Genomic DNA, 252946 nt, shown 5'->3' on the forward strand with positions numbered 1-252946 from the left:
GTCCCTGTTAATGTTATGTTAGCGTTTGTTTACTTTGTCTTAAATGAGACATTAAATTTTGCAATTAATCCGCAGTTCATATGCCTGCCGAACCGTGGGGGGGGGGGGTCCGTATGGATCACGGATCAACTACGATCAGTTACACCACTAGTTAACACTTGTTATTCTAGTTACTTTAAGCTTATTACTCAATATACGGTTCAGCTTAAAAACGAACTAAAGAAACTGTCAGAAGCAAGCAGCCAGACCTGCACTCATTCACTAATCACACATCAACAGGTGACTGAACAACCACTCAATTGAAAACGAATGAATGAGTGAGTCCAGACAGCTCACTGTACAACAAGCAAACTAACGTTACCCACAACACATTAAATGATCTCTGATGCATTCTTGTTAAGGAGATAAATTCACACAACAGCCACACAGAGAGACATTTAACCATCAGAGATGAAATTAGCGACCAAAGAGACAGTGAGAGAGAAGCTGTATCTGACTCATTGACGTCTACTCTCTGACGTCTTCTTCTTTCTTTCATGGAGATGAAGTATTCATGTCATAACGTCCATTTGTGGCTGTTGGTCATCTTCTTTGTTAGTTAACAGAACTTTATGGCTGCTGCTTAACCAGTCTGATATCATTAGCAACAATGACAAACAAGCTAACTCTCCTGGTAGTTTCTCCGGTTGCTTCTCTCCCCAGCCTTACCGGCAGTATCCTGCTGCTGCTGGGCTGCCCAGTCCAGATAATTTATCCCATTAGCTTAATAACAGTCCTTAACAGTCCTTCCATGGATGTATAAAGAGTCCTTCAGGCTGCTACAACAAGCCAGCTGTTGCATTGGCTAACGCAAGGAGCTATCTACTGCTGCTACTCTGCCTTACAGTGGAGAGAATTGAAGATGAATTCTGGAATTCTATCATTGGACCAACTCGATGTCAATATTGCATTCTGGTTGTTGATTGGTAAGGGAGGACAGCCTCCCTTGGAGTGTCATTTTACGTGTCATGGCCAATCACAGATTAGCATGAAAAAAAAAGAAATACATTAAATCCAATGTAAGAGATCCCGCCATGCGGAGGACAGCAGGCACCCGTCCTCCTCTGTCCCCACTCCACCTCCACCAATTGCGCCCCCCCCCCCCCCCCCCCCCCCCACCACTTCAGACACTGCTCTTTCTCCTCCCGCTCTGCAGGTGTCGCTGTTGAAGCATTTTAAACAGAATTTCAGTAATGGATTTTTTCCAAAGAAGAGAGAAAAAATACTTAATAAATAACACTGAGATTTGTAATGGTTTATTTCAACCAAAAATTTTTTTTAAATTTTGATCTCCCCTTTGTCTCTCAAAAAATAGAGGAGGATCAACCTCCTCTGCGTCTATGGACCAGCCTCCACTGATATGTATTAAACCTGAACCAAGTGTGCAGTTGTAATTAGATAATAGGTTTAACAGACAAACCACTCACAATTAATAAAATGCATCAAATCAAAGTACAAATATCCATCAAAAGTGACAAACTAGAAAAAACATGACATACTTAGTTCTTCATCTATGCCAAAAGAACAACAGAGGAGAGCTGTTTGATTTTCTGGAATATATAAATTCTACTATCTATCTTTCTTTCACTATGGAACAGCATAATACCTTTGTCCATTTCCTAGATCTGACACTTTACAAGGGAGACAACAGTACTATTGAGACTACTATTGTAAACCCCTCAGCAGGAACACACTTTTAAAGGCTGAGAGTAACCATCCAAAACAACTCATTCACAATATTCCTATTGGTCTGTTTTTGAGATTGTGTAGAAAGTGCAATACTGTTACAGATTTCCAGTCTAAAGCTGTTGAAATTAAAGAGCATTTCCAACAGAGGGGTTACCCTACATCATACATCTCTGCTGCCTTTCAGAGGGCCCTACACTCAGAGAGGGAATCCCTGTTAGTTAAGAAAATTAGAGCTACCACCACTTCCTCACAGATCACTCTCTACTGAGTACTCTCCTCTGGCAGGCAGGGTCAAAAATATTATCCTTAAACATTGGAATGTCCTCAAAAGTGACCCATCTCTAAATACAAAATCAGCTCTGTGCCTCCCCTGATCACGTTGCTGCAATCTGAGAGACAGACTGGTTCATTCTGATACTAAAAAAACATCTAACACTGTCTCCTGGCTGCCTAATCAACCCACAGGTTTTTTTCGCTGTGGACACTGTGCACAATGTTCTAACTCATTGGACATCAAGTACTTCACACATACACGTACTGGTAAAAAATACTTCATTAAATCTTTCATCAATTGCAGTAGCACACATGTTGTCTATATGCTGAAGTGTCCCTGTGGCTTGGTTTATGTTGGACAAACAAAAAGAGCTTAAAAGACTTGCATATCTGAACATAAGACACAAAACATGGAATATGCTATGGCTCATCATTATGCACAGGCCAATCATGACTCTGCAGCATCATTAAAGTTCTGGGGAATAGAAAAAATTTCACCTTCTCCTAGAGGTGGTGACATCATCAACTCACTGCTTCGCAAAGAGGCATTTTGGATTCACACTCTGAACAGTGGAGCCCTTTGGCATAAATGAAGAACTGAATTTGTCATGTTTCCTCTGACTTGTCATACTTCATGGATGTTCGCATTTGTACTTTAGGTACTTTTATTTCTGTAACTCTCTAGTAGGTGTTCTGTTTTGTTTTTTTCTCTTTTTTGTTTCTGATATGGTGTTGTTCTTTTGGCATTGATGAAGACCTAAGTATGTCATGTTTTTCTAGTTTGTCACTTTTGATGGATATTTGTACTTGGATTTGATGCATTTTATTAATTGTGAGTGGTTTGTGCTCTTTCGTTCCTGACATGTGTTGGGGGTGTGGCACTCAGACACTGACCATGGACACTCCCACCCTTGGCTTCATTATCCAATAGATTTGAAACCCTGTTCAACCTATTATCTAATTACAACTGCACACCTGGTTCAGGTTGATTACATATGTTGTTTGCCTCATGTCTTTGTCCACCCTGACTCTGATGAAGACACAGGAGTGATGATTTGTCCAAGCAAGTTTGTCCAGGCAAGTTTGAGTCCAGCATCTTCTTTGCCTCTTTCTGATGAGCTTACTGCCATTCCTGGCTGATGGGGGAAAACACCAGCTACAACTATAATTGGTGTGAACTGGGGTTGCAGTAGGTCTTCTAGTAGCCAGATGTTTGGTTAGATTTATGCTTTATTGGAAGGGTTGAACTGGATTCCCAACTGGACTAAGTGGGCAACTACCCTAGCACCCCAGACCCCCACTTAGTTTCTGGTAATTGGCTAAATGATCTTTTTAAATATGACTTATCTGACGAAAAATTAACGTTTAAAAATCATATATTCTTTGGACCTTGTATGTGTCTTGTAGCAGCACTCACAGCTTGTGGTCATTGCATGTCTTTCAGCAATAATATGTAGGTTAATCATAACTATAAGGTGTTGTTGGTGGAAACCTGCACTTGAACTTCAGTATTTTGTTTACACTTGATGAAGACAGGATGTCTCCATCCACGCTGACACTCCTCCCCACAGACTATTCAAAACTAATTCAGCCACAGGAGGAATAACAGGCGTGTTGCTTGTGTGTCTCTACTGTATGTGGTGTGTGTGTGTGTGTGTGTATGTATGTGTGTGTGTGTGTGTGTGTGTGTGTGTGTGTGTGTGTTTGTATCTCAGACCAAATGATTATCATTGGACAGCCTAATACCATCTAAAGTTAAATGACTTGGAAACAACATCAGCACCCTCAAACGATGCACACGTCCAAACACATAGTGCAGCCTTTCTGTGTGTGTGTGTGTGTGTGTGTGTGTGTGACCTGTGCTGTTTGCTTGACTGGCTGCATGTTGACTTGACAAGGCTCTTTGTCCTTTTGAATGAAAGCCTGTGGACACACACATACAAAGACAAACACACACACACACACACACACACACACACACATCAACATGTCACAGCAGGAGGTGAGAAAGGAGTCTTTTAGCTAATGAGCTTTTTTCATCCCTCTCTCTCTTTCCCTCTCTCTGCCTCTTTAGACAAATCTCCCCATCTCTGTCTCTCCTCTCTCTGTTTCAGGTTTTGCCTCTGTTGCTCTGATGCTTTTATTTATTTATTTATTTGGTCCAACTCAGTCTTTAGCAGCCTCTGTAACGTTTCTGTCTGTCAGATATCCTTCTAAATCTAGAAGGGTGCTTATCTTAAGTTGGTTGCAGAACTTTAGAGGTGGATATCATATCTTGAACTCTATTGGCTCACATTAGGGTTAAATGTATTGTAGCTGTGTATCACCATATCTGTGTGAAAACATTTTGCATGAATACATTCAAATGTGTGGATGTGTAAAAATGTTCTGATCAAATGAATTCAAATATTTGAGTCACCAGCAACCACTGGTGCAAATTGTTTTCATTAGTTCACAAAATGTTATGCACAGCTACAGATCTCCTTATAGATTCAAAAATTAAATGTATTTGTTCAGATATTTTTTACACATTCAAAAATTTGAATTCATTTGATCAAAACATTTTTACACATCCACATATTTGAATGTATTTGTTCTGCTCAGACCTAATGTCAACTCTGTGTCCTGTATTAGACTACACAGTCAGCTAAACCCTTCCTCATACTTTATCTCCAAGGAACAGACCAGTGTGTTGTGTCTGGACAGGTTTAATATTAAGACGTGTGAAACTACAAAACAACCAATATACAAGCAAATATTAGTTCTCACTATGGATTAAGACTCCTGTATAGGATTTGGAATATTAATTTTCCTCCTGCAGGCAAACATTCCAGCAAGTATGAACACTTATTATTCACTTTAAGTCAATATGTGATATAATGTAAACATCCATCCATCTGCCATCTACCCATATTTAATCAGCTACATGTTGCACATGCCATCTTTGTAATTACAACAAACTAACAAAATAAACACTCAGAAATATACTTCAACTACCTCTCACTCTAGTAGAACAGAACCATCTTGTCACAAACCAGGAAAAAAAGAATACTACTTCCTGTCACGTGTGCTACTTACATACTGGGCGAAAACTACAGTACTTAAACTAAACACTAGGTGGTAGTAACTGCTTCAAATAAAATACAAGTCCATTACACTACCTGCCTGGCATTAGTAATGATGCCGTTTAATCATCTAGTCTTCTGGGGACACAAGGAGGATACGCTCAGGTCTAGGTCTGAAGAAGGTTTTGATTATCTTGTTCTGGATTACTCTCTCTACTTTCTGGTTAACTCCATCTTTACCTGGTAGAGCCTTCACCATATGCCCATTGGCCATTCATTCCTTCTTACTTGATTATCCTTCATCAGAACAACATCTCCTTCCTTGAGGTTTGGTCCATTGTAGAATCATTTCTGGTGGTTTTGAAGTATGTTCAGGTACTCTTTACACCATCGAGCCCAAAGTTGTCAGCCAAGACCTGAACTCTCTTCCACTGGTGTTGGAACATATCACCCTTGGTGAAATCTCCAGGGGACCCTTCAGGAACGCCATTTTTGGGGTGTCAAGACTAGAAGGGTTCAAGATCAGAGGAGCTTCTGAGTCGCAAGAGACAGGCATGAGCGGTCTTGCTCTGAGGACAGCTGAAACCTCTGCCATCAGAGTCCTAAGGATTTTGTGGGTCAACTCTGGATTTCTGGCTTGCAGGAGCATGGAATCTAGGCTACATTGTGCTATCCCTATCATTGTCTCCCACAACCCACCCATGTGAGATGAGGGGTGGGGGGGCCTTGATTAGACCCTCTTCTGTGAGCACCTTTTTACATAAGTGCCATCTAGTGCTACTGCTGTCATTAGCATAGCCATGAGTGATGTGAATAAGGTGAGCCACTGCTTTGACTAGAGAATTCCATTTGGAAAAGTGCTCAAAGCGTCATGTTCCTAAAGTACCTTTTGAGACTGTGGTAGTGATTGTGGTCACTTTAGGGCGTATTTCAACATCTGACTCTGGGTTGATGAGATTGAATTGGACCCCTTCTTCATCTGTAATATTCTCAATTTTCATCAGAAATGGTGGGCCAGGCAGCCAATTAGTAGGTAGGTTACATGCAGTTACTAATCAAGAGCCATGGTTGGCAGGATTGTGCTCAGGTGGGAATGTACTTCCACTGCTCTAGCTGAGAAGACTTTTATTCTCTGCACACGATTGTTCACGTACACATGGAATTGTCTGTTCTTCTTCTTATTATCATTATTATTATTTAGAGAGTGACTGTCCATGTTCAGCTAGCTTGGCCTTACCTAAAACGACACCACCTTCACTACGACCACTCTCATGAGTGATCTTCAGGTAAGCTTCAGCAGATATGAAGTATCTTGGTGTACTTGGCTTGAGACATAGAGGATGACACATATGTGCGAGGCACATGCTGCTCTTTAAGATCTTGCAGAGAATCTTGCCATCTTCTCCATTCGTTGTACATGTCCTGAGGCAAGGAGCTGTCCCACTCAAGGCCACTGCTGGACAGCTCCCTTAGAAGTTTTCCTTTTATCATTACAGAGTCCAGGAATCCTAAAGGTTCAAAAAGGCCATTGATTGCTGAAAGCACTCCACAACATCTGAAGGTCTTCTGATTCTGTGGAACTTGGAATATGAATGTGTCAGACTGATATTTCAGCTAACTCCCAAGCTACATTGAACTGGAATCTCGTCCTCTGACAGATCTAAGTCTTTAATGTCCTGGGCACAGTATTCAACGGGGAAGGCATTCATCACTTCCAGTCTGTTGGATGCAATTTTGTGGAGACAAATGTTGGATTGAGCAAGCATTTTTTAAGTTCTTTAAAGAACATCAATAGCTTTTGATTCAGTAAGAAAAGACTTCAGGCTGTCATCAACATAGAAATTCCTTTCTGCGAAGTGCATTAAATCACTGCCATACTGCCCTTCTGTTTTCCCTACTGCCTTTCTCAGTCTGAAGATTGCCACAGCTGGAGAAAGTTGGTTACCAAAGACATGCACTCTCATGTGGTAAACCACATCCTTGCTGAGGTTGTTTTCTTCATACCAGGGAAATCGCAAGATGTCTCTCTCCTCTTCTTTAACAACAAAACAGTAAAACATTTGTATGTCCACTGTGATGGTAACAGGTTCCTTGCGGGAATGGAGAAGGACCCCAGTTATTAAGGTCTGGCCCTGCAAGTTGCATTTTGTCCAGTGAAACTCCATCAAATTGAGCACTTGAGTCAAATACCACACCTATATGCTCAGGTTTCTGTAGGTGGTAGACCCTGAACATTGGGAGGTACCGTCATTCCTTTTCTTCTTTGATCAGTGGTGCTAGCTCTGCATGGTTATTATGCAGCATCTTTTGTATAAACTTGAGAAACTGTGGCCTAATGTCCCCTTTCTTGTCCAGTATGCACCATAGAGACAGAAGCCGTCTGTGGGCGTTGTCTCTATAATTTAGAAGAAAACGTCTGGGTATGCGAAATGGCATTGGGGCAACCCAACTATTGGTATTGTCTTTACTGAAGGCTTCAGCCATCTTCTGCAAGAACATCATGTATTCAACAGATGGTGCTAACTGGTTGTCCCTGTCAGTGTGGCAAAAAATAGTTTCTCTTAGTATCTCCAAAGTAGACTCAGTGGCTAGAGCTGAGACATTCATCTGGGGGGAAATGGCCTTAGGAATATTCTTGAAGCAGAGTGTCTCCTCCACACTGATGTGACTGTAACATGGGGGAAAAGCCTGGGGCATCCATTGTCTAAGTTATGTGTTTTCATGACACAAAGTTCTGCTGGCTTATGAGTGTTGCCAAGACATACGTCAACTAAAATGACCCAGCCCAAGTGCAGTTTCTGTGCGTATGGGTCCAGGAGTGGTATCTGTTCAGCTATTGGCCTCAGATGTTGGTGATGCCAAGCAGCTTCAGGAGTGGGTATTTCCTCCCGTTTGTTGGCAATAGCACTGCACTCAATGAGTGTGGGAAGAGAGAGACTAATTTTCTTGTCAATGGAATCCACAATGAAGCCATGTGCGCCTCTGCCTGATGTTTCCATGACCCCAGCACAGGTCTTCAGTGTGTGTGGCTCTAGTGTGTTATCAACATTGAACATGTCAAAAAAACTGCTTTGTTCATCAAGGACTGCATACATCTGTTTATGTTATGTTGCTGGTCCTGGGGGAAAACTTGAAAAGGCAAATCTTGGAGCAGGAATTTTCCTGAGAAGTTACTTCCACAGACTTAAGTGGACATTGTCACATTAGGCTGGTCTTTGTCTTCCTCTTCCTTGCCATGCTGTTTAGGAGGGCAGAATGTGCTGGCTGACTGCAATAGCAGACTTGGATGAAGAGTGGATAAGTGCCTGTCACTCCTGAATTCAAGGTGCTTGATGTCAACCTCACATTTTTCACCTGGTGAGTAGTGGATGCAAGACAGTGTTAGCAATAGAACCAAAATTGTGGAATTATCACTTTATATTCTTATTTAAATTTTGACCCAACCATTGTCCACTCATCTTGCAGGGAAAAGGGAAGCTTTTTCACAATTGGGCGTATTCCTCTAGATGTGTCAAGTTAACTTAAACCTGTTTAAGTACCCATCTAGCTTTGCAGTCTCCACTTCAAGCAGCAAATCTCCCAGTTCGCAGAGCTTGAGATGGTCTTATCTGCTTAGTTTTAGAAAATTCTCTATTTTCATGAACAGCCACCTCTATCGCCTCAGGAGAACCACAGCACTCTTCTAGTCGGAGCCAGAACATATTTAACCCAATAGATGGCTGACAGCTGTTGACTCCCTTAATTCTCTAAGCATACTCCACTGAATCTGGTCCCAGCCACTTGCAGGTTCACTTCTGAGAACCAGTTCTACTGTGATGCTCTCAGGGATTAAACAAAAAAAAAATATTTTTACCAAAAATTTTTTAAGCCACAGCCAAGTCCTATTCCCCATTGGCAATTTGTAGAGCATGTTACAGGTTACATTACTTGACACCTGCTAAACAAATAACACAATATGTAAAATTATGAGATTTCACCACCACTCCACACATAACCATAGCTGCCCTTCTCTAATGCAGCCATACATTTAAATACTCTAGATCAGTAGTGTTTTAAGGGAAGAAAATGCTTTTGAACATCTTTTCTATTGGCACTTTTCATTTTTGTCATCTCAATGCCATTTTCAATCTATGAAATGAAACTGATACTTTTTCTTTTTTGCAAAGCTTTTCTCAGTTTTTACTTTGAAATAATCAGCCATCTACATAACTTTTCAGTGCATACTAGGGATGTGCAGAGGGCCCAGTATTTGTATTTGTATGTATTTGTTGAGGCAGCAAAATTATTTGTGTTTGTATTTGAATAAAAGTGGAAAGATGTTTAAAAATTCTGTTTTTGTTTTTAATACACTTTTAATTTTAGAAAATTAAAGTGCTCATGAATAAATTACCTTACGAAGGAGGTCCCCACACTGGGTCTCAAACTGGAGTCTACCAGATGGCTGCGCCGACTACTGAGCTAAACCTTTTCTCATTGCCTCATTGCAGACATTCTTCTACTTATTTATACACCCATAACACAGAGACAGCACACCATGTAACCACTGTCGATAGCTCAGTTTTATCTCTGGGGAACAGCCCCAACTCCAGGAGTTATGTCCAAATTAGGAAATGTGCATCATGTAGCAGGTGGATGTGACTCCCCTCGTTGAGACCTGCTGATAGACGTAACAGCAGGGCAGAGAAGAGAGACTGTGATAGCAGTGTAACCGACCTGCACACTGGTATTTGACATGTTTTTTTTTTCTTCCCGAAAACAAATAACTTTTAAAATATTTGTATGAAACAAATATTTGTAAAAAACCCACTATTTGTGCTTTGCTAAGTAATGTATTTGTATTTGGGCACACCCCTAGCACATACGTTTCTATTTTTCATATTAATTAATAATTATTATACACATAAGATTAAGGGAAGACAATGCACCTGAAATAGTTATATTTGCTCTGACTTGTTACATGAGTTTGCCTAATTTGCATAATTTCATGATAAAAAATAAAGGTTATAATACAGAAATATATTGTATGTGGGTCTATATTAATAAGGTTATTAAGAACTTTAACATAGGCTAGGCTATGTTGCAAATTGGGCCTACTAGTACAGAGAAAATAGATGATATAAAGTAGGCATGTCAGTGATTCATCAATTATGGCTTAATTGCCTTTAACAATTCAACCAAGTAAAATATATTAACCAGTAATGCAGAATAAGAGGGATGTGCGGTCAGCTGTCAGAAAATGTTCTGTAGATTTGCTGCAGTATGCAGTTTTTCCCACCAGGTGGAGCCTCTTACTTTTTAATACGACTGAGTTACATGTGTGTTTGAGGAAGAAAAAAGTCACAGTGTGCCTCTATCTGCTCAGTGTTGTGCTGTTGAACTATAAAGCATAAAGCTGTGAAAACTCCAAGGAGTTATTGTCTGGTGGCTGTATGGTTTAGGTGTCTGAGGCTCATGCTTATGCTAGTGCTAGCATATTGAACAGAAGCAGCTGCTTGGTTAATGCAGGCTGAGAGCTGCCTGTCAGACAGCAGGACTCTAATTACACATGCTTCCAACAAAATCAACACAAAAGTGATGACCTGTATAAGTGACACTCCCCTGCTCTATAAATGCATAGTATAAATGCATTTTGGCAGTGGCAGTAAATGGACCTATAAAGTCGGTGTGACAGTATTGTTTGTCCTAGGACATTCGTCCAGCTGAGCAGCTGTTTCCAGGAGCTGGACTAATGTTAGCTACAGTAAACACACATCACTCCATCATGTAGATCAGGACTGCAGATTATTTTATATAAAACTAGTCAAACTGAAGTCTGTTGTGGGGAGATTGCGGTAAGCTGTTTTACATTTACATTTGAACACTATAATACCCACTGTGCCTACAAATTTTATATATTTATTTTAGTCTAAAACACAAAATGTGCAATATTTTACTGACTACTGTATATCTGAACAAGTTATATACTGTACATAACCACCTACCATACAATATGTACTGTACATAAAATAACGTCATTTTAGAATTTACCATTACTTATGTTTGACACAAAATAAGAGTAGGCTACATTAGAAGTTAAAAGAAAAGATCAAGTAAACACCAAGTTACTTAAATGATCAATTAAATAACACAAATTTGTGTGAGATTGTTTTTTGCATTTACACAGAGATCTGCAAAATGTCAATCCAAGGCGCTTTTATTAAAGTAGCATAGATTAATTACTTTGTATGATTAATTTGATCATTCTCTTAATTTGCACAGGAGTCAACATTTTATTTAGCTGTTAATATTCTTTTTATTTTATACTGCATCCTTCCCTGGCTGTTGCTGCTTGTGCTTGTTGTTGTTGTTGTTGTTGTTGTTGTTGTGATTGTTTTTCTTCTGTCCCCCCTCCCCCTTTCCCTCTCTCTTTCTCTCTCTCAACCCAACCGGTCAAAGCAGATGGCCGCCCACCAAGAGCCGGGGTCTGCTTGAGGTTTCTACCCGTTAAAGGGGAGTTTTTCCTTACCGCTGTCGCCAAGTGCTTGCTCATGGGGGAATTGTTGGGTCTCTGTATATTAAAGAGTACGGTCTTGACCTGCTCTATGTGAAAAGTGCCTTGAGATGACTTCTGTTGTGATATGGCACTATATAAATAAAGATTGATTGATTGATTGATTGACTTAGTTGTGACAAACCTTATAAAGTCGGTTTAGATATGAGCACTGCAAACTATGATTACATTTCCGAAATATCACTGCTGAAGATGATTTACAGGTCCATGTGATGAATTAACGATATGGACACTATAAAGAGCCGCACAGTCATGTGTAATAACAGTTGTTCCGCTATTGGAGAATGTCATGCGGTCACTATTCTGTCTGGTTTGTGGACGAAGTTCGTCAAGTGACGTAATTCCTGGCCTATAAAGGACATTAATGTAGTGATTTGTGTGAAAACGTCAGGTGGTTAACAGTTCACTAAGCTACACTAAGGCATTAGAGGCCACAAACTTTTAACAATTCCCCAAAATATAAAAACATACTGGCATTTGGCATGGTATTGCAGCGAAAAATCCTCCTGCAGTCCAAAAAGCATTTTCTCCATAGACCACCATTGCAAAAGAGACTTCTGTAAAATTGTTGACAAGACACCACAAACTGCAAACAACATCAGTTATGACTCTTTCTATTATAAACTTTTGATCCATGGAGGTTTTATGTTTGTAAAACTTTCCTCGAGCCAAGAAAAGCGATTTAAAAATCTGTGATGTCATCACAATGTAATGTATATGGGCCAAGTGGGAACTCGTGGGCGGGGCAAGTGGGAGAAACACTACTGCGCAAATTCAGTGGGCTGCACAATGTGGAAGCAAACCCAGAAACTAGAAACCTTTTTGGTGTATTCTTACCGGACTGATTGGAAGCCATTTTTAGTCCGTTATAGCTGTGAGAACGATCGAGAGAGAAAGACATGTTTGCGCGCAATTTGAACATGTGTACCTCAATGAAAGTTTTGGTTTTTTTGTTGTTTTTGTTTGCTAAATGTCATTCAAACGACGTATGACGATATTTTGAAGAACTTCACCGAACCATACTAGACACCGAAAACGCCATACGCACGAGAAACATAAACGATCTGGAACATGGCCACCGTCTACTGGAGGAACACATTCGTCTTCTACAGACCATGTCCGACGTTCTAAACTCTCGGTTAAGATTTTTTTTGTTCTAAGTTATGTCATGGTAAATTACAATGCCTTATCTCTTCTCCTTGGTCTCAAAAGTGTTGGAATCAGATCGTACCAGATGTAACTGTTAGTGCTACGTTCTTACGGTAACGATGATTTTGGGATTTGCGTTAAGTTAGTCCAGTAAACAAGCTCAATAATGGCAATCCACACCACTTTGTGATAAAATTTAAACATATGTTTTTTTGGCTGAACAACATTAGTATGGGGTTTTAAATTGTAGCCCAGGTAAATGCAAACATTTTGAGCCATATTGGGTCTACATAGACCCAACACAGATCTCTGCCACCACAGGTAAATGTTGATTTTTGTTTTATTTTGAGTCACTATCAAGGCATAGTCCAGGAAAAACTAGCAGATTGTACAAATAGGCTACCCTTACCCCCGACAAAGTTGTCAGAGTATCAGTTTTACTAGACTATAGTGAGTGTGATGTGTTATGTACAGCTAGTAGTGCTGACAATCCTAACATTTGCATAATTGTATCTATTTTGTAGGGCCACAACAATATGGCTCAGATCATTACTAAGCAACTGGATGCAGTGAGGGAAATGTTTGTTGAAGTGGACTCCATTCTCCATCCACAAGCACCCCCACCTTTGATGTTACCTTTGCAACAAACGGGTGGGTGTCCAAGGTATGTTATCCTTAGCCAAGGTATTCATTCATAGTAAAATGTTTTGTTTTGTTCTCTGTATTATGTCCACATCAATGTAATTGTTAACTGTTGGGGATAATGAGTTACTGACATAATCTAACGCATTACTACTCAACTCTGATTGTCGTAGCTCACACCCAGCAACTATAGAGGCCCAAACTTGCAAGCTATCTAAAGAAAATCTGTCATGCCATATGCAAACTATTGTAGCCATTTCATCAAAACTCCCAGCAAATAAAATTTGTGTTTGTGACAGAGAGACCCATGGGTTGATATGACACTGGAGTTTGTTGTCCTTGCATTTGCACCATTAATTTATTGAGGCATTTGTACAAATGTCAATTTACTACATATGTTTTTCAGGTATGATGTATTAAGGGAGCAGATAATGCAATTCAGGGAGACTGGAATGACATGGACCTCCATTGCAGACTGTCTTCATATCTCCACTGCAACGTTATTTAGAAGACGACAGCAGTTGGGAATTGCAGATAATTTCGATCCCATCCCTTGATGCCATTATACGGGAAGTGAACGCAAATACTCCTAATGCTGGAGCGAGGCTTGTGCAAGGTGAAACTCTGATTATATTATACAAATTGACTGCATAACATTTAAAAGACTTTTTTTCAAAAACATGTCACAGACAAGATCGTTGAATGGTTTGTATGGCTACCATATAGTTCAATATGTGCTTTTCATAACCCTACAATAAACATTCATCTTAAAATAGGTTTATATATATCAGAGAACAGTGGGAAGGATGTGATGAAATAGCTGAACAATGTTCAAATGTAAAAAATGATTCACTGTTTTTAACATCATGTTTTCTTTCCTCTCGCATTCAAGGGAGCATCATTGGAAGGGGACTGGCGATCCAAAGATGGAGAATAAGGGAGAGACTTAATGCAGTTGATCCTATTGGTACGATGTTTTGTCGGAGGCATGCCATAAGACGAAGAATTTATAATGTTAGAGGCCCAAACCATTTTTGGTGAGTATACATTTCAAACACGTTTCAAATACATATATACAGATTAGAAATTGGCACTCTGTACAGTGCAGACCGCTGCCAAATTAGCGGTCCATAACATGTCGCAAAGCCTAGCTCACTGCCACTTTCCTTTTTGCCAATTGGTGTATGATGCCATGGCCACTTAAAGGGATAGTTAACTTTGGTAGAATTTGTTAAAATTCAGTAGTCTTACCCACATCTAAAGTAATCTACAAGTAAGTTTGCAACCACTCCTGTCCCCATTATTTGCTTTCAACACCACCAGTATAATACTTGGATTAGGTCCCTAAAATGGATGGAAGTGAATGAGGAGCCTGACACCTGGGAGAAATGGTGGTGTTGAGGGCAGACAAGGACAGCAGTGATCACTAGCTTACTTGTAGATGCACTTTGATAGAGGTAAGACTGCTGAATTTTGACAAGTTTTAATAAAGTGAAATATCCATTTAAGGACAATCCAGGTGGAAAGTTAATCAGTTCTTCCTCGGCCCATATCCAACCTTTACAAAGATTTGTGGTGTTACATGAAATCCGTTCAGAATTTATAGGCCTTTAAATGAATGGTCAAGGTTACAGCGCCCCCTTTTGGTGGATGATTGTGGAAATTTAGTCAATTCTTAGTTGGCCTACGATGAACCTTTCCACAAAGTTTTGTGCAATTCCGGCCACAGTACTAACACACAGACAGGCGGCTACGCCCATTACTATATACAACAGAGATAACACAGCATAGTACACTGATCAGTCTCTAGAGGCAGACCAAGTGTGCAGTTGTGCATATGTGTTCTGTTGTCTGTTTCCATTTCATTACAGACACATTGACACCAATCATAAACTGATCGCCTGGAGATTTGTCTTCCATGGATGCACTGATGGCTACAGTCAGACAGTTATTTATTTGGAATATTGTACAAACAACCGTGCTTCAACAGTTCTTTTTTTTCCACAACGGTGTATCTCTGTTTGGTTTGCCACTCAGAGTCAGAGGGGACAGAGGGGGAGAAAATGTAGATGTAGCGAGATTTATGATTGAGAACAGGGGTGCAGACCGGGGGAGGTTCATAGCTGGCAGAAGTGTTCATAATCAGCGGATTGAGAGGCTGTGGGAAGATGTTAATAGAGTTGTCTCTGACTTCTACCGACAGCTATTTCAATACATGGAGAATGTAGGAATTCTCGACTCAAATAATGAAGTGCAAGTCTGGGCATTACATTATGTTTATAATGTAATGACGAATCCAGCAATCTTGCCTAGAGTTTGTCAGACAGTGGAATCACCACAGATTGAGAACTGAGCAACACATGTCACCATTGGCTTTGTGGCGCATTGGCATGAGGATACAGCCAAATGCTCACCTGCATGTAGGGGACATTGCATGGTATGGCGTACAGTACGAGGCAAGAAATGTACTTGACCAAGATAACCACCAAGCTATAAATGTACCAGAGAGCACTGTAAATGTACAGCAATCTCACTTACTTACAAACTAACATTGACCCTCTTTCTGATGATGGGAACCGTGGAATTCACCATTACCTTTTCATCGTAGAGTATCTGTCCACAAGAGAGTCTTACAGATAGAGTACAGTAATAATTCAGTGGAAAGAAGCTTATTATTGAATGTTAGTGTCAGGAGTGTAATTTTTTCAGCTTCACATGTATATTTTGATTTGCTATACCTGTTTTTCCCTGCACCCTGTTCATTGATAGATGTCAACTACTACTTTGACTGTAAACTACTGTATCATAATGTAAATAAGTAAATATATTGAGTATTGAACATGTTTATTAAAATAAAAAATGCCAAACATTTTTGACCTTAAATCTGTTTATCACATATTTAAAAACAAAACTCAAACACTGACATTTCAAGCATGAACACTCTAGTTTATGTCTCAAAAACACATAACCAACAAAAGACTTATTTAAAACATAACAGTTCCTTTGACTTCCCCAGACATCCCAGTAGCAGCATGCTTATCATTCTTGGCCAAAGCCATGCATGTTACAAAGGGCAGAGTCCATGTTTTCCATGAAGCTAATGTATGTCTGATGCATAGTGGGTAGACGTATACAGTTCACACGTTTTGGCTGTGGGAAATTTCTTCTGCCGGTCATGAATGAACTCCACGGGTGGCTCTGGAGAAAACCCAATGGGGGGAACACCACTAGATCCAGTTGCAAATATTAAAATAATTGACAGTGTGGTGTCAGTTTCTCCCTCTAGAAAAAAAAATAAAGAAATTTGAGATTATATACATATTCATAGTCCAACATACATAGTATGGTCCTTTATTTTAAATTGTATTTTGTATTGTGGCTGGACCTGAAAGGAAATGTTCATTCAAGAATTCCTGAAATGATACTAGATTAATGTGTCACTTACCTTCTGTGTCCTGGAGGTAGTCTCTCCAAAATAACACCGCCTGGTTTTCTGCAGGCTGCTGGCTGCTCCCAGACATGGAAAACCTGATGTTGAATAGGTGGTCCATTGCATCTGCTGTCAGCCCAGTCGGGCTGTAACACATCCGGGGCCTGAATGCTTCGGGGTGCTCCCAGACTTTTGCAAGACGAAAAGACACTTCAGGCCAACTGTGAATCTGAGTAGCAAATTAAAAATTACTTGGAAATCAAATTTTCTTCACTGTAGAATATTAGTACAGTTTTAAGAGGTGAAATGAACATACCGTTGAAGTGGTAGATGGATTCTATTGATGACCTGGAAGGTCAGGATGTCTTTAACCAAGACAGTCTTGTCCTCTACCTTCCTTATGTGTCGCAGGCAGCCTGCATTCGCAAGGTAGTCTTGTATAGCACTGGTTAATGTTTGGATATCTTCAACTGAATCAGCATCAGCAATCTGAAAAGATAAAAGGCAAACCTGTTTAATGTCTAATGACACTGACTTTTGGGCGAATGACTCAATCCTGCCAATTAATTATAATCGAGACACATTAGCACATCTAACAGAGAAAGCGTCATAAGCTTAGAGGCATACTCCACAGATTTAGTGAAAATGCATCATTTTGTTCTTAGTTGGGGTTTTGCTGATTGCTCTGTTGTTTAGCTTTTTCGCTAGACAGAAAATCACGGTTGCCATTTTAATTATGAATCTCAGAGTTCCCTCTTATGGACAAGGAATTTGGGTTCCATACTTACAATGGCTAGCAAAAGCTAAAGATGCAGAGTAAGGGTCTCTGGCACAACTGCACTCACTTCCAAGGTGCACAGAGAAGGGAAGGGACCCTGATGAAGGCCACAAGCTGAAACGCGTCGGTCAACTAACAAAGTTGTTCTTCATGCTAAAAGTGTTGCTGGACTTCTCATCTCTCTAGCAAAAGCTAAAGAACAGAGACATCAACAAAATTAGCACCTGGATCAATCAACAACACCACAAATAAGTAGAAAATGATTTATTTTCACTAAATCAGTGGAGTATGCCCTTAAGACAGTCCAATTACAGTTTCAAGTATGTTTTATAATTACATTACTACTATAGCTTACTCTTTGGATGTTTTCCCGCAGTTCCAAGTCACTCACATCCTCCATGGTCGGGGACACATTTGCTGGTCCTTTTACCAAGCAATCAAACAATGTCTTGGACAAAAAGCCAGGTGATGGTCCACCATGTACCATACTAACTGCAAAGGCTTGCCCAACGAGAAAATAGCTGTCCTCTCGAACAGCTGTAAATTACAGACAAAACAATTACTTTGTATCCATTTTTTTAAAAATCTTGGAAAATGACTGCATTTAATATACACTGTGAATATGAACAGTACAGTGCACCTGGAAAATATATACCCAATCAAGACCAGGCTCTTAAGAAACAACCCCCCAACCTATCAATGTCCAACCAAAACTCACTATTTTTCTTCGTACAATAAAAACAAACTTCCGTTAGTAAATTTACTAACAACAAATTGTGTCTTACCTTTGCTGTTTTTGTTGTCTGGTCTAGTGCATGGTCGCATAAATCACTAATTATAGCTACTCCAATGTCTCTGGGTCATTTTGAGTTGGTTCCAGCCATTTCTTAAATATGGGGAAGGAATTACAGTAAGTGATATTATTTTTTCCTAGGATAGCGAAGTCATGACCCGCCCTACTCTACCTCTGATTGTCTTAACCCTGATATTTTTATCCTAATCCTAACCAATCTCACTCCTCATGCCTAAATTTAACCAACCCAACCAACAAAGGCACCAAGTACTAGGCTATCAGAGGCATAGTAGGGCAGGTCATGCCTTCGCCTTCCTGGGAATAATAATTTGGTTTACAGTAAGCCTGTTTGCTAGTCTTTGATGTGAACACACGGTCTCTGTCTCCATCTAGTGACATGGACATGTAAATGAAACTAAATGAGTTTTACAGTATGGCACATGAGAAGTCGGTTTTAACTCAATATTCTACCTTTTTATGAATGACACGTTGGGTTAGCAAAAGTAGTTCTCATGTTTTATTCTTGAGACATGATGCAGAGCAAACGCTGTTGCGTAAAATTAATTACTACACTATGTGACCATTTACAAGATCAGGCTAAATTAGAGTTATACCAAAAGGCTATGGGAGGATTTGAGTAGATTTATTATTATGCATTTTTTTCTCTTCTCTTCTACCAGACAATGCAGGGCTTCCCCTACGAACCAGACAGAATAGCGACCCCACGTGTGTCTACATTGAAATTACATAAACCATAGCCTATGTGATGTTACAGTTTTTTTTTGTTTGTTTTTTGTTTTTTGTTATTTGGTTTGTATAATGTATACATCTCGGCTAATATATTAGGTCTGGACTTGGATTTGATTTCTCTTACTGACTGAGGTGTCTGATTTATTGTTCTCTATTTGCCAGAGTGCACATTAATATTGCCAACATCTCTGCTGTGAATACTGACACCTGATATGTCTGTTTTTAATTCTTAATTCAAGGAATGGTTACTCCAAATGCCACTTTCCGGCTCTCTGGATCCTTTGACCCATCTGTATTCTGTAAATATGAACTCCATCCTTGTTGCAGATGAGACTTAACTTCCTTGACTATTTCTCCTAATTTCTATCTTTTGTTATTATTCAGTGTGCATAGATCGACATCAGGTTCTGCGATTATCCATGATGGTACAACTGACCAACAGACTGGAGGGCACACATTAATAATGATACAAATTTCCCCCGCCTTAGATCTTCGCTTATTTCCAAAGTTTCTTCTTACTTCTGATTTAAGAGAGACCATTGAATTTCTGTCTAATCAGCGCTATCAGCTGGGTGGCGTCGCCATCGAATTGGACATCGCACGCTGTCAGCTGGGTGCCGCCGCCGTCAAATTGGACATTGCACACTATCAGCTGGGTGGCACCGCCATCGAATAGGACATCGCGCACTGTCAGCTGGGTGGCGCCACCGTCGACTGGGCGGCAGCACCGTCAAATCGGACATTGCGCGCTGTCAGCTGGGTGGCGCCGCTGTCGATTGGGTCACGCATACCGTCGACTGGATAGGTGGTGCACGGATTTGGTAGGCTTTTAAATGACATGGCTCTCCATAACTTCCGGCTAGGACGATTGTAAGCCTGCAGTGATGCAGACTCACTATTTAAGGGTTTCATAGTCCACTTATACTCTGCGCTAATTTCATTGGGATGGCCCTTGATATGGTGAGTCGCCACATGAAAGCCCAAATGGAGGGGGAGTGGATAGGGCGAGGGGATAGGGGCTGGTTTGGGATTGGCCCTGTGTCCTGTATTAAGCTTTGCAGTCAGCTAAACTCTTCCTCATACTCTTCCTCCAAGGAACAGACCGCTTGTTGTGTTTGGACAGGTTTAATATGAAGAAGCGAGAAACTACAGAACAGCCAAAAATATACAAGCAAATATTAGTTCTCACCATGGATTAAGAGTACTGTACAGGATTTAGAATATTAATTTTCCTTCTACAGGCAAACATTCTAGCAAATATAAACAAATTATTCACTTCAAGTCAGTGTGTGATACAAGGTCATGTAAACATACATCCATCTGCCATCGACCCATATTTAATCAGTCTTTCTATAAACAACAAACTAACACAATAAACTCTCAGAAAAATACGTCAAGTCATAAAAGTTAATTACACTCACTGGCATTGCCACTCAGAAGGCCAGAAAATACAGGAGAGATACGGATAAAATTGTACTCTCACTCTGGTAGAACAGAGCCACCTTGACACACAAAACAGGAAAAGAGGAAGAATACTACTTCCTGTCACGCGTGCTACTTACATACTGGGCAAAAACTGCGCTACCTAAACGTAACACTGGTTGGAAGTAATTGCTTTTGAGAAAAATAGTCCATCACAATATTCATACAAATTTTTTTTACACAGTCAGATGTGGTGATACACAGCTACAATACATTTGATCCTAATTTGAGCTGATAGATATCTATATTTATATTTAATTTTTCTAACTTTCCTTTTTTCTTTTTTCATATAATGCATTTCCACACCACCTGTTACTGCTTGTATTACTTCTCAGGAGGTTTTTTGATACTGGCAAGACAGTGTGTATTTCTTCTCTTGTATTTGGTCAGGTAACTGGTTATGTCAGTTCAAAAATGGAAAACAAAGTTTGTGCCATTCACTGATAAAGGGCTAACGTATTATGACAATAATATAAAATATATATAAAAAAATAAAAAAATGTTTTAGTTTTAAATGCACTATGTTATTTCTGCCACTAGAGGTCTCTGAATCAAAACAATGGAAAAGACAGAGTTTGATGATGTTGTTAAGTAGTGTGGGATCATGGGAGTTGTTGCCTTCATTGTTAAACAACCAACTTCTCCCAGTTAGGATTCCTTCAGTGTTCATCGTTCAGGAGATTTTTACTGGGAGCCAAATTATCCGCAGATGTCTCCTCCTCTCAGTGTTTCTCTGATGCTGTTTGGTGGACACTGGATGTTTGGAGGGGCTGTAAGCTGAGCTGTTGCTAACATTTGCTCCGCTTGTTTTTCTGACAACTTAAGATCCAGACATTCAGTAGGTTTTTACTGGGAGCCGTATTATCCGCAGAGGTCTCTTCCTTCAAAATAAACGTACACAGGGATTAAAACCGAACTTCCCCAGAAGTCCAGACTTATCTACTGCTGATAACCATACTTTAAATTCCTTGCTGGTTACCTGGACCGCTGCAGTGTCCTTCAGTGTTCTGTCAAAGATTTTGCCTATACTCTTGACTGGCTTCTCTGTCACTCATGGAATCTGGACACCTCACAAAGAGAAGCAGCTGGTCAGCCACTCATCCCTTCCTCAGGACTGAAGACCTGGACCTGGCTAGCTTGAATCATTCTAGCCCATGAAATGAGCCTTTCACGGCCCTGGAGGCGCCTCCTGAATCCTGGCACTGATATTGTCATCACAGTCAAGTCGTTCTACAGACTTGACAAGCATGTTCATCACCAAGGCAAATAAGGACACTGAAATCATGCAGCCTGTGATGATTTCCTTCTCTAGGAAATTCCATGCAGATGTTGTTGCTCCAGAGGTGACTCCCATACTGAAACTGTTGTAATATTCCAGGACGAGGTCTTTGATCCTCCCTGCAACACAGTCTTTTATTAGTGCTGTCTCCACCAGCTTAAATGGAATGGATTAATGCTGTCCAGTCAGGTCTCCTCTGCTCTCTCTTGCATCATTGTTCAACTGAATGACCACTCCTGTGTGCTCAATGCAGCCAGGCACGCGTGGGACAACCCCCTTCTCCACTGCTGTGTCAACATCGGCATTCTTCAGAAGGTAACCTGTCAGGCATTGTGCAAGAATCTTGAAGAGTTAGCCTGTCATGCTGAGAAGTGTGATGGTTTTGAACTGTGTGATGTCATTTGTATTTTCCTTACAATTGACACAAACAACCCCACACTGAAGCAGTCCTTTGCTGCATGCTTCTACTCATTCCATATTTTTATTTGAATAAAACATGTATTTTTAAATGTACATATATGCTGTGTGTATATATACTTTATATACACATATTCAATTCAGTTTTTTTTTATATAGCACCAAATCATAACAGAAGTTATCTCAGGGCACTTTTCACATAGAGCAGGTCTAGACCGTACTTATGTTACAGAAACCCAACATTCCCCATGAGCAAGCACTTGGCGACAGCTGCAAGGAAAAACTCCCCTTTAACAGGAAGAAACCTCAAGCAGAACTGGGCTCTAGGTGGGCGACCATCTGTCTTGTGGGTCTGTTGGGTTGAGAGAGAAAGAGGGAGGCGGGAGAGGGGAGAGGGGAGAGAGACAAAGAGAAGCATAATAACAACAATAATAATAACAACAAAATTCACTTCTCCACTTTATATGCAAATAATATGGTTGGGGAACCAGGACACCCTAATGAGAAATGGGCTACTGGAACAAGACATAGATGGAGTAGAGCAGAGAATAGGGATCTGTTGGAATGCTACTATACAAGTATCCCCGATGAGAGGGGCTACATGCAGAGGTTATGGGATATATGGATGCTTCGAAACCCAGCATCTAAGCTGACAAAGAAACAACTACTCGCTCATGGTTCCAACAACCCCGAACACGAGAAGCTCAAAAAATACCAAGGGCTGAAAGAGGAGCTAGAAAGGATGTGGGGAGTAAAGGCAACAGTGGTGCCAGTGGTAGTTTGAGCACTGGGGGCTGTGACCCACAAACTGGGAGAGTGGCTCTAGCAGATTCTGGGTACAACATTTGAGGTCTCTGTCCAGAAGAGCGCAGTCCTAGGAACAGCTAAGATACTCCCAGAGGACCCGAGACAACCCGGGGGATTTTTTAAAAATTTTATATATACATGAGGGCAGGAACAGCGTACATGGAACGCCATAACCAGATGGCTGGCATAGTGTACAGGAACATCTACACTGAGTATGGGTTGGAGGTCCCAAGGTCAAAATGGAAGACACCTCCTAAGGTGATTGAGAATGACCAAGCCAAGATCCTGTGGGACTTCCAGATCCAGACTGACAAGCTGGTGATGGCTAACCAACCGAACATGATGTTGATTGACAAACAACAGAAGAAGGCAGTGGTGATAGACGTAGCAATCCCAAGCGACAGCAACGTCAAGAAGAAGGACAGTGCAGTCCTAGGAACAGCTAAGATACTGCGCAGAACCCTCAAACTCCCAGGCCTCTGGTAGAGGACCCGAGCTTGAGGAAGACACACCACCACCCCCCATGGGAGGGGGGTGAGAGGGAGATTTTATTTTATACGGTACTATGCAAAAGTTTCAAGCACTAAAAGTAAAGTCAGAATGCTTACAAAAATATTGTTATAAATTGTTTTAATTTATCAATTAATTTCTTACAAAGTTGAGTAAACAGCAGAAACCTAAATGAAATCAATATTTGCTGTGAGCAGCTTTGCCTTTAAAACAGCAGCAGTTCTCCTCGGTACACTTTAACAAAGTTTTTCATGGTAACTTGCAGGTAGGTTGTTTTAACCATCCTGGAGAAAGAATGTTCTTCTGTGGATTTATTATTTAGGCCATCTCAGGTGCTTCTCTATGTAATCCTAGATTGACTCCATGATGTTGAGATCAGGGCTCTGTGGGGGCCAAATCATACCATCTGTTGCAGGACTCATCATTCTTGTTGCTGAAAATAGTTCTTTATGACTCTAGCTGTATGCTTGGGGTCATTGTCATGTCAATAAATTTGGGACCGATCAGACACCTCCCTGATGGTATTGCATAATGGATAAGAATCTAAACATCTAGGGTGCCTAAAACTCTTGCACAGTACTATATATATAACAAATATAGAGTTATATGCAGCGATCTCCCTGCAGCTGCATCTCCCCATTGATAGATGCTGTGCGCATTAACGCACGAGGCACAGCAGCCTAACATCAACATGCCAACAGGATTATGTTGCGTGTTGTTATTCTACACATCCAATAGGTCAGCTGTTACACACACAGTCCAGGTTCATACTGTAAAGCAGCCATCCTCCTGATAAATCCTGAGCTTATGTTGAGCAGCGCAGCAAAACTAAAAACTGTACTTATCAACTTGACAGGACAGAGGAAACTATCCAGCAACGTTTACCTTCTGAAATATTTTTTTAGACAGACAAGCGAATTTCTGGTTTTGGTTTGAGTTCTATTCTAATTGTGGAAAAACAGGAAAAAACGGGTGCTGGATTACGTTTTTTTAAATTCCCCTAAAAAAACAGAAAAACAAAATAATGCATTTCTTTATCCTGTTATCAAACAAGTTGAACACAGAAGGCAGCAATTCCTGTGCCTAGTCTGCTGGAAAATAGAGGTTGTCAGTTGAGTAGGCAGACCTTCAATGTGGCCCAGAACATATTGTGTTTACACTGCATGAATGCATGAATGTGGCCAAATGTGGCCCAGACCACCTCCGAATGTAGTCTGAGTGATCTATCTCAGTGTGTTCTCATAAATTATCATAAATACGTACATATGTCACATGTAATTCACTAGTATTTGAAAAATGTATTCGTTTAGCATTCATTAATATTAATTTCCAGTCATCTATGCTTATTGTATTCCCAATGTTCACTTCCCATGAGCACCTGCTTTCATTAGTAGAATATTTCTCCCAGTTTACAATTTTGCTATAAAAATAACTTTTTATGGACTGAGACAGATTTAATAATTCTTTTGAAGGACCAATTTTTACTTTGTCTTCATAGTCAGAGACTGATATAACTGCATATTTGCAAATACCTGAAAAAAATTTCTGCTCAAGACCACACTCTGTAGTCAACTGACAGAAAGATTTCATTACTGCTCTAATGCATGGTTATTTCATGTGAGTCAGCCCCACTTCCTGTCAGACCCTGAATCCAGTGTCTGTGCAGGTTGGGAGAAAATGAGTGTTATTTATCACAGGTGCAAGAAGGGAAAAGGAAAATTAATTAAGACATATACACCATATAAATTCAGACAGGAATCATGCAGAATTCATCTTAAGACTCATTTTATGAGTCTCTTATTCTATTTATTATTTGAAATAATATCAGTATTCCTAAAAAATATTTGCAATTAATCAAATTACCAAATCAACGAACACACAAATAGGTTATATTTTGATCCTTTTGGCAGTTGCCTGCTTTGGCTGTTTGGTAATCCAGTCCTGGCAGTAACATGACAAGAATGTAACAGTGCACCAGCAAAAGGCAAGGAAGAAGACTGCTGGCTAGCAAACCACAATTTAAATATTGTAGGCTTCAAAATAATCAAACAAATCATCCTTGCAAATGTTTTATGAGGAAAGAAATCCATTCAATATATTTATTAAATTATATTTGACCACATGAAAAGCAGCACTCTCCAAGTTAGAGCTCAGTATAGCTCTCCTTTTTTTCTGTCACACAATTTGATAAGCGTTATCAGGCTGAATGAGCAGCTTTTCTGTAAACACAATTAAGTCACATTGATCTTAACAGCAGAGGGTCACATGACTTATATCCTCAAGCAGGAACCACCCCCAGCAGAGCTCTGTGGCTTTTCTTGTGGAAACACCAAGTGTTCCACAGCTTCGATTAGTTTAATGAGCACACACTGGAAGTAGACACTCTGACCCCCTCTGTAATGACTGGTCATCTGTGTGACAAGCCACATCATAAATATCTGATGTTAGATGACCTGTGAATACATGTCTCTTGACATAGACAAGATGGGCTTGAGAGATGAGAATGTTTTAGCAACAGGGAGTGTAAAACCAGTAATGTGCAGTTAGGCTGAAAATCAGATAACAAGACTAAAAGTCTAGAAATAACAACAGCTCCAGCTCTTTATAAATTAATAAGAGTGATCTTTACAGTATCTGTTGTCCACAGCTGCTCTATATTATATGAAAAGCTTCTTCTTCTGTTCATTAAATCCCTGCATCATCTGAAGGCAGTAGGACAGATATGTTGATATATCTATAGCCTCTGATTTGAGAAGTGCTGCGCTAGAGCACAGTGCCATTACACAGTGCCCTCATCGTGCAAATGATGCCATGTTACAAAATAACCACACACTCCTTTAGACATGTCAGACTGGTCAATTATATCTTGATATTCTGTTTATTTACGTGGGAGAGTTTAGGCAGACATTGAGGCAAAAAACACCCAAATAACTCGACACAGGCTCTTTTCCAACTTTTTTTACAACAAAAGTAGCATTTCATGTTTTATTTTTGAAATACACTGTGGTACAAATGTTGTTGTGTAAAATTAATTATTAAACGATGTGACCATTTACGATGTCAGTAACAGCAGAATTGTAGCTGAAATAGCTTCAATCCAATAATCCGCTTTACCACATTTTTTTATTTATTCCTATTGTCATTGTACTAATCTAATAAACTAATAAAAAGCCACTCTCTCTGCCTCTTGCTGCAGATGGGTGGTGCTGTGTTCACATCGCTATGCTTTGCCCCTCTAGACAACATTATGATTTCCTGAAGAGGTATCTTTTCATTTGATGAGCTCTTGTTATTATGTTTCACTGTGATTGGCTGAGCTGTTTCAGAGCAATGAGACCAGTGATGTGACTGGCTGAGAGTATATTAATTACCACACCCACTGCTCTATATTCACCTTCATCCAGCTCTTTTGCATGTTGTGCTGCTGCACATACATGAATCAAAATAGCAGGTGTGCCTGGAGATGCCCAAGACCTACCACTCAGTGCAGGCCGTTGCACTTGCACAGTCACTATCATGATAAACAAATAAGTAGGATCAACCATAAACACATTCAGGAAATGGATGAAATTAAATTTAAAGTTATTTAAAAGCACATGTACGGTACCTAAAAGTGGATATTATTAATTATTTTTAAGTCTCATTAAGGAGAATAGATTTTTAGTTCTAGGTGACAGACATGGTGTGGTGCAGTAGACTGGTGAATTGTGGGATACACTTAGCTCTGAAGACCATTCCAAATTGGTATTGGGAAAAGTGTACTGTGTGTTGGCATTATGATGGTGTGGGACACACCTGTCTTCCTGCTGGTGGCATGAGAACAAGCTCTTAAGTGCTTAAGACTGCAAGTGTAGATACTAGGTTAGACCCATGGGTTTTAAGCTGTCTGACACTTTGACACTTCTGACACAGCGGTGGCCAATAGTAGTCAATTGCATAATATGGATACTGTTGAGGCTCTGTTCTTATCTACACTGAGTTTTGTGGTCATTGGAATTGCATACATATGAGCTGCAACTGGGGTCACATTCGACACCAAACTGATTTTGTTATAAAGGTTAATTAAAACATAACTAGTCTTCACTGCATATTAGTGGTAGAAAAACAAAGAGGTTGATAGAAAGCACACAGTGTGAGTGCACATAGAGAAAGAGTAGTGAAAAAAGGCACACACTTAGGGCCAAGTAAATTGATCTAAAATGAGAGGAAATAGTGAAAAAAAAATGAAGAATAAAGACAGATGAGAAAGAGTAGTAGATAGAGTTATGGAGGAGGGGGAGTTGATAATTGTGTTTCTGACAGAGGGAGAGAGAGAGAAAGAAGAGATAGAGTTGCTAATGGTGTGTGGGATGTTGGTATTGATCAGTCACACAGACAGAGAGAGATGGGACGTGACACCATGACCTGACACTGCAGCTAATCGAAAACTAATTCCCCGTCTCCATCATCATCATCATCATCATCATCATCATCATCATCATTGTCGACATCATAATCCCATCACAAACACAGGTTTACAGCTGTGATCAACTATCGTCCAGCAGCTATCATCTTTGCCAGGATTTCATCTTAATGGGAATTTTTAAGAAAAAGAAGAATTTTCCAATTAACCAATGGGGATCCATATGACATTCAAGTAATAGTAATATAGTTAAACATATTAGGAAAAACACTTTGTTAATTTCTTTTAGAGAGTAAGTTGAAAAGATGAAAGTCTCTGCATTAAGTATAAAACTGGAGGCAGGACATACAGTAATTAGTGGAGCTTAGCATAAAGGTGGGGGAAACAGCTAGCCTGGCTCTGTCCAGCATCATCTATATAGCAGAATACCCATATCCATTTATTTCTGCATGGACTATATGAAGGATTTGAAAAAACCTTAAAAACCAAACCTTAAACAGCAGTTAATTACAACTTGCTTATTATAATTTTTTTAGCTCTGACCATTGGTTCTATCAGTTATGACAACATTGTACTCATCAAGCAAATTGCTGAGGTCTGGAAATATGGTGACGTCTAAAAAAATAGGTTCAACACAGCATGAAACATAAGTCACAAGCATGGGCTCCCCTCAAGGCTGCATTCTGTCTCTGATTTTATAGAAGCATGGTCCTGCGCTGGAAGAGTTTGTACCAAGCGGCAACTAGTTTAGTTTAGTTTAGTTTTTCTTTTTGCACAATTAAAGAAAAAAAATAAACAAAAATGACAAAGAACATATAATAAACAGTGCGGCGAGAGGCAGAAAACCCAGTGGGCTTATTTGAAGCCTCCACCTAAAAAAAATGTTAAAATTTCACAATCTCACAGAAAATATTATGACTACATAAAAGTGACGGCAAACTAATAATAACAATATATATAATAACAATAACAATAATAGAAACAGAAAAATGTGTGTGCGTGTGTTTGTGTGTGTGTTGTCACTTTTCTCATTTATAAAATATTCCATTGATTTTATATAATTTTTTAAAGTATTAAAATTTAAAATGGAAAGTCAATGAGAGCAATGTTTGAAAGCTCATATCTCAAAAACTAAAAGTGCTAAAGTGTTCAAACTTGATGGACAGGTGACCCATGTAGACATGCTTAACATATTATAGAATGGGACCAATAGCGCCACCATCTGGTCATTTGTATTTGTTGTACTTTGTAGAAATACAAAGAAAAACTGATCTTGATTTAGGCCACAGACTCGCTTTATGCACCAGTCTCGAACTGCATAGAATACACAGGCTTGCTTCCGGTTCAGATTTTGAAACATTTGTCATAACAGTGCAGGATCTATTGCAGGGACCTCTCTGATGGCTGTGGACTCTGTGACAGCATTAGCCTGAAGGCTGTAGTCTGGCACATTTTCTTGTTCATTTACACAGTCTGGTTGTCTTGCCTCAAGTTCTTCAATACACTCCAACCTCACTAGTGCAGATTCAGGTGCAAGATTAGACCCTTCATCAATCACACCTCTGTTCTGTTCATAATCTTCGACAGCATCATCAATCTCCTTGCTGTTTTTCTCATATTTCTCTGTTTTGTTTGACAATGTGTTGAACAGACACAGAATGGTTATAACCTGGTAGTTGAGCTGTGCCACCATTGTAGAAGGACTGGTATGTGGGAAAAGTCTTTTCAATTCCTGGTCTGATCAGTAAGGGAGGTAAAGTTTCAACAATGTGCCATAGTATTGCTCTGGATACTTTTTCTCTCTCAGAGGGTCGATGAAATCTGATTATGTTAGGCTTATCATTATTTCTCCTTTGAACAAATCCCATGTCATTTAGCCATGTCAGTAGCAGAAATTTTTTTTTGCAATTTCTCTCTTCACCATAGACAATCCTGCTAATACCTGCAGAATCAGCCAAGCACATCTCCTTAAACTCTGGTGTTTCATCCCTGGCTTTGTGTTTGTCAGTGTAAGATGTCATCCACACATTCTCACTCTCTAGCATAGTGGTTTCCAGGTATGAGAGTGGACAACTCATTCTTACTGCATTGTCATCTGTTGGTATGAACATGACACCACGTGAACACTTTTTCATGTTAATACCACATGCACAAGTCACACATTCTTGAGCACTGACCTCTCTGTTTTTTGAGTATGCCTGCATGATTTCCCTCATTTCATCACATTAATTGACACTGTCCATGTTGGAGTTCTGATGACTGTTTTGAAGTATTCAGAAAGGCCTGCCACCTTCTTAGTTATGTAACTTGTTGTATTGTATTTCCTGGGACAATGTACAGTTTTAAACATAAATGTTAACATCTGATGTACTGCACCAGAGTTAGCTTAAAGCTAATTTTCATCTGCAGTCCCTTACAATTAAAACATATAACAGCACAATAACAAACAGTACAAAGCAAAAAACACAAAGGACACATTATACAAAATACAAAGCTACACACAATAGCACATCACATACACCCACAATGTCAACTAGAAATTGATAATGTAAGCTTGTCAAATTAAAAGCAAGATTATTTGCATTCATGAGTTGACCAAGAGATGAAATTAGATTCAGTGGTTATAGAGCTAGAGCTGGAGTAGTTTTTAGCAGATTTTTTAATTTGGTTTTGAACGTACTGATGGAACTGCAGCTCTTCATATCATCAGGTAGGGCATTCCACTGAGTTGTGGCTTTCACAGAGAAAGCTGACTGCCCAAATGCGGTGCGACAAAATGGTATAGTACAGTCTTGTATAAAGGATATTCTGGAGGATCTAACAGAACTTACTGAGCAAGTGTACACAAAGTCACATAGTGGAGGAGGGGCCAAACCATTTAAAATTTTATAATCTAGGCACATATTTGAGAATTATCTCAAATTCTCAAAGCTCAGTAAATTGTATTTCTCCAGTACCCTACAGTGATGGAAATGCACTGGCTTTTTGTCAAGAGTTTATAGAGTTTGTTTGTATAAGGACTCAAGAAGTTTTATGGCTGTTTCTCCAGCCTGCCCCCAACATGTGATTCAATAAGACATATGGGAAAGAATCATAGCATGCATAATATCTTGGCTGCATCCAAACAGAGACAGTTTCTTATATTGTTTTTTAACATGTTTCTTAAAGTTCAAATTTGGATCCAGTGTCACACCAAGATATTAAAAATCAGTGACTATGTCAATCCTCAAACATTTCCCTAAACATGGTTTTAGAGAAAAACATACCCTTTGTCTTGTTTACACTTAGACATGATTGATCAAGCCAATGTGTGATCCCTTCCAATGCAATTGTTACCTTTGCAGCAGCTAACTCAGCTGTTTTTGCATGAGTGTACACAACAGTGTCATCTACATACATTTGCAGTGCTACATCATGACACCGTTGAGGGAGATCATTAATACATAGGCTAAATAATAGGGAACCTAAAACTGACCCTTGTGGAACACCCATTGTGCACTTCATGTTACTGGACAGTGTGTCACAAACTTTGACACATTGTATCTTATTAGATAAATATGAAGACATCCATGCCAGTGCTCTAGATTAGAAGTTAAATTCAGAGAGTTTCGATATTGAAACATCATGATTGACTGTGCCGAATTCTTTACATAGATCTAAAATTACAGCACCAACTACTTCTCCTTAATCAAGTCTCGATTTAATTTGCTCTATTAAGTGCAAGGTACGATTTGGTGGAATGATTTGCTCTAAAGCCAAATTGCATACAATGTAGACCAAAATTGCTTCAATTAAGAAATGTTGTCAGTTGTTCAAAGACAACTTTCTCAGCAACCTTTGAGAGTACTGGCAGTATACTTATTGGTCTGTAGTTACTGGCTTCAAGGCAGTCTCCAGATTTAAAAAAAGGCATGACAATGGTACATTTCCAGTCATCATTAAATGAGCTGTGTTTAAAAGAGAAGTTAATTAAATGAGCAATAGTGGGAGTTAAAATATTTTTGTGTGATTTAACAACCATGGTGTCAAATTGGAAAGCATCCCTACTTTTGGGGCTTTTTAAGGAGCTGATGATTTTGCTTACTTGAAACTCATTAGTCTCTACAAGCTCGAAAACCTGGCCTGTAGCATCTATAGGAACAATATCCAGTTTCCTTTTCATAAATTGTTTTCCTAACTCATATACAGACACAAGAAAAGACAGAAGCAACAGTAAAATTATCTTCAATTAACTTTCCCTGTACTTTGAGTTTAAAATCCCCTTAAAGTGTTGGGTCCCTCCTTGTGAGATTATCAATGTTTTTCCAGATCAATTTACTGTTGCCTTTTGCCTCATTCAAAATATTGAGATGAAAATGAGATTTAGCTTCTCTTAGCTCTTGGATAACTTTGTTCCTTAAACCTTTATAAATCAGCATGTCAGTGTCTCTTCTAGTTTTAATTGCCTTCCTTAGTGCAGCATCTCTAGATTTCATTAATTTCCACAAATATTCTTTAAACCACGGTAAATTGTTTTTATTTTTAGAATTTATCTGTATCTTCACATAAAATCTTTCCCTCACAGAGTTGATTCTGTGAGTAAAAGTATCATAGCCATAGTCCAGATCATCAGAGGACAGTACATCATCCCAGTTCAAGCTGTTAATTTCACTGATAAATTCTTCTTGCTTAGCTCTGGGTATTCATTGAAGGATCATTGTCTTGATCTGATAAACCAGTGATTAAATTATAACTTTTGGTTGTTCTTTCCGGTGTGTAAGTAAATAACTGATCAATTTGTGTACTGGAGCATTTTGCAATCCTAGTTGAGCCTTTTACTAGTTGTTGGAATTTCTCTGTGATCATTTTTAGTTTTTTCCTCTTAGATTTATCTTCCTAGTTCACATTAAAATCACCCATAAGTAATAATTCTTTGTTGAGATAGCACTCTTTCGAGACTGAATTGATCATAGAAAGTGTCATCTGCTGAAGGGGGCCTATAGACACCTATGATGTTAAAAGACATTTGTTGGGATAACATTATTTTTATCCCAACATATTCTAATGTGTTACCCGCATTGTAAACCACACGCTCAGATTTGATGTTGTCTCTCACATAAAAAAGCACACCTCCTCCTCTTCCATCAGGAATGTCTCCTCTGAAACATTGGTATCCGGGCACCGTGAACACACTTGCAGGAGTTGTTTGTTTTAACCATGTTTCAGTCAGACAGAGAAAGTCTAGATTTGAGTCAGACACAAGATGAGTTAGCTGATTGCTCTTTGCAGTAATGCTTCTGATGTTAAAATGTCCATCAAATAGCCCCCTCGGTTTTCAGCTTCGGGTCCCATAAGACTTTTGCATGACTGCTTCCTCACTGCAGGGTTTCGACACATAGTTGTGTCGGTAGCAGGTTTTGTAAGAAAGACATTGGACCTATCAAGGTCTCCACACCCCAGTGGCAAAAAGTCATTCATTGAGACATCATGCCTGGTGTTAACAAAGTTTAGTCTGTTAAGGGAGACCCCGGCTCAGAAAGTTGCTGCTCACTCGTCACTGGCACCAGAGGAGTCCCAGACACACTCGGGCACAAATGAGCACTGAAGTTCTGCAGCACTCCAGGGGTCACTGGTCCAGGATTCAGCTGAACATCTCTGGAGAGGAAGAGCAGCATGAAGAGGAGACCTGCTGTTCTCCGAAGTGGGGTGGCAGATGACCGGTCCACTGGATCAGTGATTCGCTCTGGTACCTAGGCTCGTCCGTGCTGCAGGACAGCGGAATAGATTGCAAAATATCCCAGTAAGTTATGATGAAAACTCACTGTAGGAGCGCCAACTAGCCATGAGCCAGCATATGTCCCAAGCTCCATCACTCGGTGTCCCAGTTGTTTTCCATCAACATTGATTGCTCTGGCCAGACAGACATGTACAGGCAATACAGCAGTGAGCACCAACAGTAGTCCAATAAGCACTCCATGAAACACAGCCCAGGTCTTTTTGCTGATGAAACACTGCTTTGAACTTGACGCAGTTTTTGACAGGCATGCTCTGTGGTCTGTGTCTGTGATAAACAGCCTCGGGGAACAGCCCTATGCAGCAATCCCATCCAGGATCCTGGTGGCCTGAGGGTAGAAGCTCCTCTTAAGCCCCTCAGCACTGGCCCAGTGCACCCGGCTCTTGACCTCAGCGAGGAGAAAAGGCCACCATCCGGGTGGTTAGGATCCCCAGAAGATCCATGTGGCCAGGACCATTTCCTTCTATATTGATGATGGTACAGACGGTCTTGCTTGATGTTTAATCTGATGTTTACATTTGAAAACCTGGTAGCAGAGTCGGCAGGGGGGTGGGCCGACCACCTCACCATCCCGATGAGTGACCCACAGTAATATGCCATCACTGTCCAATAATGTCCAATATTATTCACAAAAAGTTTACAGAAGTGCACAAATTTAGTGAAGCTGACAGAGAGGCGACTGGATTGGTCCATGCCTTCTTGAGTCCGGGGTGCATAGGCTCCAGCATACGTGGGTTACATTACCAGCAAGGATCCTTTAAGTTTTCTTCTTTTCTTCATAAAATAACTCTTCTGTTAGCTTCTTTAGTGCTGTATCTCCTTTGTAATATTGGTAACAGCAGGTAGCAGTTAGCAGTTGACAGCTAGCTAGTTGTTTTAATTTGAAAAATATATCCAAAGATGATGTTTTCTCTTTTGTTCTTTCTGATCAATGCTATTACTTCTTCTAGAGTCCTTTCTGAAGATTATTGAAGATTATTTTGCAAAATGTTCCACTTTTTTAAGTCCAAGTTTGAGATGTAATCAGGAGTTCACTCCCAGTGCAGCCACTCCTCCGGAACTCAGTATTTGATGTACCATGTTCTGGAGAATCATCCATATGGTGTCTGTGAGAGAAAATTGAATAGTAGGTTGTCATTTAATGTATTTTTTGTATATATCATACATGTTACAAATAGTGTTCGTTTGCTTTTTTTGTTTGTTTATTAAGTGATCAAGCAATTTTCCACTACATGTCCCTCCTACGGAGAATGATTGATGTCCTAACTGTAGACCTGCCTTGGTGAGAGGACTGACAGATTGCATTTTCATTTTCATTTTGACACCAAAAGGGCATGCTGACATGTACATGTAAATGCAATAGACTGGGGCTCTGTTTTGCTAATTGCATTTGAATATTGTCCACTATACGGTCTTGACCTGCTCTATGTGAAAAGTGCCCTGAGATGTGACTTTTGTTGTGATTTGGCGCTATATAAATAAAAATTGATTGATCTATTTTAATTTTAAGTGTGACAAATATTGCTTGCATAAGTTGAAAATCATGTTACATTGTTTATATTGCATTTTAATTTTCAAATTAAAATGACAGCTTTTCCATTTTCATGTTAAAACAGTCATAGAATGCCCATACATTATGTGAACATGAAAATACAAATTGGATTATTGTATTTTCATATTAATTTTTATTCAAATAATACATACATATATGGAAAATTATAATGCTATTGTGGAATTACATTTTCATTTTCAAGTTTACATATAATTTAAATATAGGCCCATATAGGCTTCCATATCGACATCTGTTCATTGTAAATGAAAATACTCCCCTTTCAGAGATGCACCCCTTTTGGTTAAACTAATAGCAATTAACTAACATGTCATCAAATCTGAAAAAGCACCCTGCATAAGTTTCACGTCAGTCAACGTCAGATGGCAGTCTTACCAAGTCAGATCTGTATCACTTTCAACACAGCACAAGTCTGATTTGAATGCAATCAGATAAACATGAATCGATTAATAACAACAGTAATAATAATAATGATGATAATAATAATAATAATAATAATGATAATAATAACAACAATTGAAATAATAATAAAGTTTTAATAAATCGATTAATCAGCATTTATAATTTAATGTATTAAAAATATATTATCTAATAATGAAGAAGATGAGGGGCATGCAGAGAGTAACTGTCGGAAAATGTTCCATAGATTTACTGTAATACCTAGTTAAGTCACAAGGTAGAGCCATTTACTGTTTAAGGAGATGGAGTTACACGTATGTTTGTTGACCACCATTAAGGGCCACACAGAAGAAGAGGGAAAACCTAAGTTAAGCTTAGTTAACTTAACCTAAGTTACTGCATTGCCTATTTCTTGCCTCAAATGTTTCCAGCAACATATGTTAGTGTACTGTCTAGCTGTAATATGAGAAACTTTATGATACAGCCGCCAGGTTGAAAACAGATGAGCCAAAACCAAGCACCATTCACACGTCAAGTCTTGTCATTGGTTCGCTCGCTCCACGTGACAGTGTCCTTTTCAGACATACTTTATATGCTTGTCCCTGCAATGCTACTGCTTTCATTCACAACACAGCCATACTGGCTCTACATTTCCCTGAAATGTTACTAGGTCTTGAGGTGGGAAATTGGTGGTACAGATTTCCCTGAATATCGATTCCTGCTCCCATTGACACATGACCCCATGCAGGAAATGTCCCTGAAAATTTCAGGGATAGGCTGTATGTGTGAAAGGGGCCTATATTATAAATTGATAAATCAAATTAATACCCAACACAGTGCTTTACATAAAGCATGTGACCTAATAGAAATTAAAATCCCACCTTTACGTCCTGTCATTCAGTGATTGTGCACAATCAAATATTATAACACAGGCAGCACAATTCGCTCTCTAATAACATTAAATGATGTAATCTATGGGAAAATGTATTCATGCATTCACTGTGAAAAGTGGGGACAAACGTCCCCGTACGAGATGGTCATTAAAATCCATCATCTTCTTCCTCATCATAGCATTTTTAATTATTTTTTAACCTCTGTTTTTGTGTGATGAGGATGAGATTATGTTCATCACACCACTTTCTCTGCACCCTCTCATGCACCAGGTACCAAATACTGCACGAGCATGCAGCTCTTTCTATAAATGTCCTATCGGAATAAAACTGTAAGGAACATTAATCTAAAATCACCCATGTCTGAATAACAAAAATTCTCACTTTACAGATAGATGAAGCCAGTAATGCTACATGCTCCATGTTTGAAAAAGGATTTAGGCTAAAGTAAGAGAAAGGAGAAAATAAACTAAAGTGTAAACTATTTAAACTCTAGAGAGAAACTAAGGCATTTGTGGGGGTTACTGGGATCTACCTGACAAAGATGGGATATTAAAATGTAAAACACAAAAACTGGTATTGGGAGCATCAACTGAATGTAAGAATGGCTTTTTCTAAAATTGTTTTACCTTTTTACTAGTGTACCTGATACATAACATATATCAATCAAACTATAAGGTGTAACTTACCAGTCACTTTGCTGATTTTACTTGTTTCTATCAGTTGAAATATTCATGCTAAGTGACTTTGTAGTTTGTTTACCTTTTAAGCTAAGCAATCGATACAACAATCAATACGTACAACAGTAAGTGAGCACATCACCGTTCAAAATGCTGTGACATTCCGTACTGAATCTGACTGTCTTTTTTTCAGTAATACCTTTTAGTACAAAACTAGGCCTATACTGTATAAGTACATCTTATAGGGTAAAAAGATCAGCAGCAAACTCTCTGTAACACAGTTATCACATTATGATTGTTTCTGTGGCTTTCACTGTCTTTTAATAAACTTTTTATGAGAAAGTAACATACTGTGTATCACAGCTGAGCTGACAACAGTGTTCTCAGTCACCAGTGAGGAGCTCTGCTGCTAAAAGCTGCTGATTGTTCAGTGACAAGAGTGATTCAGTATAGTCAGTTTTGTTGGAAGATTTAGTGTTAGATTTAGATTAGATTCTTTCATTCATGTACTGATCCCCTCTAAATCATACACCATCAGCCTGCCACCAAGCCTTACCATCAGTCAACCCACATAAGCACATGTCAGCATTGGCTTAAATACAGGAGCAATTATAAGGCAATCTGTATGTAGTATGTATAAATTATGTACCTGTATACATACAGTACATGACATTACATATTTTATGTGTATGATGTTGACAGGTCTAATTTTATTCTCCCACTCTTCTTTCTGTCTGTCTGTCTCTATCTCCATGCTGTCTGTCTCTCTATCTCTTTCTTTCTCTTTACTTTCTGTCTGCCTGTCTGTCTCCATCTCTCCATTAGCGAAGGTGGCTCCCCGGGTCGATATTTAGCGGGGTGACAAATGGTAACGCCCACTTCTCTGTAAACATCCAATCATAGACCTTATGACTCCTAGGTGACCCCTGACCCCTTTTCCATCCCCAGGGGGAAGTAGGAGAGTGTGTGTGTTTCTTTGTGCACACAGCGGACTGAGAGCACTGAGTGATTACGATGTCAATAAATGTGTTTATTTGCCAGGGGTGGTGTGGAGCTGTTCCTGGAGTTGAAAAGATGTTTTGACGCACTTTGTTGCAAGGTGAAGTGCAGACAAACGCTGTAATCAGATCGCCGTCTGGAGAACAATGTGTGGTCAAAATAATGAGCAGAAATCACATGGCAAAAACCTTCAACACAATCAATACGACTGACAGGAGAGACAGTGAGAAAAGCAGAGAGATGAAGGCCCTTTGTCAACTCTAACGGGACTTAACTCACAACCTCTGTGGACACTCTCTGGCCTCATAACTACTATGACAACATTGTGAGTGAGTGAGTGAGTGAGTGGGTAGGGTGCTCCTTTAGTATTGTTTTAGTACAAGATACTGGAGATTAGAGAAGAGGCAAAATATGTTTTCATTGATATGAACTCAAATAATTACCATCTCACTGTTGGCCTTCAGTTTTTTGCAGGATGATGACATGCAAAGATTGGATTAGTTCAATAACTCAGCCACAGACTTTTCCTTAAAGGTTATATATTAGTGTTGTGCATTGTTGACTTTTCCAGAAGTTAACAAGCACCACAGCAGCCTTCTCACCCTGTCTAAACAGCCCTGTTCAGCCAGTTTGAGTGCCTGTTCCTTTAAATGATGATGAGCTGCTGCTCACCTCATCCCCCTCTTCTATTGGGTGTTCTGACACAATTACGACTTAGCTCTGCCATGGCAACTGCAGGTGCATTTGTAATGCTAAACGGAATGCAGTGGAAAAAATACCTCCCAAACAGTGTTAAGAACATAGTGAGTTTGTATTCTCCCTGTCTAAGGTGATCTGCCAGAACCCACTAGCTGCATTCAGCTGTGGAAACATCTTTTTTTTTAAATTTGTTTTATTTTGAACATGTTGAATGAAAAAAAAAAACATCTTATAACCAGCCAGTTTGATGTCATCTAGTGTGGGCAGGATGTATTTTTCTCACTCCACAGCCTGGTTGAGCCAGTTTAAGCCCACATATCCTCACCAAGACTTTTTCTGCACAGATACCATTGGCACAAACCACACTGTTGGTCCAGTGATTTCCTCAATAACATAGAATGAAGTTTGGAATTCCTGTTTCCTTGACAGTCTACTTCCAGGGTAGTTCAAAATGGTCTTAGTATATGTCATGTCTTACCTAGATCACCTCTTAAGTGTCATTGCATGACCTGAATTTATATCAACAGTACCCCCTAATCTATGTTACCAAATAAAGGAACATGGTTTCAATATGAATTTGTGCGTGAGTTTAAGAGTACAGAGAAGTCTACAAGTTCATGAGATGGGCATCCTCTCAATAACCAGTGTTATGTTGAGTTGAGCCCACAACACCAAGATGGCTCAACATGTGTTTCGTCATCCTAGAGCACCTGTTCCTGATGGGGCCTATTCCAGATAGTAGGTTCAACAAACTCATGAATGAAACAAATGAAATGAAATGACCTATTACCTAGAGCTGGGTTCTGCTTGAGGTTTCTTCCCGTTAAAGTGGAGTTTTTCCTTGCTGCTGTCGCCAAGTGCTTGCTCATGGAGGAACTGTTGGGTCTCTGTAAATTAAAGAGTACGGTTTTGACCTGCTCTATGTGAAAAGTGCCCTTAAATGACTTTTGTTGTGATTTTATGCAATATAAGTAAAACTGAATTGAATTGAATTGAAATGAAACATGTCTGACAGCTCCTTCAGGCTTGGAAGGAGGGAGGAGACAGACAGAAACCTAGGATTTGTTGAAGAAAAGCTGTCAGTGAGCAGGCTAGGTTCACAAAGTAAGTTACTGCTGTAACTGACCCAGAGTTTAAGGAACTGGGAACTGAAGTTTCAGGAACTGAAGACCCACAGTTTCCACTAAACCTGCTTTCCACTAAACCTGGTTTCTGGAACTGCTCCCTGGTCTCAGATTAATGCCAGCTATCTCCTGAAGAACTATGCTTTTTCGTTAAATCTACTCTCATTTTCTAGTCATCTGTTCATCCTCATGAGCAAACGAAATCCCATCTTGTTTATTTATGCATCCAGTGAATGTGCTTATAAGTGCCATTTTGCATTCCAACACAAACTGAATAGGTAGGTTTGAATGGTTTATTTCCTCAGAAACGTTCAAAAATCAACAAAATGTGTGTCCCTCTCCTAAGCCAAAATAAAGTAAGTCCCTCCCCAGTGCTTAAAAAAATATTTGATGTGCCTCCCCCATTTTGCACCACCCCACTCCTCTCATAAATAATGAACAGTCCCTAAATGAAGAAAGCTGTTTATAGTTATTTTGTTGATCAGACTGACAATTAACACAGATTTTTAACTAGTTGCAGGGTTGCCAGTTCTGTGTGACAAAACCAGCACAATGGCCAAATAAAACCAGCCCAAATATCAGTCCAATACCAGAACTATGAATATGCCTCTTCCAAACCATACACATTGCTGGGTTCTGGGCCGAGCCTTTGCGGTCCTTCACAGTCCTGTTGGCACCCTTCCCTGGCTGCTGCTGTGTCATTGTCATTGTTATGATTGTTGTTATGATTGTTGTTATTCTGACCCCCCCCCCCCCCCCCCCCCCCCCCCTTCCCTCTTTCTTTCTCTCTCTCAACCCAACCGGTCAAAGCAGACCGGCCACCCACCAAGAGCCGGGTTCTGCTTGAGGTTCCTACCCGTTAAAGGGGACTCTGTTGGGTCTCTGTAAATTAAAGAGTACAGTCTTGACCTGCTCTATGTGACAAGTGCCTTGAGATGACTTTTGTTGTGATTTGGCGCCATATAAATAAAAATTGATTGAATTGATTGACTGCTTTTAAAGTCCACAGCACTGCTATCATTGCTAAATGTACAGTAATATCTACATGGTAACACCATAAATGTTTAGTGTGCCAGCATTAAAACGAATTTTCCCTTACCAGTTCTTTCACCTAGGTCCAAAAGTGGCCTTGAATTAGATACAATGTATTATAAATAAAATATAGCTCTGTGGTGTAGACCAGTGGTTCTCAACCTTTTTGTCATCTCAGGGATCCCGTCTGATAAGATTTAGCTATTCTGTAACTGTCTATACTTTAGATTGGCTGATTAACAGCGAAGAGTGTGAAACTTATGAACAGAAGAATCATTCTTATACATTATCTCATTAGGCTAACTTCTAGTCAATAAAATAATAGTGAAATTAAAATATTCCACATTTTTCTGGGGACCTTCTCAAGGACCGCTGGGGGACCCAGACCCCAGGTTGAGAACTGTTGGTGTAGACCAGTTCACTGACGCACAAACTAACCTGTTGCTTTGTCTTTTCACTTTCTCTTCCCTTTTCCCTGTGTGTGTGTGTGTGTGTGTGTGTGTGTGTTTGTCACTAAAAGTCCCCATAAAGATAGAAAAAACAGTTTGTGTGTGTGTGTATGTATGTGTCAGTGGCAGCTGGTGACTCAAAAAATTGGGGAGGACAGGAGGAAAACCAACATAGAATCTCACAACAAACCACATCAAACTATATCATTATCCCATCTGATGAAATCGGAGGGGTGGGGGGCAATTTTATATGCCAATAAAACAATTTGCTTGAGTGGTGAAAAGGCTGCTTCTTTAAAGACGTTTAGCATATACATATTGTCTCTAAACAAAGAAGTGCTCATTTTAGCCATGGAGTGGATCAAATGTGTCATTTTACCAACAAAGTGAAACAATTTATGGTTTTGTTCTATTGTGACAACAAATTTATGTTCTCATCAAAAACAGACAACATATCACATGATTTATGCGTGTTTCCTATATATTTTCTTAGTATACAGAAATATATAAAGTAGCACAAAGCTTATAATCTGGTACAGGAACAGATCAGTGCTGAATACAAGAAAGATTGAACACTAAAAACATTCACAGATCTAAAAGTGGAGGTTCACATCAGAAAGTATTAATGCATCGAATACATGACTTACACACTCTTATCTATATGTACGATATACAAAATATAGTCTACAAAGCTGACATGTTAACACTAGGGGTGTTAACATGAACACAAAACTCACGGTTCGGATCGTATCACAGATTTGAGTCACGGATCAGATCATTATTAGGATCAGCGAAAAAAAAGGAGGGGACAAATAAAACTTTGTTTTCCATTTACTCTGTAACACACTTACAGACAGAAACCGCAAGGAACTTTTGCCCATGGTCTTAAATGAAAACAACATTTAAGATGTCCAATGTTTAAATAAAATAAAATAAAATATATAAAATATCCAATGCTCAGTTATTGCAATATGAGGCATGAAACTTTCCTTTTTTAAACAGTGAGTGAAACAGCCTCTGTCCACATCATCAAAACTTGATGATAACAAACATTCACCGCTAACGTCAGTTAGCAGCTAGATAGCTAATAAGCTGCTCAGCTGCAGCACATTAAACAGCAGGTAAACATAACTCAAATGTCACGTCGGACCCGTTAAATGCTGGTTTGTTCGTTGCTCTTCAAAATCCCTGTTAACGCTAGCGACATGCTGTCGGCCCATGACTTGTACTTATAGTAGTTTGTTTATTTTGTCTTAAATGAGACATTAAATTTTGCAATTAATCCGCAGTTCATATGCCTGCCGAACCGTGGGGGGGCGATCCGTATGGATTAAGGATCAACTACAATCTGTTTCTCCACTAGTTAACACTTGTTATTCTAGTTACTTTAAGCTTATTATTCAATATATGACTCAGCTTAAAAACGAACTACAGAAACTGTCAGTAGCAAGCAGCCAGCCCTCCTGCACTCTTTCACTAATCCAGTGCTTCTCAATTATTTTCTGTTACGCCTCCCCTAGGAAGAAGGAAACATTTCGCGCCCCCCCACTCTCCGCCGCGACTATAAATAGTATAATTTGTCTATAAAATTGTTATAAGTACACCTCTGCATAACACTGTATCCTTATTGACATTAAGAAATCAAAAAAAATAAAAAAGAAAGAATAATTTTATTAACATTGTTTTTTAGTCTGTAACAGAAAAGATTTAAAATGCATCAATTTGCCTGAAATTTAAATAAAATTAAATCCTTATTTAAACTATAAACATTTTTTGACTGACTGCCATTTGATACTGAAAAATAAAATCAAATAAAATCAATAAATAATAATAAATTCAAATTTTTCAGCAACATTAACTCAGGAGCACAATATATAAAACACTTTAACCTACAAAACAAAACTGAATAAAACAATTTGTGCTGATTTTTTTTTTATCAAAATGAGGAAGTCAGGATTAATGGCTACAATGAGCACGTTTTGCAGTGCACAGCTTTTCGAAGCGGGGTTTGAAGCATGATACTGCAACTCTCAGCTCCTGTTCAATGTTTAGCTGGGACCTGTACTCGGTCTTCAGTGCAGCAACAGCAGAGAAACCAGTCTCACAAAGATATGATGTTGCAAAAGGAATAAGAATGCCCATAGCCTTCTGCCCTAAGAGTGGATACTGCCTCTCTACACTCAGCCAGAATTCACTCAGTGTCTGTGATGTGAACCTCAGTCTCAATGTGGAGTCAGACGTCATGTCAATGAACTGGTCCTCCTCTGCAGAGCTGAAAACAGTTGGAGCTGGTGCATTGAAAGGATCTCTGACCCAGTCATACTGGGAACTGTTTTCAGGGAAGTACTTTTTAAAGAATCCCATCAATGATGAAATATGCTGCTTGACATATGGAATCACTGAGGTGGCATCATAGTCAGTAGTGTCAACCTCACTTAATTCAGAGGAAAGGTGCCTTGAGGCCAGTGCTTCTCTGTGTATAACACAGTGTGTCCACTCAGCATTGGGTGAGGCCTTTTTGATGAGTGCCCTAAGTCCTTTTCTCATCCCTTCCATGGTCTGTGCACCATCACTGCAAACACCAATGCAGTTCTCCCACTTTAGCCCATTCTCAGTCAGGAAGCAGTCTAGCATTTTGAATAGCTCTTCAGCTGTGGCTCTGTCTCTGACATATTTACAAAAAAGTAGATCCTCACACAGGGAGTTTGTCATGTCAATACGTACATAAGACACAAACAAACAGTCTTTGTTGCTGTCAGTTGCTTCATCGAATTGTAAGGCAAAACATTTGTCTTTGAGTTTATCTACGAGCTGTTCTTGAAGATCGTTAGCAATGTCATTTATACGTCTGGCAACAGTGTCACTGGACAGAGGGATAGTTTTTATTTTTGCAGCACTTGCGTCATTAATTTATTTGGCTTCATGCTGTCCGCTGCCAACATTTTAAGACACAGTAAACACACTGGTCTTTCCTCGTCTCCCACCGTAGTCACAGTGAAGCCAAGCACTACAAACGCTTCATCATATTTCCTCGTCTTAGCTTTCGGGTGACTTTTGTTTATCTTATTATCTTCGTCTCTCTCTGCCTTTCTTTTCATCCCTGTTAAATATTTTTCCATGGTGTCTCTTGAGGGTTTGTTCACTGCACTTCATATCTCCTGCTCTGTGCTGTGTGTGCGCATGCTCACACAGCACAGCTCAGAGATGAAATTAGCGACCAAAGAGACAGAAAGAAAGAAGCTGTATCTGACTCACATTATCTGATCTTATCTTCTTCTTTCTATCATGGAGATGAAGTATTCATGTCATAACGTCCATTTGTGACTGTTGGTCATCTTGTATGTTAGTCAACAGAACTTTGTGGCTGCCGCTTAACCAGTCTGATATCATTAGCAACAATGACAAACAAGCTAACTCTCCTAGTTGTTTCTCCTGTTGCTTCTCTCTCCAGCCTCCCCGGCAGCGTCCTGCTGCTGCTACGCTGCCCAGTCAAGATCATTTCTCCCATTAGCTTAACAACAGTCCTTAACAGTCCTTCCATGGATGTATAAAGAGTCCTTCAGGCTGCTACAACAAGCCAGCTGTTGCATTGACTAACACAAGGAGCTATCTACTGCTGCTACTCTGCCTTACAGTGGAGAGAATTGAAGATGAAATCTGGAAACTATCATTGGACTAACTCAATGTCAATATTTCATTCTGGTTGTTGATTGGTAAGGGAGAACAACCTCCCTTGGAGCATCATTTTACGTGTCATGGCCAATCACAGATTAGCATGAAAAAAAATGAAATACATTAAGTCCAATGTAAGAGATCCCGCCCTGCGCGGGACAGCAGGCACCCATCCTCCTCTGTCCCCCACTCCACCTCCACCAATTGTGCCCCTCCCCCCCACCACCACTTCACACACTGCCCTTTCTCCTCCCTCCCTGCAGGTGTTGCTGTTGAAGCATTTCAAACAGAATTTCAGTAATGGATTCTTTCCAAAGAAGAGAGAAAAAATACTTTATAAATAATACTGAGATTTGTAGGCAACCCTGTAGACATTTCAGAGGTGCTAAGGCTTCGGTAGGGCAAGGTTTGTAACCCAGTGTGTCATTGAGGCAGTCCCAGCATAGTCCCAAAGTCTGTTCTTGGAGGTCATTGCTGGCTTTAGACAACCACAACTCCCTACTTGCTGACCGGGCCTCAGGAGGCAGGTGCTCAATCATCTCAGGCACATTACTTGCCCATTGCTGGATCTCGAAGCCCCCCATGCTAAGCAGCTGTCACAGACCATCGACTAGGGCCCTGGCATCTCTGACTCCGCAGGTACTGTGGAGGCAGTTGTCCATACAGAAGGAATGCTAAATCACCTCTACAAGCACTGAATCTGGTGTTTTATGGTCCTCAGCATGCTACTGCACAGCAGGGACTACTCGTGCTGAATGGCAACACCTGCCACTCAAAGATACCTGGTTCTACAGTTCTTTACATGTCCCGCCAGAGGAATCGCAGCACTGGTTGATCACTGTGCAGCAAGCGGATCTGGTGGAACATTGACTTGATGTCCCCACTTACTGCCACGGCATACTGGCGAAACCTAAGTAGGACACCAATCATGGATTGGCCCAGGGTTGGTCCAGGCAGCAGTTGGTTGTTGAGCGACCAACAATTGTAGGAGAAGGAACAGTTAAAAACAGCCCTTTCCTTTCCATTATGGTGTATCATATGATGTGGTATGTACCATGACTCCGTAGTCAGTGTGACCTCATCAAGAGGGATCTTTGCCACATAGCCAGCCTGTGTAAGTTTGTTCATTTCTCTGCAGTAAACATCTGCCTTTCTGGGATTCTTAGCCAGCCCTTGTTCAGTGCTGCGTAGATTTGCACAGCTTCTTTAGGAGCATGTAAAGTGGTAGGTGTGTGGCTGCAGAGCAAGGGGGTAGCATAGCGCTGGATCCCGTCAACACCTACCTGTATAGAGGCTGTCTGCAGTAGAGTGAGTGCTTGCTGACTCTGCTTAGAATGACAAGCTGTCTTCTCACCTACATAGGGAAGTGTATCAATTTGCCAAAGGCATTTCACATTCCTAAGAAGTTCTGTGGCTGTACACACAGCAGCGATGTGCAGATAAGAGGGCTGAGTGGGTGATGTCTGCATAAAGCCAGTTGGACCTTGGAGAGTCCAACCAAATCTGGTGCAGATGGCTGTGGGTCCACCTGGAGGACTTGGGCGCACTGGCTGTATTGGTACTAGCAGATGTGACATATCTGAGCCAATGAGGAGTAGCAGTTGGGCATGATGGATGGATGGCAAGGACAATCCCTTGAGATGCTCATAGCACTTCTGAAGTGCAGCTACTGGGTAAGTGTGCTCAGATAAGCTCAGGCTGTTGGCTGTGAAAGCTTGGTCAATCCAATATTCCCTGTTGGGCTTACACAGAGGGGAAACTTGCAGGCTAACTGAGGCACCGTGGAGCTCTGTCACTTCCTGCTGAACCATCCTCAGATGAAGAGTTTTGGGCTGCCTAGCAAGTTGTAACTGCTCTACAGCTTGTGGTAGGACAATGGTTTGCTCAGAACCATCGTCGAGCACAGTGTATGTCTCTAAGGTGCGGTCCACATGGTGGAGGAGAACTTTGACTACGGTAAGCATCATCTTCTGTGTGTGACTGGGTGGATGGAGGTAGAGCTTGGATCTTGAGCTGCTCACCATCAAGACTTTCTGAGATGTCTACTGAATGGCCTCATTTAGCAATGTAAGATGTAACTCCTTCCATGTCTTGCAGGGTCGTTTAAGAGTGCAAGTAGTGGCTTTATGATTGCAGCTGCACTTCCGACACCGGTCCCCTTCCTGGATCCACTTCAGAACCTTGCTAGTGTTGAGCTTCTTGAACTCTGCACATGAGTTTAGATAGTTTTCCTTATTATTGCCAAATGGACAATAAGGCTTTGGTTTAGAGAAAGAAGAAAGCTTAGGTTGAGCAGACTCTTGAGTGGTTGATGAGTTACCGATGCAAAGGAAGATGGCGGTCGCCTTCTTTCTGGGGCGTGTGTCATGCTGTTCTTTCTTGATAGATATGGGCCCTCCATCCTGATAAAGGTAAGTGGCTCTGCTGGCCAAACATTTGGCTTGAGCTTTCATCTGCAACCATGCTGCAAGATCTGGCAGAGTATACGTCAGGTCTGTGCCTGTCTGAAGAATACCGTGGCACAAACAGTATTCCACACATCCATCACAGTGTGAAGGGGGTATTTTACTAAGGAGGCAGTCGACATGAGAGCCACACTTGAGCTCAAATCCACCCTGGCCCTCTAGGGTCTGAAGCATGCCCACTAGAGACTGGATGGAGAGCACAAAGGAATCAAATGCCTCTGCATCCCCAGATCTAATGGCAGGTGAGTTGAGTATGGTTCCCAGTTCACTCTGCACCAACTGCCTTTGCTGACCATACTTGTCCTGCAGGGCATGGAGAGCAGCTGTGTATGGTCTGGGGTCATGCATGAATGATTTTGCCAATTGAAGTGCACTTGGGCTGCCTGAGAAGCACCTGATATTCATAACGCTCGCTCAAATGTTGGTGGTTATTCATCATATTGTCAAGGGTCATCTAGAGCAGGGCGAAGTCATTCTCACATCCACTTTCAAAGACTGGGAGTGCTGGCTTGGGGATGCCATAAGAGGAACCAATTAGGGTCTCCATTATTAGATATGCCCAGGGGAGCACTACTGAGGCGTGAGTAGCAGTAGGTGGAATGAGGCCCATGTGAAATCCAGCAGTGGGTGAGTAAGGAGGCGCCCCAGCATAAGGTAGCATAGTGCCTCCAGAGCCTGGCAGTGGTGGCCCTGTATCTGGAACGGAAGGCTGCGTTGTATCCGAAGATATTTGGTTCAGCATAGCTCTGAGCCCAGGAGCTGGCAACATGGCACCATGCAATGTAGGTACTGAGGTTGGGTGTTGTGTCACCAGGACTAAAGCAGGGAACACAGCAGCAGGAGCAGACACTGCAGGAGGCAACATAGTAGTTGAGACAGATACTTGCACTTCTTGAGCTATGCTGGGAGCAGGTGCCGAACTCTGTGCTGGGGGAACTGTAGTTGGGGTATGTGGCCATGCTGGTATTGAACCATAGGGAGGCTTTATATCCACCAGAGTGTTTAATCCTCTCCTCTAGCATAGCTGCTTGGACACTGGATAGAGCCTGACTTGCACAGAAACCATGTGATGACTGAGCTGAGTGTCGTGAGTCCACACTTGGAGAGGAAAACTGGATATACTTTCTCCATGGCTGCCTTAGTCTGGCTAGTCTGTTCTACTTGGAAGCGGGAGTCTGTGGCAGCAGGCTGCTGAGAGGGAAGATACTCAACATTGTAAGAGGCCAAGTGCTTCGGTGGACGGTGGTCTCTGTGTGGTCGACTGGACTGTGGCTCTTGAGTATCCGAGGGTGCTGGCTCCATAGTGTTTAATCGGAACCCAATCTGGCTTGAAGGACCAATGTGAGGAAGGCAACCTCTGTTAACTGGTCTGGGTTGGTACACTATGGAAATGATTCCGATCAGAGAATCTCTTGTGGTAGAAAAGTTTGTGTATTTCCACAAGTTGAACATAGAGGTATTGCAGTGGTTTATGTGTATCCTTCACGCACACATCAGAGGTTATAGACAGTCCGTATTATTGCCTCTTGGCAGGTTTTCACCGTCGTAACGATAGGGGAATCTGCCCCGCTCGTTTACTACTTCAAAGTCGGGTGGGGCTGTGTGTTGGGAAGATGAGAGAGGGAGAGAGCCTGTGTGTGACACTAATTAAGAGGTAAAACTGGTAAGCTTTCATACAATCAACACCAACAGCCATTCTATCAAAGACCTTAACCAGGGTACTGTCACTTGTCATATCTTACAACAGTTCACGTAGCCTCACTGAAACAATGTAACCTAACTAAAAACAGTGCAGTTTCACACAGACATTACAACTACATTAGTAACAGTACACTACTAATAAGATGTGAAGTTCTTAGTGACTTTTGCCTACCTGAAAGAATGAATGAAAAATATAAACAGCAGCCAAGCCATTGCTTTAGAGAGCTGAACATCGCCCACAAGCATCCTCATGCCTTTCATACTCAAACAGAAACGAAAGTGTGTGCTCGTAGAAAGACTGCATGCTTTTACTTTGAAATGTGGAAATGACGTCGTCAGCAGGTGATCACGTGCTATCCAAAAATGCCCGAATGATACAAGTGGATTTTCGTTCGGACCAGTGGAAAGTTTGTCTCAAAACTCCACAAGCGTAAAACTGATATTCATAAATGCTTTATCGATTCCTAAATAAGAGTTCACAAATGCCTGTTTGAGAGTTGTAAATGTTAGGAAGATATTCACAAATGCTTTTCTTTTATTTTTAAATTAATTTAATGTATTCATAGATATTTTTTTTTAATTTGTGGAGTTTGTATGTGTATTTGCAGACTTGTTTTACATTTGCAAAATATTTTTGTAAGTTTACAAATCTTTTTTTTGTATCTGTGGAAGGTGTTTTATATTTACAGATTACACATTTACACACAGATTGTTGATCTGTTCACACAAATCATTATGATACACATCTCTCTATATATAAATGTTGAATTGAAAGTGATGTAGTATTTATGCTTTATTTCTAGAGCAAAATAAGGTAATGTGCTTGTACTGTCCTCCATACATGAGTGAGGTATTTTGACAGCCAGATAAACTCCTTACTTTCAAGACACCATAGACAAGATTGTATTTTGCCCACAGTTTTATTGGCTAAGGAAGGGTAAAACTGAAAACAGATACAGGAGGTGTGATTATTTAAACTGCATTGCATTCGACAACAAGCTATTATATGCTTAGCTTATTAAGTTATCTTTTTAACTAAATTATTTTTTTGTACTAATCGTATATAAACATGAATTATAATAACGATGGAGCAATTAAATCTCCAGACTAGTGTAAATAAGTCTATGATCAAGAGAAAATATAGCTGTAGCTATCGCTGTATATGAAGTAATACAGAATGTAGCTAACATATATTGTATACTCACAAAATGATCAAATTATATGAAAAGAAACTCTAGAAATGCCCTTAAGCATGAAAAGCAAAGATACATACAGACGATGTTGCCATACACATAAGATGTGTGCATTTGGATGCAGATTAACTAACTGCAGGTCTGTGATACTGTCTTTCAGGACGCTGAACATTAACTTCCTGTTTCCTGTCTAATCACATGATGTGGAACATGGAGTAACTACTGAAAATACCACATTCAACCACTAGATGGTGCCTAATCAACAATTGAACAAATTAAATACAACTGTAACAGAACAATACTATTAGGAAATAAAGGCTTTGAAGGGTAATAGGACACTTTACATACACTATAAATTAACAGGTCAGATTCTATACTTTAATCTTATACTGCACAAAAAATAATAATGCATAAATATCACTGTTATTGCTAATCATTGGTATATCCCAGACTGTGATAATGAAAAATAAAAAAAAAATAAAAAATCCCCCTTGTCTTTAGTATATGGAAAATGTTTAAACTTTTTTCTTTTTTAATAAAGGTTAGTGGTATTACCACAAAACCTGACATTTAAAGTGTTAAAATTCTGAAAATGAATGGATATTTGGTAGTTATGATCAGAACTTAAATTGGTTAATAAAATAACTGAGTGAAAGTGAAAAAATATTAATATATCATATTTTCATGGCAGTTTTTGATGGGGACCTTTTAGGTCCCTGATATGCTCTATTGATAGTATTTAAAAGTGAGGCACAACAGTTAATATCTTCAAATACGTGATCTGGGGCAACCACTTCCTCTGGATGAAATTACAAAATGAACTCATAATTTTTCTCATGCTATTATAGCCAGATAAACGTATCAAACCACCTGTTAAAAGGCACCAGAATACAGGAAATGACATCTGCTCTGTTAAAATTTTTCTGGGGGAGGTCACCCAGATCCCTGTTAGATTGTTCCACCCAAATTTTCAATGCTTCCTACACCCATGTTCACACTATTATGTATCAAAGGTCCAGGGTCCTCTAATGCCTGTCAGACCATGTATACAGTAATGAGTAATCCACATACACCCGGGTATTAATGCACAGTTGATATTAGGTATTTTCTTTGTGTTGCATGCATCTTAAGGAATGTAAGAAACCTTTAGTTGAGGCACCATGTTCATGTGTCATAAAGACAAATGTGGATAACATCTAGTGTGAGGCCCTTAGGTGTAAATTCATTAGCTTGATAGGAGTGGCGCCAAGATGTTTGGCAGATTGACAGCTACATATCATCACTCCTCATACTAAGGAGAATACCACTGATAATGGAAAACATATGTTGAAGACATGGCAAGGTATAAAAGATCCCTGCTCAGTTTGCTTGTTGTTCATTGTATTTGCATGTGACAGGAAATAAAGCCGTATTCAAACTTATGCTTCTTTGTGTGTCTCACTCTATTCAGGATCATCAAATTTACCTAGTTACAACAGTGATTATACAGTAAATACATCTAGACTCGAACACAACAGTAATTACAGACACTCTGAGGAAAAGATGCCTCGGGTCCTCCTGTCATCTCCTCCTCCCTTTGTCCCTTTGTCTTCTCTCCTTTTTTCCTCCCCCTTTTCCTCCTGTCTTCTGTCCTCTGCTCTCTTCCTGTTGTAAACAATGTTACGTCATTGTGACATCATCTGATACACAGAGGAGAGAATAAGCCTCTCATTACACACGTACAGTACACACTCACACATTTACACACGTACACAACTTGACATATATCCAATGTAAAGCCTTCATCGGACCTCCAGTATGCAGCAATTATACTGGCAGACAGCAGTTCTATCTATATGAGAGCATTAATTACATACTGACCTGATCCACACAAAGAGAGAAAGAGAGGAGAAAATTCCAGAACATTAATTACATACAGTTGACAGAGAAATGGGACAAGGTGACATCTTAACACTCCTCTCATGACATCATCTGAAAACTTTTGTGGCTGCATGTGTGTGTTTCATATTGACTGAGGGAAATTAGGCTATTAGCACCCAAGATTTGGGGCTAGGGTAGCGTGTTGTGAATGGTTGGTAAGAGCGATACTCAGCATTCAAGAAGTTTAGAGGGTGATGTGTTTTTATCTGCTTCTACGGAACTGAAAACACATGAAGAAAGGTGTAAGGAATGAAATTATGAATATGTTCTACTCTTTATCGGGTTTGGGAAAGTTTGCGGTGTTTCCATCAGCTAAAGAATGATACATAATAGAAACAATGTGAGCCCATAAGAAAGCTAAAGCCCAAAAAATAATGAATGACCTTAGTGTTTGACATATTTGTCACTTATCCACTGTACTCCATCTGACTCTCCTGCTGTCTCTGCTGTGGTACCTGGATGTTCATATTAAGAGAAAATGAAACATTCAGAAACAAATCAGCTGTGTGTCTCTGGATACTCTGCATATGTTAATGTTCACACCATAACAACCAGTTACAGGTAAACAGCTGCTTTAGCTGCAATGTTTATCATCAAGCCTGAGGGTCCATGCATGAAGTACAATTCATTTGCAGTTGTTCACGTTGTACAATGACAAATCCTATTTTTCAGGGTATTTCCTAATTTCATTATCTTAGGTGCAAGTCAATTCAGCACCAAATGTCAGCTTGTTCCATTATCCAACTTGTACAATGAAAATTGAAACGGGAAGTCGAGAGCTAGAAACAGAGACAGCTTGCCTTCAAAGTAAAAGTTGCACGTTTTGAAATGTGTTGGCTGCAGCGGTCAATTTAAGGCGAGCTAAACTAAATAAATAAACAAATAGCCTAAATAATGAATATAATTCATAACTTCTTTTACACACTTTGGAGATGAAACTATATAAAAGGATACAGAGGCGGCGGAACAAGCCCTGGGGATTTTCAAAGTAAGCGCAGCGTTTTTTACCAACGCTAAGTCCAACTTTATGTGTGTTTGTGGTCTTGTTGTGTGCATGACTTTATCAACTTAACCTCTCCAACCAAACACATTTAAATAGTTTACATGCCCACCAGTGTAGCTAACTGTTAGTTTCAGAAGAAACGCTAGCAATGCTAGCTGTTGTTGCTAACAAACTGCTGTTGTGTGCTAACTTTACTCTTTTATTATTACCAGCTGTTTGGCACCTCATTTGGATATTTGCTCATCTAAATCTGTGTGAAATGTCTACATTTATGGTAGAGCTTGTCATGGTAATTGTCTGAAAACACTAAACATACGTGAAATAATACACAAAAGTTTGCTGGGTTGAATATTAAAAATGATTATTGTACAATAAGGAGACAGATCTCACACAAAGGTTAGCATCAGCTTGTCTCAATGAACATAGAGCAAACCTAATCCATTACTGTTTGTGAAAGAACAGAGAAATTATCTGTGATTGGTCAATATAAATTATTTTAAACATTTTCAGCCAATTGGCATAAGGCCATGAGATGTCATTTGATCTGGTCACGCATTCACCTCATGCATGTCACCTATATGGCGTCTTAATCTCCTTAAAACATAGGAGCCCAGAGCATCACCTAATTTGGGCATGAGTCAGGATGGGAGAGAAACCAGTGGGCCTCAAAGAATAACAAAAGAACATTGCTCTCTAACACACACTGTGTATTAAATACATTTTTTTCATGTACAGATGCTATAATGTGTGAGAGTACATTGATTTAGTTTTGTATTTGAGCACTGTCACTAGTCTTCTGACCACTCAAAGCGCTTTACACTACATGCCAACATTCACCCATTCACACACACATTCATACACTGATGGCAGAGGCTGCCATGCAAGGTGCCAACCTGCTCATCAGGAATTCTAATGCACACTGACACACACACACCCACACACACTACGACATGCTGACTGGAGGAGCAACAATTCATGAAATAAAGTTAATTTTACATGTGTATTGTGCTCCCTCCACCCATTTTAAAAAGCCTATTAAAAGGCTGAATGTCTTAAATAAGTAGAGGTAGTTATAAATACCTGCTAGCTTAAAGAAATGATGTGTTGAATGATGTTATGAATTATTATTGTTATTATTAAATGCAACATGTTCACTAAGTACACAAATAATTTATTGTAATTTGGAATTTTAACTGAAATAGCTGAGTAACACATTAAAGGCGGTTCTAATCCCATACACTGTTTGAAAAACTCAGCGAATATCTCCTCACGGTCCACTAGCTCTCCGTTCTGTGTGCGCACTGAAAAAATATCCAGTGTTAATACAAAGCACTGGCTCTGTAAATGGACATGTAAACACAGGGAAGGGGTGTATTTGTTTGGGTGTTTAGTAGGGATGTGCAGAGAACCCAGTATTTATATTTGTATCTATGTTTGTTGAGGCAGTAAAATTATTTATATTTATATTTGTGTTTGTATTTGAATAAAAGTGGAAATAGGTGTAAAAATCCAGTTTTTGTATCTTAATAAACTAACTATCCCCACACCGGGTCTCAAACTCAAGTCTCCCAGATCATAGACAACTGTGCTGAATACTGAGCTAAACTGAGTGCATCACCAATGAGAAGACAGACCTCAACTCATTTATACACCCATAACACAGAGACAGCACAGCATGTAACGTCAACGTCAAAGGCAAGTATTGCTTTGCACTTTTCATTTATTGCCTATTTTTTACAACCTAACTTTGAGGAGAGGAGAAGTGGAACAACATGTTATGGAGAGTCCCTTGAAAGCACTTTGCTAGTGTCAGTAGCTCAGCTTTATCTCTGGGGAACACCCCCAACTCTGGGAGTGATGTCCAAATTAGGAAATGTTTGTCATGTAGTAGGTGGATATGACTCTCCTAGTTGAGACCTGCTGATACATGTAACAGCGGAGCAGAGGAGAGAGACTGAGATAGCAATGTAACCGACCTGTGCACTGGTATTTAACATGTTTTTCTTCCCAAAAGCAAATAATTTTTTTAAAAAATTGTGAATAACAGTGGGTACAAAACAGGTGAGGTACATAAATACATAAACAGCCAAGAGAAAGACAAAAACAAAAAGAATGGGGGATAAGTATCATCTGAGTCTGAGTATCATCGGATAATCTGTAATTCATTTGTAATTAAAAAATGAAAAAATGGTAAATCTGTTATTTGTTTCAAAACCAAAAACGGAAAACTGTTTTTTGTGTCAGAATCACATAAATAAAAACCATTCAAAAATGGCCTGTTTTTGTTTTTTGCCAGTTCCTTTTATCGTTATTCCTTTTTGGATTGAAAAATGAACAGGTCTGTGTACAGAGAAATATGATGGGGTGAAATAATTCATCCATGTTTCATATATTGAGGTAGACCTCAAACTGTGTTGACGGATGGTTGGTTTAAATATCATGATACAAAAATTGCACCATCTTTAGAATTTGGTTTTCTGGTTTTTCGTTTGGAAACAAAAAAGGGATAGATCACATGATATACAGACAGACAGATGTTTTGCCTTTCATAATTGATGATTATAATTGAATAATAATTAATTATGCTCTTACTGAGAAGTGCTGCACATAATTTTGTTTTATAAGCTAAAATGATAATAAAACTGTTTTTCATATCAAATGAATGAGCTGTCTTTCATTTTCAAATATTCTGTCGGTGCATGAAGTAATGCAACATTTTTTTATTGTATTGCCGGTTCATGTGCAGCTGAGTGACCATAATTATTATGCATTATAACGCATTTTGGGCCAAATCCACAAAGAATGGATTGCACCCACTAAGCGCAGCACAGCCTTTGCACCTGCAATCTGCCTCATCTTAAGGTCCTATTAAAAAAAAAATGCAGCTGAGTGCAATTTGCCCTTGTTTTGCGTCTGATTGAGTGAGGAGAGCGTTTTCCAGTGTTTCAGGCTTTTTTCCACATTTCAGCACACAGATTGGTTCATAATGAAAACTGCAGAAAACACAAAAGCCTCAATTTGCATGTCTTTAATTAGCAGAGGTGTGCACACACGGAGCTCTCCACACAAACCAACTTTCATGTATTTTTCATCTTTTACTTTACTTTACCTTTACCTTTCTTTTATTCTAGTATTTCGCATCTTTAACAAAAATGTCAAATCTCAAAATACAGCTCTTAATGTGACTCAGGGCAGGTCTGAAACGTGTTAGATTAATGTCTGAATCTTACAGTAATGTCGTTCAGGTGTCACTGAATGTATCCGGGATGTTGCAGAAACATCAGTACTGATGTTCTGTTTGTGGCCCACAGCTGGTTGTGTGTCTGGCAAGACACTTAACCCCAAATTGCTCCTGATGGCTGTGCCGTCAGTGTATGAATGTGTGTGAATGGTTAGCTTCCTCTGATGGGCAGGTTGGGACCTTGCATGGTGGCCCCTGTACCCATTCAGCGTATGAATGTGTGTGAATGAGTGAATGTGATTCATAGTGTAAAAAGTGAGTCGTGGTTAATCAATATTGCTTAGAAATGTGTTGTGAATGTGTGATGTTTTCTTGGCTTGGTTTGTTACTTGATGAGTATAGGTTAGCATAGAAATCTTTGAAGATCTCGTTTATTTCTTCTGGTGTCTGCACGATCTTCTCTGCTGAGTTCATAATTGTTGTGATTGTTGTTTTTTCTTTATTTCTCTTGATTTGGTTGGCAAGGTATTTTACAGATTTATTACTGTATTCAAAATTTTCATATCTAAGTCAAAATATGAGACATTGAGTTTTCCTGTATGTTCATTCAGCTGTATTTTGTATTTCTGTAAATCATTCTGGGTTTGTGCTGTGGGATTAATTGCATTGATGTTTTCTAATTCCTTAATATTGTATTCTATGTACTTTTCCTGTTCATTGTCCTTTTTCTTATATGTGGAGTATGATATGATTTTTCTAGATTACTTTTCTAGACTACTTTTCCTATTTCTAAAAGTGGTGGTGGTGTTATTTCTGGTGAATCATTTATTTCCAGGAAGGAAGCCCACTCTCTTTTAATGTAATTATCAAAGTCAAGATGTTGAGTAAGGACATATTAAATCGGCATCTACTGGATGGTTTGTGAAGATGGTAAGACCAGTTGAGAGAGACAAGAGCGTGGTGAGATTTGTGGACTTATTGAGTTACTGGTTTGGAAGAAGTCAAGTAGTAGGAGTGATGAACCGACAAAAAAAAAAGAAAATTCTCTGGCAGTCGCGTGTTTTAAGCGCCAACCATCGCTAAGACCATTCATGAACTGTTTAATTGTTTCGGTGGATTAGTAGATATGTGTGCTGGTTATATTATTAGCTCTGTCTAATGATGGATTTATGACTGTATTGAAATCTCCTCCAATTATTATTGGGGACTCAGACAAATTGGAGAGAGAGGTGAAAAGGGTATGGAAGAAGGATGGGTCAATGGGGTAATTGTTATTGGGCTGTTATTTATTGTATTATATTATTGTGTTATTTTTTATAAACGTTATAATACTTATTATGACAAATCATCCTTCAAGATCTTTGATGATATTGTTATGAATAAATTAGATGTTTTTATGTATTAAAATGGCTATCCCTCTTTGCCTGGAGTTGAAATAAGCAGAGAAAATTTGATTAAATTGTGGTGTTCTTAATTTATGACCATCGGATTCAGATATGTGAGTTTCTTGTAAGAGGTATATATCTGGTTGCAATTTGTTAATGTGGTTGAATACCTTGAGTCTTTTTGCCTGTGAACCGATTCCATGGATGTTCCGAGTTAAAAATTTAAGTGAGTTTGTGGTGACAGGGTGTGGGCATCTGTAGCTTGTATGGTTTTTGCGTTCCGTGCTTGGTTGTGTATGTATGCTTGAGTATATGCATATATAGACTTGGCTATGTCTATGAGTAGGTGGGTGGGAAAAAAAATAGCATGAGTGAGCATGAGTGGAGTGTGTGCGAGGGTCCTTGTGTGTATGTGTCCGTGTATGTGTATGTGTATGTGTGTGTGTATGTGTCTGTGTCTGTGTGTGTGTACATGTGAAGGAGCCAGTAGGTAGGTATGGGTCCTCTCAGTGTATGTTTTGGATGAGGGGGGACTGACATGAAAGGAGAGACAAGGGAGACAAAGACCAGATGAAAAAAATTGAGAAAGTGACATAAAAATACAAGATATAGTCATAAAGACATAGACTTTCTTTTTTTAAGTGCTACAGTGCCTAGTGAAACCAAAGTGCATTATCATGAGTAGGTTAGAACTGTCGATTGAAATGAAAATTGGGGAGTCTGAAGATAGAAATATTGCCGGATGACTAAGACTAAACTATGAGACTAGAATAGACAGGAGGTTGTTTTTTTGTCACAGAACAGTTTGCCATCAATGCATTTTCTGTTTTCTGACTGGGAATAGTGTTTTACGTCTGTCCAGTATTTCTCAGGGGAATTGGTCGTTCAGTGCCTTTTAGTTGCCTGCCGTGCTGCTGTACCTGTTGTTGTAATGTTTGAACTTTGCAACAATGGGTCATGGGCGTTTGTTTGTGGGGGGTTTTTGTCTGATGCGGTGAACTTGGTGGAATTTGTTGTTTACAGTAACCGGGGGGATTTTGAGATGAGTGGTCATGAATTCCTTAATCAGCCTTTCAGGATTGTAGGTTGGAGAAAATTAGATTAATGCGAGACTATAGATCGAGTATGTTTTCTGTCATGTCCTTGTTTTCTTTAGCAACAGAGGCGAGCTGGGTTGTGAGCGAGGTAAAAGAGTGTTTCAGAGATTTGTTGTCTTCTGTAAGTTCTGTAAGTGTTGTTCCTGAGTGAATTCCAGGCTTTCGCGGAGGTGATGGAATTCTTTATGCAGTATTTCGACAAGAGCGATTTGTGTGTCAAGACCAGAGAGTTTATTGTCAATTGAAATGAGAATATCACTGACCTCAGTACAGCATGATTTGTCCGGAGAGTTTTGGATGGAGTCGGATTAACAGAGTCTCTTTGATGATGGTGTTGAGGCGGTGTTGTACATGTCTTAGCTTTTTTAATCATCAGTCATGATGCAGAGTCAGGTGAAACATTCATCAATATAATCCTCAAGGTCTTCCAGGTTGTACAGTTATGTTGATGTAGTTTATTATAGTCCAGAGAAGGGTTTATTTTATTGAAAAAAATCACGGTTGTAGTTCTGTTTGTGATCTAGCAGCTGGGGGCTGCCATCTTGATTCTCGCACTGATCTTGTCAGATCTCACGGGCACAGGTCTAGCATTCTCTCTCCTGACAAATTATTTGTGTGAAATAAATGTTTGTAAAAACCCAGTATTTGTGCTTTGTCAAAAAAATGTATTTGTATTCAGGCACACCCCTATACTGCATTGCCTATTTCTTGCCTCAAATGTTTTCAGAAATAAATATATTATTATTATTATTATTATTAAAACATTGTTGTGGTTTAAAGACTGCTATCCTGGAAGATATTCTTTTTGAAGGTTTTCAGAAGAAATAGAAAGGTATATTAATCCTCTAAAGATTTTAACATATTTAGACTTTAGGGCTTGCACTTTATTGGGAAAATGGTTTCTCGTGTTTCACTTTTAATAAGACAATATATTACAATCAATTTGTGAAGGGACCTACAGGTATCATTTGCCATAATTATTTTCTGTTTGATAATGAGTGCTACATGTACTTCAGTAGTTTTATGTTGCTACATTTGTTGTATATGTTATATGTTCTTGGGCTGTTTTCATTTTTTGGTGAGCTTAAGTCAATCTGACACGGTGACAATGAATTCTGATGAAAATGCATCCTTTATAATTATAATGTGGAAACAATAAACCATTTATGAAAGAATTCTGAACCTCAACTGAGAAAATTCAGTGAGTCACCAAATAAGTCTTGAAAAACAATCTTTAAATAACATTTTGAAAGGATTTATTTCTTGTACTTATGGATGGATAAAAAATAATAAGATAACAATAATGATACCCTTTATCATGCAAAACTCCCTTCCTACTCTAGTCAATTGTGTAGACTGAAAACAACATACAGGAGGAATTAGAATCATACTGATGCATTACTGCCATCTTCTGGCAACTGAATATCAATTCAGAAGAGGAAACATACTGATGACTGGACTGATAATGCCACAAGGAAAACTGCAGTGAATCAAAGGGAAGAACAGTTCCAAACTATATTATTTTTATTAAAGAATTCTAACAATCAGCTTCTTAATGGATTATTAAACATCTAACCTATGTTTGTAATTTATCCTTTCATGCTGGTATTCTGTTAGTTAAGATGAAAATAGGTAATTTCACTCTATAAAAACTGAGATAAAGACAACTGTCTTCACTTTCATGTTTTTAAAAAGTTATTGAAGAGTCAAGTTAATAACATGCAGTAATGGTACATGAATAAATACAGATGGAGAGGAGGAGAGAGGAGCTCATTCCCACTTTAGTGGACTTTCTGGGGAAGATCTGATTAGGAGAGATGGCATACGTCTCATTTTGGATGGAGCTGCTCTCATATCTAAAAATATGGCTGAGTTTATTAGTAGACCAAAATCATGACAATCCAAAGTTGAGACCAGGAGGCAGAGCTGCAGTACTACATGCCTCTCTGCGCTTCTATTAGAGCAGTTACCCACCCAAAACCACATAGTGGTCAGTCTGTCACCTGACCATTTAAATCTATTAAATCTAAAGTAAACAAAAGAGGAGTCATTTATAAAAAAATAAATAAAATTAACACCACTACTGCAATAGTACAACAAAATAGGAGAATTGAATGTGGACTCTTAAATATTAGATCTCTGTCATCTAAAGCTGTATTAATAAACAACCTAATCTCAGATTATCATATTGATTTATTTTGTCTTACTGACACCTGTGTGTCAGTCACTCCCCCCAGTCATATTAATACTCAAATTTCTCGAGACACCAGCCATGGAGGTGGAGTATCTCTATCGTTTAGTCTGGCAAGATAGTCTTAAATGTTGTTGTGCTGTTGTATGTTTTGATGTGGGGGACTATGGATGCAAATTAGCTTCAAACTAACTGCAGCATCTTTAATGTTTAAAACTGCACACTGTCCCAATCAATAAATCAAATCAATCAGTCAATATATAGGAAGGCCACAGATAACCTACTGAAGGAAACTGTCGTGTGACATTTACATGAGGGGAGATTTGTGCACTGTCAAGAGTGACTCAACTCAATTGTCGTTGAGAAGTGTGTCATCACCTGTACACTGTTGCCAGTGTGACTTTTTTTCCCAACTTTATTGAGCAAATTCATTTTATTCAGCACATGAAGTATGCATGTTCCAGACACTTTTCCATTAAAAAACTTGCTGTAAATACTTCACAGTATAAAAATGATATAAAAATAAGTTAAACTGTACAACATATGACAAAATGTAAGGGAAGAAAATAATCATAACAAAAACAAAAACCTATGGGGCCTGCTAAACAACTGGAGTAAGTTTGAAATGTCTAAATAATTAATGGTTTTAGCCAATTTATAATTTTTGAATTTCAAGTTTTCAATAGTAGTCAAATATGTTTCAAAATTTATATCTTTAAAAATATAAAAGAAGGGTAATATTTTAAGTCATATCATTTTATGGATATAATAGTTTGCCAAGATATTAATCAAGTTCATTATGAAGGTTTTGTCTGCCGAAAGGTTTGGTTTGTTAAAATGAGTAATATATCAATTTTTGTTTTTCTGTAAATCAAACCTAAAAGAAGTAGCATCAGAACAATCTACAAACACATGCTCAATACTTTCCATCTCACAGTCACAAATATTGCATCTGCTGTTTACAATTGGGAAAAAATGAGATATTACCTTTAACAGGGTAGTACCTGTGTACAATCTTAAACAGGAATTCCTTGATTCTATTGATTCTATTTATAAGGTGACAGAAAGATAATGTTCCATTGTTTTCCATACAACTACCTATATTTACATATGAATATATGAAGATTGCAATATAGTAGGCAAGAATAAGGTGCAGGCTGTTGACAAATCATTGGACATTTGAAGTCAGTCGGGTTCAATCTCTAGGAGGAGTTTGTTAAAATGCAACGTCTGGAAATGGCAAAATCTGCGCAGAAATTGAAATTAAATTCAAAATGGCTGATTCCTGTTGAATTTAGGGTATGGCTCCAAGAGCCTTTTTGTGCATCTGGCTGGACATGTTACATGTGCCTACCAAATTTCATTAATCTACATGGAATTGAAAGGCGGGGCTTCAAATTTGAAATTTTGTAGGGAACGTGCAAAGTTTCATAAGTTTAAGAGCATGTTTAGGCCCTCAAAAATGTGTTTCTTTTGGAAGACAAAAAAATTAAAGCTGCAAGCAGCGATGATTGGGTCATCACCTTTGTACATTTCAGGGTGTGCCGCAGTCCGAGGGCTTTTGTTGCGGGCATGCAGATGTGTTCAGGACTGGGCTCTTATCGGACGTTGCACGAATGACTTACATATCACTTCCTGTGTCCAATATGTGCCGCTAGAGAACAACCACTAATTATACAATATGTTGCTGTATATCATGTGTAAACCACACCATATAAATTTCATGTAAATCCAATGATGTTTGTCTTATAAGGTTTACTTCCTGTTGTCAGTTGGTGGTGCTACGACTATGACCCAATATTGACATGTAGACATGCTCAGGCAAGGACTTTTATCAAGCAGGTGAAATTTGGGGCAGATTGGAGAACGTCTGGTGGAGTTACAACACCTTCTTGATTCATGGTAAAACACTGAAGTTCGGCACATCACCATGTCAAGGGCGTTTGATGAAAACTCAATATTTTGATAGCTTTTCATCACAAAGGTCTTTAGAAGACACTGACCAAATTTGAAGTCATTCAGGTTAAATCTCTAGGAGGGGTTTGTTAAAATACAATGCCTGCAAATGGCAAAAACTGTGCAAAAATTGCATAGTTTATTCAAAATGGTCGACTTCCTGTTGGACTTAGGGTATGGCTCCAAGAGGCTTTTTTGTGTGTCTGGAAATGATACATGTGCCTACCAAATTTCGTTCATCTACATCAAATTTAAAGGTGGGGGCTTTAGACATTGTCCATAAATTTGGGGCAGAATGGACAAAGTCCAGTGGAGTTACAACAATTTCCTGTTTCATGGCGAGAAATGCAAATTGACCAGCACACCATGTCAGGGGCGTTCCACGACGACTCATGATTTTGATAACTTTTCATTGTAAAAGTCTTAAGATGAAGCCAATCAAGTTTGAAGTAGGTTGCCTCAAATCTCTAGTAGTTCATTAAAATACAATGTCTGCAAATGGACTAAAAACTGCAAAGTTAATTGTTCCTGTTGGACAGAGGGTATGGCTCCAAGAGGCTTTTTTGTGTGCTTGGACATGATGTGCCTGCCAAATTTCGCTCACCCACATCAAATTTAAAGGTGGGGGCTTTGACTTTGAAATATTCTAGGGGGCGCCCTTGAGCCGTTTTGCCACACCCAACCCAAGACCCATATCAGATAAAATGATTTCCTTTTCTCTGTTTCATGAGTTTTTAAGCATCTGTAGCCCCTGGCAAACAGTGCATTGCCATGGCAACAGCTTTTGGTGAAAACTCAAAAGCTTCAGTATTTAGCATCATCAAGGTCATACAACTTAGCTGACCAAATTTTAGTTGGATATGGTTAAGCTGATAGGAGTACTTAATAAAAGAATGGTGCTTATGTCTTCCTGTTGCCAGTAGGTGGCGCTGTGATTATGATTCCGTATTGGCCTGTACATGTCGTCAGACCTGTAGAATGTGAAGTTACAACAGTGGAACATTGCACGAAGGAGTTAAATATCATTTCCTGTGTCCACTATGTGGTGCTAGAGAACACCCATTAAGTAAAGATCATGTTGCTGCATATCAACTGTAGACCACACCTTGAAAATTTCATGTGAATCAGATGATGTTTGTCATTTAAGGCTGACTTCCTGTTGTCACTAGGTGGCGCTATGACTATAACTTAATACTGACATGTAGATGTGTTCAGGCCGGGACTCTTATCAAGCATGAGAAATCTGGCGCAGGTTGGACAATGTACATTCAAGTTAATTACAATAACTTCCCGCTTCATGGTGAAACATCGAAGTTCACCGCACCGCCACAGCAACTATGTTCAGTGAAAACTCAAGATTTTGATAACTTTTCGTCGTAAAAGTCTTTTGACTCAATAATGATATGTAGAGGATTTCAGGACAGGGTTCTTATCAAGCATGAGAAAATTGGTGCAGGTTGGACAATGTACATTCAAGCTACAGCAACTTCCTGCTTCATGGCGAAATGTCAAAGTTTGCCGCATTGCCACAGCAAGGGTGTTCAGAGGAAACTCAAGATTTTGATAATAGTCTAGATGACACACACTGATTTTGATTTTGACCACTACATTCAAAATGGCTGACTTCCTGTTGGGTTTAAGCTATGGGTCAATGAGACTTTTTTGTGCACCCTGGCATGATACATGTGTGTACCGATTTTTGTACATTTAGGTTTAATATAAGAAACCCACCTTATAAACTCTGAATTACAATATATTAGACTCAAACAATTTGATAAAATATTCTCATCCACACTCAACACAAAACAAAGAGCCGTTTCTATCCTAGTCAATAAAGACATCCCATTCATCCATAAGTCTTCACCTATTAATCAGACAACATTCACATTTGCAAACATTTACGGCCTTAACAATGATGACCCATCCTTTTTCCATAATTTATTCTCCTTACTATACAATTCAGCAAATATCATAATAGCCGGAGATTTCAACACTGTTATCAATTCTACAACTGACTGCTCTAGCACACGCGGTAACACAAGAAGCTGGCACTCAACTGAAGTAATCAAACAATACATGAAGGATCTTGGACTTGGCGATAGTTGGAGAATGAAAAATCCATCATCTAGACAATATTCATATTTTTCCTCCCTCCATCAGTCTTCCCCCAGAATTGACTTCTTTCTTGTAATCAATTCACTCACCCACCACATCCAAGAAAACACAATCCATCCAATCATAATCAGCGATCACGCTCCAGTTTCCTTATCAATAAAAACTCAAACACATATCAAGTCTCCCACAAGATGGTGCTTCAATACATCACGCTTAGAGGATCCAGATTTCATCACATTAATCCAGGGAGAGTGGGCATCCTTTCTGGAGATGGATGACTCTCCAGAAATCTCACCATCACTCTTATGGGAAACAGGAAATATCAGAGGAATAATGATTTCATATTCATCACATAAGAAACGACAGCAACAGGAACAAGAAACTAGCTTAGAAACAAAAATCAAACACCTAACACACCAACTAACCAGCAATCACTGTGAACAAGAACAAAATGAATTAGCTCAACTTAAAACCCAATTGGAAAGCATCATATACAAGAAAATACAATTCATTATTCAACAACTCAAATATGAAAACTTTCAGTACAGTAATAAATCAAGTAAATATTTGGCTAATCTATTACAACACAAAAAAGAAATATGTGTAAATAATCCCATCTATACTCAGTTCTACAGGTGCAGTCACACATAATCCACAAGAAGTCAATAATATATTTCATAAATTTTATAGCAACCTTTACTCCTCAAATCACAAACCCAGTCAAATAGAAATAGACACATTTTCAAGTACTCTGGACCTACCAACAATACCATCAGATTTAGCCCGCTTTTTAGATTCACCACTCAGCCCCGAAGAACTACATAAAGCTCTGCTCAAAATGACAAACAATAAATCACCTGGACGGATTTCCTGCAGAATTCTACAAACATTACTGGAACATATTATCACCACTATTCTTCAGAGTAACTACAGAAATAAAAACTACCTCCATTATACCCACCCACATGAACACCGCCGTAATGACGTTACTGTTAAAACCCAATAAGGACCTAACCCACCCCTCCAGTTATCGCCCCCTCTCACTAATTAATACAGATCTCAAAATTATTACAAAAACATTAGCAACCAGAATGGAAACAGTCGTTCCACTTATAATCCATCCCGACCAGACAGGCTTCATTAAAAATAGACACACTTCAGACAATATCCATAGACTTTTTGATTTGATCCATACATCACTGCAAAAACAGAACAAAACCATTACTGTATCACTGGATGCGGAAAAAGCTTTTGATAAAGTAAACTGGACTTTTTTATTTTCTACCCTCCACAGGTTTGGCTTTGGAGAGTCATTCATCCACTGGATAAAAACACTATACACTTCACCCAGGGCCACAGTTATTACAAACAAGATCACTTCACCAAGCTTCACACTCCACCAGGGAACCAGGCAAGGATGTTCACTCTCTCCATCTCTAGTTGCAGTTTTTATCGAACCACTCGCCACAGCCATACAACAAAACAATGAAATCAAAGGAATACAATATACTTATTCAGAACAAAAGCTTAGCTTATACGCGGATGATTTATTATTACACCTACAAAATCCTTTCACATCATTACAAGAAACATTCAAAATAATCAACAACTTCTCCACAATCTCACACTATAAAATAAACTGGAACAAATCCACTATTCAACCTTTGACTGAAAATGCCTGGGATTCTGCAGCCCAAGATTCCTCTCTCCAACTCCACATTGGTAGTATCAAATACTTAGGCATTAATATTTCCTCCAGGCTGTCAGAGATGTTTAACCTCAACTACACTCCTCTGCTGTAAAACATAGAGGATGATTTTAAACTCTGGACCAAGTTACCACTTACTCTTATTGGACGCATTGCAACAGTTAAAATGAAAACCCTTCCACAAATTAATTACCTATTGTCATTACTTCCCATTACCCCCACTGACAACTGGTAAACATTAAACTCTTTAACAACTCAATTCTACTGGAAAAATAAAAAAACAAGAATCTCACTTTCAACATTACAGAGCGCAAAATCACAGGGCGGCCTTGAAGCACCAAACTTTCTTCAATACTTCTTGTCAAACCAGCTACAACATTTACTCAAATGGATCCATAAAGATAATTACAGTATACCATGGTTACAGATAGAACAAAATCAATCACTACTTCACTCATAGACCTCCCATTCCTACCACAATCAATCAAGAAACAGAACTACTACAAGAACATCACAATCTCCTCAACTCTAAGAGCCTGGTGGAAAGCCCACAAAATCACCAAATCATCACTGGCACCATGTAGGTTCACCCCGATTTGGCACAATCTGGACTTCCAGCTGTACAACACTCCTGTTCACTTTCCATCATGGCAACAAAAAGGAATCACTCACCTCCACCACTTATTTGAAAACAACCAGTTCGTATCATTTAATACACTTATCCAGAGGTATGGGGTTGGGAGAGACCAATTTCTCCAATACCAACAACTAAAATCCATTATTAAATCTAAAATCAACATATCCAACAACATATTACAGCCTTCCCAATTAAGTGAAGAAAAAAAAAATTACAAACCCCAAAAAAATAATTTCTAAAATTTATAAACTTTTTTCACTGTCAGAAACCTCCATAACACTCCCAACCACAAAATGAGAAAAGGACATGGCTCTATCTCCTAACCCCGATTTCTGGATACAAATCAATAAAAACATATTTTCCATGACGACCAATACAAATTTACAAATAATACAATATAAAACCATCCACAGAATACAGATCACTCAAGGGAAAATGTTTAAAATGGGATTGACTAATACAGACATCTGTTCACAATGCACCTTGGGTCACACAGATGATTATTTTCACATCATCTGGTCTTGCCAGCCAGTTCTTTCATTTTGGACAACAGTTACAGAAAAATTCTTGTTTATCTTGGGCTGCAGAATCTCAGCATCCCCATCGCTCTGCTTGCAGGGAGACTTGACACACATCACAATCCCAACTAAACACAAAAACTCATTATTGATTTCTCTAACTATCGCCAAGAAAATAATTTTTCAAAACTGGAAATCCAAACATTCCTGCCTTATCACTGACTGGATCAATTTACTCTCAGAACACATCAACCTTCATATTAACACTTCATGACATCCAACCTTAATTGATTCAACTTTCTCAAACCATCTACACATCTCAAACCATCTACATTGAAATAAAAGTTTTAATACTATAGTGAAATGAAATAAAGCAACAACTATGTGACTAGATTAAAGTTTCATAAACAGATTCAAATATAAATTCAACACAACCCTTACTTTATAATATAAAGCATTCAATATGACTGTTGTTTTAATAATACAAGAAAACTTCAACCTGAAATTCTTCAAACATTATCTTTACATTCGTATCACTTTAGAAAATTCAATCTTTCATATATGATTGTCTATATGATTGGTTTTCAGGTTGATAGATAAAAAGACAAAAAGACTTAGGTGATTTCAAAATACAATTACATAGTTACCAAATATTCATTAACTCTTTGTCACTAAAGGGCAGTAGTGTCACATGTAGTAAAAATTGTAATAAAATCTAGAATTAATATCTCCTAATCCCTGATGGGATTCCAGAGGAGTGGCTACACTGGGAGTGAATTCTTGATTACATCTCAAATTTGGACCCAAAAAAGTGGAACATTTTGCAAAATAACTCTCAATAATCTCTCTCTCTCTATGCACCCTGGACTCAAGAAGTCATGGTATATGAGTGGGGGGTCACTCATCAGGATGGGGGGATGGTCAATTCATCCCCCTGCTGACTCTGCTACCAGGCCAGTCCAGGTTTTCAAATGTAAACATCAGATTAAACATCAAGCATGACCATCTGTACATCCATCTCAACATCGAAGGAAACAGTCCTGGCCACATGGATCCTCTGGGGTTCCTAATCGCCCGGATGGGGCCTTTTCTCCCTGCTGAGGTCAAGAGGAGGTTCTGGGTGCACCGGGTCGGTGCTGAGAGGCTTAAGAGGAGCTTCTACCCTCGGGCCACTGGGATCCTGGATGGGATTGCTATATAGGACTGTCCTCCGAGGCCATTTATCATACCACAGAACATGTCTGTCAAAAACTGCGTCAAGTTCAAAGCAGTGTTTCATCAACGAAAAGACTTGGGCTGTGTTTCATGGAGTACTTTTTGGACTACTGTTGGTACTCACTGCTGTATTGCCTGTATGTGTCTGTCTGGCCAGAGCAATCAACATTGATGGAAAACAGCTGGGACACAGTGATTGAGCTTGGGATAAATGCTGGCTCATGGCCAGCATGAACTTCGATGCTAATTTGTGCCCAAGTGTGTCTGGGACTCCTCTGGTGCTGGTGATGGGTGAGCATCAACTTTCTAAGCCGGACCTCTCCCTTAACAGACTAAACTTTAACACCAGGCATGATGTCTCAAGTAATAACTTTTTGCTACTGGGCTGTGGAGACCTTGACAGGTCCAATGTCTCTCTCACAAAACCTGCTGCTGATACCACTGTGTGTCGAAACCCTGTAATAATGAGGCAGAGGTTATTCAAAACCTTCCGTCAATCATGCAAAAGTCTTATGGGACCCAAAGCGGAAGAGGAGGAGGTGTGCTTTTTTATGTGAGAGACAACATCAAATCTGAGTGCGTGGTTTACAATGCGGGTAACATGTTAGAATATGTTGGGATAAAAATAATGTTATCCCAACAAATGTCTTTTAACATCATAGATGTCTGTAGGCCCTTTCTGCAGATGACACTTTCGATGATCAACTCACAGAAGTCTTGAAAAAGTGCAATCTCAACAAAGAATTATTACTTATGGGTGATTTTAATGTGAACTGGGAAGATAAATCTAAGAGAAAAAAACTAAAAATGATCACAGAGAAATTCCAACAACTAGTAAGTAGCTTCAGTACACAAATTGATCAGATGTTTACTAACAAACCAGAAAGAATAACTAAAAGTTATAATTTAATCACTGGTTTATCAGATCAAGACAATGATCCCTCAGTGCATACCCAGAGCTAAGCAAGAAGAATTTATCAATGAAATTAACAGCTTGAACTGGGATGATGTACTGTCCTCTGATGATCTGGACTATGGCTATGATACTTTTACTCACAGAATCAACACTGTGAGGGAAAGATTTAATGTGAGGATACAGATAAAATCTAAGAATAAAAATTTACCATGGTTTAATGAAAATTTGTGGAAACTGATGAAATCTAGAGATGCTGCAATAAGGAAGGCAATTAAAACTAGAAGAGACACTGACATGCTGATTTATAAAGGTTTAAGGAACAAAGTTATCCAAGAGCTAAGAAAAGCTATATCTTGTTTTTATCTCAATATATTGAGTGAAGCAAAAGGCAAGAATAAATTGATCTGGAAAAAGATCGATAATCTCACGAGGAGGGACCCTAAATTTACAGGAGATTTTAAATTCAGAGTAAATGGTAAATGGACTGTACTTGTATAGCACCTTTCTAGTCTTCTGACCACTCAAAGCACTACACTACGAGTCAAATTCACCCATATTCATATGCTGAATGGGTACAGGGGCTACCATGAAAGTTCCCAACCTGCCCATCAGAGGAAATCTTATCATTCACACACATTCAGTGTGTGAATGTGTGAACCCCAGCTCCCCATCAGGAGCTGGGGTTAGGTATCTTGCCCAAGGACACATCGACATGCAGACTGGAGGAGCCTGGAATCGAACAGCCAATCTTCCGATTAGTAGACGACCTGCTCTACCTCCTGAGCCACAGCCGCCCCTTAGTACAGGGAAAGTTAATTGAAGATCATCTTACTGTTGCTTCTGTCTTTAATTTTTTTTTTCTTGAGTCTGTATATGAGTTGGGAAAAAAACTACGATAGGAAACTGCATATTGTTCTTATAGATACTGCAGGCCAGGCTTTTGAACTGGTAGAGACTAATGAGTTTCAAGTAAACAAAGCTCCAAAAGTAGAGATACTTTCCATTTGACACCATGTTTGTTAAATCACACAAAGATATTTTAACTCCCCCTATTGCTCATTTAATTAACTTGTCTTTTACACACAGCTCCTTTCCTGATAACTGGAAATGTGCCATTGTCATGCTTATTTTTAAATCTTGAGACCATCTTGAAGCCAGTAACTATAGACCAATAAGTATACTGCCAGAGAGTACTCTCAAGGGTTGCAGAGAGAGTTGTCATTAAACAACTGACAACATTTCTTAATACAAACAATTTTGGTCTACATTGTATGCGGTTTGGCTCTAGAGCAAATCATTCCACCAAAACTGCTACCTTGCACTTAATAGAGCAAATTAAATCAAAGGAGGAGAAGTTGGTGCTGTATTTTTAGATCTGCGTAAAGTATTCACCACAGTCAATCATGATGTTTTGATATTGAAACTCTCTAAATTTAACTTCTAATGTAGAGCATTGGCATGGATGTCTTCATATTTATCTAATCAAATACAATGTGTTAAAGTTTGTGATGCATTGTACAGTAACATGCAGTGCAGAATGGGTGTTCCACAAGGGTCAGTTTTAGGTCCCCTATTATTTAGCCTGTATATTAATGATCTCCCTCAATGGTGTCATGATGTAGCACTGCAAATGTATGTAGATGACACTGTTGTGTACACACATGCAAAAACAGCTGAGTTAGCTGCTGCTCATATCTCATGTCTGAGTCTAAATGTAAACAAGACAAAAGGTATGTTTTTCTCTAAAACCATGGTACAACCTCCTAACGTTAATATTGTCATCAAAGATGAAAAATATCAACATAGTTACTGATTTTAATTATCTTGGTGTGAGACTGGATCCAAATTTGAACTTTTAGAGATATGTTAAAAACAATATAAGAAACTGTCTCTGTTTGGATGCAGCCAAGATATTTATGCATGCTATGATTGTTTCCCATATGTCTTATTGCATTACATGTTGGGGGCAGGCTGGAGAAACAGCCATAAAACCTTTTGAGTCCTTATACAAACAAACTCTAAAAACTCTGGACAAAAAGCCAATGCATTTCCATCACTGTAGGGTACTGGAGAAATACAATTTACTGAGCTGGATTTACTAGATTATTCTCAAATTTGTGCCTAGTTTATAAAATTTTACATGGTTTGGCCTCTCCTCCACTATGTGACTTTGTGTACACTCGCTCAGTAAGTTCTGTTAGAACCTCCAGAATATCCTCTATACAAGATTGTACCATACCATTTTTTCGCACTGCATTTGGGCAGTCACCTTCTCTGTGAAAGCCACAACTCAGTGGAATGCCCTACTTGATGATATGAAGAGTTGCAGTTCTATCAGTATGTTCAAAACCAAATTAAAAAATCTGCTCTGTAAGCTCTGTAACCACTGAATATAAATTTCATCTCATGGTCTTCTCATGAACGCAAATAATCTTGCTTTTAATTTGACAAGCTTACATTATCAATTGCTAGTTGACATTGTGGGTGTATGTGATGTGCTATTGTGTGTAGCTTTGTATTTTGTATAATGTGTTCTGTGTGTTTTTTGCTTTGTACTGTTTGTTGATGTGCTGTTGTATGTTTTGATTGTGGGAGACTGCAGATGTAAATTAGCTATTAGCTAACTTTGGTGCAGTGCATCATTTATGTTAAAAAGTGTACACTGTCCGGATAAATAAATACAATACTTCTAAACAGATAATCACACAATTATCAAAGTTATACCATTCTTCATGTATTTACATGACAAATAACATAACATAACTTACATAATGATTAGACATTTCATTTACATCAAATTTAGGTTTGGAAATTTAGATTTACAGGGGGACTCCAGAAGTGTGAGTTAGAGTTTATGACTCTGGGTCTATTTAGATAAGAGAAGGGGTTTCTCTGTCCATGTTTTGTTACCTAGTCTTTTCTCCTGGTTCAAATGACCCCAAAGGTCATCTATGCTTTAAGTTTTGGTCATAATTCAGTTATTGATCAGAAATGATCTCTTAGGAGGTCTGTTCAATTTCCATTTTGTCACAGTGTTTAAGTTTTGGGTAATGACCTGCTAACAGACATTCAATGGGCAAAGATGTCAGTTCAGGGATCAGGGGTGAGGCCCATGGTGTTTTAACCATGAATTATCCATGGACCATCCAATGCATGTATACTGCTTAAATGTGTTCCTGAATGGTTTTACAATATATGGTAAAAGGTGACATGAAATATGTATATTTTAATTTTATTGAAACAAGTTTAAATTGTTTTGTTCTATTTGTAACATTAAGGGCCCTGTCTTATGCCCGGCGCAGAGCGGCGCTAAGCACAGCGCAAGTCTCTTTGCTATTTTAAGACCGATGCAGTTGTCATTTTCCCATCCAGCACTCACGTTGTTAAAATAGCAATGGCACTTGCGCCCATCAGTGCGCCCATGGGCGTGTTGGTCTAAAAGTAAGGTGGTTAGGCGCATTGTTGGCGCATTGCTATCTTGAGGCAGCAGAGAGCGATTGCGCTATTGACCAACAAAAACCTGGTCTAAAGTCAATGGCGCAGTGTTTCACTGTTATTTTAAGGGCACATTAGGATCAGCACCTTGGAGAGCTGATCAAGTCCTGAGAACTGTGTTGATGATTCTTTACATGATTAAAATTAATGATTTAATTTTTGAACAATATTTAACAAATATTCTTTAACATTTTTGAGAGTACATTGATCAGGTTTTCATACTTTCAGCAATTAAAACCCTGCTGATTTGACTTGTCACTCCATGAACAAAAAGATTTTAAAGAAACCAAAGCTGTAATTAAAAAAATAAACCTTTTCAAAAACCAAACGAAGATAAATTTGCAACAAATTAATGAACAGGACCTTAAACTGGTGGTCTGGGGCTGACCATGGGAGGGTCCAGGAGCAGCAGTGTGCTCATTATGGACGAGCACGAGCAGATTTGTTGCCTCTGCAGAGAAGTGCTCCTTCTAACTACTTGGCAAATGCGCTGTCATAATAGCAATCCGCCAAGGTGCAAGCGCAAGCAGGCTTTTGAAAGGAAATGGGAGATGACACTGTATTTGGTTTATTGCATGTTACGCCGAAAACACACCCATGATTAATTAGGAGACTGTGGACCATGCGCCTGGTGCATCGACCATTTTTCTGCCGTTAAAATAGCAAAAGTGGATTGGGACACACCCTAAATGCAATTGCGCCATAGGCTTCAGACCATGCGTTTTAGATCGTTAAAATAGGGCCCAATGTCTTGTTATTCCATGTACCGTATTTTATTTTTGAAGTAAACACCGCTGAAGGTTTTAGTGTAGTTAGATTAAACTCTATTCGGCATCAAAACTAAGATTACAAGAAATCAGCCAACGCCTGAATTTTCCACTTAAACGCCACCTGGAAGCAGATAGTGACACCTGAACTGCAACTCAGCCGACTTGCTGACTGCAGCCAACCCGAACGGGAGCTTGACTGAAAGACTCTTTTCAGAGCAGCCTGAAATAGCTTGACTCCTCTCCACCAGTGGTTCAATACCACTGCACTGCAGAGACTCAACCTGGTCGAAACCCGGCCTGTCACACTGTCACACGGCCTGGACCTGCTGAGACAACATCTCTGCAGCAACGAAACTCAAATCAACAGTAAGGCATATAATAGCTTTGTGATCAAGGGTTGATGTTGAAATTAAAAGATAATTTCTTTGGAGAGGTTGAATTAGCTTTTCCCTTAGCATTCCCTGTTGCAATATGTTAGCCTCGAGTTACACTTCGAGCCACTATTTCTCAACCATTATCTTATTTTCTTATTTTATTTTATTATCATTTATAGGTCTTAATATTCTTTTATTCATTATCTTATGCTTTATCATGTATCCTCAAGACATTTAGCTATTAATAAATGTCTTGATATATCTTAAGAAGCTGTGGTTGTGGTTTTCTTTGAGCACAATAAACAAAAGTCACTGTTGGGACAAGAACTTACGGTTTTGAGACTGATTTATTGACCAAATTGAAATTTAAGTTTTAATGTTTCCTCTGGACATTCTGGTTACTTCTAGGAGGTGGTGCCCAGACGAGATTATGTTTTATATTAATAAAAGTGTTATGTTACAACACAATAGCTCCAGCCATAGCTCCTTCCATAGCCATAACAATAGCTACAGCCATGGCAATAGCTCCAGCCATAGCCATAGCAATATCTCCAAATATAGCCACAGCAATAGCTCATGTCATAGTCATAGCAATTGCCACAGCAATAGCTCCAAATATAGCCACAGCAATAGCTCATGCCATAGTCATTGTAATTGCCACAGCAGTAGCTAAAGCCATAGCCATGGCAATAGCTCCAGCCATAGCCATAGCAATAGCTATAATAATAATAATAATAATAATAATAATAATAATAATAACTTTATTTATATAGCACCTTTTAAAAACAGAGTTTACAAAGTGCTTTGACAGACAAAGCAAAAGCAGTACAATGCAAAGCAAAGACATGAAACAGAAAACAATAACAAATCTGACCTTAAAAAGATAGTGGCCAAAGGCAAAGAAAGACGATAAAGAGATGATAAAAAGTTTTAAAGAAAGATGAAAAGTTTCAAAAAGTTTAAAAGAAAGATGATCAAAAGACAACATTACATAAAAGCAAGTCTGTAAAAATGGGTTTTAAGAAGTGATTTAAAAGACGTTACTGATTCTGCGAGCCTTATCTCCTCAGGCAGGTCGTTCCAAAGTCAAGGGGCCCTATTGGAAAAAGCATGGTCACCTTTAGATTTAAACCGACTTTGGAACAGCTAGAAGGGCCCCACCTGAGGATCTAAGGCTGCAGGCTGGCTCGTACGGGGTCAGCATATCTGTTATGTAGCTTGGAGCCAGACCCAGACGTGCTTTAAAAGTGATCAATAAAATCTTAAAATCAATTCTAAAACGAACAGGGAGCCAATGGAGAGAAGCCAGAATCGGGGTGATGTGATGTTGTCTGTTAAAACCAGTAAGAAGCCTAGCTGCTGTGTTCTGAACTAGTTGGAGGTGGAACAGGGATTTTTGTGTTATACCGGAAAGGAGGGAGTTGCAGTAATCTAGTCTAGAGAAAATGAAAGCGTGGATGATTTTTCGAGGTCGGAATGGTGGAGCATTGGTTTAATTCTGGAAATGGTTCTGATTTGGAGGAAGCAGGACTGGACAACTTTGTTAATGTGTGGTTTGAAACCTGATAGCCATAGCTCCCAGCCATAGCCACAGCAGTAGTTCCAACCATGGCAATAGTTCCTACCATAGCCATAGCAATTGCCACAGCAATAACTCCAGCCATAGCCACAGCCATAGCAACTATGACTATGACAAAAAATAACTTGGACTATGGCCACAGCCACGGCAACAGAAATGGCTATAGCCACAGCAAAGGGTGCGCCCAGTGGCACTGTGGTCACAGCCAGTGCTCAATACTCCATATATGTTCCCAGGAGTAGAGAATGCCCTCTCTGGACCAAGAGTCTTTTGGGACCTCGATCAAGTGGGAGGGTCCTAGTTGAGTGGCAGTGTGGCCTTTCTATATGCAGGCAACCCTAGCATTTGTTACACAGATTGCAGTGAAATGATTGAATGAAACAGACTATGGACTATGGAGTTATTTTGTTTCAGCCAATAAGAGTTGACTGGAAGCTTTGTGAAGAATTTTATATTTTATGAAGACTTTGTTATCTTAGATGAATCTAGGTGAACTGTTCTCTAGACCACTGAAGAAGTGTCAAGCCTGACTACAAAACCCAGATTAGTCAACACGTAATTTGATTGGTGTACATAAAGTGCTTTTGCCATTGTCATTAGCAAAGCTGAGTTAGGTTATGTGAACACAAACACCATTTCCTTCTGTTTCCTGTGAGAACTGATCTTTGACCCCTACATCTTGCTCCCAGCATTGAGTCAGACACATGCTATCCCTTGAGAGCTTGGCAGCCTGTGCTCTACAAGGTCCCTGCTTTCCTTTGCTTGATTCTCTGTATATTTTTTTAAAACTCTTAAAGTCTAAAAATACACTTGAGTGCGGATGTTGCTGCTGTGTTATATAAGCTTATGGGATTGAAGTGTCAGGAATGAGAGGCTGTACAGAAAGTTTCAGGATCTTAGTTCTCACAAAGTAAACAATCATGGAAGGACAGTTTCCTGGAACGGCTTCACAGAGAAAATCTGCCCAGAATTATGTTCAGGCTTCATCTTTTGGTTACTTTCTAAAATACTTGAGAAAGAATGTCACAGGTTTCCTGAGGGGAACACTAACAGTAGAGAAGTCTATCACTCAAATTGTATTTAGTCTATATCCAGAGTTTTATATACCATAGGAGTGTGATCATTCCCACGATAAAAAAGATTGTCCCACAAATGTCATGGTAATAATGGTATTTTCCTGACCTTGAAATTCGTTTTGCATGCCTGTTTGATACTTTGGTGACCAGCGCAGAGCGCACAGTTCACAGGTGGGAGGAGAGGTGCAGACAGTTGGGAGATTCATTCAAATGAAGCAGCGCAAAGACAGTTGTTGTATTTTGATTGAAATTTGGTCCTAGATGTTGCACTAAAAACAGATGTCTCAGAACCATGTCTATGTTTGGTGCAACGTCAATCCATGCTGATTTGGTGATTTTATCAACAGGTTTGATTTTATCAAACTAAATATGTGCTTCAAGATGTGCGGCAACAACAGATTAATGCTTAAAATATAAATAAATAAATTTATTTCAATGAAACACAACCAAAATCAGCACAGAAAATAACATTTAATGTGGTTAAAGCAGGAAAGTCAGTAAATCAGTCTGCATTGATAAATGAATGTGGGAGATTCCAACAGTGTCTGCTATCCACAGCCGTTTATACTGTATGAAAAACTTCTCCTCCAGTTCATTAAATCCCTGCAGCATCTGAGGGCAGCAGGACTGATATGTTGCAGCCTCTGAGAAGTGAAGCACCACAGTGCAGTGCCATTGTGCTTGGCAATTCATTGTGTTTACCTTCATCAAATCATCTGATGTCACCAGGCTGCTACAGTATAACCACACACACACTTCTAAAATTCAGACTGGTCATTATAACTTGATATTCTGATTTTTTATGAAGGAGATGTTGGGTTAGCAGGGCTCATCATAGCCTCTTTTCCAACTTTCTTTCTAGCAAAAGTGGTGTCTCATGTTATATGCTTATAACACATTGCAGTGCAAAGGCTGTTGCGTATACATTAGAATTATTGCTGAAAGAGTGTTGGTCCGATATAATCATATATATGGTTTTACCAAATCAATTTCTTTATTTTTTTCCTATTGTTATAACACTAGTTAATTGATGAAAACAACTACTCCATCTGTCTTTGACTGCAGATTTGTGGTGATGTCAGACATTTCCTGAAGAAAAGCTTTCCATTTGTTGAGCTGTCGTTATCATGTTTAACTGTGATAGGCACAGCTGTTTCAGAGCTATAAGAGCAGTGATGTGACTGGCTGAGAGAGTATTTAATAATCACCACACCTGCTGATCTATAGTCACCTTCACCCAGCCCATTTGCACATTGCCCTGCTGCACAAACATGAACTAAAATAGCAGGTGTGCATGGAGACGCAGTACGTGCGCCTAAGACATACCACCTTGTACTTGTCGTTGAACTTGCACAGATAAAATCGGGCCCAGATGTCTTATTTCTTGCTATGTGATCTAATGAATATATTATATAGATAATATGTTCATAATTCCCTCTGTCGTAAATGTTTTCATCATTGTTTTATACTAATTTTTGGTTGAGGAATATTCATGCAGCGGTTCTAACAAAACTTAAAATTTTGCTTCAGATTTTTGCTTTTTAATCGACTGTTCAGGAAATAACAAAATGTGTTTTGAGTAACTAATTTTACTACCTTTTTCATTTTACAGGAGATAAGCGTATTTTAGTTATGGTCCCAGGCATGGTATTGCTTTATCAGTGTACAATACTTTGCACTGATAACTTTCAATTTTAACTGATAACTTTAAATAAAATTTAAATTGAAGTAAATACACCTTGAATCATGTAACAGTGCAACTTAATGGTTGACTGACATTGCAGCCTGCTGATAAATTATAACAAGAAGGTCGGAATAGTCCTCTGTATATCACAGAAATATGCAGTCTTCTTTTTTCTTGTAATTTCATATGTTCTTTATGTTGGTTACTCCAGACCTAAATATGTTCAAGCACAATTGAGGTTAAGTAACGTGAGCTGTTTCGCAAGCATCACAGTCAGTGACATTTAAATTAACAAGACGAAAACAAACCTGATCGTGTTTTCACTCAGCAAGTTGTATGAGCTGTGGTGGGAAACAAACGACTAATCTCTGATGATTTGATATGTCATGGCAAAAAGGATTAAATGTTGTTGCAATTTGGTTGTAAATGGAAGAAGAATCAGTAGTTTTGTGCATTTTACAGAATGGATTACAGTTACAGTGAACTTTGTTATAGATTGTTTACATTCAGCTAGGATTTTATCTACTCTAGAAACATCTCAACAGTGCTCCTCATTTTTAAAAGATGTGGTAACACATAGTTTCAGGTTGTACATCACTGACATCATCTTACAGTGTGTGATGTGTTCTACAGGGTGTCCACCACAGTGCGCTCACAAACACACACACACACACACACACACACACACACACACACACACACACACACACACACACACAAGCTTCTATTAACTTATGAGAGTGTTGCTTGGGAATGTTTTCAGTTAGTATGTCATGTTGACATTTCTTTGACACGTAATGCATCACATTTGAGCTATCACTATTGCAGTGATTAGTAGCCACTGGCAGAGAGAGAGAGAGAGAGGGGAGGGAGAGAGAGAGAGAGAGATACTATGCATGTATCAGGGTAGTTGATCTTGCAGTGATTGCAGTTGAGTAGAGACAGAGAGAAAGTGAAGGAGGGCACGTTGTGTTCATCAGAGTTTAATCGTTATCTAAGTTTAGATGTTGGCTCACAGACAGCTTCTCAAGTAACAAGGCTGCAGGCTCAGTTCAGCCACTCCACACTGAGACAGAAACAGCGCTACACAGAGAGCTTTACACTGATACAAGCAAAGCCACAGAAAAGTTGCAAGTCACAGGGAATAGTAGGAGAGGCAGGAGAGGGGCCTTGTCTATTTCAAATAATACACGCAGACGTAGATAGAGGAGAAGGACAAACTGGACTATTCTGTCTGGTACCAACTCTTAACCAGTCATCAGTTTATCTCTGCTTTCTACCTGCCAGACCTGGACAATGACGGAGGAAGCAGAAGAGGAAGTCAACGTCTCTCCAAAGACTGAGCAACAGACTCCACATTTTCTACAGGATATCATCTTCCATGGCAAGTTTAGGGTGAGTCTCCACATCACAATGTCCACCATATGTAGTTTATTTTAAGTTTAGAGCCTAATTTAGAGCCCATTTTAAGCTAAGATAGCTAATACGGTATGTCAGGCTGAATCTTGTGGAAATAATGTGTAAAGTGATGCACAAGGCATGAGATAGATCTTTCCATGTGATGGTGATGATGATGATTAGGCATACGAAGTTCAACATCAATTACTTGAACAAAGGTAAATACTCCTTTAGAAGACACCTGATTTTATTGCCAGTAGTTCTAGTTTAACATGACTAAAGCTTTTCCGTTACCAACTGTCTTCGTAGTTTGTTTTCCCTTGTCCTTACAAAGGGAGAAAGTAATAGATTATAGCATTTTTGGTCCACTTAGAATTCCCACTTTTTACATCCCACATAACAAGTCATATAACTGATTCCCTGGACAATGTTGATAGCCTGTCACCTTACGCCATCACTGTTCCCTCAACCTATGAGGAACATCAAAACAAAGTTCATTCTGCGTATTTACAGGAGAGCTCACACTGCACTTAACCATAGCTTATTTATGACTCCTCTCTGGTGGTCTGAGCAGCTGAGAGCTGATAAATGAAGAGCTGAATTAGCACTGCAAGGAAGGAGGGGACATAAGGCCTCATTTGTGAAAGATTTGATCTTAAGGGATTTGGCTGGCGATTTTTCTATATTTCTTATCTTTCTTATCTCATGTGCAAGCCAAACCACAAATTAACTAATCTACTAACAAGTATTTAGCGTGCATCCAAAGTCTGATATGTCTTATTCCTCTGTTCCGTAGACCTCTGTTCCAAAAACTAGTATGACAAGAACAAACTGACACTGACACTGGATGCAGAAAGCACATTAACCAGAAAAGATTTTAGACGTTATGGAATTAACATTCTCTACAACTGATATAAACCTTCCCTCAGATCTGTGGTGAGAGTTTATAAGTAGACTTCATGAGGAGGAATACTGTAAGTAGGCTCAGGTCACAACGTATCTTATAATTCACACACTATTTATGTCTCACAGAATTTACTCAGAAGTGCCACAGTAAGCATGGCAGCTGCCACCCCTACTATGACACCTAACTGCCTCCCCAGCTTCTGAAATCATAGTTTTCATTCACAAGGTCTCTATGCTGTCCAAATCCGTGAAATATGTAGAGAATCCAGAAGTCATAACACAAAACCTAGATAGGGCACTGTGCCAAATGTGAGCTACACAGCTGCTTTCACACACAGCAAGCCAGCCAGCAACTGACAGCCTGCTGTTGAGTTGCATCTGGAGCTGAGGATGGACATCACAGCTTTATCTGTGTAAACTTCAACTCAAACAAGTCAGTGATGAATGTGATTTACTGCACACTAAGTTGGATGGTGATGTTCCCAACTTCCTTAGTTAAAAACTGTACCAATTCATAATATAAATATCCTTTTGTGAGAAAGTCCTGCATTCAGAATTTTACTTAACCCACATTAATCATCATTTAGGCAGTGAATAAAACAACAAAAAGGAGAAAGGGGTTGCTCATGGAGCTGAAACCGAGGAAAATTAGCACTTCAGCTAAGAAAGCTTGAGGTCCTTTGAACTGGTTTTACAAACTTTACTGAATAGTTCAGTCTCACAGCCATTGATGTAAGAAGTACTCAGACACTGTACTTAAGACACATAGTACAGTGTAAAAATACTGTTACAAGCAAAAGTCCTACACCCAAAATGTATTCAAATGTATGGAAGTATCAGCTAAATGTATGGCTAAGTATTCATGATGCAAAGTTATTATGTTGAATTATTGCTATATTTGGTATATTACTGGATTAAAATAAGTGATGCATTAACACGAATGCAGCATTTTAAGAGGTAAGTTCATTGGTAACTGATGTACAATTAGTATTTATTCATTTAGCAGACACATGTCCAAAGTGACATACAAATGAGATACAATCAAACATACTCTAGATCAAGGAGAAACTTTTGAGAGTAAGTGCCTTTAAATTTGGTTCCACCTGACAGGCATGACACAAGGCTTGCAGGTACATAGAGTAACATATAAATTCCTAGAAGATGAAAGTGAAATGAAAGTGAAGTGACCTGAGCTCTTTTTGGCTTGTTGAAGACTAGACATGCTACCATTAGTAGAGGTTTTACTGTGCCTGCTGACAGTGTTGCCAAAGGGCGTTACAGTCAAGGCAAGAGATGACCACTGATGGCCTAATCTTTCTGATGTTATGATGAAAAAGTAAAACATGCTCTCTGAAGTGTAGTGGAGTAGATGTATGAAGTAAAATAAAATCGAAATACTAAGAACAGTACTTCAAAATTGTACTGAATACAGTACCTGAGTAAATGTTATATTCCACTCTCAGCAGCCCCCAAAGACAGCTGTTCTGAGAAGATGTGATGATGTCATGATGAACCCAATATCAGGGTACTTGCTCAGTACCCAAACAGCAAACAGCAAACTGCTCGAGACATGACATTAATAACAACACAGTGGAGCACTCCTCCTCCCCTTCATTTTGTTATTCTCATATAGGCAGGAGATTATAAGATGCTTTAAAATTAAGTAATTCGTTAATTAATGCAGTTAACTTTTTAAAATAAAAAGGCTGCGGAACATTTATCTTAATTGCCAGTTATGTTTCATATTCTATTTCAGTGGAAAAAGGACACTAGTGAAGGGTTTGGTACACAGTATACTGGAGCAAGAGACTGAAAATGGTACCCCATATTCATTCAGTCAAGAATTAATTGGAATCAAGTCGAATCGAATCATGAGATTGCCAAAGATTCACACCCCTAATGACAGCTTTTATTCAGGAAATGTCTCGACAGTTCAGAGTGCCATGACATGAACACACGTCACCTCAAATTTGCAGCCAAAGACAGATGGAGTAGGTTTTTTTCATCAGTTAGTTACTAGTAGGGGTGGAGCTGAATCCCAGTATGGTATTCGGCAAAGCAAAAATAGTGGGGTTTTACAAATATTCATTTCATACAAATATTTTAAAAGTTATTTGTTTTTGGGAGGAAAAAAAACATGTCAAATGGCTGGTTTTCCTCATGTGAGTGTGGTGGGTATTGTGTGTGTGTGTGTGTGTATTATACACTGCTAATCTGTATATAATAAACAAAAACATAAACAATATGGGACATTTTCAGAATACAAGGCAGTCTCGAACTTGGAAGTATACCACGAGTCGACCCTCACTTAAAACTTCCAGAAAAATTGCATTGCATTGTCTGTGTTTGAAAGTATTGTTGTCAGCTTGGTTAAATAAAACTACTGTATACGTGCATTTCCTCTGACTTAGCGGCTGTCCAAAGGTAACGGCTTCTAACATTAAATTTAGTTTGCTTCTGACTTAGCAGTTTGTCTGGACATGTGGCACCAGCAATATGCTGGTGATTTCAACTTGTTTTTCCATCACAAGCTTAGTGCGACATGTTTCCCGGTACAAGCTAATGCTATTTTCTCTTTTGTGAAAACAGGAGTGCAAGCATATTATTTTTTGTTCTGCTATTTTGCTAATTGTATCTCATGGCAGCCATGGGTTAGCTTGCACCAGTGTTTGAACTTTAACAGCCATTAGTGTATCCTTATAGCTGTCCTCTTTTCATAACAGCAGTGGTGGAAAGTAACTAAGTACATTTACTTGAGTACTGTACTTAAGTACAATTTTGAGATACTTTAGAGATAGATATTGTATTGTGTATATGTAGTATTTCCCTTTGATGCTACTTTATACTTCCACTCCAATACATTTCAGAGGGAAATATTGTAGTTTCTACTCCACTACATTTATTTGACAGCTTTAGTCATTTTTCAGATGAAGATTTGACACAATAATATAACAAGCTTTTAAAATACAACACATTGTGAAAGATAAATCCAGTGGTTTCCAACCTTTTTGGCTTTTGATGTCTTACAAAAAGCATTGTGTAGTAGGGATCACATTTCAGATGTCTGTGAGTTGTTAACAGCTCGACCCAACAGTGATTTTCCCCTGTGAACTTCTCACATGGTTTCATTTCAATAAATTTTCAAATGATCCAATATTTCACCAAAAATCAAAGATTAGAGAAAAAGTCCAAAAACTGAAAACAGATTTGAATATCAGAACTTCGTTTTTTCTTCTTTCCTCTCCCATTAATCATATTTATCTGGTGACTCTATGGGGGGACCTGACCCCTAGGTTGGGAACCACTGGACTAAACTAGCTAACTGTATATAAAGTAGTTCAAACTAGCTCCACCTCCAGCAGCTACAGCAGTAACATGCTGCTTACGAACTGATACTTCAGTATTGATGATGTAATGATCTCATATACAGTAGGGGTGTGTCTGAATACAAATACATTATTCGGCAAAGCACAAATAGTGGGTTTTTTATGAATATTTGTTTCATACAAATATTTTAAACATTATTTGTATTCAGGAAGAAAAAACATGTCAAATATCAGCACGCAGGTTGGTCACATCGCTATCTCAGTCTCTCTCCTCTGCTCCGCTGTTACATCTGTCAGTATGTTTCAACAAGGGGAGTCACATTCACCTGCTACATGACACACATATCCTAATTTGGACATCACTCCTGGAGTTGGGGGTGTTCCCCAGAAATAAAGCTGTGCTACTGACACACCCAAACTGCTCCCAAGGGACTCTCCATAACCTGTTGTTCCCCTTCTCATTTCCACAAAGTTAGGTTGTAAAAAAAATAGTCAATAAATGAAAAGTGCAAAGCAAGAATCACCTTTGAAGTTCTTTCCTACTCATTACATGATGTGCTGTCTCTGTCTTATGGGTGTATAAATAGGTAGAGGTCTGTCTGCAATTGTCAGCAATGAGTAGAGTTTTAGCTCAATAGTCAGCACAGTCGTCTATGATCTGGGAGACTCCAGTTTGAGACCCAGTGTGGGGACCTCCTTCATAAGGTAGTTTATTCATAAATACTGTGTTCACATAGACATTTATTAGTGTAGAGTTTAGTTTATTGGTTTGAGTGTGTATCAGGAAGTGGATGTTAGTTTTAAGATGATTTTCTTTTCAATTATATTCTTCTCAATGATTTTCTTTTCAATGATATTTCAATGATATAATAATCATATATTCAATCATATATAGTTTGAGTGTACATAATTATTATAATAGTTTATTGAAGAACATTTATTTTAACACTTTAATATCCTAAAATTAGAAAACAAAAACAGGATTGTTATGCCTCTTTCCACTTTTATTTGAATAAAAAAACAAATACAAAAAATTTTGCTGCCTAAACAAATACAGATATAAATACTGGGCTCTCTGCACATCCCTAGTTACTAGGGCTGTACCCGACTAAGAATGTTGTCAGTTGAATTGGATTTGGCTGTTCAATGCAAAGATTCAAATATTCATTCCTTTTTTTCATATAGACTATCTGGCAATCAGAAAATCCATTGGCATGAGTTTCAATGAGGATTTCAACCATATTAATATAGTCAAATTCAACAGAGTCAAGGAAACACATTTTTGAGCAATTAAAGATCATCGTATGCAGACAGCTGCATATGATACAATATTTGAATTGTGGCCTATTTGAATTGCCAACATGCAAAGTCAGGTTACCATATGGATAATAATGAGACATGCAGCACACAGTATTTGTGTTTAAATCAAGCTCTTAGCCTAATTTTTTTGTATTTCACTTTAAGGGTTCTATATTTAGAATTGTGAAGCAATTTACATGTATTAATCATTTTTTATTGCCAATGAGTGAACAGGTAGTAATGTAATGTAAAATATTAGACCTTCCCTGACTTTCTTAGTTGTCTGTGACACCCTGTGGACTGATTTCTATGTGAAGGACCTGGGTAGGATTTTACACAAAAATCCAGTGGAAGTGACATTTTTGCAGGCTCCCTCGTGCCTTGCCTTTCTCCTGCTAATGTCAGCAAACAACTGGCATAACGACACATCACAACGAACGTGCAAAGTTTCATAAGTTTTCGAGCACCTTTAGCCCCTAAAAAATGCAATTCTTTGCGGAGAATAATAATAATAATAATAATAATGATAATAATAATAATAATAATAATAATAGTAATAATAATAATAATAATGATAATTAAAGCTGCAAGCAGCGATAATCGGGCCTTCGCATCTTCACGCAGGTGGGACGGCACCGCAGACGAAGAGCTTTTATTGCAGACATGCAGTTGTGTTCAGGGCCAGGCTTTCATTACACATTGCACGAAGGAGTTAAAAATCACTTCCTGTGTCCACTATGTGGCACTAGAGAACATGCAGTAATTATACATCATGTTTCTGTGTATCAACTGTAGACTAAACCTTGAAAATTTCATGTCACTCAGATGATGTTTGTCATATATTGCTGACTTCCTGTTGTCACTAGGTGGCGCTATGACTATAACTTAATACTGACATGTAGATTTGTTCAGGCCAGGACTCTTATCAAACATGAGAAATCTGGCGCAGGTTGGACAATGTACATTCAAGTTAATTACAATAACTTCCCGTTTCATGGTGAAACATCAATGTTCACCACACCACCACAGCAACTTTGTTCAGTGAAAACTTTGATAACTTTTCATCGTAAAGGTCTTTTGACTGTCTGCTGGAATTCATTAAAATACGCCTGTAAATTGCAAAAACAGTGCTAAAATTGCAACGTAAATCTAAAATGGCTGACTTCCTGATGGACTTAGGGTATGTCTCTAAGAGGCTTTTTTGTGCATCTGGACATGATATATATACCGACCAAATTCATTTACATCAAATTTAAATGTGGGGGCTTTGACTTTGAAATTTTCTAGGGGGCGCCCTCAAGCCATTTTGCCCCACCCAAGCCCAAGACCCATATCAGACAACTAATTACACCCCTTCTGACACATGTGCCAAATTTCGTGACTTTTAAAGCATCCCTAGCTATTTAAAAAACAGCTTCCTGTTTCATGGTGAATAAAGCGTTGCCAAGGCAACAGCTTGAAAACTCAAAAGCTTCACCATTTAGCATCATCAATATCTTATAATTTAACTGACCAAATTTGAGTGTGCATCTGGTTAACCTGCTAGGAGTAGTTAATTAAAGTATGTGTCATATAACTTCCTGTTGCCAGTAGGTGGCGCTATTACAATGATTCAATATTGCCCTGTGTATGTCTTCAGACTGGGACTCTTATCAAACATGTTAAATTTGGGAAAGTTTGTTTTGCAATGGTGAAACACCGAAATTCGCCACGTCGTCATGGCAATGGTATTCAATGAAAACTCTGATGTTCAAGTTATAACAGCAAAACATCAAAGTTTGCTGCGTCGCCACGGCAAGGGCATTCAGTGAATACTAAAGATTTTGATAACTTTTCATCACAAAAGTCTTTAGATGACACTGACCCAATTTAAAGTCTGTCAGGTTAAAGCTCTAGGAGGAGTTGTTAAAATACCACGTCTGGAAATGGCAAAAACTGCGCCACAATTGCACAGTAAATTCAAAATGGCTGACTTCCTGTTGGACAAAGGCATGGCTCTAAGAGGCTTTTTTGTGCGTCTGGACACAATATACGTGCCTACCAAATTTTGTTCATCTACATCAACTTTAGGAGTGGATACTTTTAATTTGAAATTTTGTAGGGGGCGCCTTCAAGCCATTTTGCCACACCCATGCCCCAGACCAATAAAATATTAAATTTCTGACCACTTCTGATGAATGTGCAAAGTTTCATAAGTTTTCAAGCAGATTTAGGCCCTCAAAAATATGTTTCTTTGGAAGAAGAAGAAGAAGAAGAAGAAGAAGAAGAAGAAGAAGAATTCCTTCAGTTTCAATAGGGCCGAATGGTGCAAAGGCCCTAATAATTCCTTCAAATACAAGATTGTCTTCACACTGTTCGGTGCTCAGGCTCTAATATTAAACCAGGACAAACACAGAAAGGTTCTACCTCTTTGGAGTTTGAGCTCTAATTATAAAAGTTAAATGTCATTCCAATTTTTTATTTGAATTCATTTCTGTAAACCACCAGATGCGCATGAGTTCTTTCCCCTTTAAATCTTTTTTTCAGCACAGACATTGTCACATGGCTTCATCCTTCCATCACTAGCTATAGTCAACTCCAATCATGTTGAATTTCAACAACTTTTGCCCAGCTGTGGTGCTTTATCATATGCTAAACCCGTCAGGTGGAAAGATTTACTTTGCTAGAAAAAAGAGGGCTCTAAATTCTGCAACTATGAAACATGACAAAAACTAAACTGCTCATATAAACAAACACACACTTCTACGTCTATATGCTGTTCCTATGTCCTAAATCCTTACCCTTTCCTGTCTGTTCTCATGTGTATGCTGTCAGTTGTTGAAGGCTCTAACTCCAGAGGAAAACACCCGCTGCCAGCATGGCCTCTACTTCCAGGATGGTCAGAGGCGTGTTGACTACGTCCTGACCTACCCTGTAAAGAAGCCAGCTGGGGGTCGATCCAGTCGACAGTCAATGCACCTGCTCACTGAAATTGCTGTAGCCCGCAGCCTACGCTGTGGACCCCGGAGCCGTGACAAACATGTCCAATACCACCAAGCAGAAATGGCAAGAGACACATCATTATCTCCACTGTCATCACCGGAGTCCAGTGTGGAGCTGGGCTGCCCAGGAGGGACCTTCGATGGCCAGGAGGATCATAAGTCATTCAGGAGGGAGGAGTTTGAGGGGAAACTAAGAGACATGGGGCTGGAGCTGGAGAAAGACGAGGATGTGAGTTCTATGTATTATATCATAAATCATAAAATATATATATTTATATATATACATATATATGGATGTTAATACTGTATTGATTAATTGTTGTTAATAATTTAATTGATTAAAAATATATAGATGAGGGACATGCAGCGTAACTGTCAGAAAATGTTATGTAGATTTTCTATAGTTCCTGGTTGAGTCACTAGGTGGAATCTCAGAGTTACAGGGGTGCTTGCTGACCATCCGTAAGGGCTACACAAATTGTAAAACAAATGCTAGTTTTGGTGATGAGCACTGCAGCATAAAGTGAAAATTCCACACAGTTGCTGTCTGGTGACTGTCTGCTGGTTTAGTTAGCTATATGAGCTTCATGCTAATGCTAAACTAGCATTTTGAAGATACTAGTTTAGAAGCTGTTCAGTTAACACAGACTGGGAGCTGCATATCAGAAAGCAGAGAGCACCACTGTAGCTCAGCTCAGGACAAGCAGGACTCTTATTACACATGCTTCCAACATAATTAAAACTGTATTGAACTGTATGAGTGACACTCCTGCGCTTTAAGTACAAATGCATTTTAGCACTGGCAGTAGGTCTAAATGATGAGAGATTTCCTGGACTGATAAAGTTGGAGCAACAGTATTTGTTGCTCCAACTGACCTAAAGTTGCCAGTACCAAGTGGAAGGTCTTGATTCCTATTTTCCTGAAACTGAGTGCAAATTACATTTGTTTGCAAATTAATTATCAATATGGACATTACAGAAGGACTGAGAAGAACCTTCTATTGAGAAGATTCTAAGAACTCTTGCATACAGGTTCATAACAGGAAACTACATGTGAAACTGAACACTCAAAGGGCCTTTTCACACCTGAAAGTCCGAACCAAGGTTGATGTTTTTTTTTTACATTGTATACATTTGATCCATTTAGTTTTGGTTTCGCATTGCAATTATACAAGCGCACTACAGAACTTTACACGACAGACCTACGTCCTGTAGTCATCACCTACCTGGGCTGTGTCTCCCTATATTTGACATTGATTGGTTTCTTGATGGGCTTGCATTTGACATAAGGTGTGTCGTCAGTTCAGCAGGTGGCCTTTTATCACCATTGGAATTAATGGAGAAAAGTGAAAGAACAGATTCATTTTGTTGCCACTACATTGTAGGACACCATGCTTTCTTTTCTTTAATTCCATTGGATAAAACAGCCCTTCTTTAATTCCAAAGTGAGGAGATGAGTGAATTCCACAGAGACGTGGGGTGAGTGTCTCAACCCACATGAACTGACCTCCCAAGTGCAAGTGGGGGTCTGACAGCATGACACTGACCAAAATCAAATACTGTGACAAAGAGGGAGGTTAAACAGACCTCCTGAGAGACCATTTCTGACCAAATAACTAAAATTATTGCCTTAACAAAAAGCAACCAACACACATCAACTACAACAAAACTCTTCAAAAGTAAGGCATAACATGGCTTTGTGATCAAGGGTTGATGTCGATTAAAGTAAAAATAAGACGATAATTTCATTAGAGAAGTCGAGTTAGCTTTCCTTAGCATTCTCCATTGCTTCATGTTAGCCCCAAGTCACACACTTTGAGCTCTATTTTAAATGATTTTTATCATTTAAAGGCCTTATTATTCTTGTGTTTTATTATCCTATGCTTTATAATATATCATTAAGATGTTTAACCATTAATAAATGTTGTGAAGTTGTTGTGGTTTCCTTTGAACACAGAAGACAGAAGTCATTGTTTTGAAAAGAGCTAATGATTTTATGAGACTGATTAATTGATCAAATTGAGAAATGAATTTAAGCTTTAATGTTTCCTCCGGATATTAAAGATTTCCTTTTAGGACATGGTGCCCTGATCATTACAAGGTAATTAATTAATAAAAGTAGGTTTAAAGTCCTACAATATTATATTATACTATATAGACTACAGTTTCTTTATCTTCAGGCAGTGTTGTAGTACTCGAGTCCAGGACTTGAGTCCTGATTTTAAGTCTAACTTCAAGTCCAAAAATCCCCAAAAATCTTATATAAGATTTATATCTTTATAAAGAAAGAAAATGAGAATCAGCAAAAATCGGACTTGGTAGGTCAGACTTTTAAAAAATTGGAGACCAGAATCAACCAAGAAAATTGCAATCAGTGCGTGGTCTGGGGGAGGTTTCACACTTGTAATTTTGGTTTGGATCAAGCTGAAAAGTCCAAAAGTGTGGACCAAACAAGGTAGGTGTAAAAGGGCCCAAAGTTTCCCCTTGTGTATGTGTGCATGTGTAACTTCAGTGTCCAACACAATTTAGAAACTTTGAGTTTCACAAATTTTCTGCTTTGAAGCTGTATGCAGATGTTTGCACAAACCTTTATGGAATTATTATTTACGATTTATAATGAAATATGTATTATTATTATTATTACTATTATTATTATTTAACATAATTTTACAAGCTGAAAATCTTTTAGACCCTGTATTTTTCCTGAACAGTTAATCCAGACATTGACATGCCAGTAATGTCAGTGCTGCCTTATAGGGATATTTTTCATTTGGCACAGTTTCCCAAACCTCCAAATGTCTCCTCTCTCAGATCAGATTTCAGTCTGTCACAGTACAATCATCTGTTTGAGATGCTGCTTGATCTATCACTAATGGGACTTTCAAACTGTGAGTTGACAATGAATGAGCCAGTAAGTTAGGTGCTCACTATTAATTTTATATTTTATTTAATTATGGAATCTGATGTGTGCCATCTTATGCATGAGCATTTAGCACAGAGGGAAATGCATCTGATCTCCCTTTTGTGTCCAGATGTGTCCTAAAGGGCTAGAGAGCGTGTATAAGATCAAGTCAGGAGAGTCTTTGCTGAGCATGTCCAAATGATATGGTATATCCACAAATCATGCCATATTTAAATCCTGTGACGGTCATAAAACCAGGGATAGTGCCTATGCTTCTCCATCCAACATTTTCCCTGCATTTGAAAGTTCCTATTAGAGCATTTAAAACTACACTGTAGCAATTCAATTTTGCAAAAAATGTTTCTGTGACAATTTGGTAGAGAAAACAAAGGAAGTGGGCAGTATCTTTATAGAACTTTCCCCTTTCATGGTCCAGATTGCTCAGTGGATCAGCCACAGTACACTGTGCAAGTACTTCATGCAATTCTGTCTCACTTGGCACATATTTTTTTGCATACATTGTGCATTGTATGTCTCAGGCAAAGATTCCAGGAGTGTGCTTTGTGAAGATCCATGCTCCCTGGAATGTTCTCTGTCGAGAGGCTGAGTTCATGAAGCTAAAGATGCCCACCAAGAGGGTAAGATTTATGGTCTCTCTTCATTGTTTCTGTCTGGGGTAAAGAATGAAGAATCCACTTTTCTTTTATCACTTTTCTATGGAGTCCATAAGGGGACATGGGCAAATTTATATATATATCGAGCTGTTGTTTCAGAAGAAAGGATAGCCCCACTGTTGTTTCAGAACCATGGATAGTGCTGTTTGTGCTCTGGTCTACTTAAGAAATGTATTCTTTCATTTTGAAACAGTAACCTTATGTTGTTGTTATGCTTTTCTGAGGCTATTAAATCAATCAAATAATTGAATTTTATTTTATGAGAAAAAAATCCACCCTCACATCCTAGTACTGGGCCTGCTTTTACTCAAAAAGTAGCAATACAAAAATATAAAATACTCCTTAACAAGTACAAGTCTTGCATTCAAAATAAAATTAATAAAAGTACTCACAATGTAAATTGGTCCCACTCATTGTTATATTTATTATTTATGCTTTATTGTTGCTTTATTGCTTTATTATTTATTATTTATTATTTATTTATATCTATGTTATTATGCTTGCTTGCTTGCTTATTATATGTATAGAGAGAGAGATAATCTATAAAAGTCCTCTAAAAAGCATTCATCCCTCTTGGAATTTTTCATGTTTTATTGTTTTACAACATGGAGTCAAGGAGGATTTAATGTGACATCTAGGATAATCACAGCTTGAAAATTTACTCTCAGAAACTACTGACCTAGGACATTTAGGGGATGTATGGCTTACTGAGGTGCATTGACAATAAGTGGGATTTCCTGAGCTTTTTTTTTTAGAAAGGAGTGCTCACTATCCAGTCTCACACAGTCAGTATCCAGTGCTGCACCAGAGCACAGTGGGCGTACACTGTGTTTACCTTCATCAAATCAGCTGAAAATGACATCAGGCGCGACACTAAGCGAGTTGTTGGTGTTTTTGTGGAAAATGGGTCTTAGACATCTCACAACCATGTCTGTTTCCGGAGCAAAGTCACTCCTCTGCCATTTAGTGATTTTATCAACAAGAGCGAACTAAATACTAAATACACTAATGTGCTGCAATAACGGATTAATATATAACATATACATAAGTTATTATAATTAAACACTCCCCAATCAAGTATCTGTATTGAACTGTAAGTGAATGTGGGTGATGTCGACAGCTGCTTTATACTGTATGAGAAGCTTCTTCTTCAGTTCATTAAATCCCTGCAGCATCTGAAGGCAGCAGGGGCTAGATGCATGTGTAGATTCATGACTTAAATTGTGTGCACGCACAAAGCACAAATATGCATGCGCATGCTTTTCATCAGATTTATAAAGTTGTGTGTATGCATGGTTGTGTTTTATAAATCTCAGTCATTGTGGAACTGGGCACACGTACACAAGCCTCATTTCCACTCCCACAATTATCCATAAATGGATGAAGACACGCCCTTAACCAGCTGTTTTCATATCAATACGCCATCTACTCCACCAGTCTGTATACCTGTCAATGAAACAAACAAGAAAAAAGTGCAGTTTCACAGATTGTGTTGCACCAGCGAGGTTCTCCAACGACAAAACAGCTGTTATTACACACGATCATTACGCACAGCTGCATGGCTCTTTATACTGTTCATGTCAGTAATTCATCACATGGACCTGTAATCAATCGTCAGCAGTGATATCTCAGAAATGTAATCAATGATCAGTTTGTAGTTCTCATATCTAAACCTACTTTACAAGGTGTGACACAACTAAGGATAAAAAAGAATGTTAACAGCAAATTAAAATTTTGACCCCTGTATAAATTAAAAGAACGATAAAATGAATCACAAAAACATGACCATCATCATAGCGCCACCTACTGGCAACAACAAGTCTTAAGTGCCACTCTTTTGCTAACTACTCCTAGCAGGTTAGCCAGAAACACATACAATTTGGTCAGCCAAGGTGTAAGGCCTTGATGATGATAACTTCTGAAACTTTTGAGTTTTCATCAGAAGCCGTTGCCCAGGCAACACATTGTTCACCACAAAGTATGAAGATGTTTTTAAGGGGCTACACATGCTTGAAAACTCACAAAACTTTGCACACACATGACAGGTTTTAAAGTCTGTAATATTGTATAGGTGGCAGGCATGGGTGAAGCAGAATGGCTCCAGAGCACCCCCTACAATATATCAACGAAGCAGCCTCTGCACCACGTTAAACCTACATGTACAAAAATCAGTACACACATGTATCATGCCAGGGCGCACAAAAAAGTCTCTGGACCCATAGCTTAAACCCAAACAGGAAGTCTGCCATTTTGAATGTAGTGGTCAATTTTAGCGATTTGGCATTCCTTGTATTTTAACAAACTCCTCCTACGGAATTCATCATAACGACTTCAAAATCAGTGTGTCATCTAGACTAGTTTGTGGCAAAAAGTTATTAAAAGATTTAGCTATTGTTGAAGCATGTGGCTGTGGCGTGGCATTGAGTTTTGATGTTTCTCCATGACAGAGGAAATTGCTATAACTTTAGTGTACGTGCTCCAATCTGCACCAAACTTCACATGTTTGATAAGAGTCATGGACTGAACACATCTACATGACATTATTCCGTCAGTGATGCAAACTGGCTCAATAACGGTGCCTACAATATTTCAACGAGGCAGCCAACGCCACATGTTAAACCTACATGTATGAAAATCGGTACACACATGTATCATGCCAGGGCAGTCAGGCAGGTCAGTTTTTGTGATTTTCATGCCTTGTATTTTAACAAACTCTTCCTACAGAATTCATCATAACAAGTTCTGACCTTAACACATCTGTGTGTCAATATTGAGTCATAGTCATAGCACCACCTACTGGCAACAGGAAGTTACATGTGCTGTACTTTTATGACCTGTGCCTAGCTGGATGAACAGATCCACCTCACATTTGGTCAAAAAAGCCTTAAGACCTTGGTGATGCTATATTGTGAAGATTGTGAGTTTTCACTGAACACCGTTGCTGTAGCAACACAGCGAATTCGATGTTTTGCCATTGCAAAACAAACTAACTCGACTCCACATGGTCAGATCTTTCCCAGATTTCACATGTTTGATAAGAGTCCCTGTCTGAGGACATATACAGGCCTGTATTGAACGATAGTAATAGTGCCACCTACTGGCAACAGGAAGTTATAGGCCCCATGGTTTTACTAACAACTCCTAGGAGGTTAAACAGATCCACCTCAAATTTGGTCAGCTAAGTCATAAGACATAGATGATGCTAAATAGTGAAGCTTTTGAGTTTTCATCAAAAGCTGTTGCCATGGCCACATATTCACCATGAAACAGGAAGCTGTTTTTGAGGGCCTAGGGATGCTTGAAAGCTCACAAAACTTTGCACACGCATCAGACAGGGTGTATTTAGTTGTCTGGGTTTTCGGTTTGGGTGTGGCAAAATGACTCGAGGACGAACCCTAGAGAGTTTCCAATTAAAATTAATTAAATTAATTTGACGTACATGAAAGAAATCTGGTAGGTACATGTATCATGTCCACACGCACAAAAAAGCCTCTTGGAGCCATATCCTAAGTCCAAAAGGAAGTCAGTCATTTTGAATTTACTTTGTGATTTTTGCACACCTGTTGCCATTTCTAGGCGTTGTATTTGAACGAACTCCTCCTAGACATTTAATCCAACCAAGTAAGTAAGTAATGGTGTAGCATGATATCGCTACATTTTAATTTCTCTTGAAGGTTAGAAATTTACAAATTATTATGAGATAATGAGAATTGAGCAGCGACCTGGTTTGACAGTAGGAGCAGAGCGAGAGCATGATTGGCAGCTGAGCTGTCCTGAGGGACACAGTTGTCACTGGAGACAGCTGGATGGGTTGAAACTGGTCTGGTGCTGGTTCCCATCCCTCTCTGCTCCATTCTGTCAATCTCCTCCCGCAGGTGCAGCCAAAAAGTCAGAGACTTAAGAGCCACAAGATATCTATTTTGTACATCTGTATTGCTTTAAAGAGCCACGTCATACTATGTACACTCTTTGAACACATTAACAAGACTCCTGAGCCTTAAAATTATCCCTCCTGAGCCCTGTGCTGCTACCCATTCCATTTCAGATCAAGATAATGTTTCAAATTACATGTGAAACAACAACTGAATCAACTGATTATGCTGACTGTACAGTACATTACAGTAAGGAATTGCATTCCCAGTCAAATTTCCAAACATTAAGGTTTAAACTAATACCCTAATTGCCCTACCCATTGGGTGAAGATCAAAATTAACCACCGCACACTCAAATGACTTTAGTGTGGCTTTATTATGAGCAAACAATACATTTCGCCTGTAGCTTCTTCTGGTTTGCTCAGCACAGTAATAAATAATAATAAAGTCACAGTAATGTAATTTCAGTGTTTAGTGGTTAATTTTGAACTTTTCCTAAGATGTTTCTATGACTGACCAGCACCTGACTGCAAATACTGGCTGTGTATGGGGAGTTCTGTTCACTGCCCTACCCATTACTTGGGCCTATAACCCCTGTAAGACATGCACCCCTTTACATTAATCTGATCGCAATTTAACATGTCGGTCTCTGAATAATCACTTTTATGTAGAAATCACAATGGCAATCTTATTAGAAAGAAAACACAAACTTCAGGCACTCATACATGGAGCAGGAATGAAAAACTCTAGGATTAAGTTAAAAAGCCTTTATTCAACATGGATACTTGCAAAAAAAAAAAACAACAACCGGTTTCGACCATTTTTTATTGCAAGTAGCCATGTTGAATAAGGCTTTTTAACTTAATCCTAGAGTTTTTTATTCCTGCTCCAAGCATGAGTGCCTGAAGTTTGTTTTTTCTTTCTATATGATGACCCTTATCTTCAAGAGCACCTGCGTTTTTATTGAGTTTTATATGATCAAGGCAGTCCTCAAGCACACCACTACCTCTTTTTCACAAGTTTTGGCAATCTTATTAGGTTGGACCTAGTAATATTTCATTATCACTTTCAAAGTGGTACAAGTCTGAACTGATTGCTGTTGGGCCTCATACACCATGTACATGAGACAAAGGCAGGCCTGCATGCAGTCATAAAGCCCGATAACAAAGAGAGGCACCAAGTCCAACAAAAGAACTCCAAACAGACTTCATGCTCTGCTCAACTCACACCGAGGTGTGAAATCCAGCAGAGTAAAACTCTCAGCTCCAATTTGACAAGACCTGATGGAAATTCCCAGAGATTTCCTCATCTCGGCCGTGACATCACTGAGAGTATAAACATCGGAGGCGCTCTCTGAACTGTGCTTCCAGCAGTGGTTGCTCCTTCCAGCTGTTTCCATGGCTCTGAGGAAGTAACTCCTATATGCACGTTAAACTGTAACAAGGCTGCACCATCTCAACCTCACTGTACACGTAGAAATTTTCTTTGTGTTCAACCGAGCATGTTACTGGATCCAAAGAAAACTGCTGTGCAACCCAGTGCTCTTCCACCTTTCCTGCAGAAGAAAGACAAAGGATAACCATTGTGCCCCGCTTGTCTTTAACTGAGTCAACTCTGCTGTGTCACCTGCAACGCCACTGCGGATCAGCTGCTGTGGACACGCCAACAGAGCGAGAGGACTGCCCCGTCAGCATCCAAGTTGAGGAACTAAGCTGGCCCAGAAAGATTCCTTAAGCGACACAAGTAAGAGGCTTAAGTTTGGGCAGAGATAGGCTATTAAAAAGCATGTTATTTTCAGCCTCAGTGCTGTTTGTTGTGAAGTTAACGGACCGTGAGTCTGGTTGTTGCTGTTGATGATACTGTGAAGTAGGGGTGCACAACAAACCTGACATGAGTTAGCTCACTAAATCCCATAGATGGCGCAATGATGCTGCGCCAGTTTTCACCCAGACCCAACTCCAGTGTGTGTCATGGAGAGCGCACGAGCAATGGAGTACTTGTCAGAAAACCAAATACAACCTGCCCCATCGCCAATGAAGGCAATCATTTGGACATATTTTGGATTTTATTATCTCGAAGGGAAGAAGGAGCTTGACAAGGCTAAAGCCTTTATCAGGCATTGCAGTGCACCTCCGCAGGTTTGTGCAGTTTGTATACTGCAATGTATACTGAACAGACAAAGCTATTATTGCAGGTGACTTTAATCTGGTTCCTTCATGAATGGCAAGACAGAATTCCTACTCAGTTCAACACTCACTCATTTAACCCTTTGATTTCTGATTTTTCCAAATATCTTGACCTTGTTGATATATGGCATAAAATGAATCCAGGAAAAAAGCAACACACATGGAGGAACAACACAGGGCAGACTCAATGCTCTAGATTCAATTTGTCGTTAATAACAAGTAATTTTGTTGAAATGTCCTCTGACTGTGATATTTGCCCTTCTCCCCTTACTGATCATTGTGTTATTACTTTATCTATTTCGCCCAATGGACAGTTTAACACAACCAAGGATATTCCACCGGAAATTTAATTATAACTTACTGAAAAGCAGTTCATTTTGTAAAAAGATTTTATCCTTAATCAATGAGGTCAAGCTACAAGGTGATTTATCCCCCCATGAATAAATGGGAATGGCTCAAATATAATGTTAGGAAAACTGGCATTCAGGAAGGAAAAAAACTGGCCAATTTAAGAAGAAAAAACAGGTGGATATTATATCCAAAATGAACTACCAAACTACTAACTAAACTCATCTGAATAGTGATGATAACCTCAAACTCCATCAGCTGTAGTCAAAATGAGATGACCTTTACACAGAAAAGCCAAAAGGTGCTTTTATTCGTTCAAGGGCAAGATGGATTGAGGACGGTGAATAGAATTGATCATATTTTTTCAATTTAGAAAAAAATACACAGGCCAAAAAGGTAATAAGTAAATTAAAGCTGCAAGCAGTGATGATCAGGCCTTTGCATCCTTGCGCACGTCGGAGTGCGGTGCATTCAAAGGCTTTTATTGCAGACTTGCAGATGTGTTCAGGACCAGACTCTTATTGAACATTGCACGAAGGAGTTGTGCTATGTGGTGCAAGAGAACACCCATTAAGTATACATCATGTTGCTGTATATCAACTGTAGACCACACCTTGAAAATTTCATGTGAATCAGATGCTGTTTGTCATATAAGGCTGACGTCCTGTTGTCAGTAGGTGGTGTTATGACTATGACTCAATACTGACATGTAGATGTGTTCAAGACAGGATTCTTATCAAGCATGAGAAATTTGGTGCAGGTTGGATGATGTACATTCAAGCTACAGCAAATTCCTGCTTCATGGCAAAACGTCAAAGTTTGCTGCGTCGCCACAGCAATGGCGTTCAGCGAAAACTCAAGATTTTGATAACTTTTGATCATAAACTAGTCTAGATGACACACACTGATTTTGAAGTTGTTATGATGAATTCTGTAGGAGTTCACTAAAATACCAGGCATGAAAATCACAAAATTGAACAGTAAATTCAAAATGGTCGACTTCCTGTTGGGTTTAAGCTATGGGTCCAAGAGACTTTTTTGTGTGCCCTGGTATGATACATGTTGATATCAATTTTCATACATGTAGGTTTAACATGCAACAGGGGCTGCTTCGTTGAAATTTCGGAGGGGGTGTTATTGAGCCAGTTTGCAACACTGATGGAATATTGTCACGTAGATGTATTCAGGCTGGGACTCTTATCAAACGTGAAGTTTGGTGCAGATTGGAGCATTTACACTTAAGTTATAGCAATTTCCTCTGTCATGGCAAAACATCAAGACTCAACACTAAGCCACGGCCACGCACTTCAAAGATACCTAAATCTTTTAATAACTTTTGATCACAAGGTAGTCTAGATGACACACGCTGATTTTGAAGTTCTTATGATGAATTCTGCGGCAGAAGTTCATTAAAATATAAACATGCAAAAACGCCAAAATGTACTACTAAATTCAAAATGGCCGACTTCCTGTTGGGTTTAAGTTATGGGTCCAGGACACTTTTTTGTGCACCCTGGCATGATACATGTGTGTACCGGCTTTTGTCCATGTAGGCTTAACGTGGCGCAGGGGCTGCTTCGTTGAAATATTGTAGAGGGCGCTGTCAAGCCATTCTGCCACACCCATGCCCGTCACCTATACAGTATTACAGACGTAAAGACCTGTCATGTGTGTGCAAAGTTTTGTGAGTTTTCAAGCATGTCTAGCCCCTAAAAAACAGCTTCATACTTTGTGGTGAACAATGTGTTGCCATGTCAATGGCTTTTGATGAAAACTCAAAAGCTTCAGGACTTATCATCATCAAGGTCTTACATCTTAGCTTACCAAATTTTATGTGTTTCTGGCCAACCTGCTAGGAGTAGTTAGCAAAAGAGTGGCCTTTAAGGCTTCCTGTTGCCAGTAGGTGGCGCTATGACTATGACCCAATATGAGCCTGGACTTGCCTTCAGACCGGGACCCTTGTCAAGCATGGGAAATTTGGAAAAGATCTGATCATACAGAGTCAAGTTATAGCACTTTGTTTGTTCATGGCGAAACATCGAAATTCGCCACACCACCACAGCAAAAGCCTTCTGTGAAAACTCACCATTTTCACAAAATGGAATCATCAAAGACTTAAGGCTTTTCTGACCAAATTTCCGATGGATCTGTTTATCCTGCTTGGTACAGCTCATAAAAGTACAGTACATGTAACTTCCTGTTGCCAGTAGGTGGCACTATGAGTATGTCTCAATATTGACACATAGATGTATTCAGGATGGGACCCTTATGAAGCATGAGAAATTTGGGGCAGATTGACAATGTACGTGTGAGTTATAACAACTTCTTGTTTCATGGTGAAACATCAAAGTTTGCCACGTTGCCACGACAAGGCCATTCAACAAAAACTGAAGATTTGATAACTTTTCATCACAAAGGTCTTTAGATGACACTGACAAAGTTTGAAGTTGGTGGGGTTAAATCTCTAGGAGGAGTTCATTAAAATTCAACGCCTAGAAATGGCTAAATCTGTGCAAAAATTGAAATTAAATTCAAAATGGCTGACTTCCTGTTGAATTTAGGGTAGGACCCTAACAGGCTTTTTTGTGCATCTGGACACGTTACATGTGCCTTTCATTTATCTACATGAAACTGAAAGGAGGGGCTTCAAACTTGAAATTTTCTAGGGTATGCCATCAAGCCATTTTGCCACGCACATGCCCAAGACCCATAAAATATTAAATTTTTCACCACTTCTGACAAATGTGCCAATTTTTGATAACTATCTTTCCCTAACAGTGATTTTGATCTCAGGGGCTACTGTCTTTAAAGTGTGTCTTTTAACTGATGAGGTGCTTGTCTTGACTCAAATAGCAGCGGGTTGTATACATCATGGCTATGACTAATGGTCAAAGTCTAAGCTGTAAAATGATGGATAGACAAATTTCACTTTGTAAACACAAATCAACGTGGCATGGTTTGAGTCACTGTAGCCAAAAGTGGAAATGGAAAAAGCCTATATTTTGATGTATATCAAATGTACAGCACACACTTTAAATTTCATGTAAATCAAAGGAAATTTGTCACATAAGGCTTGCTTCCTGTTTCCAGCAGACAGTGCTACACAAGTGCATCATTCATCCAGCAATACATTTAGTGAAGGTTTGCTGACATGCATATGGAGTGTGATGAATATCTGATGTTGCACAATGGAGTTAAATACCACTTCCTGTGTCAACTATGTGGTGCTAGAGCGCACCCACTAATTATATGTCAATTTGCCATATATCTTGTGTAGACCACAACTTGTAAATTCCATGTGGATCAGATGTAGTTTGTCATATAGCGCTGACTTCCTGTTGCCAGTAGGTGGTGCTATGAGTATGACTCAATATTGACATGCCGATGTGTTCAGCTCTGGACTCCAATCAAGCTTGTGAAATTTGGGGCAGAATGGACAAAGTCCAGTGGAGTTACAACAGTTTCCTGTTCCATGGCGAGACATGCAAATTGACTGGCACGCCAGGTCAGGGGCGTTCCATGAAAACTCATGATTTTGATAACTTTTGATCATAAAGGTCTTAAGATGAAGCCAACCAAGTTTGAAGAAGGTAGGTTCAAATCTCTAGGAGGAGTTTGTTAAATTACAACGCCTGCAAAAACAGAGCAAAAATTGCACAGTTAATTCAAAATGGCTGACTTCCTGTTGGATTTAGCATATGACTCCAGAGGCTTTTTTGTGCGTCTGGACATGATACATATGCCCTGTGAATTTCATTTTTCTACGTTAATCTGGAAGGCAGGGCTTCACTTTTGAAATTTTCAAGGAGGCACGGTTGAGCCGTTTTGCCACGGCCATGCCAATGATCTATACAAGATTTTAACTGGTGTCACTCCAGACGTGTGTCAAGTTTCGTGACTGTAGAACCATGCCTTGCCCCTCCAAAACAGCATCATATTTCATGGCAAAGAATGTGTCGCCATGGCATCGGCGTTTGATTTTGGGTCATGAGCTGCAGAATGTAGCATCACCATCTTACGTCTTAGCTGAGTCAATTTCAGGTGCATCAGCCAAATTTACTAGGAGTAATTAGACAAAATATGTCGCATGTTACTTCATGTCAACAGTGGGTGGCACTAGGACTGTCACAAAATATGGGCCTGTACATGTCTTCAGACCAGGACTCTTAACAAGCATATGAAATTTGGAAAAGATCAGACTATGTGGAGTCAAGTTATAAGGCTTTGAAATTTCATGGCGAAACATTGAAATTCGCTGCATCGTCATGGCAACATCTTTCCACAGAGAGTCACAAATATCAAATTTTTCACCACTTCTGATGTATGTGCAAAGTTTAACAACTTTTTGTGCACATTTAGGCCCTCAAAAATGTGTTTTTTTTGGAATAATAATAACAATAATAATAATAATTCCTTCAGATCCAATAGGGCCTTCGCACCGCTTGGTGCTTGGGCCCTAATAATAGAGAATAATAATCGCTTCAGTTACAAGAGGGCCTCCACACCGTTTGGTGCTCGGGCCCTAATAATAATAATTCCTTTGAATACAAGAGGGCTTCGCGCTGGTCAGTGCTCGGGCCCTAATAATAATAATTCCTTTGGATACAAGAGGGATTCACGCCGGTCAACGCTCAGGCCCTAGTAATAATTCCTTGAATTACAATAGGGCCTTCGCACCACTAGGTGCTCGGGCCCTAATAATAGAGAAGAATTCCTTCAATTACAAGAGGGCCTTCGCACCGCTCAGTGCTCGGGCCATAATAATAATAATTCCTTTGGATACAAGAGGGCTTTGCGCTGGTCAGTGCTCGGGCCCTAATAATAATTCCTTCAGATCCAATAGGGCCTTTGCACCGCTAGGTGAGACGAGAATTCTAACAGAAGCTGAAATTTTCATAGCTGAGCTGGGCACTACCATTTCACAGATGCCTAATGGAAAGTCACCGGGCCCAGATGGCCTCACAACAGAGTTCTTCAAACACTTCTGGACTGAAATTTGAGAACTGATCTATGATGCCTTTAAAGAGTGTATAAACAATTCTATTTTATCACCTACCATGAAACAAGGCATAATTACACTTATACCTAAACCTTATCCTTAGACAACTGGAGACCCATTATCCTACTATGTGTAGATTACAAGCTTAAAAAAGGGCTAAGTATGATAATTGATGAAACACAATCTGAATTTCTCAAAGGGAGACATATTCATCATACTCGATTAATCCTAGATCTTCTTGATAAAATATAACTGATTCCTCATGATAACTTTATTTTATTCTTAGATTTTTTAAAGCCTTTGTTACCTTAGAACACCCCTTTTTATTTAAAACTTTGGAAATGTTTGGTTTTGGAACAAACTTTTGTAACATAATTCATATGTTTTACAATGATATTAACAGTAGTGTGTCTATTAGCCATGACTTTTCAAATAGACTCCTAATTAACCAGGGAATATGGCAAGCATGCCCGATTAGTCCTTTATTATTTATTCTAGCTGCAGAATTGATTGTGATATTCCTTAAAAACTCCCCAGATATTCATGGTATTGAAATACTGTGAAAAGAATTTATAATTAGTCAATTTTCTGATGATACACCACTGTTTAAAAAAAAAAAAAGGTTACAAAAGCAATTGATAAGATCAGTCTTTTCTGAAAGCATCAGGTCTGACTATGAACCTTTGAAAATGTGAACTTATGACTCTTCATAGCAGTGATCTGAGTAGCATAGCCAATATATCAGTTATAGAAGAGATAAAATACCTTGGTTTAGTAATAACAAAAAAATCTGTAGAGAAGTTTTAAATGTTATTATCAGGTTGAAAGGTGTTCAAAAGTCTTCAATTCATTGGTTCAAGTGAGACTTATCTATATTGGGTCAAATTCTTTTGTCTAAAGCTGAAGGTTTATCAAGGTTTATCTATTATTGTCACTCTTTGTACACTTCACCAAAAGTGATAGAGTCATCTAACTCCATATTTTTTAAGTTCATATGGAGAAACAAAAGTCATTATTTACACAAATCACATTTAGTCAGGGATTACATTAATGGGGGATTGAGAGCCATGGAATTCAAAGCTCTAATTGCGGCTTTCAGAGTCAAACGGTTAAATGAATGTATTTCTCAAACTCAATCTATATGGTACCATATCCCTAACAAAATATTTAATAATGTTGGCGGGATTGATTTCTTGCTTAAATGTGATTTTGAGGTGTCTTAAATTCCTGTAAAACTGTCTAACTTCCACAAACAAGCACTACTTTATGGAAAAATGATATTTACCCACAGCTTTTCACCACACAATTCCTTATTGTTATTACCATAAATAGAAAATCAATTTATAAAGCTAAATTGTATGACAAAGGTTTAACATTTGTGTATGATTTACTAAATTCAGACAGACTCTTATTATCCTTTGATGAGTTTACCAGTAAGTACAAAATTACTATTTCAAGAAAAGGGTATGACAAAATCTGGAAAGCAATTCCTGTTCCTTTACAAAACCAAACAATAAAAGTAAAACCAATCCATAAATAGAAGAAACAAAACAGCTGTTGTAAAAATGTGGATATATAGAAACAAAAATGTAGAAATAGCTGATATAATGATGTAAAAATATAAAAGTAGAACAACAGTTGCTCAGGGAGTGGAGGGCCGTGGATTTGTAAAGGACCACCCATTGTGATACTAGGGGTGTGCCCGAATACAAATATATTATTCGGCGAAGCACAAATAGTGGGGTTTTTTTTTTATGAATATTTGTTTCATACAAATATTTTAAAAATTATTTGTATTCGGGGAAAAAAAAAACATGTCAAATATCAGCGTGCAGGTCAGTTACATCGCTATCTAAGTCTCTCTCCTCTGCTCTGCTGTTACATCTGTAAGTAGGTTCCAACAAGGGGAGTCACATTCACCTGCTACATGATGCACATTTCCTTATTTGGACATCACTCCCGGAGGTGTTCCCCAGAGATAGAACTGAGCTACTGACAAGCGCAGAGTGCTCCCAAGGGACTCTCCATAACCTGTTGTTCCCCTTCTCCTTTCCACAAAGTTAGGTTGTGAAAAATAGGCAATAAATGAAAAGTGCAAAGCAATAATCGCTGTTGAAGTTCTTCTCCACACATTACACGCTGTGCTCTTGCTGTGTTATGGGCATATAAATAAGCAGAGGTTTGTCTGCATGATGGTGATGCACTTGGTTTAGCTCAGTAGTCAGCACAGTTGTCTATGATCCAGTGTAAGAAGCTCCTTCATAAAATAGTTTATTCATCAACACTTTAATATAAAAAAAAATAAATTTTCAATTAAATGATCAGTTCATGCAGGAGTGGCAAAGTGATCTTTAAAGTGATCTTTATGTAGATTTAAACAAGAGCTTATATTGGAGAAGTATATTGTATGAAACCAAAAATACAACACCAGAATTCCCAAAGGTCATTGAAAGATATAATGAGCTGGATAGAAACCAAAGGATCTGCAACTTTTGTAATGACAACCGTCAGGTAGATAGATATATTTTGTTTGAATGTCAGAATGTAAGCATGATGTAATACAGAGAAAGGTACTTGCCAAAGTACTATTTAAACTGCCCATCTATGTTGAAATTAATTTCGTTATTACAATCAGACAAGCCAAAAGTTTGTAAATTAGGTGCCTTTTTGAAGAATGTCCTTCCTTTGTTTAAGTAACATTTGTTGTGCTTAAGCCATGCCATGTGCTATTGTTTTGTTATTATTGCATGTTCTGTTTGTTCTCCACACCATGTGATCATGGTTTTGAGTTAAAAATAAATTAAATATATAAAACTGAATTGCTAGGTACTCCGGGATATGCAAGCTGAGGTCCGAGAGCCAGCTAATGTTCTTCATGCCGCACCACTTCATGTTCACCATAATACCGACCCCACTGCCCCTGTTTTTCCCTGAGCCCCCCGTCTTGTGTGATGTCATGAGAACCCAGGCAACTGTTTATCATGATCTGGTACTGTACTGGTACTACTGGTACTACTGCAGGTGTAAACCATGTTTCAGTGAGGCAGAGACCATTGCAGTCCCTGAAGTCCTGCTAGAACTTTGGGGGGGGGTGCTGTGTGTGCTGTCAGCCTGCCCTAATAACTGAATATTGCACAGCTCAGATATGTGCAAGATCTTTTTATGTTGAGAAGTGGTACACAAAAGGGGTGTTTTAGAAGTGCAATATATATATAGTAACTTTGATTGTGTGTGTGTGTGTGTGTGTGTGTGTGTGTGTGTGTGTGTGTGTGTGTATTTGGGGGATTTCTAGGTATATGAAGTCAAGCAGTCAAGCAGTGTTGTGGAGAAGATCTGCTCTCTAGTTAGTAAAGTTCTGGAGCCTCTCCATCCCCATGTTGAGGAACACCAACCTGAGAACATCAAACACCTTTCACACACATTCTCCAGGGAAAAACAACACCTGTAAGTACACAAGTTAGATAATAGACTCTTGTAGCCTAACATGATTTACAGGCCACACAACATTAAAGAAGAATTAAGCTAATGTGTCCATTGTCTAGCAAAAACAGTGTTTGAGTGTATCCTGAGTGAAGGAGAGGCACAATAGAGTGAGGAATGGCATACTCATTGGGGTACAAAAAAAACAGTAAACTGCACCCCTAAGTAAGATAACATAAGCGTGATGGCACCTTGAGTACAGTGACCTAATGGAGTCCAACAGGGCCAAGGGCAAAGAAAGCAAGCAAGTGTCCAAAACTGAAGGACACCTGTCTGATGCAGCCACCCACCCAAAGGACAACACCAGGAGCACAGGGGCGGTTTAAAAGACCTGGAGTGTTTCTCACCAATAGGTACAAGACAAGCAAGGAAGAGGAAGCCATGTTCAAGAGTATGTAAGGTGGACGCCAGAGGGACACTATGCACACAGATATATTGGCAGCAGTTTAAGCTGAAACTGTCTCAGTCCTGGCTAGGGCTGGGCAATATGGAACAAAATCTTATCAGGATAATTTTTGTCATATCAGTCGATATCAATATCACGATATAAATCAAATAACTATTTCTGTCAAGTTTAAAGGTTCCTTTTTACTCCTACATGAGATGTGAAGACATCACAAGGTTAATATTGGTTAAAATGTTATTTATTTTCTGTCAGAAGTTAAACATGACAAATGTATTGTAGAACATTGTAGAACTGTATTTCAAATAAATAAAATGATCATATAATAAACTAAAATCTTAATTCTGACCGATCAGAGGCCTCAAGTGTTAAAGGAGAACATAAACAAAATCGACAACTAAATTCTTTGGTCAATTACAAATAAATAAAATAGGTAATACAAAATAAAAAAGTCTAAATTCTGACCAGTCAAGAGCTTCGAGGTTTTACAGGAGAACACAAACTAAATTCTTTGGTCAGTTCCAAATAAATAAAGTAGGTATTAATACAAAATAAAATCTATAAAAAAACAACTACTTCACTGTATCCTTTGTATATATTCAAACTGTTTTAAATTGTTGGGAAAAACCCCCACAAATAAACAGACAAAAAACTAAAAAACATTCTGTATATATCCTCAGTACAAATTCAAGCGGCTTTCAAATATAAACAAAGGAGAACATAAACAAAAACATTCACTTAATTGTGGTCAGCTTATGCTCCAATGCAAAAGAAAAAGAAAGGCACAAGACATTCCCATTAGTGCAGTACTGTCTCTCATTGCTGTCAATGTGTTGGACCAGACATTACCCTACTACAGGTTGAAAGCAAGAAAGTCAGGTCTGTCTACTGCCTCAGATTTTAAAGTTGCCCTGTCGTAGGTCACAATATTACCCCTTGTGCTAAAAACTCTCTCAGAGGGGGCGCTGGTTGCAGGGATGCACAAATAATGCTTTGCCAGGCAGCTTACTCTTGAGAAATTTCTCCCGTGTATCTTCCACCACTGCAAGTGGTCGATTTCTGTCTGCATCTGGTGCCAGCAGGTAATTGTCAAGTTCCTTTTCCACTGTCTCTTTATCGCTGAGTCCTGTGCTGCTGGTGTGTGATTTCTTAAAGAAACTGCCCAATGACTTTCTCTGTTTCTTGAGAGGGCAGCATTGCAGCAGCTTCTCCCTCTTCTTCTCCTGCTTCCTCTGTTCTGACTGAAGTGGATGGGTCTTGGTGGATTTCCTCTAGCATCTCAGACACTGCTCTCATTTTGATGGCATTGATCTTTTCTGGCTTGATGTATTGTACTTTGAGGCGTGGATCCACCAAGTGGTATTCAGTGAATTCCAGTAGTGGATTTAAGGCCTCATGCATGGACTCCATCACATCCATGTCCTGCCAGGTGGGAACCAAGTGCCTGGTCTTCTTATCTGCACTGAGTACCTGAGAGATAGCCTTGTACTGCTCTAACACCCTTCCATTCATTCTCTCACGTAACCCCACCTGGTGGGCGACTCTGTCACCAGCTTGTGTTGGGGTAGTGATGCTCCTCCTGAGCAATCGCCATGTCTCTCTCCTTCTTTCAGGAGAAAGTGAAGGCAGCCACCACTTTCTTACATACCCCTACTGCTCGCTCCACCCTCTTTTCCTGCTCTCTCTGAGGAATAAAAGATAAATAGACAAGTTAAACTTAATTAATTTAAGATTTCTGTGCAGAGATAAAGCTCAAATTCTGAAAAACTACTACACTTAAAATTACTAAACCTAAAAACAAAAACTACTAAAATACTACTAAACTACTATATATCATATATATTACATTTGTATATGATTGTAATTGTATATATTTCTCCTGACTAACTTACCAATATCTGAGTGAAGTACATGCCCAAAGCAAGGCAGCTGTGTGCAGTTGTTGAGTGATGTACTCTTCACTATGTTCGTCCCACTGTCTGTTGTGATGCAGACTTGTTTGTCTTCACTCAGTCCCCAGGATGCAAGTGCTTCTGTCAGTCCCAAAGCGATGACTTTGCCTGTATGGTTTTCAGAAAAGTAGGCATGCCTGAAGACATTTAGTTTTTAAATTCCGATCTCGATCAATGAAGTGGGCAGTGAGGCTCATATATGGTTCAGATGTGCAACTTGACCACAAGTCCGATGTGGTAGCAAAGAATGACACACTTTGCAGCTCCTTTTCAACTGTCTCTCTACACTCCGTGTATAACTGGGGAAGTGCCGTCTTAGAGTAATGTTTAAGGCCAGAGAGTTGTAACGAGGGTCAATTACTTTAATCAGCCGCTTAAATTTGGTTGTCTGTAACTCTATTCCAGCCACATGATTGGTTCGGCACAGCGCTATTCTCATTATCATTGGCTGTTTGTGTTGTCTGTCAAAACATGAATGGAATGACTTCTATTGACATTGTCAACAATGTCTTATATTTCTACCGAGGAAAAGTTATTTCTCGATAATTATCTTTATCATTTTATCGCCCAACCCTAGTCCTGGCTGATTTTGGTACTGAAGATCTCAACAAAATCTTGCTGATCACTATTAAAGCTGTGGTACTGGCAATAGTTAGAGCAGTGCAGAAACAACTTTATGGTATCTGTGGATAGCTACAAGTATCAAGGAAACAATATCACCACGGTGCACTGTCCTGATGGAGCAAGGAAGCAGGGTGAGATCTGACCCATAATAGTTATATTTGTGAGAGTGGAGTTAATGAGGAAAAAACTAATGAACTGAGAAATGATGCATACTGTAAGAATATCTTCATCAGTGAGGATCTCACAACCGTGAGATACAGGCTCTTCAAATATGGGGGAAATTGTCAACACACATTAATCAGAGATGTCAAAGTTATATGCAAGAAGGATGTCCAATATGCCACCATCAACACTTCCAATAATTTTCTCATAATTGGATATAACAACATGGATTGCAAATCCTTTGGCACTGACATCTAGAACAGACATGGGGTACAAACAAGAGACTACTGACTTTATTGAAAGATGTAAAAAAAACATATGTGTTTCAATGAGACTAAAACAAGTGATACCATGGATATGCTGGAAAATTTTTAGGGGATGGATTTCCAAATATTTGTTTGGCAAAACTGGCATTCAGGTGGAGTGATAATTGCAGTGAGGAACTCTAGCTCTAATGTCGGTATGTTTGATGAACTAACAGATCATTCTTGATGTTGGCATTGAAAATCACTATTTTCTAATTTTTGGCAATATGAATCCACATACCACTCTAGAGGGGGCACTCTGGGGCAATTAGAAATGTCTGACACACCATTAAAAAGAAAATTGATTGTCATACATTTCAATAGTTATGGTAATGCCTTGTTAGAAATGTGTAGAAACCTTGCACTCTGTATAGTGACTGGTGGATATGGAGATGATAGTTATCAGGAACGCAACTACAGTTAATAACAGTATGACTGTATGATAATGACCCCTTTTATTTTAAGTAAGGTAAGACATTTCTATGTACTCGAGTTTGATCCTTTGTTTTCTGCATTGTTGTAATACTTTTGGATGCAGGTAGGGTAGGGACTGTTATTGAGTGGGCAAAATTGATACAAATTGGTAAATGGGATAAAGAAAAGAACAAGTTAAGAGGAACCATACAGCTTGACAAAATGTAACTGAATGAAGTAACTAAAGAAGTCTGCAGTATTATTGACAGATTGCATTCCATATAAAGTTTGAAAAGAGGAGAAAAACCATGACCTCCTGCAAAAACAGTATGGTTTTATAACAAATGAAGACAAAAAAGACAATCTGAGAGTTAATGCAGTCAAAAAGTAAAGACAACGTAGTCAAATCCTGCTTAATGCTTTTATGAGCTTTTTGAAAATTTGTTTGAATGGGATGGACCAATGAATGATTGGTCCTTAAAGGGACCATATCATGCTTTCTTTGATTTTCTTTTAATTATATATATATATATATATATATATATATACTGTTATGGTGTCACATATCTATGCTAAACATGGTCAATAATAATAATAGCTAGTTAAGGTTGAAGGATTTTGGAGTTCTTTGCATAACAGAGGTTGGCAAAATTCACTCTTGTGCAACATTAAACAGACAGCATGTATATCCAAAATCATTTATTAAAAATGAGTAAAAGAGCAAAACATGCCTGGGTCCATGGGTGGGGTTCACAATTAGGTGCGAACAAATACAGACCCCAGAGAGACTGAGTTTCTTGAGGACTCCCTTTGTTTCTTAAAGTCTTGAAACATGTGGTCAGCCAGTGAGACCCAACATTGGCCAACCATATTTATTTGAGTTGAAGTACATAGAGGAGCTAAAACAAATGGAAGAAGAAAAACAAAGTATGGAGGCAGAAAATCAACAGGGCCATCAGGAAAGTCAATGTACAGTAATGGTTACCTCAGGGAAACTGCTGGTGTTCTTGTGGTCACTCCTCTTCTGATGAATGAAGAAGGAAACTTTTTCTGCAGATGTGATCTGTAGCTACCAGACTCTGAAAATCCACGGATGAAAGTAATCCCAGCTATGCAACTACTACACATGGATTTACAGCATTTATCAATACTGTCATCCTGGAGACTGTTTAACCTCTACAAAATAAACTGGAAGAAATCTCCACATGGTAAGAAAAATGTGATTACAACACGAAACATACTGTGTGAGGAATTACAGAATGTAGAGGCCCTATTTTAACAATCTGTAGTGCATGGTCTGAAGCATGTGGCACAAGTGCATTCAGGGTGTGTCCAAATCTACTTTTGCTATTTTAAAGGGGGAAAAAATGGTCGATGCGCCAGGCGCATGGTTCAAAGGGGTTGTCCATAGTCTCCTAATTACTCATGGGTGTGTTTTCGGCGTAACATGCAACAAACCAATCAGAGTGTCATCTCCCATTTCCTTTAAAAGCCAGGTACGCTTGCACCTTGGTGGATTGCTATTATGATGGCGCATTTGCCAAGTAATAAGAAAGGACACTTCCCTGCAGAGGAAACGGATCTGCTCATGCACAAAGTGAAAGTGCACAATCCATAACAGCACACTGGCCCCTGCTGCTCCTGAACCTTCCAGTGGCCAGCCCCAGACAACCAGATTAAGATCCTGTGCATTAATTTGTTGCCAATGTATTTTCGTTTGGTTTTTGAAAAAGTTTATTTTTTAATTACAGCTTTGGTTTTGTTGATGTACACAATAATAGTCTTTCACACTGTAATCCTTTTATTTGTAATCTTTTGCATGTTTGTGCACTGCTGCGCGTCCTGTGTGTGTAACAAGCAGAGTGTATGTTGTGCACCCTCCTATGTAGGCGCATATTACTATCTTGATAATGCGCCCTTAAAATAACAGTGAAACACTGCGCCATTGACTTCAGACCAGGTTTTTGTTGATCAATAGTGCAATCGCACTCTGCTGCCTCAAGACAGCAAAGCGCCAACAATGCACCTGACCACACCTCATTTTGAGACCAACAGGCCCATGGGCGCTCTGATGGGTGCAAGTGCATTTGCTATTTAAACAACGTGCTGGACAGGAAAACGACGACTGCATCAGTCTTAAACTAGCAAAGAAACTTGTGTCGCGCTTGGTGCTGCTTTATGCCAGGTGTAAGATAGGGCCCTAAGTCTCTATTGTCCAGTGGTATAGTCCATTAATGCTGCACAGTGTGTATCTTGTCATTTTATCCTTGCAATTTGGGAACTTGCAAGCAGGAACCATTTTATTCCATCTACTAAGTTACTTCTTTAGCAGGAACTAGTAATGGGCAGACCCATTCTTTTCACAGTATCAGTTCCTTCGAGTTGATACATGTAAATGTATCGAACCTTTCACGTTTTGATACTTTTTGCAAAATATGCTGTCAGTTTCTCTGTGACACTTAGTTATAGTACATGCACATTCAACAGCTAGTGCTGCCTGCCCCACAATATTTCTCTTCAGTGCATTACCAGTCATCATATACATTAAGATAAAATGTTAATTTAAATGCATTGATTCAGCATCCCACTTGTATGTAGGTAGGCTATATAAGCTCAATAAGATGTTACAGAAATGTGATGTTACACTGACCAACGATCTGTCGGTCTTTTTGAGGGGCAGGTAGCAGACCTAGTTCAAGAGAGCAGTAGTTTGTTCAGTCTCATTCAATTTAACCTGCCACCCGTCAAGATTCGAGTCCAAATAAATCGCTTCTTGTTCACTCATAGTTCACGTCCTAGTTCGAGAGAACGGTTCATTTGATCTTGTTCAGTGAGTAGCTGCCAGGCTGTCTCGATTCGAGTCACTCACTGATATTCTCATTTGAGACCATGATTCCCGCTTATTCATTGGTGCTCATTCATGTTTTGAGCAACTGCACCACTATAGCAGGCAGGCAGGCAGTGTGAGCAGTACCCTACGATAACAGTGAGTGGGTGTGGGGGGTATGAGAGGGAAAAGTCCAGGATTCATGAGCACTCAGTACGTTTGACAGGCTGACCCGGTACATACCGGACACTAAAAAGATTTGTTCAAAAAGATTTGTTTGTTAATTTTTGCCCATCATTAGCAGTAACTGATTCTGAGCTATCCACAGCTTCCAACGTAAACAAACCAACCTGCGTAGATGAATATGCAGAGTGGTTTGGTTAGCCGGCAAGCTGCGCTGGATACAGATCTCTATACGGTCAGTCATAATGGCTGCTACAGACAGCTAGTTTCTGTGTTTACTTTTGTTCAGACTCAGAAACAAACTTTTGAAGTGATTCATGTAAAAATTATGTTTATTTGGAAAGATGCAGGAATCTCAGTAGTTTGCCACAATGTCCGTCACTGTTTGCAATAAACGTCTTTTTGTGAATCACCCAAATCTCGGTCATGGAGCTGGAGAGAGCAAAATTAGCATGACACATAGAGCCACAATATATGGGAAATATATCAGGTTGAAATGAATCAGAATATTCCTTTAAGATTTGGCAACCTGTGGGAGACACGGTGGATCCCCCTAGACTGAGCTTAATTCTGGCTTACTGAAGGATCAGACACTGGTTGTGACACGTACATGACATATGTAAGCTTACTAGTATGCCCAGTACACGTGTGTGTGTTCGTATCGAGTCTGTTATTTATTTATTAGGGGCCGAGCCCAAAAGTCAGAAGATGATATCCTAAGGGCGAGGACCCTATTGTTTTTCGTGTGTTTGTTTGTTTGTTTCGTTCTTTCTTCCTTTCTTTCTTTCTTTCTTTATTATTACGGGACTTAAACCCTAAATTTGACCCCCTAAACATGCTCAAAAACTCACCAAATTTGGCAGGCACATCAGGTCTGGTGAAAAATTTGATAAAATGTAAAAATTAACCCCTAATGTGCGCTCCCTAGCGCCACCTATGTAACAAAAATGGCCGCCACGGCCCGTAGGAATTATTGTTCCTATTATTATTTGTCTCATCAAGACCTACAAATTATACACTGACACCCCTGAACTAAATCCAATTAAATCCGTTAATGGTATCAGCTTCAAACTTGATACATGACTTATGACACTTTGCTGAAAAAAAGTTTGTAATAACTTGAACGGTTTGGATTTAATAAGCCCTGAAAGTTTCAGTGCCACATCACATCTTACAATATAAAACAATGGGGAGGCAATCTATGGGCATGAACTTTGTGTCAGACAGAGGCTTCTGATGTCTAAATTATAAGTCTGACCACTTTCAAACCTGTATCAATGGATTCACCACGAAATTTCCTACTAGAAAATGATTTTTAATGTAAGATTTGGCCAAAGTCATGGGATTTATGAGGAGATTTCACAAGAAGTGTTCTCTAAAATCCTGCTCTCCAACTGCTCCTGGTGATGTCACTCCCTCAGTGCTGTGAAACATTCCGCAATACACACTCACATTATAAAATCACAGGAGGAGCAAGAAAAGACTTCAAAACTCACACTCTAACATCTCAAAAACAATAAAAGATAGAAAAAACATGTAAATTCAAGATTTGTAGGTCAAAGTCTCGTGACTCATTTGAAGTTCAAATGAAGTCTGTATCTAAAACTATGTGGAAGCAGTAAATGTTCAAAAAGGTGTGGGTTCGCTCACACTCTCCATTCAAATCAAACTTTCACCAGGTCATGTGGGTTAAAAGTCTGTCCTTTTCTAAAAATAGACTTGATGAAAATTAGGAAAATAATTTATTTTACACACAAACTCATCAGGACTTTTCAATTTACTAATTGAAATTCAAGTGAATGGGCCCAAAACTTGCATGATTTTGATGACACAGGTGTGAGCAAGACAGACATGTCTCACCCTGCAGAAAGTTCTCATCCTGTCAATCAGTCTTTCAAAATAAAAGCACACCACACTTGTTATAATTATCCCTCATTTTTAAAAAGCAAAATGATCTGATCCCGACAGGCTAGAGTGTGAGGTCCTGACCAATGCTGCTTGCAGCTTTAATTGTTATTTGATACTCCTGCTAGGTTCTTTCTTTTGTTATTATTTGTTCAGTTGCCTTGTATGGAAAATTTAGTTCTGTCAAATATGGACTCTAGTACAACAATGTAGCACATTTGTTGGAATATGACATAACTGCAAATAAAAATATTTATTTAAAAAAACCTTCAGCCATTTATAATCAAGAGCTCCATATGAACGAAATATGCCATATTGCACCAATGGCCTATAAGTGATCACTACACGGTAATTAAAATCAGAACCATATCAACATTACCTTACAGGGACAGTAACACTGTGGACTTCCAGTCTAGATGGCTATATTGAACTTGGCTCTTGATCAGTGTCTGTACTCTTTGGTTAACCTATTTTGATTTAGTGGGACACTTAAAAACTCCTCCAAGACATCTTGATGTGTTCTTATTGATGAGCATGTTGATGAGCTTTAAGCAAATGTGTCACTTTGCAAAAAAAAAAAAAAAAACTGCCCATCTTCCTATCTTCCATGTTCCCCCGTCTCCACAACCCTCATCTCATCAATGACCTGCATCCACTATCCCACCATTTACATAGGCTTACCTCCTGATAGCAGGGGTTGCTGCAGCCCCCTAAGCATACCTACTTCCCGAGTACCTCACGTCCATGAGTATAACAGACCTTAAAATACGAGCGTTAGCCTTTTAATCTCTGCTCAGTTCACTAATATTTGACGTCCCCCAAAACTCTATTCTGAAATGGTACCGGTTCTAAATCTGTAAGAACCCAGAGTATTTTTTTTAATGTTGTGATTAATAAGTAAGTGCAATTAATCCTTTGTGAGTAAAAAGCCAATAAGAGTAATTTTGAAAACATATAAACTAGCCCACAGTCTCCCATTTACCATCAGTATGTTTTAGCTACAGAACACTTGTAGACTGTTAAGCCCAGTTAGCCATGTATTTTAAAACTTCGCAAATTCTTGTAGACTTTCTGGCTGAGATGGCACCTTCCACTCTCGAACCAGTCCTTTTCCCTCTACAAGTTCTACCTGCCAGGCAGTGACTCCACATTATCAAACAGAGAAAGAATGACAGAGGACAGGATGAATAAGAGTAGATTAATGGGGGTAGTAGTGTCGATAAAATTCTAACCTGAACCCATTACCAATATTCAATACCCATCCCTACTGATACCCCATTCCCTTGTTTATTAGCATCTCAGTTGCTATGTATGTTACCTTACTTTCCCATATTGCCAACATTAACATTTGTTTGCTTGTATAAGCAAGCAAACAAATGTTAATGTAACAAATGTTAAGCAACAAATGTTTGCTTATACAAGCAAAATAACAAAATAAACAGTTTGAAGTTGACATATTAACTTTTGTCTGTGGTAGATCAGTTCTGAATTATGAAAACTAAATGAAAAGACACATTTTACCTCCTTCCAAAGAGATCAATGGGATTTTTTTCATGGACTGTGAATACTAATGTAATGTTAAGTAGATGCAAAGTGATATGCCTGCTCTAATAACAGAAACATCACCTGTCAAAAAAGCTTGTGGTGCTAAGTAGGGGTGCCTGAATAGAAATAAGTTATTCAGCAAAGCACAAATTTTTTATGAATATTTGTTTCATACAAAAATTAAAAAAAAAAAAAAATTTTGGGAAGAAAAAAAAACCATGTCAAGTACCAGCGTGCATCTCTGTCTATCTATCTATCTGTCTCTGTCTTCTGCTCCACTGTTATGTCTGTCAGTATGTTTCAACAAGGGGGGTCACATCCACCTGCTACATGACTCATTTCCTAATTTGGAAATCACTCCCAGAGTTACGGGTGTTCCCCAGAGCTAAAGCTGAGCTACAGTGCTTTAAAGGGACTCTCCATAACTTGTTGTTCCACTTGTCCCTTCCACAAGGTTCAGGTGTATAAAATAGGCAATAAATGAAAAGTGCAAAACAATAATCACCTTTGAAGTTCTTCTCTACACATTACATGCTGTGCTGTCTCTGTGTTATGGATGTATAAATAAGTTGAGGTCTGTCTGTCCATTGGCAATGCAGTTAGGTCAGTAGTCAGCACAGTTATCTATGACCTGAGAGTCTCTAGTTTGAGACCCGGTGTGGGGACCTCCTTTGTAAGGTAGTTTATTCATGAACACTTATTGTATCACTTTAATTTTCTAAAATGAAAAGCGTAATAAAAACAAAAACAGGATTTTTAGGCCTCTTTCCACTCTTATTCGAATACAAATACAAATAATTTTGCTGCCTCAACAAATACAGATACAAATACTGGGCCCTCTGCACATCCTAGTGCTAAGACAAAATGACTGCATCATTATTACTATTAATTCTTTATTTATCTCAGTATCAAAGAGAACCAGGCCTTTATTCCTATTTACGTCTGTTCCCTGGTTAATGCAAACTCAACACTTCCCCTATGTTTACCTGTTTTCATAATATATTTAATAAAATGTACATTTCCACAGCATTCATTTTATCCATATGGTAGTCATGGGATCCTCACCACTCTGTTACTCAGTTTCTCTTTTTAACACTTAAAAACTGTTTTAATTCCCTAATTTTTTCCAATTGCTCTCAGTCTGCCACACTGTAATTGGAGAATAATAGATTACTGAACTACAGCTTAACAGCAAATTTCTTTATTCTTGTTTAAAAATGATGGTTTTTGCATGTTAATATTTTTTTCCCGCTTACCGTTTTGTGTTCATGGTTTAGATCACATTTACATGATTTATTTACTTCTTCTACTGAGCTTTATTTGATGCCATACTTTTGGTCCCAATTTTGAAGAAGAGCATCTTGGTCATTCTAAAATCAAGGCTGAGAGGTGAATTTTGTGGGTCAAAAAGGGTTAGTTCTCTTAAAAAAAAAAAGTTTTACTGTAGACTGTGGTACAGTATATACTACAATGTGTAGATGTCTTTATGTCTGTATAGATTACCAGACAGTAACAAATATTTGTGCTTTTTTGTTATTTTTGTGTGTGTGTGTATAGGTTTGACCTCTCAGACAAAGATTACTTCTTCGACAGCAAAACCAGAAGTTCAATAGTAAGTCCACTGATGTTTGTCTGTTATTTATCATAGACTGAATATAAAGATGGATGTAGAGAGGTGTGATGTCACCCACTCGTTTGCATTGGAGCTGGTTTGAAGCCCAGAGTTGCAGATTAGGTCACTAGTTTGGAGCCAGGACCTTTCACACTCTGGAAACATGCCCTGCTACCTCTGACCAAAGCTATGCTAGTTTACTGGGAACACAGAGGAGTGCACACTTAGGCTAATGTTAGCTTCTTTAGCTAAATTGTGCTAACAGGGCAGGTATGGTTATCATGAACATGAAACTAAGTGAATTACTACAACAATAGTCCAACTCATTGAGTCCTGGAGCCGGGGTGAGCAGCGGGTAAGCGAACACCCATATGGCAGACAGTAAGTCGTCAGATTTTATTAACGAATTAATCATCACAACCTGGAAAGAATATAGGGATGAAGTAAGCAACATAATGCCGATGTAGTCAGGTAAGCACTGCCATTTATTGTTTAGGGTCACAGTGAAAGAATTCACAAGCAACAACTCAACATAAACATAAATCAACAAAGTTCTGTGTGATTAAATAACTGAAGCATGCAACAAAGGAAAGGGCTGTGGGTGGAGCCAAAACAAAGAAAAAAATGAAACAAAATTTCACTTCCTAATCCCACAGAAGCTCATTGATGCTAAAAACATTATCTTGACTTCAGTTTACATTCTCCTCTCACTCCATTCACACACCGTTCACCCCCATGGTGATTGTGATGTACCACATAATCAGAGCTGATACCTCATACACTCAGGTCCATTTGGATCCACTCAGTTATTAGATGTATTGACATGCAGACCCAATACCAGCAGCATTAAAGGTATACCCAACCCGACCTGATTAGACTGAGTAGAATTTGAACCTAGTGTGACTCGGGTACCAAGTCGGTACCCAAGTCAGAGACAGAGAAATGATCTGTGATTGGTCAATGTATCACCTTATATGATTACAACGAACGATACACCGCCACTAGATATACATTTACATGAACATGTATGTTACACGAGAGTCACATTTCCCCAAGACTCAAAAAACCAAGAGCCCCAAGCTATAAGTCACCTTTGACCCCTTAACATGTTCTGTTTACACCAAGACCCAGCATGTAACCTTATTTGGACCTAAGCCAGGATGGAAGGAAAAGAGTGGACCTCCTATTCTTTCTTTCTTCATTCTTTCTCTCAAGGACATGCACACATTAACAGAGCAAAGGAACAATGATCATCCTTGCACAACTCTGCACATTAAAATGATAAACCAATCCCTTGGTCTTTCATTACCTTTACAGGCCAGAGATGTACAAACAAGGTTTGTAACCTGTTAATGTTTTTAACATCAACCAGGCTTTGAAGGAAGCTAAGCACAGTCTGGCAGCTGTTTGTTGCCATGATGAAAGGAGGGATTACTATCTGTTCTGTCCTGATGTGCCTCTGTCATGTCATAGCACTAACTTTTTATTACATTTCAATCAGCCAGCACATGCAGGTTATTGCACTGTGCATGCCACTGAAGTGGTGGTCACTCCAATAGTTAAGTGGCTACGCTATCCAAATGGTACTGTGGTAAATGAATGGTGTGTGATTGTTCTGTACATTGACAAACGCTAACCCTAAGCATATTTCTTTTCTCGGTGGTGATGAAGCTTGTCTTGAAGCCTCTTGTTGTGTATGGATCATCTTTTTTCCTGCAGTTGTATTCTCTTTGTAGGAACTTTCATACCATTTAAAAATAGAGTGCAAAGGTGCATTATATTGTTTAATAGTGATGGCCTCCACCATAGCAAAGGAGTGCAAAGTCCAAGTAATTTCACCCAAAATGAAAACACCCGTATTGGCTTCAACACACTGGATTGTTATTGAACACAGGGTTTATCCAACAGTATTGGTGATACTATACAATAAAGTTTCACTGTGAGTCCCACAGAAGTCATGCAACTTTCAGAACCTTTTTGGCTCAGTTTGAACAGAAACAACCAGGGATTTGGTTGAGGTCATTCTTGTAATTGCAGGTTAGAGCTTTAACATAGATTTACTATATATATTACCAAATTATCAAATTACACTGAGTACATTGAGTTTTTTCATCTGAAAACTTTTTTTCAGCATCATGTTGAATAAATTCAGTTTTTCTGTCTCTCATCCACTTTCAGGTTTTTGAAATACTAAAAAGAACAAAATGCAAAGCCAAGTACAGCATGGGTAAGTCTGGATCTTTATCTCTCAATGCTTGACAAAACAACATTACACAAGATTAGTTTAACACACAGTCTGCTAAGTGTTAAAAATCAGACTACTAGTCCAGTGCTTGCTAATCATAATCCAGGTCTCAGGTATATGCTTGTATTTTGAGTTAATCTCAACCAAATGTATATATTTTTAAAATATATTACCCATATGCCTTATAGACCTGGTTCTAGTCCTCATTCATTTGGTTCAATGAAACTACTGTGTTAGGTAGCCATTGAGTTTTTTTTAGATTTTTTGTCTATTACATCAAGCCATTTAATTTTTATGTATCATTACCAAGGGTTTATTCATTCAGGAAACATTTTTTCACCCATCATGGTGTCAAGTTGTATCGTACCTGAGTGTAAGGATCACAAAACAAACATTGCGTTGTCTCTATGTATCTATGTAGGACATACATAGAGAAGCATTATTGATGGTGTTCAGCACTGTCACTGCAGTTCAGTAGCTCCAACAGCTACCACTACCTTGCTGTTGTTGACTGCACAGGGTGGACAGAGGATGACGAAGAACCGGTATCTTTTTCACCCAACCCCAAGAAGTACAAAGAAGCTGAGAGATATTTGAGATTATTGTGGATAAGCTAAATATAATAATATAGAAGGCTTCAGTTTTTGGAGCTGATCAGATTCAAATGTTTATATGATATGAATTGATGTGAGGTGATCAACTGATCATTTCTCTAGAGAACAGTCTCCACTCTGAAACAACAAAAACACACAGTCCAACGGCAGTCGTACAGTGGTATTAGAGTGATTTCACTCACAAACAATCTTTTTCTGAACACAGACACCTGCTGTAGAGAACACATTTACCACAGAACAGACAAACTTTCTATTTTAGCTGTTACAGAATTAATGTTTATTAGCTACAGCTGATTTAATCTGTTGCCGGTGATATGTAATTTTAACCATAGACAACCGCCACATATGTTTTCATTGCTAATGAAAAAGAGTGAGGAGAGATGCAAGATTTGATATGAGATTTACAAGTCAGTCCCTCCAGGAGTTTGCAGTTTTATTGTTATGACCAGATTTTGTGTGCTGGCCAGGTCCACGCCAAACATGCTGGACCCCAAATAAATTTATTTTGGTTTCATCTGACCAAAGAATGTGCTGCTAGTATTCATCAGGCTTATTTTCATGTTATTTGGCAAAGTTTATTCTTGCAGTTTTGTGCCATTTTGTGAGCAATGGTTTTATTTTTGGACATCACCCATAGAGATTGACTTCATCCAATGTCCTTTGTACTGTCTGAGCAGTCACTGACCACAGAGAATCCTTGTGCCAAGTCTGAAGCACTTGCCCATCTTTTTTTCAATGCAAGTCTGCATAAATAGTGAATTGTGCATGCTCTCATTTTTCAAGGACGGCCACTGTATCTTTTCTTATTGGTAATGCGTAGGGCTGTAGTCTGCTGGTCGACTGATCGATTAGTTGGTCGATCTCGTCCAACTAAATTCTCATTGGTCAAATAATCGCTGTGTTACTTTCATAACGAGAGAAGTGCTACATCAATAGCTCTCCAGGATTAATCCATTATTTCCTGCGGCTGGAGAGACAGACTAACAAATTACGTGTGAAAACATGTATTCAAAACCCCCCCATTGTTTTAACAACTTTGAACTCGCCCAACCTAATGGAGACTGCTGGGTCTAATTGTACTCAACGTTTACTGAGTATTTACTGAACGTACTGAACATTTACTGAATCAGTGTCTCTCCTATAATTATCACAACAATTGAAAAAAATAATTATGATAATGATTATATTACTTCAGACATGCGGCTAGCCGCTGCTCTGGGTCAATCGGCTCTCTGAAGTTGCTCCTCTGCTTCTTCAAACTTAGTGCCAGCTGTTGCAGTAGTGCTTCAACGTACGGACATCCTGAAGTACGTCCTGAAGTGGCCGTGGTACAGTTTAAGCTCCTCAACCAAGCAGTGAAACTCACCAAGTTCTCCTCTCTTTTTCAATATTGAGTGTACCCAGGTATTTCATTTTTTTTTCTTTTTGCCACACCCAAGACCCATATCGGATATCATGTTTCCCTACTTCTGACGCGTGGGCCAAGTTTCATGAGTTTTAAAGCATCTCTAGCCCCTCAAAAACAGTTTCCTGTTTCATGGTGAAGAATGTATCGCCATGGCAACAGCTTTTGATGAAAACTCAAAAGCTTCAGTATTTAGCGTCATCAAGGTCTTACAAGTTAGCTGTCCAGAGGTGGATCTGGTTAAGCTGATAGGAGTAGTTAGTAAAAGAATGGGGCTTATGACTGTTGCCAGTAGGTGGTGCTGTGACTATGATTCGATATTGGCCTTCAGACAGGGACTCTTATCAAGTATGTGGAATCTGGGGAAGATGTGATGATGTGGAGTTGAGTTACAACACTTTGTATTTTCATGTTGAGACATCAAAATTTGCTGAGTTGCCACAGTAACAGCGTGCCATGAAAACTCACAAGATTCACCATTTTGCATCTTCAAGGTTTTAAGGCTTTTCTGACCAAATTTCAGGTGGATCTGGGCATCCTCTAGGTCAGAGCTTGTAAAAGTACAGAACCTGTAACTTCCTGTTATCAGTAGGTGGCACTAATACTCATCATTCACATGTAGGTATTCAGGCCAAACTCTTATCAAGCATGAGGAATTTGGGGCAGATTGTACAACTTATATTCAAGTTACAACAACTTCCTTTTTCATGGCAAAACATTGAAGTTCGCCGCATTGCCATGGCAACGAAGTTCAATGAAAACTCACCATTTTGATAACTCTCATTGCAAAGGTCTTTAGATGACGCTCACCAAATTTCAAGTTGGTCGGGTTATATCTCTAGGAGGAGTTTGTTAAAATACAATGCCTGGAAATGGCAAAAATTGCCAAGTAAATTCAAAATGGCCGACTTCCTGTTGGACTTAGGGTATGATTCCAAGGGGCTTTTTTGTGCATCTGGACATGATACATGAGTTATGTATATGTTCATCTATGTCGATTCTGAAGGAGGGGCTTCGAATTTGAAATTTTCTAGGGGGCACTATCATGTCCTTTTGCCATGCCCAAGCCTAAGACCCATAAATTATTAAATTTTTCACCACTTCTGATGCACGTGCAAAGTTTCATGACATTTTGAGCATGTTTAGCCACTGAAAAATACAATTCTTTGGGGAGAATAATAATAATAATAAAAATAATAATAATAATTAAAGCTGCAAGCAAGGCACCTTTGTGCATGCCGGAGTGCACCACAGTCAAAGGGCTTTTATTGTGGGCATGCAGATGTGTTCAGGACCGGGCTTTTATCGGACATTGCACGAACAAGTTAAATGTCACTTCCTGTGTGCACTATGTGGTGCTAGACAATACTCACTAATTATACTTAATTTTGCTATATTTCAAGTGTAGACCACACTTGAAATATAGCATGTGAATCAGATGATTTTTGTCACATAAGACTAAATTTCCCATTGTCAGTAGGTGATGCTACAGAAGAGGGTCATTAATGCAGCAACATATTTAGTAGAGGTCAACTGAAAGGTATATGCATTTTCATGAATATCGGACGTTGCATGAAGCGGATAAATATGACTCCCAAAGCCAAAGCGTGTGCCAAGTTTTGTAAGTTTTCAAGCACCTCTAGCCCCTCAAACACAGCTTCCTGTATCATGGCGGATAATACATCACCATGGCAACAACTTTTGATGAAAGCTCAAAAGCTTCACCTTTAGCATCATCAACGTGTTACAACTTAGCTGGCCAAATTTGAGGTGGATCTGTTCATCCTGCTAGGCACAGGTCATAAAAGTACAGCACCTGTAACTTCCTGTTGCCAGTAGGTGGCTTTATGACTATGACTCAAATTGACACATAGGTTTGTTCAGGTCAGAACCCTTTGAAGCATGAGAAATTTGGGACAGACTGAACAATGTACTTTCGTGTTACAGCAGCAGTTTCATGGTATAACATCGAAATTCACTGTCGCAATGGCGTTCAGTGAAAACTCAAGATTTTGATAGCTTTTCATCACAAAGGTCTTTAGATGACACTGACCAAATTAGAATTCAGTGGGCTAGAATCTCTAGGAGGAGTTTGTTAAAATACAACACCTGGAAGTGGCAAAATCTGCGCAAAAATTGAAATAAAATTCAAAATGGCTGACTTCCTGTTGAATTTAGGGTATGACTCCAAGACGTTTTTTTGTGCGTCTGGACAAGATACATGTGCCTACCAAATTTCGTCCATCTTAGTTGATTTTGGAGGAGGGGCTTCAAATTTGAAATTTTGTAGGTGGTGCTATGGAGCCATTTTGCCATGCCCATGTCTAAGACCCATAAAATATCAAATTTTTCACCACTTCTTACAAACGTGCAAAGTTTCATAAGTTTTCGAAAAGCTTTTGCCCCTCAAAAGTGCAAGTCTTTGGGGAGAGGAACAATAATAATTAAAGCTGCAAGGAGCGATGATTGGGCCCTCGCACCCTTGTGTAAGTCGCCATGTGGCACAGTTGAAGGGCTTCTGTCACTCGCATGTAGATGTGTTCAGACCTGGGCTGTTTTCAGACAGTGCAAGAAGGAGATAAACATCACTTTCTTTGTCCTCTATTTTGCCTGCTGCTTGGGCTGCTTCCTTGAAATTTCATAGGGGGCACTCTGGAGCCAGTTTGCATTACTGATTGAATATTGTCATGTAGATGTGTTCAGGCCGGGACTCTTATCAAACATGGAAAGTTTGGGGCAGATTAGAGCATTTACACTAAAGTTATAGCAGTTTCCTCTGTAATAGCGAAACATCAAAACTCAACGCCACGCCACAGCCACACGCTTCAACGATAGCTAAATCTTTTAATAACTTTTGATCACAAACTAGTCTAGATGACACACACAGATTTTGAAGTTATTATGATGAATTGTGTAGGAGGAGTTCGTTAAAATATAAGACATGCGAAATCACCAAAATTGACAACTAAATTCAAAATTGCCGACTTCGTTGGGTTTCAGCTATGGGTCCAAGAGACTTTTTTGTGCACCCTGGCATGATACATGTGTACCGATTTTCAGGTAGGTTTAATGTGGCGCGGGGGCTGCTTCATTGAAATATTGTCGGGGGCGCTGTAGAGCCATTCTGCCACACTTATGCCAGCCACCGATACGATATTATAGACTGTAAGACCTGCCATGTGTGTGCAAAGTTTTGTGAGTTTTCAAGCATGTCTTGGCCCTTAAAAACAGCTTCGTATTTTGTGATGAACAATGGCTTCAGGAGTTATAATCATCAAGGTCTTACACCTTGGCTTACCAAATTTTATGTTTCTTACTAACCTGCTAGGAGTAGTTTGCAAAAGAGTGGCACTTAAAACTTCCTGTTGCCAGTAGGTGGCGATATGACTGTCACTAAATATGGGCCTTTACATGTGTTCAGACCGGGACTCTTAACAAGCACATAAAATTTGGAAAAGATCAGACAATGTGGAGTCAAGTTATAAGGCTTTGAAATTTCATGGCGAGACATCAAAATTCACTGCGTCGTCATGGCAACACCTTTCAACCAAAAAGTCACCAACTTCAGACAACACAAACTCCAAGGTTTTGAGGCTATTCTGAGTAAATTTGAGGTGGATCCTATCACCGTGCTACCCACAGAGAGTCAAAGCATAAAACATGTTACTTCCTGTTGCCAGTAGGTGGTGCTATGACTCAGATCCAATATTGACACATGGATGTGTTCAGGGCGGAACTCTTTACAAGCACAAAAGGTTTGGCTCTCTTAGGATCATGCATGCCGGAGTTATGGCTGTTCCAATTTTCATGGCGAAGGATCGAAACTCACTGCCCGGCCACACCCCCTTGGCAATGTCGAAAACTCACTGTTTTGATCTGTTTTTCATCTCCAAGGTCTGTAGATGATACTGACCAAATTTGAAGTTGCTGAGGTCAAATCTCTAGGAGGAGTTCATTAAAGTATGTAACCTGGAAATGGCAAAATCGGCGTCAAAATCACAAATTTGATCCAAAATGGCCAACTTCCTGTTGGACTTAAGGTATGTCTCCAAGAGACATTTTTGTTGCGTCTTGTCATGATACATATGCATACCGAATTCTGTTCTTCTACGACAATCCGTGTCTAGGGGCTCAATTTTCTTAATTTTCTAGGGGGCGCTGTCGAGCCATTTTGCCCCACCTTTTTGCAAGACCCATAAAATATTTAATTTTTTACCACTTTTGATGTATGTGCAAAGTTTTTTAAAAAAAAAACAACTTTTCATGCATGTTTAGGCCTTCAAAAATGCATTTGTTTCGGAAGAAAAATAACAATAATAGAGAAAAATTCCTTGAGTTACAATAGGGCCTGAGCACTGACAGTGTGATAATTCCTTAAATTCCAACAGAGCCTTCACACTGTCAGTGTTCGGGCCCTAATTAAAGCTGCTAGCAGCAATGATCGGGCCTTCGCACCTTCATGCATGTCGGGGTTTGACGCAGTCAAAGGGTTTTTATTGCAGGCATGTGGATGTTTTCAGGCATGGGCTTTTACTGGACATTGCATGAAGTAGTTAAATATGACTTCCTGTTTCCACTATGAGGCACTAGAGAGCACCAACAATTGTATGTCATGTCGCTGTATATCATGTAGACCACACCATGTAAATTCCATGTTTATCAGATGATGTTTGTCATATCAGCCTGACTTCCTGTTGTCAGTAGGTGGCGCTCCGACTATGACTCAATACTAAAATGTAGATGTGTTGGCCAGGACTCTTATCAAGCACGATAAATTTGTTGCAGGTTGGACAATGTACATTCAAGTTACAACAACGTCCCGCTTCATGGTGAAACATCGAAGACGGCAATGGCCCTGGCTAGGCGGCAAATCTTGTCAGTCAACATTTTGATAATTTTTCATTGTAAAGGTCTTTGGATGAAACTGACCAAATTTGAAGTTGGTCGAGTGAAATCTCTAAGAGGAGTTTGTTTAAATAGAACGCCGAATTTCGTTCATCTACGTCAAATTTAAAGGTGGGGGCTTTTAATTTGAAACTTTCTAAGGTGTGCCCTCGCGCCATTTTGCCACGCACATGTCCAAGAAGCATAAAATATTAAATTTTTCACCACTTCTGATGCATGTGCAAAATTTTCAAGCATGTTTAGCCCCTTAGAAATGCGTTTCTTTTGTAAGAAGAATAGAATTCACACAGTGAAATATATAAAGGATATACATATGTATATATATGTATATATATATATATATATATATATATATATATACATATATATGTTTGTGTGTGTGTGTGTGTACATTGTTGTATTTTAACATACAACAATGTATGACATCCATACATTCTTGTCATATTATGCCACATTTTGATTTGAATTAAAAGCAAATATATACATTGTCATGGATACTGTTATGCTCATCTGTCAGAGATCATAAAATACAGCTGTAGGCTATAACAAAACAATGGACAGATGATGCGGTTCTGCTGCACATTATATTTAATTGACATGATGGTTCCAAAGTGAGTATGTCTCATTTTGTTAAATGCCTGTTGCCTCGACTCCTCTCTCTTCATGTCTCTTCCTTGCCTCCTCTGCTCGCATCTCAGGTGGGAAGGACTAAGACACAAGGAGAGGGGGCAACAAACAATCAAACTAAACATCATACATTTACTGAACAAATTCATGAAAATAAAATGCACATTTCTTGATAGAAATATTGTATGTAGGCCAATAGAAAAGAATAGGCCAAAAGAACCCCAAAAACATTGGCATCTCATAATTTTAGAGCCGTTATAGTAACTAATATGTTTTGTGTTGTGGACCAATGTAGCTATTACACATTTTGATGTGAGACTGGGTTGAGCAACTCCACCCCAGTGCAACATGATAATGTTTGTAGTTATTAAGTAGACCATTATTTCCCATAGACTGCATGTGAAGATGGACAACATATCACCACTTCCTACCACTATGTAAAAGTGAAGCCTTTTGTCTTACAGTACATGACAGCTTTATGATTCCTAATATTATTAGCCCAAATTTATACTCAAGCTACAAATAGATTCAATGGCTGAACCCTAGTGACAAAAATTAAATTGATTTGTTAGGACTCTCAAATACTTTGATGACTTGTATTTTAACATTTCCAGCACCTTACTCCCAGTTCATATCCATCAAGGAAGGGCAGAGTTGCATTCTCAGTGAGTGATGGAGACCATAACAGCAACCTGAAACAGCTGGAGTGAAGCTTGATTAGGACTGAAGTAGAACCTGCAGGACATTACACCACCTGTTCCTTAGATGAATATCATTCTCTCAGTCTGCCCAGCCAGGAGAGACAGCGTGATGGTAATCTGGGTTGGTGTGTTCATGGGAACATAATCTTAAATTGTTTCAGGCAGAATCACGCAGGGGTTGGGCTGTAGCTGCTGGACATTTGTGTAATCCTTCACATGCTCTTTTTGTGAAATCAAGTTTTGTTCCATTAAATTCTGACGTGATGTCATGATTTTCCTTAGTTGACACTACATGCAGTCGAAAGTTTTGAATGTGACATATAGGACTTATGAGCAGTGTTGGGTAAACATTGTTGCAGAGAACCTGAACTGAATTGAATTATTTGCAAAAGTAACACTTAACTGAAAGTTAAAGTGTTCACATCAAACAAAAATGCTCACTTGGCTCCTCTGATGGAGTTGTGACAGAGGTGGGACGCATGCACTGTTCTCAAAGCTTCACACATAACCACCTGGAGGTAGCCTACTAATGAATAATAGAACTCCAGGCCTCAATGAATCTGTTGTGGTCATATTCACTGTGCTTTGATATAAAGATGTGACACCTGTTATAACACCTGTGTTTGTGTTCTCTCTGCAGGTATCACCAGTCTCCTGGGCAGTGGTGTCTATACAGCAGCCTACCCTCTTCATGATGTAAGTAGGATCCTGGCACTAGTAGATCTTTATTATAGGTGGTACTGGTTCCAAATATATATATGCTTGTCTTTTGAAGCTGTTGTAATCAGTCACATTTTTAATAATCACTAAAAGATTAGTTGAAAAAAAATGCTGGCACTAGTAAACTACTAAACTAAAACTACTGAATTAATCCATCCTAGATTATGAAATCCTAGTATGATATGCTGTCAGTGTGTGTAGTGACTAGTGTTACTGCTTGTCTTTCCTTTTTCAGGGAGATATTGATGAGGAGAGCGCAGAGTTCAATGACAGAAAGGTAAGAAGGTTATTTCTAAACTTATTGAAGCCAGTATAAGAAGCTTAACAGACTTTTATTCATATTTTGCATTTGTACCACAACAGCTTTATGCATGGTCATAGAGTATAGAGTCCACATTGAGACACCCACTAGGACCACAAAATAATCTGTCACCACTTCAGCTTTAATCCTGGAACACAAACAAATTAGGTCTGTTTGAATATGCTAATCGTGTGTCAGTTCACTGAATATTTTTTTTCTCTTGCAATGTGACCCATACATGTGGATCCATTTTATTATCACAGAAATTTGTGAAAAAGTCATGAAATTTAATCTATAGATTTGTGTATATGAACACAAATTTTCCATTTTTTCATGACACTCAGTATGACTTTCAAACTACTGTATTTCAAATGGAAGTATGTTTCATGCCTGTGCCACTTTTTTTTTTCTGTCAGTCGGGACTTGGGAGCACAGAAGCTGTATTGTTTTTTCTCATTAACTATAATTGCCACATCACTCAACATTTAATCACAAGATTTTATCGCTGTTTTTATTTGATTTTAATTTTATCAGTACAGTAGTGATGTGCAGATTGCAGGCACCATAGTTAAGCCACGCATCAGGCGGGCCAAGTCATTAACATTAATATTATGATTAATAGCAGGGTTGCGGCTGGGTGAAATATTACATAATTAATGAGGAAAATATTAATAATATTAATATTAGTTGTGTTGTTATTGTGTTTCTTCTCCTTCCTCTAATGAAACACAGTGCTACTGCCACCATCTGTTTTGTCACCAATATGACTATGTTTCTGCAAAGCTCCATTTTCCCGTACACACTACCACACCAAAAAAGAACTTCTTCTTAAAACCAGCCTACTTCAGTGCATAGAATGTATAAAAGTAATGAACAAAGCCACTGTGATGTCAGCCATCGGTTTTTGGACTTGTGTTTTGAAGCCACGAGTTTGGCATTTTGACTGTCACCATCTTGGATTTTTGGAGCCAAAACAGGCCTAAAACCATTAAAACAAAATGTTCTTACTGGAGAAACTGAACATCCGGCTCCTTAGAGGGTCTTTTAGTACGTCCAAATACTGAACAAGACTTTTTTTAGGCCACCAAAATGTTACAGTTAACTTTCATGAATTGAAAACACACTGAATTAGCGACGGCTACAGCTACACTCTGTAAATCTTATGGATCTTATGGGTTATGCCATGGTTACATCACATAACCAACATTTTTGCCATGGTAGCAACTTGTCAATCGCAATGTAGCCACGCCCTAAAGCATACGCTGCTTTATCGTAAAATTTAAATTGGGACCATAATCTATAAAATGAACATCATGCTGTATTGAAGAAGACTTGAAACTGGCAATTAAGACCATAAACTCATTAGGAAAGTGTTTACTGATGTAATACATCGAGTGAGAAGTAGTTTGATATTCCCACAGACTTCCATATTCAGACTTTTTTTGGAGCCAGAGGAGTCACCCCCTGCTGGCCACTGTACTTCCGCATTGACTTTTTCCAGACCCAGAACTATCTGCTTGACTTCAGTGTAATGTGTAGTGTTACACTGGGGGTGTGCCTGAATACAAATACATTATTTGTATGGCAAATACAAAACACAAATTGTGGGGTTTTTTTATGAATCTTTGTTTCATACAAATGTTTTAAAAATTATTTGTTTTTGGGAAGAAAAAAACAAAATATGTCAAATACCAGCACGCAGGTCAGTTACATCGCTATCTCAGTCTCTCTCTTCTGCTCCACTGTTAGGTCTATCAGCAGGTCTGAACGAGGGGAATCATATCAACCTGCTGCATGACGCACATTTCCTTATTTGGACATCACTTCCAGAGTTGGGGGTGTTCCCCAGAGATAAAGCTGTGCTACTGACACACGCAAACTGCTCCCTAGGGAGTCTCCATAACCTGTTGTTCCCCTTCTCCTTTCCACAAAGTTAGGTTGTAAAAAATAGGCAATAAATGAAAAGTACAAAGCAAAAATCGCCTTTGAAGTTCTTCTCTGCACATCAAACGCTGTGCTGTCTCTGTGTTATGGGTATATAAATAAGTAGAGGTCTGTCTGCACATTTGCAATGCACTAAGGTTAGCTCAGTAGCCAGCACAGTCGTCTATAATCTGGGAGACTTGAGTTTGAGACCTGGTGTGGGACCCCCTTTGTAAGATAATAACACATAAATGTCCTAAAATTAAAAGCGTAATAAAAACAAAAACTGGATTTTTACACCTATTTCCATTTTTATTTGAATACTAGTACAAATATAAATAATTTTCCTGCCTCAACAAAAACAGATACAAATACAAATACTGAGTTCTCACTAGTCCCTACATTAGTGTCAAACACATCCTGCGCACACTGGTGTACACTAAAGGAGACTGACCTCTGCTACCTTGCCTCAAAAGCCTCTGCACGCAGCTCCTCAATGATATGACGGTATCATTCATAACACCTTAGTAATGGCAGAGGTGCAGTCATGTTGGTATATTTAGAGCTGAAGACCAGGTAGAGCACACCTTTGATAAATGAAATATTTGTCTGTCACAGCAGTTAGTAAGAAAAGGAACAACTGTGTGAACGTGGGATTGGCATGTGAATTTGGAATGTACCAAGATAAGAAAGAGGATTTAAATCTCACATTTGTACTAGGGCTGTAGTCTGCTGGTCGACTTGTTGATTAGTTGGTCGATATGCTCTTGTCCGACTAAATTCTTATTGGTTGAATAATCTCCATGTTACTTTCATAACGAGAAAAGTGCTACATCAATAGCTTTCCAGGATTAAACCATTATTTCCTGCGGCGGGAGGGACAGACTAACCAATTACCTGTGAAAACTGGGGTGTATTCAAAACACCCCCATTGTTTTCACAACTTTGAACTCACCCAACCTCATGGAGACTGCTAAGTCTAACTGTACTCAATATTTACTGAGCATTTACTGAAGGTACTGAACATTTACTGAATCAATGTTTCTCCAATAATTATCACAACAAGAACCCCTGCCAGGCTAAAAAAAAAAATTTTTAATGCCAAAATGAACGCCAAATATCCATTCATTTAGAAATCAATAGTGTTTTGGAGTCTCTGTGCAGCGCTGTTCGGTATGTGAGTCAACCTCTGTGTGGTTACCTGGGAAACTATTGGTATCGAACTCCGTCAAGGAATATGGCATTGCGTAGTATGTTTGTGTAGCGAGTGGAAAAGAGCAAGCAGCAGAGAAGTGACGGTGGATGCGAGTGGAGCAGAGGAAAAGGTTAGCAGTAAGTTGTCAGTCTGGCAGTAAATTTACAGTACAGACTACACTGTTTCAGTTAGTAAATGTGAAAAAGTCTGTTGTTTCCCCACGTGCTGGAAAAGTGAAGGGGGTTAGCCCCAAAGTTAGCAACAATGAGTTAGCCTAACCTGAAGACACAAAACAGAGATATGTGTGGCTGCTAAGTTCACTGTGCACTCTATCCTGTCTGACGTTGGCTCCTGAATTTGCAGGGGGCTACAAAAATCAGATGCTTAAGGGTTTAAGACTGATTTTTGGACAATGAGTTTAGTAAATCCTCATACATTAATATTAATAATACCAATTTTCTCCGCCTTAGATTTTTGATTATGTCAGAAGTTTGTTTTGGCCTTTCTCCCTCTACTTCCAATTTAAGAGAGGCAATTGAATTTCTGTCCAATCAGCGCTACCCAGCTGGGTGGCGCCTGATATCCAATTGAGTTGCTCTGAGCTGTTGACTGGGTGGTGTGAGCTGTCGACTGGGTCATACGCAATGTCCACTGGGTGGCAGTGCAGGATGACTGGATAATTGGTGTCCGGGAACTAGATAGGTGGTGCACGGTTTGGATACTGGGTGTCTGGTAACTGGATATGTGGTGTATGGTTTGGGTAGGGTTTTGAATTAAAGGGCTCTCCATATTGCGGACCTGACCAGAGGACACGCATTACAGCAGTTCTGTTACCCTCCTAAAACTTGGTGCACTGTGGTGATTTTATTCATATCACTGGTTTTACTAGCTAAATTTCACTCAATTTTATCTCTGTAGACTGAACTCTTACCTCATTCATGTTGGTCTTGCAATGCAGTTAAGTCACACTTAAAGTATTTTAAGCCAGGCGGAAAATGGCGCCAGTTCACAAAAACCCATTGCTTACAACTAAAGAACGATATTTGCCAACAGTAGCTCACTATGTACCACAGGAAAAAAAATTTAATAAACAAACGTTATCATGGCCAAAATTAATTTATATATTTTCCTTACCTCTGCTCAGGGTCAGAGTCCACGAAAAGATATCAGGTCCAGACAAAGAGAAAAGTAACTGACAATGTACTGGAGAAAGGTGTCTGGCAGGCAACTTACTCCTGTATATTTCTACCGCAAGATGACAAAGCAGAGGAAATTAGTTGAGTTGCCTGGTTACACAACCATTAGAAATTGGTCTCAAATTTGTCCAAGTAATTTCAAAATCTACAACTTTGTAAACATTTTTACTATTTGTGCAAGTAGCTTTTCAATACATAGCTATTGTTATTATTCACATTCATATTATTTTATTGCTTATGTTATTATTCATATTCATATTATTAGTCATATTACTACTAATAATAATAATACTATGAATAATGTTAGTAGTAAAGATAGTGACTAAAATCCTTGAAGGTGTTGGGCCGTGGCTACAAGTTTGGCTATCAGCAATAATTAATGATTATCAAAGATAATTGTTAATTATTAAAATCAATAAAATTATTTATCAGAATTAATAATAACAGGGCACCACCCTGGACTCAGGGAAAAAGATAGCCAATTCAGTCTCAAAGTGTACTAATCTATGAATTCGGGACTTTGATAAATAATTAATTTAATAACTAGAAATAAAATCACCATATCAGAAGTTAGTTATGGTTGAAGGATTTGGAGTTCTTTACAGAGCAGGGGTTGGCAAAACTCATTCTTGTGCAACATTAAAACAGACAACAGGTATATCCAAAAGCATTTATTTAACAAAGGGTAAAAACAACACACAATACTAATCTAGCTAAGTGTACCTATATACAAGTGTGAGTGTGTATGTGTGTGTGTGTGTGTGTGTGTGTGTAGGGAAGACAATAGCAAGATTGCTGCAGTCATGAGCAGATGCCATGCCGAAAATTTGGCTGATAAAGGGAACTACAGAGAAAAAAGGCCAGACCATGTGGTGTCTTGAACCACATGTGCTGCCTGAACCAAAGTTTGCCAAACTAGGTTTTAACCTCTTAACTGTGTGGTTCTCTGTTCAAGGCCAATTGGTGTATACTAAAAGTGCCAGGTTAAAACAAGGTTAGTTGCATGCAAGGCCAAGTTACTGGATGTAACATGTGTTAGGTTACTATGCAGTAACCTGACTATAAGCAACAAGGACATCACAACAACAGTTCAATGTATAACCTTAACCAAATCAATACACATACAGTAGATTGTTTGAGTTAAACATTCTTGCTGAGCCGTACTATGCTTCACTGTGTTACTAGGCTATGCCCAGTTGTTACCAGTCCATGAAGGAAGAGATGCTTTGTGGTGTTCTGCTTTGTAGCCGGCGAATCCATGGGTGAGTCAGGCTGAGAAGGCTTTAGCTCTGAAGCTGAAAGATGCAGACGTTGCTGGGGAGACAGCACTCCAGTCGTGCAGAGGGCCCCGGTCACTCCGTTGTGTAGAGTTAGCGGCAAGATAACTCCATTTTGCGGCTCCTGTACTTGTTAAACTGGCCAGCAGACTTGTGTGTTAGCTGCTGGCACAAGGAAACTTAGTTTCTGAGTCTTAGGCAGGCTCTTGCGTCTTCTGCTGTAAAGAAGACTGTGTGTGTCTGCTGTGAGCGGGCCATACAAGAGAGCAGAGAGCTGCTCCAGCAGCTGCTGGAGGTGTGAAAGAGCAAGCAGCTGCTCCTGCAGATGAAGGAGAAAGAGAGCAAGGAGCTGCTCCTGCTGCAGCTTGTGGAGAAAAGAGAAAGATAAGAGGGGAATCTCTAGTTTTGATAACCTGGATCCATGGGTGGAGCTTCACACTTTGGGTGCTAACCCCCAGGGCTCAGGTTTCTTGGAGTCTTGAAACATGTGGTAAACTGTGGTCCACATGTAGTCCCAACAAAGGCATAGGCGCCTGAGCAATGGAGAAAGTGGAGCAAATGCAGCTCCATTATTCATTTAGGGGGAGCAAAGTTATAGTTTTGCTGCCCCATTTTTGGTCTTTTTAAAAATTAACTTTATCATCATACAGTCCCTAAAATCAGGTGATCATATTTAAACAGCCTCTATCAATGATCATTTTACTATTTTCAGCAACTGACTAAAACAAGTAATAAAAAATCAACCATTGATAGATCAGAGCAGACTGACAGCACAGTGAGAGAGAGACAGACAGAGAGGAGCTTCTTCTTAAAGTGCGAACGTGTCTGCATAAGAGGAGGCTGGTCTGTAGGCATAGGTGGCTGCTCCTCTAATTTTGAGAGGCAAGAGGGAGATGATCAAAATATAGAAGAGTAATTGGTTGAAGTAAACCATTACCAAATCTCAGTATCATTTATAAAATATTTTTTCTGTCTTTGGAAAAATCCATTATTGAAATTCTGCTAGCTTGGTTAGCATGGTGCATATACAATCTATGGTTAACAGTGATCATGCTAATGCTAATGCTAATTTTTGCTAGCGACAAACAGGCCTAAAACCGTTAAAACAAAATGTACTTACCGTAAAAATTGATCATCCGACTCATTGATGGGTCTTTTATTACAACCAAATGCTGAACAAAACTGTTTTAAGGTGACCACAATGTTACAATTAACTTCAGTGAACTCAAAACACACTGTGAAATAGCAGCAGCTATGCCCATACACAGTGGTTACGTTACGTAAGCAATGTTGTCGCCGTGGTAGCGACTTATCAATCACAATGTAGCCACACTCTAAAGCATACTCTGCTTTATCGTCAAATTTAAATTAAATGGGACCATAATTACATGATGAACATCATGCTGTATTGAAGAAGACTTGAAACTAGCGATTGATATCATAAATTCATTACGGAACAGTTTACTGAGGTAATAAATCAAGAGAGAAGTAGGGTCATTTTCTCATAGACTTCCATACAATCGGACTTCTTTTTGCAGCCAGTAGAGTCGCCCCCTGCTGGCCATTAGAGAGAATGCAGGTTTTTGGCACTTCCGCATTGGCTTCATTTTTCAGCCCCGGAAATTGCCGCTTGGAAAAAATCCATCATTCAAATTCTGATTAAAATACTTCAACAGAAACATCTGCAGGGTAGGAGGAGAAAGGGCAGTGTGTGTGAAGTGGTGGTGGGGGGCAGTGGAGGGGGAGTGAGGGGGAATGGGGGACAGAGGACGGGCTCCTGCTGTCCTCCTTAGGGCAGGATCTCCTACATCAATTTAATGTACTTCATTTTTTTTCATGCTAATCTATGATTGGCCAAGACACGTAAAATGACACTCCAAGGGAGGACATCCTTCCAAACCAATCAACAACCAGAATGCAATATTGACATCGCATTGGTCCAATGATAGTTTCCAGATATCATCTTCAATTCTCTCCACTGTAACATACACAAGTGTGACAAACTGTTAAGAGAAGAAGACCGGTAAGAATAAATAACGTAAGAATAATAAATTACATTTCACTTCTTTTATCTAGCAGTAGATAGCTGCTTCCATTAGCCAATGCAACAGTTAGCTTGTTATAACAGCCCTGAAGGACTCTTTATACATCCATGGAAGGACAGTTAAGGACTGTTGTTAAGCTAACGGGAGAATGAATCTGGACTGTGCGGTGCAGCAGCGGCAGGACACTGCCAGGAATTGATCCCATTTTAATTAAGTGGTTGTTCAGTCACCTGTTGATGTTGTGAATGAGTGTGCAGGTCTGGCTGCTTGCTTGTGACAATTTCTTCAGTTTGTTTTTAAGCTGAGCCGTTTAGTAATAAGCTTAAAGTAACTAGAATAACAAGTGTTAACATGTCAGCTTTGTAGACTATATTTTGTATGTGGTGCATATAGATAAGAGTGTGGAAGTCATGTATTTGATACGTGCATTAATTCTTTCTGATGTGAGCCTACACTTTTAGATCTGTTGTTGTGTCAGATTTATGGAAGATAGTTGAAGGAAAAAATACCAGATCAAAAACTACCTTTTGAAGATAAAAAATCTGGAGTCAGAGGTCCAAGCAGCAAAGTGTTCTTTAATGCCAGCAATAACGGAGAGCAAATTAGCACACATATGATGAACCAAATCGCTCCGAAAGTTTTTTCCTTCAGGGTGTAGTTTTTATACCCTTGGGTCGGCATAGGTCACACCTATCATCCACCCTCCTTAATTTTTGGCCAATTATTCTGTTATCTTTATCTCTGTCACTCGTTATTGGTCAAAACTCTTCAAGACAGGTTTTGAGCTGTTGTGGATATGTACTGGCATATTCAATTCTACCTGGTTATGTCCAATTTTTTTATAAAAGTATTGGGGATCATTTTACACCATTATTGCCAAGTTGTCTCCTTTATTTTTTTTATAAGTTATTCTAGTCATTTTACACCCTCATGTCTTGATCTCCTCCAGAGAGTATTTTTAAAAAAGGTGAAGACTTTAATGCAGACCCAAGCAAAGTGACATGTAATACAAACACACTCAAATTTCTCCAGTGTATGATTATGATTCTTCGACTGTGCCTCTATACGTACATTGTGATTAAATGTGGTTCATGAGATTACAAATACATCAATATAAATTTTATCACACTAGCCCTTATTGCTTGTAAACTTATAAAATCAATCTGCATAGCTTAATATTGTCTTTAAGCACACCAATGACATTTAATGAAAATACACCACACTGTGAATGTTTTTAGTGTTCAGTCTTTCTGGTGTTCAGCACTGATCTGAACCTGTATCAGATTATAAGCTTTATGGAACATCGATTTCTATATACTAAGAAAATACATAGGAAACATGTGTAAATCATGTGATATGTTGTCTGTTTTTGATGAGAACATAAATCTGTTGTTACAATAGAACAATACTATAGATTTAAATTTAGCTTTGTTGGTAAAATGAGACATTGTGAAGCACTCCACGGCTAAAATGTGCATTTCTTCGTCTTATGTATATAGTAAATGTCTTTAAAGAAACAGCCTTGACAATGACAATGATGTAGTATGATGCACATTATTCGGCAAAGCACAAATAGTGTTTTTTTTTTATGAATATTGGTTTCATACAAATATTTTAAACATTATTTGTATTCGGGAAGAAAAAGAAAAACATGTCAAATATCAGCGCACAGGTCGGTCACATCACTATCTCAGTCTCTCTCCTCTGCTCCGCTGTTACATCTGTCAGTTTGTTTCAACAAGGGCAGTCACATCCACCTGCTACATGACACGTTTCCTAATTTGGACATCACTCCCGGAGTTGGGGGTGTTCCCCAGAGATAAAGCTGTGCTACTGACACACGCAAACTGCTCCCTAGGGACTCTCCATAACCTGTTGTTCCCCTTCTCCTTTCCACAAAGTTAGGTTGTAAAAAATAGGCAATAAATGAAAAGTACAAAGTAACAATCACCTTTGAAGTTCTTTCCTACTCATTACATGGTGTGCTGTCTCTGTCTTATGGGTGTATAAATAGGTAGAGGTCTGTCTGCAATTAGGCAATGAGTAGAGTTTTAGCTCAGTAGTCGACACAGTCATCTATGATCTGGGAGACTCCAAACAGCAATTTCCAATTAAAAATACAGGGAACCTCTCTGTTTGTCAAAAAAGCCACTGTTCCCCCTGCTGAGCGTTTAGGTCACGCCACGGCCTTATTGAAGGGTAATACTCTTTACCCCTTATCCTGCGTTAATGTGAAAACTTACTCCATCCTTTAAAATTCATGAATATGTAACCAAGAGAATCTCTTCTTGGGAATGATGCCTAAATACATTGTTTTAGGTATGGTGAACCATGAAGCCTTTACGGAAAGAAGAGATCTGTCCACCTTCAAGTTTATCCATAACGATGTGGAATACCTGGCTTTGTGTCAGGACAGCAGACAGATTCCCGCCAAAGCTATCCAGCTGCAATTTAACCAAGGGATATCTGTCAGAGAGTTTTATGATATGTTTACAGCTATGGGGAGACACCTGAAAGATTTACCTCTGCGCATCAACAGAGAGGAATTTGAACAGAGATACTCCTTGTTTGTGTTCAATCTCAATGCTAGCGAAGATGCAGATGCCTTGTCCCCCATTTCCAATGGAAGTTTAAGACTGGAGATGAGATTTAGAGTACCCCTACCTCATACAACCACTCTTTTTGTTTACACTTGTTACAAATCTATTTTGGAGATCAACTCAAAAAAACAAGTTGTTGGTGGATTATTACTGAGAAAATTAATAATCATCAGTTGGAGGGTCTCATGTGTCATTCACTGGGTGATGCATTTTGCAGCGTGTGGGCCTCAGACCAGTTACCTTTACTGATGAGCTTGTTCAGACTTCCTGCCTACATGATTGTCATCACACACCCCACCCACGAACCCAGAGAGCACTGGCTAGCACTCACTCTGGATAAACATGAAAGTGCCACTTTTTTTTGGCTTGTTTGGATTCCCGCCTGATTTTGCCTATTACCCAAGAGCCATCTTGCAATTTTTAGAAAACCGCTCTGAAAAAATATTATACCAGAAAAGATAACTTCAAGACGTGTCTATGGCTTGTGGTCAGCATTGTGTTTATTTTTTATGTCATAGGGCCTGCAGGTTACCTTTGGAGGTTGTGCTATCCTCGTATCATGATGATGTGATTAAAAATGACAAAGTGGTATCCAGTTTTGTGAAAAATATCAACATTGTATTTTCCGTTGACTTCATCTTCAACTTCATCTTCTCCTTCATGCAATCCCTCAGTTGTAAGCCAACGATATTCCTCTTGAGCTTGAGGGTTAGTTACTGAGGATAGAGGGATGTTGAGTTCCGAGTATTTAAAAAACCTGTCCAACTCTTAGAAGGTAGGGTCTGATTTTTAAACAAGTCAATCATGTGTGACCCTTTTACCACTTTTCCTTTATAAATAAACTCTCCCTTTGAGGTACACCCATCCTGGCTTTTGGATAATTTATTCATGATATACTGAGCATTTTTACGATCATGTGGAGGAAGGTTTTGTAACACATCATCTGCTGTTTCATCCAGGCTTCTTCTTCTTTCCTCTTCTTCTTCTTCATTTTGAGTCAAGGTTCTCCTTCCGTCATCAGAGTCTTTAGTAACAGTCAGAGCTTTCTTCTCCCTTTGTTTGATCAGGGTTAGGTATCTTTGCAGCAGAGCGTTGTATTTTTTAATTTTTTTTAAGGATTCAGCCCCGGTTTGTTTAATATAGCCTTCATTTTTACATCCAAATCATTTTCGGCCGTACATCTCATGGATGGTGTCCGACTGACATAAAACTGTCTGACTCATACGGTTAAACTGTTGAAAGGTCACCAGAAACATCTTTTGACTCACCCTCTGTGCCATTTGTTTTAGTTTTTATTAATGAGTCCTCCTATAAGCTGGAACAACCGCTGAAAGCGGTGGTAGAAGAAACCCTCCAGATCCGTGTGCCCTGTGTTTGCATTTTAGGCTGTTTTTTTATCCGCCAACAATTTGATAATTTTCTTTTGTCTTTTGAGTTTGTTATACTGACCGGCTGACAGGGGTATATTTCCTCTTAAAACATTCAGAGAGAGTTTACAGAGACTGAAGAAAGTCGGAGGAGCAATGAATAAGAATATCTTTGTCTCTGAGATGTGGCATAATACAAAGCTCGCCATAAAGGAGCGTTTCTTTTTATCCATGCTGACATGTGGAATTAGGAAGATCTCGATTTGGGTAGATAGACGACCAGCCACTGATCAGGTAACAACCCCGACCTCAGTCTGTATTGCTCTGGACAACTAGGGGTGAGGTCAACGATTAAATATCAATCAGGATCTTTAGTAGTATCTTCAAATGATGGTCGGAGGCTTGAAAAATGACTTCGTTCAGGATAATCCAGTGATTCTGATCAGGCGGAAACAGGTTTTCATCTTCGAAAGAATCAGGTAGTCTTTCAACAAATTCAATATTTTTATTCTTCTTTTGCAGTTCAGTATACATGGGTTGAAACAGAGTGTATATCCAAACAATATTTTCAGGTACTCAAGACAAAACATCTTGACAATTTTCCACAACCCACAATCTGGCATGAAAAAGGTAGTTGCAATATAAGATCCAAGTCAGTTTCTTCAGTAACACTCAAGTGTGACATTTTCAATATCCAAAAGGCAAGGTTTGACCTGTGGAAATCAACCATCTCTTATCAAACACAACTCGAAACTCTTTCTGAAATCTTTCTCTTTTCTCTCTTTCTCTTTCTCTCTCTTTCTGACACACTCAGCAGTGCCGTTCTACACGTACCCCTCCACCAGCTCGAGTTGACCCATTTGCAACATTCGTGTGTCTGAGTAATGCCCTTCACGCACAGCACTATTTGCTTGTTTTTAGGCTGATAGGCATAACTTTTAGGACCCGCAACCACAAAGTCCTGTATGCTATCACCACCCAATTGGTCTGTCAAATTCCCCAAATAATTTCCCAATTTGAGTCGAGGTTCTCCCTCTTTTGCGACATAGATCAAGCTGTCTGCGTTGTAGAAGAGAACCCGCTCTTGCATCTGCTCCAAATAGCTGTACATCTTTAAACGGCTGTAGGCTGTGGCGAATGCTGCAATAAAGACATTGTCAACCTTGTTTGGTGGTGCAATATAGTGATCGCCGTGACTCCATTGAATGAGAACCGTTGTATCGTTGAGGAAGGAAAAGTATTTGATTTTGTATTTTTCTGAAAACATGTAACTGAAAAATTCTTCGGGGGCACTGACTAGGTCTGGTTCAGGTTATTTCTCTACGCAAACTTCCCTCAAAAGGTATTTAAACAGAGCTTAGACACTTGTCTTTTAGCCTGGTTTGATTTAATTTTGTTGGCGTCTAGCAAAATGCCCTGATTGGTCTTGTAATCCCTAATGTACTTTTCTCTACTCTCCTGATCTGTAGCCTCAGGGGGGTACCCTGATGCTCCCTGTTTACCCTTCAGAAAAGTGTGCATGTACTTGACAAAGATGGAATCACTCTGTCGATCAAAGTGCCACACCTCCGTGACATTACATAATTGATACCCCATATCCAAGGCCTTGTTAAATTCGGGAGTGACCCAAACCCTCGTCAACGCTCTGGTGTTGTCGTTGTGTGTACATGCACCATCCTGAAAATTAAGCTTGGCGCATGTACAGAAGAAGACGAACACCAGTTTACCTGCAGCTGTTCTGTGAGGTAAAACAGGGAAAAACAAACCCAGTGGTGGGTAGACAACGGCCCTGATTATCCCAAAGTAGTTTTGAGGCTCTTGGAAATCTGTGTAGATTATTTTAGGGTGTCCTAGAGGGTAAGGAAATGCGTAGCTGACGTGGGGATACAAGAATGTCATATATACGTACTGTACAGTTTCATTCGGCTGCGCCATATAACTCAGTCTCACAGCACTCATCCTACTGCCGTACAGAGCATCATGGGGTGAGAAAGGTTGAGGAGCTTTGTAATGTTCGAGAAACTCCTTCAATCCCTGATGGGATTTTCAACTCAACCCTACGTAGTTCAGATGATTCTCTGAGCTAAACCCATGGGGAAAAAAACCCATGTAACAGTAATCGCACGCATACTGGGTGCCTAGAAAGGCTTTCATGTTTATTACACTGTAGTAGTGGTTTTTGAACAGAAACATATACAGCATTTTTTGTCTTGTTGGGGTATCGGTCACAAATTTAGAGAGTGTACATTTATCATTGGTCCTGAAAAGAACTACAGCAACAGCTAACCCGAGGTTGAGGTGTCCCTGGTAAAACAACAAACAGGGTGGCTAACCCTAAGGATTAAAGGAAAAAAAAATTTTTTCAAGCCACAGCCAGGTCATATTCCCTGTCCTACAATCACTGCTGTCACTGCTGTTGAAGTGATTGTGGATGCGAGCAGAACAGAGGGAAAGGTCAGCAGTAAGTTGTCAGTATGGCAGTAAATGTACAGTACAGACTCCAGTGTAACAGTTAACAAATGCTAAAAAGTCAAGTCTGTTCTTTCCCCAAGTGCTGGAAAAGTGAAGGTGGTTAGCTCCAAAGTTAGCAACAATGGGTTAGCCTAACCTGAAGACGCAAAACAGAGAAATAGAACGGAGAAATGTGACTGCAGAGTTCACTGTGCACTCTAATCGATTGGTTGAAGATTATGTATGATTTCAGTCAGCCAAGATTTTCTTTGGTTGACTACAGCCCTAGTTAAAATCCACAGCATGCAAATCGGCAAAAATGGCCGACTTCCTGTTGGGCTTATGGTTTGGGTCCAAGGGACTTTTTTGTGTGTCTGGGCATGATACATGTGCGTACTGATTTCTGTGTATGTCGGTGAAACATGCTGCAGGGGATACAGTTTAGGGGGCGCTGTTGAGCCATTTTGCCACGCCCATGTTCAGGACCTATAAAATATCAAATTTTTCACCACTTCTGATGTATATGCAAAGTTTAACTACTTTTCGTGCACGTTTAGGCCCTCAAAAATGCATTTGTTTTGGAAGAAGAAGAAGAACCTTCACACCGCTTGGTGCTCAGGCCATAATAATGACGATAATAACAACAATAATAATAATAATAATAATAATAATAATAATAATAATAATAACAATAATAATAATGTCTATTGGATCTGAAGGAATTATTATTATTATTATTATTATTATTATTATTATCCCTTCAAAAACAATAGGTTCCTCGCACTTTCATGCTCAGGCCCTATCACTTTAAATACAATAAAATGCCACGCTTACTGGATGTTTGACCTTTACTAAATGTAGAATATAGGTCACACTACCACAAATACTTATGTCTGTATTCTATGTCATTATGAATTTGGTATGAGATGTTTTGACAAATATTTGATTTTGGTTACCCAACACCACAACTGAAATCCCGCAAAATACCAATGTCTAATGTTGTCTGTAACCCACATTAGATGGACATTAACACTCTGATGTTTAGCAGATGGACTTAAAACTAACAAAATATCAATGTCTAATGATGTTAGAATTTCAAGTTGTGTAGATGTTAACATTGTGATGTTTACCAGATGTTGGGCTTTGGCCACCATACCTCACAAATGAATGTCGGTATTCTACATCAAAATGATGTTTGGGAGATGTTGGATTATGGTTACTTAACACCATGACTTAAAACCAATAAAATGTCAACATCTAATGACGTATGTTTCATGCCTGCACCACATGCAGGTGTGAAACATACTTCCAATTTAAATACATTAGTTTGAAAGTCGTGTTGAATGTCACGAAAAAAATGGAAAATTCATGTCCATATACATGAATCTATAGATTAAATTCCATGACTATTACACAAACTGCCGTACTACTGGGTTGGTGGATCTCTTGCTGTTGGGGTGAATGGTTTTCTTTTGCAACATGTGCTTGTTTTTTTTTCTATTGTGATAAAATAATCTCAACTCAAATGTCCACTTACCAGCTCTTTTCTGAGCTTCATGCATATTTGCAACAAAGGCAATGTCAAGAGTGAACTTCTATTCTCCAAGTCTATTTTTCTTCTTGCCTACATTCTTAGCACTTTATAGAGACAGTTTTAACTGACATGTTTCAACAGCTCTATTCACTTTTCAATTGTACCTCTTTTAGAAAAATGTTTAAAGAATAAAGAATAAGTCAGGTGATATTCTATATTTTTCTAAAATTGAATAAATCCCCACACCAACAATGAATTAAGATTTTGGAGTTCTGTTCTTTAATCTTACATTGATCTGACAAACGAAAGATAAAATTTTAGAAAACTGAATTCAATTTTCCTATTTCCTGTTATTGATTTTTTTCCCCCAACTGAGGAGCATTACACAGATTAGGGAGGCTCTTTCAGCTCAATTTGTGTTTGCCATATGACCTACACATTCAGGCGCTAACCAACTAGCATGGTTTTTCTAGCAGACAACTCTCCTTTTACTGTCATACATACAGAAGTGAACTTTAGTATTTATATTGCAGGAAAAATGCTGAAGTCATAATAAAACTGGAGAAATGATACACATAAATATTGTTGATTGTCTTCCTCAGCTTTTGTATGAGGAGTGGGCAAACTACGGTGTCTTCTACAAGTACCAGCCCATTGGACTTGTGCGGTAAGGATGTAAACTTAGCTACCCTGTTAAACAACTAATAATGAATTGTTGTGATTTTAGTTGTCTGTGTGCTTGTGTCTCTGGACTACAAAATCACAAAACACCCTTTGTGTTAAGTCTGGCCTTGTTAGTGATAATGTTTTTTATTTCCTGACTTCCGAGTCCAGCACAGGTCCAGAATACAAACCTGTACTTGCCCCGCACCTTCAAAGCTCAACACAAACTGTTTATGATCTCTAAACCAAATATGTGCTGGTCACACCCACTGACTGTATATAAGTACAATGCATCTCCACTTCTTACCATTATGCAAAAGTAAAGCCAAAATACCTTCTTTCCGGGAGCTGCCATCTTGCTTATGTGCTGTCATTTGGAGCCAGAGTCTGTGCAGTAGACTCATGCAGTGGGATGACAGCCCGTGGAACAGGCCCCCTCAGCCATTCCACTACCTGACGGAGGTTTGAAAGCGGCTGTCACAGCTGTCAATCATGACGTCAGACCCCTGTCTATATCATCAAATAACATTAAAAACAAACTTATCAGAAAATGAGTACTTGGACAAACATCAGCATTATAAGAACTACCTAAAATGATAGAAACCATCTTTGGGAAAAATCTGTTTGATGTGTACTTTGATTTTTTTAGTTTGGCCGCAGCCAGTTACCAGGGAGTGATCAAGATGTTTTGGCTTCACTGTTGGGGAGCTGTCATGACATCCATATTTATATACAGTCAATGGTCCATTTGTGTTTGTGCCTAGTGAATTTGCTTGCATCAGCTTGTATTTCACGAAATTAAAGCACAGTGCAGTCATTGATACTACAACAGGATGGCACCAAATCCTACACATACATAAGTTTAAAGCCACCACGACCTGGAGGCAGGGCATCTTCGGTTGTGGTTCAATAGGAACGAGTGGACTATGGAGGCACTGGAGGAGAATGAGTCATGGTACGGGTGCCTCTTCCTCTCTGTCCCGCTAACTGCCTCAGAGAGAGACAGACAAACAGATAGAGGGAGACAGTTGTGAGCAGCGACATATTGGTGAGAAAAGGGAAGCAGGAGCGTGGCTTGGGTACCCGCCGGAAGAAGCAGCAGCAGCAGCAGCAGCTTCAGTGCAAGCTGGGTGCAGATTGACAAACACTGGCAGCATGAGTGACAACGAGAGGAGGAAAAGACACCTGCACTGTGACTCATTCTCCTCTGCTGCCTCCATTATCTCTCCCTCTTTTTGTTTGCTCTCCTCAGCCCCTGTTCATATCTGATTTCAGCTGAAGATGCACTTGCACAAATACAACCACAGGAAATTTTATAGTAACTCGCACACTCTCAAAAAATGTGTACCAAAAAAAAAGGGTGCGACCAAATGAGGAAGTTGGTAGCACCAGTGGTACTAGTGGAAAAGTTACTCTGGAGCCCTGCTTAGAAGGTTTCAGACTTTGGTGAATTTTGTTTAAATTTATTTGTCTGTGTTATTGTGTTAATGATTTATGGGTGTGTAAATGGTACCCATTGTTTTGTAGAGAGAATCACTTTATCCAAGTAACTGCGACCCAAAGCATATTTGTGCACTTCAGGTATATTATAGTCCGTTTTCTGAGTGTTGGGCTTTGAGCGCTTCCTGTGTACACATAGACGGAGGGCTGAAGCTGGTACTCTGCTAACATGCAGTCTCAGACATTGTGTAAGATGATAAAGTCTTCTGGATGTTATGTTTGAAAATGTGGGGGTTGTATTATAGACAAGAACAAGACATTAACAGATGTGGTCTTTGAATGCAGTGAGAACTTACAACCAAGATAGTCTTGTATTAGGGCCAGAATGTCAGTAACCTCTTTGAGTGTTGCCATTATCTTTTATATTGTTCTAAAGGAAGATATTCCAGTGTTGACAAGGGAAGACTGAAGCTTGATCTGCCCTCTAGTGGATTTTTTTTTTTTATCCTCCAGATACATTGAAAGTATACAACCTTGTATGTGAACACTGCTGCTCTCTCTGTGTGTGCAATAGTAAAGATTCCTTTGTCTTGATACCAATATGTTAGTTTTGTCTGAATAATGAAATCATGATTTGCATTTTTTGTGTTGTTTAGGAAGTATTTTGGTGAGAAGATTGGCCTGTACTTTGCATGGTTGGGTCTGTATACCCAGATGCTGATTCCTGCCTCTCTTGTGGGAGTCATTGTCTTTCTGTATGGATGTGCCACAGTTGATGACAACATACCTAGGTAAAGACACATGCATGCACATAAATACACTTTGAGCACAAAAATGAAGCAAAGTCTATGAGCTATTTTAATGGGACTTGATTGTCAACTTATTTAATTCTTTACCCACTCATTCTCTGCTGCAGTTTGTTTTGCCAAAGCAGTTGCTGCTAATTCTACATGTTTTGCTCTTGCTTAATGTACGAGAGGATTCTTTTTTATAACCAGGGCATAAATGTCATTAGTCAAAGGATTTGACTTGCAATTTTCTGTGTTTTTCTTATTGACAACAAATCTCATGTGCAGATTTCTCATCTTATTGACAACAAATCTCATGCAGAGGCAATCCAACAATGAATTAATCCTACTATATATAATATGCATATAGAGAACCCTTTCAGGTTGATTCAAGACCACCCTGTTGGGGTTCTTTTCACAATAACGGCCCACTCGCTGTACATTATGCTGCTTATTACACAGTTATTTACTAAAGAAATCAATAATCTGGCACAAAATATTGATTTAAAAGTAATTCTATTGATTTAAAAATGATTTTATTGCTTCCGCTAAAAAAAGAAATAGTCCGTTAGATTCTACGGGTGGAACTGTGTGCATAGCAACGTGAATATCTATGAAAACTCTGTAGCCTTCTTAAGATTATAAGCTTTGTGGTTCTTTATATATTACTGTATACTAAGAAAATACATAAGAAACACATGTAAATCATGTGATATGTTGTCTGTTTTTGATGAGAACATAAATCTGTTTTCAAAATAGAACAATACTATATATATATATATATATATATAAATAATATGAGAGATAGATAGATAGATAGATAGATAGATAGATAGATAGATAGATAGATAGATAGCCTGTTTAACAGTGTGAGTATCCATAATAGTATGGATGAAAGAAATGAGAAAAAAGTCAAGAGGAAGAACAGATACAGAGAATGGGAGACAAGGGGAAAAGTTTGATTAATGATTTGAGACAGTAGGGCCTCTTCTGCTTCCTGTCTGCTTCTCATCATCCACAGGATATTGTGACACATGCTGCCATTTCAACTCAATGCAGGCATATACCACACACGCTTAGTACAAGTGTTAATATCAGAGTTTCACTCTGGCACACAACCACACAGTAAGACAAGCCAGATCCCCTGTCAGTCTGTTTCAGAATGTTCTCATTGTGTCCACAGTGTAAGGAAGTTGACTGCTTCAATCAGACTGCCTGATGGGAGTAATTCCATGGAAACATTTAAGGAGGAATAACAACCAATACAAATCTGTATTTTTAGATCTGAAAGACACCAATTAAAGAGTTGTTACCACCATTATATTAAACAGATTTAAATGTTGTGTTATTTTAATATTTAAAATATGCATATACATTTTTTTTCTGTTAGTCTTTTCTCATGTCCTCTCTAAACAACAACAATAGAGAGGAAGAGGTCCTGTTGAAGAGAAAGCCTAAAATTGATGATTGTGTAGCAATTATACTTACACACTCAGGCTCTTGGAAGTGGTCAAAGTGACCTTCTCTGGCACTAAGTATTTTTTAGCCTTTTTTTTTTTTAGTCTTTTTGAGCTCATTATCTGTGACAACTATAACTTTTGGCAGCTTGATAGATGATTCAGACTACAGTCTGTTTCTGCAGTGAAGATGCTGGAAGGCGCTTTGGAATTGTTTTCATTCGTCATTAATTTATATCTTTCATGGAAGAACCTTCATAAACTGACGGTTAAACTGGGCTAACAAAACATTTTTAGGCCTGAGTAACTCCTAAAGATGCACAATTACAACACTGGTACTCTTCAATTATGATGTGACAAAAAAAGAAAACAAGGAACAACAACCAAAACCAATATGGAGAGGACAGACCCTGCTAGCAAAGTGGGGGACTTTACCACCGTCAAAGCTACTCAAAGCCTAAGTAGGGGCCACCCATTCAAAACTTAACTGAAGCAAGAAATAAATGACTTCAAAAGTGACTTAAAAAAGGACATTAGGCAGGGATTCAAAAGTGTTGCTGGAGATGTCCATAACCACAAATCCTTCAAGCAAAAGTAGTGGACATAGAGGGAAGGTCAAACCACAATAATATCCACATATGACATAATATAAAGCACTAGTGAAACACTTACTAGTGAAACAAAATATAATGTAACACAAAGGGTCGATGAGTACATGATATTACATGTGAAAGAATACACACGTACTCACACACATATACAGATAGTAATGTTGATATTACAACACAAGGTTTAGGTTAGTGATTTTAAAACAGAGATCATATAACCCCGACAGGTTTGGGGTAGCTACATGTTAAGGAGGAAAACAGTTAGTGATTAGGGTTCCCAGCCGGTGAAATTAGGAGAGGTCACACTGAACAGAAAAAAGATGTGTTTTCAGCCTGGATGTTGATTTGAAAGTATCAACAGAGCTTGCCTCCCAAATGTGCAGTGGTAGATTATTCCAGAGAAATAGAGCTCGGTGGGCAAAGGTTTGACCACCAAAGGTGTTCTTATTGAATCAAGGAACTGGAACCGAGAGAACATAAAGGACGTGATGGACTATACAGAGCAATAAGGCTGGAGATATATGAAAGAGCCAATCCATTTAAAGCCTTAGGTAAGAAGGGGGATTTTGAAATCAGCTCTTAAAAAAAAGTGCATTACAGTAGTCTATTTTAGATTTTAGATTTCATCATCTGAATTTGATAAAAAAAATATTTATCTGGGCTATTTTATGAAGGTGGAAGAAGGCAGTCTGTTATATACTTGATAAGTGGCTCAAATGTAAGGGATGGATCAAATACTGTTCCCAGATTCTTAATTGTATGGGTCTGAGAAATTGTGCAGCCATCAAGATTAATGTATAAGTCTGTAAAAAGCGATATGAATCTAGCTGGACCAACAAGCGGCATTTTGATCTTTTGACCTCTGTGCATTCAAATGCAGGAAACTATTGCACCAGTGATGGACTTCTGACAAACATTTCTCTAATTTAACTAGCTCTTTTCCGTGTTTGTGCACTGCTGTGCATCTGTATGTGTGTAACCAGCACAGTGTACATGCGTTGTGCACCCGCCTATGTAGGCGCATATTAATATCTTGATAATGCACCTTTAAAATAACAGTGAAACACTGTGGCATTGACTTCAGACCAGGTTTTTATCAGTCAATCACACAATCGCTTTCTGCTGCCTCAAGATAGCCAGACACATAGACCAACACACCCATGGGCACTCAGATGGGCACAAGTGCATTTGCTATTTAAACAAATGCACTGGGCGCTGGACGGGAAAATGATACCTGCATCTGTCTTAAATTGGCAAAGACACCTGAGTCATGCTTGGCATTGCTTTGTGCCGAGTGTAAGATAGGGCCCTTTCATGTTTCCACATACAGTATTTAATTTTATTCGGCATTAAATTCAGGTTACTACAAGCCAACCAAAGCCTGAATCCTCAGCTTAAATGCCTAAACAAGAAAACAACGCTTTAACTGGATGTCTGTCTGCTTGCTAAGACCAGTACGGCAAATGGGAGTTAAGCCTAAAAACTCTTTCAGAGCAGCCTGAAACGGCTTGACTTCTTTCCACCAGTGTTCAACACCTCTGCACCCACAAAGACATACCCACACTCCACAGCCTGATCCAGGCTCTTTAACTGCCAAACACTGCTGGTGACTCTACACCAAAACAACACTAGACTTGCCAAGATGATGCCTCGACAATGATGAAACAGTAAGGTATAACATGGTTTTGTGATCAAGGGTTGATGTCGATAACATTAAAATTAAAAAAGTAATTTCTTTAGAGAAGTTGAATTAAAGAGACAAAAGGGAGCACACTGATTAATTCACAGCTTTTTATTGTGCAATAATTAAAGGTTGTGAATTAATCAGTTCGCTGCAGTCCCTTTTGTTCTCTGGAAGTCTGCTGTTCTCGAACTCAGCTGCATTTTGCTGGAACCCTGTTTCAACTAAAAGTGGAATTAGCTTTCCTTTAGCATTCCCCATTACAATACAGAGACCCACACTTAGAGCCACAATTCCTGAATAATTTATTATTTTATTTTCATTTATAGGCCTTATTTTTTTTTTTTTATTATGATCTTATGCTTTATCATGTATCCTCAAGACGTTTAGCTATTAATACATGTTTTCATTTATCCTAAAAGCGTTGTTTCTTTGAGCTGCAGTAAACCAGAGGTCACTGTTGGGATGAGAACTTATGATTATGAGACTGATTCATTGATGAAATTGAAGAAGGGTTAGTGCTTCCTCATGGCGCTAACAAATTCTAACCAAAAAGAAGGTGGTGCCCAGATGAAGTTATGTTTTATATTAATAAAAGTATTATGTCATAACATTTGCAACGTAGAAAAAAAACATTGCAAATGAAGTGTTCAGAGCAGGTTGAAGCCCTGGCTTTTGACTTCTATATAAGTTCACCTCTAGTTTTGGAACTCTGTGCATGTTTAACATAGATAGATATAACAGTATGTAAACAACTGAAAATCACAAAAAGCATAATATTTAAATGTAGGGATGCATGATATTATCAGCACGTCATCAGTATCGGCCGATAAAATCTCTCAAATGAAATATCGGCATCGGCCATTTCTGCCGATTATGAGAGGCCGAATTGTTGCCTTCTCCTCCACCGCCTGACTGTGCTTCCCTCCATGGACTGTTTCACCCTGACAGTCCAGGTGCTTTCTCCGCAGGCTCCACTTCACTTAAGCTACCCATCAGACCCACTGCTCTCAGCTAACGTTAGCCCTGGCTCTCTATGTGGATCCAACCGGAGTATTGAGCCCCGGTTTGTTATTCAGGTTCAAGTGGGAAGAAACAGCTGGTCTGATGGGCAGCTTGAATGAAGTGGAGCTTGCGGAGGAAGCACCGGGACAATCAGGGTGAAACAGTCCGTGGAGGAGCTTCTATGTTCGGCTGCACAGATAGGAAACACTTCAGCTGACAGGATGTACCACTCTGTTTGGGGGGGGGGGGGGGGGGGGGGGGGGGGGGGGGGGAATAAATCTTTTTGGTTTATAACGACAGTTGGCAACCAGCGTATTAGGTGCAGTACCGCTACCTTCTCCTCCGGAGTGTGGACCAGAGATTAAATCCTACACATTAATTCTGTCTAAAAAACTCTACTGCTCCACCCACTTGGCAGGTTCATTAAAGTTTTAAGACTGAGCTCCTGAACTCCAGTCTTCCTAAATTATTACTTCATATATTGTCTTTCTTGATCATACTTAGTACAATCTATGCTTGCATGCATAATAGTCTCCTCAACCAGCTGGAAAAAAATATGTGCATATATCGGTATCGGCATCAGCGATATCGGATATCTGCAAAAAATCCAATATTGTGCATCCCTATTTAAATGCTTTTTTGCAATGCAAACAAAATGTTTGCTAATCTCACTAGCTCACTGTGCTTTTGTGTGTATGTGTGTGTGCCTTGTTTTTCAGCATGGAGATCTGCCACCCAAAGAACAACATCACCATGTGTCCTCTGTGTGACAGAGTATGCAGTTACTGGAAGCTTAGTACTGCCTGTGGAACCGCCAGGGCTAGTCACCTGTTTGACAATCCTGCCACTGTTTTCTTCTCTATATTCATGGCTCTGTGGGGTGAGTACTATGAATGCAATAAAATACATGAATGCAATTAATATCCTATTTATGAGGGCTATTCCGCTAAACTTTGTGGTCAATATGGCTGTAGTTTGTGATGCTGTTTAATTGACCCATCATTAAAACTTTGTTACTGTGACTACAACTGTCAAGCTTTCCATTTTAGAACATGTATGCAGTTTGCAAAGATTACTGTGGTAGATTTACCATTCAAATTTTTTAAACAATTGGTACTTACTCATTTGTAGCCGGTGTATCAATAATGTTGGCTAAAAGTTCTTGAGCTGTAACTAGCTAGCCAAAGTTCAAAGTTGTGTCTGGCTGACTTTATAATGCTTATGCTTTAATGATTATGGCTGTCTTAAAAGATGTCCCGAGATTGGGACATCTCTATTCAAGACCACTTAGCATTAATTTTACCATTATTTCCATGATTAACTTGATGAAATTACTAAAAGAAACTTGGCTGTTGTTTGGTTGAAATGCTCTCTGCAGCAGGTGTCTGTACCAAAGATCATTTGTGAGGGAAGAAAGTCCACTCTGTAACTCCACTGTGTAATCGTGAGTGGATTGAGTGGACTTGTAGTCAACAACTCAAACAGAGTGACAAATATTCTCTCTAGATGATCATGTCACATATTGCACACTTTCATTCATATAATATTTATAATTTAGAACCATAGAAACTTGTTGATGGTAAATGTAGTCAGTTTAAGCAATAAATTCCTCAGTGTGTGACATATTGACCAAGAAAGCTGAGTTTTTTTAGTTTTCCTGCTTCCCAACCATGCCAGTAGTGCCTACATGTACTAGGATGCATTGCACGCATCCTGTCCAATCAGCTACTAATGTTGTGATCATGCACACAGCCGGCAAGTACAGTAAAATACGAATACTTTACTGAGGTGTATTTACAAAAGTTTTTCCTCATCAAGTTGTACTAGTGTGCAAGGGTCATTACAAAAACGGCAAGCTAGAGTTAGTTATGCGAATCATTGCAAACTTACACACACATTTCGGACAATGACGGGACCAGCAAAGCAGGATGCAACTGCATACGGTAAGTTACTATCAACGCTCATGCCAAACTCCCTTATAAAAATACACAATTTAAAATAGGCCTTGTTTGTATATGTACAACAAGCAACATGTATGATATTTTAAAAAAAGAATAATTTTAGGGGCCACTGTTTAATTCGGCATCTATTTTGTAGGTGAATGTGAACTTATTTCAGTAAAAATGGAACTTAAATGACTATTTACAGTTTTTCTCATTTGCTTACGTTTCTCATCCGGTACATTTCTCAGATCAGAATTGAAATTCTCAACACTACTTGTTCAACCACCACATCATCTAGTCACCTGTGCACATCATAAAAGCAATTTCTCATTATTTTGAAGAAATTGCAAATGCTGTGGCACTGTCATGCAAATGATTAGGTACAATTCTCTGCTGTTTCCAACATTATCAATTGCTTATGTCATGTTGATCCAAATGTATTTTACTGGTTCTCTGTTGAATAGTCTTATCCCTCAAAACATCTAGGCATTAGTTCATTGCCTAAGTCATTACATGCAAAATGGTTGAACCAGTTGTCATAATCTGTCAAGTATATCCTCTATACATTTCTATTAGACTTTTTTTGTAAATATGTGAATTGATGAATTGCTCTCAGGTGAATCTTGACTTTCACTAATGAAGGGTAATGTGTGAAGTGGTAGATCAACCAATTATCAACCTAGGCATACATAGGCATGTCCTTAGTCCTTAGCTTGTCCTCCTTAGGATAAAATAAGGGCCACAATTGTGGACCATGTTCTCAATCATGGTCTTACACTGGCTGGGGCTGATCGAAGGATGCAGCCAAATGTTGGGAGAACAACGGTGCCCTCAATCATTCAGACATTTTGTAGACAAAACAGGTGTGTAATCCAACAATGTGCACTGTACTGTAACACTGTATACTTACTGTAATGGTTCATATTGCAGTATTTCATTTGCATTTTATAGTATACAGTAAATATACTTTATACAGATATATACTGTACATATACTGTAACACACAGGCACCCACATATACAGACAAGTGACACATTTAAAAAAAAAACTGGTACAGGTCTGAATGCTTGACCCCTACAGTGAGGGGATCCGGTGGCCCTGTTATGCTGTGGGGGCACTTTGCTGACCAGATCTCAACCCAGTTGAACACCTATGGAAGATTTTGGACCAATGTGTTCGACAGTGCTCTCCACCATCATCATCAAAACACCAAATGAGGGAATATCTTTTGGAAGAATGGTGTTCATCCTTCCAGTAGAGTTCCAGAGACTTGTAGAATGAATGCAAAGAAGCACTGAAGCTGTTCTAGGGGCATGTGGTGGTATTAATTTTAATCATGTCAAAAATTATCCTACACAGTTGTCAGGAATTGATCAGCTCTCCAGGGTGCTGATTCTGCTGCTGGCAGCAACTAGAAGCTGTCCAGAGTTCGTTCTTTCTTTAGTTTAATCATTGTTTTCACCTCATTTATTTCCCCATGTGTTCCTCATGTCATTATGTATTAATGCAGCAAGAAAGTTTGTCTATGTCTGATCCGTTGTTGATATCCATATGCTGAGTCTTGACAGACACCCTCAGCTTGATGGGTCTGTTTTAATACCTACGTGTATTGCCATTAGGTCAAATACTTAGACAATTTCATCTGTCATTACTGCGATTAGCTAACTCTGATAAATGTTAGGACTAACCCTCACTTATGACATGTATTTTTTAAAATGTGTTGATGTACACAATAATAATCTTTCACATTGTAGTCCTTTTGTTTGTAATCTTTTGCATGTTTGTGGGCTGTTGCACGTCTGTGTGTCTGTAACAAGCAGAGTGTATGCGTATTGTGCACCCCCCTATGTAGGCACATATTACTATCTTGATAATGCGCCCTTAAAATAACAGTGAAACACTGCGCCATTGACTTCAGATCAGGTTTTTGTTGGTAAATCGTGCAAATGCTTTCAAGACAGTAATGCATTCGCTATTTAAACGTGGGTGCTGGATGGGAAAATGACAACTGCATCAGCCTTAAACGACACTTGTGTCACGCTTAGCGCCACTTTGTGCTGGGTGTAAGATAGGGCTCTTTGTTTGTTTTTCCTTTAATTTGTCACCCGGTTGTGTATGTATGTGTATATACAGTGCTGCTTGAAAGTTTGTGAACCCTTTAGAATTTTCTGTATTTCTGCATAAATATGACCTAAAATGTGATCAGTTTTTTACATAAGCCCTAAAACTTGATGAAGGGAACCCAATAAACAAAGGACACAGAAAGATTAAATGTATTCATTAATTTATTGAGGAAAATGATCCAATCTCACATATTTGTAAGAGGCAAAAGTATGTGAACCCTTTCTTTCAGTAACTGGTGTGACCCCCTTTTGCAGCAATAACTTCAGCCAAATGTTTCTGGCAACTGCTCATCAGCCCTGCGCATTGGTTCGGAGGAATTTTAGCCCATTCCTCCTACAGAACAGTCTCAACTCAGGGATGTTGGTGGGCTTCTTTGCATGAACTACATGCTTCAGGTCCTTCCACAGCATTTCTATTGGATTAAGATCAGGACTTTGACTCGGCCCTTCCAAAACATTACCTTTCTTCTGTTCTAACCATTCTTTGATAGAACAACTTGTATGATTAGGGTCGTTGTCTTACTGCATGACCCACTTTGTCGAGTTTCAGTTCACAGATGGATAACTTGACATTTTCCTATAGAATGTACTCAGAACTCATAACTTCTTCAATGATTGCAAGCTGTCCTGGTTCAGAGGCAGCAAAGCACGCTCAAACTATGATACTGCCACCAACATGTTTCACAGATGGGTCAAGGTTCTAACGCTGGAATGCAATGTTTGCTCATTGCTCATAATGCTTCTCATTCAAGCCAAAAAGTTTGATTTTGGACTCATCCATCCACAGAACATTGTTCCAATTGCCATCAGGCTTATCCATGTGGTCTTGAGCGAACCATAGACAGCAGCAATGTTCTTTTTGGAGAGAAGTGGATTTTTTCCTTGCAACTCTGCCATGCACACCATTGATGTTCAATGTTCTCAAGATGGTGGACTCATGAACATCGACTGTAGCCACTTCAAGAGAGGACTTTAGTTTCCTAGATATTACCCTGGGGTCCCTTGTGGCCTCCCAGACTATTACACACCTTGCTCTTGATGTGTTCTTTGTTGTATGACTACTCCTGGGGAGGGTAACAATGGTGTTTGATGACAGTCGACTGGTGGAGTCCAAACTCTGTAGAAATGGTTTTGTAGCCCCTTCCAGCCTGGTGAGCATCAACAACTCTTCTTCTAAGGTGCTCAGAAATCTCCTTTGTTTGAGCCATGACACACTTCCACAAACCTGTGTTGTGAAGCTCAAACTTTGATAGTGAAGACCCAGATTTCTCTTCTTTAGATAAGGCAGGGCCTCCCAGACTTACACTTGTTTTTCATCCCATTGATTGAAATACCCGACTCTAATTTCCCATGCATACCACACATAAATATGTAACAGTGGATCATTTTCCTCAATAAATAAACAAACAAGTGTAATGTTTTTGTCTCATTTGTTTAGTTGATCTCGCGTAATCTAGTTTTAGGACTTGCATGGAGATCTGATCATGTTTTAGGCCGTATTTATGCAAAAATAGAGCAAATTCTCAAGGGTTCACAAACTTTCAAGCAGCACTGTAAAAGAGCTCAACCAATGATAAAGCAACAGAAAGGTCAACTGTGTAATACAGTTTGTTTTCATTCATCCGACATTCACATTCACATTACTGACAGTTGCATTATATAGTAATTTAACAAGTATAGTAATTTGCTGTCACTAACCAAGATCTGTAAAGCCTGATGATAATAACTGATTCTTAATGTTACGTCACATAGCTACATTTGTTTACAGAAACAGGCTAGATGCTAATGCTAGCAAATCCCAGCAATAAAACACAGATGAGATTACGTACATCCACTGTAATAATGTTATCCACAAACAGAATATTTTATATATGACATTTGTGTTTGCTTACGGTTGAAGTTGTCTTGGGGGAGACACTGTGGCAATACTGCTCCATCTATATGCTAACGTTAGCATGTGCAAGCAATTTCTAGCGAAGCTAAAACATTACAAGTTGTCACGTTGCACTGTTATGCTGAAGAGCTGCCATGTTGTGACTTATCAAATGAAAAGTTGTGAACCGTATGTGTGTCTGTTTATGCTTGTTGTTATAGCAGTGGGAAACAATGCAGTGACTTTTTCGGCTCCATTGCATCCTGCCGTGTTGTTTTGGTCTCTCACCTTAGGCAGTGGAAGTTCTTTAGTGAGGAGCGTCAGCCTGGCATTGTGAGCCTGAGTTCAGGACGAAGAGAACCTGGAGTTACAGACAAATCACTACACACATTGTACAGTAATCATACTTTAAACTGAGATTGGAATAACATTCATGACAAAACGCTCCTGCTCCCAAGCATCCAGATATCTATGATGTCACAAAGGTGATGTTTTCTCCTCTAGCACACAAACAGATGGCCACTGTGCAATAAGGCTACAATTATATGTAGCTATTATTTAAAAGAAATATGGGCAACTAGTGTATATATCAACTGTTCTTTTATTCAAAAAGTTGTACAAGAAAGGGAATTACATATAGTAAAGCCCAGGGGGATTTGAGTGGATGAACCTGGTTAAAGGGAGAGTGACCACCATAAGGGATGCTCTACCCATACCTGGCATTCTATTGGTTGGGGAATTTTGACAGGATTGTGGCACACAAACTCTGAAAGCGAGAGCAGTAGTTGAGAGCAAACATTTCATGAGCACACAGGAATAGCCTGAGTAGAGGGAGAGGGACTTAAGCAACAGCACAGGAAATCTGTGCACAAGCAATATATCTGAGTGCAGGCATACAGGTTTGAGCAGGAGCAGAGACAATCCAGGAGTCTACAAAATCAACTTGAAAGCAAGAGAAGAACTTAAAGTGGAACTCACAGGTCTTGAGGGAAAGTTTTAAACCATCTGAATGTGAAATAAATAACTTGTGCTCTCAAATTGAAAGACTATGCTCTTAAATAAAGAGCATCTATCCCTATATTTATCTTCAGGAGGAGAAAATAGGGAGAGAGGGAGAAGTCAAGTCAAGGCAATTAAAAAGCACATTTGAAAACAAACTGAGTTGACTAAAGTGCTGCAAATTACATGTACATGTAAAGATAAATGACGTCAGTATTGAAGTCACGAATAAAAGACAATAATGAAAAACAATGATAAAATACAAGGTAATATCAAAGTATATACACAAATGTTACCATGATTTAACCCAGTTTGTTGCCTACTAAGTCCCCTACATGACAAGATGAGGTAAAGGGAATCTGCAGCCATGTATTTCTTCATGACTTTCTCTCATGCCTCCTCTTGAGCCCTGTTTCTTTATTTTCTTTGGCTGTTTTAATTCACTGCAGTCCACCAGTAGACTGGTGTATCACTGAAACATCACTGATGTATGGGGGAGAGGGGACAACAGGTGTGTATGTGTATAGACTAAAATGCCATGCTGACTTGTCCAACATTAGTTCCCAGGCAGCAGAAACCCTAAGATGATAACCCATAGTCATGTTGAGGTCATCATGATTCTGTGTTACAGGGTCATTCCTAGTAAATGTGTGTTACTCAACATAAAACAAAAAACAAAATTGATATGAGGACAAACAAACAGTAGGTGTGCAGCAGGGTCAGCAGCGGAGCTGCGCCTACATCCCAGAAACCGACAATGATTCAAGTATAGATTGTAATTGAACCATGTACTGAAAGATATTTCAGTGTATTCTGTGTATTTGTCTTATTGTATTCTCTGTGATCCAAAGCCGCCATGTTCATGGAGCATTGGAAGAGGAGACAGATGAGACTGAACTATGAATGGGACCTGACTGGGTTTGAAGATGAGGAGGTGAGTGCCCAAATTACATGTTAACTTATTTAGATCTGTCTAGTAAGGATGATGAGTTCACAATTTCAACATTAAGACAATGAATGTATAGGTTGTGAATTGTGATACAGAAAAGGAGGAAGTGAACAAAAGCTGGTTCATACATAACCTTTAAGATTCCTGTGTTTGTAGAAGTTCTGAATTGCCCCCCTTATAAAACATATAATTATCATAATTATGCTTCTATCATTTTTAGTTTTACAGGGTGATTATATTTTTAGAGTTTCAATTTTAAGCATTTTGGTCAAAGGCAATGGAGGGAATTTTTAACTATGTGATTTGGAATCAGGTGTCATCTGGAAATTGTACAATCTGGAATTAGGATTCAGAACATCACTCTTGATGGAAATATTCCTTGTAAGATAAATAATTAAATAGACCAGTAGATTTGGTGCAAATCTGACAACTTCTCCTTTAATGTTGTCTACCGTTTATACTTAAAGTAAGCACATGTGACCATAACCACTTTTTCACACATTTTTATACAGTATATGAACAGCATCATACTCAAAGTGTGACTTTCTGAGATCTGGGAACATGCTGACATCACTACAGTCTGAGAGAAACACAAGTAGTCAGTTTGAAGACAAACAGTTTACCCAGATTCACTAAACAACTAAATTTGGACAAACTGAAATGTCATTAACAGTCCCTCATTGCACAGGAAAACTGTGCATGTACAACTACAGTACAGTAGTCTCTCATTTCATTATGCCACCTTGGTCCCACGCAGCACTTTCTACCTTGCGGCATGAATGCTGCAAAGTGTGTGTGAAAAGGGGGGACACTAGAGGGCAGCAAAGCTTTCGCATAGTATCGCTGGACTGATTTCCAGTATGGCAGAATCATCTCAGATTGGAAATTAGTGTTTACTTTATATATACTTTTGGATAATGACTACATTTTTTCCCCTACTGCTGTTTAACAGGTAGTATTTATGAGTCACAGTCAAATCATCATTTCATGCTCATTCACACAGAATGGCAGATTGAAATGAGAGAATACTGTAAGTACAGTAGGGGTTTGTCTCCAACCTATCTGATAGTCAGACAGGTTGGTTAGTAGTGAAAACTCTGAGTTTGTTAACCCTGAGATAAGGGAAACTCCTCCTGCAGAGCCTGAAGCAGCTGCCAGACACCACGTTTAGTTTCCTCACACAAATTTCCATTCAGTCCACATTAAAGCATGTATTGAAATGCTTTCATTTGCAGAGGTTTAAATCAGAATCAAAATCCCGGTCAGATATTTGTTATACAAGGAATATCTAGTGTCACTTCTCCACTAGGTATATAGGTGATAGGAGGAAAACCAAGACCTGTATTTTTAGTCTTAATCTTCCCATACCTATTTACCATTCCCTCCTGAATGTACAAAATTTACATCCCCCGAGTTACATACGTCCCCAGAGCTTAGTACGTCCTAAGTGGAGTAGAGTGTCTTTAAGTGTGAAGTATCAGTATGAGATGTACCTATTTGGTACTTTAGCCTATATATAGTACTCCCTCAAAGGGGGGAAGTTGCTTCTAGAGCCATTCAACATAAAAGAGATGGGGAAAAAACACTTACCTAGTAAGCTTTAGCAGCAATCAGTGAAGAAAAATACGCCTTTATGGAAATGAGTATTCTCTTTATTCGAGTATTACAATATAAGTGCTATTCAAAATCCAAAACCAATACAGGGTTTTAGTATATCATGCAAAAATGATCTAAAACTAAGTGTCCTTCCCTGAGCAGAGAGAACTTGAGTTCTCTTTTTTTCTCTCTTTATACCATGCAACATGAGCTGGGCTATGCCCTATGACAGTTGGTGATATGAATCATCTTATATCCTGGAACCCCATATATGGTTATTATATGGGTACTCTGGAAAGAACCCAGAAGTACTGGAAATAATACACATACACACACAACGCAGGTTGTAATATGATATATATACACAGACAAGGCAGGTTGTAGCATGTTCAAGGACATCTACTTTTGTCAGGACCTAATCACCCAGAGCATAAAGCAAGGTTATTATAGTTAGGTTAAACTAGTCTAAAAACTAAAACTAGGTGTGAAAAAAAATTTTAATTAACTGAAAAAAATAATAAAACATAATGAAAAATACAAAACTATAATAACTTGGGCATAAAGTTAATTTAGACAGAACTCTTAATAAGGCTCTGGCCTAGAGCTCATCCTCTTTGAGGGTCCAAGGGTGGGGGGACACTACAGCATGGGGCATCCGGTGTGGAGTGCCATTCTTAACTAAAGTTACCGCTTTTATACGCATCAGTCATTTCTGTCATGTAGTTAGAACAATAGTTAGAACTGAAGTGTTTAGTGCACATAATCTAGTCATCTCTCTTAATTAAAAAAAACAACAAAAAAACTAGACATTATAAGATCAATGAATAATCATTTCATATTTCTAGGGCTGTAGTCTCCTGGTCGACTGGCCGATTAGTTAGTCGATATGCTCTCGTCCAACCAAAGTCTCATTGGTCGAATAATCGCCATGTTACTTTCATAAGGAGAAAAGTGCTATATCAATTCATTAATTCATTTCCTGCAGCGGGAGGGACAAACTAACAAATTACCTGTGAAAACGGGGGCATATTCAAAACACCCCCATTGTTTTCACAACTTTGAACTCACCCAACCTAATGGAGACTGCTAGGTCTAACTTTACTCAACATTTACTGAGCGTTTATTGAATCAGTGTTTCTCCTATAATTATAACAACGAGAACCCCCCAAAAAATTCAATTTAACTAATAAATAAATAAACTCAGAGTTCAGGGTTAGTCTCAAAGTTTGTTAAACCTGCCTTCTGGAATAGACCAGTGATCTGTCAGACTTCCTCACAGGAATGTCACTGTGTTCCTAGTTCTCAGCTATTAAATTGGTGAGTACAGTGCTATTATTACCGATAGAAACTCTGGCTAGAAATACGAAAGTAAGATGCAATGTAAAACTGGAGTAATAAACAAATAGGAAACCAGGTCACCAATCTAAAAATGATCTAGTGCAAGAAATGTTTTTTAGCTACTGAAGAAAGGTAAAAACCCTATTACTGCCATTTCCATATACACATGTTTTTGTTCATGTTTTGCTATTTTTTTTTAGTCACAAGTATTTTCAAAAACATTCAGTTTCTCTTCAACAAAGTAAAAGCAGATAGTCAGATGAATGTCATAATCATAATTAAGGTTATCCATGTTGTTTTTTACTAACAGTTCCCCCCACCCCCCTTCCCCCACCCCCCTTCTCTCTTTCTCTCTTTTGGTTTATTTTTCACAGGAAGCTCTCAAGGTTTGAATAAATTCCCATTACTTATAACTCTCCTCCTCTCGCTACTCTTTGTAGCCTTTCTGCTGCTGCTACCTCTGCCAAATTCTGATCATAACACATCACAAAAAAGTTATGTGTGTTAGTTTAAGTGGTAAATGTATTGTTTGTTCTACTTACATGGCAAAAAACATAGTTGTTAGGGTTTGCAGACTCAATTAGTGCATTAATGCTTTCCCCCATGCATTTGATAAAAAACAATATTTTACAAGTAGCCTTTTCAAACCAAAAAGTTCCAGGAACTATGGAACTAGAGGAACTAATCTCAGGAACTAAAACTTCCTTTTGCACATTCCTGTTTGTATTACCACTGTAAAGAAGGCAAATTAGACACGTGATGGTATTGTGCACACGCCCAGAAAAGACATACCCAAACTAAAATGGTTACTATTCTTGAACCCTATGGATTACAGACATGACCCTGGTCTCTTTTGAAAGGTAACTCTTTGTAGTGTCATGATCCAGCTGTCCTCCCAATCTTTCCCTAAGTGTTCCTCAAAATTTGGTTTAAAACGTTGAATCAACTCAGTTGTACTGTCATCTGACCTCTGCACAGAGTTAGTGATTTTGGAGAAATCTGTGTTAGCATGTGCAATATCTCAGCTTTTAGGACCAATTATCCAAGTGTTGTTCTAAAGTTTTTCCATTACAACCATCATGCTGATATTGTTGCTCACATTTGGGAAGCTTAGTTTGCATCTGTGGCCACTGATGTGGCAGCAGAGCAGAGATAACAAGAAGGCCATCATGTGGCATGGCATTGGGCAGAGTCATTGTTCTACCATAATATTTGTAGGAATTTGTGCACTCAAATGATTTTAAGGGGACATTATGAATTATTATTGTGCATGACTTTGTTTAGCAACATAACTCATATTAGAGTATGTATAATAATAGGGAAATAGTCCTCCTGTTTGGCCACACAAGAGAGGTCAATTAGAATTACAATTGGTATTAATCTTAATTATGATTTTGCAAGGGTGTAGGTCTTGTAAGGTTAAGTGACTGAGACACAAGTGCAAGAAAAACACCAACAAGTTCACTTTTAGTTAAAAACGCTTATTACTAATGCTACAGCTACAAGTACAAAACACTGCAGAAACAACAAATTACAAACTAACAAGAGGGAAAGGGGAAACTGGTACACAAGGCTATGGCTAATGAATGATTGAAGTGAATGATGCAATTATCTATTGTGCAGTTGGTATGAGAGACATGATAGACAGATTAGATAACTGTTTCCTTAGAGGCAGCGAGTCAAATCAACAGTGCAACAGCTTATTTCTGATTTGCTAATTGAAGTAACCAATTATGAAAGCACCAGTGTTGAAGGAAATTGATGGAGATTTTTTCAGAAATACCTACCTTTCTCCCTGGGGTGGCTTCTTGTGGGGAATGGAGTAAGATTTGCTGTGGTAAGTAGGCTGAAGTCGGGAACTGATGAATAAGTAGGCCGGTCTGGATCTAGGAAAGTTCCCCTTGGAGGAGAGCTCCTGGTTTAGGCTCTCCTAGTTTTGATTCTGAACTCATGACTCTAGAGTTTGAGGTTTTGACTGCCATAGTTGCAACTCGCCTTGTCTCACTTGCGTTGTTGTAACTCGCCTTGTCTCACTTGCGTTGTTGCAATGTCATCAAGCTCTGCACAAGCCTGATAACAACCCATTCATTTGAATCAGGTGTTTTGGTGCAGGAAAACAACTAAAACATGCAGGGCAGGGGTGCCCCAGGACCAGGATTGAAAAACATTGCACTAGAAACACCAGAAGATGACTGCCTCCAGAGACATATAGCTAGGGGGTGGCATCAACCTGGGGAAGGCCACTAGGCCCTCCCACCATTCCCACAGCTCCACACCCAGGCTGTGGTGGCTGTCTTACTCCCTCACCGATCATTTTGACCTTTGGTGCAGAGGGAGACACACATGCAAACAGCAAGAGCACAGATCTCATCAGTCTAATCTTCTTCACATGCTGGAAATGGCAATTTTAGGATTAGGTGAACTGATTGAATAAGCAAATTTAACAAACTGCCCAGCACACAAACCAATTACACTATTCACAACTATTATAACTCTATTCTGTAAATATATATATTTAATATTATTTTGTTTTATTTTATTTGTGTTTACCATACTTCTGCTCTATTTTTTTCTTTATTCTTCTATATTCAAGACACATTCTTTGTATGCTTGCATACTTGGCTAATAGAACAGATTCTGATTCTGAGTCGAGTGCCTGTCTCAGCTTGCTCCTTGGTAGGTAGGCACTTTTTTCCACCACACAGTTCTTGTTGCATTTGCCTGTTTTCCTGGCACACTCTGAGCGTTTTCTGTACACATATTCACTTCTGCAGTCGTCAAACCAAGAGCACTGCCCAACAAATTAATTTTTGATTGGCTAGACTGTGAACTATTCTACAATTTCTAATATGTTTTTCATCTCTAAATCAATTTCCTGTTTATTTTCCCTCTCCTATTTTCTTCTGCATTTCTTTTCTCTTCTTCTGTCCTGTTTTGAACCTCACATAATTTTGTACACTCTTCCCATGCAACTAAATATTAGTTCATGTAAGAATAATCCCAATCTGGATCCCCAACCAGCTTCAATGGATCCATATAGCCATGCAACATTGTTATTGCCCAATTTTCAGAACTGCCTTCTTGGAGCCAGCGCTCAGTGGACCACCTGGGACATCATCGCAAAAGAACAGGCAATAATATAAACCAGACTTCTTTTCTATAACAGCTGTAGGTCTGTCTGCATCTGGATCTGTTGATCCTTTTATCTTTTTTATTTTTTTTTCTGTATTTGTTTCTTAAGTTTCCTACTTAGTTTATTCTGCTCCTTAAAGAGCACTTTCTTTTTACTTTTCTTACTTGGGGAAGCCCCTATAATGAAAAAAAATAAATTCTGTCCTACCTACCTTCTGTCAGTTATAGTTGGTTTAGTCAAAAGTCATATGGGGGGAGGTCAGCAGTCATCGCTGTTGTCCAACAAAACAGATCTTGGTCTCAGGTTCAAATCCACCACATTAGAGGAGAGAAAACATAAATTAGTCCTCAAACAATCACAAAAATCACACACAACAACAAACAAACAAATAAATAAATGACTGTACTTTATCATGTCTCTCTCTTTCTTCTTCTATACTTAAGTAACAGGGGTCTTGCTCTTGTATTTCACCAGTTTGAGAACACTCAAATCTTCAAACTTTAAATAAGAGTCCTCTTGGTTCTTTCAGTTGGTCCATAAGACTGAGGCTGAGAACCAAGGTATGTTTTAACTGTTTGTTTTTTCGGTACAATTGACACAGACAGAAACCGGAAACGGGTTGTTTTTTTGTGTTTTTAAATTTTGGGCAAAAAACAAAAAACACAAATTCAGCTCAGTTTATTGTTTTCTGTTCTTGCTGACAGACCAAATTTACCACTCAATGTTTCGTTTTCATTGGTGGGTGGGGCTTCAGCGACCCTGTGTCTCTGATTGGCCAATGTGTTATATCAGTTATGTTTGAACTGTACTCTTCAAAATAAAGGTTCCACTTCTTTGCCTTTAGAAAATGCAACGCCAACACAAAATATATAGATGGACAGACAGACCTTTAGCCTTTAATAATTGATTATTATAGTTGAATAATAATTTATTAAGACCTACAATGACAATAAAATATTTTTTATATCAAATGAATGTGCTGTCTTTCATTTTCAAATATTCAGTTGGTGCATAAATGTTATATTATGTCTATTTTTTAAATGAAAGCGCTTTGGTAAGTTTTCCTCAGGATGTACTGTGGATAATAAAGTCTGTTCTCAATAATTAGATCAATGGCATAGAACCAACAGCAAGCGTGCCAAAAGTAGTTACAAAAAATGACCAGTAGATGTCGCACTATGTGAATGTCCTCAGTGGGTTTGTACACTCAATGTCTCAAAAAATAAATACAGAAATGTGGATATGTTGACAGCTAGACAAAAACAAAACAAAACAAAACAGATAGGCATCTATAGATCGGTGTTTATGCTGTGAATGATCTACAGAGACAGTCAGCTTCATATGAAGCCTCAACTATTGTGCAGTAAATCTGTTAAGTACAAATGTAGTCAGTCAGCTTGTATAGACATCAGAACTAGGAGGTTCTTTTTACTACACCATATCAGATAGGATAAATCTCTAACCAGTCTGCAGAATTACATTGAGTGTGTTTTGCCAGTTATCAAGTGGCTCCATGTGATCACAGCTGATGGAGGCAACAGTCCAGTGAGAGCTTGATTCTAACTGATCCTACCTGGATGAGATGTCCCAAACAGATTTACTGCACAATAGTTGAGGCATCATATGATGCTCACTGTCTCTGTAGATCATTTGCTGCATAAACGCTTATCTATAGATGCCTATCTGTTTTGTTTATTTGCTTTTGTTTTGTTCTGTTTTGTTCTCTTTTTGTATCTGCCCACATCTCCGCATTTCTATTTATTTTCTGAGACACTGAGTGTACAAACCTATTGATGAGGAGGTTCACACAGTGCAACACCTACTGACTTTTGGCATGCTTGCTGTCAGTTCTATACCACTGATCTTTAGTATCCACAGTACATACTGAGGAAAACTTACCAAAGTGCTTTCATTTACAAAATAGACATAATGCGTTATGGTCACTCAGCTGCACATGACCTGGCAATACAATAAAACACTGTTGCATTACTTTATGCACCAGCTGAATATTTGAAAATGAAAAACAGCATGTTCATTTGATATGAAAAGCATTTTATTGTCATTGTAGGTCATAATAAATTATTATTCAACTATAATCATCAAGTATTAATGGCTAAAGGTCTTTCTGTCTGTCTATATATTTTGTGTTGACATTGCACTTTCTAAAGGCAAAGAAGTGGAACCTTTATTTTAAAGACTATATTGCAAACATAACTGATATAGCACACTGGCCAAACAGAAACATGGGGTGCTGAAGGCACACCCACCAATGAAAACGAAACATTTAGTGGTAAATTAGTTTGGTCAGTAAGAACAGAAAACAAGAAATCCAGCTGAAATTGTATTTTTTTGTTTTTTGCCCAAAATTGAAAAAACAAAAAAACAACCTGTTTCAGGTTTCTGTCTGTGTCAATTGTACTGAAAAAACAAACGGTGAAAACATACCTTGGTCATAGCAGCATGCAGGAAAGGTGAAGGAGAGGTGGAAGAGTAGACTTGACTTTAACAATCATTCATTAAAACAGGCCTGGAGAAAAAGGTATCACCATCAAAAATATCTTTGTTCTGTCAAAATAACATTATTAACTTACATTTAAAAAATAGATTTTTCGCATTTGTGAATCCATTCAGAATTGTAAAAGATAAGAATCGCAACTCTGATGTGAACTGATTTTTTTTAGCATCAACTACTATCTGATAAAACCATCTAAATCATAATCTAAAACATGAAAACTAAGATTTGAAAGGTTGAAAGTTGGTTTTGAAAGTATAAACTTGTGGTTGTAAAACTGAAAAATAGGATTTGAACATTTGAAAATGAAATTTCAATGTCTGAAATAATCACATCACTATAACAATGTGTAATATTTTCAATGTTACAAATCTGTGTTTAGAAAATTGCTTTGCAGCAATTCAACTCTTCAACCCACTTTTTTCAGAGATTGAGATCTGCTCTTTCAGTTTTGTGAGCGCAAAGCTGAAAGAGTTTTGTCACAGTCGTAAACAATCTGAAACTGAAAAAAAGGCAGTGCAAAAGACCAGACTAGCCAGGCCGGGAACTCACAGATGCTCAACCAATCACAGGGCTTCCAGTAGAATGTAAGGCAGCCAGCTGACAGGTATCCATCTAAATGCATTTCCATTGCTCACACTGGACATCAATCAATATGGCATGGAAAGGGACTGTCTTCAAGCAGGGATGGGTATCGTTAGGATTTTATCAATACTGTAGATGGGTCTCTGGATGACGCTGCAATTCACGATCTCGCGAGACCCGATGTGCGATTCAACATTAACAACCCTTTACAAAAAAAAGCTGAGGACATTACTGATCCCAAAGAATTTGGTGATCACAGTCCAATTACACAAGTTCAGTCCTAAGTATCTTGGCATTGATAGCATTTTAACCTGGAATATTCATGTTGACTGGGCATGTTCTCGTCTCCCCCAGAGAATGTATTTTTTATGGAGATTGCATCTGTATGGAGTCAAACAAAAAACTGTTTTGGAGAGTGTAATCAGGTATGGAATGACTGGATGGTTTGGGAACCTTCCTGCATCATCAAACTCAAAGTTGTCACATTTGGTTCAGGCTGCAATGAAAATCATCAGTCAGAAAGATCATCATAATCTTCAGTCTCTCTTTGTACTTACACAGGTAAAGAGAATCCTCTGTGATCCATCCACTATTCTATACTCTCAGTGTGAGCTGTGACCGTTGAGCTGTGATGATACAGAGCTCAGCGTTGTAGAATGAATCGGTTTAAGAAATCTTTGTGCCTCTGTGAATTTTAAACAGTAAAACCATAAACTAACTGATATCTATCTGTCTGTCTGTCTGTCTGTCAGTCCTGATTCAATACTCCAAAATGGACAAACTGGAATACCTTGAACAGTATACTGATGAGTGTTTTGACTATGTTGGATTTAGTCAGAGTGCGTTTCGTTATTAGTAATAAATAATAATTGTCAGAGATAATTATGAATTATGAAATCAAGAAATTATTAATATTAATTAATAACACGAGGCACCACCCAGAAACCGGGGCCGATAACCAAACAATAAGGTAGTCTCATAAACAATTAATTCACTTAGGAGAGCTAATATCTGGGATATCAGCTCCACCAAGTGAACAGTGAAGGTTCAAGTCCAAGCTCTGACTCTCTCAATCCGCCACTTATCACAGTAAACATGCACAATAATGACAAAAGACTTCTCTTTAAAGCTATATCAGTATTTATTAATCTTCACAAAATGAACAAAGACAATAAATGTTCCAATTAACAAACACTATACTACCAACTAATACTAATAAAACAACACACATGAAACAGCAGCTGTGTTTAGTCAAGACATGTAAGCAAAAGTGTGTGTGTGGGGGGGGGGGGCATCTGGCAAGATGACTTTGCACGAGATTCAAGATGGCGTGACTTAAAGAGGAAGTCATGTCATGTGACGTGAGAATCAACTGGCAGATGTCACCGCAGCATTCCAGTTAAACAATAGCAAGATGGTGCCAACCAGTGCTTGGTGGTGTCTCCGCCCACATGTGTCTGATGGCGGATAATGAGAGGGAGAGCGGCGCTGTGTCCCACACTATCTGACCATCAGATGTGTAGAAAACGTGCGTGATTATGTAGGTGTATGTGTGTGTTAGTAAAAAGAGAGGGAAGGAGAAGGAGGAAAAGCCAACTCTTGGTCCCGCAACTGTGAGAGAAGTGGTTTCTTTATCCATGGAAAGCGCGCATACGGCCGGTAGTCTGTGCGCACGTTGTCTGGTTGTGAACTGACAAAGCAACTCACGGTGGCACAAACACAGCATACCCGAGTGGGACTATACAACAGTCTAGCGTGGTGAACACAAACTAAACAAGCAGCAACCTCAGATACTCCTCAGAGTATAGCAGAAAAAGGAACTTGGCTGTCCATTAAATCACACAACGAAAATACAAGCACTAAGCTTATAAAACACACAAATCTAATACAATCTCTGCCCAGACAACCTCTTTTGTCACTCTTGGAAGCGAACTGGTGTGTGTTTCAGTCTGTCAGTAAAATTCAGCATGTGTGGTACTGGTTGTGCCTTCCTTATTTCCTCGAGGTTGACAGCTGCTGGTTTCAGTGGGGCAGTGAAGAAACTCAGGGTAGTCATCTCAGTCGGTAGACAGCGGGGCGTAGAAGTTATCAGTGTCTCTGAAGAAAATCCTTTCTTCCTTCTGCAGGCACAGTGAGAGCGCTGGGTTGCAAACAGCTGTGTGTCGCGGATCCAATAGTAGTGTTTGGTTGAACACAGGTCAAAGTCTTGTCTCATCCAGCGAGGGGAGAAGCTCCAAAAAAAAAGGGAATAAGTACACATGCACAATTTACCTCCATTGATAATCTGGCTGGCGAAGAAAACGGACCTTCTCCTTGCTTGGTTACACCGGAGAGCCGTGACGTCTGTCTGCAGCAGGTACTTAAAGGGGGGGTGATGTCACAGCTGCGTTGCCATGGCCCCCTGTGGTGTTGATGCGTCTCTGCCGATCAGAGATGAGAGCTTGAGTTCAAACTAAGGTGTGAACTGGTAAAGCATCATGGGAAATCTGGGAAGTCTGTGAGCAGCAGGGAACAAAGGAAAAAGGTGGCCTCGTAGCCAGGCTTCCGAGTTTACATGTAGGACAGCCTTGTCTGACCCCATGTTGAGGCCCAACAACCAGCTTATATATATCATATGACGAGAGAAGAATGTCTATCATTTCATATTATGCTCTACTGTTTATATCGTTGTGACGCCAATCAAATTCGCTATTTGGAGTCTACCCATCTTTTACACGGATTACATTGATAAATTACTCCTCTTGGCTTTTTACTCACAAAGCTTTTATTGCACTTACAGTAACATAACAAGTTTAGTTGTCATGAACTCTCCACCGTTGTCTGTCTCTTCTGCTGCGCTGCACACACGCAGAGGACTCTGGCCGCACTGAGAAAGAGCAGAGAAGCAGTGAGACGGTGACCATAAATGACAGAAAAAAATGCAATAGAGACTGTCTTTATTTATGTTATTTACCAAATTTATGTGCACTCTTTTAATTTCAGCTCAGTGTGTGAGAGTCTCTGCTACAGCTGCAGTGTTGAGCGGAGGTGTGTGGGTGTGTTTGTGCTTTAGAACGTAACAGCTGTGAAACAATCAGAAAATAATGTTTTATTGATCTGATTCACCGGCTTTCTCACTACCAGCGTTCCCTCTCTTCATTCACTTTCTAGCTCACTTGACCACAGCTGTGCTCTCTCTCTCTTTTTTTCTCTCGTCTTTTTTAAAATGAGTCGGGAAGCCGATAGAAAAGTCTAACTTTACTTTTAATGTTATCAAACGAAGAGAAATGTCGTCCTAGTAGAATTTCAGGGGTTAAAACATAGCTTGGAGTTTAGCCAGGAGCAGATCCTCACCTTAACCAAAGAGAACAGTTGAAAAAATCTGTCCAAACTCTCACTGAGAAAATAGTAGCCATTATCAGAGACAATAAAAAAATGAAAGAAACTGTACTAGATCTGCAAGCACGCTCAATCAATCAATTTTTATTTATATAGCGCCAAATCACAACAAAAGTCATCTCAGGACACTTTTCACATAGAGCAGGTCAAGACCGTACTCTTTAATTTACAGAGACCCAACAATTCCCCCATGAGCAAGCACTTGGCGACAGCGGTAAGGAAAAACTCCCCTTTAACAGGTAGAAACCTCAAGCAGACCCCGGCTCTTGTTGGGTGGCCATCTGCTTTGACCGGTTGGGTTGAGAGAGAGAAAGAAAGAGGGAAAGGGGGGGAGGGGGGGGACAGAATAACAACAATCATAACAACAATGACAACAACAGCAGCCAGGGAAGGATGCCAACAGGACTGTGAAGGACCGCAAAGGCTCGGCCCAGAACCCAGGGTTTCCTGCGAGATGAGAAAGCAAAAAAAAAAACTCAGAGGAAGAAGCAAAGTTAGTGACATGGATTGATGTTACATGAATGCATACAGATGGAGAGGAGGAGAAAGGAGCTCAGAGAATCAATGCGAGACAACCTCCTTTTTCTCATTATCCCAGAGCCTTTGGACCACTCTTCCTCTGATCCTGAAAAAACTTTTCAGAGAAAAAATTTCTTGACCAATTCATTCTGATATATTTTCTGCCGGACCTGTACAGTATACTTACATGTTACACGGTCTTAATTTCATAATGGACATTTGTGTTATGATTTAAACCACCCATCCGTCAACACAGTTTTGACTTCAATATATGACACATTGAAATTTGTCCCCCCCCCCCCAGTATTTGTAATTGACTGGACATCAGATTCCCCCAGAAGCTGAAAGTAAGCTGATTTGTTCTCTTCAATATTCAGAGTTAAACAGATTCCAAAATGCACTGAATGCGTGTCATTCACAGAAAACCTGCTGCGTCTCGTTTGTGTTCATCTTCAACAAGAGTGAAAAGCAGCTCTGAACGTGGCGCCGAAGCTTTGGGATTCATCCTGTGGGCTACCACTGCTTCAGCCCTGAATGTTTTGAGCATAGCCTTGCATATTTCTGCTCTTCAAAACTGGTATTTTAATGTAAATGGACTGCGCTTATATAGCCACATTCACCCATTCACACACACACGCACACACCGATGACGGCAAGGTACCACACAGGGTGCTGGCACAGCCATCGGGGGCAACTTGGGGATCAGTATCTTGCCCAAGGACACATGAAGGAGCTGGGAATCAAACCGCCGATCTTCTGATTAGTGGACAACCCGCTCTACCTCCTGAGCCATAGCCGCCCCGAACTACAGAGCAGAACTTAATGTGAGCGTATAATGAGTGTCGGAAGGAGAGGGAGAAATATGGTGCTGCAAATAACAAGACGCATACAGGCTGTGAAAACAGTGGTTTCACACAGATTCCAGGTTTATGCGGTGGAATTGTTTGTAATAAAGCAGTCCTTATGGATAAATTCTGAGCTCCATCAGAGCTGTAAGAACATTTTTATTTTAAGCAGCTAAAAGTAAGCCTACTGCCCAATACCCACTCAATGTCTGACTAAAGACTTCGCCCTTGATTGTATGTTTTTAATAACGTTTCACCACATTTAAAAAAATCAGCAACATTTTCATTAACTAGCCTATGTTTTATGTTACATTTTTGAACATAACAGAAAACAGAGTAAATAAGCAATAAATATCAAAATCTCTATATTAAAACTCTGTTCAATATGCAGGTAGTCGCAGCTGACATGACAACTCACGGTTGCATGGTTGTCATAGTAACACAACACGCTTTCCGGCTTGGGAGTTTTGCAGGAGCTCAGCAGTCAGAAAAAGAGTAAGCGTCAGAGCAGTGATGAAAAGATTTGAGACAGTAAAAAGCTCAAATAAATGCTGAAAGATCTCAGCTCTCAACACAGACAACTGAATCTGAGCCATTCAACAAAACTACTCAGGTAACAGCTTAACGGATAGGTGTTCCCTGCTTGTGGAAGATAGATGTCATTGTTTATGCACTCACTATAGTCTGTTTTTCTTATAATTTCTCTATGCTTATATATATATTTATCTTCTAGAATGAAAGCAACTGTAACACAACCCTATTTCCCCTCGGGATCAAGAAAGTATTTCTGATTCAGATTCTAATTGTTACAGTTAATTAATTAAATTCTTAATTGTTTCGCATATATTTCTCAAATATGGCTCATGCTACCTTGTCATACATAGCCTCAGTTGGACATTTAAGAGAAATAAATCAGTCAAAGAGGAGACGATACGATCTCTTAGGGATCACACTTCTCAGATTTGTCTCATAAAAGTCTCAGACTCATCTCATGTTTTTCTCTTTAGCTACAATAACCAACCACCCTACTTTGAGGGGTTAATCTCTGCAATGGAAAACAAAAAGTAAAGTGAGAACAGTTGAGCCGAGCCAGTACCATGTAGTGGTAAAACAGCTTAGACTGTCTCGTCTAATGACCCCCCACTACCACAGCTAGAGAAGTCAGCTTTCACATGGAAATGATAATGCTGCAAGCTACACAAATGCAAACCAGCCAGTGAAAGCAGTAGTAAAGTTCTACGTTTAAGAACTCCAAATATTTCAAATGTGGAAAACCAAAAGTCAATTTTACTAATTTAAATTGGTTCAGGTTTTTTTATTTTCATCGCACAGTAATAATGTTTATTACCTGACAAAACAGACTTCTTATATATTACTGATGTCTTCTGCTAAATTCGGCATCATGTTTCACTCAGTAGAAGTGTTGGGAATATGTGTTACAAAGTAAAGCCCTACCATAATTCCACTACTTTTGGCAGTAACTAGTAATGTAACTAATTACTTTTTCAAATTACACAATGCAATTACAATTACTGAAATTTAAATGGGCTCATTACTTTTGCCTTACATGAATATAGTTAACAGCTGCAGAGGATAGCAGACAAACAAACCCACACAACATCAACACAACATCATCCGACCTTACCGTGTCTCAGAGCCATGTTGTAAAGTCACATCAACTCTAAGTTTGCACTCTATCTCATCCATTTCTAATCAATAAAATGTTTAATCTCTCAGGTCCAAAGAAAATCCTATCAAGAATTTACATAATTCTTAGCAGTTCAGACACTTCAATATCTCTCCCAGTCTCAAAGTGGGGAACGACACATCTCCATTAGTACTGTTGGCCCTCATACACCATGTGCATGAGACAAAAACAGGCAGGGCTTTAATTTTTTGAGGCACTTGTCCTTCGGACAAGTAAATTTACCTTTCACTTGTCCAGGCACAAAAGTCACTTGTCTGGATAAAAATGACTATAATTATTATAATTACTTCTTTCATTTTGTTTGTGAATGCAGAATGCAGAATTCAGACAAACAAACATTTGAAAGCATCCAAACAGTGTCAACATATAAATGATTCAATGTATGAATTTCATTAAAGCCATTAGTTTCCTGTTAATGATCTTTTCATTTGATCCTGAATTGCAAAGCACTTTGTAAAGTCTATTTCTATATGAGCTTTATAGATTAATCACTGATCATCCTTCCTAATGATGATTGACAGTGTTTCCCCTTGGATTTTTTTCAGAATGGGTAGTAGGCCCCCTGAAAATACTAGTTTTGTCATGGGGTGGGCATGTCATTGATACGTGGTGTTGACAGTGTCGTCAAAGAAAGGTGGTTGTCTGTATGGGTGTATTTCTCTACAATTAGCTGAAATGAAACAAGTGCACAACAATTAAGTAAATAAATATTAAATAAATATTAACAATATTTATTCACCTAATTTTTTAAATATTAATAATATTTATTCACAGCACATAAATAAACATAGGCCTTATGGATGATAGATGAACCAATCAGTCTCTATCTTAAAAACAAATCTCGATTCTCACACCGTCTGTATGGTCCTCAAAATAGATCAGTGTTTGAAATTAAACAAAAGAACAAAACTGACCTGTAGGAAATTAAAAACAACAGTTTGACTTATAGAAAAATCAGTCAGATGAAAGATGAATCAGCATTTTGTGTTTCCTAATAACTGAAGCTATCTGTCAATTTCAGTGCTTTAGTGCTGCAACAGTTACTGAGATCCTCCTTTGAACAGCTTAAGAAAACATCATGTTAATAGAGTTTCTGAGTGTTAATACTTGTATTACATATCTGTAAAAAATTTATAGCAGGTTTTAATCTTGTGCTTTGTTTTTTTTTGTTGAGATGTCCTTTTGTTTACATTTGGATAACGGATTGTGCTTTTAAAAATATTTACAGAACAGTAGTTCATCTAGATACAGGTGGAAGTCAGACCTTACCAGTTTTTTCTGCCTCCTGCTTTGAATGTGCTCATGTCTCTCCATCACCTGAAGCCCAGGCTGCCTCTAAGTGTTTCTCTTTCCTCCTTAAACATTTTCCTTAAAAGTTGAATCAGTTGTGTCTTCTTTACTCTCTCCCTGTTTTTCTTTCAACACCATTACGTCCTGCAATTCTTCCTCACTTCTGTCTCCTCTCTCTTAATTCCTTCACTCACTCTCTGGAATTGTAAAAAGACTTCCTTTTAAAAGTCTGACAGAGCATGAAGCAGAACTTCAACTTGTATGGTGTTAATTACAGTAATTGTGGACAAATGACACATAGGGGGAATGCTATCCAAATTATCAAGCTAAATTAACATTACTGTAATGTAAATCCGCAGCAGATAAACAGTTAAAACAGCTGTCAATTTAAAAAACTTTAGCTTCACTGAATAGCTTTTCTAGCTACTTTGTTGTCTTTTGTAAATTAAAGAGTATGGTCTAGACCTGCTCCTTGTGAAAAGTGCCCTGAGATGACTTTTGTTGTGATTTGGGGCTATATAAATTGAATTGAATTGATTGAATTGAATTGAATTGAATTGAATTGAATTGAATTGAATTGGAATTGAATTGGAATTGAAACTGAATTTTGTCTAATATTATTATTTGATGCCGCACATGTCAGTTAGTGTCATATATGATCCTCTGAACTCTGATTCATTTTTCTGTCCCATGAAAGCGGCTCCAGTCTGCCTGCTAACTTCAGCATGGAGGGTTCGTTGTTTGTTTTAAACACCCACGTAGCAAAAGTTGGTGGTGGTTTTTTGGTCAGTGTTAACAGTAATAGCTGTCTCCGTGTCATACAAGGATACAGTGCTCAAACAGAAAACAAAATGAGCACTCCTAGAAGCTACAACAAACTGCGGTAGGGAGCCAGTCTGAGCTAGCAGCTGGAAAGTGATGAAAGTTTGCATAAACGCTATTTCTGAATGGTGTTTACGTGCATTTAGCACTCCCGCTATCCCTCTAGTATACGTTACATTTGTTTTTATTAGTTTCTTCCAGGAGGGACAGGGAATCAGGCAATGGTAGGGGAAACACTGCACATAATGTGAAGACATGTTTTTTTATGACTTTTAAGTAAATTTCTCTTCCACTTGTCCTATTAAAAATCCACTTGTCCCGGACAAGTGGACAAGCCTTAATGTCGAGCCCTGCATGGCTAACATAAGAAAGTAACTCCCATACGTTTGTGACTGTAACTAGGCCATACAATCTCAACCTCGTGTTCAACTGAGCACGTTACCAGATCTGAAGAAGACTGCTGCCTGCAGAAGAGGGCAATGAGTAACTTCTATGCCCTGCTCGCCTTTAAGTAAGTGGATTCTGCTGTTTTCTCTGCAACGCCACTGAGGATCAGCTGGCGTGAAACCAGCTGACAGAGTGTAATGATGGCCCCCCGTCAGCATCCGAGCCGAGGAACTGAGCCAGACCCAAAAGACGGACTAAGACACATCCTACTTGGTTCCTTAAGCGACACAAGTGAGAGGCTTAAGTCTGGGCAGAGATAAAAATGTGTGTTATTTTCAGCTTTATTGCTGTTGCTTTGTTGTGAAGTTAACGGACTGTGAGTCCGGTTGTCACTGCTGTGAATATTGTGGAAGTATTACTGCTGTTTGCTGCTTGTTAGGTTGTGTTTATCACACTAGACGGTTTTGTGTTCGTCCAACTGCTTGGACTGCTTTGTGTTAGTTTGCCATTGTGTGTGAGACCATGGATTGCATTTTATCCACTGAAATCAGACCGTGGCTGTCAAATAAGGATTTTTGCGCGCCATGTCTCTTTGTAAATAAAATCAAGCTCCACTTCTCCTCACGATTGCTGAGACCTTTTGTTCTTTGATGCTTCTATCTCCTTTCTCCTCTTACTAACCACGCACTTACACGCTCCTACACACACACATACACACGCACGTGGTGAGCAGATAACTTAGTAACAGAGTTCAGCTCTGTCTTGCATGTTGACTGGCAGTCACCATTAAATCACAGCCTCTGTTCAAATCTTGCAGTCACATCCGCCATCTTGAGTGGAACTCCCATGTGATGTAACCCCACATGGTTCACATCCACCATCTTGTTCATCCTCCTAACTCTCACACCCCCCAACCCCCCCACACACACTACCACTCACACACACACACACACAAACACATATTGTTGCTGTATATTGTCTTGATGTTTATAATTGCCATTTATTGTTGCTTGTTCTTGCTTTAGTGTAGTTGTATGATACTACACTATACTATTATTAATTGAGGCATTACTGATTTGTTACTGATACTGCTAACGTTAATAAACTCTTTTGTGCATTTAAAGAGAAGTTTCCTGTGATTGTGTGTATAGATACTGTGATAACAGCTTGGTGACAGGGTCAGTGCTCAAATTCAAACCTTCACTATTCATGCTATGATGTTAATATCGCTCAGATGTTGACATTCTTGGATGAACACCCTTTTTGAGATTGTTTTTTGTAATATTTATGAACCCAATTCACATAGGCTGGGAGGCATAGAATTCGGCTGATCTGAATATTTAAATCCAAACAGATAGAAATTTTTGAGCAAAAAACTTTTGAGCAGAAATTTAGTTTTGACACCCATTATGTGTATTATTGGAAAAAATCACCTGCATTAACATCATATGACAACACAAGCAAACTATGTGATTATGTGTACAACGTAAAAAAAAAAAATCCTCTAATTGAAACATTTCTTGGCATTTTCACTGTAGAATTCCAATGTAGTATTACAATCATGAGTCAGTGCATGTACCTCTTGGAAGGAGCTCATTCAGAGTTCTCTAAAACAGCTGATAGCATGACGGAGGGTGCCAGAGAACAAAGCTAAATGTTCTGAAACATCTGAAAAAATATCTTTACACACTTGACTGTGTCTTAAATGAAAGTGAAAAAACTCCTGCAAGTATTTATAATACACATTGGTACTTGGTCCTCGCACTTTATCATCATACTTTATCAGTGTACTTTACATTGTACCTAATCTCTGTACTTCATCAGGTATATGTATGAAGGTCACGTGGACAGAAATATTAACAGTAAACAGTAATATAGTGCCAGCAGTATATCAGACAGTGTGCATATTTCACTTTTGTTCTGTGTCCTGCAAAATTCTTTCAAGTTAAGTTTTCTTGCACTTCACATCTGTGTTATGCCATTAGTGTATTTCATTTAAATTCCTTATTAAAACGGCTCTTGGATGGAATAGTCTCTTCAACCACAGGTATAATGTACATATCTATCTATTAATTCCACTTTTATTTGACTGTTCTCCTTTATTCTCCACTTCTTATGTCCATCTTTTTTTTTTTGTGAATTGCCATCACAGGACCACCCCAGGGCTGAGTATGAATTCAGCGTCATGCAGAAGTCTCTGAGAAAACATCAGGCATTACATCAAAAGGTAATCATGTGGTTGGCTCTTCATTCTTGCATCTTTCAAGTTGTATGTGTTACCAGTTCATTAATATGTTTTAGAGCACTTTTTACAAACCCATGTTTTTTTATCTCTACATTATTTTGCCATGCTGCCGCTTCAAACTCTTTGGTTTGCATTGATACACAAAGAGTGTCTCTGTGTCTTATGTCTGTACACTTACTCCTGTGGCAGAAAGTGTGTTGCTTACATGGCTAGTTACTGGGTTATGTATACATGTACAGTGGGGTTCAAAGACCAAAGAGACCACTTTCCCATTCACTTGAATGGGACAGTGGTCTCAGACTATGTATATACATTCATACTATGTGTAGGTACATTGATTTGGCTCTGTACAGGCTAAGGGGGTAATGTATAGATAATGGTGATGCATTATATTGTATAACTTCTGTTAAAGTACTACCAGTGGTTTGCATTTGTATATGGTGTCTCAGATTATTTTACATACATATTTATTACAGTTTAAAACCCATATCAGAACATCAACAGTAACCACTGAAATGTGACTTCATTTAAGAAATGTATAAAATTAGCCTACAGTCAATTACAATTACAATTACAAAAAAAAAAAAAAAGAACCAATGCACCACAGTCAGATATGAAGAGATGTTAAAGTAAGTCGGTGCCTAACCAGGTCACCTCCTTTTTCAGAATCTTGTCTTCACTTCACTCTTCACTTCTTCTCTTTTTGGAGGATAGAATATCTTCCTCTCTAGTTTTGTAGTTGTCACAATGGATGGTGGCAATCACATTATGGAAGCTGAAATATATTCAGAAAAAATGATCCCCTGTAAAAATAAAGGGATAGTTATACAAGACACTGTCTGGCGAGCCAAAGGGGAAAAAAGGAGCCTGTCTGAGTAGCAGATGGAATTTGAGCTCTGACCAGTTCGGTTAGAATTAGTGCTTAAAAGTATCTCACCCAAAGCTGACACACAGCTTTGCACAAGTAAACAGAATGCTACAGTGTGGCTTGGGATGTGATGTGACATCACACTGCACTGAGATTGTACAATACACTTCACTGTAGATTCTGCATTTTCATTGAACAACCAAACCAGCCGGTGTCATATTGAGGAAAACTGTGTAGCCACATGGCTTTACCCCAGCCATAGTAACTGTCATTACTAATATACTGTTTTGTTCCCCCAGACATAAAATATTTTAAAATACTGTGAGGCACAAAAAGCCTTGTGATTGTGGTTGACAATGTTATATTACAGTGTTACTGCTCCAAGCAGGAGGAGAGGGAATTTGTTTTCACAGATTTCCTCACTATAATTTGACATAATAATGGTGCCGGTGATCATTCCTCTGGTACTTACATATCACATTTTAGAACTAGACGTAGGAAAATTAGTTTAGGCTTGAATTAAATACTCTTTCCTAGATTCCTAGATCTATTAATTCTAATGTTATTGTCTGACTGTACTGTCATTACACCTACTTTGGTCCATAACCCTATCTAATACCTTATTGAAATCTCCACTTAAAATTAAGGGGTAACCCCCAGCCTCCAACAGTTTGCGTTCCAAATCTGCAAAAAAGCTGGGTTAACTCCATTTGGAGCATGTATATTTGCCAATACCATAAGCTGGCCAAGTATGTTTCCAACCACAATAATTATTCTACCTTCATCATCCTTTATTGTCTTTAAGCATTGAAATTGAACATGTTTACTGATCAGAATTGCAACTGCCTTAATTGACTTGTCCCTGTACTAAAAAAACACTTGTTCAATATGATCTCTACAGAGTTAAAGAGATTCCTGTGATGATAAATATGTCTCTTGTAAAAATATTATGTCTCTTTACTCAACTTAATTTCATGGAGTACTTTTTAACTCTTACCAAAATTACCAAGGCCATTCACATTCCAAGAAGAAAAGCACAAGCTATTGTAATCAGACATGCTATGGTGCTATGACTATGTCTCAATATTGACATGTAGATGTGTTCAGGCCTGGACTTCAATCAAGTATGTGAAATTTGGGGCAGATTTGACAAAGTCAACTTGAGTTATAAAAGCTTCCTCTTTCATGGCGAAACATGCAAATTGTTGGGCTCGCCATGGCAACGGCGTTCCACAAAAACTCAAGAGCTTAGGAATTTGGCATTTTGAAAGTCTTGAAACTTCCCTGACCAAATTTGAGATGGATCTGGTTAACCTGCTAGGCAGAGATGGTAAAAGTATACCTGTAACGCCTGTAACTTCCTGTTGCCAGTAAAATTGCATTGCACGCCATGGCATGGGTGTTCCATGAAAACTCAAAAGCTTCGCAATTTAGCATCATAAACATCTTTAGATGTCACCAACCTAATTTGAAGTTTATCTGGTTATTTCTCTAGGAGGAGTTCGTTAAAGTACAACACTTGTAAATGGCAAAAAAACTGGCAATTCAAAATGACTTCCTGTTGGGCTGAGGGTATGGCTCCGAGAGGCTTTTTTTAAAATCTGGAGATGTTACATCTGCCTACCAAATTCCGTTCATTTTCATAAAATTGAAAGGTGGGGGCTTTGACTTTGAAAATTGTTAAGGGGTGCTATCAAGCTAACTTGCCACATGCAAGCCAAAAACCCATATCAGATATCAATTATTACCACTTCTGATACATGTGCAAGTTCTGATACAAGTTTTGCGAGTTTTCGAGCACCCCTAGCACCTCAATAATGCATTTGAATTCTGCAAAGAAAAATCATCATTTCAATTATACATTTTAATCCTTTAAAATATATATATATAATCACTGAAACATGTTACAATAAAGAAAAAGTAATAGCATACATCTCTTTATGGAGATGTACGTTTTGAAATTGAAACAAAGTTGATATGACAAATGGTATAGGAGTAGTTAGACACCAAAAAATGGCCAAATCATATATTATAAAGAGCTTCGCAGCTCTCACACAACTAAATATAATATTTAATTACTAGAAAATTCTGCAATTCCATGTGAGAGCTGCAGGCTGCTAGCTGCTGCAGGCAGCTGCTGGCAGTTGCTGCTTCTGATGCTTATGATGCAAATTTCTGCTCTGGCAGCAAATTTTTCAAATTTCTTTGCAACATCTACAGGTGAAATTGTGTTAAATAATACAGAATTGTTAAGCATCCCCATCTGTACAACTTTGCTGAATTTCTTACCATGGAATATTACATTTAAAATATATTGCAGGTATTAAGTAGTATGGTGGTTTTTACTTAATGAACACAAGTTGGGTCTATTGGTGCCATGGTTCTGTATGTCTTAAAGATTCTCATGGAGAACCTATGTACCAAGTTTCATTTCATTACAAACAACAGAATTGCAGGAATATCATATTATAATACTAATTTAGCGCCCCCTGTGGGCAGAATTGTATGACATGTTACACACTTGTGCAGTGTGGCAATGGTAAATGATACCATAAAATGAACACACCAGCTTTGTCCAGGGTCATCTAAATGTGGTATGTACCAAGTTTGGTTAAGACTGGATGAAATATGTATTTACCAAATAATCCAAATTGGTGGAGATTTTTGAGGTGCAAATGGGCATGGCCTATATCAGTCTACTTTACATCATTCAAGTAATACACTTTGCAGATATTATTTGTATAGGCCTAATGGTTCATGAGTTATTGGCCGAAATGTAAAATGCATAATAACTGAGCACATGGTGGTGCTGTTGGGCCCATTTTTTAGTATGTTGAGCATTTCCACGTGGGACACCTGTCCATGAAGTATGAACAGTTTTGCCCCATTAGTTTTTGAGATATTAGTTTCAAACAACCCTCCCATAGACTTTCCTTTATAAATTTTAATATTGTAAAAAATTATATAAAATCACTGGAAAATGCTAGAAAGATGAAAAGTAATAGTACAAATGTCCTTACAGAGCTGAAAATTTTGATATTTGAATGGTTTCTCTCCCTCAAAGTATGGAGGAGAAGCAAGCTTGCAAAAAACGTGCAGAAGAATAATAAAAAAGATTCTATATAGTGTGAATTCTTTCAGCATAATAAATAAAGAGTGAACACATCACAGGGTGTGATCTGTGAAGCAAATACAATAGGGACATTGCACCACTCAGTGCTCAGGCCCTAATTAAGTTTTAAGTTTTTTTCATACCTTTTATAGTAAATAAATTTTAAGTGCACTATGGTGCCAGATCTTTATAGCTTATAGCACTGATCCCAGTTTTAACGTGACCAAGCAAGAATGTATTAAGATTACATTTTTTCCATTAGAAAAATGTATTTGGTTTGATTTTGGCCATTGTGCTATTGTAATGTGCATACTAAACCTTGGAAGACTGAAAGAGTTGCTTTTTGACTCGCAAGTCACATCTCAAAGACTTGAGACTTGACTCGGACTTGGCCTTAAAGACTTCAGACTTAACTTGGACCAAGAGACTTAAAAACAGCTCCTTCAGACAGCACTCAACATTTATAAGACAAAAGACAAAATGTAGGTGTGAATGTACATCTCTCTGTTTCTGATGGCACCATTGCACATACGTGGTTTCCGCATGAAAAAACAATGTTTGCAGTTTTTTGCAATTGCCAAGACACAAAACTGGTACCTGTGGCACAATTATTGAAACCACTAACTCATGTAACCTATCTATAGACCAGGTATGCTACACCATAAGCACATTGTCTGCTTTACACTAAGTTTGAAAATCTAAAACACACTTTTTGCAAATAACTACACACATATATCTATATTAGACACATCATTCAAAATTAAAAGCCTCTGTGTGTTGTTTGCTTAACACTGCCAATGAAAATACCACACTCAATTATCAATCACCTGCACCCAGAATGCACATGTGAAAACACCTGCAAGCAATTAGATCACTTAGAAATCAGAGCTTGAACACTGTAAATAGGATTCAAGTTTGGTCTTTGGTGTGCACAACAATGGAGGCCAATTTTGGAGAGAGTTAGAGGAAGAGGTGTTCGAGTAAGAGGAGGACAAGGACTAGGAAGACCAGGAAGAGGAGCAAGAGGAAAGGGAGGAAGAGGAGGAGGAGGAGGAGAAGGAGGAGGACACACAGAAAGAGGAGTGGTGAGAGGACAAGTCAAGAGAAATCGGAGAACTGTCACAGATGAAATCCAGCCCACTTTGGACGACCACGTAATCAACCATGGGTTGAGTTTACAGGAGGGTGGTCAGGGGGTCCAGCCTAATTTGAGCTGCTAAACTGTAGCAGGTGTCATCCGGACATTTCAAAATGAGAACAGGTAAGAAATCCTACCCTCTATATGATTTTACAGTATTTCATAAGAAGGAGATCTTAAGACCCTAAACATTTGCATTCTGTTTTTGCAGAATTGCAAGCCGACCCCCTCACAGGAGGAAGAGATCACCTGTTCACACAAGAACAGGTACAACACGTCATAAACATGTTCATTGCAAACAACTGCACACTTTTGCAACAAATGCAATACCACATCATCACTGACAACACAATATTCAACATAAACAGGGTTAGTTTATCCACACTGCACTGTTTACTGAAGTGCCATCAACTTAGGATGAAACAGCTACACATTGAAGATGGGATGGACTGTAACTGCAATATACTGTATTTTGTTTACAGTACAGTACAGTAACTATGTTCATGGCATCTTCACTTAAAGTGTGCAGTTGGCGTCTGGAAAGAGCTAGTGTTTGCTTTTGCAAGAGATGTAAGATATTTTGTATTTTGTGTATATGTTTTTGATTTTTGTGTGTAAAGTTTTGACAAAGAGGGCCCTAGTTTCAGAAATTGGGTTTTAGCAATAGTAAAAAACTTTAATATATCCCTAACTTTTACATCAGATTTCAGGAAGCTGAATACAGCCTGTATTTATGACGTTTAAACTGGCTATACCAATTTTCTATACCGAGTGTTGAACTAAGAAGACATTCTGGAGCAATGCACACCAAGAACTGCAACAGCACAGTAGCTGTCAGAGTGCAGACAGTACTGTCAAATACAGTAATGCACACAATTACAATGACCTGGTGTCAAAAAAACAAGGATTAATTATTTGCATGTTGCGTGGACATTTTAATGGCTTGTGGATTTTATGTCCTGGTAAACTGGTGATAGTTTCCCAGTGGCTATCAAACTCACTGCAGGAACGAGACATGGCCATTGCTCCCTCTCCTCTACCTCACAGCAGTACAGCATATTTTTGATTGGTGATGCAAAAGCATACAATCATGTTAAACCATGATCACAGGGCTTTTTCTCTGATTCACAGTATTTTGAAATGTTGTCTTTTGCCTTATTGGGCAACCATTAAAGCTGTGGAGATGTGCGTTTCTGTTACTGAATAAAATGCTGAAGGAGAATTTAAAATATGTTATTGCTGGTGGGACAAAATAGACATTACTTAGGACAGTAACTATAGCTGTGGTAAGGTAGCACATTGTAGAATTGTGTGGTTACATACAGTTTTCCACATATAACTTCCTCATTTGGTAGTTCAGTAAACATTGCAGTGAAAATGCACTGTTAAATCTCAATGCAGTGTGGCATGACATCATATCTCAAACCACAGTGCAGTAGTCCATTGAAATGGGAGTTTACAATCTTATGTTTTATTTTCTTTAGATTATGTTATATTGTTTTAAGTTATACTGTCTTACAGCTAAGTGAACAATAGATAGTTGTATTCTTTCATGTGAATATGTTTCATTGCTGGATCAGCTAATTAAAGTGAGCTGTGAGATTCGGCCTTCAACTTCTACTTCTCAGTAAACAGATGCAGAGAAGAAAAATCCTCAAGGAAGAAACATAGATTAGGTTATGAATGAACAAAAGGAATACTGTGTATTAATTAAAAGACACCTCTTAGGATGACAAATATGGGATGTTCTGTGACAACACTGCATGTACAAATATGATTTTGAACTTCATACACTCTCTTCCAGCCTAGCAAACTGGGGGATCTGAATTTGCAAATGTGTACTCTGGATATTGCAATAAATCTCTGAAAGATAACATGCTCCCTGTGAATTCATCTTAAATATCCACCACATCCATTTACCTGTTTAAAGTTGTGTGTAAACTCAGCACCCCCTGGTGATATTGTACTGTAACAAATGATATGCTGTGGCACTAGTGCATTGTAACCGTGGCAAAGATGCACCATTCTCACGACAGGGTGGGACACTTTCAAGTGCTACCAAAGTAGGTGTAATTACAGTAAATCACTAACACTGACAGAAATATGTATATCTCTTGGTCTTATATGGAGGACAATCTACCCACATGAGAGGGATTACACAGTTTATTCCCATGTGCATCAAGTGTATATAAGAAATCACATATTACCTGTCCTACGCAATTGGGGATATTCTGATTTCAGATCATAGTAACATTACCCTACATGTAATACCTTATTATAAAGTGAGTCGGTCATACAGGTGATGATTTTATTCATCCTTTTTGCAGGACATAACGTTTAGAGAACTATATTTGTAGAATATATATTACAATCAGCCCTTTTTGTTGGTATTGCCTGTGAGGCAATCAAAGCTTTTATTAGAGGATGTGTTATTCAATATGACTTGCAAAGAAATGGGATTCTGTTCAACTTCTAAAGCTACAAAAGAGAATACAGGTTAGAGTCCAACCTGAAACAAATGAGGACAGTAGATTATCTGAAAGAGTTGACCCAGTTTAAATACAAATATAATTCATTAATTCATTTGTTAATCTTAAAACAAAAAATCCTTATGTTTGGCAGATCAGTTCTTTTCTGATGACCTAAACCTGCCTAGGCTAATAGCAAGCAACAAGAATATCATGTAAACCCATCCCAGAAACACAAATAACTGAAGCCCTTCAAACTATGCCTGCTGGTAAATCACCCAGTCTCCACAGATTTACGGCAGAATTCTTCCAGTGTTATTCTGAGGAATTGATACCTTTTATGCAGAAAATGATTAAAAGGTTAAACAGAATTGGTCTTAAAAATAATAATCACTGTTGGAGATGTAACCATGTGGCAGGGAACCTTACACATATACAATAGGAATACCCAATAATTCAGAAATACTGGCACCAGATACATAATTTCAGTCAAGAGATAATGGAATATAGGCTAAAATAAATTCTCTAAAACTCTAATAATCATTAGCAGTGCAGACATTTAGTGAGCAGCTTCTCATTTTAGCCAGGACTGGCCATCAATTTCTCCAGTTAAAATAGGAAATAAAAAGTCATATCAAGTGTCTCTAATTAATGTAAATTCGGTGGGTAACTTGATGAGAAAGCAAAATTAAACTCTGTTACACCACTTTACAATAGCAAGTGGACTGATTGTGTCTTTAGTTCCAACAACTCCAACAAAATGTTTCAGTCCACAATACAATGATGAATGAATATATACACACACTCTTTCAATCACAATCAATTCTGCCTCCCTTAGCTCAATGTTCTATCATGCACACTATCATTTTCCTATGCCATCTAAACTTCAGTGTTCTCTTTTCTTTTCCCTCCACCCTGTCCTCCTCCTTTCCCTCTTTTCTTATTTGCTATTTTATTATTCATTGTGTTTTTGCTTTGTTTTAGTTTTATTTGTTCATTCTAATTAAGACTCTGTCCTTCAAAATTCTGCTTTCCCTTGGTGTTTAGTTTTATTTTTATTATGGTAATTAGTGAAGTTGTTTTTTTCACATTTATCATTTTGATTAATGAATCAATATTTAATGGTTTTATTTTTTCATTTCACCCTCTGATCCAAAACATTGTAACTGTAACTCATTATTATAATAATTTTTTTTATATATGTTGTTAATGATGAATTGATGGTGATTGTAGTTATTATAATATTACATATTTTACATATTATTATATATGACGATGAGAATAAGAGGGATGTTGATGCTGATACATTATTATTATTATTATTATTATTATTATTATTATTATTATTATTATTATTGTTGTTGTTGTTGTTGTTGTTGTTGTTGTTTATTATCGTTGTTGTTGTTGTTGTTATTATGGTTGTTGTTGTTGTTGCTGTGGATGTGTTGTTGTAGTGATAGCATTATCATCATCATTATTATTGTTATGAATGCTATAAAGACTGGTATGATAAAGATTAGGATGGGATAATTATTATAAAACAGAATACTATTAGTTACTATTAATTTAGCACAGTTCATAAGACAATGATTATGATGTTGTTGATTATTATTATTATTATTATTATTATTATTATTATTATTGGTAGGTTGAGATGGGTGATGATAATGGTATTATTATTATCAAACAGAATACTGTTATTAATATTGCACAATTTATTGAATGATGATATTACACATATAATAGGATGACAAAGATGATGATGATGTTGGCACTTATTTGTTCTGGGTTTTTTCTGTTTGTTTGTTTGTTCATTTTGTTTTGGTTGTTTGTTTTAAATCATTACTATTATTATAATTTGCCTATTATTATTATGAATTAGATAAGAATTAGTTTAATTTACCACCAGACAACATGCACATCAACACACAGATGTCTGTGTGTTGATGTGCATGTTCATTCTGCATGTTCATTCTCAACCTATATACTGCATCAAACCTGCTGACACAGTAACCAACAATTTTTTACTTTATTATTTTCCTCTGTATTTTTTTCTAACTTTTTTTTCTTATCTCAATTTACTTGTTTTTTAATTAATGAAAAGTCAGTATTTGGTAACAGGACGAATTTCAATTATTCGTCAATTCAGTAATTGAACTTACTTAACTATTTTCATTTCTACCATCCTACAAACACAGCAATACACACATCTTCACATTCAGGTCATACACAGACATGCAGTTAAAAATTACACTGGACCTCCTCACTGAACAACCCACTCTATTCACATAATTGTTCTCTTTTCTTTCTATTCCCATTCTCTCTCCTTTTTTAAAAATGTTTAAATATTTTATTCATCTTTATTATTTATGAGTTTATTTTTATCAACTTGTTTGCATACCCATTGATACATCTTTGTTATGTTTTATTCTGTTATGTTTTATTCATCCCTTCATCCCAACCATATTGTCTCTGAACGATGGGACCACTAAGCCTCTCTCCAAATAGAAAGCTGCTCCTCAGACCCAGTTGAACAGACCCCTCCTGTAGGGTTGGGGGCTGCTCTAAAGAGGATCTGACCTGCAACAGGACAGCCACCTCCCCTTTTGCCCACACACACACACAAAATTTAAATCAAATGTAACCCAGGTCACAAAGAGTTAACAACACAGAAGTACCTTAGCCAATCAGAATGCAGGTCCACAGCACCATAGGGAAGCTACACAGCATACACTAATCAGATGCTGGATGACACTGAGGGAGATGACCTGCTGCTGAACAGTAAACATGTAACTCAGATAAAACAGTAAATACACAATATAATGTTGTCAAATTAGAATGGTAACAGCTTGTACTTTGTTATAAGCTCATAGATGTGTGTGTGTGTGTGAGAGAGAGAGAGAGAGAGGCCCTGCTCACTGAAACTTGTCGAGTGACACAGAGGAACTCCCAAATTGGTATGTCGCGGTAAAAATTAATAATTAAAGCTGCAAGCAGCGATGAACGGGCCCTCGCGCCCCATGCACGTTGGGCTGTGACGTGGTCGGTGGGTCTGCACGTGGACTTCTTCATATGCAGGCATTTTTCGGACAGTGCATGAAGTGGTGAAGCTATTTGGAGCTAGAAAACATCCACAAAGTAACAAACACACCTGCGAAATAACGGCATGTTGTAGTTTATGTAGTTGAGAACATACTATGTAAGATCATGCAAACCTGATGATGTGTGTTGTAAGGCAGACTTCCTGGGCACAGTAGGTGGCACTATGAGAAAGAGACAATACGGAAGCATAGTGAGTTTGTGTCTAAAACAAATGAATTTCCTAGATAGTTAGACAAAACATGTAAATTCAAGATTTGTAAGTCAAAGTCTCGTGACTCATTTAAAGTTCAAATTAAGTTTTTATCTAAAACTATGTGGAAGCAGTAAATGTTCAAAAAGGTGTGGGTTCGCTCACACTCTCCATTCACATATATGAGTATTTTTCTGTGTCCAGCTGCAGTTACTTATTGTCTCTACACACCTGACAGTACACATGTCAATCAAACTTTGACCAGGTCATGTGGGTTAAAAGTCTTTCCTTTTTTATAAATAGACTTGATGAAAATTAGGAAAATAATTTGTTTTACACAAAAACTCATCAAGCGTTTTTAATTTACTAATTGAAATTCAGGTGAATGGGCCCAAAACTTGCATAATTTTGATGACACAGGTGTGAGCAAGACAGACATATCTCACCCTGCAGAAAATTCTCATCCTGTCAATCAAACTTTCAAAATAAAAGCACACCACACTTGTAAGAAATATCCCTCATTTTTAAAAAGCAAAATGATCTGATCGAACAGGCCAGATTGCGAGGTCCTGACCAACAATGCTTGCAGCTTTAATTAAATGCTGCACCACGAGGTGCTAGGCTAAGTTAGCGAGTTCAATGCTAACAAAATTTGCATTGAGTGATGAACAGTGCAACTGTTGTAGAGTTCAACTAAAGTTAAGCTGTTTGACAACTTGACAGCAACTCGACAACAAGAATGTCAATGTGACATATAGAGTGTCTAATTAGGGACTGAGCCCAAAAGGCAGAGGACTACTGTAAAACAGAACGAAACGCAAACAAAACACTCCTCTATTTTTTTGTGTCCAGCTGTAGTTACTTGTTGTCTCTACACACCTGACAGTACACGTTTCAATTAAACTTTCAAAATAAAAGCACATCACACTTGTAACAAATATCCCTCATTTTTAAAAAGCAAAATGATCTGATCCCAATGGGCCAAAGTGTGAGGTCCTGACCAATGCTGCTTGCAGCTTTAATTGCTCAATGTTTTCCGTGGCTGGTAAAGCAACATATTAAGTTAGGTTTTGTTAGGTATTTTATTTCATTGGTATAATGAATCTGATTTAAAAAGAACAGAAGACATAAGAATATAGTGTGTCAAGTTCACACTTTAGATTTGTAATTCATATAATATTGTTTGTTTTAAAAGTATATACAACGTTAAGATAAAATAGAGATTTAGTTTCACTTTACTCACAAATTCATTTACTGTAAAGGTTATGTAAAATGTGTTGATTGTACAATTTACATGTATATATTTTGTTGAAGTTGCAGGAATTAAGAATTCCTGACAAAAAGGCAATTAATTAATGAAAAACTCTGGTTATGTCAATGACTGCAAGTTAGGTTTTTTGAGTTGATTTGAAGTTGATGGCAAGCCAACCCAGACAAGACCTCTAGATCCCTGGATTGAAGATCCCAGGGCCAAGAACCGCCAACCTTACCCCTCTCCTGCCATGGCAGTAGGGTAAAGGTTATAAACTGCACAAGGCCAGCACCACTCTTACACTCAACTCCCAGCCCCACTTGCACAACCCCAAATCCCAAACTCTGACTTTGATTTTTGTTTTTGACTTGACTTGGAAAAGACACTTACCTTCTTCATTCTTCTTCAAATGCATTCCCTGTGAGGGGGTACCTCCACTACCAGTAGTATTAGGAACTGTTTGCTACACAAACATTATACCCTTTTCTGTTTTTGTTATTGTTGTTGTTGTTTTGCTTTTTATTTCTTTCCTCTTTTGTTTCAGTTTGTTTGAGTCTCTTGTCTTGTGCTGTGTCATATGTTTTTCTTTTGTTTGTTTTGATGTTGGCCACTTGTATTTCACTGTTTGTTTTCATGTTGTAAATCTAAAAAGAAAGTTTCATGATGAAAAATCAGTCAAATTGACATGTTCTGTTGTAATAGTTTTTGCTTTGCCCAAAACTTTTCAGAAGACAGTAGTCAGCATTCTCTTACAGGCAATTCATGTCAGTTACATTTATACTAGGAACAAACAATTTGTCCCCACTGAGTTTCACAGATCATCTACAATTACAGGGGACTTCATTAAATCGGCATGTTGCAGTTGTAGGGAATATGGGTTTTTTAATTAATTAATCTATTTTTGTAGATGGAAAAGCTCACATGTCAAGACCGCCTCCCCGCCTACATGACTAACATTGTCATGATGCTGTTAATGGTAAGAAGAACCTTGTTCTCTGCATATAGTATAGATAATTGATGATTTATTTAAGACAGGTTGTAGAATGATTATTTATTTTCCTTTACAGTCTATGTATTCTGTTTCTAATCCTGTGCACCTTTTTATTGTCAGATTGGTGTTACATTTGCCATTGTGTTTGGTGTGATCCTCTACCGGATCTCCACCAAAGCTGCTCTTCATATGAGCTCCAATCCGATCACACGGAACCATGTACAACTAACAGTCAAAACCACAGCAGCTATTATCAACCTGGTGGTCATACTTATACTGGACGAGGTGTATGGAGCTGTGGCACGATGGCTCACTGTGTTAGGTAAGTTTTTTTAGGTGTCGAACTGGCTCAGGGAGTGTGTGGTTGTCTGTCTGTGTGGTGTATAAAATCAACGTCATACTCAACAAGGCTTATGGCTTCGTTATCCATTTATTTTTAAACTGCACAAAAATTGCACATTAAATTCAAAATGGCCGACTTCCTGTTGGACTTAGGATATGGCTACATGAGACTTTTTTGTGCATCTGGACATGATACATGTGCCTACCAAATTTCATTCATCTATGTCAAATTTAAATATGGGGGCTTTTAATTTGAAATTTTCTAGGGGGTGCTATCAAGCCATTTTGCTACGCCCATGCCCAAGATCCATAAAATATGAAATTTTTCACCACTTCTGATGCATGTGAAAACTTTCATGAGTTTTCAAGCACGTTCAGCCCCTCAAAAATGTTTCTTTTGGATGAAAAATAATAATAATAATTCCTTCACTTACCAGAGGGTCTTTGCACGGTTTGGTGTTCAGGCCCTAATTAAAGCTAGAGGCAGCGATGAGGCCCTTGCACTTTTGCGTCAAGGTGCGCCACAGTTGAAAGGCTTCTATTACTGGCATGCAGATGTATTCAGGACCGGGCTGTTATCAGACGTTGCACAAACAAGTTTAATATCACTTCCCATGTGCACTATGTGGTGTTAGAAAACACCCACTTATTATACTTCATGTTGCTTTATATCAAGTGTAGACCACAACTTGCAAATTTAATGTGAGTAGTATGATTTTTGTCACATAAGACTGAATTTGCTCTACACAAGAGGGTCATTAACACAGCAACGTTTTAGTTGAGGTCTGCTGAAATGGATATGTATTTTCATCAACATCGGATGTTGCCTGAAGGCATTAAATATCACTTCCTGTGTCCACTATGTGACACTAGAGAACACCCACTAATTATACGTCATGTTACTGTATATTGTGTCGACCGCACCATGTAAATTCCATGTAAATCGGATGTTTGTCATATAAGGCTGACTTCCTGTTGTCAGTAGGTGGGGCTATGACTCAATATTGGCATGTAGATGAGTTCAGGCCAGGGGTCCGTTTCACAAAGCAGGTTTAGTGAAAACTCAGGGTCTGTTAACCCTGAAATGAGGGAAACTCTGAGTTTTCCGTTTCAAAAAGGGAGGTAACTCAAACCAGAGAAAGAGGGATAACTCTAGCCTGTTTCACAGAGAGGGGTAACTTAAGCTCTTGGTCAGTTACCGTAGTAACAGACTCTATGAACCTAACCTGGTCGGGACCAGGTTTTTCTCAATGAACCTCGAGTTTCTCTCAGTCTCCGCCCTCTTTCAGAGCCACACACTCCATTTGATTTCCTCATTCATTCAGTCAGCAGGCGAGTTTTGGCGTAGCCTAGTTCTGCCGTCTGTCATTTAAAAAAAATCATTTAAAAAAATCAGAGTCAGTATATTAGAAGTCCATTAGGCACAGTAGGTGGCGACTTTTTCACTAACATGGCATGTCCTTTTGATAACGATCCCGTGGATGAAGGTGCAGCATTACTGCGCAGAGAATTAAATATTCGTTGAGAGATGGTTATCAGACCGCGCATAGATGTTCTAGCATTTCCAGACAATTATCTTTTTGAGCGGTACCGTTTCACGTCACAGTCCATCATCTACATACAAAACCTAATCCGTCCTTACATTTGCAACATTACTAATCGTAATCAATTCTCTCACATCCCAGCAGATATTATATGTTGCGCTGCGTTTCTTTGCAAACGGAAGTTTTTTGTACAGTGTCGGGGCCAGCCACTGGCCTTCCTAAATTCTGGTTTAGGGCCAGCTCCTCTGCCTCCGTTAGAGGTGGCGGTGCTGGACCACCACCCGTTTTACGGACATCTGCCTTCTTTCTGTTGGCTGAGTAGAAGTCTGTGTTAATTTAAATAGGATTAATTATTTAACAGAACATGAGGTAGATGAGAAGACATTTATGTGTGTGAAACCAGCATTATGTTGGGGATAAAACAACTGCACAGTCAAACAGCCACTTAATATTTACTTTACAATGTAAAAAATGATCAAAATGAGGTACCCCCATGAGATTATGCCGAGGTCTCACCTGTTTGAACAATGTTTTTATATTTTATCCTAAACTGCTGCCAAGTGCGCTTCTCCCTCGCGGGATTGGACCTAAATAAAATAAATTAATAGGCGACCAATCAAGCAGTTTTCCTCTGTAATATTATTGTGATTGCAAAGGACTACATTTAAACTTACGCATTGACCCGAGCAGCGATGTTCTCCCACGCCGTCTCCCTCTCTTTTGCAGCTGCAGCGGTGTTGCACTTCTTTCTGAAAACATGCTCAAACTCGTCGTATGAGCGAATTAAGATGTCTAGTTCTAGGGGGGCGAAAAACGCAGCCCTCCTCTTCCCTATTGCCATGGTGACTCGTTGAATCGGGGCTCCATTGATGCTGGCTTTTTATAGTTGTGGTGCACGCGCTTAACTCTAGGTGAAACTACTCCGAGTTGAATAAACTGACTCAAATCAGCTGTTCTGGAAACGGAAACTCAGAGTTTCTTATCTCAGAGTAGATCAACTCAGAGTTCAGGATTAGATTCAGAGTTTGTTGAACCTGCTTTGTGAAACGGACCCCAGAACTCTTATCAAGCATGAGAAATTTGCAGGGTGGACTATGTACATTCAAGTTAAAACAACTTCCCACTTCATGGCGAAACACTGAAGTTCGCTGCATCACCATGGCAATGGTGTATAATGAAAACTCAAGATTTTGATAACTTTTCACCGTAAAGGTCTTTACATAACACACTGACCAAATTTGAAGTTGGTTGAGTTAAATCTCTAGGAGGAGTTTGTTAAAATATAACATTTGTAAATTGCAAAACTGACTTGCTGTTGGACTTACGGTATGGCTCCAAGAGGCTTTTTTGTGCATCTGGACATGATACATATGCCTACCTACCAAATTTTGTTCATCGACGTCAAATTTCAATCAATCAATCAATCAGTTTTTATTTATATAGCGCCAAATCACAACAAAAGTCATCTCAAGGCACTTTTCACATAGAGCAGGTCAAGACCGTACTCTTTAATTTACAGAGACCCAATTCCAAAATCCAAAAATCTTACATTAAAAATTTTTTAGTAGGAAATTTTGTGGCGAGTCCAAATGGTTAGACTTATACTTTGGATGTCAGAAGCTTCTATTTGACACAAAGTTCATGCCCATAGTTTGCCTCCCCATTGTTTTACATTCAAAGGTGTGATGTGGCACTGCAACAGGGGCTTCAGGGCTTATAAAATCCAAATCGTTCGAGTTATTACAAAGTTTTTAACAACTTTTTTTCAGCATAGTGTCATAAGTCACCTATTAAAGTTTGAAGCCGATACCATTAACGCCCTTGGAGAAGATAGTGTTTGAGCACATTTTGGCACTTTGGGGGTTAATATTTACATTTGATCAAATTTTTCAGACCTGATGTGTGTGCCAAATTTGGTGAGTTTTTGAGGGGGGGTCAAATTTAGGTGTGAAGTCCCGCAATAATAAGAAAGAAACAAACAAACAAACACACGAAAAACAATAGGGTCCTCGCCCTTAGGCAAGGACTATTGTTTTACAGTAGTCCTCTGCCTTTTGGGCTCGGTCTCTAATTAAAGCTGCAAACAGCACTGATTGGGCCCTCGCAACTTTGCGCACATTGGGGCGCGCCGCAGTTGATATGTTCAGGACCGGGCTCTTGTCACTTCCTGTGTGCACTATGTGGTGCTAGACAACACCCAGTATTTATACTTCATGTTGCCATATAGCAAATGTAGACCACACCTTGCAAATTTCATGTGAATCAGATGATTTTTGTCACATAATGTGTTCAGGCCTGGACTCTTATGAAGTATTCCTGTTGGACTCAGGGTATGACTTCAAGAGACTTTTTTGTGCATTTGGACATGATACATCTGCCTTCCAAGCCCGAGACCCATATCAGATATCATGTTTCGCCACTTCTGACACGTGCCAAGTTTTGTGAGTTTTCAAGCATCTCTAGTCCCTGAAAAACAGCTTCCTATTTCATGACGAACAATGTATCACCATGGCAACAGCTTTTGGTGAAAATTCAAAAGCTTCAGTATGTAGCATCATCAAGTTCTTACAACTTAGCTGACCAAATTTTAGGTGGATCTGGTTAAGTTGATAGGAGAGGATCGTAAAAGAATGGGGCTTATTACTTCCTGTTGCCAGTAGATGTGTTGTAGTGTTGTGACTATGATTCAATATTGGCCTGTACATGTCTTCAGACCAGGAGTATTATCAAGCATGTGGAATTTGGGGAAGATCTGATGATATGGACTCGAGTTATAACAGTTTGTTTTGCAATGGTGAAACATTGAAATTCACCGTGTTGCTACAGCAATGGCATTTAATGAAAACTCACAATCTTCATAATGTAGTATCATCAAGGTCTTAAGGCTTTTCTGACCAAATTTGAGGTGGATCAGGTATACCTGCACAGGTCATAAAAGTACAGCACCTGTATAGCACTATGACTATGACTGAATACTTACACATAGATGTGTCCAGACCCTCATCAAGCATGAGAAATTTTGTGCAGATTGGACAATGTACTTTCGAGTTACAACAACTTCCTGTTTCATGGGGAAACATCTAAATTCGACGCATCGCCACATCAAGGGTGTTCAAAGAAAACTAATGATTTTGATAACTTTTCACATCAAAGGTCTTTAGATGACACGTCAAAATTTGAAGGCAGTTGGGTTAAATCTCTAAGAGGAGTTTGTTATAATACAATGACTGCAAATGGCTCCAAGAGGCTTTTTTGTGCACCTGAATATGATATATCTGCCTACCAAATTTTGTTCATTTATCTCAAATTTAAGGGGAGCCTCTTGCAAATCGAAATATTCTAGGGGGTGCTCTTGAGTCATTTTGGAACATCCAAGCCAAAACCCATATCCAACATCAAGTTTCGCCACTTCTGATGAATTTGCAAAGTTTCGTTAGCTTTCGAGTATTCCTAGCACCTTAAAAATTTCAAAAGTAAGCAGGGGACGCTATAGAGCTGCCATGCCGTGCCCAAGCCCATTTCCGATATCAAATTGAAGTACTTACTAATTTGAACAAGCGTGACTTTTTGTGCACCCTAAAGGCCTAAAATATGTGTTTGTAAAATGAAAATCGATGCATGAAATCCAAAATGGCTGACTTCCTGTTCGGCAAAAAAATTCCAAAATAAAAAAGAATTTCAAGGTACAATGATGAGTGCAATGATCCCACCAAATTTCATGAACATCAAAGAAACTTTTTCAAAAATGGACTATGGAGCCTGCTGGTCACACCCAAGCCAAATCACTATAAAAATTACAATTTCCCCCCACTTCTGATGCATGTGCAAAGTTTCGTGAGTTTTTGAGTACATTTAGCCCCTCAAAAAAGTGTTTCATTGTGGAGATGAAGAAGAAGAAGAAGAATTTCTTCAGATACAATAGGGTCTTCGCACCGCTAGGTTCTCGGGTCCTAATAAATCAGCACAATCTTAGAAGGGTTCTTCCCCTTCGGGGTTTGAATCCTAAAAGTTTTGTTGCCTCAACAAATACAGATACAAATACTGGGCTCTCTGCACATCCCTAGTTCAGAAGTGACTGTATTGCCTGTTTTCATTGAAAAATATGATATAATGCACTCAGCTCACAATAATAAAGCAGGGTGCTGAATCCTTAAAGTAGTTAAAATGAATAAAAAAGGCTAGAACAGCACACATAGTTACTTATTTTTAATTGTTTTTCATTGCAAATTGCACAAAATCAAATAAAAATATCTGTTCCTTTTTAGAGGTTCCGAAAACAGACAAGAGTTTTGAGGAACGACTGATCTTCAAGACCTTCATTCTCAAGTTTGTCAATGCTTTCAGCCCCATCATCTACATTGCTTTCTTCAGGGGAAGGTTTGTAATGTTGCTATATTTTAAAGTGCAAATTTGTAGCTTTCAGTTAATTGTTTTTTCTCTTACTTTCCTCCATGCTTTCATTCTAATATGTTTAACCAAACTTAAATAATTTAAATAAATGTTAAAAATAATAAATACATTTTTAAGATAAAGAACACCTGATACCTTAAACCTTGCTCTTAAACTTTCAATTAATTTTTCCCACTAGACTGGTAGGCAGACCAGGCAGCTACCTGTATGTGTTTGAATCCTACAGAATGGAAGAGGTGAGCCTTACACTTACAAATTATCTGCAGACTTAAGTTTTTGTAACCACACTCCTGGGATTAGAGTCCAGGTGCTTCTTGCATGCTCCTCTCATATCACCCCACCATGTTGACCTTTATTTTGTTCACTCTTACATTTGGTGTTGATGAAGTCAAAATCCAAAAAGTTCTATTCATTTACTGTTTTTCAGTTTATCCAAAGCACATTGAGCTGGACTTGTGTGTCAAATTTCAAGTCAATCAGACTTACAGTGTGAGGGGCGTGGCCTTTCCAAAATTGGATTTTTGGACCTTAATTACAACGCCACCATCTGGCTGATTGGGTTCATATTACTTGGGAAGCACATGCACATCATTTCCAGTTATTGTGCCAAGTTTCATGGTTTTAACTTATTCCAGCCCATGGCAAGTTGAGCAAATGCAGCAGAAAAATAACAGTGATTAAAGCTGCAAGCAGCAATGATCAGGCCCTCACACCTGCTTGCATGCTGGGTTGCACCACAGTCAAAGGGTTTCATTGCGGGTATGTAGATGTGTTCAGACCTGAATTCATACATTGCATGAAGGAGATAAACATCACGTCCTGTGTTCTCTATGTGGCGGCAGAGAACACCCACTAATTATACATCATGTCACTGTATATCAAGTGTAGACCACACTTTGTAAATGTCATGTGAATTGGACAATGTCTGTCACATAAGACTGAATTTACAGTGGTGCTACACAAGAGGGTCATTAATGCAGCAGCATATTTGGTGGAGGTTGACTGAAATGCATATGCTGTTTCATAAATATCAGATGTTGTCTGAAGGAGTTAAATATCACTTCCTGTGTCCACTATGTGGTGCTAGAGAACACCCAATATTTATACATCATGTTGCTGTATATTATGTGTAGACCACACCCCGTAAATTCCATGTAAATCGGATGATGTTTGTCATATACAGCTAACTTCCTGTTGTCATAAGGTGGCACTATGAGTCAATATTTACATGTAGATGTGTTCAGGCCAGGAGAAATTTGGCGAATAATGGTGAATAGTAAAGTTTCATGGCAAATAAAACATTGCCATGGCAACAGCTTTTGACAAAAACTCAAAAGCTTCAACATTTGGCATCATCAGCATCTTACAATTTAGCTGTTGTCAGTGGGTGGCACTATGACTTCGACTCAATATTGGCATTTAGATGTGGTCAGACTTGGACTCTTATCAAGCATGAGAAATGTTTGTCATATAAGGCTGACTTCCTGTTGTCAGTAGGTGGCGCTATGACTATGACTCAATATTGATATGTAAATGTGTTCAGGTCTGGATTCTTATCAAGCATGAGAAATTTAGTGCAGGTTGGACGATGTACATTCAAGTTACAACAACTTCCTGCTTCAGTGCGAAATATCGAAGTTTGCCGCTTTGCCAAGGCAACGACGTTCAATGAAAACTCAAGATTTTCATAAATTTTCAAAGGTCTTTAAAGGACACTGACCAAATCTGAAGCCAGTTGAGTTAAATTTCTAGGAGGAGTTTGTTAAAATACAATGGCTGCAAATTTCAAAAACTGTGCTAAAAGTAAATTCAAAATGGCTGACTTTCTGTTGGACTGAGGGTATGGTTCCAAGAGGCTTTTTCGTGTGTCTGGACATGATTTATGAGCCTACCAAATGTCGTTCATGTATGTCAAATTTAAAGGTGGGGGCTTTGACTGAAATATTCTAGGGGGTGCCCTCAAGTCATTGCGCCACACCCAAGTCCAAGAATCATATCAGACAACTAAATACACCCCTTTTGACGCGTGTGCCAAGTTTTGTGAGTTTTCGAGCACCTCTAGCCTCTCAAACACAGCTTCCTGTTTCATGGCAAATAATGCGTCACCATGGCAACAGCTTTTGAAGAAAACTCAAAAGCTTCACCATTTAGCATCATCAATGTCTTACAACTTAGCTGACCAAATTTTAGGTTGATCTGTTTAGCCTGAAAGGAGTAGTTAGTAAAAGTATGGGGCGCATAACTTTCTGTTGCCAGTAGGTGGCGCTATTACTTTGAATCAATATGGGCCTGTACATGTCTTCAGACCAGGACTCATATCAAACAAGTGAAATTTGGGAAAGATCTAACCATGTGGAGTCAATGAAAAGTCACAAGTTTCTCAATATAGCATCATGTAGGTCTTGAGGCTTTTCTGACCAAATTTGAAGTGGATGCGTAACTTCATGTTACCAGTAGGTAGTGCTGTTAATATGAGTCAGTATTTACATGTAGTTGTGTTCAGATCGGGACCCTTATGAAGCATGAGAAATTTGGGGCAGATTGGACAATATACATTTGAGTTACAACAACTTCCTGTTTCATGGGGAAACATTAAAATTTGATACATCGCCATGTCAAGGGCATTTGATGAAAACTCAAGGTTTTGATAACTTTTGATAACTTTTCATCATCAAGGTCTCTAGATGACACTGACCAAATTTGACGTCGCTCGGATTAAATGTCTAGGAGGAATTTGTTAAAATGTAACACCTGTAAACTGCAAAAACTGTGCAAAAATTCACAGTAAATTCAAAATGGCTGACTTCCTGTTGGACTTGGACGTATGGTTTTTTGTGCGTCTGCACAAGAAACATGTGCCTACCAAATTTCGTTCATCTATGTCATATTTCCGTGTGGGTTCTTTTAATTTGAAATGTTGCAGGGGGTGCCCTCAAGCCATTTTGCCTCACCCATGAAATTAAATTTTCGAGCATGTTTAGCCTCTCAAACATGCATTTCTTTTGGAAGAAGAAGAAGAAGAAGAATTCCTTCAGTTTCAATAGCCTTCGCACCGCTAGGTGTTCAGGCCCTAATAATTCCTTCAGGGACAATAGGGCCTTCGCATCATTCGGTGCTCGGGCCCTAATAATTCCTTCAGTTACAATAAGGCCTTCACACTGTTTAGTGATGGGGCCCTAATAATAATAATTTCTCAGTTTCAAAAGGGCCTTTGCACTGCTAGGTTCTCGGGCCCTAATAATTCCTTCAGTTCCAAGAGAGCCTTCACACCACTGGGGCCCTAATAATAATAAACAGGCACAAACTGAGATGGGTTCTGTCCCCTTCGGGGTTTGAACCCCAATATCCCATTACAAACAAATAGCAGTTCTACATCTTTGAGGTTTGAACCCTAATTAAACTCAATGTTCTGGGCCTTGGGTTGGGTAGGGAATGGTTGTTGTGTTTTGATTGTTCACCTGTCTGTTTTTTTGATTGATTGTTTGTATTTTACTCTCTTTCTCTGTACATTATGGACTTATAAGCTACCTTATTTTCTATTTACAATATAAGACTAATGTTAGCTTAGTTTTGTTTATTTGAGGAGAATATGGTATATTCATGCTGACTAAAGAAATTATCACTTGTATTGCCTGTGTTCTGTATTTCTGCTTTCTGAGAAAGAGTTGAATTAATTAAAGAACTGTAGAAACCTTTAAGATAAATTGTGAAGAGTTTTAATCAGTACAGTGATTTGCATTGAACTATGTTTAAGCAGTTCAACTAAATTGTGTGCAACCCTTTTTTTAACTGTTATTACATTTTCGTGCAGGAGGTGTGTCCACATAATCATGCAGAAACTGCTACTTTTTTGATTCTTGTAATAGAAGATAGAAAATATGTCTGGAAATCAAAAGACTCGGCATGTGGCCAAGAATTGTCATTAATAAGCTATTCATCCTGATCAACAATCCTTTAAAACATCACATATATGTTGTAATTTTGCATTACTTTTTAAAATGCACTTTTGCTGTGGTGGACTGTAGTTTTGGACTGTTTTACAGTGTGCTCATGGAGGCTGTCTGATGGAACTGTGTATCCAGCTGAGTATCACCATGTTGGGAAAGCAGCTAATTCAGAACAACCTTTTTGAGATTGGATTACCGTAAGTACGCATGTATTTTACTTTCGTTTACACTTTTACACTTTATATTATGTATTTCATGTACTGCTATTGTCACTAAAGGATCATGGTACTCTACCCATCTGACACAGACATGATTGTGTCAATCGTAGCTGCTGCAGGTGGTCAGGTGGTGTTTGGTTCAAAATAAATTACTTTAGATTGATTATATATCATTACGCATCACATTGCCATAAAGTACACTTGGCTTGAACATAAAATCTTCTTTGTCAAATTACTGTCCCTCTTTAAGTTAGGAACAAAGGCTCCAATATTAAACAAATGCTTTACATTCATCCCCATCTAGCCTGTGGGCACATGGGATATTGTTTGTTTCTTCTCTAATTATGTGCAAATTCAGACATTCCTACATATGTCACTTTAGCCATAATGAACAGAAAAACAGCCTTGTATCCCTTTTATTAATCAACATTATAGAGCAATTAAATTTGAACATAAATGTTTATTTCTCATAGAATGGAACTGGCTCATGTATCATCACATCCTAAATATGGCACATTGATACCATGGTAACAGTTGGTTGTGTATGGTGGGGAAATCATTGCCCCTGTTCAAAGATGCTCTCTAGTGTCAACTCAATCAACTTGTAAAACAGTAGCCAGCATAGCCAGCTTAATCAATCCTAACCTATACCTGTCCAGCATTAGCAGGACAGCATGGCAAAATAACACTAGAAGAAAGACAAAAAATATATGCATGCTTGTGTGTTCACATTTCCTCTACATATGTGCATGTGTTCCTCAGCAAACTGAAGAAGCTGATTCGCTTCATCCGGTCAAAACGAGGGGCTTTTCAAGAAGAAGAGAGACAGAAGAAGCTGCAGAGATATGAAACTGACCACTTCCTGGAGCCATTTGCTGGGTTAACACCTGAATATATGGAAATGAGTCAGTACCACACACATGAACATATCCATGTATACACACACACACTTTGTGTCCTCAGCGCTAGGAAAAAACAAGCAAAACACTCACAAGTATGATTTTACGTGGCCTTTAACCTTGTGTTGATTAAGATCATCTATAGACAAATATTTGGCTAACACCTAAGAGTGAATCAAAGGTTGTATGTTTCATTAGTCCTTCTGAGGCTAAATGATTATTCCTCAAATCACATTAATTTTTACATTGTTCACTGTTCAAGATTTTGTGGTCCTTTGTGGCATTTGCATCTTCATACAAGACTCTCATCTTCTTTAAGCACCACAAATCCTGCAAAGACATATCGATTGCAAACCTTCTGCTCACAATGACCTCCGGTCTCCACCACAGTGAATCCTTACTGGTGGTGCATTTCACGCACTGACTTATCACTTAGCATTACATTCATAAGCTATGATGTTTGGAGACTCAACAGGTAATACAAATAAGTATCAGATTTGAATGTTGTAAAAACTTGTCAGACTTGTCAGTTAGTTGTATTGAATGGTCTTGTTACACAGGACCATCTGAGAAGTCATCCTTGGAAACTGTTTGGAAAAGGGCAGGCACTTTTAAAACATACTTGGCAGGTGACTGGATGAACCTTCTGTCTATCACCGTCTATCACCATCTTACCTTGCAAAGCCGCTGGATTCGCAGTATGAATGTTTTTGCTGCCATTAATGGGTTATTTTGTAAACACTGTTGGAGGAGTTGGAGCCATTCTACTTTTAAAGACTGTACAAACCACCAGTAAGCCTGCATTCTGGGAGCGCAGTGTTCTAGTGGGATAATACGGTACTATGAGCTCTTCAAGATATGATGGTGCCTGAACCAGTATGATAAAATGGTGCATCCCTCATAGTTAGTTCTAATTCTGTGAGACCGCACAAGCCCCTGCCCCTCCCTCTTTGACTTCCCTTGTCACAGCCACCGCACACATGCAAATTGAACGCCCTGCAGAGCAGCATGACTAGTAACAGCCAGGTAATGATAGTGTTTGCCCTAAGCCCCGGCATTGTTTGTTACTGTTGTGAAATTAAACCACTGTTAAAACATCTCAATACAACAGCAAGCCTGATAGCTGAAGGCTCTGCCTTCCATTCTACTTTTAAAGACTGTACAAACCACCAGTAAGCCTGCATTCTGGGAGCGCAGTGTTCTAGTGGGATAATGCGGTACTATGAGCTCTTCAAGATATGATGGTGCCTGACCATTAAGAGCTTTGTAAGTTAGGAGAAGGATTTTAAATTCTATTCTAGATTTTACAGGAAGCCAATGTAGCAAAGCTAAAATGGGAGAAACACATGCAGCTGCATTCTGGACCAGCTGGAGAGTCTTTAGAGACTTGTTAGGGCAGCCTGATAATAAGGAATTGCAATAATACAACCTAGAAGTAACAAATGCGTGGACTAGTTTTTCTGCATCTTTTGGAGACAGGATGTGCCTGATTTTTGCGATACTACGTAAATGAAAAAAGGCAGTCCTTGAGATTTGATTTATGTGGGAGTTAAAGGACATATCCTGATCAAAGATAACTCACAGATTCCATATGGTGGAGCTTTAGGCCAGGGTAATTCCATCCAGGGTAACCATATCATTAGATATTTTTTTTCTAAGGTCTTTAAGGCCAAGCACAATAACTTCAGTTTTATCCCAGTTTAGTAGTAGAAAATTGCAGGTCATCCAGGTCTTTATGTCGTTAAGGCATGCTTGGAGTTTTGTTTCATCAGGCTTCACTGATAAATATAATTGAGCATCATCTGCATAACAATGAAAATTAATGGAGTGTTTCCTAATAATATTACCTAAAGGAAGCATATACAAGGTGAATAGTATTGGTCCAAGTACAGAACCTTGTGGAACTCCGTGTCTAACCCTTGCCTTCACGGAGGATTCATCATTAACATGTACAAACTGAAATCGGTCTGATAAATAGGACTTAAACCAGCTTAATGCACTTCCTTTAATGCCAATTAAATGTTCCAGTCTCTGCAAAAGGATGTGATGGTCAATTGTGTTGAATGCAGCACTAAGATCTAACAGGACAAGTATGGAGACAAATCCTTTGTCCGATGCAGTAAGGAGGTCATTTGTGACTTTCACCAGTGCTGTCTCTGTGCTATGATGCGCTCTAAATCCTGACTGAAAATCCTCAAATAAACTATTGTTATATAGAAAGTCACATAACTGATTAGAGACTGCTTTCTCAAGGATCTTAGAGAGAAATGGCAGGTTAGATATAGGTCTATAATTGGCTAAAATGCCTGAATCAAGAGTAGGCTTCTTAAGAAGAGGTTTAATTACAGCTACTTTATAAGACTGTGGTCCATAGCCTGTTACTAAAGACAGATTGATCATATCTAGTAAAGAAGCGCTAACTAAGGGTAAGGCTTCCTGAAGCAACCTAGTTGGGATGGGGTCTAAGAGACAGGTTGATTGGTTATCATCATTGAAGTTAGTTCAGAAAAGTCAACTGGAGAAAAACAGTCTAAATATATGTCAGGATTTACAGCTGTTTCTAAGGTGCCTGTGTTTGGGGAGAAATCGGTGCCTGATTATCTATTTGGGAGGGACTAAAGTTAACATAAGAGTCCTCTGTAGTATTGAGACATGGCATTGAATTCAGTACTGATGGAACTGCCTCCTTAAAATTAGCTACAGCAGTATCAGATAGACATCTAGTGAAGACATTTTTGTCTAATGTTGTGTAATCCAGTAATAGGAATTCTAAAGTTATTAAAAATGATCTGATAAAATAGGATTTTGTGGAAAAAATATTAAATGTTCAATTTCAATCCCATAATTCAGAACAAGGTCCTTAACAATCCTGTTGGCATCCTTCCCTGGCTGTTACTGTTGCTGCTACTGTTGTCGTTGTTGTTATGATTGTTGTTATTCTGTCTCCCCCCCCCTTTCCCTCTTTCTTTCTCTCTCTCAACCCAACCGGTCAAAGCAGATGGCCGCCCACCAAGAGCTGGGTTTTGCTTGAGGCTTCTACTCGTTAAAGGGGAGTTTTTCCTTACCACTGTCGCCAAGTGCTTGCTCACGGGGAAATTGTTAGGTCTCTGTAAATTAAAGAGTACGGTCTTGACCTGCTCTATGTGAAAAGTGCCCTGAGATGACTTTTGTTGTGATTTGGCGCTATATAAATAAAAACTGATTGATTGATTGATTGATTGATTGAAGGTCAAGGGTGTGGTTAAGACAGCGAGTGGGATTATTTACACACTGAGAGAAGCCAATTGTGTCTAATAATGAGATAAATGCAGTTCTGAGACTATCATTATTGACATCCACATGAATATTAAAATCACCTACTATAATCAGTTTATCTGTACTAAGGACTAAGTTTGATAAAAAATCAGATAAGAATTCAGAGTACGGGCCAGGAGGACGGTACACTATAACAAATAGAACTGGCTGTAAAGTTTTCCAGGTTGGGTGAGAGATATTAAGAACAAGGCTTTCGAATGAGTTATAATTAAATTTAGGTCTAGGGTTGATGATTAAGCTTGAGTTGAAAATGGCCGCAACTCCACCCCCTCGGCCAGTGTCTCGAGGAATGTGAGTATTAATATGACTCGGGGAGTGGATTCATTTAGGCTGACATATTCTTCATGACACAGCCAGGCTTCAGTGAGACAAAATAAATCAATATGATGATCTGAGATTAAATTGTTTTCTAATACAGCTTTAGATAACAGAGATCTAATGTTCAAGAGTCCACATTTAATTATCTTATTTTGTTGTACTATTGCAGTAGTGGTTTTAATTTTTATTAGATTTTTATGAATTAATCCTCTTCTGCTCTAACTGCTCTAATGGAAGTGCAGAGAAGCGTGTAGGACTGCAGCTCTGCCTCCTGGTCTCAACTCTGGGTTGTCATGGTTTTGGTCTACTAATAAACTTGGCCATAGACAAGCCATAGACTAGCCAGAGAAAACTACGGAGTCCGACATTGTTTTTGCATATGTACACACCGACTCAACAATCATTTTCGTTACCGCCAACATGGATGACAATCGTACCATATTTACGTTTATCCTTAGCCAGCAGTTTTAAATTTGATTCTATGTCACCTGCTCTGGCCCCAGGAATACATTTAACTATGGCTGCTGGTGTCGCTAACGTTTCTGACTATGGAGCTGCCAATAATCAGAGTTGGTTTCTCAGCAGGTGTGTTACTGAGGGGGGAGAACCTGTTAGAAACATGAACTGGTTGGTGGTGAACCGTGGGCTTCTGCTTAGGGCTATACTTCCTTCGGACAGTCACCCAGCCACCCTGGCTTCCCGGCTGCTCAGTAAGTACCGGGGGAGTAGGAGCTACACTAGGTCGGCCCGCACCGGCTACTGGGGGCTGGCTAACTACATTAGTTACTGATTGCTTTTCCATGGTGTGGAGCCGTGCTTCGAATTCACTGAGCCTCGCCTCCAGCACTGCAAATAAACTACACTTATTACACGTACCTTTTTCACTAACGCAGGCAGAGGAATAACTAAACAGTTGACACACTGAGCAAGAGAGAGCAGGAGAACAAGAGCGAGAGAGAGAGAAGCCATCGTTAACTGCTTAGTTTAAGTTAGCTGCTAATGCTAGCTGCAGAGCTAAAATAACCAACAACTGTGCAATTAGCGAGCGAACAGTCGCTAAGAGAGCAAGCGCTGAGAGTGCTTGTGTAGAACTAGCGAAAGTTTAAATATACAGCAGGTATTTATCCAGTGATGTGAAATATAGCAAAATCAACTGAGTTGAGAGCAGCAACAACGCTATCAGTAAACACAGTCAACAACCGGAAATGACACTACGCTTACCGTAGCACGTCAGCACGTCAGTCTCAGTGGGAACAGGGCTGTCACCAGGAAACATCACAGGCAATGTTCTCCCTAAACAAGCAACAGGGGAAAAAACCCTCTGGTGTGCCGGATCCAGCCTTGGTAAGACTCCACACCTATGTCACCCCAGGCCAATTCCATGGCCTGTAGGAGATTTTCCCTGTTATAGGGTTTTCGGTCATAGACCTTTGGGTGCAATGCAGAGAAAAACTCTTCTATTGGGTTGAGGAATGGGGAGTATGGTGGAAGGCAAACATTTATGATGTTGAATTACTCCCATGTCAGCAAACTATTGTGAAAACTGACATCCCAAACTACGACGTAGACAGGAGGCTCTGCCTACTCATGTTCCTGTTGTTCATGCCCAAACAAGACATCTGACTGCACTCGGAGTTGACTTATATTGGTTTCATGACATCATTAGCAACAAGTGTCAACAATTTAGAGTTGTAGTGTGTAAGCTATGACATTTTTGCTGTAATTGTGTTAAACATCTGCCACCTGTAGTTACCATTCTGCATCAGAAGTGTATCACAATATAAAGTGTGTTTTAGTGAATGAGAATGTGTTTAGAGTTTTGCAAAAAGAGTAAATGAGATCTGCAAATTGTGTCTCACTGGGTGAAAGTTGTTGTTGTGAAAGGTTTTGTCAAAAGAGTGATCGATTCAATAAATGGGTTCAGGCCACTGAGCATTTGGTTCAGAGAATGGGGTTTCGTGCTTTAGCAGTTCAGAAAACCTGTAAATTGCACTCTGCCAGCCACCTTTAAGGTGGTATGACTCCCTCTTCCTCCTCTTTCCAACCCGTCCCTGTCTGCAGTTTCCTCTCTGATCCAGCTGAAGCAGGACAACAAGAGTGATAGTTTTAATTATTATCCTCTGAGGGGTTTCCACTCTGAGTCCTGTTCACCAATAAATTCAGACTCTTTCTAAAAGGTCAACCTGATGAACTTTTACTTCCTGAGTGTAAAAGTGTAGATTTAAATCTAATTCAGGTTGATTTTATTCTTAAAAAACTGCAGGATTTGTTCTGATGAAACACAGTTGACAGTTGATTGATTCTCTATTGATTGTAAAATTGATCAAAGTTGCTCTAGTTGGTTCCTCCACTCACTGTGCATGTGTGTGTGTATGCATGTGTGTGTGTTCATACTGCAGCAGCATTGTTGCTGTGCTGCCTGCTAATCAATGAGATGACTCAACAGACGTGTGATGTGAATTCATGTATTCAGTTATCAGTGCCCTTTTTTTTCCACTTGAGCATCTGCCCCCCAAATGTCTGTGCATGGCCCTGTTCCACAACGACCCATAGTAGCATTTCAGAATGACCCAAAGTAGCATAAAATGCTGCTTTCAAAAACCGTTACAAATGACTGTTAATAAGTAATTATGTTCTATGATGTGACAACATCAACATCATTAAGGTCCGGTTAGGTTTAGGGGCAAAAAACACTTGGTTAGGGTTAGGGAAAGATCATGGTTTGGGTTAGGGTTAGGGTTAGGGTTAGGGTTAGGGTTAGGGTTGGGTTAAGGTTAGGGTTTTTACTTGAAACATAGTTAGTACTTTCTTAAAGTTACGCAACCTTTGTCATCATGGCAACAGTAAACACCATGTTATAAAAGTTTTTAAAAACTTTTTGCCATCTGGCTAACCATCTAGCTATGCCCCCAACACGCCTCCATCTAATAAGGAAGTCACCTTATATTGACATCATCTGAACTGCATCACTTCCCCAGGTCATAATTACTACGGTTGCTAGATGCTGTAAACGTAACTATAGGTAATTTTTGCCAGCTGAATTTTAGACCCATACTGTCATTTTTCTTGTGAAGACAGCTGATTGTTAGGCAATCAGTATAAAAGTGCATTCACAACAAAAGTCAGCTTGTACAAACAGTGATCCGTGACAGTTAAGTGACCTGTGTTCATTCATATATCAGAGTTCAGCAATGCAGTGCAGCTCGCAGCAGGCCTTATCGAACATGACACACTCGGACACAATTTTTAAACTTCTACACTCTGATAAAACACACATACCCACTATCACAACAACAATGAAAAACAACAAACTGCTGCAAAATCCCAACTTGTTCTTACAGTATTTTACTGTAGAAATAGCAATATGAAAACAGACTGACATGTCTCTATAAACCACTACACACTGAGAAAACACAGCCAAATATTCAGGAAAACCTGAAATAAAAAACAAACAAAAAAACAGCCGCTTCATAAATTAAAACTGGCTAGATGAGACTGTCCAAAACGTCATCAGTGTTACAGTATATCCATCAATAAAATCTCCAAAACTTCACAGAGCAGCCCACAAAGACCACTGTAACCTAATGAAACATCAGACACAGACAGCTACTTCTCAACATAGTGGGGTCCTTTTATTTTCCTAAATTGTTTGGTGACAGGAAGTAAATGTAAATGGCCTGTACTTGTATAGCACCTTTCTAGTCTTCCAACCACTCAAAGCGCTTTTTACACTACGAATCACATTCACCCATTCACACACATTCATACGCTGATGGCGGGGCTTACCGTCCCAACCTACCCATCAGAGGGAATCTAATCATTCACACACATATGGCACAGCAATTTGGGGTCCAGTATCTTGCCCAAGGACACTTCGACAGGGGCTGGGAATCGAACCACTGGTCTTGTGATTAGTGGACGACCCGCTCTACCTCCTGAGCCACAGCCACCCCTCAGCAACCACTAGGAGGTTGTATAGGAACATTACTCCCCTACAAACACTCTGACACTTAAAACATGATCTGGGAGACTGGCGACACTACAAGTTTGACTCCAACCAATCATTATTCACGACCTCATGTGAGTTCATAGATCACTGAGGAGGAGGGTTTAAAAAATTGTCAATCATGGCTACAAAAGCGCTATTTGTGATGCTGGCGGTCTTGTGTTCTGAAAAGAAAAAGAAAAGAAAGATCCGTTCCTGGGTCAAAGCTGTACAGCAGCTGTCTGGCTGAGCTGAGCCGCATTTTATGTTTCAGACAACAGGGAAAGCAACAGCTCATCTCATCCTCTACAGGGTGATTCGGACAGGGAGACCTGCCGTCAGTCATCAGTGACTGGCTTCTTGATTTCTGAAAGCAAGAGAGCGGTTACTGATTAACTGATGACTGACGGCAGTTTTTCTTCCTGAATCAGCCTGTAGAGAAGATGGAGATGAGCTGCTGCTCTCCCCGCTGTCTGTGACACTCAATGCAGCTCAGCTTGGCCAGACAGCCGCTGGAGAACGGCTTTGACTTTCTGTGTCCGTGCGTATGTGCGCCAAAGAGCACTCTTTTATCCTATTGGTCAACATCAAGGAAAACATTGTGGGAAATGTTGAACTAGGCAGGAATATTGAAAAAATTCTGACATGCTAGACTTTTGCCACAGGGTGTCGTGGGCATCCTGCCACACGACTGTTCTGTCACATTACAAGCCTGTTCATTGCTCTCGTGTTCATAATCGGGTCAACGCTCGAAACAATGACAAAATCGTATCAAAGTCAAACTGACATTGTATAGACTGATCACAGCATTCGAGAAATTTGACGTCCTTTCCCCTCAAGGGTCATGTGAAGCGATGTCCATTTCTGATGACAGTTGCAGCTGATCACAGCTGGATCAGCTGTCAGTTGGCTTTAACAGCCGTAGCAACTACTGGCAGAATGTGTTTATATTATTTATTAATTATTTGCATCTGTATTTACTGATATTGTAGTTGTGAATTCATTACTTAATAGCCCAGAATATGATTAGGGTGTCTTTTGAACACTGGAAATGTTTTATTTGGCTAAATGTTTGAGGGAAAATGGTGTAAGAAACCCAGTGCCCCCTTTTATTTTGCTATCCTGGAATGTCTCTGAAAGCCCCCCAAAAAAGGGCTGGGGTTAATCAATGATAACCCTTAATCTCAGGATGTGGATATATATTCAACTTTGGGTTTGGAATTACTTCAAAGGTAAACTGTAAGTCCTTTTTTCAATGTTAAAGTGTCAGTCTGACACTTCACAGAAGCAACACTCCTCTCACTCTACCTCCAAAGACCCCCAATTGTATTTAAATGTGGCATTAATGACAGACTAAAAGCAATCACACTCTTTCATCAACTCCTCAAGTCGCAAAAAAAAAAAAAAAAAAAAAATACTAGATTGAAAGACTTTTCCTTGAAAAAAAGGACTGTGTTACCACAACCTCATCATCCTATTTTGATGAGTTGGGACAATCTTATCACTGTCCTGTCTATCTATCTCAAATTCTCTTTCTCTCCCCTCCCTCTGTGACCCAAATACATACACACACACACACACACACACACTAACTTTGCCCTTATTCTCGAAGTCAAAATCTGATTCAATATGTATTGAAAGCGTAATTACCTTAAAAGTTAAAAATTGTTAATCAGGAGATGCACGTCAAAAGGATCCAGTTCTCGAGTCTCTATGAAGAAAATTGATCAAGTTGATATTAATGTGAATATTGATGTCTCAGTATCATGTAAGGAGGGTGCCCTCCAGAGGACACCCTTAGAATAAATTTTATGAAATATTAGGCATGTGCATTTAACTTCAAATTACTGCTAAATTTTGTGTGAAGGATTATTCTAGATAAATTGTAATGAGTAAAACCACATATCCATAGGGTCTATCAGAAATGCAATTTTGAGTATACATAACATATATGCTTATATATGTGCATTATTTGATTTATTTGACTTGTTTAATCATAAGTCTTGGTCCCATTATATGTGATAGTTAAAGATATGTCTAACCCTGCATGCCTTGATATTAATAGTGAGAACTAGTTAGGACTGTAAGGAGAATTTTTGGTATGATTTGAGTTAAGGGAGTTTTGAAATACTGATTGCAGTACACATATATTATCTGAATGAGTGTAACCATGATTTCTATGCAATTTATGTTTAAATGTGAATGACCATGGTGAAACGAGGAATCTGTGATTTTAAATTAAATCTCGAGTAAGTCATCAGTTAGTGAATCAACCCAGAGGGGTTCATGTGTTCTCTCTCAGACAAAGAACTTTTTGGTTGTGTGGGAGAATGTGTATCTCCACCCTAAAACACGCCCATGCTTGAGGCCAAAATAAAAACCAAGGCCAACTTACTGGATCATGCTTATACCAACATTGAAGGAGCATTCAAAACAGTACGCCATCCCCACCTTGGCTCATCTGACCACATCACTGTGATGCTTACACCAGCATATAGACCACTGCTTACCAGAACAGAGCCTCTTCGAAACAGGTAAGGGTCTGGCAGGAGGGAGCCATGTCAGCACTACAGGACTGTTTTGACTGTACTGACTGGTCTGTCTTCAGAGAGGCTGCCACCAAAGATCAATCAATCTTTATTTATATAGCGCCATATCACAACAGAAGTCATCTCAAGGCACTTTTCACATAGAGCAGGTCAGACCATACTCTTTAATTTACAGAGACCCAACAGTTCCCCCATGAGCAAGCACTTGGCGACAGCGGTAAGGAAAAACTCCCCTTTAACGGGTAGAAACCTCAAGCAGACCCCGGCTCTTGGTGGGCGGCCATCTGCTTTGACCGGTTGGGTTGAGAGAGAGAAAGAGAGAGGGAAAGGGGGAGGGGGGACAGAAGAAAAACAACGACAACAACAAACAACAACAAGCACAAGCAGCAACAGCCAGGGAAGGATGCCATCAGGACTGTGAAGGACCGCGAAGGTTCGGCCCGGGAGTCAGGCTTTTCTGTGAGATGAGAAAGCACAAAAAACTCCGGGGAAGAAGCAAAGTTAGTGACATGCATTGATGTTACATGAATGCATACAGATGGAGAGGAGGAGGAGGAGAGAGGAGCTCAGTGCATCATGGGAAGTCCCCCAGTAGTCTAGGCCTATAGCAGCATAACTAAGGGCTGATCCAAGGCGAGCCTGGTCGGCCCTAACTATAAGCTTTATCAAAAAGGAAAGTTTTAAGCCTACTCTTAAACATAGAGAGGGTGTCTGCACCCCGGACTGAATCCGGTAGATGGTTCCATAGAAGAGGAGCCTGATAGCTGAAGGCTCTGCCTCCCATTCTACTTTTAAAGACTGTAGGGACCACCAGTAAGCCTGCATACTGGGAGCGCAGTGTTCTAGTGGGATAATACGGTATTATGAGCTCTTCAAGATATGATGGTGCCTGACCATTAAGGGCTTTGTAAGTTAGGAGAAGGATTTTAAATTCTATTCTAGATTTTACAGGAAGCCAATGTAGTGAAGCTAAAATGGGAGAAATGTGGTCTCTTTTTCTAGTTTTAGTCAATACACGTGCAGCTGCGTTCTGGACCAGCTGGAGAGTCTTTAGAGACTTGTTAGGGCAGCCTGATAATAAGGAATTGCAATAATCCAGCCTAGAAGTAACAAATGCGTGAACTAGTTTTTCTGCATCTTTTTGGGACAGGATGTGCCTGATTTTTGAGATATTACGTAAGTGAAAAAAGGCAGTCCTTGAAATTTGATTTATGTGGGAGTTAAAGGACATATCCTGATCAAAGATAACTCCCAGATTCCTTACGGTGGTGCTGGAGGCCAGGGTAATGCCATCCAGAGCAGCTTTATCATTAGATAATGTGTTTCTAAGGTGTTTAGGGCCAAGCACAATAACTTCAGTTTTATCTGAATTTAGTAGTAGAAAATTGCAGGTCATCCAGGTCTTTATGTCGTTAAGGCATGTTTGGAGTTTGTTTAACTGATTGGGTTCATCTGGCTTCATTGATAAATATAATTGGGTATCGTCTGCGTAACAATGAAAATTTATGGAGTGTTTCCTAATAATATTACCTAAAGGAAGCATATATAAGGTGAATAGAATTGGTCCAAGTACAGAACCTTGTGGAACTCCGTGTCTAACCCTTGCCTTCACGGAGGATTCATCATTCACATGTACAAACTGAAATCGGTCTGATAAATAGGACTTAAACCAGGTTAATGCAGTTCCTTTAATGCCAATTAAATGTTCCAGTCTCTGCAAAAGGATTTGATGGTCAATTGTGTCAAATGCAGCACTAAGATCTAACAGGACAAGTATAGAGACAAATCCTTTGTCTGATGCAGTTAGGAGGTCATTTGTGACTTTCACCAGTGCTGTTTTTGTGCTATGATGCGCTCTAAATCCTGACTGAAAATCCTCAAATAAACTATTGTTATGTAGAAAGTCACATAACTGATTAGAGACTGCTTTCTCAAGGATCTTGGATAGAAATGGAAGGTTAGATATAGGTCTATAATTGGCTAAAACACCTGAATCAAGAGTAGGCTTTTTAAGAAGAGGTTTAATTACAGCTACTTTAAAGGACTGTGGTACATAGCCTGTTACTAAAGACAGATTGATCATATCTAGTAAAGAAGTGCTCACTAAGGGTAAGGCTTCCTTAAGCAGCCTAGTTGGGATGGGATCTAAGAGACAGGTTGATGGTTTAGCTGAACAAATCATTGAAGTTAGTTCAGACAAGTCTACTGGAGAAAAACAGTCCAAATATATGTCAGGATTTACTGCCGTTACCAAGGTTCCTGTGTTTGGGGAGAGAACGGTGCCTGTTGAGGGCATCAGATCAGATCACAGATGTCGGTGAGTATGCTGAGGCTGTCTCAGGCTACATTCAAAAATGTATGGGGGATGTCAGTGTCACAAAAACCATCACAGCCAGCCCGGGCAAATCAGAAACCATGGATGACCACTGAGGTTCAAGCCCGGCTGAAAGCAAGAAATTCAGCTTTTAAATCTGGCCATACAACTGCCTTTAGGTCTGAGAGAGTCAATCTGAATAAGGCCATCAGAATGGCAAAAAGAGCCCATGGACAAAAGATTCAGAGTCATTTTCAAGACCAGAGAGACACTAAGAGACTGTGGCAGGGTATCCAATCTGTTAGAGATTACAGGTCTGCCCCTCAGGACTGTGATGATAGCACTGACTTCCTAAACTGTCTAAATAATTATTTGGGCGGGTTTGAAGCACTTAACAAAACACCAGCAGTGAAAGCCACTCCACACCACAACAACCAGGTGCTACATCTGGACCCAGCTGATGTCCAACAGACCCTGAGGAAGATCAACCCATGGAAAGCTGCAGGTCCTGACATGATACCAGGGTGCGTGCTCAAGGGGTGCACGGATCAGCTGACTCATATCCTAACAGACATATTTAACATCTCTCTGAGTCAAGCAGCTGTACCATCATGCTTCAAAAGCTCAGCCATCATCCCAGTTCCAAAAAGCCCACAGTTACTAGTCTAAATGACTACTGACCGGTAGCACTCACTCCCATAATAATGAAGTGCTATGAAAGACTAGTCAAGGATCATATCACATCTGTCCTTCCCCCCTCACTCGACCCACTTCAATTTGCCTACCACCTTAATCGTTCCACTGAGGATGCTATATCCACTGCACTTCATCTGAGCCTGGAGCACTTTGAGAAAAAGAACACACGTGTATGGATGTTGTTTGACGATTTTAGCTCGGCATTCAATACCATAATCCCCCAGCATCTGGTGAAAAACTGGGCCCACTTGGGCTAAATTCTCCACTGTGCAATTGGATCTTGAACTCTCTCTCAGACAGGCCTCAATTTGTGCAAAGTGGAGTACGAATCACATCATTAAGTACGCGGATGACACAACAGTGGTGGGCCTGATCCACAACAACCAGGAGAACACTTACAGAGAAGAGGTTAAGCTCTTTGCAGACTGGTGCAGGAACAACAACCTTGTACTGAACATCAAAAAAACCAAGGAGATGGTGATTGACTTCAGGAGGAAACGGCCCATGCATACCCCGATCCTCATCAATGGAACTGCTGTGGAGACTGTACTGAACACTGAGTTCCTGGGGGTTCATGCGGCCAATTACCTGTCCTGGTCCCTGCACACCTCCTCTCTGGTGAAAAAAGCTCACCAGCATCTACATTTCCTGTGGAGGCTGAAGGGGGCTTATCTCAATCCATCCATCCTCACCACCTTCTACAGTGGCACCACTGAGAGTGTTTTGACCCGTGGCATCTGTCTCTGGCATGAAAACTCTAACACCTCAGACAGAAAGGCCCTGAGGAGAGTGGTGAGGACAGCAGGGAGGACTATTAGGGTCACACTGTCACCTATACAGGCCCAAAAACACCTACTAGCTCAAGCGACCAGCATCCTGAGAGACTCTACTCACCCCTACAACAGGCTGTTCTCCCTCTTGCCTTCAGGCAAGAGATATAGCAGCCTGCGTAGCAGCACTGTCAGGTTCAGTAAAAGTTTCTACCCGGCTGCTATCAGACTGCTCAACAAAATAACACACCGCTGACTGTGCTTTTGTGTTTTTTGTCTTTTTCTCTCATCAATAGCCCTGTTTTTTTTTAAATCTGTGTTTTTAATGGTACCATGCTTGTAATTTCGTTCTGCTTTGCATCACTGATGTTTTCCTGAATGACAATAAAAGGATCTTGAATCTCCCATCAAGGAGAGGCACATCACATCTCTAAGGACTTCCACCATCTCAACTTTCTCATATCCAGTGGTCTCCTGAGTTTAATTTTCTCCTTTTTCTTTACGTCAAGCTACATACAGTATTGTAAGTCCAAACAAACTTTATGTTGAAATTATTTTGTTTAGTAACTTACTTAGTAACTTGAAGTATAGTTTCATTTCGACTGGCAAAGTTATTTTAGTAAGAAATTTAGTCAGTCAAGGAGACTTCAAAGTAAACGACCTGCTCTTCCACGGACCAAGACATCTTCAAGATGCTGTTCCCAGAGACAACCAAATCAACTTGTTTTTGTCTTCCCCATCTAACACTTCAACCCTGTGGTGATTCGACGAATCACCTGAAGAAAACTGTTAACCCAACTCTGTCTTACAGCTCCTGCAACACTCATGAGTGGAAAACATTCGCTGGGAAGCTGCAGCTTAAAAGCTGATCTCTCAGCTACAAAGCTGACTAACACACTGTCCTGAACACACGAGACAACCACTGAGTCATCACTGGTTCATCTGAGGACAATGCTACAACAAAAGTAGGATAAACAAACCTCAAAGAGTTGGTGTTGTTTAAACTGAAATTCTACAGTTAGCTAAATTTTAAAAAAAATTTAACTTCTATTTCTCTCTCAACCCAACCGGTCAAAGCAGATGGCCACACATTTAGAGTTGGGTTCTGCTTGAGGTTTCTACCCAATAAAGGGGAGTTTTTCCTTACCACTGTCGCCAAGTGCTTGCTCATGGGGGAATTGTTGGGTCTCTGTAAATTAAAGAGTACAGTCGAGACCTGCTCTATGTGACAGTACCCTGAGATGACTTCTTGTGATTTGGCGCGATATAAATAAAATTGAACTGAATTGAGTTGAAAGTTGATTAGTCAGATTACCTATTTTTCCAGTGGGTTTTTCCAGTGAAAAAATGATATAATTATCATTATCATTATAAATAATAATAATAATATGTTTCTTAGTGTGAGTGTGTATATAAGCACAGAGGAGCTATCAGGGAGAGTCGTTACAAGCGCAAGGAAAAGGATAATAAAAAATTAATAATGGTGATAATAATAACAACAAGTAAATAAATAAATAGGGAGAGGAACTGAAAAGGAACAAAGAAAGGAAAAAAGAGAAATTTTAGAATTAAAAAAATAATTACATTGAATTTTCTTGGCAGGGGTGACTGGTGATGTCCCAGATACAACCACTTTATGACTTTCCTATTCACTCATCTCCCCCTCCTGTCTGTCAAACCGCACCCCGCCCGCGGGGGCGCCCCGGCCTGCCACCCCTCAAGGCAAAGCAAGGAAAGTGGGAAGAAAAGTGATACGGAGGGGAGGAAAAGGGAGAGAGGGAAAGAAGGAAAACAAAGAAAACAGGGGAAAAGAAAAAGGGAAAAGAAAAGATCTCCCAGGTAGAGCCAATTTATCCTATTTTCTTTGTGTGTTTACTGTTTGGTCTTTGCTTTGCTTTTCTTCTGAATTTAAGTTTGGATTTTTGCTTATTGCTGCGTGGGGCTGGGGTTTCCCCTTAGCTGCCTCCAAGCCCTGGGGACGAAGCTGACTGTTGGAGGAAGCACCCTGCCACCCCGAGCACTCACTCTGAACAGAGAGCCTGTTACTGTGGGGAAAAAGATTTTTTTCTCTTCCCCTTTCTTCTCTTTTCCTCCATCCCCTCCCATCCCCTCGCCCCCCAAAGGACAGCAGACCAGGGCACCCCAGCGAGGAAGAAAAAAATTATGTTGATCATAATTAACACAGATCTTCTATTTTCAACTAGATGGTGAATCAGAAAACAATAAAATATAAGACTTGGGAGTAATACACTTGTAAAATACAGTTGAATCTGCTATTTGTCCACTCTGGTATGAAACTGCAGTGATATAGCCCATCAGACCAGTCCAATCAATGACTGTTTTCCAATAATGAGGTGTGTTGGCTGGTAAAAGAACTCAGGAAGGCTAGTCTCATGTATCTTCACACATGGCTCCTTAGAGATCCTCCCTTGCTCCTCAGAGCAGAAATAAGCGCCTCATGATGGTGGACCAGAATGACTTCTGGGTCAAACAAGGAGTAAGGATCGAGGAGCAGTCTGATTGGGAAATTGAAAGGTATTCATAGGGTGCAGGTGCAGGTGTTTTCGCACATCATATGCCACTGATAGAGCAGGTACTACTGATACCTGCAGAGCAGGTTGTCCACTAATCAGGAGGTCAGAGGTTTGACTCCTGTCCACATGTCAAAGTGTCCTTGGGCAACATAGTCAACCCAAAATTGCTCCTGATAGTTGTGTTAGCACCATGCATAGTAGCTTGTGTGCGTGAATGTGAGTGAAATGGAGAAACACTGTAAAGTGCTTTGGATAAAAGTGCCATATAAAATGCCGGCCATTTACCATTTAGGATAAGAATATGAATATGTTCTTGTATGAGGCCCATTGTGTTCTTTCAGATAAGTTAGACTTAAGCCAAAATAGGGCCAAAGTCACATCTATTACTGAGATCCAGTAATAGAAGCACAGCAGAAGAATCCAAATCTATAGCAAGTAGAAAATCATTGACCACTTTTGTAAAAGCAGTTTTAGTCAAGTGACAAGCCCTGAACGAAGATTAAATCAGTTGAAATAGATTATTGTTTGATGGGTCGAAAGTTGCTGACACTATACTTAAAAAAACCCTCCTATGGGGGGTGGTTGTGTGTCTTCTCCGAGTTCGGGTCCCCTACCAGAGGCCTGGGAGTTTGAGGGTTCTGCGCAGTATCTTAGCTGTTCCTAGGACTGCGCTCTTCTGGACAGAGACCTCAGATGTTGTACCTGGAATCTGCTGGAGCCACTCCCCTAGTTTGTGGGTCACAGCCCCAAGTGCTCCCATTAACAATCACACCACTGTTGCCTTTACTCCCCACATCTTTTCTAGCTCCTCTTTTAGCCCTTGGTATTTTTTGAACTTCTCATGTTCCTTCTTCCTGATGTTGTTGTCGCGTGGGATCGCTACATCTATCACCACTGCCTTCTTCTGTCATTTGTCGATCAACACGATGTCCGGTTGGTTAGCCATCACCAGTTTGTCAGTCTGGATCTGGAAGTCCCACAGGATCTTAGCTCAGTCATTCTCAACCACCTTAGGAGGTGTCTTCCATTCTGACCTTGGGATTTCTGGCCCATACTCAGTGCAGACTATGCCAGCCACTTGGTTATGGTGTTCCATGTACACTGTTCCTGCCTGCATTTTACACCCTGCTATTATGTGCTGAACTGTCTCAGGAGTATCTTTGCACAGCCTGCACCTAGAGTCCTGTCTGGCGTGGTAGATCCCTGCCTCTATTGATCTTGTACTAAGTGCCTGTTCTTGTGCTGCTGTGCTGTCTTTCAGTCCGGCCTTGTATTGCTGGATCTTGGTTGTTTCGTCCTGGACAGTGGCTCTGACGCTCACCAGTCCTCGGCCTGCCTCGTTCCTTCAGCTGTCCTGAACATCTGCAATGCGGCCTTCGGGTAGTTCAACCCCCGCAGTTCTGATCATCTTCCCTCTTTTTGATACCATCCGACCACACTTATCACATCAGAATGAAAGGTCTCTTTGTTTCTTAGAGTCTTGAAACATGCGGTCAGCTGGTGAGACCCAACACAAGAAGGTCCTTGGTTTGAACCCTGGCCATTCCAGGTCCTTTCTGTGCAGCTTTTGCATGTTCTCTCCATGTTTGCATGGGTTTCCGCTGGGTGCTCCAGTTTCCATCAAAGACACGTATGTTAGGGTTAATACTCCTGTCAGTGCCCCTAACCAAGGCACTAGCAAAGGAACTTGCGTTGGTCCCCGGGCACTGCACTGTGGCTGCCCACTGCTCCTAGTTTGTTTGTGTTTATAGGATGGGTCAAATGCAGAGGATCAATTTCACCATGGGGATCTATAAAGTACTTCTTTTTTTTCTTGATCTACACATCAAAGGCCTGTTCAAGTAACTCAACTTGCAGCCAGTGTTCCCTTGTTATAAAAATGGCTGTGCCTCAAGTTTCCAGCAGAAACTAAGTTAGCTGGCATCAGAACTAAGTTAAAGTGTGAGACATCAAATTGTTATTCTAAGCAAATAGGGGCTTTCTCAGTGTCAAATCATGGCTAGACTAAAGGTTTCTAAGGAGGTAGTGCATGGAGGCAGACCAAAAGTGACAACACCATCAAATCAATATGTCAAGCTTAGCTCCCTGATAGATAGAAAATCAACTTCATCACAGATACAGTATATGCTAAATAAACAATGCAAGACTCCTATCAGCAAAAGTACTGTCAAATGCCTATGTGAAAAAAAGCACACATTCTCATCGCAAATTTGATGTACACATTGTCTATACATCTGGCCACATCTCTGAACTGGAGAACACTGGTTTCCAGCACATTTGACCTTACCACTAAAGCAACATACAGTATATTTTCATCAGTCTAGGCTGGATTTAATCACAAATATAAGACTGATTTAGTAATGATTCTCTTCTAATATCTTCTTCTGTCTTGTTGTGTGTCCAGTCATTCAGTTTGGTTTTGTCACATTATTCGTGGCATCCTTCCCTCTGGCTCCACTCTTTGCCCTGCTGAACAACATCATTGAAATACGACTTGATGCCAAGAAATTTGTGACTGAACTGCGAAGACCAGTGGCAGCTAGAGCCAAAGACATTGGTGGGTTATATTCAAAGTAGCTCTAGTAAAAAGGCATAAATGCATGAATGTATCCGATAGAAGAAGGAATACAGTTGGACTTTGGTGAAATCTTGTAAATGCTCCTGTAAACAAATTACTTTCAACCAACCAGCTACAAGAAATCATTTTCATTATCTTCACCGTGCAGGCAATGAATCATTCTTATAACTTATTTTTGTTATGTCTACAGGTATATGGTACAACATCCTAAGAGGGGTAGCAAAAGTGGCTGTCATCATTAATGTAAGTAAAATATGAATGTATTAATTTATGCTAATGTCTGTGCTTGAAAGTACAGGTATTCAAACTTTTTGGGGGGCTCTGTATTCCAGCACATTTGATTTCAAATAACGCAGTGACAAGCAGATAGTTTAATTTAAGGATTAGCTTTTATCAGTTTACAAAACAGGTGGCCACGGGGTGCCCAAGCTATGTTGGGGAGTCCAAAGAAGAAAACAATGTGTATGATTATTCAGTTAGTACAATAAAACACTAAAAGAACAAGACATACTAGTCAAAACAATGAATGAATGATCTGCAAGTCTATGAAGAAATTAATTCAATGGGGGAGCAAAATTATAAGCATATCTTAATCATATTGTAAATCATGCAATGTATCGCTCAAAATAAGCAATAAAGGGAAACAGGTAACAGAAACCAAATTAAGAAATCAAAACAAAAAATATATTTTGGCACTGTAAATTACATGTTTAATATGACAGTACAAATAGTAGAGAGCTCTTCACATGTCCAAAATAACCTATGAAAAACTTACACAACCTCGGAAAATGTAACCAGAAAATACCTAAAGATTGAGTGTAAAGAATTCATAAACAAGTTAAGTCAAACACAAGTGGAAAAATGAACATTGGTCCACTAAATGGAGCTGCAGTGTCCTTGCTGCAGCTTAGCTCTCCCCACAACTGCCATTAAGTGAACAATAACAATACCCCCATTGTTTTAATTAAGAACGAGAGGGAATGAGAGACACGGACAGTACATGTCAGTATATATATGTCCAGATTAACAACTTAATATACTACACATTCTGAAATGGTTTAACCAACGTCCTGTCTGACCCAGATGTCTTTAATGTCACTTTAGTCCTGATAATAAATTATATATATAACCAAATACACTGCAAGCACATCAAGTATCTGAGTTAATACAAGACATGTGCAACATTTTTACAGAAACACACTGAGTCAGTATTGATGTGCAACTGTATTTCATTTGGATAAACAGCAGAGAAAACAATGATGATCAAAAGTACAGCTTTATGTAGATAATATAACAATTTGAATTTTAACTCTTTTAATTCTACCTGGTGCACTTTTCTCCAGTTTACATCCATAGACTGTTTCCATCAAGGCACTGCGGGCTAAAGCTGATGCTAATGCTAACTCCAGGATGTAAACAGCTTGAAGGGGCTGGTATATATACACAGGGGAGTAAATAAGAGAATGGGGGGTAGGTGCACAGGTAGGTGTGGGGATCAGGTGACTGGGATAAGTGTGAAAATACTGAGGAAAACCAGCAAAAGTTGTAAAAATGTGCAAAATCACTGAACAGAAGTGACCTTCCTGACAATTTTTGGTGCCACCTCTTGAACCAAATACACTTGCTCTGTATACACTGAATTAACACTGTACACATTTAAAGCTACTGGCACAATAAAGAAATGGAAGAGAGAGTTAATTTTAAAGAAGAGCACAGAGCCATAGCTTTATCTGAAAAAACATTTTTAGAATGTTGCATGGCACTTTCCATCCTACATAGCTTTGATCATGTGCAAAGGTTATGAGTTCTCTGGATCATTTTACAACATGATGAATGAGATAAATCTATATGGAAGCAACCACTCACAATGCCAGGGTAAATGAAAAAACTCTTCTAGTCTGTGGCAATAGACCCAACTAGCTTTTTCAGAGCTTTCAACAAATCTCAAAGTCTTTACCAGCAAATAGCCCTAAAATTCAGCGCTTAGTTAACGTGACAACACATGGTCATAAGTGGACGGAAATGGTAACCTCTCTCTCTGTTCAAAAATGGTCTCTGGCATCACATGTGATAGTGCTATTTGATTTGATTAGTCAGTTGCTATTTGAGTCAACTGACTCCTGGTCACTGACCTTTGACCTATTGCTAGTGGAGGCTATGAGTGATTTGCCTGGTGTTCACTGGTGGTCATTCAGTCTCTTGTCCCTGCTATTTCACCATTGCAGTCACACAGCTGTCACGTATGATGTCATATACCACTGTAGTTCTCTCAAGGAGAGTTGAGTCTTTAGGATGTGCCACCAGAGGTGATGGTTTGTAGTGAAAACTGATTCCCTGTAACTTGAACCATTAGTTATCATGTGACCAATGCTCCAGACTTAGGTCACAGGATGACATCTGATCCAGTTTCATTCGCCGGTGAGGATTGTGAGATGTGGTTGAAAGCTCTAAAAATCTAGTAAATTGACTTTAGATTGAAATTATTTTTTCATACATATTTCCCAAGGTTTTATTCCATGTTTAATTGTAGCAGCAGAATTAAATATGTTTCAACACTCATCCTAATACCTCAGTTATTTGCACCATAATAATAACCACCTGAGTGGTTAATAATGTTGGGCCTCAGACCACGTACATTAGGCAAAAGCAGGCCTGCACACAGTCACAAAGCCTGATAACATAGAAAGGCACCAAGTCCAACACAAGGACTCCAAACCTTTAACCTCCATCATGCTCTGCTCAACTCACACCTAGGTGTGAAATCTGGCAGAGTCAAACCCTCAATTGCCATTGGACGAGACCTGCCAGAATCACACGGGGATTTGTTCTTTGGTGTTTTCACTCTTTCCTCTCTACTAATTCCACTTGTGTGTACACACGCATTTGTTTTGATGCTCACACACACACACACACACACACACACACACACACACACACACACACCTCTGTTGGGGCTGTATATTGTCTTGCTGTTTATAACCGCCAATGTTTACTGTTGCTTGTGTTTGATAGCTGTAGTTGTATGATAGATGTTGAAGTATTATTGATTTATGATTGATATTGCTGAAGTTAGTAAACTTTGTTGTGCAAGAGAAGTTTCCTGTGATTGTATGTATAGATACTGTAATAACAGCTTGGTGACAGGGTCAGTGCTTGAATTCAAACCTTCACTGTTCATCCTGTAATGTTAATATCTCTCTGAAGTTGACATTCTTGGATGAAAACCCCTTTTGAGACTGTTTTCACTGTTTGGTTATTGGTCCCTGACCTCAGGGTGTTGCCCCGTTATTGTTAATTCACATTAATAATTTTATTGATTTTTAATCGTTAATAATTATTAATTATTTATAATAACTAAACCTTCTCTTAACTGAGTCCCAACAATAAGGTCACATGAAAATCTTATGAGAGTCACTTTCTGCCGATACAGAGTCTGATTGATAAATATATTTTCATAGCAGCAGATTCATATGAATCTGGCACATTGAAATAACAGGTGTAGTCTTGTGACTTTGGCTATGTTCACACTAAATGGTGAAGCGTCCCAAATCCAAAGTTTTTGCCTCCAAGTGTCTCAGATTGGATTTTTTACATTAGTGTGAACAGACCAGATCTGTTTTTTTTCATATCAGATCTGGCACTGCCACTTGCATATGTGGTCTTAGATCTGATTCATATCTGATCTCTACCTATGCGACAGCTGTCAGAACAGACAGATCAAACTTCTTTTTTTTTTTTAACGTCTCACTTCTCTGTGTATGTGCATATTGCCTGTTGTAATCATTCAGAGTCAGTACCTCACAGCCTGGTAAAAGTAGAAAAGTCACCCACTTGTTTTCATTGTCATCGTCTGTATTGTCTGCCGACCTCCACAACAAGTAATTCTGAATATGCATGCTAGCACAGCCATGCCTTCCATGTTTATGATGTGACTGTCACACAAATTACATTGTTATTATTAGGGATGCACGATATTATCGGCAAGTCATCGGTATCGGACGATAAAAGCTCTAAAATGAAATATCGGCATTGGCCATTTCTGCCGATTATGAGAGGCCGATTTATTGCCTTCTCCTCCACCACCTGACTGTGCTTCCCTCCACAGACTGTTTCACCCTGACGGTCCTGGTGCTTCCTCCACTTCACTTCACTTAAGATGCCTGTCAGACCCGCTGCTTCTTCCCACTTGAACCTAAATAACAAACCGGGGGAGGCTAGCAGAGGCTAGCTGGCTGTGCTTCCCTCCTGCTCAGCTAATGTTAGCCCTGGCTCTCTATGTGGATCCAACCAGAGCATCGAGCCCCGGTTTGTTATTTATGTCAGGTTGGGGAAGCAGGAGTGGACCCAAACGCAGAGGCCAGAATGCAGATTAAATGAAAAAATCTCCTTTAATCATGGATGGTCATGAATAGGCGAACAGAACTAGACGAAACAAAATGAATGATCCAACAAAGACTCAACTCAAAACCAGACCTTAAATACAGACTAAACTAATCAGGGAATGGGTTACAGGTGACGAGACACAAGGGCAGGCTGGTAAGTGATTGGCTGAGGGAAACACAGGAAGCAGGGCAGGGCTGATGAGACTGATACAGGGCAGGTGTGGGGAAGACACAGAGCAGAGCTGGGCTAACAAGGGTGAAGCAGGGCAGGTGAGGAGGAGTACATGAACACACAAGGGAAACACAGTAACAAAACCAAAACCCAAAAAACACAATACTCTAATACAACCCACACCAACCTGTCCAAGAACCATCATGAACCCAAACTAACGTACACAACACACCAGGCTAAACAACAAAAGGCAGTCCAAACCCACTACCCAAGAAAACCCATATGACCCAAGGGACTACACAGAAGTGCAAACCAGGAGACCCCAAAAAACACAAGAACATAAAAAGATCAAAAACCCACAAAAACCAGGCAGGGTGTGACAATTTAGGTTCAAGTGGGAAGAAGCAGCGGGTCTGATGGGCAGCTTGAGTGAAGTGGAGCCTTCAGAGGATGCACCGGGACCATCAGGGTGAAACAGTCTGTGGAGGAGCTCCTATGTTCGGCTGCACAGATAGGAAACACTTAGGCTGACAGGATGTACCACTCTGTTTGCGGAAAAAAAATCTTTTTGGTTTATAACGACAGTTGGCAACCGGCGTATTAGGTGCATTACCACCACCTTCTGCTCCGGAGTGTGGACCAGAGATTAAATCCTACACATTAATCCTGTCTAATAAACTCAAAGAAAACTCTACTGCTCCACCAACTTGGCAGGTTCATTAAAGTTTTAAGGCTGAGCTCCTGAACTCCAGTCTTCCTAAATTCTTCATTCATATATTATCTTTCTTGATCATACTTAGTACAATCTATGCTTGCATGCATAATAGTCTCCTCAGCCAGCTGGAAAAAAATATGTGCATATATCGGTATCAGCAATCGGCAATAGGCCACAGTGAGTTGGAAATATCGGCATATCAGATAACGGCAAAAAATCCGATATCGTGCATCCCTAGTTATTATTCTTGTACGCATGTGGCTCACATTTCAGGTAAATCTGTGCATGCGTGGCAGTTTAGGACCTCAATGTTATGTCAAAGTGACACCGATAAATGTCACTTACAAACATGAATGTGAACTATTAACAGAAAAAGATCGGATCTGACTAAAAAGTCAGAATTGTGCATTAAGGACTGTAATATATTAAACATATTGATATGGTATGAATAAATGTTTCATTGTAAAACACGACTCCTGTAATTGGAGTTGTTGGAAATACAGGCACACTCAGTCTACTCACAATCTTACAGCGGTGTTACAGGGTAGAGTTTCCTCCCACATTAATGATCTTTGGCTGAGAACAGAGAGCGGTTCACAGAGAGCACACAAACCCAACAACAGCCAAGTTTAATTAACATTAATTAGTTGGGGTGTGCAACTCTCCCTCTCAGATGATTCAATCCGTATTTAGGTACATAGTCCACGATCCAATACAAAAATGATACAGCTATTGTATTTTTTTTAATAACGCTGTGTAGATTCATTTTCTCATTTCTTTCAGTGTGGGAATGTCATGGAATGAAGCAGGTGTGTGATTGGGAAATGTAGCGAGGCAGCAGGAGAGGGGTGGGTCGCACACACCACCACACACACACATACATATACACATAGAGAGGCTACAGGCACAGTGCATAGAGAGAAGGGACTTTGGGATGATTTGGGACAAGTTTTTTTTATCAGTTCTTTCAGAATTTTGTTGGGAATTTGTGTTGTTTATCAATTTAGCCAAATCTCTGACTCTTGTATCGGTTTTCCAATTTGTACCACTTCATCTTTTCGCCCCTATTAATTAGCAAAAGCTGATATGATCTGCTGATTTTGAAGTTTGTCATTTTACCTGGCGAAAGCAACAGTCAGTGCTGACTAAAAGTAAAAAGCTGCTACCTGAATGTTTTTTACACTGCTACTGTTTTCTGCCAATGAGAAAAAGAGAGAGATGGAGTTTAGCAAATCTATGTATTTTGCCGATCAGGATTCCAGAACTGAGCAATCCCTGCAATTTTAACCAATACTGATTCCTTTAAAATATGCCCTTATCACCCCCATACAGATCCTTTGGCTCAGGACATCTCTAGATATCAATAGAGCAGCATTGTAAGCAGCAGACAGTTAAGCTGCTTTTAGCTTTCTATAAAGGGTTAAAAACCACTGAGATCTCACCTGATGTGTATGTTCCTCTATGTTATGCCATGATGTTGTGGAGGGGTTGTCTTGTTTTACCAGTCACTTAATCATAGCACTTCTCTGCTTGGACAGTGTTGATCAGCTGGTGTGTGGGTATGCAGTAGTTTGGCTAACGTTCTTGCTCTTTGCTTGGAGAAAAATGTTCCATCTCTTACACATTTCCACTCAGGAGAGTTAGTATGAATTCTGTTTATGTTCAAGAGACAGAAGCCCTCTAGTGGCTGTAGTAGGCTAATTACAACAGGAGCAAATGAGTCAAACAAAAGTCTGCTTAGGTAGGAGGCCAGGGTGGCTGGTTAGGTCAACAAAACATCAGACTTTAATACAGAAGATCGCTGTTGGTTTCGTGTTTCCAAGTGTGAGACAACACAGTTCTTAAACCATGATCACGATTGTCTCCTAACCTTAACCATGTGATTATTATTGTAACCATGACAACAAAGGTATCCTAACCTCAAGGAGGGCACTTACTTTAAACCAGACCATCATCTTTTCCTAAACCTAACCAAATGATTTTTGTGCCTAAACCTACCAGACATTAACCAAAGTGTTGTCATGAAACATAAGAATTTTTAAATAGTGATTTTTAAACAGTTTTGGAAGGCATAGACATGGGAGTCAGTTCAGAAAACACTTATTTGTGTTGTTCTGGAGTGCGTGAACTGGCAACTTATTTTTTCATTCACTTTGGAGGATTTGTTGGGAGTCCAAGGCAGCAGAGAATTCTACTCCTTGGGACTTTTTGCCAGTAGAAGTGGTGAAGCCTCTTGGATGAGTGATGAAACATCTTCAACTCTACTACTACAGTCCAGTGAACTGTTTAATTATATATTTTTATATTCTACATTGTCTTGTTTATGCATGCAATATGAAATGTTTATTCATATTAGTCTGATTCCCATTTTTGTCCTTAATCTCTCACTCCCACCCCTACCACCACCTACCCATCCACAATTCCTAGGCATTTGTCATCTCCTTCACCTCAGACTTCATCCCTCGGATGGTCTACCAGTACATGTACAGCCCTGATGGCTCCATGCATGGATTTGTCAACCATACTCTGTCCTATTTTAATGTCAGCCACTTCCAGGATGGCAAAGAACCCATGGATCCATTGCACCTTGGCTACCCAGTTGGGATCTGCAGGTGGGAAATCAATCAATTCACAGTTGTCAATTTCATGATAAAATCATGTTCAGCATTTTAAACATCAGTATCCCACCATTGTGTCTAACTTGTTATAATTAATCAAGTGAAATCAGTGTTGAACCAGTCTGTAGCCTCTGTCTCATGACAAAGTAACTGTTAGGTTATAGGGACAGTTGTCTTGGACATGATTTTCCTTAGGTGCTATGCTTAAAGATTAGTGTTCAAAGATCCTGTGCAGCCATGAATAAGTTATTTTTTATTTATATAGCCCAATATGACGAATCTCAAATTTTCTCCTTGTAGTAAAAATTCGAGCTGTAGCATTCTGAACGATTTTCAGACTTTCTGTTCTAGCACAAGGCAGGCCTGAAAGGAAACTTACAATAAACAACAATAAACAAGTCTGGATGAAACAAAGGCACGTATTAGAGTCTGGACAGAAAAGACTGAATTTAATGCTAATCAAAAGTAACATCAATGTATTTGGCTGTCAGACTTTGCGAAATTGCACAGTTGTCAACAGTTGCTTTCAGCTATGATGGCTGCGTCGTATATCCTGCATCCATTTGGAGTGCTGTTTGTGCTTGTCCTAAAATTAATTAACGCTACACGTAGGTAAGATAAAATAAGCACATGAAGGGTAGGTGTAGTTTAGGGGCAGAATGGGGGTGTGACATGGTCAGGGTCAACAGCGAAATAACTTATTATAAGCAGAAAATTCTGCAGTGTGGGATTGGGATGTGCAATTGGGATGTGCTTGTGGGAGCTGCAAGCTGCTGGCTGCTGCTGCAAGCTGCTGCTCCAGCAGCAATTTTTAAAAATCTTGTAGTGCCACCTACAAGTGAAATTGTATCAAATGCTTTATAATTTTTCAGCATCCCTATCTGTACAACTTTGCTGAATTTGTTACCATCAGATATTGTATTTAAGAGATATGGAACATTATCAGTAGTATGGTGGTCTTCCACAAATGGCCACAAGGTGGGGCTATTGGTGCCATATTTGAATATGTTCAGCAACATGTCCACATTGGACACCTGTCCATGAAACAGGAATACTTTAGCACTTGCAGTTTTTGAGATATGAACTTTCAAATATTCCTCATTCCCCATCGACTTTCCGTTATAAATTTTAATATTTTAAAAAATTATATAAAATCACAGGAATATGCTAGACACAAGAATATCATAAATATCCTTTAAGAGCTGAACATTTTGATATTTGAATGGTTTCTGTTGCTCAAAGTATGGAGGAGCTGACAGCTTGCAAAAAATGTACAGAAGAATAAGAATAACTAGAAATGCATTTCCTGTGAAAAATTTGTGCTGAAAGCTGAAAGAAAGCTGAGAGCAAAGCATTGCTGAAAATACTAAAGACTTGCTCAGAATCCCCATCTGTACAAATAGGATTTGATTACCATTCCTCCAATACACTGCTATTAGAAAATGTAATACTTTAAAAATGTATATAAAATCACTGAAACGTGTTACAATAAAGAAAAATACAAGCACACATCTGCTGAATGAGCTGCACAGTTTCACATTGGAATGGTTTTTATAGCACAAAGTAGCAAACTGCAAGGCACGATAAATAATAATAAAGAAAGAAAGAGCGAAGATAACTAAAGAGTTGAAGAAATTGTGAATGCATCAGCATTTAAAAATATGAATTCAAATTCTAATGACTGTGAAAAATTACAAAGGAAAGAAATGAGCTTTCTTTACAACAGGAATTCTTTCAAAGCATAATAGAGGTTTGTCAAAAAAATCTCTATTCACACATAAAGACTGTACTGTAGACTCCAACAGGATACCGGCCAACAATTAGCCATTAGTTAATTGAACCTCAATACACATGCTGCAAGTGATGCAGAATGGTGTCTGACAGAGAATGATCAAGACGAGGTCTTGAATGCAAAATAATCAGTATTTGGCTTATCAATAAATGTCAAAATCGAAAACCAAACCCAAAAATGTCTTTTTGTCTCTAAAGGTATAAGGACTACAGAGAACCTCCTTGGTCAACCACTCCATATGTGATCTCAAAGGAATTTTGGGTGGTGCTTGCTGTTCGATTGGCCTTTGTCATTGTTTTCCAGGTAAGGCAAAAAATGCAGTAGTAGGCAATATATAGTGGTCATATTTTATTTTTTTTTAGAAATACTATGGTGGTGAAATATCACATATCTTAATGAATATTTAACTGTAACTGTGGAATGTAAACACAAGGATTGATATACTTCTTGTTGTGGATATTTTGAGCGATGGTCAGCACCTCAGTGAAAAGCGGACACAAGCCTTTGATTTCTTAAAGCTGAAAATGTTTATTGAAGCACTTGATCAAGGAGAACTGAAATAGCGAACATCAAAGTCATCTGCAACTTGCATGCTGTCTCTTTCCATTCTGCCCTCTGAAAGTCTGACCCTTAGTTTTTAACCTAAGCAGATCAGCCTACAACATGAAAAATTAGTCTAATTAGTTCACTAGTTTCTAAACAAGGCACTGCATTTTACCTGTGTTATTTCAGGTCACGTTGCATGGAACTTCAGGTCACTGTCAGCACATTCTGGTTTGAATGTCTGATTGCATCTATAGAATCTACACATTCACCTATCTGTGTTGTCTAGGAAGGCCCTCTCCAACCTTGGTAACCATGGAAATGCTGATTTACCCTTTATCAGAGAGGTTTCTGCTTTCCCCAAAACAGACAGAGAGGGTTCTGAAGTCTCAAGGAGAGGAGAGAATGTCTCCTTCCTGCTTAAGAATTACAGTGTGACCTCAAGGCCCAGGCTTGACCCAATGTAACCCAATTTGTAACCCCTAAAGATGGAAGATTCCATAACACTTTTTACACAGTAACTTTTTTAAATGACCTTTTAATCTATACACAAACATGCACACACAGTGTAAATGTTTTGGGCAGTAAAAGTAAAGTGAGGATTCTTTCAAAAATAATTCCACAAATACAAGCTTCTTAAAAACAGAAAGAGACGACAAAAAGATTAAAAAAGGATGTAACCAAAAGTGTTAATGCAACAACTGTGGCTGACAACAAAACAAACACCACCCCTCCAGTTTCCGCTTAGGAGGAGCAAAGATACTAAACACGAGGTGATGTCTCACTTCACTCTAAATCCAGACACCACAAACGGACAAAAAAACATATAAATGAAGCGGGAGTTTTTTTTTCCTTCCTGTGAATTTTGTTTTATTTTTTTCCAAAGCCTCTTTGGCCATTTCATGCCACTGGGCCCGGGGCTGAAGCCTCGGTAAGCCCATGCATTAAAATGGCGTTGATGCTGATTTCTCCTGGGAGGGCCAAATTCCTGGATGGGTCGGCCTGACCCAAAATGCTGGGACTGAGGCAGCTTTCAGTTTAGGTTGTTCAAGACAATTTGCTGTTAGCCTAACAAGCACGCTGTGGCTAAAACATTTTGGCGGTGGCTCGGACACTGTGGGCAAAGCAATTGAATAAAACTCTAATAATAATAAAACTCTGTAGAACACTGGCATGGATGTCTTCATATTTATCTAATAGGATACAATGTGTTAAAGTTGGTGACACACTGTCCAGTACATGAAGTGCACAAAGGGTGTTCCATGAGGGTCAGTGTTAGGTCCCTTATTATTTAGCCTATATATTAATGATCTCACGCAATAGTGTCATGATGTAAAACTACAAATGTATGCAGATGACACTGTTGTGTACACATATGCAATAACAGCTGAGTTAGTTGTTGCTAAGCTAACAATTGCATTGGAAAGGATCACACATTGGCTTGATCAATCATGTGTGAATCTAATTCACACATGATAAATCAAATTGAACACCCTGCAGAGGAGCCTGAGCCACATCTACCTTACCTGCCTTCACAGCTAGAGCTTTCATTCTTTTTTCAGGTGAAAGCTAAGGTTCTCGTCTTTTACGCAATCACGCTGTACGCTTGTGTCGGAAAATGATGACGCCATCATATCACATTACGTGCGAGTAATAAAACCGGGTAAAACGTAACAACGACGCGGGTTGGCGCGGTGGAGCGGAGTGGAGCAGAGTGGAGAAGCAGGTCAAAGTCAGAGAGATTGAGAGAAAGTTGAGAGATTCAGATTCAGATATTGAGAGAGTAAGTGTATTTTTGGAGCATATACGTGTCTTTTTTTGTCGTGATGGCGAAGAAAAGAAGGCTTTGGGGGTTTTGTTTGCGGGTGGTGACCAAACAGAAGAGGCACTTTCTTCTGATCTGGACTCCTTCAGTGAGGATGAAGACCATTTTGCTGAAGGCATCGATCCATATCAGGATATGTAAGTACATTTTTAGGGATTATTATTTGTTTATTTGTTTGTTTTTTACATTTTAGAGAGTTGTTTTATGTGCTGTGTGCATGTGTGTATGGCGGGTGTGTGTGTTTTTTGCGGGTGTGTGTGATTTTCGCAGGTGAGGGAAGTTTCAGACTTTCTGCACAAAGCAGAATGTTTCTGCTTGTCAAAGGATTATATTTTCAAGTTCATCATTATTTTTAATGATATGGTTTTTTTATGTTTTTTCTAATGTCATTTTCATTTATCTTTGTTTTAGCCCCACTGGAGATGAGGAAGCAACAGAGGACCACCCAGAGGCAAAGCTTCCCAACACACATTTTGTATTTTGTAATTTATGACACAATTTCAATACTTAGGCCTATATCAATCATACTCGTTTATTGGCTTGCATGACCTTTTAACTTACGTTGTACAGATTTTAGGGATATGAAGCATTTTAAGATATTCTGGGAAATGACATCATAATAAGCAAAAATACCAACGTAGGCACTGGGGAAATATGTCTATTGCAGATGAAACTAACAAAACGCCTTTGCACAAAAATGAGCATATCTCAAAAACTAAAAAATTTACATAGTTCAAATAACTTATGGAATGTTAAGAAATATTTTGTTCATGTTTCTACATTCAGAAATGTTTTGGGTCAATGTATTTTGTGTGTTTATTCAGTAAAATTTAATGAAAAAACATGTCAGATTTTTGTATTTTTTTAAATATATGACACAATTTCAATACCTATATCAATTATTATGGTTTATTGACTTACATAACCTTTTAGCTTAGGTTGTACAGATTCTAGGGATATGAAGCATTTGAAGATACTCCAAAAAATGACATCACAATAAGCAAAAATACCAATGTAGGCACTGGCGGACCATTTCTATTGCAGAGTTCAAAGGGTTAATAGTTTATGCAATCATATTTGAACATCTCTCCTCTCCTCTGTCCTCCTCTCTTTCCCTCTCCTTCTCCTCTCCTCTATACTCTCCCCCTCCTGTGGCAGCAGCTCTTCCCTTTTCTTCTTCTCTTTTTTTTTGCTTGAGCACCTGCCCCTCAAAATGTCTGTGCACAGCCCTGCTCATTACTCAAATCTCATCCCCTTTTACTAGAAATGTTTGGTAATTGTACATATCAGAGGAACACAATGGTGATTTTTAGTAGTTATTTGATGTTTTCTGTAACTTCATGTTTTGTCCAACATGACAGGATTCCCTTCCATTTATCTCTAACAGAATGTTGTGATGCTGATGAGTGACATTGTGGACTGGCTAATTCCAGACATCCCTAAAGACATCAGCCTCCAGATCCACAAGGAGAAGATTTTATTGGTGGATCTCTTCATGAAGGAAGAGCAAGGCAAGATTCACATCCTTGAGAGCAGGGCCTCCACAGGGGACAAGGAGAACTGCAGCAGGAGCAACAACAGCACAATGGCTCACCCACGCTCCGGACTGCACACCAACAGCTTCTAATGCTACTTACAATTAATTGAATGGGGTCTCAGTTGGCAAGTCAAAGCTTGCTAGCAGCCAGCTTGCTCAGGCCATTCTAAACACTGTTTTTGTTCTTGCTCAGAACATTCCAAAAATTCAGAGAGCATCTGGCTGATAAGGTGTAAGGAAATAAAGGGGACTGTATTGGGCCAAATATGTTGAAAATGTGTGTGGAGAATTGTAAAAATGTATTTCAATCTGTACATGCATATTCAGATTTGTGAATGTCAACAATCTCTAAATGTGTATTCTGCTTTGCAAGTATAACAAGAATTTAGAACATGTAAATTAATCTGTGTTTATGCGCAGATTTGTGAATGTGTACACAAATCTCTGTGTGCATATGATTTGTACTTGTATATAAGAATCTGAAGATGAGTGCTCCAAAAAGTGTAAGTGGCCTTTTACACCAAAAAGTTTGGGGAATATTTATTAAGCCTGTCGCAAATTACAGTCAGAGGCACAGCATTTTTTTTCTCAATTTAGCAGGGTATTTATTAAGACCACAGATGTAAATGAGCCTAGCAGCAGTTCATCTGATTTGCACTGCAAGTGCCACTGCATAAGACCTAATGCAGAGCTGTTTTTACCTGTGATGCACATGTCTAGAAAAAAAAGAAATAGTTTTCTGATGCTTAACTTGCAATTTTTATTGAATAGAAAACTAATTTGGAACTGTAATTGTGTATTCATCCCACAAGAGGAAACTACAAGAAACACAAGAGTAAAGTTGTGTGAGATATAGAAGGTTTTTGCATTGCTGCTCTTATATGTAGTGGTGCTAAGTGGAGAGTTAGTAAGTTAGTAACTTGCCATGTAACTTTTGGTACACTCCACCATGCCTGAGAATTGCAAATATTTATGTTGATCTCTCTGTAACTTTACGTTTAATTTTCCTCGAGCTGAGGCTCACAGGGTCTCACTGCCAGGATGACACTTCTCTCTCATTGTAGAACCTCCATTGCCACAAGGGAGCATCTGAAACAGCAGGAGCATGGTGCAACGTAACTGAAAGTATCACTTTGCTCTTCCTAACTGCTCTCACAAGAAGCAGAAACAGGCTTACTTACATTTTCATGGCTTTCTAACATTACCTAACAGTGCAGCATTGCTGCAGTGTTTCCCCTGAAACAACTTCAACATTAAGTTAAAACTGATTTTATGAATTGCATATTGTGTTTGTTGTTAACATTACAATGGATGTGGGCAATCCTCATACTGTATTTTATTGTTGGGGGTAAGCTTGCATTAGTGTCTAGTGTGTTTCTCTAAACAAATGTGTAACATGTTGTAATGTGTAACATTAAAAAAGGCATTTATTATCAGGCTATCTAAAGAGAGCTAAGCTCTCTTTAAGTTACTCTGTGATTTGGTCAAATAGTGTTTTAGCAAGAATCAGATCGGACTCACTATCTGTAAATACTCAATATTCGGATCATTATTAGTTTCCATATTGCACCTTGAGACTTAGCACGGTACTGAACTCTCAACCTCTGTAGTGCACATTTTGTTACAAAAAGTGCACACACTACACAGTTGACTTTTATGCTGTTCTATTATTGGCAGTTTATTGTTGTTGTTTTTTGTACTGTAACTATAAATGAGTCAGTTCCTGTCAAAAACATGGACACGGTTGGTTTAAACAGTTGGACATTTGCAGATCTCAGCTCCTTTATTTTTTACAACTTAACCCCCCCCCCCGGAGAAGGAAAGATGTGTTGAAATATAGACAAAAAATATTGAAATAAATAGATTGCAGTGTGCAGTTCTCCTCATTTTTGTTTACAATTTAGACCCCACTATAATCACACACTAAGATAGATATACTATATAGATATGACAATTTAACTAAAAGTGTCATGTCATATTTCAGCTTTAAATTCTAAAGTTACCATTTACATTTGCAAGACCATTTGCAAGACCAAAGTTGTGTACATGATTGCTGAAACAGGGCTGTTACACTCCACGTGTATCAATATCAAAAAATTAGCTGTCCTTAAGTTGGTCAACCTGTTATTTATTAAAGGACAACTAAACCAATTTTCAAGTTGATTCCTATGGTTCTAATGTGTGAAGTACCTACATATGAATGACATTAAACTTTCTTAAGCCTTCTCTGTATTAAAATATCCCTCTTCATCCAGCTGCAAAAGTCCACCTGGTGTGTGTCTGCCTAGATGGTGTGTGTCTGCCATCACCTGGCGGCAACGCACACAAAAAAGCAGACAATAAAATCAGGATATTTGGAGAAAAAAAAAAATGATGTTGGAATCAGAGATGTGGCACCACTTTTATGTTTACTTTGTAGTGCACTTTTCATTCACAGTGAATCTCAAAGTGCTATATGCTACAGATTTAAAAACGCACAACACACAACATAAAGAAAATAACAAGTATTAAGATGAAAAAGCCTTCCTGAATAGAAAGGTTTTTAAGCCTGTTTTAAAAGAGTCTAGGGTCTGAGCTGTCCTAAGATGGTTAGGAGGGCCATTCAACAAGCGTGGTGCAGCAGAGCAGAGAGCTAAATTCCTCATGGTGTGGAGCTTTGTACTGGGGGCCCAGAGGAGCAAGCTGCTGGCGAATCAGAGGTTGTGGGTGGAGGTTTCTGGTATGATCAGTTCTGTAGGTGGGGAAGTGGAAGTTCACTGGATTTGTATGTAAGTTGCAGACTTGTAGTCAACCCTGAAGGAGACAGGGAGCCAGTGCAGCCCGGTCATGGCTGTTGTGGTATCTGATGCACCACCATAGAGACAGACATACTTGCCTGAAAGACTGCTCTCCTAGGCTTGACCCTCAGCTCATGACTCCAGATCCTGAGGTTTCACCTCCTGTTGCTCTGAGTCACATCTTCAGACTAGCAAACTGCAAGCATTCCACCGACATGGCAGAAAGCAAGAAGAACCAGAAACCAGCATCAAGCAGCCCAAAAAAGCCGCCTAAAAACAGCTTAAAAACAGCCTAAAAACAGCAAACAGTACAGAGTCTTAGATAAGACACTGTTTTAAAGTTTCAGTCTGCCCGCCCAGAAGTTGCATCCTAGCCAATCCCAAGGGTTGCAGAGTTCTGGGGAAGCAAAGTCAGTCCCCCCTGTCCACAGACAGGTGGGTACAGTTCTTGAATAAGGTTACTCCATTAATCAAAGTATTTACAATTTAACAATTGCATGATTCCTAATTTTGCAATTTGGATGGTAGCTTTAATGTTCTGAGAGTGGAACAAGCAGAATGGTACTAAACATAATAGTATTATCATGGATAATGGGATTATGTTAGTGGCATATGTCTTGGCTTAAAGGCAGTGGAATAAAAGTCTAACTGAAGTACATAACAACACACATGTGACATACACACATATCAACAACAATAATTGTCCTATCTAAAACTAATCCATGGGTTTTACAGTCCTCTGATCTTTGGTCTGACTGCAAACGGCAGGGGTCCATGATGTTTGTGTGTGTGTGTGTGTGTGTGTGTGCGTGCGTGCGTGCGCATGTGTGTGTGTGTTTAGGTAAATGTCTGTGAGTGTCTGTATGTCACTGGAGCATGGCATATAGTGCAGCATGTCTTGTGCCTTATGCTGGTTTGCCCAGTGATCAGTTCTTGGGTTGGTCACTCAAGTCCTGAAAATCAAAATCCACAGTGGGATTAAAGTTGGTGCCAGCTCATCTCTGTGTGTGACTGGCACTTAGAGGTGAGTTATGATAACCAATGTGGGGGTTGTTTATCCAAATGGTACTATCAATTCACACTGGGGTGTGAATTGGTCTTCCCATCTTGCTGGCTCATGTAGCTTGAAGGATCAAAGGTGGTTTGGGTCACTGGTCTGGTTTGGTGACCATTCAGGAGATGGGGGGTTCCTTATCCTTTCTGTTTGCACAAGGTTGTTTAGATGGTCTGGTCAGTGAGGAGTTTGGGACTCTCACTTAATTGGCCAGCATTCCTGGGGGCTGAAGAAGGAGCTGGTCTGTTGTTTGAGGCTTGTGCTGTCTGCCTTCGAAACATGCAGGGACTTTATCCTGCAGGTGAAGCAGTCGATTGTGTTCCCTTTAGGAATTCAAGTTCCCCCTTGAGGATGCCGTCAGTTGATGGAAATGACAGAAGCACCAAAGCACAACTGGATGTATGGAGTGCAAAATAGGCCAAAACAGCCATTTTTGTAACTTTGGGGAAAGATGCAAAAATCCTATAGGCTAAGTTTTGCTATGCAGAGTTATTTAGTGAATAACTGAGTGAATGAATATTTAAAATAAGGGAGGAAGGAAGTAAGGATATGTATAAGGATAAATATATAGCAACTTTATACACATACTAACAACACCCATTTAAAGAACTATCCAAAGCACAAGCTGTCATGTGACTGTGGATGGATACCTGCTGTTGTCTATTCAGTTGAGATATGCTACCTTTTCAAAATATGTTCCTTTATCATTATTATATGAAATAAAATGCATGGAAACAAACAAAAACCCTATATTTTCATATTCCCCACTTCAACATCTTTTCTCAACTGAGCTATAATTAGAGATGCAAGATGTCTATGTGTTTATAGTATTTCATACACAGTTATAAATTATGGAGATGACGTGTTTGCTTTGGTTTGGTTTGGAAACATGGATCCAAACACACATCAGAAAATTGTAAATTATGAGACACTAGGTGTCTACCCTGCAGGCCTAAAAAGGGAACAAAAATGCATAATTCGTAGACATTCCTCCAATTTTCAAGTTGATGGTAAGCCAATATATAACACTACAGCATAGTAACATCATTCCTCAGGATTAGGCTATACACTGAAAGTGTTTCACAATGAAAATGTGTGGTGAGATAACCAAGGCTCGAATTCAAGTGAAAAGGCAATAATTCTTGCAAATTAATTTCCAGTAACTAAGCATATTTTTAAAAAACTGTAGGATTCCTATTACTTTCATTACAGAACCTCAGTGCAGGTTACTTGTTTAAATTGTAATGACAATAAAGCTGTTTCAATAGGCAGCAAACTTTTTCATGTATCTACAAAAAAACAACGTGGAATTGATAGGAAAAGTAGTTGTTGGCCCTGAAAACAACAAAATATTCAAAGAGTTCCATGCAGGTCCATTTGGCGCACACTGTGGAACTGTCAACTGTCAACCATCTCTGGCAGATTTGTCTGGCCTGGAATGGATGTTGACATTGATAAATGGATAAATATTGAATTATTTCCTTTCAGCTTTTCCATAACATTCTTTGTTTTTGAACACCAGGTTTCACAGTGCGCCCAGTGTCAGCTTAGCCAACTATCCATTAAGCAGGAGCCCAAGTACATTCAAATATGTGTATGTAAGCCTGTTGTGCACAGATATGCATATGCATGGGTTGGGGATGTGGGTTTCATTAAATCACAGAATTTCAATATATGAATTGTGTTACTTAAATTTTACAGTGGACCAGCCTTTGGAACTACTTGGGATGGATTTGGTTGGTAAAGTCACCAGAAGCAAACAAGGCAACCAATATATCTGTGTTCTTGTGGACCACTACATTAAATGGACCAAAGTATTTGCTATTCCAAATAAATCAGCTGAGGTTGTCTCCCAATGTATAGTCAATTTTTTTTTTACAGATTTGGGGCACCAAAGAAAATTTTAACAGATCAAGGGCCTGAATTTGTAAACCAGGTCAGTAGTTTGGCTTGCTGAATGAGCCACTATGGCCTCACTATGCATCAAATGTTTAATATATATAGAAGATAATCTGTTGGATCTTGTGCTATTTGCAAAACATATTTGGGGTTTATTATAGACTTAGGTTAATGTATGTTCTCAAAACAGATCAACCAAGAGTTTTGCAGTTACCTTAATGTGGAGTGAAGCCTTTGTGCTCCATATCATCTACAAACCAATAGTTTTGTGGAAAGGTTAAATGGAATATATTAACAGATGATTCTAAATGAATACAGTATTCAAGGAAACATTGGTGTCTTTTGAATTTGTTACTGATGACAATTAACGCCTTTTTTGTTCTACCTCCAGAGCCTTGTGTAAACTAGTCGAGGACAAACCCATTAAATGGGATGAATACCTTGACACAGTAATGTTCAGGTTGAGGACAAAGAAACAACTGACAATCAAATTCACACCATTTTATCTGATGTTTGGAATGGAGACCTGGTATCCATGTGAAGTGCCAAAGACTTATAAGGAATAATATTATCAATTACAAATTCATGAAATAACTTCCTAAATCTGCAGTGTTATTTCTGAAAAGGTGAACAGCACAGTTGAAACAGTCCCTCCAGTACCCTCAAAGAAAAACTGGAGAGCATTGTTAAAGCAAATGTCCAAAAAAACATTACAGGAGACAGAGGGCACTAAACCAGTCAAATTTCTCTATGGGCCAAAAGGTCCTGCGAAAGAACATATGGACATAAGTAGAAAAGGAGGAAAACTGGAGCGCAGCTGGCTGGGACCTTATACCATAATCCATCTTGCAGATAAAAGTGCTGAATTATTGGATGAGAAAGGAGCAGTGTTTCCAAAAATGACTACAGATCATTTAAAACTTTTCAAAGTCCAGAAATAGAAAGGCCATCTGAACAATCCCCTCCATTCGCACCTTTTGAACTGACCATCATTGTTGTACCTGACAACCAGCACCCACCATCATCTCCATCCTCTCAACCTGATTTGTGAACTGGACCACCAGATCAATGTCATCCTCCCTCTCCAGTAGACCTCACATACACACCAGAACACCTAACAGCATCTGATGAAACTTCTCCCCTGCCGCCGATGGATTTGTCATTTAAACAACCACCATCAGGCCTGTCACCTTCCTGTCGTGTCTCCCAAGCCACTAAACTGGAAATAGTGGCACCAGAAGAGACCAGGGAGGACACTGTGCATAATTCTAAGTATCTAAATACATGCCTGATCATATAAACTCAAATGTCAATCTGAATTCTTATATGTTTGTCAGGTGTGAGGTGCTATCTTTGATTACCCAGTGTAAGTATCAAAAGTGCATGGAGTGAGGACAGTCATGTGCTGCTTTCCAAAGTAGGTCCATGCAAAATATTTAATATGGACACACAACAGCTTGGCCCTGGAGTTGGAGAGTGAGGTGCATATTTCAATGATATTCAAAGGCATAAGGCTTGTAGCTGCAATGTATTAATATTGTATTTTCTAATGTTCATCCAGGGAATAAATGCATATCTGAGACTAATGGTGAGGCAGCACAATGAGGAATGTATGCATAAAGCATACCACATGGACACATTTGCCATAACAGCCATGTGGAACAAAAAAAAAAGAGACTGAAGATGTGCTGCATATTTTAATGTTCAGTGCTCTATGTTATTTTGTCTTTTATTACTTATGGTAATTTTCATCATGTTCTGGGCTGCGTGTCTATTAATTTGGGTTGTCAGTACAGACTCAGTGCCTTAGATGTTATATTTTGCAAGGCGTATGTCACAATTGTGTAATTGCTTTTATTTCTCTGTGTCAGTTGGACCCAACCATGTATGATGTTACACTAGGAGTTGTAAGCGACTGCCACTATTGGTTTCTTGTTGTAAGGATGTGTAGTAGAGAGCAAAACAATGCCTCACCCACTTCAGAAGGACGTGACATTGTGTGGTGTCTTCGCTTTGAAGGTGTGTGACATGGAAAATATCACATGTTTAGAGAAATGCATGACATTTGGGTTTTTCTTTGTTACTTCAGTTTGTAGAACACATCCTTAAAGACACCCCAATCAGCTTCTCAGCTGATAATGAAGCTGTCAACAAAATGAGAATGGAGATAGCAACAAATCTACTGTCAATCTGGTATGGCTTTTTATGACTCCTATGTGTTATTGAATGAGTGCTTTTTAATGTTTGTCACTTGCATTAGTGTCTGGGGAACTGGGAAATAAGGGGAATTTCAGTAATCACACCAGTCCATTGTATGGTAATTGATAAATGACCTAGGTAACTTGTGTCACTTCTGTGGAGAGGAAGAAACTTTTGATGATGCAGCAGAAGTTCTTTGGGTAACTCTGACTGGACGTTGTTGGTTGGTGTGCAGCATACACTAATTAGTGAATGAACCAGGACTGTTGCTGTGAAATATCTTTAAAGCAGTGGTTCACATTTTTTACAGATTGCCTGTGATACCTGCAGAAGGTGGTTCCACACAAAGTATGTGGACAATCCGTCGGTGGAGGATAAATACTCATGTTATAATTTTCACTTTATAATTGTGACAATAAATGGCAATAAATTATGTAGCTTGCAACATTTTCGTGGAGTGTGTATTTTTCCATTATGTTTTCCCTTTGGGTAAATCATTACTCCTGGTGCAAAATCAGTCAGTGAAAACAAAGACTATGCCTTTATTGATTTTATAAAATGTATAAATAGTATATTAAAACATATAAGAACATACATGTGATGATACACATACACAATCATTGTGGCTCAAATAAGCTATTCACTTAATAAGCTTTAATAAATATAACAATGACATTGGCAAGAAATACTGTGTAGTGGAGGTTTCCAGGTTTCAGTAGAAAGAGAATACTTTTTGAACCATTTTGCTTCTCGTATATCCAGCTGTGCTTTGGACTTACGCCAGTTCTGTGAATACGTACAGTAACCTGGCAAATATGCAAGACTATAGTATGATGGCATAAAGGGAAATGGAAATTATGAGGGGAACTGAAATGTGTGTTTCACTGGCTTGGACCGGGAAACGGTCGATACGTCCAGCTATCAGACCCTTCTCAAACGAGCTCCTTTGATTGGCCAAAAGGGTTCTCTGATTTCTGAACACTGCCCACCCTTGGCTCTACAGGTGCACAAATCAATTTTGTTCCACATTTCACTGAGACATGAGATGCAAAAGTGAGAAGTGACAAGTGACAAGTGCAGAACTTGTCACTTTTTTGAGCAAAAAACTGTATTTGAGACTCGTAGCGGCAGATTCAAGTTCTGCAGTGATTCGACCATCATCCACGACATCGATTCACCCCTGACTAAATGTTGAAATGTCAGCTGAGTATGTTTACCTCATTATTTGACACATTGGCCTCCTTTAATATGGACATCTGACACTGTGACATTATATATATGACTGATAATAAGGAAAAGCATAATAGGTCCCCTTCAACCTAGAGTTCAGCAGCTTGAGCTATGGCAGATTATTATTTTGAGATGGTGTAGTGTTACATGCTGGTAGTTGACTGCAGTATGTATTGCTGCTAAACCTATGGCTAAGCAAGTAGAAGTTACAATACTGTATGTTCTGTGCTGGTGGGCTGCCATGCCATATTCTGTCTTGGTCTGTTGTCAGATTAGTTATTTTTTATGGGAGAAAGCCTTGCCAAAATAATCAAATAACTTTGTCTTTGAAGGAGAAAAATATTAATAATAACAAAAACATGGCCTAAGGTTTGGGTCAGAATCCTAACTCCAACACTGTGTCACCATGTGGCCATTTATACAGCACTGTTCATTCATTCATTCATTCACAACCAATGGGCCACAGCCCACAGGTGGGCTTCAGAGGCAGTAGCAAACGCTTTTCTGCTTGCTCTCACCTCTGCTTGCATTTTTCTGCTGCTGTTCTTGTTTTTCTTCTACGATAAACTATGAGCAGCGGCTCCTGGATACTTATAAATCACTGGGACTAATTTTTTGTAGATATAGCAGGCTATTTGCTATATTTCAACATTTTTATGACCTATGTGAGTGAGGCCTACCAGCAGCACAAGCCTGTACTGCAGTGACTGGAAACATGTCACTTAGCTAAAGCTAATTAGCAGCACAATGCCTCCCTTCTCCACAGTTGACTACCACAAACTTCTACAGAAGATTGCAGTGATGGAAACCAAAATTCAGTGGTTAGACGTGAACGTGGAAGTGAATGGACTATGTGCGAATGACACGACCTTACCATGGACTCAAAACAGTGGACAAGCATGCTAACACACGGCTAATTAGCACAACCAAGACTACCAAGAAACAGGAGGTCTGTGAACCGGATAATAAATCTACAAGTGTCAGTCCTCCCTGGAACTCTCTTGGAGCAAAGCCTAAGAGTAAATCATTTCCTGGGAAAATGGGAGGACGAGTAACAAGCAGAGCCCAGCACCCTGAGATTTGTGATGCGACTGGCTGACCTGCATTCTCATCCAGGCAGAGCGCCTCTTCAACCCCTGTTCTTAATAGGACACAGCTATGGACAGCTGCAAAAGGGAGAACTAACAACAAACCTCCCCAACAACCGAGTGTGCAACTGGAGAACAGATTTGCTCCACTGCTGCAGGACCCTGGATCTCTGTCTGATGACCTGGATAACCTCTCATCATATAGCAGGGTAAGGACTGAGAGTAAATCAGAAAGTAAAAGGCTACAGGTAAAACTAATGCCTGGGCCTCAAACTCTGATACTATAAAAGATTTAGGAAGCATGTGCAGTAAAAACACCAAAATACTCTGCTTTCCCAAGGACATGGTCTCTGACATGACTGAGAGAATCCTGCATATCGTGGCTGCACATCCAACTGTGAAAACCATCATAGTGCACATAGGGACCAATGATGTTAAACAACAGTCTGTCTTCCTAGGACACCCAATGTGTTGATAGCTTCCTCAATTCCTGTCTTGATAGGTAGTAGAAAAAGAATGGGGAATCTGCTAGAAACAGAAAGCACTCAACCGCTTCTGCAAACTTATCAAATTTAGCTTCCATTCCTCATCAGCCACAGCCTGTCGCTAAAATTGGGCTGATAATGCTTTTATCACACTAAATCTAGCTTTATTAAACATCTGGGGTCTCATTAATAAAACAGTGCATAGGATACACACTAAAAGTGTACGTCCGCACAAAAGCCGAAAATGGCGTGCACCAAAAAAATAATCAGATTTATAAAACCATGCGTACGCACGAGTGCACGTATATTTCTCTTTATAAATCACAGTCCACCTGAAAATGTGCGCACATGGATCAGCTTCATATCCCGCCTTCCACACGCCCACATTCAACCATAAATGGTCGATGCAAAAGCATTCATGAATATTGATGTACATGTGTATCTTTCGCCACACCAATCAGTCTCTCTGTCTTTAGATGTCTAGTCAATCAGTGTCAAGAGTCAGTGTATTAACTCTCTCGTTCGTCACTCGCATTCGGGCAGCTGCAGTTGAAGGAGAATGATAGCCATGAACGGACTTTTACTGTTTTATTTCCCTGTTTTCGGACGTCTTGAAGTTATGTGTGTAACCCAAAACAACCATAAACTACTTCATTAAACCTTCCTGTGTATCGTAAAGTCAGTCACCTGTGGTTAATGTTTACCACACAATGCAGCGGGCCATCTCCCAGTTAACCAGTATAAATAGTTTTTACATCACACACTCAATATCTACAATACAATTAACACTGTATTCGTTTATATTTTTCATATTTACTCCAAAATCCAGCACACAGGTGTTTCTCTAGGCCTAATTATACACAGTGGGTGCAGGTGGTGAAGATGAGCCAGTGAGGTGACTGGAGAAGTCAGTGTGTGTGCCACCGCGGTGTCTCCAGTGTCTCTGCTCTTGACAACACAGTCGTGTTTACTGTAGCGATTTTACACACATAAACTACATGGAAACTTAACTCATACCTGGTGATATATGCACAGTATAACGAAATATTAAAATCTTTTAATGCTCTGCCCTGCAAATATGTTTTATTTACGTTTGTTTAAGTTAAGTTATTTAATATCATCTTGGATTTCTACAATCGATGATGACCATTTCATCAGTTATTTAACGTGGCTGAGGTGAAAATGAATCAGTATATTCACGCTTAGCTAATATAGGAGAAAGGCAAGCCAGACTTTGCAGAATCCTGCCACCTGCCACATCCTGACATCATTCATTTCAGCAGCTGCTGCGCTGCTCCACACTCTCCTTTGCGCTCCGGGTGAGACAGCGCTGATGAAATGTTGAGCGGACTTTAAGATCTGAGTTGGCTTATCTTTTCAAATTGAAAGATGTTTATGGAATAGTTATAGCTCACTATAAGCCCAAATACAGATAACACTGCTGGTTTGAGTGTTCATGATAACGTGGATCTATAATTAGGCCTAATCTTTGACATTAAGTGAAATTAAACATGTGAGAGGATTATTATGGCCTACAATCTGGCTTCAATTCACCACCTCACCATCTGCGTCGTCGATTTCCGTCTCCAAAATGTTGGTACGCATGGGCCAAAGTTTACGTACAGGTGTGCACATTGTCCCGTCAACTTTGTGTTTATAGATCACAACTTTTGCGTGGGTACGCCTCTTTCAGGCCCCGTTCTGTGCGCACGGTTATAAATGAGACCCCAGGTCTTTGGCAGGAAAAACATTTTCAAGCAATGATTTTATTGTCAAGCACAGTCCTGATTTCATGTTTTTAACTGAAACTTGGGTAGACCAAGAAAAACAATGCATCTGTTCTTATCAAGTCAGCCCATCCCAACTTCAAATTTCATGAATGAAGCTAGAGTGCATAAGAAAGGAAGCTGAGTTGCCATTTTGTTAAATGATTCACTCCAATGGAAGCAGATTGTTTCTTTTGAATATGTGAATCTTCAGTTGAATTCCTCCTCTCGAGCCATGTTCCTAAATATCTACAGGCCACCTAAATACTGTACAATTTTTGATGACTTTACTGAACTGCTGTCTATAATCTGTACTGACTTTGACTATGTAGTTATTGTTGGTGATTTTAACATCCATGTTGACAGCCCTATGGACAGAGAGACTAAAGAACTGTATTGTGTTCTTGATAGGTATGGACTAAATCAGCATGTGACAGAGTCCAAACACAACAAGGGGCACACTCTGGATTTAATCATCTCTAAGGGTCTGAACATTTCGAAGGTTGT

At 39.1% G+C, this 252946-nt stretch overlaps 1 protein-coding gene, 2 long non-coding RNA genes and 1 pseudogene across 4 annotated transcripts in view; 3 read left to right on the forward strand and 1 right to left on the reverse strand.

The window, feature by feature from the left end:
- Positions 1–16290: 16290 nt before the first annotated feature.
- On the reverse strand, positions 16291–19947 carry LOC137183755 (G2/M phase-specific E3 ubiquitin-protein ligase-like; annotated as a pseudogene).
- Positions 19948–80463: 60516 nt separating this feature from the next.
- On the forward strand, positions 80464–242966 carry LOC137182437 (anoctamin-1-like). 2 transcript variants are annotated; one of them, XM_067588643.1, is made up of 25 exons: positions 80464–80916; positions 89265–89660; positions 92873–92971; positions 107705–107856; positions 119770–119824; positions 122003–122051; positions 130962–131017; positions 131277–131318; positions 147533–147597; positions 149690–149824; positions 155292–155452; positions 162362–162444; positions 165768–165779; positions 182725–182799; positions 195855–195923; positions 196059–196260; positions 202090–202201; positions 202413–202470; positions 206278–206378; positions 207162–207304; positions 226184–226336; positions 226548–226600; positions 234054–234238; positions 236234–236339; positions 239792–242966. In XM_067588643.1, the coding sequence occupies exons 1-25, from the start codon at positions 80818–80820 to the stop codon at positions 240029–240031; spliced, it is 2901 nt and encodes a 966-aa protein (XP_067444744.1). In that variant the 5' UTR covers positions 80464–80817; the 3' UTR covers positions 240032–242966. The 2 variants fall into 2 exon arrangements, with proteins under 2 accessions (XP_067444744.1, XP_067444745.1); XM_067588644.1 differs by lacking the exon at positions 165768–165779.
- LOC137182438 (uncharacterized) lies at positions 212295–213841 on the forward strand. Its single transcript, XR_010928331.1, has 3 exons — positions 212295–212738; positions 213036–213657; positions 213705–213841. It is a non-coding gene; the product is annotated as an uncharacterized lncRNA (long non-coding RNA).
- Positions 242967–252791: 9825 nt separating the features above from the next.
- LOC137182439 (uncharacterized) overlaps positions 252792–252946 on the forward strand; it is a 5207-nt gene continuing 5052 nt past the window's right edge. The window contains exon 1 of the long non-coding RNA XR_010928332.1: positions 252792–252946. This exon is cut by the window's right edge and continues 3805 nt beyond it. This is a non-coding gene — a long non-coding RNA (uncharacterized lncRNA).

This window comes from Thunnus thynnus, chromosome 5, assembly GCF_963924715.1.
Source record: "Thunnus thynnus chromosome 5, fThuThy2.1, whole genome shotgun sequence".
NCBI lineage: Eukaryota > Metazoa > Chordata > Actinopteri > Scombriformes > Scombridae > Thunnus > Thunnus thynnus.

Excerpts from the sequence above, each read along its gene's own strand:
- LOC137182437 (XM_067588643.1), top strand. The coding sequence starts at position 80,818 with ATGACGGAGGAAGCAGAAGAGGAAGTCAACGTCTCTCCAAAGACTGAG. Across the intron at positions 92,972-107,704 it reads TAAAGATGCCCACCAAGAGG|GTATATGAAGTCAAGCAGTC; the intron begins GTAAGATTTATG and ends GGGGATTTCTAG. Across the intron at positions 131,319-147,532 it reads CAGAGTTCAATGACAGAAAG|CTTTTGTATGAGGAGTGGGC; the intron begins GTAAGAAGGTTA and ends TGTCTTCCTCAG.